General features: G+C 50.6%; 2 protein-coding genes and 2 pseudogenes across 5 annotated transcripts; 1 reads left to right on the top strand and 3 right to left on the bottom strand.

Annotated features, from left to right (window-relative positions):
- Positions 1–11426: 11426 nt before the first annotated feature.
- Positions 11427–17949, bottom strand: LOC311530999 (zinc finger protein RFP-like; annotated as a pseudogene). The gene is made up of 6 exons (XR_014714579.1): positions 17464–17949; positions 15348–15443; positions 15112–15146; positions 14475–14590; positions 13088–13146; positions 11427–11940 (listed from the first exon to the last, which is right to left on the bottom strand). The product of XR_014714579.1 is annotated as a zinc finger protein RFP-like (transcript).
- Positions 17950–38146: 20197 nt separating this feature from the next.
- On the top strand, positions 38147–56857 carry LOC311530872 (butyrophilin subfamily 1 member A1-like). 2 transcript variants are annotated; one of them, XM_084647856.1, is made up of 9 exons: positions 38147–38287; positions 39656–39765; positions 45119–45466; positions 50468–50752; positions 52423–52527; positions 53158–53178; positions 53376–53396; positions 53524–53550; positions 54823–56857. In XM_084647856.1, the coding sequence occupies exons 2-9, from the start codon at positions 39666–39668 to the stop codon at positions 55341–55343; spliced, it is 1428 nt and encodes a 475-aa protein (XP_084503982.1). In that variant the 5' UTR covers positions 38147–38287; positions 39656–39665; the 3' UTR covers positions 55344–56857. The 2 variants fall into 2 exon arrangements, with proteins under 2 accessions (XP_084503982.1, XP_084503983.1); XM_084647857.1 differs by having other exon boundaries at positions 38164–38287; positions 39662–39765.
- A 52220-nt stretch (positions 56858–109077) lies between these two features.
- On the bottom strand, positions 109078–246511 carry LOC311530849 (butyrophilin subfamily 1 member A1-like). The gene is made up of 16 exons (XM_084647800.1): positions 246302–246511; positions 242452–242568; positions 240532–240879; positions 230049–230330; positions 226482–226589; positions 220438–220470; positions 220312–220344; positions 220186–220218; positions 219286–219306; positions 215509–215541; positions 214616–214636; positions 210839–210871; positions 205019–205039; positions 201234–201254; positions 201103–201129; positions 109078–110043 (listed from the first exon to the last, which is right to left on the bottom strand). Exons 2-16 carry the CDS (start codon positions 242555–242557, stop codon positions 109484–109486), a joined length of 1680 nt encoding a protein of 559 aa, XP_084503926.1. The 5' UTR covers positions 242558–242568; positions 246302–246511; the 3' UTR covers positions 109078–109483.
- On the bottom strand, positions 192666–200319 carry LOC311530222 (E3 ubiquitin-protein ligase TRIM39 pseudogene; annotated as a pseudogene). Its single transcript has 2 exons — positions 200259–200319; positions 192666–193671 (listed from the first exon to the last, which is right to left on the bottom strand). The product of its transcript is annotated as an E3 ubiquitin-protein ligase TRIM39 pseudogene (transcript).
- Positions 246512–273561: the final 27050 nt, after the last annotated feature.

The following is a 273561-nucleotide window of genomic DNA, read 5'->3' as shown; positions in this document are numbered from 1 at the left end:
TGAGGCAGAGTCTTTGTAAACCTGACAAGGCTGGGCCCAGGATTCCTGTGGGACTCAACCCCCAACCTTGTCATGATCACTCAGGACAGGGGCAAGGGTGTTCCCACTGTGGGGTGCTCTCTTCATTCTGGAAACTTCCCTGCCCTCTTCTCTGACCATCGCATAGAGTTCAGAACGAATACAATTTATTAAACAGCAAGTAATAAAAAAAAAATTAAGGAAAAAATGGGAAAGGTGCAAGGTAAACGCAACATCCTGCTCTGTGGGCACAGGGAGAACCACAAACAGGTGTCTCTGGGATGCCAGGGCAGTTCACAGTCTGTTCCTCACATGTGCCAGGCCTCCTGCCCAGCCCCTGGCAGTGCTGCAAGGATGCTGCCTGTTGGACACGTGCTCTGGTGGTGGCCATGTGCCTTCAGGTTCTAGGCGGCAGGACCCTTCTTCCCAGTGTCAGTCTCCGGCTGTCCGGGTTATGCTCCCCCTCCAAGTCTGGCCTGCAAGGCCCCTTGGCTGGGGGCATCTCCCTGCACTGGGCCCTCAGCCCAGGGTCCCCCTCACTCTCTCCAGCTGCTCACCGCCCCCGGCTCCGGACTGCTCCAGCCCCAGCTTCCCTCTGCCCCCAGCTCAGCTCCCTGGGCTGCCCCTCCCTGCTTCTGGCTGGTGCTGCTCTGCTCCCAGCCCAGCTCTGCTCTCTCCTTAGCGCCTCCGGCCCTGCTCTGGTCCCAGTAGCTCCAGCTGACACAGAGGATGATACCTGGGCTGCTGACTCCCTCATTGGCTTGCCTGCCCTGTCAATCAGGCAGACCTAGAGCATTGGCCCCTCCCCATTGTCAGGTTCAGGATCTTGATTCCTCATTGGCCATTCCCCTTGCTTTTGGTACTAGGAGAGGGCCAACCGACCCCCCCCCCCCCATTAAGTTTCAGTAAGATGCCAACAATCCCCTTACACATATACACATGAAAATCATAATTTATTTATTGCTAGCTAGTAAGTCTGCTGCTGTGAAAAGTGATATTTGTAGGTTTGCTAATATTTTTCACAGCCTCTCAGCTAGTTACTTTGGTTGCCACCTTGGTAATATTTAAAAACCGGACAGTCCAGCAGGAGTGCCGGAATCTCCCCTGCCCCGCCTCTTCCCCCCGAAGTTGCACTCCTGCCCCTCCTCTTCCCTCCGAGGCTCTGCCCCGACCCCTCCTCTTCCTGCAAGGCTCTGCCCCCCATCCACTCCTCTCCCCACCCTCCCTGCCCAGGTCAGGAGGGACTTGTCTGTAGAGCCGGGGCAGGGAGTTGCAGTGGCCCAGTGCAGGTAGGAAGCAGCCCCGGCTGAGTAGGGGCTGGTGCGAGTGATGACCCAGTGCCTCCCCACCCGCAGTAACTAGACTTTGGGTGTCCAGTCAGTAGATGTGACCGGACACTGTCAGGTCCCCCTTTTGACTGGACTTTACAGTCGAAAACCGGGAACCTGGCCACCCTAGCAGCACCCAATGTGCAATATGTTCTGGGAACACGTCAGGGACAACATCTACTTTTCGATGGTGGGGGAAATAACTAGGGGGCAGCTGGGTTACACTTGGTTCTGACCAGCAGAGAGGAATTCATTGGTCGAGATGAAATTACTATAAGGTGGGTGCACAACTGGCTGAAAGACTGTACTCAGAGTGTAGTTATCTCAGAGTTAACTCAGAGTAGTTACCAATGGTCTGGTGTCAAACTGGGAGGGGAACGGTGGGGGAGTGGGGCAGAAGCCCCAGGTGGCTTCCCTCACTCTTTACAGGAAACAGGAATGGGGGGGGCAGCCCACCGGGGAATGGGGAGTAGAGCAGGGGGCAGCCCACCCAGAGCTTTTGGGGAAGCCACGTTCCTGGGAGGGAGCTGTGGCTGGAGTTGAGAGACCGGGCTCTCAGCTCCCCACACTGCTCCTCCATCAGTGGAAGCGCTCCCGGTGAGGATGCGCCCCGCCAACCCAAGGAGAATAGTGTGGATATTGGCTACCACAGTAATTACTCTAGTGGCTGTAAGTCAACCATAATATAGGTCAACTTAGGTTTGGCATGTAGATGTCCCCTTACAAGCAAAAGGATTTCTCTCACCCCAAAGCTTTCAGCAGTCCATACTCACTGGAAAGCCTTCCAGCTAGGACTACTCCCCCCAGTTCAGTGATTGTCTTTCCAGGGATCTTGCTGCTGTGAGTAGAGATGGGGGGAGATGGCCAGAGGTTCCCCCCCCCTCATACTCCCACCCTTTATACTGGAAAAGTCTTTGCTGGGTCATGAGGTCAGGCAACTCCGTGGCATATGTTAGCTCCAAACCGCCTTCAGATGAATTGTAAATTTCTTTGTTTACCCCTTTCTTCCTATTGGTAGATGCCAGATAATAGTTTTCTAACACCAATGGTCGGTCCTCTCTGAGGAGTTTGTCTATGAGTGTTCCCCAGAATTACGACATATTTGAGTAACAAATAGGGTTACAATACGTCTGAGTTTTCCCAGACAGAGCCTCTTTTTTGAGCCTGCTGAGTGGGGTTTTCCCATAACAGCAAATGCCCAGGGGTTTTGCAGAGCAGATGCACTGCAGCTGAGAAACAGCCCTGATTGGTCTGCTTCCGATCGGTCCATTCCCTTAGATCCACAGCTGATTGGTTCAGTCCCTTGCCTCTGCAGCTGATTGATTGCTGCCAGATCCCTCCCACCCAGGCCCCAGATCCCAGCCCTGGGGAGGGGGTCCCACAGGTAGGCGCTGACTGACAGCTGTCTCTGTGTATTGGGCTTGTGCCAGAGCCCTGACACTGACAGCGACTGACACTGCCCTCACCTTGTGAGTACCCCCTCCAGCACCCAAAACGTCACCCTCCCCCAGCTACCCTCCTCATCAGTGTTCTTTTTGAGAACCTGGAATATGGTCACCCTCGTAACAAACACAGAGTAAAATCTCACCATTCTACATGCACTGGTGTTACACGCATTTCAACAGCGTGATATTCAGCAGATCATGAGTTTTCCAATGATCCCCCACCAGGCATACTTTGTACACTATATATCATAACCATAAGCAAGTGGTGAACATGGGGTACAGAGGTTTAGTCACAAGAGGGATGCAGTGCGGGGTGAGTGGGGCAGAAACTGTCTCTCTTACCCCCACACAGGACACTGCAGTAGATGGGGTGGGGGTTGTGATGGTTTCCCCCCGGGCTGCCACCTGGACCTGGGGTACCACTGAGCACCCACATCCAACCAGCCTCTGCTCCCTATACACTGTACTGCTGTGACCAGCCTGCCAAGCCCTCTCCCAGGCTTCAGTGTGCACTTTACCAGCACACATATAGTAGGGACACATCCATCTGGAGTTCATACAGACTCTGTGATCAGCTCTGCATGGGAAGGGACAGCTAAGGCTCCTCCCACTTCTTAAGGCACCCCCTCCCCCGGAGTTTAAATCCAAAATTATACCATCTTGTGCTGCACAGGGAACTGCACAGCATAAGCTCCTGAAATTCTCCCCCTCCCTCAATGTGGAGAGGAATATACACAGCTTTGTGCTCCAAGTTATGACTCCCACACACACTGGTTTTAGATAAAGCAAAAACAAGCTTCTTGACTACAAAAGATAGATTTTAAGTAATTATAAGGGATAGCAAGCATATCAAAGCGGATTACCTAGCAAATAAACAAAATACAATCTGAGCTTTATATACTAAAGAGATTGGATATGAGTAGAAACTTCTCACTCTAAATGATTATTTAAGCCAGTTGCAGAGATTCTTAAGGAGCCAGCTGCCCTTGCTTGCTTCCGGGAGGCTGGGGCCGGCCTATTGGCATTTCAGTAACAGCCTGCTGGAGGATGTGGGCTTTGTGACGTCCTTCCAGGAGTTCTGGCTGGCCTGGCAGGACCAGAGGTGGGCCTTTCCCTCAGTGCAGTGGTGGTGGGATGTGGAGAAGGTGCATGCCCGGCTCTTCTGCCATAGCCACACCCGGGGAGCCAGCCAATGGAGGGATGTGGTGATAGAGCAGTTGGAGCGGGAGGTTTTTAGAGCTGGAGAGGTGTCTGGCTGCCAGCCCCGGGAATCCACCCCTCTGTGGAGTGTACTGGGAGGAGCTCCAGGCCCTTGACGATCTTCAGGCCTGGGGTGCCTTTGTTCTATCCAGCATCCATTTCCTGCGGGAGATGAATTGTGGCTCCCGCTTCTTCTATGCCCTGGAGAAGAAGAGGGGGGGGTTAAAAAGCACATCATCTGTCTTTTGGTGGCTGACAGTACCCCCCCTCATGGAGTCGGTGGAGATGTGTGAGAGGGCCTGGGCCGTCTACGCCAGCCTTTTCTGCCTGGATCCAACCAACGCTGATACCTGCGGAGTGCTTTGGGACGAACTCCCGATGGTCAGCATGGGCAACCAGGACCGGCTGGAGCTGCCTCTTGCTCTGGCTGAGTTCTCAGAAGCCCTCCACTGCATGCCCACCAATAAACCTCCGGGCATGAATGGGCTGACCGTGGAGTTCTACCACGTGTTCTGGGATGTCCTTGGCCCAGACCTTCCCACCCTCTGGGCCGAGTCCTTGGAGAGTGGGGTCCTCCACCTGTCATGCAGGCAAGTGGTGCTCACCTTGCTGCCAAAGAAGGGGGACCTCCGCGATCTTGGCGTCCCGTCTCGCTCCTCAGCACGGACTATAAGGTTGTGGCAAAGGCCATCTCGCTGTGGCTGCGGTCTGTGTTGGTGGACGTGGTCCATCCTGACCAGACCTACACTGTCCCAGGCCGTACCATCTTCGATAATCTTTATCTGGTCCAGGATCTCTTGGAGCTTGGGTGTAGGGATGGTCTGTCGTTCGCCCTCCTGTCATTGGATCAGGAGAAGGCGTTCAACCGGATGGACCATGGGTATCTCCTGGGCACTCTGCAGGTATTCGGCTTCGGGCCACAGTTTGCGGGGTTTCTCCAGGCGCTGTATGCTGACGCGGAGTGTCTGGTCAGGCTCAACTGGACCCTGACCGAGCCGGTCAGCTTCGGGCAAGGGGTGTGTCAAGGGTGTCTACTGTCGGGTCAGCTGTACACTCTGGCCATTGAGCCCTTCCTCCATCTCCTTCGTAAGCGGTTGATGGGGTTGGTGCTATGTGAGCTGGAGGTGCGGCTGGTCCTGGCAGTGTACGCTGACGACATGCTCCTCATGGTCCAGGACCCGGATGACCTGGTGTGGGTGGAGGCCTGCCAAGCTGTTTATTCAGCAGCCTCCTCTGCCCGGGTCAACTGGGTCAAGAACTCTGGCCTGGTGGTTGGGGGAGGAGGGTGGGCGAGCTCCCTCCCACCCATGCTTCAGGCCATCCGGTGGAGCGCGGGTTCGCTGCTCTATCTTGGCGTTTATCTTTCTGCCCCACATCCGTCTCCGCCGGAGAACTGGCCTGGTTCACAGGGCAGGGTGACGGGGAGGTTGCGGGGCTGGACAGGACTGCTTCAGTGCCTCTCCCTCCAGGGGAGAGCGCTGGTGCTTAACCGACTGGTCCTGTCCATGCTCTGGCACCGGCTCAACACCCTGGTCCCTCCCCCAGCATTCCTGACCAATCTCCAGAGGTTGGTTCTGGAGGTTATTTTGGCCAGGAGTGCACTGGGTCTCTGCAGGGGTTCTCCATCTGAAGTGCAGGGGGGATGGGGAGGTGAAATCCATCCCCATGCTGGGGCCAGGACATAGGGTTCCAGCACAATCTGTCCAACCTAAAGGCAGCCCCTCCACCAGCCTGTGCCCTGGAGCGCTGGCTGCAGCCCCCCTGCACCACTGGGACTCCCCTTCCATGGGGCACTGGGGCTTCTTCCCCTCCAGCGGCTAGTCCAATCCGTCCTCTTGCTGCCATAGCCTCACTGCTATTGGCAGTGTGCTCGCTCCCGCAGTGTCAGCATGTTTACCTGTACCCGAGCTGGGAATCACACCTCCCAGGTGCTGTGTAGACGTGCCCTCAATCAAACTAGGACATTCGGAATGTAAGCAGGGTCTGAATGAGCTCTCCCCTGACGCCTACTGGTGAGCTGGGGAACAGGACTTCAGGAGCTGACCTTGTTTGCATGGACACATCCATCCTGACTAGGTGTTCAGCATGATGGGAGTGCTTTGCCAAAATGGTCACTTTTGGCTGGTGTTGGATCACAAGTCAGGCCTTGGCTACACTTGCACATTATACTGCAATAAAGCTGCCCAGAGCGCTCTCCCTTACTCCCCGTCCACACCGGCAAGGCACTTAGAGCGCTCTGACTCCCTGGCTAGAGCGCTCCTGGTATTCCACCTCCCTGAGAGGGATAACGTCTGATGTGTATTGGGTGAGACAAGTCAGTGTGAATGAGGAGTTGCGTTACTGCGCTCTGATTGACCTCTGGAAACGTCCCATAATCCCCTTAAGTCAAGTGGCCTCTCTTCTCATTGTTGTGAAATCAGCTACAGGAATGCAGAAGTGCCCTTTCAAAGCTCTGTTTCAGAGAGCAAGCTGCTTATCTGCACCGAGAAAAAGCAAACATTTACTGGTTTCAGAGTAGCAGCCGGGTTAGTCTGTATTCGCAAAAAGAAAAGGAGGACTTGTGGCACCTTAGAGACTAACCAATTTATTAGAGCATAAGCTTTCGTGAGCTACAGCTCACTTCCTCAGATGCATATCGTGGAAACTGCAGCAGGCTTTATATATACACAGAGAATATGAAACAATACCTACTCCCACCCCACTGTCCTGCATCTGAGGAAGTGAGCTGTAGCTCACGAAAGCTTATGCTCTAATAAATTGGTTAGTCTCTAAGGTGCCACAAGTCCTCCTTTTCTTTTTTCTTTAAATTCTGGGTCTTCACTGTGAGTGCGGCAGAGGGAGAAGGGATGGGTACATTAAAGGAACTTTTGGTTGCTTGAATTAAGAACCTGAGACAAAAGGTCACTGCCCAATGTACTCCAGTGTGGTTCTTTTGCTCATGGTTTTATGTTTATTAATTCAGCTTGCAGCGTTTTCCCAAATGAATGCTGTGTGATTTTCCTCCTTTCATTAAAAGTTTCTTTTCTACACTCGGACTCTGTGCTTGTGAGAGGGGAAGTATTGCCTCCCAGAGGTGCCCAGGGGTGGTGTGTAATTTCCCCAGGTTGCTGGGTGGGGGCTTGAGCCAGTTCTGTGTTGTATTGTTGAAGAGGAATCCCTAGATATTGAACCCAGCCCTGGTTGCTGCCAGCTTCCCCTGGCAGAAGGCTTATATTAACACACAATGAGGGCATCCACAGCCACACACAGACTTGCACTGAAACAACTATAGGTGGGAACTAAACCCCCTTGAGTTATTTCAGTGACAATGTGTGTGCAGAGGAGCCTTGGCTTGGTTGTGTGTTGCTGAACATCTAATCACCCGCCTGGGACCAGCCAGGCTACAGGGGCTCCCTGGGTTAAGGTCAGAGGCAGCTGGTGTGTGGTTCTGACAAGGCATGAAAATGGCAACAACTCATTAATCTGGAGCAAAACTTGAGCCGAAGGGTGTGTGACGGGTTGGATCAGAGAAACCCCCTTGGGAACTGCCAACTGATGTGCCAAGACTATTTCTGCCCCTGCTTTCCTGCCTTGGCAGCTTAGGACTTCAGTACTCTGCCTGGTTTGAGCTAGACCCGCTAGCCTGCTGCAAACCCAGACCCAGGTCTGAACCACATCCCCTAAGAGCTCAAGGCTTACCTGGAAGCAGTTTAGGAAATGTTCCTGTCTTTAATACTCAGATGCTCAACTGCCAATGGGGCCAAACCCTAAATAAATCCATTTCACCTTGTATAAAGCTTATACAGGGTAAACTCATAGATTGTTCGCTCTCTTTAACACTGATAGAGAGATATGCACAGCTGTTTGCACCCCCCACCCCCGGTACTAATACATACTCTGGATTAATTAATAAGTAAAAAGTGATTTTATTAAGTACAGAAAGTAGGATTTAAGTGGTTCCAAGTAGTAACAGACAGAACAAAGTGAATCACCAAGTAAAATAAAATAAAACACGCAAATCTATCTCTAATACAGTAATAAAACTGAATACAGATAAAACCTCACCCTCAGAGATGTTTCAATAAGCTTCCTTTTACAGACTAGTCTCCCTCTAGTCTGGGTCCAGCAATCACTCACACCCCCTGTAGTTACTGTCTTTTCTTCCAGTTTCTTTCCAGGTATCCTTGGGGGTGGAGAGGCTATCTCTTGAGCCAGCTGAAGACAAAACGGAGGGGTCTCCCAGGGATTTGTATAGACTTTCTCCTCTGGGTGGACACCCCTCCCTCTCCCTGTGTAGAATCCAGTTACAAAATGGAGTTTTGGAGTCACATGGGCAAGTCACATGTCCCTGCATGATTGAGTTCCTTACCAGCCAAGCCACATTCCTGGGGAAGCTCAGACGTGGATTGGCATCTCTCAAAGTTCATTGTTAGCTTAAGTGATTCTTGATTGGGCACTTAACTTGCACATTCCTTTTTCAAGAAGCTGGCCAAATGCTTTTACTAAGGCTACTTAGAAATCAGGCAAGTACACAGCCAATATTCATAACTTCAGCTACAAAAATGATACATGTATACAAAGAGGAGGAATAGATTCAGTAGAACATAACCTTTACAGAGATATGTTACATGGCATATGTAGCATAAAACATATTCCAGCTATGTCATATATACATTCATAAGCATAATTCCATAAAGCCTTATGGGGTGTACCATCACAGGGTGATATGGTAAATCTTCTAAGATTTATGTCATTGCAGTCTAAAGGTTACAGCCCAGCCCATTCAAGACAAGAGGTAAGAGCTAGAAAGAAGATTTTAGGTTTTAACTTTGTAAAACTCCAAACACAAAAAGGAAAGTAACAATCCAACCCATTCCCCACCCCAATTCTCCACCCCGTTCGAGCTGCCCCAGTCTCTTCCTGTCATTTTTTCTCCTTGGGCCAATACTGAGTTCATTATCACTGTGGGGACTGGGTCTGGTGGGGGAAAATACAAGCCAGGGATCCTAGTTTGGGTTTTGTCTGACTCTGGGCAGAGGAGTGTGAGGCTGGAGAGATGGGACAATGGGGCCTGCTCATCACACAAAGCTGGACATGCTCAAGTCCACAATGAGCAGCAATTTGCCCCCTCTGCACAGGCTCTTTGCTGCTGGAGCTCCCCGAAAATGTTTCCCACCAACGCATTTGCTGCCATAGGTCTAGATTCTGACTCGGGTTGCACCTTTGCTCCTTTGACATGAGCAGTCAGCCAGTGTTTGGGGCGTTGCTAGATTCTTCCATTGGGAGTAGAAATGGATTATAGGAGTCAGCTATTTCTTTGGTGCAATCTTTATTATTTACAAACAATGTCCACACATTCCTGTGTCCTGAACAAACAACTGCAGACCGTTTCTTTACTGAGAACTCCACGTCTCCCCTTCCAGGTGTTGCTGGCACCCAGTGCCGAGAGGCTGAACAACAGCTGGGTTGGTTTGCTACCCGCTGTGCTACACCCAATAATCACAATGGTGTGGAGAAGCAGAATAGTTTATTTGCAGCTGCAAAAAGGTACAGGGAGAATAAAATCTCAAATCCTGCACAACAGAGCAGGAAGTTACACAGGCTTTTATACATCCTTTTTCCCAGCATACTTATCCAATAGCAAGCTGCCCTAAGTATCCATATAGCCAGCCAATCCAGTTCCCAGCTAGTGCCCTTGTGCTCTGTATCATTTCTTAAACCATACATAAAGCTGCTTTATTCAACATTGTTCTTCCATATCTGCCCTGTTTGGCCTTGTTTAGTTTCAGGCAGTCTGACTCTGCAACATATTGTTGCAGATCCTCAGCATAACTGCTGCGAGTGCCTCCAGGCGGGGGGGGAGAGGGGGAGGAGGGGGCAAGGACACCTGGGCCTAGTACGCAGAGCTGCTGCGAGTGCCTCCAGGCGGGAGGGGGGGCCAAGGACACTTGGGCCTAGTGCGAGGGGGCTTCATCGACACTCGTGGTCTTCCATCCCCTCGAGTTACCTATTGGCCGTGCCCCAGTGTCCCCAACACAGGGAACCCTGTGCCTGAAGCAAGCTCTGTCACTCAGTTTCCTGCCGGGATCACACTCACGATAGGTTCTCTTGGCTTTCTCTCTCTCACACACCAAGCTGCCAGCCCATCCCTCAGCCCCTGTGTTTTCAGCCAGCTCCAGGGAAACCGCTCTTAGGCCTGCGCCACACTTAACGCTTCGGTCAACCTGGTGACGTTATTCAGGGCTGGGAAACATTGTGTGCTCTGAGTGCCATAGCTAGATCAACCTAACCCCTGGTGCAGACAATGGAATTCCTCTGGTGACCTGACTGCGGCCTCTCAGAAAAGGGGATTAACTAGAGCAATGGAAAAAACACTTCCGTCAATGCAGGATGCATCTACACTATGGCACTTTAGTGACCCAGCTGTAGCTCTGCTGTAGTAGCGACTGTAGACATACCCTTATTCTTCCTGAGACCTGGTCTACACCTAAAACTTAGGTCAGCCTAGCTACATTGCTTAGAGCTGTGAAAACTTTCACACCCTGTGTGATGTAGTTAGGCCAATCTAACCCCTGAGGTAGATGCAGATAGGTCAAGGGAATTCTTTGTTGCCCTAGCTACTGCCTCGCCTAGGGGTGGATTTACTGCACTGATTGCAAAACCCTTCTACCGATGTAGGAAGAGTCTACGCTAGCCACTCATTTCTACTGGATATTGGGATGAATGCGCACTCCCCAGTCCCTTGGTCTCCCTCTCCCAGGCTCCTGGCTGGTGCAGAGCTCCCAGCTTCTTCCCAAAATGCCAAATCCCAATTAACTAATTCGGTGTCCCTGCCACCCCACATCTGCCTGTCCCCAGCCCAACATTAATTCTGCCCCCCAACCCCACATCACTTCTGCCCCCAACCCCTCCACTAGTTGTGACCCCACAGCCCCCACCTCTGCTCCTCAGGGCCCCTTTCCCCCTCCTGCACCCCTAGGAGTTCTCCCCCCTCCCATTCCTGGTGGTGCGAGGAGGGAGGAGCTTCCAGGGGCCATAGAGCTAAGAGGCCAGAGGGTTGGGTAGACAGGAGTCCTCCAGGGCATAGGGGCTAGGATGACTGTGGCTAGAGAGACCCATTTTTCCATGCCCAGTGGGCTGTTCCCCGCCATGTCTCAGTGGCACTGTCAGACCCAGGATCCCCAGAGTCCTCCTGGCTCATAGAGGACAGTGACAAACAGGCCGCACAATCCCTGGGCAGAGATGAGATCGGCTTCTCTACCTCGCTCCCTCCATGCTCTCTATGGTTTGACAGTCCAGGCGGTGCAGAGTTGAGAGGGAAGCAACCTCCATGGTCATAGAGGCGGCATGATAGAAAGTCCACAGGCAGAGGTCATAGAGACAAGGGTGTGTGAGGCTAGAGAGGCTGATCTCAGGGTCCCCCCTGGAATATTTCCCCCCGCCCCCTCCCCATGTCTCAGAGACGCAGGCGGAGCCGGGATCCCCCCCCACCCGGAGGCAGGGGCGGATTCTCCCCCCAGGGACGGAGCCCGGCGGGAAAGTGAAGATCGGGGCCTCGTCACCAGCATCGATAAATGTCACCTGCCCCCGGCCACAGTCCAGACAAACCCGGATCCTGCTGGGGGCCCGGCTCAGGGGCAGGGGGGTCGCAGGGGAGGTGAGAGCCTGGAACTGACCCTCCCACCGCTCCAGGGCCCAGATCCCCCGCGCAGGGCTACAGCTGATCCCTCCCTTCCTCCCCACAGACGCTCTGGCCACCCCCACGGCCCAGCATCCTTCACCCCCCACCGCCACCTCCCAGCAATGTCTCCCCGAGGTGAATCCCTCACAGCCCAGCACACAGAGCGCAGAGTCAAATCTCTCAGGGTTGTCGGGCAGTCGCTGCCGCGTGTCTCCCCGTCTCACACTTTTCCCATCCTCAGACAGGACGAGTTGGGGAAAAACCGTGTCTGGATCCAGAGTCACATTCGCTGGGGAGAGAGAATCAGAGCGTTAGGGGCAGAGCTCAGCCCTGGGGGAGGCTGGGACCATTTCTTACACTCTCCAGCAGCCCTGTTCTGGCTAGGACAGTCCTGGATCCCAGGGAGCTGCCTCTGTCCTGGGCACCTGGGACTGAGCAGAGATGTCACTGCACTTCCTCACTCTGTTTCTCATTTGCTTCCAGAAGCTTCAGCTCCCTGCTCCCCCTGCTGGGGCTGCTCCATTCCCAGTGGCAGAGACACAGCCAGGAAGGTGTCAGAAGCTTTTATTGAAGGAGCAGAGAAGGCAGGTACCAGCTTTATATCCCAGAGGAAAGATCTGTCCCCTAAAGTCAGCCTCCACTCCCACACTGGGGAACAGAGAGGAAGATGCAGCATTGGGGAAGAGCTGCTTAAAACCAGAGAGTAGCAGGTGGCATTGGGTGGGGTAGCCCCATCCCCAGCCTAGAGAGAAAGGAGGAGCTGGCAGTGTCAGAGAGAGAGCGTCTCCCAAGTCTATGAAGCAGTGAGCAGCTCTCATGGGAGAGCCCAGCCCTGCCCAAAGGAAAGGCAGGATGTTGGAGAAGAGTGATGGGGAGACCCCCTGCACTGGGGTGAAGCAGAGGGATGTGTCAGCCCGCAGGGCAGAGAGCTCTGTTTGGGTGCTGCTCAGGGAGTGTTTCTGTTCATCAGCATGGGCATGAACTCAGCACTAAGGTCAGTGTCAAGATTGTTTGTGCGATGTCAGCTTTGGATTTCCCCAGGCGTTCCGGACCCTTCGTAGAAGTTGGGGTGGGACACGAGGGCCCACCACCAGTGGCCCCGCCCACTCTGTGGCCCTGCCCCATTACTCCTCTTCCCGCCAAGCCTGGGACCCCTGGCCAGGCTGGGAGCCTTGGCTGCTTGGGAGAGCCCTTGACCCTCCACCTGCCCTGGGTGGGTATCTGGGGGGCCTAAGAGCAGTCCCCGCCCCATGTCCCCGCTCCCCAGAGTGTGCCACACCAGGGCAGGTGGAGGGTGCACCCAGTGCTGCTCAGGCTCCCTGGGTGGGAGCCCAGCTCTGGCTTCTGGCCTGGCCATGGGGCAGGGCCTCGGGGGAAGGGGAGCAGGGCTGGGGCCACAGAGAGGGGCCAGCACTGGGAAGAGGCTGCAATCTCACCTTGTCTGTGAGTTCCTATGGTTGCCTTCTTTTTCTCTCCAGTGCAGACAGCAGAGTGTCTGGAGGGGGAAAGGATAAGAGAGGTGAGATTTCAGGCTTTTATATTTATAACAACATCACCACTCTGAACTCCTAGAAATGTGTTTTCATCATGACACAGAAACAGAGACACGCTCGGGTGTTTAATATAAAAAGGTCTGAAACCTCTTTCCTCTCTCATTTAGGCATTTCCCAGCAATGGAACCAACATCCTTTTGAACTCCCAACTTGTCAAAAGACCTTGTATAAAAGATCCTTGGGTCCTGATTCTGTCATCTCAGATCTGCTTAGGCTTCATCAGGGGAAGTTTGAGTCGCAAGACTGAGGTCTCAGTTATGCTGGTACGCCCTGAAGGTGATATTGGACATTGGACTATGAACTATTTCTGAAAGAACTCTTTACAGCTAGAAAGCTTGCCATCTCTGCTATGGATCTGAACCTCGATAAATCAAACTCACGTCTGTATGTGTATTCATCTTTTAACCATACTCTCTCTCTCTTTTGTTTTTAATAAAGTTTCGTTTAGTTAATAAAAAATGGCTGTAGCATGTATTTGGGTAAGATCTGAAACATTCATTAACCTGGGAGATGATGTGTCTGATTCTTTGGGATTGGTAGAACCTTTTCTTTTATAGGATTAAATAAGATTTTCAGAAATCATTGTGTTTGATATAAGGGAAATGTTGCCTTAAGTGACCTTGTTATTAAGTGATGTGTTCATAAATTGCTATGTAGGACAAGGAGATGTTTTCACCACACAATGTGCTTAAAGACAGCAGACACCCAAAATGTACTGCCAAGAAGCAGTGAGCAAAGTCCAAAAAATCCCATGTGGAGAAAAGGGTCAAAGTGACCCGTGCACATCAGTGTGTAATGACTGATAATGAACGAATCAGAAACGAGAATAACTTGAAAATAGCTCGGACAGCAAAAGTCCTGCCAGTTAGATGATACAATGCATAACACACAAAGGTTATTGGAAAAGAACTAATAAATATATAATCTGGATGCGTATAATACGTTAGACATTGTGAGGGGTAGTTGGAGCATCATAGGAGAAATGCATCATGACCTGCCTATGCCCCTGGAGAAAGTAGCTGGGCAGCATTTCTTTCATTATGTCTGTCATTTTTACTTCGGTAGTAGTTGTAATAGCAAGACATGCTTTTGGAACAAATAAGGGGTTGAATTATTCAATCTGAGTGTCTTGGACCCTAAGTGTGTGGCATTCTCATCCAACAATTAAATAGAAGCATCATCTAATTATGAACCAATAGACCAGCGCCATTCTCTTCCCGCAGTCTCAGACACTGATCCCAGTTCCCCCTCCTAGATCCCTTCTAGGTACCTTCGAACTTCCTCAGAGCCTCCAATAGCGCAAGAGTTTTCTGGGAGAAATCGCTGACTTGCTCTTCCAGTTCAGGAGAAATCTCCTCTGGCTGCTGGAACTTCCCCTTCTCCCACCTGGAGAGACACAATTTCACGTGATTATATTTCATTGTGTGACTCATGATAAGTGCTTACTAGTGAGTCTCTGCTCTAATGGGCCTGGAGTTAGAATTTCTTGACTTCTCCCAGCTGTAGAAATCTGTCCCCTAGGAACTAGACTGAGACACCAACTCCCCCCTCCCCAGCTCATTCCACACAGGTCTCCAAACAGTCCTCAGGTGGGAAAGACTCTTGACCACGGCTGTCCTGGGCTGAATGATAACCAGGGCCCCAGCAGTGAAAGGCCCATATTTCATCCTCACTATCCTGAGGCAGCCAGTCCCGCAGGGAGGTGACACAGCTTCCCCTTCAACCCCTATATCTCTGAAAGGGAGATTTCCATGCCTGCCATGTTAGCATATTATGTTATTCATGATGTCTGGGAATTCAGACCCAGAGCAGCAGGAGGCAGGAGCCAGCCTCTGACAGAGGCACCAGGGGTCAAAAAAGAAACAAACATGTTAATGCACGAAATGACCAGACACAGTGGACAGCACCTCACAGGGACATTCAGTTCACCTGGAGAGGATTTCTGGGAAAGCCACAAGGGCTAGACATTAACTCATCAACTGAAATGGAAGCTAAGGACTTGTCTACACATGAATCTAACCCAGCAATCCATGATCAGGGAGAAACACACACAAGTCCACATTCACCAAGGCCACACAGGAGTCTGCCTCCAAACAGACCTCCCACGGCCAGTCCCTGCTGGTTAATATCAACAGGAACCTACCAGATACTCCAGGCTTTTCCCCTCTCCAATCACTTTAAATCCCAGGAGCTTTTCTCTCTCTTCCCTCAGAGCCTTCAAATGGGCCTGGATTCTTTCCTGAAGAAACAGAAATGATTTGGGAGCTTTTATTTGAATGGTTGAGAGGGGTGTGGAGCTGTTTGTTTTTCCATCCAAAACCCAAGATGATTGTTGGTCCTAATCATTTTGTGTCATCAGGACCACCAAGGAGATGAAACCTTCTCAATGCAGACTAGGAACATGTCATATTCAGACTTGTTACCAATTCAGGTTCAGTCTTTTCAGTAATTAGAGAGAGACTCAATTATAACCAAGCTTTACTGGTATTTGTGAATTGATTAGTGGTACAGCACATAACAGGACACTAAAGTCACATGGGGGTGAATCAATATATCTGTTTTGTAGAAGGTTTAACGAACCAAGTGATACAAATCCCAGAAGCCACCAGGGTTTCAATATGGGCTGGGATTTCAGCCCTGAAGCTGTAGGGATGGCACTGGTTGGGCAGAGCTGGTCCAAGCGCCAGGGCAAACCCCATGAGACGTCGGGAGGCCACTCGTCTGGTTTGAAGTTGCAGAGTCCCAGTTTGGTGGAGCCCTATCGCTGTCCGGCAGGGACCCAGCACTGGACGTGGCTTTGGCCAATGAAAAAGAGAGAAGAGGAGATTGAGGACGCAGGAGAACACTAGTGGGGGCGGGGGCAGGGGTGGGAGTAGCACTTCCATGCAGAATGATGCCAGTGGAGGTGCGCTGACAAAGGTGGTGGTGGGCCCACTCAGGCTGACCGATTCAGGCGTGGGAGGGCCCATGCAGGCAGGCGTGGGCATGTCCTATGTTCTGGGGATGCCCCAGTGGCCGCCCTAATTAGACAGGCAGATTTGTATAAAGAACGGTTGGGGTTTGCCCCAGTGCTGCCCTAAACCCTTTCAGTGGCAATGCCCCCTGGGCAGGTCCCCACTTTTCCATTCCCTAGTAAAAATCCCGGAAGCAGTGGATTCTGGGAGATTTCAAAAGGCTGCCTGGTGGGACTCATGGAACCACTCTGGCTGGGCCTTGCCCACGTACACCACAGAACAGGTCAGACTGGCACCTGTCAGCTCCAGCCTGGGGTTAGTTTGGCTACAACCCAGTCTAATCCCAGTGGTACTTGGCATGGACCTGCACTGTCTGGAGCCCTTTTGTGTGTGGCCTGAAGGTGCTTGGAGTCCACACAGTGTTTAGCCCAGTGATCTCCTCTAGTACAGGCCGGCAGCATCTGAGTTTAACGCTTCCTGGAGCAACACGGGAGTTCAGAATCGCAGTGGGAAACCTCCTCTCCCTGCTGGGCCTTGGGCTTTTATCAAGGAGTCTTTTCCTCCTACTGTCTGCACTTCATCACTGCTCAGTGCTGCTGGGGGGGGGTGAGGGGGGCAACATAGCCTAGTGGTTAGGGCACCGGGCTTGGGCTTGTAAAAATGGGGGTTTATACCCAGCTCTGACATTGACCTACTGAGTGACCTTGGACAAGTCACTTCTCCTTTTTGTGCCTCAGTTTTCCCTCCCACCTTTTGACTCTCTTATCCAGTTAGACAGTAAATGGCTCAGGGCAGGGATTGTCCCTCGCTGGGTTTTGTGCGGGACCCCCTACAATCGAGGTCAGATCTCATCTGGGGTCTGTAGGGGCTGATGGGATGCAAATAACCATAATAAACACTGTGATACAATCAGTAATAACAGCCACAGCTTGTAGCTCCCCCTTCTCCAGCCTGAAGGCAGTACTCTCACATAGACTGGCCGGCCGCTCCTGTGAGTCAAACCTCATTTGTCATTTAATAGCTTCCAGTCTGCAGAGAGTTCCTTTATTTCATGGTGGGAGCTGGGTTTGAAAAGGATTCAGCTGCTCAGAGAAAACTTTCCCACATCAGACAATTTTAAAATCTTCATCTCTTGCCTTTTTTGCCAGGCTGGAGTCTCATTAATTTGTACAGCATCTTTCATGCAATGAAGGCTACACACAGCTGAATGACACAGTTACACCTGTCTCGGGCAACTTGTGATGCCATTTCCCTGTAATTCAAATCCAAAGTTATTACTCATTAGACCGGACAGCAACTTGGTACCTTGTACTCCTGGGCAGCTTCCTGTATGGGAACCACTCTGTGAGTGCAGTGAGCCCGGGACTCTCTGCAGATCACACAGATGGGGGTTTGATCCTCTTCACAGAACATTTTCAGAGTCTCCTGGTGCTCCCCACACACCCCGTCCCCTCCTGCTCCCTTCGCTGCCTGGAAACTCAGCCATCTGGCAATTTCTACAACATTTGCCAGCTGCCTGTTGGGCCTGAGGTTTCCCTGTTGCACAGTTTCTCTGCACTGAGGGCAGGAGGCGGCTGTGTTGGGTCCCTCCCAGCACTGGGCAATGCAGGCTTGGCAGAAATTGTGCCCACACTCCAGAGTGACAGGTTCTGTGAAATACTCCAGACAGACGGGACATGTCGCTTCCTCCTGGAGACTTTCCAAGGGGCTCTCTGCAGCCATGGCTCCCTCCGGGCAGTGGGACAGGCTTTGTTTCCATTTCCTGAGTTCACACTATGCCCCGCTTGCAGCAGCAATGGGGTGTTTCCCTTCCTGGAATTGGCTCATGCTGTTTGTTCAGTTGGAAGGGGCCCACCTGTAAGATTACCGCCCTGGAGGTTGTGGTGAAAAATATTCCCCCCAGTGTTTACCCCAGGAATTGAAATTGGGGGGGGTGTTGGAATATTTGGGGGTGGTGGTGGTGAGGGCCGATGAGGGCTGACACCGTGAGGGCAAAGGTGGGCTGTATGGCACCATAGTAAAAGCTGGAAAATGTTTCACAACCATTTTATTAGATTTATCTCATGTTTTAAAATAGTCACAAAAATGAAAGTTGGCTACTCAAGCCTACTATGAAGCATTACGTCCACATCGGTCTTGGTTTCTTGTTGTAATTTTGCACTCTTTGGTGTCTTCTTGTGTGTCTGTTACTTCCAGTCCTTCATGATATGCTCATGATCAGGCAGAAGGCGACTTCTTTCAGAACACAAAATTCTATTCAATGAGGAAAAAATATGCTCAACTGTAGCTGTTGTGACTGGGATTAGCAAGAGATGAATTCCTACTTCTTTCATCCCAGGAAACACAGCACAAAGATTGGGTCCAACCACTAGTAATGATAAAGAAGTTGAAGTTAAATCTTCATTCGTTCGTCATATGATATTCCACTCTGTGTTCAAAATTCTCTATTCTGTCCTGATCACATAGCAGCCTCATTGCTGGGAGTGCCTCACTCCACTCAACTGCGAGTGTTTTATAAGACAGGCATCTGTAAAAGCTACGTGGAGGTTGAATAGAATCCAGAAATCTCTATTGTAGAGTTGTAAGAATCAAGTCTGTGTACTTTTTCATCTGGCTTAACAAACATTTATTGTCCTCTTCACTTATGGAGTCAATATAAGTACCTTCATTAGTCAACTTCTGGACTGAAGTCTTTGCTTCTTCCAGTACGTTTTCAATGGATATCTCTGATTGATCCAAGGATAGCTTCTATTTCTGGACAAAGATCTACTACTGTTGTAGCAGATGCCTGGATGACATTGTTTAATGACCCAGGTGGATTCAACAATAGACTTACAAGAGAGAGAATGGCGAGAGTCTTCTCTGAACTTCGTAACAAAAGTAGTCCACCAGCCTCACGACTTAGATCTGTCCTATCTTAGTGGATACTTTTCAAAGCCAGTAATAACAGTTGCAGTAATTTTAAGACAACTGCCAAGAATCAGTCATGAGAAAGCCAGCAGGTTTTCCCAGGTTGGACTCATTTGAACTTCAGTCCCAGTGTATCTTCTATTTATTTCCAAAATATTCAGTCCTTTTGGACTCTCGCTGAAAAAAAGAGTATAAAAAAGCCATTAAATTTGTGGCTTTTTAATGTCTTTTGACAATTCTGCCTCTTGTACTAATGCTAGCTGGAGTAGATGGCTTCTACAATGTGTATAGGAAAGGTTAGGGTTACACTTTTCTCTGAGCAAAGCTTGTACTCCACTATGTCTTCCAGAGAAGTTTGTAGCTCCATCAAATGCACAAGCAGCCATCTGTTTGGGGTTCAATTTACAAGCATTTAACTCTTCTAAGATGTCACAGATGCAGCTGATGTGTCTTCTATAACCTGAACATCTAGAATGCATCTACTGGCCTACCACAGACATCAAGATAACATACGTAATGACTTAATACTTGATTCCTATTTGCATTGGTGCATTTGTCAGCCATGTATGGACATATTTTGAATATAGTGAGAGAATTCTTCACTTTTTCAACTCCTGAGTCTTTCACTGTTGCACCGCATGTTTCAAGAGAGTCAGCTGGGTTTTTCCAGAAAGAGAGTGAGCATTTGCCAGTCTTGTTCTTAACCAGCATCCAACTTCAGGATTAACAAGTGACAATGCACTTAACATAGGCCTCTAGTTTGTAGTGTGTGGTATCTCTTGCTTAAATAGAAAGTATGATGCCACAGCCATGTTGGTTCACATAAACTGAGTTCGCAAAAAGAAAAGGAGGACTTGTGGCACCTTAGAGACTAACCAATTTATTAGAGCATAAGCTTTCGTGAGCTACAGCTCACTTCCTCAGATGCATCTGAGGAAGTGAGCTGTAGCTCACGAAAGCTTATGCTCTAATAAATTGGTTAGTCTCTAAGGTGCCACAAGTCCTCCTTTTCTTTTTGCGAATACAGACTAACACGGCTGTTACTCTGAAACCTGTCATAAACTGAGTTGTGTCTCCAGCATTCTTAACAGCCTCATTAAGTTCTTCTAAAATTGGCTTTGACAGTGACTGGCTTAGCAGGCTTTCTGCATGTTGGTGCAGTCCAGAGGCATGGTGTTTTGCAACCTTTTCATGTCGGTTGTCAGTATTGGCTTTGCTGATCAGTCTGGCAAACCAAGCTCCTCCACTTTTACTATATAAATCCATGACATGCCCACATCTTAAATACTGCATGTAGTTCTGGTCATCCCATCTCAAAAAAGATATATTGGAATTGGAAAAGGTACAGAGAAGGGCAACAAAAATGATTAGGGGTGTGGAACAGATTCCATATGAGGAGAGAAGACTGGGCCTTTTCCGCTTGGAAAAGGGACGACTAAGAGTGGATATGATAGAGTCTTATACAATCTTGATTGGTGAGGAGAAAATGAATAAGGAAGTGTTATTTATCCCTTCACTTAACACAAGAACCAGGGGTCGCTCAATGAAATTAATAGGCAGTAAGTTTATACCAAACAAAAGGAAGTATTTCTTCACACAACGCAGTCACCTGTGGAACTTTTTGCCAGGGATGTTGTGAAGGCCAAAATTGTAACAGGGTTAAAAAAAGAACTAGATAAATTCATGGAGGTTAGCTCCATCAATGGCTATTAGCCAGGAAGGGCAGGGATGCAACATCATGATCTGAAAGTCCCTAGCCTCTGTTCGCCAGAAGCTGGGAGTGGACGACAGGGGATGGATCAATCGATGATTCCCTGTTCTGTTCATTCCCTCTGAAGCACCCGGAACAGTCACTGCTGGAAGACAGGATACTGGGATAGATGGACCATTAATCTGACCCAATATAGCCGTTTTTACATAAAAAATAATTATAATAATAAAAAAAAGTTTAGTACAGAAACTCCCCAAGATAATGACTTCTTGAGATAGCGATGATGTGAGATAATGACCTTGGCAAATAATGCATTTTAAAAATCTTGGTGTACTAGGAAACATATATTTATATAAGTTTCCCAGTCACAAATCTAGCTTCTGGAGAAAAGTCACTAAAACATAGTCCAATGCTCTGGCCGCTGTTTGTCATGCCAGCGTTCGCTCTGTTGCTCTGCCCCAAAGGCCCTGTGCTGTCACCTTCCGCTGCCACCTGCCACTGTGACCTCTGAGAGTCGATCTCTCACGGTTCCACCCAACTCTCAGTGATTTCAGCTCTCGGTGGGGGGAACCTGGGCCGTCTCTTCCACAGAAACACTGTCCCACAGCGGGTCTAAGCACTTAGACCAGACTATCAGAGATTTCCGCTCTAGTGGTCCCTTAACAAACCAAAAGACTCTCTATGAAGCCTAATCAGCTCCGTCTTTAAACAGGGGAGAGGGGCAGGTCAAATAGTACTGGTGACTCAGGCAGACCATCAGGCAAAACACCTGTCCCCACCCTCTCCCTTGCCCTCAATCAGCACAGGCTAAGGGCAGTTCTACTGCCCTGTACTCATACAATAAGAATAGCAAGATTTCATTACCCCACACAGTCAAGTGGTTTGTAACCCAACCCCAGCCAAAATCTGTCACTTGGGCAACACAGCTCTGTTTGCTGGATACCTAGGTAGATTAGGTGTGACTGTAAATACAATCTAGTCCTGAAGCCTTTTCCCCCAGCCCCCAGCTCATCACTAGCTGTCAGAGAGAGCTCATTTAGACTTTGCTTACAGATCATAATTTGAAATTATTAGGTTGGCCAACATCACCTAAACGAATGCACTGACATTGTCACAAAAAAACCAAAAGCTGTATAAGGAAGCTAGTCTGTGTTCATACTTTTCAAATCTAGTATACTTTTTCAGATACAGGTATTTTATCATATACTTTATATGCTTTTAAAGTGTGTATTAATGTTTCAATTTCAATTCAAATTTCCAAACAATCACTAAAGTGGCAACATTGCATGTAATTAGTTCACAAAACTGAGTGGGGGTGTTGGGAAAATTCAGGGGGTGGGTGGGGAAATCCCTGAAACTGAATGAGAGTAAAAGAGGGGGAAGGACAGGGAGAGGGAAGGAGAGAAGGAATGGATGGAGGTGGGGAAAAGGGATGGGAGAACAGGGGGCAATGGAGAGAGGAGGAAGAATATGAACCAATCTGATGTGTATTGCTGTAAGGGTAGAGGGAGAGCATATCCCCTGCCCCACAGGCAGGAACTGTCTAACCCACCCCAACACTCACTGAGGATTGAAGTGGGGACCTACAGCGCTTCGCACAAGTCCCTTCAGCTGGAGCTAAAGAGTCAGTCTGTGAAGTTCAGAGCTGTAAAAACCCACAAATCCTGTGGGTCAGCCATCAAGGGGGGTGTGAGTGACACACACTCACCAGAGGGCTACAAGTGCCCTGAGGGGATCTTTCAGGAGAAGAGGGGATGTCACAAAACCCAGGTAGAAAGTCAGGGTTACTGATGCTTTGGAAATTTATAGATTCATAGATATTTAGGTCAGAAGGGACCATTATGATCATCTAGTCTGACCTCCTGCACAGCGCAGGCCACAGAATTTCACCCACCACTCCTACAAAAAAACTTCACACCTATATCTGTGCTATTGAAGTCCTTAAATCGAAGTTTAAAGACTTCAAGGAGCAGAGAATCCTCCAGCAAGTGACCTGTGCCCCATGCTACAGAGAAAGGCGAAAAACCTCCAGGGCCTCTTCCAATCTGCCCTGGAGGAAAATTCCTTCCCGACCCCAAATATGGCGATCAGCTAAACCCTGAGCATATGGGCAAGATTCGTCAGCCAGATACTACAGAAAATTCTTTCCTGGGTAACTCGGATCTTACTCAATCTAATAGCTCATCACAGGCCATTGGGCCTATTTACCATGAATATTTAATTACCAAAACCATGTTATCCCATCATACCATCTCCTCCATAAACTTATCGAGTTTAATCTTAAAGCCAGATAGATCTTTTGCCCCCACTGTTTCCCTTGGAAGGCTATTCCAAAACTTCACTCCTCTGATGGTTAAAAACCTTTGTTTAATTTCTAGTCTAAATTTCCTAGTGGCCAGTTTATATCCATTTGTTCTTGTGTCCACATTGGTACTGAGCTTAAATAATTCCTCTCCCTCTCTGGCATTTATCTGTAAATATATCTGTAAATTTCTGTAAATATAAATTTATCTGTAAATTTCTGTAAATATAAATGCTAGAGAACGCTAAGGATTCAAAGCCCCTCCCATTTTAAACCTCTCTTTGCTTTGTGTGGCAAGCTTTGGCCAAATTCTCCTGTCCTTTAGACAGTGTAAACCGGAGACCATTTAGGCTACATCTACAGTATGCAGCTGTTAGCGACAAGGCTGTGTCGACAAAGCGCCGTTTACACGTGCACTTGCCACAGCAAAACTTTTATCGTTGGCGGGGAGGGGGGCAGGTTAAGTACCTGTGAATGACAAAAGTTTTGTTGTTCAATTGCAAGTGTAGACTAAGCTATTGTCCCTGAACTCTGCCTTGCCCGCAGTGAGGGCACTCTGCAGGCAGGCCGTACAGCGCAGGCTGGCACTGCATGATGGCACAGCTGAGATTCAATTCCATGCAGAGAACGACATTAAAAAAAACTTCCGGTGGTGAAGTCAAGGGTGCAAACACTGTGAAGTGCCAGAATTAAGGTGCCTGAACAGCCAGATCACCAGCCTCAAGAGGCGACAGCTCAGGTTGGAGCATCAGAGGCAGGATTTTTAGTGCAGTCACAGTAGCTTTATTGCTCTGTGGGCTCCGTGGGAGTGTTGACATTGACTTCAATAGAAGCAGGATCAAGCCCTATATAGGCAATAAGGTCTTGGGGCCAACTGCTAGAAAGGTCCAGGTGCTGCACCTTGGTTTCTGCTGCATTGTTTTCCCAGAAGCCGTTGGTGTCCAGACTTTTCAACTTACCCTGACAAGCTAGAGTCGATCTCATTTTGAAGGTACAGCCCGAGTGTCTCTGTTTTGATGGCACAGTCTGGGGACACACGTTGTCAGGCTGTAGGTAGAGTCGGGTTTTATCTCTGACCCCTGCCCCTTCTGGTTTGTGCAGCTGTAGCCATATATCTCAGCATGCTCGGAGCTGCACACCTTCGCGGGGCAATGTCTAGGGCACATTCCCCTCTGGGAGCCCCATGACCCACTCCTGGGGGCATGCAGATCCCAGAGCTCTTCGGGTTGGTTGGAGGAATTTACAGTGTCTGCCCTGACTCGGAAAGCTGCACATCTTTTCAGATACCTGCTAAGAGCATGCCGACTGCAAACAGCAAACGTTGCTGATGTCTCATAGGCCAGAGAGCCCATCTAGTGGGTTATAAAGAATGAGACATGGGATTCTCACAGAGATGAGGAAAAGTTCACAGCAGGGCGGTTTTATCAGGGGTTCATGGGCGTACTGACACCCCCAAAACCCTGCAGTGGTGTTTTCTGTCCCACAGGGCAAGGCCTGGCTCCCTGCTGTGGGTGTTGTGACCTGGGGGCTCTGACCACTTGCAGCGACATCTTCCACCTCTGCACTGTGACCCTAAACCCAGCCTGGTGCAAACAGGGGAGGGGCTGTAGAGTGAGCCTGCCCCTCACTCAGCCCGCAATGGGGAGCCAGGCACAGCCCCATGGGACATGACAAACTACTGCAGGATGAGTATGAGCTGGGCTCACTCTCCAGGCCCCTACCCTCTGGCCTGCCCTCGGCACTTGGCTGGGATTAAGGCTGCGGTGCTGAGGCAGAAGGTGCTGTTGTGGCCGGTCTGTGCCCCCTCAGTGGTCTGAGGAGGAGGAGGAGGAAGAATTAGTGGCAGAGTGAAGTGGCAGTTAGGGAAGCCCATTTGTGCAAAGCCTACCACGATGTCACGCATGTTGCTGAGTCCAACGGTCGACTTTCCCACTCCAAACCGGTTAGCGACCAATCGGTAGCAGTCTGGAGTAGCCAGCTTCCACAGTGCGATCGCCACGTGCTTCTCCACCGGCAGGGTAGCTCTCATTCTCACATGAACCAGGGACCCACGGGGGGATTAAGCCCACAACCAGCCAGTGCAGTGAGGCCCTTCACAGGCACATTCTGCAGTCTCCAGAACGGAGGTACAGACCTGAGCTCCCATTTTCAGCGCAGGAAGCTCCATCCTTCAGTTCTAAAACTTTGAGCCCATACGTTTATTCTATATGCAAAGAGACTCTGCCAGTCCTAGCTCTTGCTGTGCTTTCTCTGCTGCTGGGGCACTTCCCCTCTTCTCACAAACACCCTCCCTGCGGAAGTGCCGGGGCTGCAGCTCCCCACACATGAGAGATGGTTCCTTTAACCCTTCAGCTGCTGCAGATACTAGCTCACTCACCGCCCACTCTGGAGCACAAAGGGCCAGAGTCTTGGGCCAGGCTGAGCTGCTATTTCAGCAGGAGCTGAAGGGCCCAGGGCAGAGTCCAGGGGAGACATTTTAAGCCCCATCTGGGCCTGATCTGGCGATTAAAACCCTGCAAAAATTCCTGCTACAGAACAAACCGTGAAAAGTCCCTGCCCCGCAGCACCATTCTCAAAGACCTGAGGTAACTTCTAGACTGGGGGGAGGGGAGCGCTTTTGTTAAACTGGAGCTAAAGGCGGCAGGGGAGAGAAGTCTCACGGAAGGGGAAAACTCCCCGTACTAAGGGAATTCTGTAGTTTTCTCAAAAACCGCTAAGGTTCAAAAGCCTGGAGATTCTAAGTTAAGGCGACACTTTAAAAACACACCCCAATATTGGACAGTCTGCCAATGCACAGTTAGGTCACCAAACAACCCAGGTTCTGTCCTGTGCCAGGACCAGCCTCTCACCCCCATGCCCCACCCCAGTGGACCATCTGTATGTCCTGGGCAAGGAGCGATCTTCTATAGGGGAGGACTCTTTCTAAATGAGTGTTTGCTCACGGAGTTTCCATGTTGGCAGGAGCTGTCACAGGCCCACAGCCACAGGCCAGGTCTGCACTTGAAAATTAGGTCGACCCAGCTACGTTGCTGAGGGGTGTGAAAAATCCACACCCCTGAGAGATGCCGCTAAGCCAGTGGTTCCCAAACTTGTTTTGCCCCTTGTTCAGGGAAAGCCCCTGGCGGGCCGAGCCGGGTTCTTTACCTGCCACGTCCGCAGGTTCGGCCGATTGCGGCTCCCACTGGCCGTGGTTCGCTGCTCCAGGCCAGTGGGAGCTGCTGGAAGTGGCACGGGCCAAGGGACAAGCTGACCACCCTTCCAGCAGCTCTCATTGGCCTGGAGCCATGAACTGCGGCCAGTGGGAGCCACGATCGGCCGAACCTCTGGACACGGCAGGTAAACAAACCGGCCCAGCCCGCCAGGGGCTTTCCCTGAACAAGGGGTGGAACAAGTTTGGGAACCACTGCGCTAAGCCGACCTAACCCCTGGCGAAGACAGTACTAGGTCCATGGTACACTGCTTCTGTCGACCTTGGGAGGTGGATTTCCTCCTATGCTGCCACAGTGTTTCTAGTGCAGACATTGTGTCTGGCTGCAGAAACCCTAAAGTCTGACACTTCCCTGTATTTGTATAGTTAATCTACCTGTGCCACGGTGCCGTCCAGCCATTGCCATCTGGCAATGGTTAGGCAAGGGGAGAGTTCAGACTTCTATTTTTCTGCTGAACTCTGTCAATTGTATTGGAAAGGCCAGATTGGAAAGGCCAGATCTTGAAGACATTTTTTAAAGGAAGAAGTGGTAAATTTGGGGCTACAGAGAGGGCTGAATCGAAGATAAAGCCCAGTTCATGGCCTGAGTGACCACCCCTGTGGGGCTGCCCTTGGTGACTGAGAAAGGAGGGTGAGTGGGAGGGTGGATGTGAGGAGATTAGGAGCTTTGTTTTAACCAGTTGCATTTAAGCTGATGGTGGGATACCAGTGAGGACAGAGACAGGGAGACAGACTGGAGGTTTTAGTTTGGACTGACAGAAACAGGCCCAGAGTGGATAGGCTGATCTAGGAGTTGTCAGCATAAAGATGATAATGAAAGCCATGGTTTCTAATGAGATTGCCCAGAGGTAAGGTGCAGAGGCAGAAGGGAGGAGGGGAAGTGTGGTGTGAAGCTGAGGTTCATAGACTGTGAGGAGGGGAAGAGGAGGAGTAATAGTTTTATAGTAGTGCCTAGGGACCCCACTCATAGACCAGGGCCTCATTGCGCTAGGTGCTGTACAAAACCAGAACAAACAGAGCATGGAATGCTTGTGGCTAGGTCCTTCCAGAGATGCATTGGGGACACCACTGGGATGAGCCAATGCCTCTCCTCCAGCCGCCTATCGCAGCACAGTACTGAGGGCAAAGGGGAATTCTGCTGCTGACTTAAATGGGGCCTGGGTTCTCCCTGAGAGTATCAAGGCTGAAGGTCTCATTGTACTCAGCTGCAGTGACTGTCTGTGTCACTGATCTCCAGCTCTTCCGGATCACTCTCAGCCAGTTAAAGTGACTTTGCACCATAAGTGCAGTTTCAAGGGAATTTTGGAAGGTGGCTGTTTTTAACTGTAGAATTGTTTCATTTGTTTCCGAAGCCCTTGCACAGGATGTGACAAGGCTGAAAGAGAATTTATAGCTGTGCGGCTCACGCTCTGACTACAGCCGGCCTTTGCTTCCTCTGCAGCTTCCGCTTGTAAGACACCAAGGCTGGGAATTGGTCTGAGTTCAATGAAATGAAATTCAATTAAGACAAGTGCAAAGTATTTCATTTAGGAAGGACAAATCAAATGCATAACTACAGAATGGGGAATAGCTGGCTAGGAGGTAGTATGGCTGCAAAGGATCTGGGGGTCATAGTAGATCACAAATAATAATAGGAGTCAACAATGTAACAGAACTGTGAAGAAGGCCAATAGTCTGGGAAGTATTAACAGGAGTGTTCTGTGTAAGACAGGGGATGTAATTGTCCCGCACTGAAGCCTCAGCTGGAGTAGTGAGTACAATTCTGGGTGCCCCTCTTTAGGAAAGATGAGTCCACAGGTGAGCAACAAAAAATGATCAAAGGTTGAGAAAACCTGACCTCTGAGGAAAGGTTGAAAAAACAGCTAGGCATGTTTAGTCCTGAGAAAAGAAAGCTGAGAGGGGATCTGAGAACAGCCTTCCAATCTGCTAAGGGCTGCTCCAAAGAGGACTGTAAATAGGCTTCCAAGAGAGGCTGTGGAATCCCCATCACCGGGGGGGGGGGGGGGTTTAAGAACAGGTTGGACAAACACCTGGCAGGGATGGTCTAGGGTTTACTTGGTCCTGCCACAGCTCAGGGCCTAGATTGATGAGGTCTTGTGGCCCCTTCCAACCCTGTATTTCAATAATTCTGTGATCCCAGACTGATGACAATAGCCCACAAGGTGTCCTGCAGAGAGCAGAAACCATGAGGAAAGACAGAAATTAAGTGGCCAAAACATTAGTGACCTAGAACAAAGTGGAGCTAAGGGCAGCAGTCCCTGGCAGTGGTTGAAAGCTGGGGCAGGAGGAAGGGGTGGCAGCCCTTTTAGTGCCCCTGGCCACCACCCTGTTCCCTCTAGTGCACATCAGGTCTGATTCCCCCCTGCCTGTCCCCTTGCGTCGGCGTTCACACCTGTGCAAAGTGAGGGCTAACTTGGTTTTAATGCCACTGTTGGTGTGAGAGGAGAACTCTGGCTGGCAGGGTTTACCCCCCACCCTGCCCAGGCGTAAATGGCAGCAGGAGGGGCAGGGCAGGGGAGAATCCTGCCACTGTTGCTTAAGGCCCCGGCTGACAGTCGGCATCTCCTTCCTCCTGATCACTCGCATGCCGTGGAGCTTTCCGGAGGAAGCCCGGTGACCATGTGAGTTTCCTTCACTACCGGCTGTCTCTCTCTCCTGCTACTGCCCTGCCCGCTGCCCTGCTCAGCGGCTCTGCTCAGCGGCTCTGCTTCTGCCCTCACACTGAATCCCACACACACACCCCAGCTCTCTCCCTCCCTGGGGACGTCTACGTTGCAGCTGAAGGTGGAATTTCCAGCTGGGGTGGACGTACCCCGTAAGCTTTGACTGAGCTTGTGAGCTAAAAAGGCCAGTGTCGCTGTGGCAGCGGGGGCAGCTGGAGAGGCTGGATGCTCAAGTATCTACCTAGAGTCTGGGGCGGGATCGTACTTGGGTGTCTGGCCTATCCCACCACCCGCACCTTCACGGCTACTCTGCTATTTTAGGTGCTGTACCTTGACCAAAGCCAGCACGTGTACGTCTCCCCTGATCCCTTTAGGATCCCTTGATGAGGGGGCAGGTCTAATTCAGGGAGATCAGGGGGTTAAAAAGCCAGCTCATAAACAACCAGAGCAGCTAGTGAAGAGAAGCAGCAAACAAGGGAGTTCTGAGAGGGAATTTAGAAAGGGAGCGTGATAGCCAGATAGACCTAATAAACAGTCTCTAAACTCCCTCCAGCCCTCAAGAAAGAAAAACAGATACAAGGAGCAAACATACAACCCCCCTTACGAGAATCAAAGTAATGCAGGCAGAAATCCAGCAGCAGGATGGGGGCTCTCCAGTTCATTACACTGAATGCAGTGTGTGTTATTACCTCCCCTGTGGGCAGGTGGCGTATGTGGGCATTAGGTGCAAGCAACCCCTGGCCCCCAGCGACCGAGTACAGGCTCTGGAGACCGGAGTGGCGGAAGGTTAATGGGGAGACATACATACACTGGAAGGAGAGATACCAGGATTTCTAAGACCATAGATAAGCCCCACGCAGTGAAACCCCACACCGTCAGACGCTCCCAGGGTGTGAACTATGGATGGAGGCTCCGGGTGTAAAAGCCTTCCTGCTGCCTGTGTCACAGATTTCTACCCAGCCCCCGGAAGGGTCGGGGGTGCGGGCTGTAGCTGTGCTGTCCGGTTTGCCACGTTCTTTGCTTGTGGGGAATGATGTTCTGGCTGTGAACACAGAAGGGCTGGATCAGCCCCCTCAGGTAGCTCCAACAGGCAAAAGGATGTGAGCAAAACCGCAGACAGAACAGCTGATGGGGAACGGGGGGGGGGGGGTCACATTCCCTGGTTAGACTCCCAGAGCATGGGCGGCGCGTTCAATAGGCAGGGGAAGGCTGAGCCTGCCCAACCAGCCCCGCGTGGCCCCACCCATGCTCCGCCCAGAGGCCCCCTCCCTCCGCTGCTACTTGGCCCCAGCCCAGGCAGGCTGCTCCTCTCCCAGGAAGGGAAGCCGGCTGGGGCTGGGGGTAGGGTGGCTGGGACTTGGCATAGCTGGGGCTGCCCAGTGCCGGGGGGGCCCTGGCACTGGGGCCATGCCACCCAGCGCTCCAGAGCTGGGGGCAAAGGGGGGCTGCCTGCCACCTGCCACTCCAGACCTGGGTGGGGTGTCTGCGCCTTCCCCGTGCTCTGGGGGGCTGCTGCTCTGAGGCTGGGTACCGCTTTGTGCTCTGGGGGGCTGCATGCCATCTGCCAGCCCAGTGCTTCGGGGTTGGGGGGGGCCAATCAGCGCTCTGGGTGGTGCTCACGGCTGCAGGGGGATCTGGCCTTGGGGGGAAGTGGAAGTGGGGACCATGGCCTCAGGTGGAAGTGGTGGCCAGGGGCCTAGCCTCCCTGAGCCGGTCACTCACCCACCGCCCATGTCCCAGAGCAATTAGGTGACACCCCCAGGTTTGCAGGCAAGTGGGTGAGATCCCTGCTGCTCCAGAGAAGGGACAGAACCTACTGACTGAAAGGGAAATCCGCTGGGCCCTACAGCTCAGCTCTGGGAATTAAGCTCTCTGCTAACCCATCGGAGGGACCCAGGAGCTGTACAGACCATGAGGTTGGCAGTGTCTCAGGCCACAAGGAGGGACACAGAGGCAGCTGCAGAGCACTGCCAATCTATGGCACCCAGCCAGGGGGGAAATGCCCAAGCGGTGGATCAGAAGCTGCTTGGGAGATGGTGAAAGATCCTGAGCCAGAGGGGAGAGGGAATTCAGCTCACCTTGACTCAGGGGGCAGGGAACCTCCATCCAGCATTGGGGCAGCCTAGGCACTGCATGGGAGGAGAGAGGGGGAGAACCAGGTCAAGTTTATATGCAAAGGTTTGGGGATCTAGCAGGGGTAAGAATTGGCATGAGAAAGTTCAACCCCATGGCATCTGAACTGAGAACTTATTCAAGATGGTTGACAAGCGACTCTATGGATTTTGGAAGGATGTCTGCCGGCTTACTAGCAGAATATTTGTTATCTAAACACACCTTATGGAATTAGAATAAACTTTCTTGAATTAAGTTAGACCTCATTGAATGAGGGTTAATACTTTTGGGGTCCATTGTCTTAAAATTGCAGTTGCGTGAGTGTTGTTGTTGCATTGTATGTAGGGAGGAGGGATGCTAATGAACTTCCCCCATTATCAACCCTTGAAGTCGCTCTTTCCCCCACCCCCCAAGTCTGCATATGCTAGTTGGAACTGGATTCTGTAGAGACCCAGAGACAAAGCAAAGCTTTTTGTATAAAAGCCTGAGTTTAAAATGACACAGGGCCTTCTTCCTGGTCCAGCAAATGGACAGAAACCTGGTCCCCCGAGGGCCTCAATCCTTAGGGGAGGATTGGAAGGACTTGGCCTGCTGAGGCCTCATAACACTGGGTGCTTGTTCTGAGCTGAAGCTCTGATGAGCTTGAACCACAAGGAAACCCCTAGGGTGGGGGGATGCCCGATAAGCTTATTAGCATGTGCGTAGGTCCTTCTATTATTTTTAATGTCATCTTTTTACCTTAAGAATAAAGCTAAGCTTGCTTAGAAAGAGCTGGGTGGTTGTTTATTCCTGTAGCAATTACACTGTATCCATCTCTGAAGGGAAAGCAAGCAGGTGTCCGAGGGCAACCTGTCTGGGCTGGGAATTACACAGTGAAGGCAGGGCACTGCGCAGCCTGGACTTACCCTGGTCAGAAGGGAGAATGACTTGGGTCTCCACCCAACAGAAGCAATGGCTGGGGAGCTGGGAGCCTGAGAGTGGGTGCCCTTGCTGAATCACTGAGGGGAGATACAGGTGCAGTTGCTCTGAACTGTGACACCTATTTCTGTGAGAGGGGCAAGGCTTAGGACACATCCTGCTCATCAGCATCACCCGTTGGCTACCTTAGGAGGTGTCACAGATCCACAGGATCCGTGCTATGCCCCCAGCTTTGAAATAATCTCTAAGAGGAATCAGTTCAGTGTGCCAGACCCCCTTGGGGGTCTCACCGCCTCCTTACACTGAGCCTCTGAGCTCCAGCACTCCTGCTTCACACGAGGAGCTCTGTTCAGCAAGTCCAGCTGAGATAGACTCCTGCGGGAGACTCGTCCACTCTTCAAAGACTAATGCACCTCATCTGGCATTTGCAGTGACACTCAAACAGCATTGTCCAAAGAGTAGGATTTATTAATCATCTAGAAACAGCATAGGAAGTCCTTAGGTTAGCACAGAGAACTGAGGGTTAAAGCATAGACCTTTCTATGCGGGTGCAATTCATCCCGTCATCCAGATCATTCATAAAGATGCTGAACACAACCGGCCCCAGGACCAACCCCTGGGGCACTCCCCTTGATACCAGCTGCCAACTAGACATGGAGCCATTGATCACTACCCGCTGAGCCTGACGATCTAGCCAGCTTTCTATCCACCTGATAGTCCATTCATCCAATCCATACTTTTTTAACTTGCTCGCAGGAAAACTGTTGGAGGCTGTATCAAAAGCTTTGCTAAAGTCAAGATATATCACATCCACCGCTTTCCCCATATCCACAGAGCCAGTTATCTCATCATAGAAGGCAATCAGGTTGGTCAGGCATGACTTGCCCTTGGTGAATCCATGTTGACTGTTCCTGATCACCTTCCTCTCCTCCAAGTGCTTCAAAATGGATTCTCTGAGGACCTGCTCCATGATTTTGCTGGGGACTGAAGTGAGGCTGGATGGTGTGTAGTTCCCCGGGTTCTCTTTTTTCCCTTTTTTAAAGATAGGCACTCCAATAGTCCAGGACCTCCCCCGATCACCACGAATTTTCAAAAATAATGGCCAATGGCTCTGCAATCACATTAGCCAACTTCCTCAGCACCCTTGGATGCATTAGATCTGGACCCATGCACTTGTGCATGTCCAACTTTTCTAAATAGTCCTTAACCTGTTCTTTCACCACTGAGGGCTGCTCACCTACTCCCCATGCTGTGTTGCCTAGTGCAGCAGTCTGGGACTGCCCTTCTCTGTGAAGACCGAGGCAAAAAAAGCATTGAGTACTTCAGCTTCTTCCACATCATCTATCACTATGTTGCCTCCCCCTTTCATTAAGGGTCCCACACTTTTACTGACCTTCTTCTTGTTGCTAACATACCTGTAGAAACCCTTCTTGTTACCCTTCACATCCCTTGATAGCTGCAACTCCAATTGTGCCTTGGCCTTCCTGATTACACCCCTGCATGCTCTAGCCATACTTTTATACTCCTCCCTAGTCATCGGTCCAAATTTCCACTTCTTGTCAGCTTCCTTTTTGAATTTAAGATCACTGAAGATTTCACTGTTAAGTCAAGCTAGTCGCCTGCCATATTTGCTATTCTTTCTGTACTTTGGGATGGTTTGTTCCTGGGCACTTAATAAGACATCTTTAAAATACAGCCAGCTCTCCTAGACTCCTTGCCCCCTCATATTAGCCTCCCAGGGAATCCTGCCCATCAGTTCCCGAAGGGAGTGTAAGTCTGCTTTTCTGAAGGTTAGGGTCCGTATTTTGCTACTCTCCTTTCTTCCTTTTTTCAGGATCCTGAACTCAACCATCTCATGGTCACTGCTGCCCAGGTTGCCACCCACTTCTACTTCCTCTACCAATTCTTCCCGGTTTGTAAGCTGTAGAGGAGAATGGCCCCTAGTCGGTTCCTCCAGCACTTGTACCAGGAGGTTGTCCCCAACACTCTCCAAAAACTTCCTGGATTGTCTATGCACTGCTGTATTCCTCTCCCAGTAGATGTCAGGGTGATTGAAGTCCCCCATTAGAACCAGGGCCTGTGATTTGGAGATTTCAGCTAGTTGTCCGAAGAAAGCCTTGTTTATCTCATTCTTCTGATCTGGAGGTCTATAGCACATACCCACCACGACATCATCCTTGTTGTGCTTGCCTCTAAACTTAACCCAAAGACTCTCAACAGGCTTTTCTCCAGTTTCATACTGGAGCTGAGGAATCATACTGCTCTCTTACATTCAGTGAAACTCCTCCACCTTTCCTCCCATACCTGTCCTTCCTGAACAGTTTATACCTCAGACTATGGGACTTCTGCATAGCCCATGACATCTCCCAGAGGGCCTTCCACCTGCCGGGTGTCCGCAACACGCGAGCTGATCATTTGAGCAGGGACTTCTCCTCCCAACATGAGTGGTCTCTCCACCCAGAAGTGGCTCACCAGCTCTTCCAAGCGTGGGGAACACCCCAGGTGGACCTGTTCGTGACGACGCAGAACAGGCATTGCCCCCGGTTCTGTTCTGGGGCGGGTCTGGGACGGGGTGCTATCTCAGATGCCCTCCTCCTGTCCTGGTCAGATCAGCTTCTCTATGCCTTCCTCACATTCCCTCTCATCAGCAGGGTCCTGGAGAAAGTAAAAATGGACAAGGCACGGGTCCTCTAATTGCCCCAGCATGGCCCCAGCAGCATTGGTACGGGACCCTCATGGGCCTGACACTGGCCATGCTGAGGCCACTGCTGCTCCGCCCGGACCTGATCTCCCAGGACCGGGGCCATCTCCTCCATCCCAACCTAGCGGCTCTCCACCTCACGGTGTGTCTGCTCAGTGGCTAGGCGGGAAGGAGCGGACATGTTCGGAGCGGGTCCAGTGCATCCTCCTGGAAAGCAGACAGCCCTCCACACGCCGCACCTACTTGGTGAAGTGGTCCAGGTTCTCTAGATGGGCTGGTGAGCAGGGTGTTTCCCCAGTGGCCGCCCCAATCCAGCTTATCCTAGACAACCTAGGGCCTGGCACCCTCATCAGTCAAGGTGCACCTGGCGGCCATATCGGCCTTCCATCCTCCAGTGCAGGGACACATGGTGTTCTCCCATGCTACGACTGGGACGTTTCCTTAAGGGATTGGACCATCTTTTTCCATATGCTAGGCCCCCTGTCCCACAGTGGGACCCGAACTTGGTGTTATCCCATCTCACGGGGCCCCCGTTTGAACCTCTGGCCACGTGCTCTTGGTCTCACCTCTCATGGAAGGTGGCCTTCCTGGTTGCTATCACGTCAGCCAGGCGGGTCTCAGAGCTCAGGGCTCTGACCTCCGAACCCCTGTACATAGTTTTCCATAAGGATAAGGTTCTGCTTCACCCACACCCCCTAAGGTGGTCTCCGCCTATCACATGGGCCAGGACATTTTCCTGCCTGTCCTCTGCCCTCACTCATCCAATGAGGAACACTGCTCCACATGCTTGACGTGCTTAGGGCACTGGACTTCTACCTGGAACAGACTAAGCCGTTCAGAAAGTCATCTCAACTGTTTGTTGCCTCGGCTGAGTGCATAAGGGGTCGGTCAATTTCCACCCAGCGCCTCTCCCATTGGATCACCTCGTGCATTCACACCTGTTTTGATCTGGCCAGTGTTCCTCCACCACCGATTGTGAAGGCATACTCGACTTGGGCCCAGGCCTCATCGGCTGCCTTCCTGGCTCACGTCCCTATCCAGGACATTTGTAGGGCCACTACTTGGTCTTTAGTTCACATGTTTACCTCGCCCTATGCAATTGTCTCCCAAACCAGGGATGACGCCGGGTTCGGCAGGGCCGTATTCCATCCCGGGAATCTATGAACTCCTACCCACCTCCAACAGATATAGCTTGGAATCACCTATTGTGGAATACACAGAAGCAATCACTTGAAGAAGAAAAGACAGTTACCTTTTCCGTAACTGGTGTTCTTCGAGATGTGTTGCTCATGTCTATTCCACATCCTGCCCTCCTTCCCCTCTGTCGGAGATGTCTGGCAAGAAGGAACTGAGGGTGGGGGGAGCACGCAGCTCCCCCTATACCGCGCCATGGAAGCAGCACTCCAGGGGTCGCAGGGGTGCTCCCCTTATGGGTACTGCTAGGGGAAACACTTCCAGCACCAGTGCACGTGGCAAGCACACACACCTATTGTGGAATAGACATGAAGAACACATCTCGAAGAGCACCAGTTACGGAAAATGTAGCTGTCTTTTCTTATCGGCCCCAGGTGCCTTCAACACCTGTAGCTTCACCACACCACCCAGCCTTGCAAACTACAACCCTTACCCACTGCACTCAACCCACATCACCATGCATTTTAGCCAGCCAGAAGTGCAACACTCATTGCACAGCACTCCAGACAGGAAGACTGAGTATGAGAACAGGACATACGCAATCTGTGATTGAACCATTCCCCACCCCACTCCCTTGTCCTTTCTGTTTCCCAAGCAATTGTGTTCCTTTTCAATAACTGAATTTTATTTTCAATAAATGGCTTTTTTTGGCTTTGAAAACATTCTTTATTATTGCATTAAGTAAAAGATACCTTAGCCCATGAAAGCAACAGGCACTGCAAGTCAGTGTCGCAAGCACAGATTCCTACTAACATTGGAACCACTGCACTTCACTCTTGTACAGGGCACCAAACATTACTGGTGGCTTTCAGCCTCAAATTGCTTCCTCAAGGCATCCCTAATCCTTGCAGCCCTGCGCTGGGCCCCTCTAATAGCCCTGCTCTCTGGCTGTTGAAATTCAGCCTCCAGGTGTTGAACCTCCGAGTTCCATGCCTGAGTGAATCTTTCACCCTTCCCTTCACAAATATTATGGAGGCTACAGCACGCGGACATAACCGCGGGGATGCTGTCATCGACCAGGTCCAGCTTCCCATACAGGCAGCACCAGCGGCCCTTTACACTGCCAAAAGCACACTCCAGAGTCATTCTGCACCAACTCAGCCTGTTGTTGAACCGCTCCTTGCTGCTTTCAAGGCTCCCTGTGTAGGGTTTCATGAGCCACGGCATTAAAGGAAAAGCGGGGTCTCCAAGGATCACAATGGGCATTTCGACTTCCCCCCAGTGTTGGGGCCAGCTCGTTGTAGAAACAGCAGGTCGCAGAGGCAGCATTCAAATTGGCATTCCTCAGCAGTTCAGGCTCCATTCCCGTTGACTGAAAGGGTAGACAGAGCGTGCAGTACAAGAAATGTTGAAAGATGGCACGAAATGTGGACAGAAGCACAGGGATTGCTGGGATGTGAACTGATGCATCATGGAGCGTTGGGACAGGACCCAGAATGCCCCACACCGCATGCCCCCTTCCCACAAGCCCCAGAATGGGAAGAGGTGCTCTGTGGGATAGCTGCCCATAATGCACCGCTCCCAATGCCACTGCAAGTGCCGCAAATGTGGCTACACCCAGTGCGCTTGGAGCTGACCGTGTGAACACACTGCAGCGCTTTCCCTGCCGCGCTCTCCGAAGGCTGGTTTAACTCCCAGCGCTCTACATCTGCCAGTGTAGCCGTGTCCTTCGAGTCTTCTCGGAAGGAAACAGCTCCAGTCCTGCTGAGGTGGAAGGGTCTGTCCCAGCAGACTCAAGCAATCTGGTGTCCCAAGTGATCTGAATCCGGGAATGACACTGAAAAGAGTGTTCTTCCTGCTTTTCTGTGAACTAGAGTAAATGGAATGGCCAAAACAAACTAACAAACAAAGGCAGAGACAGCTGCTTCCGGCACCCGGAACCCGCCCGGCTCTGGACGCGGCTGGCTTGTGCACTGCAAGGGGGCTGCTGAACTTAGTTACCCTGAGGGGTGCGGGAAAGAGTCCTGCCAGGGTGGAAGAAATAAAGCAGCCCTCCCTAGAAACCTTCGTCAGAGGATTGCAGGGAACTGCCATGGCTCTGGGTATCTTGGCCCCCCTGAATGCTGGAGGCTGCTGGCTTGGCAGGGCCCTTCCAGCTCAGCTGGGCGGTGGCTGTTTCTTTAAGAGAAAATTTAATCTCGTCACCTGACCGCCTGGGTGACTTGACTTTCGCTTTCAATTTCGGGCAGCGCTGCCAGAGGGAAGCCCCGGGCTCTGCTCGGAGCCCAGCGATTTCTTCCCCGAAGGGCGAGGAAAAGCTGGGGAAACTGCAGCGATTTGGTAGCCAGGGAATCAGCCCTGCAATGGGATCGACTGAAAGAGTCACCGACAGTGGAAATCATCGCAACAAACCCCACGGAGTCTGATCCCACCCTGGAGATTGTACAATTTCTCCAGAAGGACCAATCAGGTAGGTTAATTTTGCTTCAAAATGATTGCTTGTATCCCCTCATGTGGACTGCTCATTGCCTGGCCAGATTGTTACTAACACAACGATTAAATAACCCTGTGTAATTTGATTTACACGTTGTGGAAACACTACAGTACAAGTAGGTTCACAACGATTGACACTCCGATGCCTTTCAGACTCTTGTCCTAGCGGCGTAACTCGGGATTTGCGCGGCAGGTTGGGTTCGAAATTTGTTTCTTTTGCGGGTACGTTTCATTCAAGAACCCTGGGCCCGACCTTGTTCTCAGTGACGTCCCAGGGAGATTTGTAACAAGTAACTTCCTGTACTGAGAATACCGGACGAGCTTCACTGTGCCACACTCCCGGCTGTTCTGTCCTTCTGCCTCTTAACGTGCCAGTTTCTACCTCTGTCTGTGGCGCTGAATCCTGTTGTTTCTGATCATTTTCCTTTTTTCCCTTGAAAGTATTTCCACAATCAATCAAGACAGAAACTTGCATCCTGTTCTCCTTCTGAAGTGAGGGGGATTAAGCATGTGCCTAAAGCAGACCATGAGCTCAAGTGTGCTGCTGAATAAGGGCTTCATGACATAATTTAGAAAGAGGCATATTTACACAGCGGTTGACAGATCATCTCCTACTGTGTGAAGGGTGTGGAGGGGAGATTTCCTGAGGAAATCTATAGGACTAAAGGTAGTAAAAAAATAATTTTAAAACACATTTACAACAATAATTCACTTTTGTTTTGTTTAATATTTTATAGACTTTTTCATTTTTAATCAAATATTATTGAAACAAATTTTTTTTTCAATCATTGTTACTCTTCTTTTAGCAAGAATAGGGGAGGGGTCAATAAATTGTTTTGATCAATTTGATTAGAATTTCTTTTTGGAATCAATTTGAACTATATATTCTCATTTAGCATCATTTCATTGAAAAATTAGAAACATTCCAATCACAGGAAAATTCATTTTTAATGTTTTTTTAAAATTCATTTTCTAATGAAAACATCATTTTGTTTAAACATTTTTTAACTGCGGCCACTGGGAGGTGCAGGCGGCCGTGCAAATGTAAACAAACTGGCAGCCCACTAGTGGATTAGCCTGACAGGCCACGTGTGGCCCGCAGGTTGCCCACCACTGGTCTAATCTGTTGTGACGTTATTGACGTGAACTGGGACCGTATAGATCATTGTTACAACCAAGGTCCTGTAGTGGCACCAAATCTTGTATAAAGGGGTCAAATAAAGTGTTTAAAACAAGGTTATGGTTTGCTGGTTAGGATTATGCTATCATTTTTGTCTTAAATCATTGCAACTATGTTACATTCAATACACTGTTTTCTCTCTTTTCTCTTGTCATCTGGATCAAGTAACAGTGAGATGAAAGTTCTCTCAATCTGCCACAGCTCCAGAGCCAGAACCCTTCTACCCCATTTTATCATTTTCTTCATTACGTTTTATGTTCACAAGCTGGAATCAGGTAGGAATGTCCATGGCTTCTGCTGCTTCTTAGAGTTTTGATTTATTTGTTTTGATTGATAAAATTTCTCTGTTTCACTAGTTTATTCCAAAGTGAACAAAAATTAGCACAAATCCCCAAGTGTATCAACACCAAGAAAATATAAATAACAATTGTTATGAGCTGGGTGAAACTTTGTTATGGGTTGAGTTAAAATCTTATTCAAACTGACGTGTGAATGCACCCTTTCACTTAAGACAGTTGTAAGAGGCAATAAAAGGGGCCACACCTAAAACAAGGCTTAATAGAGTCTGCCCAGAGACTAGCACCAATGATGTGAAGGGTGAAAGGACATGGGCAGGGAGGAATCCTCTGGGTATTTTGACCAAATGTGGGTGTGAGAGCACGAACACACAGAACTGAGAACAGACAAGGAGGAGAGGTGGAGACAAGCAAGCAAGGAAGCCAAGCAGGAGCCTGTGAGCACAGTGCGACCCTGGGAAAAGCTTGAGAGAGAGAACTTCTGGGTCTGTTGGTTAGGGAAGGTTGGGAGTGTAAGCTACGAAACTGTTCCATGTATTCTTGGTTCCTCCTGCACTTGGAAAAGCAGGACTTGGTACATTCCCTTTCAATAAACGAGATTGCATCAAAAAGAATACCAGGCTATGCCAATTTGTTGAGGCATGTCTACACTACGAAATGACATCGACCTAACGTACATCGGCATACTTGTGCGTGTCTACGCTTTGCTCCTTGTATCGGCGGTGAGCATCCTCACCAGGAGTGCTTGTATCGACTGGACTGTCAGTGTAGGGCATTGTAAGAAGGCTCCTGAGAGCTGGAAACAGTCAATGTAGGCAATGCAGTGTCCACACTGACACCGCGTTGACCCAACTACGTCAACCTTGACTCTATGCCGCTTGGGGAGGTGGAGTTATTAAGTCAGTCTAGCGGGGTAGTTGTGTCAGAAGGCGCAAAATGTAAGTGTAGCACTTCCATAGTTAAGTTAGTCTAAGCTGCCCTGAATCGGCCTAACTCTGTAGTGTAAATCTGGTGTACATCCCACAGGAACATCCCTGAGGCTCCAAAATTTGACTAGCTGATGAGGTTGAAATGAGGTAACATTAAAATGTCTCCCCCTGACTTCAGGATTAATAACTCTTCAGCCACTGTCATGCTTCTGGAGTGACTCACGGCCATGAGTGCCTTCCTCAGGGCAGACTGTCAAACAAGGCAGACGCCCCAAGCTGGCGGTGTGGTCTGTAATTAGATTTCACCAAGCCAGTAACAAATGTAAACTCCTGGGTCACTATACCAGTCTTACCATGGAGTCACAGACAGTCCCCTCAGACTCTCCAGCCTATCTTGTCATCCAGACAAACTGGACTTAGTGATAAAAGGTCACTTACACCATAAATCATGCACTGTTTGCTTCCAGTCCCAAGAGACCAGTCACTTACCCCAGATGAATTGGTACCCTAGATCTTACGCCAAAGACAATGCCTGAAGCCAATCCTGTAATAAGCTATCAAAAGGCTTATTAGCTAAGAAAAAGAAATGATATACAGGTTAAAAGAAGTGAACATATACACAAATGAGTTACCCTCTTAATCCTAAGAGTGACAGCGTTATAAAGATCTGCCCATTCAAAGTGTCTGTCAGGGTGGACCCAGGAGATAACCCCTGGGGATCTTCATGTCAGCTACATTGTTTCCCTCTTCCAGCTTTCCAAGCGATGGGACAAGGCCTCCTGCACATACTTCTCCTTGGGTGGATGAAGAAAGAACAGGAGTACTTGTGCCACCTTAGAGACTAACAAATTTATTAGACCATAAATAATTTGTGGGCTACAGCTCACTTCATCGGATGCATAGAATGGAACATACTGTAAGAAGATTTTTATATATATATACACACACACACACACGTGCATATAGACACACACACACACAGAGAAGGTGGAAGTTGCCATACAAACTGTAAGAGGCTAATTAATTAAGAGGGCCTATTATCAGCAGGAGAAAAAACAACTTTTGTCATGATAATCAAGGTGGCCCATTTAGACCGTTGACAAGACGGTGTGAGGATACTTAAAATGAAAAACAGAGAGAGGAGGGAAAGTATTAGCTCAAACACCCCAGCTGAGTTCACAGAGCTCAAGTGCAAAGTACGCCCTGTGAGCAGCAAGTCAAGCAAGTGGTTGGCTGTAGGAAACCTTCTCCTCTTCCTCTCCATGGATGCCAGTTGAACAGGCTCTGAATGAAGCGGGGGTTCTGGGGCAAGGCTAGTAAGCTCACGTAACTGAAGACTGCATCGTACACACAAGTGGAGAGAAATAAAGCAGCAACATTAAATCTGTCGGTTCCTAACATATTCAGTGCTTTATTTGGCAACCTAAGGCTTTAGCTCAGTAAAGCATTTAAGCATCTCCTTAAAATTAAACATGTGTTTTTGCTCCCTTCCTGAAGAAAAATTATTTCCTGAATGGTACCCTAATAATGTTCTTTAAATTAGTTTAAATATTTTTAGAACAGTCAAAAAACTTTAAAACAATCTCCAACAGAAAGCAGTGATTTGAAATGTTTGCTAATGCTATGCAAGTTAAATCTGTCAGGAGCTGCTTGTAAGGGTAATGGCAAAACGTATTTCAGCTTCCATTTAAACCAGTGGTTCTTAACTTTTACTGCAGCCTGCACCCCTTTGGTTCTCAAAATATGTTCTCGCACCCCTTATCAAAAATCGTTGAAGTAGGTCAGTTCTTTAAATCTAGATATGTCATAACTATAGAATGAAAGAGAGATAATTATATTTATTTTAATTTCGCAGTAAACTTAAGAATACATGAAAAATTACACACTTTTTATTTTAAAGTTTACCGGCTCAGTGACTCTTCTGCTGTTGCTTTTGTTCAATGATGTTCAAGAAACGAGGAACGTTTTTTGAAGTAGCCACACGCATGTCATCACTCACATTTAGGTGGTTTCTGGCCTTTGTTTTGATGTGTAAGAGTGATGAAAATCCTCTCTCTCTCTCACACACACACACACACACACACACACGCGTATGTAGTCACAAATGGCACAAGGATCTCCAGCGCTGTCTTTGCCAGTTGTGGAAATGGTGCTAGTTTAGCACATCAGAAATTCTCAAGCTTCATTGTCTCAAACTCTATTCGGATTCGACCATTGGCTCGTAATTCAATGAGATCATCTTTCATGAAATCACTAGCGTTGATGGAATCCAGGTTAAAGAGAAATGGATCCAGTATCCATTTCTTTGCCACATCAAGATCTCCCGTGGAAAAATATCCTTAGAAAGAGTCACTCAGCTTTGTCACTTCAGTTGCGATGGTCATTCCTTCATTTTCCAAAACAACTGTTTCTTCAAGAAAAGGAAAGTTAGTGAAATTTCTTCTCAACAGGCTTTATCCAAACTGGAAGTTTCTGAATAAAAGCAGATGACTTCTCTCTGGTCATTACCGTGTTCATCCCAGTTCCTTGCATAGATGTGTTGAGTTCATTTAGGTGTGTGAATACATCTGCCATGTACACTAGGCAAAGGATAAACTCTCTATTTTCAAAGTCATCAACTAAATTTCTGCTTTGATTAAAAGAGACTTATTTCTTCGCACATTTCAAAAATATGAGTAAGCATTCTGCCACGGGAAAGCCACCTCACTTCTGTATGGAAAAGGACAGTGTGCTCGGCCCCAATTTCTTCGCAAAAAGCATGGAAGAGGCGATGATTTAGAGCACGTCCTCTGATGAAGTTTACTGCGCTCACCGCAGTAGACAAAGTATCCTTCAATTCTGTAGGCAAAGTCTTTGCGGCAAGGGCACGACGGTGCAACATACAATGTGTGATCATGATACGAGGTACTTCTTTCTTTACGTAGGCAACAAATCCTGAATTTTTTCCTAGCATGGCAGAGGCACCATCGGTGCAAATTGATGCACACACTTCAAACATTATCTTATGCTTCAAAAAGAAGTCTTTGATGAGACTGAACACATCGATTCCTTTCGTAGTTAATTGCAATGGTTCACAGTACAAGAATTCGTCTAAGATCTTTCTCCTTCACGTACTGCTCAAACACCAACAGCTGACTGCAGCCATCAACGTCAGTTGACTCATCAAGCTGAATACTCACTTTAAGAGGACTGGCTTTGATATCTTCTAGAACTTGCTGCAAGATATCCTGGCTCATCACATGAATTCTAGAACGGATCACGTCATTTGACAAGGGCACCTGCTGAAGCTTCTTTCGTGCATCTCGTCCCAATACTATTTTTGTCATTCCCGACGCACAACGTTTCACTAATTCCTCAGCTACTGTAGGGTGCTTCTTTTCCTTGGCACGCAAATATGCAACTTGATAGGATGCTTGCAACAAGGGCTTCTCAAGTGACACAAACCCAAACGTCCTCAAGGTTCCGCTATGATCAGATCGTGCCCTTGTAGACTTCGGGGTGTCAATGTCATGTCCAGCAGCTTCACCACCATGCTGTTTGTTGAAATGTTCAGACAGCTTCGATGGTTTGAGATTGGCATTTGAAAATAACGAGCCGCACAGTACACATTGCGGTCGTTGATTTCCATCCTTCTCTGTTGTACAAATGAACCCGTAACGAACATAGTCGTCATTCCGTTTGCGTTTCTTCAACATGGCAAGGGTTACTGAAATGAAAAAATATATCAATGGAGATGGGGGGCCTATACACTTTTAAATGCATATTAAATATATGTAAAGTAGTTTTATGTTATTACTCACCACAAATAGTACAGTGGGCACACACAAATCCACAAGTACGACCCAGAGATGTTGGAGTTTTGCTGTGGAAGTAAACTGTAACCGGTGCGCTAACAGCGGCTAACTGAATTCAAACAAAGCTGCCACATCATCATCTGTGCATGCGTCAAGAAACACCCCCCAACGTGGCGGTACACTGTATTTTGTAGCGAGATAATTTCACTACCATTAGCTTAAAAACTTGAAAATAGATTTTCTGTTTGTATATTACAGTGATCGTTAATAAATACATAGGTGATGAAACAAAGTAGTTGTACTTACGTGCCTGTGCCTAATTTGTGTTTTCGATGATTTACCTTCTAAAACAATCTGGCATGTCTTGCACCCCCAGAAAGGGCATCTCACACCCCCAGGGGGTGTGTGCACCCCAGGTTAAGAACCACTGATTTAAACTCATATAAATTATGGATATACAAATTATGGTTATCCAAATGCATTGTTTGTTGTAAAATTCATATATATAAATTCAGGACACATCCTATTCAATGACAGAGCACTGCAATAGATGCACAGAATATTTAATATATTTATTTTATCTTTTCTGTGCCCTGGTGCGTTTTACAGCCCGGTTCACAGTGATTGGACCTGATCACCCTGTCACAGCCATCATGGGTGAGGACATTATTTTACCCTGTCACTTGTCCCCCAAGATGAGCGCTGAGAACATGGAAGTGAGATGGTTCCGATCTGAGTTCACTTCGTTTGTGCACCTGTATCAGCATGGGAAGGATGAGTATGGGCAGCAGATGCCAGAATATCATGGAAGGACAGAGCTTTTGAAAGCTGGCATTGTGGATGGGAACGTTGCCTTGGGAATTGTCAATATCAGACTTTCTGATGAAGGACAGTACCGCTGTTTTGTTCAAGATGGTGTCTTTCATGAAGAAGCTGTATTGGAATTGAAGGTAGCAGGTTAGTAACATGTGTCTGTCTCTTTTTAGATGGCTCTTAGACCCAGACCCAAAAAAAAAGCACTTGGGCACCTAACTCCCCACTTCAGTCCAAAATTTAGGTGCCCCTGAGATCCTCAAAGTAATCATTAAATTAAATAGTCATTAGGCGCGCGAGAGAGACTCTCTGTAGTCCAGTGGTTAGGGTACCCACCTGGTAGGTGGGAGACCCAAGGGCTAGTCCTCCTGCTCTAATTAATCTTTGATTATTTATCCAATCTGGACAAACCATTGGAAGAGGGGGTCTGGACTGGGGTTTTCCCACCTCCCATGGCTGTACCCCAACCACTGGACTACAGTCTCTTTTTCTCTCTCTGGCCCAATGACTATTTAAATATTTATAAATAGTAGAAAAGTCATTGGGCCAGAGAGAGAGGCAAGATTTTTCTATGTCATTATCCTTAAATTTATCTGTTCATACTAAAACATTTTCAGTTAAACAGTTCATGTTGTTGGATTGAGATTCACTTACTCAGCAGGTGGGTCTAACAAATCTTTAAGGCAAAACACTCAGCAAGTAGCAATCAATTATTCACAGGCTGGAAGCTAATTGGGATGATCCCGTCAGTCACCTCCAACAATGGACAATACAGCTTCAACCTCCCTTTATTAACCAAGCTTATTTATAACTTGGTTATATTATATGTATGTATCAGTGTGATAAATAGGGTGTGGGGGGGCGGTAGCTCCCTTTTATGGACACCCAGCCAGCCAATCGCTATAAAATCCCTTTTAGTAGCTGTTCTCTAATTGCTCTACCTGTAAAGGGTTAAAGAGTCTCACTGCTATGCGTAGGTAAAAGGAAGTGAATGGGCAGCTGGACAAAAGAGCCAATGGGAAGGCTAGAACTTTTTAATATGGAGAAGAGACTCCCCTTTTGTCTGTCTGTCGTTGCTCTCCCAGGGAGAGGCGGACAGGGCAGCAGCTATGCTGTAAGAAGCTTGGGCCAGGCATGAAAATCAGTATCATACCTAGAAACTACTCATTTGAAACCCCAGATACGTAAGTAGAGCAGGAAATGTCTAGGAAGACGTGATTAGGTTTATCCCTTTTATTTCTTTATGGCTTGTGGATTCCCCTGTGCCAACCCCAGGTGCTTTTGTTTTGCTTGTAACCTTTAAGCTGGACCTCAAGAAAGCTATTCTTGGTGCTTAATCCTTGTAGTTGCTCTTTTAAAATCTAGCAATAGCCTGAGTTCCCAGATGTGTTTTCGCTTTTTTTAAAATAAAATTTACCTTTTTTAAGAACAGGATTGGATTTTTGTGTCTTAAGAGGTTTGTGCACTTTTTTTAATTAGCTGATGGCAACAGCTGATTTTTTATTTTTTTCTTTCTCAGCTGTTCCCGGGGGCAGGTGTGTGTGTGTGAGAAAGGGCTTAAGGGTACCCTACAGGAAGGAATTCCCAAGTGCGCCTTCCTGGGCTCTCAAAGGGGTTCTGCACTTGGTGGTGGCAGCATCTACCAATCCAAGGTCAGAGAAATGTTGTAATCTTTGAAATAGTACAAGCCTGGAGTGGCAAGTATTAATTTTTAGAGTCATTGCGGGCCCCCACCCTCTGCACTCGAAGTGCCAGAGTGGGAATTAGCCTTGACAATTAGTCTCCCATTTCCATGTTCTCTCCTCCTCTGTCAGTACAGGTTTAGGGTTACTTCAAACCACTCTTTTTTTGCTTTGTTACTTTTATCTTTTTTTCTCCTCACAAACATGATTACTACACATATGCAGTTCTGCTTATGCTGTTAAACGTTATCAGAACAAACTCTGAAAATCCACAACAGGCTTCTGGCAGGCCTAAAGATGAGTTTGCTCCCAAAATATGCCACTCTTTGCTGCAGGTATCAGCTGATCTGCAATTGGTCTCGGCTGGGACAGTAGTGAAGAGAGCACATTTCCTCACCTCAATTGCATTAAAATAATTAAAAAAAAATCTTTGTTTAGTGACGGTTCCATTGGCATCAAGACACACTGCCCCCGCTCCAGTACCTGTGGTTATCAAATGTGCTCTAGCTGAATCCCAGCGTATGGACTTAAACACACAAGAATTGCCCTACTGGGTCAGACCAAAGGTCCATCTAGCCCAGTGTCCTGTCTTCTGACAGTGGCCAGTGCCAGGGGCCCCCAGAGAGAATGAACAGAACAGGCAATTATCAAGTGATCCATCCCCTGTCGCCCATTCCCAGCTTCTGGCAAACAGAATGAATTAATGGAAGCCCTATGGCCTGTGTTAGGTAGAACGTCAGACCAGATGATCACAGTGGTCCTGTCTGGCATTACAATCTATGACTCTCTGAAAGCAAAACTTTTAAAGTTCTCTGATTGGCCTTCTCTGATTGGCCGCCCACCTGCGCAGCCTCTCTGGCCTGCTGAAGCCCCATCTAGCATAGGAGTGGGGCAGCCACCCCACTACAGTCCCTCTCTGTCTTTCTTATCTGCGCTGCATCAATTACAGAAGTGAACAGCAGTGCAATAAGCAGGAGGGTTTCTGTAGGCTGAGGTACTTTGGCCAGGCTATTCAGTATCTACTCAGAACATCCACATTAGTGAATGCTTTCCCAGGTTTATACTCAAACTCATAGTCATAAGCTGATAAGCGAGTCCATCTCTGGATTCTGGCAGATGCCATTGGGGTACAGGTTTGCTCTCACCATACAGACCTTTCAGAGGTTAATGGTCTGAGTGTATAAAAAATTGCCTGGCATATAGGTAAGAGTGGAACTTCTTTACCCCACAAACCACAGCTAGCCCTTCTCATTTTAGTTGGGAATAGTATTTTTTTTCTGCTGAAGCTGGTGACCTTGGTACATAACTGATGGGACGCTCAGATTCAGCTGGCATTTGGTGGGCTAGTACCGCACCCACCTCATATGGTGACGTGTCACCAGACAATACTAGTCCTTTCTGACTATCATAATGAACTAAATCCTAACTATACATATAAAATGATGGGGTCTAAATTACCTGTTACCACTCAAGAAAGAGAGCTTGGAGTCATGGCGGATAGTTCTCTGAAAATATCCACTCGATGTGCAGCAGCAGTCAAAAAACCTAACAGAATGTTGGGAATCATTAGGAAAGGGAAAGATAATAAGGCAGAAAATATCATATTGCCTGTATATAAATCCCTGGTACGCCCACATCTTGAATACTGCATGCAGATGTGGTTGCCCCATCTCAAAAAAGATACATTGGACTTGGAAAAGATTCAGAAAAGGGCAACCAAAATGATTAGGGGTACGGAACGGCTTCTGTATGAGGAGAGATTAATAAGACTGGGACTTTTCAGCTTGGAAAAGAGACGACTAAGGGGAGATATGATAGAGGTCTATATAATCATGACAGGTGTGGAGAAAGTAAATAAGGGAGAGTTATTTACTCCTTCTCATAACACAAGAACTAGGGGTCACCAAATGAAATTAATAGGCAGCAGTTTAAAACAAACAAAAGGAAATATTTCTTCACACAACACACAGTCAACCCGTGGAACTCTTTGCCAGAGGATGTTGTAAAGGCCAAGACTATAACAGGGTTCAGAAAAGAAGTAGATGAGTTCATGGAGGATCGGTCCATCAATGGCTATTAGCCTGGATGGGCAGGGATGTAAAACCATGCTCTGAAGTGTTCCTAGCCTCTGTTTGCCAGAATCTGGGAATGGGTGACAGGGGATTTATCACTTGATGATCACCTATTCTGTGCATTCTCTCTGAAGCACCTGGCACTGGCCACTGTTGGAAGACAGCTTACTGAGCTAAATGGACTATTGGTCTGATCCAGTGTGGCCAGTCTTATGACTTTAGTAATTTCCTTGCTTTGCAAAAGCTATTTTTTGACCCCACTGGAATTTCTTCCATTCTATAACAGTTTGTGTAATGGAGCCAATATAGATGTCAAGTTGGGAAAAAAATTACCATAATAATTTAAAAGGCCTCGAAAGGATTTGTTTATAGGTTTTTGCTCCACAAACGCTCAATAAAATGGCGTGTTTCTTGTTATCATCATCTGTATCATTTGTGATGAAATACTGAGAGAGTCTGTCTCTGAGTACTGAATCCAGTCCTCCTGGAATACATTATGCTCTTTCATTTTTTCCACATGCAGCCATTTTTTCTTTACAATTAAAAAAAAGAGGTTTTCACTTACTCACACAATGTGTAGAACTTGGTGCCTGTTGTTTTCATTTTATCTTCATCGCCTTTGTAGGGCTGGAAGGGGTCTTGAGAAGTCCTCAAGTCCAGCCCCCTTATGCTGATACAGGACCAAGTAACTCTAGACCGTCCCTGACAGGGGTTTGTCCAGCCTGGTCTAAAAAACCCCTCCAATGACGGAGATTCAACAGTCGACCTTGGAAGTCTGTTCTGGAGTTTAACTATCCTTCCAGTTAGAAAGCTTTTCCTAATATCGAACCTCAATCTCCCTTGCTGCAGATTAAGCCCATTCCTTCTCCTGCCTTCAGTGGACATGGAGACCCAAAAGAGATAAGAACTAAAAAAGGGGATCTTTTATTCTGGTACATGTTCACAGTGACAACTAACCGAGCTGCCATCTTGAGAAACTCCTTCACGTACGCCACAACTCCCCGGAGCACCATTAAGGCGTCTCAGAGCAAATAGCTACCTCACATTGGCCACCCAGAGGTCATAAGCATAACAAATATGCCTCCAACATTATAAAATCAGAACTCAAGGGGAAAATCTCTTGAATTCCTTGCTCCCTTCACATCACCGACAACTGCTGATAACACTGCTGATAACACGCTCCAACATTCTGTAAGGCTTTCGCTTCCACCTCGGAGACCCCAGGACTGCAGCACAGTTAAGCAAAGGTTTAACAAGTGCTCAAGTCCCATTGAAGACATGTTTCCATGAATATCAGCCATAAAGAAAGTGTATTCAATCCTTTTGTTGAAAATGTAAACTTTTATATGCTGGGCTGTATATTTATCTGATTTAACATGGATTCATTTTAGCTTCAGGCTCTGCACCTCGCATCTCTGTTGAGGGTCACCAGGATGGAGGGATCCAAGTGGTGTGTCAGTCGGCCGGATGGTACCCAGAGCCCGAGGCGCTGTGGAGAAATCTCAAAGGGCAGCCTTTATCTTCATCAACTGAAACCAAATCTGAAGAGCAACATGGTCTCTTTGAAATAAAAAATTCTATCGTTATAACAGAAAATTCAAACAAGAATTTGTCCTGTGCCATAAGGAACACCCACCTGAACCGAGAAAAAGAATCAATAACATTTTATATATCAGGTCAGTGACCACCAAAACCCCACGCTGTAATATCCAACAGGAAGAAATCAGATGGTTAAATAATACACAAGTTAAAATACTCCCTCACAAAAAGCTACGTTAAGATAAAGTTTAGGTGGAGAGCACACTTTAGGGTAAAATGCATTCCAGGGATATTGTAGTTCTCCCCAAAACAAGCATTTTAAACCCAGTAGATTCAGGGTTAAGGTTAAATGTAAAAGAAATCCAAACATGTTAATGAATGGAAGTGCCCTGCAGTAACACTATATATGTATGTTATTGTGATTCGAACAGGATGATTAGTGTTTGTAGTCCCATATTACATGAAATGGATATTTAAAGTCACATTAGATTTTCATTCTCATCCAGTCACCACAGGGCAGTGGTAAGATATATTGGGGGCCCTACTGATTGGTTGGACTTTCTGCTTCCTAGTGGATTGATGGATCAAGGACTAGGCTTCTTGCCCCAGTGAATATGCAGAGGGAGAAGTGATATGCTGTGATCTCTTCAACACAGAGGAGATTTGTTGAGTCTCTGCTCATGGCAGGTCAGAAGCAAGGCAGGGCCATGAAAGTCTGGAGCCCCGGGAACAATCATTTGAGTGTGTCACTCACTAAAAGGTCCACGTTTTAATATGAAGTTTGATTTCTCACCCTTTAGCAAACTTCACAGGGAAAGGGGTTGCCATAACAACAAAACCCTGTGGGCGTGATCCAAAGCCCGTTAAAGACATCAATAAGATTTGGATCAGTTCCTATGCCCCCATTTAGTGGATCAGTTCCTATGCCAGGAATTCCTGTGCTGAAGTGAAGAGTATTTGGATATTTATCTGCTCTCCCTTAATTATTGATTTCCACTCGTAAAGCCTCAGATTTTCTTTTACTCTGAAATTCCCCGGTGTTACAAAAGTTTAAATTTTACTTACGTGTAAGTTTTCTGTTGGGAAATTTGATGAGTAATTATGATTTCTCTTCCTACATGTTTTAACTGTAGTAGTAATTTCATAAAAAGAAGGAATCACTTTTCCCTGAATTGGCTCCTGGGTTGGGTGATGGGGTCAGAAGCCCCGGTTAGTCAACAAAATTAAGAACATGTGTAAGGGAAGCAGAATTAAAATATAAACAAGCCCACTACTAATTATATAGATAATTATTCACACACATACCCATGTGTGCACACACACTGATTTTTCTTTTTTTAAGGATCAGAACAATGTGTTGTTCCCTAACCCCATTCTCAGAAATAGTGGAACCATTTTGGCTGAAACTTTTCAAAAAGAAAAGTTCAGCCTGAGGCAGACACCCAGCATGGAAATTTTCTCCCCAAATGGTAAAGTTTGGCAAAGTAATGAGCAAAGGAAAAGAAGACCCTATAATGGGAAATGTGTTTAACAACAAGTGATGTGACTAGCTCCACCTAGAGAGAGAGAGAGAGAGGAGGGGATGAGGTGTAGGGTGGTATTTAGTATTTAATACATCATTCAGTACTACCAAAAGAGTGTGACCAGAACCTCTTTTTAAAATTGGTTTCTGCCAGTTTTTATATTGCAGGGAGCAAATTTTTCCACACATATTTGACGCAAATCCTGATGTGACGCATTTTCCTACAATAAAAGTGTACTTTTGGTTATTACTGTTTTCAAACTAATGGTGGGCTTTGTGTTTCAGATTCTTTTTTCCCAAGAGCATCTCCCTGGATGGTGGGTTGGAGTGTGACTTTGGTGATTTTGTTGGTGTTCGTCGGCCTTACTCTTTTTCTGTTCAAATTAAAAGGTAAAGCTCCAAAGGGGAAAATGCTGTGTAATCAGAATGAGATTTCTCCTTAGAACAGACAGTTTAGACTTTTCTACATGAGAAAGTTACACCAGCTTAAGATGTGAATTTAAATGGATTTTTTTTAAGCCAGAGCAAGCTCCTATGTGGACACATATGAATTTAAGAAGACCTTACTTCAGTTTAGTTTAAAACTGTTCCTATTCATCTTAAGATAAGCCTAAAACTAGGTTTGCACTAGTTTAACTAGATTTTCCGTGGGGCCTGAGGTAGTTAGGTTCCCAACTCCCATTGGAATTCAATATGCTTTGGCTCTTTACTCCTCTCGGCTCCTATGAAAATCCCTGCCTTATGGGGTTTTTGATTGCCTGTGTGCTGTTTGTGACCATCTGTGTTCTAGGTCAGGTCTATGTATGTAAATAATCAAATTACACTAAGAAGGTACCCAGACCCTGTGTCACTGATTTCTCTTCCACTGGGAACCCAACATGCAAGTCCCTGGAGAGCTGCAACAGCTTGGTGGAGGGGCAACATTATTATTACTTGAGGACTCATAATGAAAAGATCCTTTGAAATCTGGAGTCACTGAAAATGTCTCTTAATAATTGTACTTATGTTTTCTTTTTTTAGGGAAACATCTCAACACTATCAGTAAGTTCAGTTTTTCTCCTGGCAGAACCAATGTTACGTTATGAAAGATTTTTCAATGACTGTGACAATGTCAACTTGAAAATCATAAGCGACACAACCAATACTAATTGCATAACTTGTTACGTCGGTAACGGGTAGGAAGCCAGTACTGTACATGTGTCTTGAGTGTGGCATTTTTTTTTTTGTTTCTTATTTAGGTAAACTTCGAACAGAGCTAGGTAAGGGTGGTTTTTTTTATTATTATTCGTGTCTGTCACTGATAGAGCCTTTTCTATGATAATGAATCCTATTGATACTGCATTTGTCTGGCTTAATTCTCATCCCTATCTATGTGTTTGCTTCCAGAGTGGAGGAGATCCCTGGGTGATGCAGGTAATTAAAAATCATATTTAGTCAATGAGGGATCCTGCTCCCTTTCGCTGTGCAAATAAACAAGGAGAAAACTATAATATTTCCCAGGTGGAAGAAGGGAGGGTGCTGAGGTTCAAAGGAGGGAGAGGAATGGACCATCCTCACATGTCCTGCTTACACATTGCTCCCATAACTCTGGAAACGTCCCTGCTCCAAGTGACTGAGCACTTACTAAAAAGAAAAGGAGTACTTGTGGCACCTTAGAGATGAACAAATTTATTAGAGCATAAGCTTTTGTGAGCTACAGCTCACTTCATCGGATGCATCGGAGCTCTAGCTCACAAAAGCTTATGCTCTAATAAATTTGTTAGTCTCTAAGGTGCCACAAGTCCTCCTTTTCTTTTTACGGATACAGACTAACACGGCTGCTACTCTGAAACCTGAGCACTTACTGTTTCTTAGGATCCCCGCCCTAGTGTCAGGTAGAGGAACAAGAGCCCTGACCAGACACACGAGTTCAAACCAAGGAGTCCCTGTGATCAGTGTTCAGCTTGTGCTTCTTTTCTCCATTCATAGTGATCTCCCCTTTCTGTTCTCTCCATCAGATCCCAACTTTCTGCTGTTTTTAACCATCTCATCCACGTTCTCCATTCATTCATTTATATCAGCCCCTCCACCCCAACTCTCTTCTCTTGTAGAAGCTCCTTGCTCATAAATAAAAATCTCTCTGTTAGAAATAAAATCTAGAATGATAATTCTCTTTGTCTGGCCCTGATGACTGGTTACAGAGTTTTAATTAGGGAATCTATGGAATCATGTCACTATCGACAGATCTCCGACCTGTGGCAGGATGGAGCAGGCGTCAGGCTGGTGTCAACAAGAGACGTCCAAGCTCCAGGACTTTACATACAAGGGAGGGAGGGTACATCAGAGAAAAGATAGTTGTGACCATGTGAATGATGTGAGGGGAAATCTCCTAGGGCTTCCCTGTGATTCCAGGGTCTCTAATCCCCACTCTGGGGATAGATGGGTGCACGAGGGGAAAGATTCTGTCTCAGGACTGGGTCAGTAAATCTTTATGCTCTGTCACTGACCTGTCTCTGACTGGGGAGTGAAACTCAGGAGTGAATGCTGAGATCTCAGAGCTGCTCCCCATTCAGAACTGGGTAAATCCTGGAGGAAGGAGATTTCCTGGTTCACACTCCAGCAGGGACAGATTCTGTCACTGATATGATGAGACACTCCCGCAGGGCGGAGCTGTGCCCCTAACGCTCTGATTCTCTCTCCCCCTAGCAAATGTGACGCTGGATCCAGACACGGCTCATCCACAACTTGTCCTGTCTAAGGATCGGAAAAGTGTGAGATGGGCAGACACATGGCAGGATCTGCCCCACCACAAGAATCCTGAGAGATTTGACATTGAGCGCTGTGTGCTGGGCTGTGAGGGGTTCACCTCAGGGAGACATTACTGGGAGGTAGAGGTGGGGGTGGGGCTACTCTGGGCCGTGGGGGTGGCCAGAGAGTCTGTGAGGAGGAAGGGAGGGATCAGCCTTAGCCCTGAGGAGGGGATCTGGGCTGTGGATCAGAGGCAGGGCCAGTACCAGGCTCTCACCTCCCCTATGACCCCCCTAGACCTGAGCCGGGCCCCCAGCAGGATCCGGGTTTGTCTGGACTGTGAACAGGGGCAGGTGACATTTATCAATGCTGGAGATGAGGCCCCGATCTTCACTTTCCCGCCGGGCTCCGTCCCTGGGGAGAGAATGCGCCCTTGGCTCTGGCTGGGGATGGAAAGCCAGCTCAAACTGTGTCCCTGAGAGACGGGGGGTATATCCCAGTGGGGACCCTGAAATCAGCCTGTCTAGCCTCACACACCCAAGCATCTATGATCTTGGCATCATCCTGTCCACCCAGTCCGATGGCCTCTTAATTCTGTGTCCCCTGGAAACAGCTCCCACCTCCTTCCCCGCAGCACAAAGATGGGATCTAAAGGGAGACACCCCACTCTCGGCCAGGGTTGTGACTTTGTTTTCTGTGAGCTTCTAATTTCAATGACTAGGGGTGGCATCCATGAAGGGACTTAGATGTTGCAACTCTGGGCGTCACTGCACGTCATCTTTAGGTGCCTAGAACATCACAAGAACAACACTATGACCCACAAAGCCTGACTTAGGCACCTAGTCTCCCTATACAATGAACGGAGACAGACAGATACCTTACAATGCCATCCACAAGAGCCGGCATGGTAGGTGGGGAGCCATCTAAACTAGCCAATGGGAGATGCGAACAACAGGGTTGTGTCCTAAGCCCCGCCCCTCTCACAAAGATAAGTGCCTAAGTCTGCATTGCTGGGGGGCCCCCATCTCTGCTTAGCAATCCACGAATGGGAACCCACCGCCTGAGGCATTTCTTCTGGGAACGAGTTAGGCCCCTGCTGCGCTGCACACAACCTGTGGGTGGAGGGCGGGAGGCGGGGTGTTTTGGTGCTGCTGGCCACCTCATAACTTTAAGCCAGTGACAGCACACTTGCCTGGGACGTGGGAGACCCAGGTTCAATGCCCCCATCTTTGCTACAGGAGGAGAAAGGATTTAAACTGGGGTTACTCAGTTTCTAGGTGGGTGCTGTAACCACTGAGCTATGGTACAGACTGAAGGTGGGATTCTTCAGTCTCCCCTATGGCAGCTGGCTCATGGTGGGTAAATAATGAAGGAGCGACTGGAGCTGGGGGACTGGCCCCAGGAGCTCCCGCCCCTCAGATGGGCTCCCTGACCACAGGACCCCAGAGTCATTCTCACTTTCTGGCCAGTATCCATTTAAGTGTTTATCTACCATGGAACAGTCCCTGGGACAGAGAGAGAAAGAGAATGTCTCTGTAGTCCAATGGTTGGGGCACCGAACTGAGCAGGGGGAGACCCCGGATCCAACCCCTCTGTTTCCATCACTCTCATTATTTATCCCAAGTGGAACACCTATAACAGGAGAGGCTGAAGGATCCTAATACTTGGCTTTTCTTCCTTCCCCCCCACCCCCACATCCCCCAAACAACTTGACACCTGGAGGAACATTTGAAGAGCAAAGACTTTGAATGGGGGAAGAGGGTCCCGGGCTGGACAGCAATTCCAGCCTGTGTAGTGAGGATCGGTAGCCTGCTTGTACCATCTGTCAGGGTGAGACACTGCTTGACTGAAATCCTATTTAGTTTGTAGAACTCAGACTGCAAATTTATTCTTATTTCTTGAGAAACCAACTTTGATCTCTACACTTGCTACTTATAATCCCTTAAAATAATCTTTCTGTAGCTAATAAATCTCTTTTATATTTTACCTAAAACAGTGTGTTTTGGTTGAAGTGCTTGGGAAATCTCAGGTCAGTTTACAAAGGCTAGTGTATGTCCTCTCCACATCAAGGGGGGACGGACTGGGTGAAATGAACTGACACTGGCCAGGCTTCTGTGCAAGATGGTAAAGTTCTGCGGTGCAAGGCTGAGGAACTGGAGGAATCAGCTGGAGCCTCTCTATTGTTGGTTCATGAGTTGCTCGCAAAAGCATTCATGTAACTCGGTTGGGTGAGTCCCTGCCGGTGGATGGCAGAGTAAGGGCAGCACCTGCTAGAGGTTTGTAGCTTCTCATCAGCATCACGGTGTGAGGGGAAGCTCAGGTTGGTGGGACAGAGGGCTCAGCAGTCCCATAGTCTGGGGACCCCGTCACAGTGATTAACATGCCCATCTGAGTGGTGGGAGACACACAGTTCAAATACTTCCTGGTAGGGAGGTGGGACTGAACTTGGGTTCCCCATATTCCAGCTCAGGGCTTTAACCACTGGGCTTGAAGTTATAAGGTGGGCACCACCACCTCTTTCATTGGACAGCTGTTTGAATGGGACCCAATCTGGTAGCCATGCTGGGAGGATCAGGCCTCACATGCAAGATCGGCAGCTGAATGCCAATCTTCCCCGGTCCATGGCTCACTTGGGGGCTTAGGTGGGAGATGGGCACCTCACACTCCCAGAATGGGGCAGCGGCATCTGGCCACATTGTTTTTTTCCAAGAAAATAGGCTCAGTCCAGTGAGAACAAAGGAGAAAAGTTGCATTTCAAAATTAAGGGAAAAAGTTATCAAGACACCCTAGTTAATGTCTAGCTCTACCCACCATTCCCAGGGAATTCTTACCACACACTAACCCATAGAAAGCTTCCTACCAACACTACAAAAAGAAGGATTCTGTGTGGACTCCTCCTGCAGGTCGAAACAACAGACTGGACTTCTACATAGAGTGCTTCCGCTGACGCGCATGGGCTGAAATTGTGGAAAAGCAGCATCACTTGCTCCACAACCTCAGCTGTACCGAACACAACGCCATCCGCAGCCTCAGGAACAACTCTGACATAATCAAAAAGGCTGACAAAGGAGGTGCTGTCGTCATCATGAATAGGTCAGAATATGAACGAGAGGCTGCTAGACAACTCTCTGACATCACATTCTACAGGCCATTACCCTCTGACCCCACTGAGGGTTACCAAAAGAAACTACACCATCTGCTCAAGAAACTCCCTAAAGAAGCACAGGAACAAATCTACACTGACACACCCCTAGAGCCCCGACCAGGGGTATTCTATCTGCTACCGAAAATCCATAATCCTGGGAATCCTGGACGCCATCACCTTCAGCCCCCAACTAAAACCTCTCCAACGCATCATCAAGGATCTACAACCTATCCTGAAGGATGACCCATCGTTTTCACAGATCTTGGGAGACAGGCCAGTCCTTGCGTACAGACAGCCCCCCAACCTGAAGCAAATACTCACCAGCAACCACACACCACACAACAGAACCACTAACCCAGGATCCTATCCTTGCAACAAAGCCCGTTGCCAACTGTGTCCACATATCTATTCAGGGGACACCATCATAGGGCCTAATCACATCAGCCACACTATCAGAGGCTCATTCACCTGCACATCTACCAATGTGATATATGCCATCATGTGCAAGCAATGCCCCTCTGCCATGTACATTGGCCAAACTGGACAGTCTCTACGTAAAAGAATAAATGGACACAAATCAGACGTCAAGAATTATAACATTCAAAAAGCAGTCGGAGAACACTTCAATCTCTCTGGTCACTCGAACTCAGACCTAAAAGTGGCAATTCTTCAGCAACAATAAACTTCAGAAACAGACTCCAAGGAGAGACTGCTGAATTGGAATTAATTTGCAAACTGGATACAATTAATTTAGGCTTGAATAAAGACTGGGCGTGGGTGTGCCATTACACAAAGTGAAACTATTTCCCCATGTTTATTCTCCCCCCCCCCACTGTTCCTCAGATGTTCTTGTTAACTTCTGAAAATGGCTCACTTTGATTATCACTACAAAAGGTTTTCTCCCCCCCCCCCCTGCTTTTTTTTCTGGTAATAGCTCATCTTAAGTGATCACTTTCCTTACAGTGTGTATGGGAACACCCATTGTTTCATGTTCTGTGTGTATATAAATCTCCCCACTGTATTTGCAACTGAATGCATCCGATGAAGTGAGCTGTAGCTCACGAAATCTTATGCTCAGATAAATTGGTTAGTCTCTAAGGTGCCACAAGCCCTCCTTTTCTTTTGACAGCACTCTGTGTAGTCAGTTTCACTGCTTCCCCCAGAGAAGCATTCATCAAATCTTTGGAAGCTGTGCACTGCTTCAGGACAATACAATCAGTCATATCTCTCTCCCCCCACACCCTCCACATGTGTATTCATCAAGACCTAATCATCTTTATTTATACCTCCTCTGTACCCCTCTAACGAGTGCTTCATACACATCCCCAGGGGAAGGGGGGGGCAAATGAGTGCACCCCACGCTCAGAGAGACACTGACCTGGGAGTGATTTCTCGACATGGTTGAAAATCTTTTCCAAAGGAAGGATTGTCTGTAGAAAAGTGACTATTTTTGGAATGCAAGGGTTTTTCAGGAAAGATTGTCAAGACTGTAGGAATTTCCTGGTTTCACAATATTGTTCTGACACTTTTAAAATCACGCTCTTCCATGCCTCCACCCCCTTTGACCCAAAACCTGAGTTTGTTCTAAGTGAAAAAATGCAATTAAATTTTTTTGCAAAAACGTTGTTATACATTTAAACATTTGATGAGTCCCACCCCAGAGATGGCTGCGTTTCGGCACTGGACGAGCGATTGCTGCGCATTGTTACTATATGGCTGTCAACCAGCTGCTGCACCCAACCCCAGAGGCAGTTATATTTCAGTACTTGGCAAGCAATCCCTGGGCAACCTTGCTGCATGACTATTACCAGCTGCCCCAACCCAGAGGTGGCTGCATTTCATGCACTGGGGCTGTGATATACCATAGGGATTAGGCAAGCTGAGGACTCAGAAGTAGACCTAAAAAACCTGGATCTATGGAAACTGAGGCAGTAACACACCTATCCTCCTTTCAGGTATTTTGTTCATCCCTTTCCTGGTGCCACATGTGAACCCCGCCCCCTGCCCTTCGGCCCGTGGTCCGCCCCCCGAATCGCCCCCCTTTGGCCCAGAATCCCCGCCCTTTGGCGAAGAACCGGCCCCCACCACCGCGCTGCCTTCCCCATGCGGTCCCCAGCCCCCGCCCGAGCCCCGGCTCCCATTCGGGCCCGCGGTGCCCCCTTGCCCCAGCCCACCTGCGGCTGTAACCAGCCCGCAAAACCCGCCGCGCAGCGAGCGATCACCGCGGAGCAGCGAGCAGCACCCCCACCCACCTACCCACGCCCTGGGTGGCCCGGGCAGGGACCCCTGGGACCGGGAGCGTCTCACCCTGCGGGAAGAGCGCCCGGCGCCGCAGCCGGGGGGAAGGAGCTGAGGTCCCGCGCACCAGCCAGGCCGGCTCACAGCCGGATCCCGCCGGGTGAGTTCACAGCCACAGCGCGACCTAAGAGAACAGCTGAGACGCCAGTGCCCGATGTCATCACAACAGCGGCCGATCCACGTGCGCCCCGCCCTCAGCCCCGCCTCCATTTAACCCGGCTCCCCCTTCTCTATTGCATCAAACAGAAGTTGCTTGTCTTCGCTTTCAAGGCCCTTCACGTACTGTCCTCTCCCAACCGGACATCTCTCATTCACCGTACCAAGGTGTTGACTCCCACCTCCAATCAGTCCATGCTGCCAGCAACACCTACTTGTTAAATTTTCAGACAACCACCTTCATGCTTTCTGCTACATGCCCTACATGCTTGGGAGGAGAGCCCCTTAAACATTCGCAAACCTACCTCATTATCCACCTGCAATTCCCAAATCAAAGCTCTTCTTTGCCCTGGTGTCTACCAAAAATTCAACAGCCTGTCTCCTGGGGTGCTGAGATCACTGCCTATCATACCGACCAATACAGTCTCATTATTTTCTTGCACTCCCCTGTCTGTCTGTCTCCATCTGTCTCTTGTCTTATACTTAGATTGTCAACTCTTTGGGGCAGGGACTGTCTTTTGTACTGTTTTGTACAGCACCTAGCACAATCGGGTCCTGATCCATGACTGGGGCTCCTATGTGCTACAGTAATACAAATAACACAGGCTAGAGAATGTCACTATTATGGCTTCAGTGCCCTCCCCCCGCACCACCAAAAAGCAGCAAAACAAACAAAAAAAATCAGCCTCCCAGCTCAAAAAGTATGTGTTTACACTCAGCTGGCGAACTCAATGTAAAGTACTAGTAGAGGTGAGGGAGAGGTGTCTTTTACCTTGGTGTAGCTAGTCCAGGAATGCTATTCACTCAGCCTGGAATTTACCTGGACAAGTGACACAGAGGTTAAAGCCACCTGTGCCTTGTCTCCACTCGGATTTTACATCAAGATAGCTATTTCCATGTAAACACACTTTTGCAGTGAAGACAATGCCTGGGAGACTCCTACCTCAAGACCCGAACTTCTGGTTGAGCTAGAAATTATTTGCAACATTTAAGAGCCCACTGATTGAAAGAGGTTAAACACACACAACATTTCTCCATTTTATCGTTGTGCAACTGACAGCACTCTGTGTAGTCAGGTTTCAGAGTAGCAGCCGTGTTCGTCCGTATTCGCAAAAAGAAAAGGAGGACTTGTGGCACCTTAGAGACTAACCAATTTATTTGAGCATAAGCTTTCGTGAGCTACAGCTCACTTCATCGGATGCATAAAGTGGAAAATACAGTGAGGATGTTTTTATACACACAGATCATGAAAAAATGGGTGTTTATCACTTCAAAAGGTTTTCTCTCCCCCCACCCCACTCTCCTGCTGGTAATAGCTTATCTAAAGTGATCACTCTCCTTACACTGTGTATGATAATCAAGGTGGGCCATTTCCAGCACGAATCCAGGGTTTAACAAGAATGTCTGAGGAACCGGGGGGGGGGGGGGAGGTTTAGAGGAATAAACAAGGGGAAATAGGTTACCTTGTATAATGACTCAACCACTTCCAGTCTCTATTCAAGCCTAAGTTAATTGTATCCAATTTGCAAATGAATTCCAATTCAGCAGTCTCTCGTTGGAGTCTGTTTCTGAAGTTTTTCTGTTGTAATATTGCAACTTTGGTCACGCAGGTACAGACATGAGAGAGTGAAGAAGAGTGAAGCCTGTTGATTGTTCTTTAGCCACTTGGATGTGCTGCAGTGCAGCTGCTCACAATGCACATAGAGGCAGGGGTAGGAAAATGGCAGTCCAGCCTTAGAGTTGCTCATGCCAAGCCACTGGCCAGGTGGCCTGGACATGAGGAGGGAGCAGGGCCTTGTCAGATGCACATCTGATGCTCCTGGAAGTTGGTTTGCAGAATCAGACCCCCAGAGAAGCATTCACCAAATCTTTGGAAGCTGTGCACTGCTTCAGGGCAATACAATCAGTCATGTCTCTCTCCCCACACACAGTCCACATGTGTATTCGTCAAGACCTAATCATCTTTATTTATACCTCTTCTGTACCCCTCCAACTAGTGCTTCATACACATCCCCAGGGGAAGGGGAGGGCAAACGAGTGCACCCCACACTCAGAGAGACACTGACCTGGGAGCGATTTCTAGACACGGTTGAAAATCTTTTCCAAAGGAAGGATTGTCTGTAGAAAAGTGACTATTTTTGGAATGCAAGGGTTTTTCGTGAAAGATTGTCAAGACTATAGGAATTTCCTGGTTTCACAATATTGTTCTGACACTTTTAAAATCAATTTTTTAGTCACTATATACTCTCTTCCATGCCTCTACCCCCTTTGACCCAAAACCTGAGTTTGTTTTGGGTTAAAGTGGGTGGAGGCATGGAAGAGTAGCAGCCGTGTTAGTCTGTATCTTCAAAAAGAAAAGGAGGACTTGTGGCACCTTAGAGACTAACAAATTTATTTGAGCGTAAGCTTTCATGAGCTACAGCTCACTTCATCGGATGCCTGCAGTGGAAAATACAGTGTGGAGATTTTATATACATAGAGAACATGAAAAAATGGGTGTTACCATACAGACTGTAACAAGAGTGATCAGGAAAGGTGAGCTATTACCAGCAGGAGAGCGGGGGCTGTGGGGGGGAGGGGGCGAGGGGTGAAGAAAACCTTTTGTAGTGATAATCAAGGTGGGCCATTTCCAGCAGTTGACAAGAACAGTAGGGGGGGAAATAAGGGGAAATAGATTTACTTTGTGCAATGACACATCCACTCCCAGTCTTTATTCAAGCCTAAATTAATTGTCTCCAGTTTGCAAATTAATTCCAATTCAGCAGTCTCTCCTTGGAGTCTGTTTCTGAAGTTTATTGTTGTTGAAGAATTGCCACTTTTAGGTCTGAGTTCGAGTGACCAGAGAGATTGAAGTGTTCTCCGACTGCTTTTTGATGTTATAATACTTGACGTCTGATTTGTGTCCATTTATTCTTTTACGTAGAGACTGTCCAGTTTGACCAATGTACATGGCAGAGGGGCATTGCTGGCACATGATGGCATATATCACATTGGTAGATGTGCAGGTGAACGAGCCTCTGATAGTGTGGCTGATGTGATTAGACCCTGTGATAGTGTCCCCTGAATAGATATGTGGACACAGTTGGCAACGGGCTTTGTTGCAAGGATAGGATCCTGGGTTAGTGGTTCTGTTGTGTGGTGTGTGGTTGCTGGTGAGTATTTGCTTCAGGTTGGGGGGCTGTCTGTACGCAAGGACTGGCCTGTCTCCCAAGATCTGTGAGAGTGATGGGGCGTCCTTCAGGATAGGTTGTATATCCTTGATGATGCGTTGGAGAGGTTTTAGTTGGGGGCTGAAGGTGATGGCTAGTGGTGTTTTGTTATTTTCTTTGTTGGGCCTGTCCTGTAGTAGGTAACTTCTGGGTACTCTTTTGGCTCTGTCAGTCTGTTTCTTCACTTCAGCAGGTGTGTATTGTGGTTGTAAGAATGCTTGGTAGAGATCTTGTAGATATTTGTCTCTGCCTGAGGGGTTGGAGCAAATGCGGTTGTATCGTAGAGTTTGGCTGTAGACAATGGATCGTGTGGTGTGTCCTGGATGGAAGCTGGAGGCATGTAGGTAAGTACAGCGGTCAATAGGTTTCCAGTATAGGGTGGTGTTTATGTGACCATTCCTTATTAGCACCGTAGTGTCCAGGAAGTGGATCTCTTGTGTGGACTGGTCCAGGCTAAGGATGATGGTGGGATGGAAATTGTTGAAATTATGGTGGAATTCCTCAAGGGCTTCTTTTCCATGGGTCCAGATGATGAAAGTGTCATCAATGTAGCACAAGCAGAGTAGGGGCATTAGGGGACGAGAGCTGAGGTAGCGTTATTCTAAGTCAGCCATAAAAATATGGGCATACTGTGAGGCCATGCGGGTACCCAAAGCAGTGCCGCTGGTTTGAAGGTATACATTGTCCCCAAATGTGAAACAGTTATGGGTGACACACCATGAGGAAGACTGATCATGGAATCCTGCATCCAGTTTTGGTGTCCACCTTTGAAAAAAGATTTGGAAATATTGGAGATGGGGCAGCAAAAAGCAATGAAACGTTTTGAGGGCTGGAGAAAAATGCCTGCAAGTGAGCTATTGAAAGAGCTCAGCCTGTTTAGATGATAAAAAAGATCGGGAGGTGAGGTCATTGAAGTGTTGAAGTGACTTCATGGAGAGAAAAGATCGGGTATGAAAGGGCTCATTAATCTAGCAGAGAAAAGAATAACAAGACCCAGTGGCTGGAAACTCAAAAGAGACCAATTCATATTAGAAAGAGGGCACACATATTCAACCGTGAGGATGAATCACCAAAGGAAGAAACTAGAAAGGGAAGTGGTGGGAATTCCCCACCTCTTGATGTCTTCTAATGAAGACTAGATGCCTTTCTGGAACATGTGTAGTCAAAAACTAGCTCCTATGCTCTCCAGAAAGCATGTGATAGGCAGGGGGTCAGATGACATGCTCTAATTGTCTCTTCTGTCCATAAAGTCTGCTAATTTATGAAAAACTGAGCATAGCACGGGGAGAAGCCTCTGATGTTTTACTTTGTTCGACTTGAGCCCACAATGAACGCTCATTGTGTGGGGTGATCCAGGGGAAGCGGCTGAAACATCCAGTGTGGCTGGACAAGGGCAGGACATCAGCACTGCAGGGGAGGGGTGGGTGTGGCAGTTACATCACAAGGGCCTTTGGCAGGACCTCAGCTTATTGGACAAAGGTGGTGGGGAGGCGATGACCTCATAGAGAGTTCTTGACATCAGCCAGGCAGGACAGGGGTGCAGGACAGGGGCCACCTCGGAGATCCCTGTGGCTTTGCTTCAGCACGTCTCCTTCTCGAGGTCTCTCCTGGAGGACTGAGAGAGCATTCCCTTTCACATTCGTGAGCGCAAGGAGGACCCTCTTCGGAGTTTTCTCCTTTTCTTGTAGCGGTTTTGCTCAAAAACAGACGTCCCTGTATAGAAGGTAAGAGCCTCAGAGAGGTTTGGAACCTGACCAGTCTGATCCATCAGGTGCCAGGTGATTTTTAGGAAAGGAAAACACTAGATTGTGGGGGCAGCATTTTATTTCTGACCAAGGACTTTGTCCCTTAGAATCACTGGGGACACTGGGGTTTCTCCTTTTTGTTTTCCCTTTTCCTGTCTCTCCCTCCTTTCTCGTCTTCTCTTGCATCTTTGTCCTTTTCCCCTGCTTTCCTTTCACCACCAGGACCTGTCTGTGCGTGTGGAGTTGGGGATGGGGGGTTGCACTCCAAATCTCATTGCGGGAGGCCCTCCCAAAGACATGTGGCTGGAATGGTGCTCTAAGAGTGACTCTCTCCGGCGGTGGCCTGGGACATCTGGTGAGGACTCTCAGTTTTCTGCTTCTCAGAGTCTCAGTGCTGATTGGGGGAGCTTGGGGCTATTGTGAGGGAGGAGACTCAGGTCCTCGTTACTCTCTTTTAAGACCAAGGAAATAAGCCATAACCAAACATGTATTTGATTGCTCTTGCCGCTTTTCTCCATTCATTGTCTTGGAGTAATTCATGATTCTCTCTCTAATCGGCTAGTTCTTCTAAAATACTTACTAAATAATTAGGTTTTAATAAACCCAAATGCAACCGTATAGCTTCAGTAACAAAGGAGTCAGGCGGCACCCTACAGAATGGGGGACAATCCGCTGGAAAGCAACGACCCTGAAAAGGATTTCGGGGCCATAGTGGACGAGCTGCTCAGCATGGTCTGTCAATATGAAACTGTGGTAAAAAAGGTTAAAGCCATTCTTGGCTGGATAGAGTAGTGAGGATGGAAAGGGAAGTGAAAGAGCATTGGTGAGACTGATGCTGGAATGTTGAATCCAGTTCTTGTGTCCACATTTTGAATATTATGTTAAAACAATTGGAGAGGGTACAGAAAAGATTCGTAATTGAGTGATGGGGATGGTGCCTTCTAATGAGACATTGAAAAAGCTCAATCTGTTTAGTATACACAAAAGACAAATGAGAGGTGAATTGCTTGACTTCATGGAGAGAAAATGTTGAGTATAAAAGGGCTCTTTTATGTAGCAGAGAAAGGCATGACAAGACCCCATGGATGGAAGCAGAAATCAGAAAAAGTATAATGACAATAAGACCCGGATTTGTAAGAGGGTGATTCGTCATTGGCACAAACTATCAAGAGAAATGATGAATTCTCCATCTCTTGATCTGTTTGAATAAAGACTAGATGCCTTTCTGGAAAACATTTGAGTAAAAGAAAAGCCCAGCTCTTCTGATATACAGGAGGCCTTAGGATACGCAGGGGATGAGATTAAATGCTCTAACGGTTGCTTCTGGCCATAAAGTCGACTAACTTGTGAAAACCTAATTGCGGCCTGGGGAAGAACCTCTGTGTTCTACTGTGTAGTCAGTGTCATCCCCACAAGGAAGAGTCATTGAGAGGGGTGATCCCGGGGAAGCGGCTGAAACATCCAGTGTGGCTGGACAGGGGCAGGACATCAGCACTGCAGGGGAGGGGTGGGTGTGGCAGTGACATCACAAGGGCCTTTGGCAGGACCTCAGCCTATTTGGACAAAGGTGGTGGGGAGGCGATGACCTCACAGAGAGATCTTGACATCAGCCAGGCAGGACAGGGGTGCAGGACAGGGGCAAGCTCGGAGATCCCTGTGGCTTTGCTTCAGCACGTCTCCTTCTCGAGGTCTCTCCTGGAGGACTGAGAGAGCATTCACTTTCACGTTCGTGAGCGCAAGGAGGACCCTCTTTGGAGTTTTCTCCTTTTCTTGTAGTGGTTTTGCTCAAAAACAGACGTCCCTGTATAGAAGGTAAGAGCCTCGGAGAGGTTTGGAACCTGTTCAGTCTGATCCATCAGGTGCCGGCTGATTTTTAGGAAACGAAAAGACTCGATTGTGGGGGCAGCATTTTATTTCCGACCTAGGACTTTGTCCCTTAGAATCACTGGGGACATTGGGGTTTCTCCTTTTTGTTTTCCCTTTTCCTCTGTCCCTCCTACCTTTCTCTTCTTGCTTTCGTTGTCCTTTTCCTCTGCTCTCCTCCCACCACCAGGAGCTCTGTGTGTGGAGCGGGGGCCGGGGGGGTTGTGGGAGGCCCTCACAGAGAGGAGACTGGAATAGGGCTCCGAGAGTGATTGCCTCGGTGGTGACCAGGGCCATTCTTTGGGCTATTTGATGAGAACCCTTAGCCTCCCACCCTTCAAAGTCTCAACCCTGATTGGCTGAGGAGGGGGCTATTGACAGGGAGGAAACTCTGGTCTTTGTTGTTCTCTTTTATGACCAAGCAAATAAGTCACAACCAGTTATATGTCTGACCAATGTGGATGCTGCTCTCCATTCATTGTCTCGGAGCAGTTCATGATCCTCTCGAACATTCCAATTCTTCTCAAATACTTGCTGCAGAATTACTATGAACAATTGCTGGTCTGTAGCTCATTTGAGAGCAACTCTGCTACTGACTGGCTGCATCAGCTAAGACAAGTCCCTGCCCCTTTCTCAGCCTTCGTTTCTCCTTCTGTCAAGTACAAAGAACAATCCTCTCCCACCTACCTCGCCATGGGTGGATGCTAGGGATCCACTAAAGAGTGTCACTCGGAGCAGTGCAGACTAGGAGGTGTCCGATCACACTGAGCCATATCCGATTATGACCTAATTTTCTCTTTTCTTTGTATTTTATTCTTTTGAAATTGTGAAGAGCAGCAACTACTTAGCTCAGACTGAAGCATCTCATCTAATTTTCTAGATCATAGTTGGTTTCAGAGTAGCAGCCGTGTTAGTCTGTATTTGCAAAAAGAACAGGAGGACTTGTGGCCCCTTAGAGACTAACCAATTTATCTGAGCAGAAGCTTTCGTGAGCTACAGCTGTCGTGAGCTACAGATGCATCCGATGAAGTGAGCTGGAGCTCACAAAAGCTTCTGCTCAAATAAATTCGTTAGTCTCTAAGGTGCCACAAGTTCTCCTTTTCTTTTTGCTAGATCATAGTGTCTCCCCTTTGTGTACGATGAGACAGTTTAATGCACTGTGACGGACAGGAGATGCTCTTGTTTTGCAAACAAATATTTTTGCAAAGAATTTTCATCCTACTTGTTATGATTTCAAGAAACAAAGTGGTTTTGTCTGAATGGATTTTCTGACAGAAAACGGTTTCCATGCAAATGTTCACACCTTATTTCCTGGGCTTTATCCCTGCCTCTGGGGGGTTGTTGTCTGTTAGTCAGAACAGGAGTCAGGACTGTTGTCTTCTCTTTCTGGCTCCGTCACCGCTTTGCTGTGTGACACCTTGGGTAGGTCCAATGGGAACAGGGTCAATTCTCTAAGTCCAGGCAGCAGGGAGCCTGGGTGAGATAACGGATGTTAAGGCCGTTTGCGAAGGAGAAAGGGATGTTTCCAGGTGCTGAATGTCAAGAATTCTAAACTTTGCTAAAATGGCTAGTCTCGAGAAACAAGAACTAGTTGGGGCCAAACTTGAACCATTGTTTTTTTTAAAGCCCATTCAGGGATGTGAGTCCCAGAGAGCCATAGAGAGTGGGAGCAACTTGCCCAAAGTCCCACAGATCAAGAGGCAGCAATGGAAGCAGGAGTGACCCTCTCTCTCAAAGGCAGGGGGACCAGACATTAGGGCCTGGTTGCAATTGCCAGCTGTGGGAGGGAGTGTGCGGCCGTGGTTAGTGAAGGGGTCCATCCATGGCTCTGACACTCAATGTGACCCTGAGCCGGTAGCTGAGGCCCGTTTGCCGTCAGTAGGGTTGGGGTCCCGTCGCTACAGCCCAGTGGGCTTGGGAGGCTCCAGGAAGGTGAGTAAAGTGCTGGGATGTCAGGATCCCGGAGGCGCTGTCACCTCCGCCCTAGGGCCGTGTTCTGCACCGCCCTGCTGCTGGCTGAGTTTCTCCGTCCCTTGGCAATCAGACAGACTCTTGTTTTCACAGCCAGTCGATCGCCCTCGTGTCATCACCCTGCCTGCTGGCTGGGCAGGGTAACTCCTGAGGTCACCACCCTCTCCAGCCTGCCTTGGGCTTGGAGAGTGAGGAGGAGGGCGTGGGACGTCTGCTGACCCTGAACATCCGCCATCCATCGTACCATCACTGAGAGCAAGTGAGTGGCATTCGGGTTCCTCGGTGGCTTCCCCTGTCTGTCTGGGGGAGAGACTATCTCCAAAGGGGGATTTCCTTTGCAAACAGCCCCCAAGAGCCCCTCCCTCTTAGGCCAGGCAGGGGCTTCTCCAGAGCCGTCTCCAGTGTGTTTGGAAAGGTTCCAGCAATGGGGCTCCCAGCCCTTCCCTTGTGGGACACTGTTCCCCAGGCTGAGAGTCTCGGAGCTGGGCCAGACCCTGTGAGCTGCTGAGCCTGGAAATCAATGGGGAACGAGGAGGGCCCTGGTCTTCCTGTGCCTAGGGTCTTTGTGTCTTTGACGTGGGGAATGATTTCCCAGGAGAAGTCCGGACTCCTGCGTTCTGTTCCTTCTCTAGCCTGGGTGGGAGAGTGGCCTGGGACGACAGGAGGGGGCTGCTTGTGCAAAGGAACCGATGGTCTTTGGGACTGACCCCATTGCTGGAAAAGGATGAGACTTCCTGGATATTGCAGCAGAAGGGATTACGAGGGGGAACGTTGGGAGCAGATCATGCAATGAACTCCTGCCCGTGTGTGTAGATGGCACTCCCTGAACTCCTGTGGGGGCAGAAGGGGCTGCTGTGGTTGGAGCAGGGAGGAGGAGGGACGGAAAAGGCCCATGAGTGAAAGGCTGCCTTGAGCCCAGACTCACACCTGCTCCCCGCTCGGTTCCAGGATGGCCAGGCTCCTGCGGATGTTGCGGAGGAAGGCTCTGCAGGTGGCCCCAGAGCTTGAGGGAAGCAGCTGCCACCTTCCCAAGGGGCAGAGCAAGCCCTGCGTCCCCGCTGGCGGGGAAGCAGGTCCCGTCCAGGCCAGATGGCGGAAGTGCCCGGCCTTCTGGAAAAGGAACCCAGCTCCCGGCGCAGGCGCCGAGCTGGGAGCGGCCCCGACCAGGCCCCAGTGGAGCTGGCCCAGGCTGCGGTTTTGCAGACAGGACCCAGCCCAGGAGGGGCGCCGGGCAGGGTGGCTCTGGGGCTTGTTGTGTGGGCAGCAGCGGCCCCAGGAGCCCAGCCCTCATTCCCATCAGGAGGCATCGCCCTGCCTGGTCTCTGAGGACCTTCCAGCCCCCACAGGCCAGGAGGGGGAAGGTCCCTGTCCCAGCACCGGCAGCTCAGCCTGGGACAGCAGCAGCACCTGGGCCTCTGGCAGCAGCCAGGCCGATGGAGGCCACTGCTTTGTTCCAGGTGAGGAGCCAGGCTGGGCTCCGGGAGGGGTGAGGACGGGATGTGAACACCCTGGGCCCAGACGCTCTCCCAGTGATATGGGGGAGGGTCCCCAGCCCAGGTGTTTGGCCTGAGCCCCGCGAACCCCACGGACAGCAGCAGCCGTCACACAGCTGCCCCTTCTGCACGGGGACCTGGGGGTGGGGGTGTGAAGAGCTGCTGCCACTTTGGTCTTTGCTGCTCCGGGGCCGGGGGAATCGGCACCTCCCCTGGAGTCCTGGCCAGTGGAGGGAGGGCTCTGCTCTGGGCTTCTGCAGCTGTTGGGGGCTGAAGGCATCCCTGAGAGGGAGGTTTGGGGCCCCATCTGCCCTGGGTGCCTGAGGTGGGAAGGGGGGTCTTGAATCCTGCTCTGCCCACCACGCCCCTGTCCTTCCCTCCCTGGTGCAGGGACCCCCCTGGATTCGGAGCAGGAGGAAGGGGTGGACATGGCCAAAGATGAAGCTGCTCTCAAGGTCATCCGAGAGCAGCTCCAGTGCAGAGATAAGGTACAAATGTTCCCCACCTGGGCTGGAACCAAGATTGCCCTGTCCCTTCCCAGCATCCCCACCCCCTGCCGAGGGGCTTGTCCCTCCTGATCCACCACCCCTAATGGGGCCCTTTTACATCCATGATGTGGGACCCCCAAGATGGGGGTGTTTGTCCCACAACAGCCCAGGTCGTCTCCCCCCACAGGCACTGTCCCAGTTCCTGATCCTGCTTGTGTAGGAGTGGGGGGGGGATTTGGACAATAGGCGGGTCCCCACAATCCCCCATTGAGGCCTGAGCCCTGGAGCTGGTGTGGGTGGGGTAGGAAGGTCCCTCGCTAACAGGTTCTCTCTCGCTATACCCCACTCCTGGTGGGTCCAGGATGAGGGGCAGCAGCTCCTGTTCCTTCAGGCCGTCTACCCCGCATGTCTGGCTGCACAGGAGAGAGGGGAGGACACGCTGGAGCCGCGCTGCTGCAAGGCGGCTGTGGTGAAGAGGATCGTGGTGAGTGAGACACGCCATACGGCAGCTGGAGGGAGGAGGGAGACATGGGATTGGCAGGGGTATGGCCGGGCTCATGGGTGGGGGCTGGGTGGTGTTGGAGGGGGCAGCAGAGGACAAGGATTGCTGGGGCTGAAGACTTGGGAGAAGAGAAGGGAGAAATTGTGAGATTGGTCAGTAGTGGGCAGGGGGGGAATTGTGTGGCTGGAGGGCAGCTGAGAGTGGGGGCCAAGGAATCACATGGTCCCAGCTCGGTCATTGGGATGGGGCTGAATGGGGGCATTTTTGACAGGGAGGAGGAGAGAAGGGGATTGGGAGTGAGCTGGGCAGGAATCCGGTAAGGGGGACAAGTCTGATGGGCAGGAAGGAATTGGGGGAGCGGGAGGTGGTGGGGGATCCTGCTGGCCATGTGGGGCACTGGCTGTGTCATCTCCTCACTGGGAGGTGTCAGTCGGGCCTGAATCTTACACGCTCCTTTGTCTCTTTCGCGTCTCACAGGAGCTCATCGAGGAGCTTCCCGATGACTCGTCACCCAGCGCCGTCCTCGCCCACTCCCTGGCTGCAGTGGGCTACCTCTGGTACCAAGACAGCCCCACCCCCTCACCCCGCCGACTCCCCTAACCCCACTGCTGATCAGGCCCAAGGCTGGGAGTCACCGTCACTGCCCCTCCCAAGTCACCTCCCAAGAGTGGCGCCTCTGGCAGAGATGGTGGGGTGGGAAGATTCACTTTCTCCTGGCGGGGCTCTTCTTTTCACTCCCATCACATGACAGGGGCCTTGGGGAGGGGCTCACTCCCGGGCTCAGATACAGGAGGGGCAGCAGGCTCCAGTGAACAGGAGCTATTCCTGTCCTGCCACTGTCTGTCTGGGACGCCTTGGCCTTGTCATTCCCTAGCTAAGTGCCTCAGTTTCCATTCTCGCCAGCCTGTGCCTCTATCCCTGTGGCTTGGTGTCCATGTTGGCGACAGTCCCACCCCCGTACTGCACAGTCTAATACCAGCTCCTCTCTCTTGCCAGCACCATGAAACCTGCCCTGGAGCCAGCCCTAGAGACCCACCTCTTGCGAGCTGCCCTTCACTCCGTCTTCACCCTGGGCACGGAGAAGGACACCACCGGCATCCAGGTACCTCCTCCTCCTCCATCCTCTTCCTCTTCCAGAGTAGTCCTTGGTCCCTGCTCCCTTGATTCGCTGGAGCTCCAGCTTTAGGGGTGGGGTAGCGGAGATGGAACAAGCTGCAGGGTTGGATCCTTCCCTCCAGCAGGGAAGAGATTACCCCTCTCTGGGGGATTTCTTTCTTTCTTTCTTTCTTTCTTTCTTTCTTTCTTTCTTTCTTTCTTTCTTTCTTTCTTTCTTTCTTTCTTTCTTTCATAAGCTGTGTTTTGCCCAGAAGCCCAGGTTCCATCCATAGCAACTTGGCTGTTTCATACTCTTCTGCCTACAAGGCCCTCTGCAGAGACCTGCTAAGCTCATGGATTAAAGGTCCAGGGGTCATCAATTCTTGCGAATTGCCTGCAGTGGGATGTGAAGGAGAGAGGCCGGGAGATGTGTTTGGGAGTCTCCCCAGTGCTTCCCAGAGACCCCTCTTCCCATCCTGTGGCAGGTGTAGGCCCAGGTTCCCTAACTCTGACCCATGCTTTGCAGGCTCTGCACAAAGTCATCCCAGAGGTCCTGGATGCCATGCTGGGGAACCTGCTGGCAGAGTCCCCAGACACAGACAGGCTCCACTTCATCTTGGAGGTGAGCCCCATTTCACCTGAACTCTTTGGGAGACTGGTAAGGAGAGACTGGAAGATGCATTTTCTACTCTGTCCTCCTAGCTGGGTCCCCAGTGGGCCGTCCTTGGTTGGGGAGGTCAGTGCAATGTAGTGTCAGGTCCTTCCTTCTTGAGGGACAGAGGAAGGAGCTGGGGCTCCAAGCCAGAGCTCTGCCTGGTTCTACTGAGCACTAAGCACAGGGCTCCTGGCTGTCTTGGGGAGTGAGAGTCTGAAATCCCACCCTTCCCCCACCCCTTCAACACACAGAGCCCATCAGATTCGGGAGATGGTTCTCAGAGAAGAGGCACATGCTCCTTCCTAGAGAAAGAGGAGGAGCCCAGGGAATCAGCCCTTCCCTCTGATGTGCTTTGAAATTCCTGGGGGGATTGTGCTCTCAGTCACTCCCTACATCCCCCCAAGGATTTGCGTAGCAGGGAAGGGCCGAGGGTTCAGTCTTCTTTCTGGTGAACTGTTCAGGAATCAGGAGTTCTGGGAGGATGGGACCAGCCCCGACCCCGAACATTGTCCCAATCTAGAGAGACGCTGACAAGTTGTGACCTGAAGGGTACAAGCTGCGTCCTGGGGGAAAGAATCCCCTTCTAAAGCTCTGCCATCAAGGACTCAGCTATTCCCCCCTGCGCAGAATGTCTCAGGCCCCTGGGGCTGGGGGCATGGGGCTCATTTGCAAAGCAGGAGCAGCTGGCCACTGAGTCTGACCTGCCTCCTTTCCCCACAGCATGTCAACCTCTGGGTCGTGTCCAGGGTGGTCGCAGGAGCGAGCCAGGGCTATCAGGAGCAGCACAGCCCTGCTGAGATACACAGTCACCCTCCCTGAGTTTGACGTAAGTGAGCTCCGAGCCCAGCTTGCTGGCTCCAGGCGGAGGCGGGCTGGCTCCAGCGGGCTGCAGGATCTGCTGCTGCTGCCGGGGCTGTGGGTTAGGAGGGTTCTTCATGGGGAGGCAGAGTCAGAGCAGGACTGAGCTAGGCTTATGTCAAGTTCTTCTTGTCCTGGTTCAGTGTTGTCCCTGGGCCTTTAAGGGGCCCATGCTCCAGCCCCTGCTTGGCATCCCAAAGCAGCTCCAGGCTCCCTTGGCAGCAGAGCAAATGAAGGGTCGATCTCAAGCTCCTCTCCCCCAGCATCTCCTGCAGAGGGGCTAAGAGGAAGGAGCCCTCTGGCCCAGGGGGGACAAGGAGATGACAGAAAAATGCTGATGGAGTCCCCTCTGCTCTCCCTTCCATTAGATCTCAGCCGAGTTCCCTCAGATGGGTCGCCATGTGGCCCAGCTGGCTCTATTGGTCAGCGATCCAGACAAGGACATCAGCCGGCAGGCCAGGGAGGGGACTTACCGGCTCTACCAGCTGCTGCTCCAACAGAGGGGTAAGGAACCCAGCTGGGACACGGAACCCAATAGGGGACTGAGAGTGACCACAGGTGGATAATGGGACCCCAGACCATTTCTCTCAGACTGACCCCAGCCGGAGGACAAGTCTCTCTCTGCCTCTGTTCTTCTCCACTCCACTGTGCAGCCACCAATGGGATTGGAAGGACACAGAAACTGCAACCAGAATGAGGAGAAAAGTCTCTCTCTCTCTCTCTCTCTCTCTCTCTCTCTTCCAGGCCTGACCATACATGAGGCGGAAGATCTCTGGTGCTATGACTGGCACCAGGACAGCAGGCTCTTGGGCTACAAGAACACAGCCAGAGTGGGGGAGGTAAGGGCACTGTGCCAGGGCATGACACAGCTCAGGGAGTGGGGCTGGTTGGGCTCCCTGCAGTGGATGCCTCCTGGAGACAGGAAAAGAGCCCGCTCCTTATTTCCAGCTCAGAGTTCCTCATCCAGCAACCAGTGGGACACGCTGGTGCTAAAGGTCCCACACTGGGACTGGGCCAGGAGTCTCCTTGTCCTTGTCAGGCTGCAGGTTGGATTCCCCTTGAAGAAACCAAGGAGCTGCAGAGGCCATTCCCAGCGAGGAGAGAAATCACTAAGCTGCGGGGAAGAGACCTTTGGTCTGTCAGCTCCAACCCCCTCCCCCCGTAACAACACACGCACACTCCTCTAGCCGCTGAGGTGCAGGAGATCTCTCTGCTGGAAGCAAGACAGGGTCCCCTGTCGTCTCTGTGCCCTGCACAGCAGAGTAGGCCTGCTCACACACATTAGAGATCCATTTCCAGCCCATCCTGGCCCCTGCCATAAATTGCCTTCCCGAAAGAGCCACTGGAGACTTTGGTCCCTCAGCATCTGCCACCTTTTAATAAAGGGGCTTCCCTGAGCCCTGGGACCCTGAAAGCCTCCTGGGGAATGAAGTGCCTTGGCCACAGCAGCTCTCTTCCCCGCCCTTTGGGGCACTAGACGCCATTGTACCGCCAGGACTTGGAGGCTGGCTCTGGGCAATCTACTTGAGCCTCATGTCCTCTTGGTTTTAGGTCTTTGAAAAATTCTTCTCCGTCGGGCAGAGAAGATCCTTCGTACAGACAGCATTGCTGGCCATCCACGACCCCCTGCTGCGTGTCAGCAAGGCTGGGCTGGTGCTGGTCTACTCCCTCCTGGGGGAAGCCCAGCAACTGATGGGGGACACAGTAAGCAGCTGCAATCGACTCAGAAGCTTGGGGTGGGGCCCAGGGCCTTCTTCCCATCCTCTCGCCATTCGCTGGCCTGGTAGCAAGGAGCCTAGTAAGGACTTCTGGCCTTCATGGACTTCTGTTCTTTGGATGTGTTGCTCTGCTATCACTCCTGGGAAGGACAGGAGAGTCCCCTAAGTGCAGGACCTTTCCTGCCCCACGGAGCTGCACCCATTTCCCCATGGCCTAGTGTCCATGTCACCCGAGCCACCATCGAGAGTTGCTCCCGTCCCTGGCAGCCTGGGAGGCCAAGGACTGACTGGTGATGGTGACTGACTGAGGCACATGGGTGTGGGAAGCTGGTTTTGCTGCTGGTAGGGCTGGACCCACTCTCAAGATATTGGGAGGATTCAGTCGTCAGGGGCTGCTGACCTGTCCCGTTCCCCAGGGCTGCCATCCTGTGGTTTCAGGTTTTGGCACTGGGGTGTCTTGGGGAAAGGTCTCAAGCTCTCCCCATCCCACTTCACTGCTGCCAGAATCCCTCCCTCCCCCTGCCACCCTTCTAGAGCCCCCTCCCTGCCCTACCTGGGTGAGGATGGAGGTATGGGGGAAGAGAGGGTTCTCCGAACTTGAGCGGTGTCCCCAGGTGGGTTGGAGGTGGAACAGCTGTCAGGGGCACTGATGGGAAAGTGGCAGGAGCTCACCCTACAAGGAGGGGGGTTGGCACTGGAGATCACTAGAGAGGACAGCAAGCCTCCATCCTGGGGGTCAGGAGGGTGAATCTACCACTCAGACATGAGCAGCTGCTGGGTGGAAATGATGGTGCTGATTCCAGGTGCCCTTCATCCTCCCTGATTCCTGGGGAGTGTCTCAGTCTCTGACATGTTCTCGTTCCCCTGCAGCATGAGGATGTCACAGCCAAGGTCATGGGCCAGCTTCACATGATTCGGCACTTGCGCCAGATGCCCGAGGCGCTGCGAGGGCTGTGGCTCATCTGATGCTCTTCAAGGTTCCCCTCCCTGTTCAGCAAGTCCTGCTCCCTGCTGCAGGTACTGCTCTGTCTCACTATAAATGGGGGGCGAGTGGAAGCGGAAATGGAGGCCCCTGGCACTCACAGGAACTCTCTCCCCTCTCTGTGGAGCTGTGTCCTTTCCGCGGCCCCCCGAATTCCTTCATCTGGGGTAGGAGCTCTTTCCCTCACACCCATATCCCTCCCCTCTTTCCTTGATCTCACCCCCATCCCATTTCCCGTGCTCCCAGGCAGAGATCTGCCTTCCCCATATGGCGCAGAAGGACCTTTGTGTCAGGGCTACAGACTGTCTGCCCAACTGAAGCTCAGGAAGCTCCACCTTTGAGGAGGTGAGGATGGGACAGAGGCTCCGGGCTAGCTTCATCTCCTGCCCTTTATTCTTCCTTTGGCCCTTCTCTGGGCTCTCAGAGTCTGACATGAAGAGGAGCCTCCTCCCCGCATGTCTTCTAGGCCCTGGCATGTGTGATAGCCTCCCAGATGGGTGCAGTCAGAAGCTGAACCAGCTCAGAGAGCAGTGGGGACAGGTCCCTTGTCCTAGGAAGCCAAGCAGTGGTAGTTCTCAAAGAGGCTGAGAGGGAAGAGCCCGATCCCTCTTGGAGGTAAGAGCCATTGACTTCTTTGGGCAAAATGGGTTTCTTGGGGGAGAAATGGGATCCCTGCTGCATAGCCTGGGTGGGAGCTTCCCCCATCCCTGGGACAGAGACATCTTCATCAATGTGCCACCCTTGTTTTTTTCCAAGCAAGAGGCTCTCCAGAGAACTCCTCCTCAAACCTGTTCTCCTGGGAGGGTTTCTGGGAGGAGGCTCCCGTCCCTCAGTCTCCAACTCCATCATGCAGTCTCTTTCACCTAACATCTCCGCTCTCCAGCTCCACTTGCCGCAGCAGGACAAACGGACCTTCAGCTCCTAGAGAACAGACTCTGACCTCCTTCTGATCAGCAATGGGGTTTCACCATCCCCTCAGCAAACCTGTCAGCCGGGCTGGACCGGATTTGAAGGAGGAGGGTATCTAACAGGGTGGCTTGGCCTATGGCTGCCTAGCCTGGGGTAGGCCAAATTGATGACCAAGTGAGCCCCACCTGAGAGGAAACAAGGGAAAACAGCAGCAAAACTCCAGAAGCAGAGCGAGCTGTTCAGTCGACGGCCTTGGGCCAAACCCTGGAGTCCAGGGTAGGACTGGCTTCTCTCACCATCCCTAAGGAAGGGGACATAGAAGACCATAGAAACCCAAGAAGGGCAGGCCGAACCGAAATCAGGCTGAGGAAGAACTCCCCACGAGGGTGGAAGGCCTTGTTTCTGTTCAAGACATTTTGGGACTTTGTTTGCAAGGAGCACGACCCAGGAAGGAGTGGAGTAAAGGACAGTCACCTGGTTGGAGGGCTGAGTTCCCAGCCAACAAACTGCAAGAGTGAGTATGAGCAGGGTTGCTAGCCCAGCGAGAAAGCAATGACACGAGGCCTGGCCAGCATCTAGCGGTGAGTGAACTCTGGTACACACCCAAAGTGGTTGTGTCTAGAGCCCTGTGTAGGCTCTTCTGTGGGAAGTTCCCATGGGTCAGTGGGGCCTGAATCTCTCCTGCTCCTTTGGTCTCTTTGGGCTTCCCACGAGATGTCTGGTGAACTGCCCTTGGACTCTGAGCCCAGCACCGCTCAGAAATTATTCGCTACCTTCAGAGAGACAGGGCACAGCTCAGCCTGTTGGGTAGGCTGGAGACCCACACTTCACTCGAACACACAACACTGAGGTGGTTTGGGAAGCATAGTAACAAAGAAGAGATTTAAGTGATACTAAGCAAGAGAAAGAGAGACATTTCAAAGAGAGAAACAAAGCACAACACACTTTGTAGTGACTAAAACTTAATCTTAACAAGTCATAATCTTTGCCTTAGCAGTTTCCAGACTAACATCTCAGCTTTCCTAACAGACCTTCTTCGATGTCCCTGTAGGGTAGAAAACTTCTCTGTCGAATCTGCTGATTTGATTGCTTTGTCTTCTGGTTTCAGACCCTCTGTTCTCCTTCTGGGGACCCTGATTGTAACATCTCTCTGGCCCAGCCTCTTACACAGATGTGTGCTGCAGCCAGCCCAGCGCAGGGAGCAGTGGGGACAGATGATCTCCTCCTGTCAGACCAAGCAACAGGGGTCCCCTTGAGGCTTAGATGGAAGATCCCAGGCATCTCCTGGAGGTAAGAACCGTCCACTCTTCTGGGCACTTGGGGCTGTTGCAAGAAAGAGGGGGCTCCTGTTCCATAGCCTATTTGTCCTCATGACTGTGTTTTTTTCTTCTCAGAGGATGCCCCTGGAGACTGTTTCGTGCAGGAGGTTTGATCGGGGAGAGATCACTCACTGTCCTGACCCATGGGTCATTAACCCGGGTCTGCAGAGTTCCTGGGAGCAGCCACCCTCCAGCACGCCACCTGGAAGCCTACGAAAAACTGCTTACCTAGGACTGACGAAGTCCAGACCCAGTTTGAGGCTCCTATTGGCAGAGTCCCAGAGCAGCTAATCGGCCCCCGGGACCTCCTTAAACCAGCAGCAGGAACAAGAAGCTGTCTGAACAGCCGAGCTCCTCCCCGGCTCTGGACCGTGTGTTGGCTGTTCCTGCTCCCACTCCCCAGGCTTGATTTCCTGGCATCCGGACTCAGGGTGACTCACCTGACTTGAGGTTCTGAACACAATCTGGTCTTTTGCTTCTGCTCTTCCAGTGTCCTGACCCAGCTGACTCTCGACTCCTGTCTTGTGAGTGTGGACTCTGCCTCTGACCACGAGGTCTGGCTGCCCATGACCCGGCCATGACAATGACTTTTCTACAATTCCTCCAATGCCCTTTTCTGCTCTCCAGCTCTGCTCTCCTAGCAAGACACACCGATGCCTTGGCTCCCAGAGTCCTGCTTGCCTGCTAGTCAAGGGCTCAGGGGGAGTGCTTGTCTTGCCCCCTCCCCCACCACAGCTGCTTGTCCTCGGGGACTCTCCCTAGCACAGAGGAGAATCCGTCCTGGCAGCAATTCAGGAAGTCACAGAAGGGACGGTCTGCTCAGCTCCCTCTGCAATGCCACTGCCCGAGACCATTACGAGTGGATGCCCAGTGACTGCGCCGGCAGCTGCTTGAGAGACTCCTGGGGGCAGCGTAGTCGTGTTTCCCGGTGACCACGGGAAGCCATGCGAAGAGTGCGGTATTGAGGAGACTCTCCTGCTGTCCCAAAGGGTTTCTGTTCTCCTGCACGGTCAGACCGTGGGGCCAGGTTGGAGAATGGGGAAGAGCTGGTTGGTGATGAGTCGGAGGATTCACCATACAGGTGGCAGCAGCTGCAGATCCTGGAGTCCCTGTGGTCGGGTCACCATGCGTCCGGAGTTTCCCGGACATGTCTGGCTTTTTGGGTTTTAAATCGCCCTCCGGATGGAATTTGTAAAATTCTGAAAAGGTCCAGGATTTCCCTCCCAATGCAGCACTCTGGGGGCTGGGGAGGGAGCTGCGCGCTCTGCGGGGGGGCACGGCACTGTGTCTGGCTCCGCACCCCAGACACACTGCTCTGGGCCGGGGGGGCTGGAGAAGGGGCATGGGGTCCCAAGGGACAGTCAGGAGACAGGGAGTAGGAGGGGTTGGATGGGTAAGGGGTTCTGGGGGGAGCCTGTCAGGGGGTGGGCATATGAAGAGGGGTCGGGGGAGTCAAGGAACAGAGAGCGGGGGGGGTTGGATGGGGCGGAGGTTCGGGGGGGGGGGAATCAGGGGCAGGGAACAGGGGGGATTAGATGGGTTGGGGGTTCTGCGGGGGCAGTCAGGGGACAGGGAGTGGTTGGATGGGTGTGGGAGAGCCGGGGTCTGTCAGGGGGCGGGGGTGCGGATAGGGGGCAGGGCAATCAGGGCACAGGTAGGGGGTGGAGTTCTAGGGGGGCAGTTAGGTTGGGGGGGTCTAAGGAGGGGGCAGTTGGAGACAGGGAGAAGGAAGGCTTAGATAGAGGGCAGGGTCCTGGGAGGGGGCGATCAGGGGAAAAGGAGCAGGGAGGGTTGGATGGGTTGGCGGTTCTGTGGGGGGCAGTCAGGGGGCAGGAAGTGGGAGGGAGTAGATAGGTGGCAGGGCTACCACTCCCCCCCCACCCTCAGAGTGTCCTCTTTTTTGAAAAGTTCTTTTTTGAAAGTTCAAATACGGTAACCCTACCCTATTGGCCCAGCCTCCACTCCTGAGAGTTCAGGCGAACCTCCCCCTGTTCTCAGGGAGTCTTTGGCTTTGGCGGCTGGGCCTGCCTGCCGAGACAGAGGACTCAGTGTTTCCATCAGGCTGCTCAGCTGCCAATGCAGCCACCCAAAGACGTGAAGAATGGAAACGAAAGAGCAAAGCTGGACCCTCCGCTGAGCTCCTGTGATCAAGTGAGCCCAGCCTGGGAGAGAGGAGGGAAAGCTCCAGGGTGGTTGGTGGCTGCAGGGAGCCAGGGGAGGAGAAATAAATAGTTCACGATGAATCCTACGGGCTTTGTCTTGTGTGGTGAAGGGTTTAAAATGGGTCTACTTACGATCACATTCAACTTTACAATTGCTGTGTGTGATTGAAGGGCAGGTCTAGAAAGGGCAGAGGTCACTCGAGGAGCTTCAAGTCTCCAATTCTGTCCCTATTGCCTGCTTTGACCAGCTAATCTCAACCCAACACCTCCCTCAGGTGGTCGCAGTCGTGAGCTCTTTCCCTCTTTTTCTGGATTAGCCGCCAGCATGGGGACAGGATACATGTGGCCAAGGAAATGGAGAGGCATGGGGGTCACGTGCAGAGGCATGCAGATAACTTGCAGAGTTGCCGGTTAATGCAGCTCCTATGGGGGAACTACGGTAGGGTACCGTGCACTCAGGGGCACCATTTCAAATTTTGGTGGTGGCGGGGAGGATAATTTCACCCTGATTCCAGGAGATACTTAGGCACCTGAAAACTCTAGTGTTTTGACAGATAACTTAGCAATGAGCTGACAGGAACACTTGCCAGACTGCTTTCCGGGAAGACAGCTATAAGAATGGATCCAGGGAATGGTTCTGTAGCTCTGAGCTGTTTGGACACTTTCAGGGAACATTCCCGATGAGAGACAGAGATCCCCAAAGTTATCCTGGGTAACCCTGAGAGACTTATGGAAAATTAGCAGATCCCACATCTCTGCTGTCACTTTGCACGGACAAACTCGGACTGTCCGAACCTGTTCATGTATTTTACCTGCTTTAACCTCTCAAGAACTTTCACATATAAAAGAAAGAAAATTAAAGAAATGACATAGTTACACCGATATAGGGCCGTAGCATAAACCCGACCTCAGAGTTGTCCCATTGAAATGGAATTATTCACAGCAGTAATTAAAGTGAAACATGCACGTAAGTGTTTCCAGGGCCAAGATTAAGGCCACAGCTTATGAGAGGTGCAGACGCAAGAAGAGAAGGGCTGTGCAAAAACTGAAATGCCACTTGGAATCTGGCCCAAACAATGCATCACGAAAAATAAACTCATCTTGTTATACAGTAACAGAGCTGGTTCAAAAGTGTTTTACACTGACAATGCAACCTTTTAACTAAAAATGCCACTTTGGATTACATTGATCATTTGAAAAAAGTTACCTCTTTAAAAAAAACATTTTGGATTTCTCTGCCCATTTCAGAGAGAATGTGCAGTTTTTCCCACCAAAACGAAACAAAAATTTGATAATTAAAAACATTTCCAAATAAGTTTGAAGAATATGGGGGGGGGGGGGGAGTGGTTTCTTCTTCAATTTTCATGAACTTCTCCACCCTCGCTATTTTTGACCAGTTCTAATTGTGAATAAATGTCTGTCTGTACATGAATGATAAATATGTCTGCTACTGAATCATTTACAAACAACGGCTCTCATGAGGAGCACTGAGGTCACATTACGCAGAGAAACACCCAGGCCTGCAGGGTTCATATTCTCAAAGACATAAATTGCCCCAGGACGGGAATGTAACACACAACACAGCGTGACTGGCCCGGGTTGGTTAGGTGCATGTTTTGCTGTTGCTGGCAAATTGTGCTGTTTTGAGGTGGGGGGGAGTTATATTTGAAAGGAGTTCTTCATCCTCTCCCACTCTCACCCAGGGGTGCCGGAACAGGGGAGACCAGGGCCCACCACTTTTTACTGGCCATAAGTGTGAGCGACTGGATGATGGGGGAGAGAAGGGAGTGGGGGGGCACTTTTTTGGGGGCAAGGGGTGGCGTGAAGTGGGAGCTCAAGGAGAAAGGCGGTGTGAGGGGGGGCCTCAGGGAAAGGGGCGGTTTGAGGGGGCAAGTCCTCGAGGAGAAGGGGTGGCACAGGGGCTGGGCCACAGTTTGGGTGCCAGCAGCCCCCCCCCACTTTTAGGAAGCTTTTGCCCATCCTGCTCTCATCCCAAATTAATTTGTTGCAGTAAGAAAACTTTGAGCAACAAGGAGACTTAGAGACCCACAATATAACCGCCAAAATCCTCACCTGCCCCTCGAGCTGGGCAAACAGAATTTTTTGGTTCCTGGCAATTCCAAAAAAGAGATGGAAAAGAACGGTTTCAGGTTAAATAAAACTAACATTTTTCCAAATTTTTGATGAACCAAAAAGCTTTAAAAAAAAAAAAAAAAAAAGACCCAGGAACATTTCAAGGGTTGTAACTTTTTGAATTTTTAAAATAAAATTGAAGGACATTTTTAAACAAAAAATTATTTCAAACTGAAAAATCAAAATGGTTTGTTTGGAAAGCGTCTAAACGAAATGCTTTGACTTTTTAAGAACTGTGGGGAGGGTCTGGACGTGAAGAATTCAGCAGACCGGATACGAATTCGCAAACAGGTCTCCTTCCCCATTCTCCAGGGCTGGGTTTCGATTCCTGTTTCTGGTTCCCTGGGCCTGGTCCCCGTCCCTGTCACACACTGCGGGGAGCTCAGATTCCTGGGAATCCTGCCGACTTCCAGGCTGCGGGGAGGGATGAGTCAGCAGCTTCCTGAAGACGAGTTGCGAGTAGGCAAACACTTTTCCTCTACCTTTCCAAAACCCACATCGGTACAGTAAGACTAGCACCCCCACCACTGCCACCACTCCACGCACCAGGAGACGATTCCAGGATGCTGGCTCTGAAACAAAAGTGAGAGAAAGGCCCCATGGCTAAGGGGCTCCATTAAATCATCCCACTGCTGCCATGAGGATCCCAGAAGATGAAGACGTTCCTGGGATACAGGAAGAGCTGAGCTGGGTCGTGCGCACATGGGCACCACTCAGAGCAGCGGGAATGAGATAATGAGATCCTTATAACCAAAACCATGAAGAGCCTGGCAATACATTGAGATCAACAGTCCACAGTGGAGAGTCCCAGCAGCCCTGACCCACAGGGCGCAGCTGGGACTCACCATGTTAGGGCATGGGCAGGGTAGTGGGGGGATGGCAGTTGAGGGGTGCTGGAGGGATTAGGGGCCATTGCTAATGAGGCTGGGGCAGTGAGGAGGGGAGGGGGCATTTCTCCACTTGCTGCCCACTCCATCTGGGAGAAGCTGCGCCAGGGGCCAGTCCCAGTTCACACCCGTGCACTGCGTCTGCACTTGGGGTTTGCAGTGGGGCACCAACATGGCTGAGACACTGGTGTGCCAGGGGCCGTAACCCTTCCCGTCACTGGGGTTATGGATCAATAATTACAGGGTCACTGGAGCAGGGGAGCTGGACTCTGGGCTCCCAGCAGGGGCCCAAGCCACTGGTCTGCAGAGTCAGTCTCACTCCCACGCTCTGGCCCATGCCCATGGCAGTGTTTAGACATACAGGGTGTCTTCAGCAAGAGAGATTGAGGGATCCCCACACCAGACACCTGGAGCCCAGTGGTTCCAGCCCTAACCTCGGGGGGCACCCATATTCCAGTTCCTGCCCCACATCCCACAGGGGGATGGAACCAGGGGCTCCCCACTGAGGGCCCAGCCACAGGGCTAAAGGCTGGAAGGGAAGCGGCGGCACCTTTCTGTTCATTGAAACTTGTCAGCAAACTCAACATGGATTCGCAAATCGTTTCTGTCGACCCGAAATATAATTTTGCAGCAAATAAACTATTTACCCCCAAATTACATGCAGCTTGACTTCAACTTAAGAGACGAAATCCCAGTGACTTGCCGTGAGTTACTGTCAACACCTCCAGAAATGCAGTTACGGGCAGGGCAGGCTCAGGACATCAGCTATGAAACGCTCCAGAGCTGCTGTTAAATTTGCCTTGGGTAGAAAAATTTCCCCACGGGCTCCATAGCTCTTTTACTGAAGGCTGAGAGGAAAAAGATACGGCCAGTTGTAATTAGTGACACTAACAAGGAACTAGTCTGAATGAAAGAGACCTTGGAAGAGACTAGCTGCAGAGTTATGTGAATTCAGGGGACATCTTTACCTGGTAGTCGTGGAGTATTTTTTCCAGGTAGGTAGAAAGAGTGTACTTGAAAGACATAACAGACCAAAGTGTTACAGAGCAAGTGAAGTGCACTTTTGGGCATTTCGGGGTTCCAGAAGACCTTGTGACAGAGCATGGAACATAATTCATAGAAGTAGAATTTTATTTATCTCAACAAAATATGATTTTCCTCATATTACTAGAAGCCCATATTACTCACAAGCAAATGGAGATGCTGAGAGCTGTACAGACAGCCAAGAATATCCTTCAACAGGAAGATCCATTCTTTGCTCTGCTGAGTTATAGATCAACCCCAACAGCAGCTACCGGATATAGTGCAGCACAACTCCTGATGGGAAGACGACTCAGAACTACCCTCCCAACTTTGGAAAAGAATCTATCTCCAAAATTGTCAGACACGTAGAGAATAGCCAAATCGAATAAAAAGGGAAAAAAAGTTTACGAACACTTTTACAACAGACATCACTTAGAAAACTACCAGGCCTAGAACCTGGTGACCATGTTTGTGTCAAACTGGATGGAGAAAAAGAATGGAATACTCCAGCTGTTGTAAAGAAAAAGAATTCAACACACTGATTGTATGTGATCAAGACCGAGAGAGGAGAGTTCAACAGAAACTGTCAACATCTACAGTTTGTTCCTCAGAAAGAACAATCAACTGAGCAAACTCTGCAGATGGTGGATGCAGAACAAGAAGATGACTCAAGGATTCCAGACTGACCACAGTCAGTCAGTGGAACTAATGGACAGCCAGATGACCAAGCTGTTACCTGTTCGGGTCATGTAATTAGAAGACCAGTACCATTCAGAGACACCTAACAGACTGATCCACACTGAACTTCAAAGACAGTGCGATAATGTAAACATTATAAATGGTAGAAATGTAGAACTTAAAGGGGGAGATGTAATGGAACGCTAAACTGTATTCTGCTGTTCAACCACTAGGTAGCGCTGGGTAAAAATACGATATTTAAGCTGACCTTAGCCATAGTTGGTAGAAAATTAAAGGATTTTGTGATGAACACTTCTGGTGTGTATCTGGCTGAGAGGGAAGCTCTGTAGCCAGCCCATATCTGCTACAGGACCACCACACCAATGATGAAAGTCCAGTGCTATCGACTACCTCTGCTGTGGCCAACGAGTTCTTCTGAACTATGACATGCTGAAGACTATGGGGGATTTTACCCATGACATGTGTTACATAGAGACTTGGGGAATCAAACTCCTGGTTTCTTCATACTTCAGTGACGAGAATAAAATTATTGCCAAGGGCCTTGCAGATTTCCTTGTGGCAGCAGGGCAGGAAGTACCCCCCACCTCACCCCAGCTGCAGAACATAACCAAGTGTCAGCCATGGTCAAGCCGACCTTTGAATACAGGTTGGCTCTCGGGGGGAAGAGTGGGAATGTGTCAAGAGGGCTGGCCCTTTTACAGGAGTTAGAGAGAGGCTACCTGTGACAGGCTCCTGTAAGGGAGAACCAGCCAACCCAGACCAACCTGGAAGTAATTAAATCCCTAGGTGGCTAGTTGGCAGCTAAATAGCTAATGAGCCTGATAAAGGGTTACCAGGGCTCAGCTGAAGGGATCCGAGGGATAGGAAGCTGCCGAGGAGAGGAGCTCCCAGGAGAGTTCACCAGAGCAAGGAGCCTGGAAGGGGTGCTCCTAGAGCAGTGGTCCCCAAACTGTGGGTTGTGCCCCCCAGAGGGTGTGGAGGAACATTTGGGGGGCATGGCAGGGCCTGGACCAGCCCCCATGGGTGGTGGGAAGGGAACGCCACCCAGCCCTGCTCTGCCCCCACCTCCACTCTGGCCCCATCCTAAACCCCAGCTGCAGCTCCAGCCCCAACCGTGCTTCCACTCCCAGCTGAAGCCCGCGGCTCCTGGCCCCAAATGCCGTTCCGCTCCCAGCCATGGCCCGCGGCTCCTGGCCCCAGTTGCAGCCCCGTTCCTGGCCCAACTCCTGACCGCAGCTCCCGACCACAGCTCCTGGGGTGGGGGCACAAACCAGGTAAGGGAGGGCATGAGCAAAAAAGTCTGGGGACCACTGTCCTAGACAGAGGAGCTCCCCTAAGGGGGAGGAGCTGCCAGAGATGACAATGACAGCAGCAGCTGTAGCAGGACAGAGCCCTGGAGAGCTGCCCCCGGCTGGAGAAAGTGGACGCAGAGAATAAAGGCACAGTCTGAAATCACCCCAGCTCCGGGAAGGAGGGCTGAGGACTCCTGTCTTGAGGACAGTGAGGAGCTTGAGTGAGAGCTGGAGGCTGGAGCAGAGTGAAGGAAAAGATTTTATTTTGGGGTTTACTTGGACTCAGAGCAGGCCCCAGGAGGGGATATTTCTCTCAGATCTTTTTGACTGTAAGACTTAATTTAAGGAGTGCTGAAGATGGTAAACTGAGGCAAGATGCTTGCCAAGACACCCTGAAACAGCTGAGGGTGATACCTGAGGGCGTGTCCCCATGATGAGTCTACAAAACTGGAAGCCATTTAACAGAACTGCTGCCCCTTCCCCATGCAGACAGAGCCTCGCTATCTTCAGTCTGTCTGGGTGGGCCCCTCACCCCAGGGTCTGACCCCAACAGATCCTGCATCACAGAGTGGGAACCTGGAGAGAACACAGCACAGGGTTTTGGGCCATCCCCCTGGCTTCCACACTGAACTTCCACACCTGTCCCAGCTCCCAGGCTGCTCCCGCTTCCCCACAACTTCCAGCTCCCCCCGTCCTCAGGCTGCCTCTGCCCTGTCCTGTTCCCTGGGGGGGTGACCCAGAGCCCAGTATGGAGCCATCAGGGTCACTACAATACTGTCTACCACACCCAGAAGACAGGCACAGGGTGGGCTCAGGGAGTGGCTGGCCCCACAATGGGACCCCCGTGTCCCCACCCCCAATGTTTGTTGCTGCCCTTGCTGGGCCTTGTCTCCACTCAGACCAGGAGCCCTGTGGGGCTGGCAGCCCCGTGTTCTGTCTCTGCAGTGCCTGGCTCACTCGGGAGCACTATACGAATGAAAACACTCACTGCCCAGCCCCGAAGGGCTGCATGACAGCGCGGGGCCTTCCCCATTGCACACGGGGACCCTGGGGCGCAGGGAGCCCTGGTTACTCTGCCCCACACATTCACCCAGCGACTCCCCCGAGCTGCCAGACCCAGGTCCCTGGGGTCAGAGCGCGGGCAGTCGAGTGGCACTGACCGGCCGGGGCTGCTGGGGGGGGTGGCAGGAAAGAGTTGCCCCAGACCCAGAGAACCCAGGGGCCGGAGGAGGAGCAGCCCCAGCAGCGCCACATTGGCCCTGGCACGGGCTGAGCCTGCGAGCGCAGCACCAGAGGCCGCGGGGGGGGGGGGGGGGCTCAGCCATTGAGAGCAGCAGGGTCCCCCCCCACCCGCAGGGGAGGGGTCGGTGCTGGGACAACAGGCTGGGCTGGGCCAGGGGCTGGGAGCTCTGGCAGCCAGCGCGGGGCCGGCACCAAGGGCCCTGCTGGAGACCCTGGGCCTGGCCAGCCGGGAGCAGCCAGCGAGTGACTCAGGGCCTGGGGCCCTGCCCAGGACGGGGTTTCCGGGGGGTGACAGGAGGCTCCCCAGGGGCTGCTGATCCCCTAGAAGGAGGCACGGAGGTGACTGGCTCAGGATCCCGACAGGCTCAGGGGCCAGGGCTGTGGAATGGCCCAGAGCCCAGCCGTGTTCAGGGTCCGGTGGGCACAGACTGGGCTGGGCTGGGGGCAGCGAAGGGGGAGGGGAGCAGGGACGTGCTGGCTCCAGCCAGCCACAGAGAGGAAGCTGCTTCCCCCACAGCCTGGGGTTCCTGCTCCCCGGAGCCCTGAGATTCTGGCCCTGCAGCCGGCACCCACTGCGCAGCCTCCATCGGCCGGGACAGACACACCCAGCTTGGCCCCTTCGACTGCCCCCTGCTGGGGGTGGGGGGTGGGAAGAGAGGAGGGCGGGGGTAGGATGAAAGGGCCAGTTCAGCAATCACAGACCGAGCTCACTGAACCTTCCCACTCCCCCTCTCCTCGGCCTTAGTTTCTTCTCTGTCCCTCCTCGCTGTCAGGTTTCTGCCTTTGCCCCAGTCTCTGTGCTGGGATTGTGGGGAGGGTGTCAAGGTTCCTTCCCCACTCTGAACTCTAGGGCACAGATGTGGGGACCTGCATGAAAACCTCCTAAGCTTACTTTTACCAGCTTCGGTTAAAACTTCCCCAAGGTACAAATTATTTTACCTTTGGATTTCCACTGCCACCACCAAACTTTATCTGGGTTCCTGAGAAAAACGTAGTTTGGACATGTCTTTCCCCCCAAAATCCCCCCAACCCTTGCACCCCACTTCCTGGAGAAGGTTTGGTAAAAATCCTCACCAATTTGCATAGGTGACCACAGACCCAAACTTTGGATCTTAGAGCAGTGAAAAAGCATTCAGTTTCCTTCCAAGAAGACTTTTAATAGAAGTTAAAAAAAGAATCATCTCTGTAAAATCAGGATGGTAAATACCTTATAGGGTAATTAGATTCAAAACATAGAGAATCCCTCTAGGCAAAACCTTAAGTTACAAAAAAGACACACAGACAGGAATATTCATTCTATTCAGCACAGCTATTTTCTCAGCCATTTAAAGAAATCATAATCTAACGCATCTCTAGGTAGATTACTTACTAAGTTCTAAGACTCCATTCCTGTTCTGTCCCCAGCAACAGCATCACCCAGACAGACACAGACCCTTTGTTTTTTCTCCCTCCTCTCAGCTTTAGAAAGTATCTTGTCTCCTCATTGCTCATTTTGGTCAGGTGCCAGCGAGGTTACCTTTAGCTTCTTAACCCTTTACAGGTAAGAGGATTTTTCTTCTGGCCAGGAGGGATTTTAAAGGGGTTTACCCTTCCCTTTATATTTATGATGGAGGGGTTTGGATGGGGGCAGCCCACGCTCAGACACTGTGACAGGATCACACTCTTGCGTGTGAGTCTTACTCACTGAGCAGCAAACCACTGACCCAACCTCACACTGGGCTGTGCTCAGAGCAGTCGAGGGGCCCGTAGGATTCAGCTTGTTACCCAGTAACATGCAGCCCAGGTCAGACCGCAGCAGCCAGACCGGCCTCTCCTCCAGCTCAGAAAGCTCAGCCAAGCCTTGGCTAATGGAGGATGGGGCAGTGCTGAGTGGTGGCCACATAACGCAGCCCTCACATGTCCCAGGACAGAGGCACAGACACATCATCAGTTACCAGTCTGTGCAGCTCCCAGCACGAACAGACCAGTCCAGGCCCACAGCACCTGGCTCAGGGACACCCATAAACGCAGCCATGGAGGGGTCAGGATGTCACAGTGATGGGGCCTGGTCAGACACCTGGGCAAGTACCAGCAGGTGGCTCTAAGTAGCAGGGAAACTGCCCAGCACTCAGCGCATCAGCCTCCAGCTATCACACAGCTCCAAGCCTGTCAACTGGGTGCAAGAGTGTCCTGGGGTCCCAGGCTCTGTCCAGATCCCCAGCACAGTACAGTTGAATGTCCCAGTAGATGCCACTCACCTCCAAATTTTTTCGGCGCTTCCCTCATATCAGGGGAAATTTTATACACATTCTTCAGGTCAGTAGAAATGGCTTCTGGTTCCTGGAGTTTCACATTCTCAGTCCTACAAAGAAAACATCCCATCATCACTCAGCTGCTGTGTACTCATCCCAGAACCACCACCAAGAATATCAGACCAATGAACATAGGAAACACACTTGCTCAATGTGCTTTTCACATCCTGAAAGGAAAAAGAGAATCAATGTCTTGTATTAACACAATGTGCATAAAACTGAGTGAGTCTCACTCTGGGCATCAAAGTTTCATCCAGAAAAGAGATCAACCCTCTCAGGCTTCACTGTTTTGTGGTAAAATCTCACACTCTATGTTGCATTAACACTTGTTTCATTTGTGGAGGCAAGACAGGAATTTAGCTAAAGGGTTCTCCCTTCTCCGGACCCAACCCATCAGAGTCTGTGTTTATCGACTGGGTTAGGTCCAGTTTTCTGGAGTCAGAGCAGGGATGGGTTTTGCTCAGGATCATTTTTGTATCATGCCAACATCTGGGTTCTTTTCGCCACCAGCTGCCTCCAACACCTGTAGCTTCACCACCCAGCCCTGTGACCCTTATCCACTGCACTCAACCCCCATCACCATGCATTTTAGCCAGCCTGAAGGGCAGCACTCATTGCACAGCACTCCAGACATGAAGGCCGAGTATGAGAATAAGACATGCCCAAATCTGTGATTGTACCATTCCCCACCCCAACCCTTGCCCTTTCTGTTTCCCAAGCAGTTGTGTTTCTTTTCAATAAATGGCTTTTTTGCCTTTGAAACCATTCTTTATTATTGTATTAAGGAAAAGATACCTTAGCCCGGAAAAGCAAACACAGATTCCTACTAACATTGGAAACACTGCACTTCACTCCCATGCAGGGCACCAGACATTACTGGTGGCTTTCAGCCTCAAATTGCTCCCTCAAGGCATCCCTAATCCTTGCAGCCCCACACTGGGCCCCTCTAATAGCCCTGCTCTTTGGCTGTTCAGATTCAGCCTCCAGGTGTTGTACCTCCGAGGTCCATGCCTGAATAAATCTTTTAGCCTTCCCTTCACAAATGTTCTGGAGGGTACAGCATGCTGATATAACCGCAGGGATGTTGTCATCAGCCAGGTCCAGTTTCCCATACAGAGAGCACCAGCGGCCCTTTAAACGGTCAAAAGAACACTCCACAGTCATTCTGCACCGACTCAGCCTGTTGTTGAACCGCTCCCTGCTTCTGTCAAGGTTCCCTGTGTAGGGTTTCATGAGACACAGCATTAAAGGGTAAGCGGGGTCTCCAAGGGTCACAGTGGGCATTTTGACTTCCCCTACGGTGATCTTCTGGTCTGGGAAGGAAGTCCCGGCTTGCAGTTTCCTGAACAGGCCACTGTTCCAAAAGATGTGTGTGTCATGCACCCTTCCGGGCCAGCCTGTGTTAATGTCAATGAAAGCCCCACGGTCATTCAAAAGCGCCTGGAGAACCACAGAGAAATAACCCTTCCGATTAACGTACTCGGTGGCTTGGTGGTCTGGTGCCAGAATTGGTAGATGCATCCCATCGATCGCCCCTCTGCAGTTAGGGAAATCCATTTCTTCAAAGCCAGCCACAATGTCATGCACGTTACCCAGAGTCATGGTTCTTCTGAGCAGGATGCAATTAATGGCCCCGCAAACTTGCATCAACACGATTTCAACGGTCGACTTTCCCACTCCAAACTGGTTAGCGACCGATCGGTAGCTGTCTGGAGTTGCCAGCTTCCAGACTGCAATAGCCACTCACTTCTCCACTGTCAGGGCAGCTCTCAATCTCATGTCCTTGCGCCACAGAGTGGGGACAAGCTCATCACACAGTCCCATGAAAGTGGCTTTTCTCATCTGAAAGTTCTGTAGTCACTGCTCGTCATCCCAGACTTGCATGACAATGTGATCCCGCCACTCAGTGCTTGTTTCCCAAACCCAAAAGCTGTTTACCACTGCGGTGAGCATGTCCGTGAATGCCACAAGCCATCTCATGTCGTATGCGTTCTGCGAGTCAACATCATCGTCAGAATCCTCACTGTCAGTTTATAGCTTAAGGAGTAACTCGAATGCCAAATGTAAAGTGCTGGTGAGACTCGTCAGCATGTTCCTCAGCACTTCGGGATCCATTCCCGCAGACGGAAAGGGAAGACAGAGCGCACAATACAAAAAACATTGAAAGATGGCACCAAATGTGGATGGAAGCACAGGGATTGCTGGGATGCAAAGTGATGCATCACAGGGCATTGGGACAGGACTCGGAATGCCCCGCACCCTGCAAAGGGCCGTGGGCCTGCAGCCTCCTTCCCCACCTCCTGCTGGGAGGTGTTGAGTTACAGCTAATTCGAGTGGTGCAGCGTTATTGTATCTCCTAACATCTCCCCTCACCAGACATGGACAGTGCATCCTTCATGGGGGCCTGTCTCCTCCCTGGCCCTGCTCCCACCCGTGGGGATACTCCCCACCTGGCTCAGGCCCATGACAGCCCCTCTCAGTGGGTGACTGGCCGCCCCTGCTGGGGCTTGTCTCTCAGTTGCTGGGGCTGCAGTTACTCTGCACCAAATGACACTGATCATTGGGCCGTGACCTCTGGTGCTCTAGGGTGTAACTCGCTCTCACTGGGCGATAATCAAGGGTTTCAGAACCACCCAGTGACTGTCCCAAGGTGCAGCTGTCTCCATAGCGCTGGCTGGGCACTTTCTCCAACATATTCAAACCTGGCTGTTAATTGTTATGAACCTAAGTCCCTAAGGTCTGAGGAACTGAGCACCAACTGCTTTCGGTGCGGGCCATGGGAGCTGCTGCGGTTCTGTCCTCTGGAAACCAGCCCACTTCCTCCGGGCTCTAAATACAGCATCAGATGCAGAACCAGGGGCACCCAGCTCTGAGCATTTCCGACAATTATAATACCCTGGCGTGTACATCCTGGTGCACAATACCAGGCGTATGTCAGCTATAAGGCCACCCCACATCCTCCTAATATTATCTGGGCTAATGGCCGCGGGAGTTAATGTGGGTGGAGCAGGGCTGCTGGACGGGGAAGAGCTGAAGGAGGAGAGAAGAACAGATTATGGGGAGAGAAAGAAAAGCAGGACACAGGTATGAGCAGTGGCTTTCGGTGCCAGTGATGTACTGGGATGCGTCAGGGTCCAGATTGTTTTGGGTGCAAGCAGGGTCTGAATGAGCTCTCCCCCCGGCAGCTGGCTGGGGAGGAAAAGCCTTCAGGTGCAGACTGTATTTACATGAACACACCGACTCTGCCTAGGTAGCCAGCAGACAGGGCCGTGTTGCCAAAGTGATCAACTGTGGTTGGTGCTGGATTACAAATCACTTCAGTATTGAATGTGGGGGTAATGAAATTGTGTTATCTTTCTTGTATGAGTAAAGGGCAGCAGAGTAGCACTTAGCCTGTCCTGATTGAGGGGGTCACCCTCCCCTGAACTGAACTTGCTAAGCAGGGGGCTTCAATGCCAGACCCCAGTGAAGGTGAAGAGGGGGTGGGCACAGGTGTGCTTGCTGGGCAGTGTGGACTTTACCCAAGAGTCTTAGGGCTTGGCTACACTTGTACGTTATACCGCAATAAAGCCGCCCAGTGCGCTCTACCTCACTCCCCGTCCACACTGACAAGGCAGGTCGAGTGCTCTGAGCCCTGGCTAGAGCGCTCCTGGTACTCCACCTTGGCAAGAGGGATAACGTCTGATGCGCCTTGGGTGAGAAGCCCCAGTGTCAGTGTGAATGAGGAGTTGCGTTACTGCGCTCTGATTGACCTCCGGGAACGTCCCATAATCCCCTTAAGGCAAGTGGCCAATCTTGTCATTGTTGTGCAATCAGCTGTAGGAATGCGGATGTGCCCTTTCAAAGCTCCGTTTCTGACAACCAGCTGCTTCTCTGCCCCGAGACAAAGCGAACATTTACTATTTGCTGTGAGAGAGAGGCAGAGAGGGGAGGGGGGTCTGAACTGACCAGACAGCATGTTGACGCACTCTCAGCACCCAAAACCCATTCTCTCTCCCCAACGTACACACAACACACTCCCTGTCACACGCCACCCCACCCCCGCATTTGAAAAGCACGTTGCAGCCACTTGAATGCTGGGAAAGCTGCCCATAATGCACCGCTCCCAATGCAGCTGCGAGTGCCGCAAATGCGGCCACGCCAGTGCGCTGTCAGCTGTCAGTGTGGACAGACTGCGGCGCGTTCCCTCGTGCACTCTCCGAAGGCTGGTTTAACCCAAAGCGCTCTACAGCTGCAAGTGTAGCCAAGCTCCTAGGCACGGTTTAACTTGCTCCTCTCCACTGTTCAAAGACAGAACTAACTAAGGCTCCAACTGGAGTCTTTTGTTTTGTTAAGTGATCAGTAGAGCTGAAATCACTTGTTGTGGGTCAGTGTTTCGGCCCAGCCTGCTTCAGCAAGGAAGTTCCCCCACGACGGGCTTGGCTACACTGGCAGATGTAGAGCGCTGGGAGTGAAACCAGCCTTCGGAGAGCGCAGCAGGGAAACGCTGCCGAGTGTTCACACTGTCGGCTGCAAGCGCACTGGCCTGGCCACATTAGCAGCTCGTGCAACACCACAGAGAGCAGTGCATTGTGGGAGCTATCGCAGTGTGCAAGTGGCTGCAGCCTGCTTTTCAAATGGGGAGGGGTGGAGTGTGACAGGGAGTGTGTTGTGTGTATGTGGGGGGAGAGACAGTGTGTTTTGGGGGGCTGAGAGCTTGTCAGCAGGCTGTCTTCTCAGTTCAGACAGCAGCAGACCCCCGCCCCCTGCCTCTCTCTCTCACACCCTCACAGCAGCAGCATTCCACACTCATGGTTTGCTTTGCCCCAGAGCAGAGAGGCAGCCGGCTGTCAGAAACGGAGCTTTGAAAGGAGATATCCACTTGCCTGCAGCCGATTTCAAAACAGTGACAAGAGTGGCCATTTGATTTCAGGGGATTATGGGATATTTCCGGAGGCCAATCACAGCGCAGTAGTGCAACACCTAGTTCACACTGACACCCGGGCGTTTCAGCCGGGGCGCAGCGAGCGTTATGCTTCTCGTGGAGTTGGATTACCAGGGGTGCTCCAGCTGCAGAGTCCAGGCGCTCTACGTGCCTTGCCAGTGTGGACACCTCAGGAGTTAGGGCGCCCGGGGCTGCTTTAATGCTCTCTAACTTGCAAGTGTAGCCAAGCCCTAGGAGTTGAAAATCACTAAGAGCAGCGTAGAACCTCAGGAGACTGATCTGCACAGGTTATAGCAGAGAAGCAGGTGATGGCTGGCAGGGCGGCCGGTGGAGTGGGCCAGTGGGGTGTGCGGCAGGGTGGTGACACCAGAGCAAGTACTTGGACAGCGGAGCAACCAAGGTGCCTTCTTCCTCCCCCTGCACCCCCCCAGGGTGGGAGCTGAGCTCACACAGATGCATCCCTGAACCCTGAGTCTTCACTGACCAAGGACAGCCACTGTGAGTGGGGTGGGGTGAGGGAGCAGAGAGGGGCAGAGCAAAGGAACTTTTGGTTATTGAACTCCAGAACATGAGGCAGAAGACACTGACCAACGTACACTGGAGAGGGTGTTTTGCTCACGGTTTTATGTTTATGAATCCTGCGTGTGGCATTTTCCTTAGTCAATGCCGGCGACTTCCCTCCTCTCATTTAGATTTTCTTTTCTACCGTCGGCACCAACTCTGTGGGTGCTCCAGGGCTGGAGCAACCATGGAATAAAAATAGTGGGTGCTCAGCACCTACTGGCAGCCCCACCGATCAGCTCTTCCCCTGCCCCCTAATGTCTCCTGCCCACTGGTGGCCCGGAGACCAGCTCCGCCCCCATCCTCCCAGTGCCTCCCACCTGCCACAGATCAGCTGTTCAGAAGCTGTTCCCAGAAGCTGGGAATGCGTGACAGGGGATGGATCACTTGATGTTTACCTCTTCTGTTCATTCCCTCTGGGGCACCTGGCATTGGCCACTGTCGGAAGACAGGATACTGGGCTAGACGGACCTTTGCTTCCACAGGGGATGGATGTTCTTACGGTCTTATGTTCTTGCTGCCCACTCCACCTGGCAGATGGGTTGTAGGTGCACAAAGAGCCGTCAGCCCTGTTCTCTCTATTACATGTTGGAACTTGCAGTTTTGGAGCAAAAAAAGTTTGGATATTTTCCCATTATCCACAACCCCCAGTGCTCATCCCCTCTGAAAACCAGGCCCTTTTCGTTTAGGTGCCTAACTTTAGGCAGCCAGGTGTGAATGTTTGTCCTTGTATTGATGGGGGATAAACCTGGTGTCCTTAAGGGGTTTAATTAATCAAAGTCAACAGCATTTCTTACCTTGCATCCCTGGGCAGCCTCCTCAATGGGAACCACAGTGTGAGACTTGTGGTCCCGGGATTTCTCACGCACCCAGCAAATAGTTTCTCCATCATCCTCACAGAAGCGTTTGAGATGTTCCTCGTGTCTCTCACACAGATCCTCCTTTTGCCCTTTTCCTGGTTTTAACCCCAGTTGTTTGATCTTTTGTATGATGTTGTTCAACTGTGTGTTGATTTGGAACTCCCTTTTCTAGAACCGGGCTCTGCACTGGGGACAGGTCAGGGGTGTCCCCGTTCCCTTCTCCTCACTGTATTGGGTGAGGCAGGCTCGGCAGAAGTTGTGCCCACACGCGATAGTCACCGGCTCCGTCAGATATTCCAGGCAGACGGAGCAAATAGCTTCATCTTGTATTTCCCCTGCTGTAGCTGCAGTGGCCATGGCAGCTGGGTGAGCATCTGTTCTCTCTGCCCTTGGCTGTGCAGTGTGGGCTTGTGCTGACACTGGGAGGGGCCGCCTGCAAGTATCTGCTAGTCCCAGCCACAGAAGGAGAAGAAGAAAAAGGAGGAGCCAGGAGGGGGAGAAAACAGGAAAGTGAAACTGAAGGAGAGTAAAAGAGGGAGAGGGCAGGAGAGAAGGAATGGATGGAGGTGAGGAGAAGGGATGGGAGAACAGGGGCAATGGAGAGAGGGAGAAGAATATGAACCAATCTGATGTGTATTGCTGTAAGGCTGGAAGGGAGCGCATATCCCCTGCCCCACAGGCAGGAACTGTCTAACCCACCCCAACACTCACTGGGGATTGAAGTGGGGACCTACAGCGCTTCGCACAAGTCTCTATAGCTGGAGCTAAAGAGTCAGTCTGTGAAGTTCAGAGCTGTAAAAACCCACAAAATAGGGTCTGGATGAAGCATGGTCTGAGGATGCTTCCCCCCCACCCGAGAATCCCTAGCAGTCCGGTTTACTGGGCCCTGCCTCAGCTGGATGTGGTGATTTCTCCGGAGTCCTTCCAGCCCCACATTTCTATCCGTGAGCTCAGGCCTGTCTGAGACTCTCCGGGCCTTGGAGCCTGACCTGGCGCCCCTTGCAGTCAATGGTCAGATTCCCATTGGCCGTTGGATCTGGCCCTCGCGCACATCCCATCACCTGTGTATTGCACTCAGGGCCGGCGCAAGGATATTTTGCGCCCTAGGAAACTTCCACCTTGTGCCCCCCCTTCCCCTCCTTTCCCCTCCCCGCGTACTGCTTCACTGCGGTATGAAGTGGCAAGGACAATATCAATATGACAAATTTCAACAACACACGCATATCGGCACGTAAACAGACACACTCAAATACTGAGCATACCCACACAATGGACACAACGTATTTGTGAAATGATGCAGCAGTACTTGCCAGAGTCTGAGATCTGAAACATCTCCACAGACATCGTGAGCCTCAGTGGACAACCTCCGAAAACGAGCACGATAACCAGCCAGTCAGAACGGGTGACGACCGTGCGGAATGAGGAAAACGACGTCACACACACACACACGCACACACATGAACACACACACACAAAGCGGGAGGTTTCCATGTTTGGTAACTATAATGCCTCATGGTGCCCGCTTGTCTCTGCATTGACCAGCTGTGGCTCCAGGTGAGCACTTCCCATAGAAATCCTGAGACGGGTAAACTGTCCCAAGAAATTTAAAAATGTCCTGGGCCAAATGTAGAATGAGGGGGGCAGGTAGGGGTCTCCGAGGCTGCTCGCTATGGGGAGCTGGGGCACCAGCGGGAAGGCTGTGGGGGGCACACGGGGAGGCAGTGGCAGGTATCCAGGTACCCTCAGGCTTTGGGCCAGGAGTCCTGCTCCATCCTCCTAGCACCTGCCTTCAGCTCCCATCTGGTCTCACCACAGCCCTGCTCCATGAACAGTGCCACCATAGGGGGATGAGCCTGTCCCACCTCATGGGCCCATGGGGGCTGTGCTCTGCCCCAGAGCAGACTGGGCCCCGTGCTCTCTGCCCTGGAGTGGGATGGCCTGGCTCCTCCCAGGGCCAAATTAACTTTTTGTGGGCCCGGCGCCAAACATATTTGTGGGCCCCCCTGGGGAATGAAGAGGCCGGGGCAAGAGCACAGCGGGCAGGGTAGATTTGATTTAAATCATGACTTAAATCACTAGTTAGGAAGACTTGATTTAATCATGGGTTTCTACATAAAAGTGCATTCTTGTTGGTTGTTATAACCTTAATACATATTCTTCACAAATCAGAGACAGATGTAGGTTTCATTTCTAGAAGGCACTCACTATACATTTGTAAACCGTGATTTATTTTGAAAACTTTTCAGATGTGTTTTACAGCTATATCAGAAAATGAATGATTGTTTGGTTATTTCATTTGTCAAAGATAATTGAAGCAGATATTTATGAAGTCATTGGAAGGTGAACTATCTCCAATTCAAGAGGTTAATCTTGAATATTTGGAGGATTTTCTTGCCAGGCTGTATTAAGAGGAGAACACTACCAGACAGACATTTAAATTGTTTTATTTAACTAAAACAACAACGTTAAGTATTTTTTTCTTTAACAGCAAACATAATATTTTAATAAAAAAGCATATGTCCATCACTTCTCACATTTACCTCCAGACTTCTTCCCCTTTTCCAGATCTATTCTGCCCCCAACAACCTTCTGTTCATTGAACTTTTTGAAACTTTTCACTTTTAAAGAGAGGTAAAGGGTTGACCCTGTGTACACAAATTTGCAGAGGGACAATAGAGTTGAGGTCTGTTATTTCTCACCGCTATACATTATTTATTTATTTTAAAACATTTTTGCTCTTAACAAGCATGTTAATTCTGGAGACACAAATCCACAGTTTGAGAACTGCAAAACTAAGCATCTCTGATGGTGTCTTCCAGACTGAGCACTGAGTCCCATTGGGTAGATAGAAAAATTAACTTCAATAATCTATACAGAAGCCCCTGGAACCCCATAAGATTGGGTCCCTAATCCAAGAACTATTAGAACTTATTTACAAAACTTTTCTTAAAGATTACAATTATATATTGTCTCATACTATAGAATTAGAATTTATTATCCCTATTCCATGATATAATGTATCTTAATTAAAACTATCTTTAGATATTTTTTTCCCTCAAAAATCAAAGTTAAATTAAAATCTAATTTTTTTATTTTTTTCTTAAAGTCATTGAATTTTATCCACCCTGACAGCTGGGCATGGTGGGGGGAAGGATTGGTCCCCAGCTGGAGCGAGGCAGGGGCCAGGGGCAAGATGAGCACAGTGGGTCATGGTGGGAGAATTAGTCCCTGCTGACTGGAGCAAGGCATGGGCCGGAGGCAAAAGCACAGCGGGGTGGGAGCTAGGGTTGGTCCTTGGAGAAAGGGAGGGGCAGGGAGTAAACTGCAAGTGCAGCAGGCCTGGGGAGGGGGTAAACAGGATCCCTCCCTCACCCCTGCCCACACAGAGCTGGTACCTACCTTCTCCCTGGTTCTAGCCCATTCTCTTCATCTCTCTCTGCACCGAGCTGACGGTGGGGGTGCAGGGTCTGGGAGGGAGTTAGGGTGCAGGAGCAGGCTGGGGGTTGGGGTTCAGGGTCTGGCCAGCAGCTAGAATGAGGGAGGGGGCTCAGGGCTGGGGCTGGAGGTTGGTGTGTGGAGTGCTTACCTGGGGCAGCTCCCGTTCGGTGCGAGGGGTGCAGGTGGGTATGTGGGGGGCCGGGTTCAGGAGCTCCCATTTGGTGCTTAGGGTGGTGGCGGGGATGTGCAGGAGTCAGGGCATGAGGTGGAGAGCTGGGTACATGTGGGGGTGCAGGAGTCAGGACTGGGGGCTGTGTGTGTGTGAGGGGGGTTCAGGAGTCAGGGCATGGGGTGTGGGGGGTGCAGGAGTCAGGGCAGAGGGCTGGGTGTGTGTGAGGAGGTGCATGAGTCAGGGATGGGGTCATGGGGGTGTGTGGGGGGTGCAGGGGTTGGGGCTTGGAGGTGTGGAGGGTGCAGGGGTCAGGGATGGGAGGTGTGGGGGGTGCAGGAGTCAGGACAGAGGACTCGGGGGTAGAGGAGTCAGGGCAGAGGGCTGGGGGTGTGGGCTTGGGTCTTGGGGATGCTCCCAGCCCCCTGCCCTGAGAGGCTCATGGCAGGGGCCTGGAGGGGATATGTCCTAATTCCACCCCTTTCCCCAAGGCCCCGCTCCTGCCTCTTCTCCGCTTCCTCTCTCTCCCTCTCGAGGGCAACAGCTGATGGGTGGCAGGGAGGGAGAGGGAGTGAGGGGGGAGGCGGGAACCCAGCACGCTGGGGGAAGAGGCGGAGGATGGGGGAGCTTGGTGGCTGGCACAGCCTGCCCTGTTGAAGTAGGACAGAGCCCCGGGAGCCGCAGCACCAAGCTTCTGCCCCAGCAGGGGAGAGCAGGGGACGGAGAAGAGTGGCCGCTGGGGCCCCTTCGGAGTGTGGGCCTGGCGCATTAGCTGGCACCATGGTAAATCTGCTACTGCCCGCGGTGCTGCCCCGCCCGCCGCAGTGAAAGCTGGACCCGCCCCGCCCCTCCCCGCCGGTCCGTCCCCCGGCTCCGTGCGCTGCACAGCGGCCAGGCAGCACCCCCGCTCCTTGGAGAGAAGACAAGTTAAAATGTAAAAAAAAATTGGGGGGGGCACCGCTTTTTGGTACCCCCAAATCTTGGCGCCCTGGGCGATCGCCTAGTTCGCCTAAGGGTTGCACCGGCCCTGAGTGCACTGTGCGTTGTTAGGGGCCTAGCGACCCCCTGGGTTATTGTTACAGGGAGACACTGAGCTGAGCTCACAGAGTTCTGTCTTGGCTGTTAAATCTCCTCCGGGCTTCCGCCATCCTGCCCTGAAAATGAAAATGTCAGAAAGTAACAACAGCCCTGGGGCTGCTCCGAGTGACTCTGCAGAGGCCCTGCGAGTTCTCCTGCTCCCGAGGCTGAAGTGCAAACCCCAGCCCAAGCCAGGTGCCAGATAAGCCTCAGGCTGCAGCTTTCAGGTGAACGTGGCACACCCCAGGTAACTGAAGAGGAAGGAGCAGAGGGAAACTAACAATGTGATTTTATCGGCTATTCTTTCATCTGGCCACATTATTTTTTTTCCAAGAAAATAGGCTCAGTCCAGTGAGAACAAGGGAGAAAAATTGCATGTCCAAATTAGGGGGAAAAGTTATCAAGACACCCTAGTTAATGTCTAGCTCTACCCACCATTCCCAGAGTATTCTAACCACACACTAACCCACAGAAAGCTTCCTACCAACACTACGAAAAGAAGGATTCTGCGTGGACTCCTCCTGAAGGTCGAAACAGCAGACTGGACTTCTACATAGAGTGCTTCTGCCGATGTGACACACCCCTAGAGCCCTGACCAGGGGTATGCTATCTGCTACCCAAAATCCATAATCCTGGGAATCCTGGACGCCCCATCATCTCAGGCACTGGCACCCTGACCGCAGGATTTCTCTGGCTATGTAGACTCCCTCCTCAGGCCCTACGCTACCAACACTCCCAGCTATCTTCGAGACATCACTGACTTCCTGAGGAAACTACAATCCTTTGGTGATCTTCCTGATAACACCATCCTGGCCACGATGGATGTAGAAGCCCTCTACACCAACATTCCACACATAGATGGACTATAAGCCGTCAGGAATAGCATCCCTGATACTATCACGGCAAACCTGGTGGCTGAACTTCATGACTTTGTCCTCACCCACAACTATTTCAGATTTGGGGATAATTTATACCTTCAAGTCAGCAGGATTGCTATGGGTACCCGCATGGCCCCACAATATGCCCACATTTTTATGGCTGACTTAGAACAACGCTTCCTCAGCTTTCGTCCCCTAACGCCCCTACTCCACTTGTGCTACATTGATGACACCTTCATCATCTGGACCCATAGGAAGGAGGCCCTTGAGGAATTCGAACAGGATTTCAACAATTTCCACCCCACCATCAACCTCAGCCTGGACCAGTCCACACAAGAGGTCCACTTCCTGGACACTACAGTGCTAATAAGTGATGGTCACATAAACACCACCCTACTGACTACTATACTTACCTACATGCCTCCAGCTTTCATCCAGACCAAATCACACGATCCATTTTCTACAGCCAAGTTCTAAGATACAACTGCATTTTCTCCAATCCCTCAGACAGAGACAAACGTCTGCAGGATCTCTATCCAGCATTCTTAAAACTACAATATTCACCTTTTGAAATGAAGAAACAGATTGACAGAGCCAGAAGGGTACCCAGAAGTCACCTACTACAAGACAGGCCCAACAAAGAAAGGAACAGAATGCCACTAGCCGTCACCTACAGCCCCCAACTAAAAGCTCTCCAGGACATCATCAATGATCTGCAACCTATCCTGAAGGACAATCCCTCACTCTCACAGACTTTGGGAGACAGGCCAGTCCTCACTTACAGACAGCCCCCCCAGCCTAAAGCAAATACTCACCAGCAGCTACACACCGCACAACAAAAACACTAACCCAGCAACCAAACCCTGCAACAAACCCCGGTGCCAATTCTGTCCACATACATATTCAAGGGACACCACTATAGGACCTAACCACAGCAGCCACACCATCAAGGGCTCTGTCATAAATATAAAGGGAAGGGTAACCACCTTTCTGTATAAAGTGCTATAAAATCCCTCCTGGCTTGAGGCAACATCCTGTTACCTGTAAAGGGTTAAGAAGCTCGGCTAACCTGGCTGGCACCTGACCCAAAGGACCAATAAGGGGACAATATACTTTCAAATCTTGGGGGGCAGGGGGGGCAGGGGAAGGCTTTTGTTTTGTGCTCTTTGTTTACATGTTTGTTCTCTTTTGGGACTGAGAGAGGCCAGACAGAAATCCATCTTCTCCAACCCATCCTAATCCAAGTCTCCAATATTGCAACCAGTATAGGTAAGCCAGGCGAGGCGGATTCATTTATCTTTTGTTTTATGTGAATTTTCCCTGTGTTAAGAGGGAGGTTTATTCGTTTTCTGTAACTTTAAGGTTTTGCCCAGAGGGGGATCCTCTGTGTTTTGAATTTGAATGCCCTGTAAAGTATTTTCCATCCTGATTTTATAGAGATGATTTTTACCTTTCTTTTTTTTTAATAAAATCCTTCTTTTAAGAACCTGACTGATTTTTTTCATTGTTCCAAGATCCAGGGGTTCGGGTCTTTGATGATTTTGTAACCAATTGGTTAGGATATTATTCTCAAGCCTCCCCAGGAAAGGGGTGTGTAGGGCTTGGGAGGATATTTTGGGGGAAGACGTCTCCAAGTGGTCTCTTTCCCTGTTCTTTGTTTAAAACGCTCGGTGGTGGCAGTATACTGTTCAAGGACAAGGCAAAGTTTGTACCTTGGGGAAGTTTTTAACCTAAGCTGGTAAGAATAAGCTTAGGGGGTCTTTCACGCGGGTTCCCACATCTGTACCTGAGAGTTCAGAGTGGGGAAGGAACCCTGACAGGCTCATTCACCTGCACATCTACCAATGTGATCTATGCCATCATGTGCCAGCAATGCCCCTCGGCCATGTACATTGGCCAAACTGGACAGTCTCTATGCAAAAGAATAAATGGACACAAATCTGACATCCGGAATTATAACATTCAAAAACCAGTAGGAGAATACTTCAATCTCCCTGGTCACTCAATAACAGACCTAAAAGTGGCAATTCGTCAACAAAAAAACTTCCAAAACAGACTCCAACGTGAAACTGCAGAACTGGAATTAATTTGCAAACTGGACACCATCACATTAGGCCTGAATAAAGACTGAATTAGGGCTGGTTAAGTCATTAAAAAACCTAAACCTAATTTCCCCCATCCTAATTTCCCCCTACTGTTACTCACACTTTCTTGTTAACTGTTTGAAATAGGCCACTCTCATTAACACTACAAAAGTTATTTTTCCTCCCTTTGTATCCTACTGTTAGTTGAATTGTCTCATTAGACTGACCTCACACTTGGCAGGCAAGTCCCATCTTTTCATGTATTTATACCTGCTCCTGTATTTTCCACTCCGTGCATCTGATGAAGTGGGTTCTAGCCCACGAAAGCTTATGCTCAAATAAATGTGTTAGTCTCTAAGGTGCCACAAGGACTCCTCATTGTTTTTGCTGATACAGACTAACACGGCTACCACTCTGAAACCTCCCCTCCCTCATCGTTCATGATCCTGCTGAGATGACGACCTTTGGTAACAGCAGCAGAAAGGTGCAGGTGGCGAGCAGGGGGTACAAAGGGTAACAGTTTATTGAGCTGCAGAGGGGAGCCTCTGAGGTGAGAGTCTCCTTTTTTATTGCACATCATTGAACTATTATCTGACAGACGGGCCCTGAGTCAGGGCACCAGCGACGCGGAGCCTGTGTGCCCCAGAACACACTGACTGGGAATAGTCATTAAACACCCCGCTGCCTGTGCTGACCGAGCTCAGGGGATCTGAGACGCTTCAGGTGCGGCTCTGAAGGGAGTTCCAGGGTAAGGTGCATAATTCCCTGCTCCGCTACAGACTCCCTGTGTGGCCTTAGGCAAGTCACCTAGGCCCAGAGTTTCCAAGGTGTTTTAGTGTCTCAAGATGCAGATAGGCGCCTAGTGGAATTTTCAAAGATGCCTGGGCACTTAGCTTCCAATGGGAGTTAGGCACCTAGGTGCTTTTGAAAATCCCACTAGATGCCTAACTACATCTTTAGGTGACTACAGACCTTCTAAAATCTGCCCCTTAGTCTCTGTGCCAGATTTGGAAAGTTATTTAGGCTCCTAAAGATGCAGACAGGAGCCTTGTGGGACATTCACACCTGCCTTGTAAGCCGATTTATATTTTTTAAAATAATGTAAAAGTGGACTGGAAACAGGAAGCGTTTAACAGTTTCCCTCTGTTCCACAATATCACCATCATAAAAAAAATGTATTTAACTAAGAATATCAACTTTATTAATACGCTTTTGAATACAGAAACAACCCAGCACTCTTGGATCAATAGCCCTCAAAAGCAAATACTTTCTAAAATTAAAACAAAATGTCGCCCCTTCTTTTGCGATGTTCTTCAGGAGGCAGCAAACACTTTTCGTCGTTGTCCAGTGGGGAATGGGGCTGCCCCTTGCCCAGCCTGGGGCAGGAGTGGTAACTGCGGAGGCGAGGGGGGAGGGCAGGGTGTCACGACACTCACCCAAGCCCCAGGTGCTCAGGTCCAGGAAGCCCCCTCGCCTCCCTTTTGGTGGGTGACAGAAGGTGGTGGGGGGCTGCGGCCACGTGTGCACCTCTTCCCCGCTGCTGCCCCTCACCATAGCATCACTGGGGGTGGGGGATGGGGCATCTCCTTGCCAAGCGTTGGGCAGGAGAGGTGACTGCGGGCGGGGGCACGAGTCCAACACAGACCCATGCCCCAGCTGCTCAGGTCCAGACTCCAGGAAGCCTCCTTGGAGTTGGAGTCGTCTCCCAGTAGGTGCCAGGGGGGCTGCCATCACATGTGCACCTCCTCCTCTCCCCCCTCCGCAGGTGCAGCAGCCACCTCAGCTTGCCGCCCGCGCCGGTCCCTGTGTTGTAGCCAGCAGCGGCCGGTGAGGGAGCACTGCGCGGAGCAGCTGGCGGGGCCGGGGGCGCTCCAGGGGAGGCCCATGGGGGCAGCAGGTGGGGCTGGGGCAGAGACCTGGCCCCAAACATTGGTGGACCCAGGCTCCCAGGCCCTGAATATTGCTGGAGCACGAGCACCAAGGGCCCATGTAACTCGCCGACCCTGCAAGGTGTATTTATGCAAGTTCTCAGTTGCAGAAATTTGTCCTGTATTTATTTACTTCTGAAAAACACCAAAAGTTAGATTCTGACTGTGTGGAGACATTAACTGTTACAGAAACCACATTATAATGTTTACTTTGCTTACTATAGTTGGGATTATAATAAAAATGTCATAGGAAAGATCCAAATGAGAACTCTAGCCTGTGTTCTTGCACATAGGTTGTTAAAACCTGGGAATTGCTGAGAGCAGATTTAATCGGGCTCTATCCAGTGTCCCAGAAGCTATACCAGTATGTACTGACAGCTACAGATGATTTTTCAAAATAGGTAGAAGAATTTTACACTTAGAACTATGACCGCACATGATGTGGAGAAGAAGACATGTGAAATTATATATTAACATGGCTGTCCAGAGCAGATACTGGCAGATCTAGGTTCTGAACTGAATAACGAGGTAACAGTTTACATTTGATGTTATTTTCACTATATGGTCAATTGCACAATCACGGCCGTGTGACACAGAGCTTCAGCAGACCATGCCACCTAAAAAGCAGCAGACTGGATAAAAACACAAATGAATCCATCACAAGATAACGTTAGGGTATTTATTTTCAAATAATCAAGGTAAGTTTCGGGCACTCTGCCATGGATGGCGTATTGTGAATAAATCTTCAAAACTGAATGATGACACTGAAAATGTTCATAACACGTCACGTTTAAAACAAAAAGTAGTCCTAGCAATGCCATGTGATGTGCCTCCCCTCACACTCTGCTCAGCCAGCTCTTCAAGAAATTAGGTTCAATCGCTAACATCAAGGAATTGGACCAATCGGTCACTATTTGTACAGAGCATTCCAGAAGGTGGTGGACAGAACCCATTGGAATTGTGATGAATTTCCTGGAGCAACTTTCTTTTCTTTGTACTCTAAACCTCACATGACAACAAAAATAGCACCCTTTTGACTGATTTATGGCCGAGAAGAAAGGTCTCCCAATAAAACGTCACCAAATTTCATGTTGTGTGTCATTAAGTGCCAGCATCTTTACTACAATTAAGTTAATTTGTGATGATTGAGTAAAGGAATACAACCCCTTCTCTATTTCTTTATCAAACTGTATTTGTTGTGTCCTTAGAACCAAGAACATGGAAAGCCTGGCAGTACTCTGAAATCAACAGTGGACACTGACAGGACATTCCCTGCAAATAATATTTCTAAAGAAAAATAAACCACAAAAATGAGATTGTAGAAGACATTTTTGTATTTCGCAGGGGTAGGCAACCTATGGCACGTGTGCCAAAGGCGGCATGCAAGCTGATTTTCAGTGGCACTGACACTTCCCGGGTCCTGGCCAAGGGCCGGGGGAGGCTCTGTATTTTAATTTAATTTTAAATGAAGCTTCTTAAACATTTTAAAAACCTTATTTACTTTACATACAACAATAGTTTAGTTATATATTATTGACTTATAGAAAGAGACCTCCTAAAAACGTTAAAATGTATGACTGGCACACAAAACCTTACATTAGAGTGACTAAATGAAGACTCGGCACACCACTTCTGAACGGTTGCCGACCCCTGGTATCTAAGAATACAGCACTTGAGGTTGGGGACCATGTTTTGTGAGAAAAAGCAAGGAAGGGTCATATCTTGATTACCGATTATATTCAGCTAGAAAGTGAATTAATGCTGACAGAACTCCAAAGAATATTATATAATCTTGTATGAGTGAATTTAAATATATTGCTTCATTAATTCTATCATTTTTAAGCTATTAATTTTCAAAGGTGCAGTGCAGGAGGTGGGTGTATGTGCCCTGCCTCCCAGAGAGAACCAGTCAAGACAATAAAGGGGGGGTTGGAGGGAGAGAGAGCGAGAGGAGGAGAGGGAGAGAGCAGCTGCACATGTGTGTAGTTGTGATGTTTATGACACACGTACATTGTAATTGAACAACCCCGTCTGACAGTTTAATCGTTTATTTTGTGAAGATAAATATTTTGGATTTTCTGAAATTCCACAGTTGAAATACAAATGATGTTATTGAGAAAAGTTAAACTTCAATACAGATTTGAGGGAAGAATAAAAAAAAAAATGTAAATAATTCCATTTCTAAAAATATGTTTAGATGCCTTTTTTTGAAATACTGTGAAATTTAAATTAAAGTATTCTTGTATTTACCCCTTGTTACAATAATATTTTCTAAATTAGAATAATCTTTTTTATTTCCTATTTTACATTGAGAGTTCACAAGGGTAGAAAATTCTGGCAGGAGTGAACGACGCCATCCCCCACCATCTGCTACCCCCGGGGCAGGGGACGGGGCAAGGTGAGGGCTGGGGGTTGCCGGGTGTCCGGTTTTCGACTGGACCCTCCAGTGGAAAAGGGAAACTGGCAGCGTCCGGTCAGCAGAAAAACTCCAGTAGCTGCAGTAACCGGCCCCCCCACAGAGGAGCAGCAGCGCTGGGGGGGCCGGTCTGTGCCGCGGGGTCAGTGTCAGGGACCGAGATTCCCCCCGGCCGGAGCCGGGACCGGGCAGAGGATCAGGGGAGCCGCGTTTGTACCCCCAGCGTTGAGACCGGGACTGAAATAAGGGCGGAGCGTCCCGGAGAAGGTGTCAGTGAACGTGAAGAGATGGGACCCGTCAGTGACATTGTAAAACGAGACCTCGCCCGCCTCATAGTCCAGGAAAATCCCCACCCGGCCGGGCCGGACGCTCACGGGGAGGGGGGTCGAGGGGGAGGTGAGGGCCTCGTATCCCCCGTCCCTCAGCCACACGGCCCAGTATCCATCCTCAGGGGAGAGTGTGACCCTCCCCTTCCTGCTCACAGATTCCCGACAAACCCCCAGGTTCCAGCTTGTCTTGTCTCCCACCCCCACCTCCCAGTAACGCCTCCCGCCCGCGAACCCCTCAGCGCCCAGGACAGAGACACAATAATCAAATCTCTCAGGGTTGTCGGGCAGATCCTGGCGTGTGTCTCCATCGCTCACACGTTTCCGATCCCCAGACAGGACGAGGTAGGGATTTGCCGTGTCTGGATCCAGAGTCACGTCCACTGGGGAGAGAGTCACAGAGTCAGGGCCGGGGGCAGGGGCTGGTCACTGGGATCGAAGGGAAATTAACCTGCGTCCCGTTAATCGCTGGTGGGGGGTTGTTGCCTGAGGGGAGTCAGGGCCCCTCTGCCTGTGAGGAGACAATGGGGGGAAGGGGCAGGAGGAGCGGGGGAGGGGTGCGAAGGTGTCAGTGGGGGAGGGGGGAGGCTGATGCCAAGAGAGGAAAGGGGAGGGGCAGGTGACAGGAGCAGAGGGGGGAGGGGTAGAGGGGAGGGGCAGGTGACAGGAGCAGAGGGGGGAGGGGCAGGTGACAGGAGCAGAGGGGGGAGGGGTAGGGGGGAGGGGCAGGTGACAGGAGCAGAGGGGGGAGGGGTAGAGGGGAGGGGCAGCACAAGGGCAATGTGGGGACAAGGGGAGAGGCAGGCACCATAAGAACAGAGGGGGGGCGAAGGGCAGGATCCCAGGTGCTGCAGAGGGTGGGGGGAGGGGTGGGCTCCATGGGAAAAGAAGGGGACGGACCCCAGGGGGCTGCGGGGGGAAGGGAAGGGGCGGGCACCAGGGGGCAGAGGGGTGTGAGGGAATGGGGGAGCTCCAATGGGGAAGGGGAAGTCAAGGGGAGGGTGAGCTGCCAGGGGGTGAGATGATGAGGAGTGGGGAGGTGGAACCATGGGGGGGAGCGAATGGGCAGGCACTGGTGCCGGGGGGCAGAATGGGGGGTGAGGGAGCAGGTGAGCCAAAGGGGGCAGAGAGAGGGGTGTGGAGAAGGGCAGGACCTAGGGGGGCAGAGGAGTGTGAAGGGAGATGTGGGCACCAGGGGGACAGAGGGAGGATGAAGGGAGGGGTGGGACCCAGAGATTAGGAGAGGGGGAGGGGAGGGGTGGGGCAGTGCTGAGGTGAGGGGAAGGGCAGAGACCAGGGGTCCAAAGGGGGGCGAGGGGAGGGACTTGCACCAGGCGGGCAGAGGGGGCAAAGGAAATGGCAGGCACCAGGCGGGCAGAGGGGGCAAGGGTAGAGCTGGGACTTGGGGCAGAGGAGGAGCTGGCATCAGGGGACTAGAGGGGTGCTGAGGGGTGCAGGTGTCATGGAGCCAGAGGGCGAGGGGAGGGGCAGAGTGAGAAATAAAGAGAAGGTGGCATGGATGATGGTGGCAGAGGGGCGAGAGGAGAGTGGGGTCAGTGGGGCAGAGGGTGGTGAGGGGGGGGCACCAGGGAGGAAGGGGACAAGGGGAGGGTCAGGTTTTGGGGGGGACAGGGGGAAGGAGGGAAGGGGTCGGCGGGGGGTAAGGGAAAGGGTAGGTACCAGGGGGATTGAGGGGGTTGAGCAGAAGGGCAGACACAGGGAGGGCAGAGGAGGGGAGGGACAAGCACCAGGGGGCAGAGAGGGGCAAGGAGACAGGCAGGGGCAGGTGGGTAGAGGGAGGTGTTAGGAGACGGCATTGGGGAGAGGCAGGTGCCGGGGGGTCAGAGTGGGGCTAGAGGAGGGGTGGGCACAGGAGGATGAGGGAAGGGTGCGTGCCAGGGGTCAGAGAGGGTGGGGAGAGAGGCAGGTGCCAGGAGGGCTGAGGGGAGTAAGAAGGGCAGAAGCCAGGACAGCAGAAGAGGGTGAGGGGTGGGACGGCCATCAGGGGGCAGAGGGGAAGAGAGAAGTGGCAGGCACCAGGGAAGCAGATGGGAGAGAGGGAAGGGGCGGGAGACATGGCAGCAGAGGAGGGAAAAGAGAGAGGTGGATGCCAGGACATAGAGGGGGTGTGAAGTGATGGGTGGGCTCCAGGGTGCAGAGGATGTTTGAGGGAGAGGGGAAGGTGCCAGGAGGAGGGGAGGGGAGGGGGTTTCCAGTGGGGCAGACGTGGGTGGAAGGCAGGGGCACGTGCCAGGGAGGCAAAGTGGGGGACAGAGCGGCCTGGGGAAGCAGAAAGTGGGTGGGAAGAAGGGGAGGGGCGAGGAGGAGGGGTCAGAATAGACGCAGGGTCCAGGTGGGCACAGGGGTGAGAAAAGGGTAAGGGAGGGGCAGGAGCCAGAGGGGTGAGGGAGAGGCAGGCCCCAGGGAATCTCTCTTGCTTTGGGGTCATGTGTGGTTGGTTTCTCGCTAAGAGCAGGTTGGTGCAGGCCCCACACACACTGGGGGTGCAGCCCTGCCCCAGGGGACGCAGCTGGGACTCTCCATGCTGGCGGGCCCCACGGGCCCCACCTTCCAGCCAGTCTGCCCCTCCCGCCCCTTCCCTCTCTCCCATCTGCCCCACAGTCTGCCCCTCCCCTCTCCTGGCCCAGCCCGTCCGCCATGGGGCAGTGGTCTGGGTTGGGCTCACTGGGGCGACCGTGCAGTGGAGGATTCTGGGGTGGGGGATAAATGCGTACTAATAGGCCGTTGCTAATGAGGCCAGGGCAGTGGGGGGGACGGGGGCATTTCCCCGCTTACTGCCCCCTCCATCTGGGAGAAGCTGCACCAGGCACCAGTCCCAGTTCACATCCGCACAGCCAGTCTGCCCTGGGGGTTTGCACCGGTGCAAGGAAACCCCGGCAGACATGGCCAGAGACACTGGTGTGCCAGGGGCCGTAACCCTTCCCGTCACTGGGGTTATGGATCAATAATTACAGGGTGACTGGAGCAGGGGGGCTGGACTCTGGGTCTCGCAGGTCGGGGCCCGACACACTGGGCTGCAGAGTCAGTCTCACTACCACGCTATGGCCCAGTGCCCAGGGCAGTGTTTAGACACAGGGGGACGACATCAGACCCCCAGAGCCCGGCAGTTCAAGCCCTCATGGCGTCCCACGGGGGGATTGAACCGGAGGCTCCCCACTGGGGGCCCAGCCACGGGGCTAAAGGCTGGAAGGGAAGCGGCAGCACCTTTCTGTTGATTGAAACTCGTCAGCAAACTCAACATGGATTCGCGAATAGTTTCTGTCGACCCGAAATATAATTTTGCAGCAAATAAACTATTTGTCCAAAACATTTCACCCAGCTCCATTTCAAATGTGTCCCAGCAACTGAGGAGCCCAAATCCCAGTGACTTGCAGTGAGTGACTCTCAACATCCCCAGAAACGCAAAGTTACGGGCAGGTCAGACTCAGGACATCAGCTATGAAACACTCCAGAGCTGCTATTTAATTTGCCCTGGGTAAAAAAATTCCCCCATAGCCCCTGATCTCGCCCATAAATCAGGCTGAAAATGGAGACCCCCACAAATCAGCCTGAACTCTGCCCAGAGCGATTGTCCCATGGATGATGCTGGCGGCACAGACCCTCTGCAGCTGTACCTGGGCGTCTCCCAGAGCAGACAATGGTCACAGAGACCGTCCCAGAGGCCCCGGTGTCTCCATCTAACGACTGCGCCAGCCACCCCCCTCGCTCTCATTAACCAGCCCTGCATCAGACGCGCTGGGAACTTTCAGACCCAGACTCTGGACACACTCTGGGTTCATGTACACAGCCCGCGGCAGCGAGTCTCCGAACGGGGTGGACAGATTCAGGCTTGTGGGGCTCCCTCTTTGGCACTAAAAATAGCCACATAGACGTTCACGCTCAGGCTGGAGCTCAGGCTTTGAAGCCCAGCGTGGAGCCAGGTCTGCCCCTCACAGCGCAAGTGGGGAGATTGTCTGTGTCCACGTTCCCTTCACCCCATTCCTGGGACAGGGAACAGCAGCCCCAAGGCCCCTCCCTTCACCCCCAGGGCAGGGGAGCGAGAGCCCTTGGCCTTCTGGGCAGTGGGGCCTCCCAGCACCGATTCCTGGGTCAGTGAGAAAGTGTCTCCACCCGGAGAGCTCTGTGCATCCGGCAAATACACAGATGTGCATAGGTGCCGAATCTGTGGGTGCTCCGGGGCTGGAGCACCCACGAGAAAAAAAATGGTGGGTGCTGAGCGCTCACCAGCAGCCCCGCCAATCAGCTCCTCCCCGCCCCAGCACCTCCACCTGCCAGCGGTCCCGACGATCAGCGCCTGCCCCTCCCTCCAAGCACCTCCTGCCTGCCGTGATCAGCTGTTCAGTGACCTGCAGGAGGGCTGAGGGGGAGGAGGCGGAACAGGGCGGGAAGTGGTGGGGTGGGGGTGGAGTGGGGCGGGAAGAGGAAGGGTGGGGGTGGGGCCTTGGAGGAGGGGTGTAGTGGGGGTGGGGCCTGGGGCAGTGTGGGGGTCGACCGTCCCCTGGTACATTAGAAAGTTGGTACCTGTGGCCCCTGGGATCAGGATCCGGGATGGTGCTCTCCCCAGGAGTGACGCAAGCTCTCTAAAAGTAGAGGGGCTACTGGTGCCCGAACCGTGGCCCTGCCCACCCGTGCCACCCCTTCCTCCCAAGGCCACACCCCTACTCCACCCTTTGCCCCAAGCTCCTGCCCCCGCACCGCCCCTTCTCCCTGCACCGCCTCTTCCCCCCACGACCCTGTCCCCCCAGTCGCTTCTCTCTAACCCTAACCCTTGTGGCCAGTAAAAAATGGGAGGCCACTTTTAAAAGTGATGGGGCCATGGCTCCCTGCCACCCGCTCTCCTGGTGCCCCTTACTCACCCCCCCACCCTCAGGAGGAGAGGGGGCCTTGGGGCAGTGCCAGTGAGTTCAGTGCTGGGGGTAAGAGTGGGGTTTTACACCCCAGCTGCTGGAGCTCTGGGTATCGAGGGTTTGAAGATGTCACGGTGGCCGTGTGAGCCCCCAACTGTCCTGCCAACATGGCTCAGCCCTGACACCTGCTGGAGCCTCTCCCTGGGGAGGAACCGTGCCTGTGGCCTGTTCAGGGCTTGGCCTCCTGCGGAGGTGGCCGGTGAGGCTGCCATTAACATGAGTTACTATGTGAGCTCCTGTCTGCTGGGAGCCGGACTCTGAGCCTGGGCTGGGATCGGTGACTGAGGAGTGAAAGGCCCCAGCTGCCCTCACTGACCCCGGAGCCAGCCCTGCGCCCCCAGCCATTCAGTACGATAACAGCGATGCTCACACTTGGTGACACCCCCAGTGCCCGTAGCGGGCAGGGCAAGGGCCTGTCCAAGGAGCAATGGGCGCAAACTGCAGCAAGGGAGACTGAGGCTGGAGATGAGGAAACACTTCCTAACTCTCAGGGCAGTGAAGCTCTGGACCTGGTCCAAGGGAGGCTGCGGGATCCCCGCCACTGGAGGTTTGTAAGAACAGGACAAACCCGTCAGGGATGGTCTAGGCCCTACCCCAATGTGGGGGGCTGGAGTAGGCAACCTCTCAAGGTCCCTTCCAGCCCTACATTACCATGAGTCTAGGTTACAGCTGTTCTGGGGCTGGGCCCAGGGCCCTGGGGGATCTAAGCATGGCGTGTGGCACATGGCAGAGTTAGCACTGTTAGTGACCCTGGCAGCTGGCAGCTCAGTGTCCCTGCCAGGGGCCTGGGCTGGCACGGGGATGGCTGCCTGTACCCGGCTCAGCTGAGTGTTTCTGTGCTGTGTGGACAGAACCTAGGACTGGCACCTGTACAGCTTTTCCTAGGATCGTCCCTTTGTTCAGGTCACTGTCCTGGGAAATCTGTGAGTCTCTCCAGGATATTACAAGTCCCGGGTGTGTTCGTGGTTGTAGCAGGGGACCTGTGGGGTGGTGGTACCTGCACAGAGGGACCCCTGGGTCCAGAGTGTCTGGGAGCCCTGGGGACGGGACAGCTTGGGAGCAGTGAGTGAAATGGGGAGCTCAGGGCCAGCAGGGACCATTCACCATCACACAGGTATCGGCTGTGGGGGGCTCACTGCTGGGGGCAGCGGGGTAGATTTAGTGCCATGTCCTACTTGGTGAGGTTGGTGCTTGGGGCTGCCAAACGAACAGGAGTCTGCAGGGGCTGGTGCCCTCTCCTGGGGGTGGGGACACAGTGCCCTGGGTGGGGGGACAGGTGGTGTACGTGAAGCAGAGGTGGCGACCCTAACAGGACCCCTAAAAATGTTTGTGTAACTCTCCAGGGTGCCCCCCTCCCTCCCAGCTCTGTGAGGAAGGACACTCCGGAGTGCATGGACCCCTGGGCCAGTGGTGCTGTGACGTGTGCACACAGCCCCTGGAGCTGGAGCTGCCGGGGAGCGGCCCCGACTCCCCCAGCAGGCACCAGGGCGCACACACAGTCAGGCAGCAGGCTGGGAGCAAACGCACACGCAGCTGAGTTGCGGCTGTGAGGCAGGAAAGCTGCCATGTCAGCACAATTGGTTGTAACTGGGTCAGGGGAGTGTCACAAGCTGGATATAAAAACCTGTCTGCCCTGGCAGTGGGGACAGGGCCTTCCTCCCCCAAGATCCAGGGGGCCACTGAACAGCTCCTGTCTGGGCACGTTACGTGAGAAGGAAATTGTGGGCTAAAGCCTGGTCTGATCCTGCTGCTGGGAAGAGAGAGGTTGGCAGTTCAGATCAATTATGGGCAGATAAGAATGTCCCTCCTGCAGACCCCAGCTACCCCCTGGAAAGGTGACACCAGGGGGCAGCATTTCCTCACTAATCAGCCCTTTCCCAAAGGGGGCATGTCCCTGCTCTGCAATAAACCTGGGTTTTGTTTGCCCCTTTCCATCCACCTCAGTCATATTGCTGTTTCTAGCCTATTGAATGTCACAGAAAAATGCTTCGTGCAGGGAAAGGAGCAGACAGATCCCAGGGGAAGGTGGGGCCTCACCATGGATAAAACATCAGCCGTATGTACAGTACCTGAGTAGATCTGTGCGCTTCTCCACCCTGCAACCAAACACAGAGAGAGGGGTGAGAACGCCCCTGAACACTGACACGCTGAGCAGGAGACAATGTCAGACAAGGGTGATACTTGGGGGAATGGAACTTACTGAGCTCAGCCTGGAGTTTGCCTAAAAATAAAACAAGGAGAAATGAGTCAATATCACATTATCTTGCAGAAGAGAAGCGAGTCAAAAAGACCTGAAAGCAGGGAAGTTACAATCCTTAGACTCAGTCTGGAGGCTATATCAGCAGCCAGACACCTGCACCCCCTGAGCAACAAAGGAATCAGCAAGGGGAGAAATACAGTAACCCCACCCGGCCACCTGGCCAGGTGCAGGAGGCTGTTAGAGCCAAACTGGGATCCCTCAGCAAATGGAAATATTAACCCTGTGAAGCCAGTAGAAAGGAGCATACAGTGCATCGGGTGAAGTGCATGATGGGCATTAGGAGGCTAAAATGGAATTAGCAGAGTGAACAGCCAGAGATATAAAACAAATACCAGGGAATTATTTCAGTCCAGCAGAATCAGGAAGCCTGTGAGAGAATCGATGGGTCCCCTGGATCAGTAGCAGGGAAAGGGAGCAATTGGGGAGGGTAGGGACAATGCTGAGAGACTGACTGGTTTCTTTGCATCAGTTTCCACCACAGAGGTTGCTGGGGAGAGACCTGCCCTGGAGCTGCTCTGTTCAGGAAATAAAGATCAGGGATCGCGGAGCGAAGAGGAGATATTGGAACAAACTGACAAACTAAAGAGCCAGCAGCCACCAAGAGCAATGTAGATCCCTGCCAGATGGCAAATCCCAGGAGCTCTCAAATGACATCAGACGATATGGCTGAGCTGCTAACAATAATATACATCTCATTAACATCAGCTACACTTCTGGAGAATTGGAGGGTTGGGGATGTTGTAGCCAACTTTAAAATTTTGGTAGGAGTAATCTTGAGAACTACAGACAAGTGAGCCTTACGTCATTACCTGCTACATGGGTTGAAACAAGAATGAAAACAGACTTCTAAGACAGCCATATGAGAATGATAGTATAAGGTCTGACTAGCAGAGCTGGAAAGGAAACCTGTCCCGCACTAATCTATTAAATTGCTTTAAGTATGTCAGTAAAATAGTGCACAAAGGAGAACCCACTGTCATCATTGATATAGACTTTCAAAAAGCCTTTAACAAAGTTCCTCACAAAAGGTTATTAAGGACACTTAGGGTACGTCTTCACTACCCGCCTGATCGGTGGGTAGTGATCGATCTATCGGGGATCAATTTCTTGTCTCGTCTCGTCTAAACGCGATAAGTCGATCCCCGAATCGACGCCACCTCGACAGGAGGAGTAAGTGGAGTCGATGGGGGAGCCGCCACAGTCGACTCGCCGCCGTGAGGACGGCCAGGTAAGTCGAACTAAGATACTTCGACTTCACCTATGTGAATAGCGTAGCTGAAGTTGTGTATCTTAGTTCGAACCCCACCCCTAGTGTAGCCCAGGCCTAAGTCATCATGGGGTGAGGGGTAAAGTATTGTCCTGGATCAGAAACCAGCTCAAAGACAGAAAACAAAGAGCAGCAATACATGGTGAAAATTTACCATGGAAACAGAGTTCGCAGTGGGGTGCCTCAAAGCTGGGTCTTCGGTTAGGACTGGTGTTCAGTATAGTTATCAGTGACTTGGAAAAAGGGATAAGCCGAGAGGTGGTGAAATTTGCAGATGTCACAGAACTATTTAGGTTAGACGAGGCCAGAGAAATCTTGAGTTATTTCAGAGGGATCAAGCCTGGGCCACATGAGGGCGGATGAAATTCAGTATTGATCAAAGTAAGGTCAGACACATGGCAAGGAATAAGTACAGCTATTCAGAAAGGTTACAGGGTGCTAAATTAACTGTAACTACTCAGGAAAGAGACCCAGGCTTCACTGTACACAGCTCCATGAAGATCTCTGCTCAGTGTCAGCAATGGTGTAAAGAATGAAGAGTTAGGATGCAGAAAGAACAAGATAGAAAAATATACTTAACTAGTCCCTCACCTGGGCACTGTGCGCAGCACTGGTCACCCCATCTCAGAAAGGACATTACAGAGATGGGCAACAATAATGATTAGAGCCCTGAAGGCACATCTGTATAAGAAGTGATTTTAAAAGGTGGCACATTTTAGTTTGGATAGGAGACATGACAGAGAAATGCAAAGCACTGAGTGAGAGAGAGAAATTGGGTGCTCAGACCTACCTTCTCTACTAATACAAGAGCAAGAGGATACTCAAATAAAATGAAAAGCAGCAAATTTCAAACTGTAAGAGGAAATGGCCTCTCAAGGTCCCTTCCAGTCCTATGATTGTATGATTTTACGAAATACTGTTTTATAGGGTGCATACTTAGCCCGTGGAACAACTTGCCACAAGATAGCATTGAGGCCAGGAGTTTAGCAGGAGTAAAACAAAAGGACATTTAGACTGATAATGAGAACATACAGATTTATACTGGGTAGAATTAAAACAAAACAGACAAACAAAGGAAAAAAAACAAATGGACAAAGGATTCAAAAAAGCCCAGGCATTGATATGGAAATGGGAATCTCCAGACTTATCACAGTTCTCAAAAAACGCAAGCATTCTGGAAGGTAGAGAAACGCTCTCCTGCTTCAGGGCACAAGCCAATTGCTAACTGACTGGGGTCAGGAGGGAACTTTCCCTGGGGGCAGGTTAATCCATCATCAGCCACTAGGGGGGTTTTCGCACCTTCTCCTGAAGCAGCTAGTGCTTCTGTTTTAGAGCCTGATTCAGTGAAACACTTAAGCACACGCTGAACCGGGATGGATTGACTCTTGGGCTTAAAGTGCGGCATGTGCTTAACTACCCTGCTGAATTGTGGTCCTAGTGAACACACACTAAAGGTCTGCTCAGATAATTATCCCCAAATAAAACAACTACTTTGAGGTTAAAGCTTTTATGAAAATCAACTTCTTATTATTGGCTGAGGGAAGTGAGGCCCCACACTCAACTTGATGGTGTTTCTTTCTGTCTGTCTGTCCGCAATGTGATAACTTTTGAAAACCACGTCCCATCAGCTCCGTTTCAGGGCATGTTTTAGGCATCAATGGGCAGAACCTTCCGGATTTTGGTGAAAAATGGAAATCTGTAAAAGCCTGATTTGCACTAAAATCTCAGGATACAGGGTGAAGCAGTGACCTCAGGGTTAGGATTAGGGTTTAGTGTGAGTGTCAGGGTGCCTCTCATTCCCCTCCAGCCACTGCCCTAGCCAGGTAACTTGTCCCCAGTCCAGCAAGACCCCTCCCCAACTCCAGCCCTGTGCAGAACCCTATGGATTTTGGTGGAAATCAGAAACATGGAAAAGCCACATTTAATGGAATTTGGTTTTCCAATTTTCATCCAGATCAATAGGGATCTGCCCAGAATGGGGTGTGGGTTTGAAGGACGTGTCCGTAGTGGGCTGTGGGCCCACCTGGGTGTACAATTCAGCCTACATGAGTAACAAAGTGTGTTCCCCTCTCTGTGTTATGGCAGCGCCTAGTGGCCAGCCCAGCCCAGTGCTGGGCACTGCACAGACACGGAGTAGCCGCCAGTCCCTGCCCCGAAGAGCTCACAGTCTAACCAGACAAGACAGGCACAGGGCGGGGGAAGGGGCAGAACGCACAAGCAGAGTGAGCAGAGTGATGGTGCAAATGGCACGTCAGTGCCACGATTTAACAGTCACACTGCGCTGTGCAGGGGGGAGGGATGAGCTACATGGAAAGGGAGGGGGAGTGGAGCAGGACGGGGGATGGAGTGAAGTTGGGGTGATGGGCAGTTTCAGTAAAGTTTCAAAGCTGTAGTAAGTGATTGTTCAGTTGTAAACTTTTGAAAGAACCATAACGTTTTGTGCAGTTATGAACATTTCAGAGATACAAACAACCTCCATTCCCAAGGTGTTCATAACTCTGACATTCTACTGTAATGGAAGGGAGGGGAGCAGGATGGGGGTGCGGGTGAGTTTGGGGTGACGGGACTGGGTGGGAGGGGGTTGGAACTGGCAGGCAATCAGCACAGAAGAGAAAACGGGCAGAGGGACACTGTCGCAAGAAGCATAATGACATCATCAGCCACCGTGTCCCTGACAGGGTTACAATGGGGGTCTGAACTACTGCAGCCAGGTCACAGCATGGGCACAGTGCTCTGAACCCCATGGAAGAAGCATTTAGGCCTGTTGCTGGCACACGCATGCCAACAATGAGATCAGCCTGGGATAACCCTAGCCCAAGAAGACGTTCCCCTCGCCCCTGCCGTACCCACTCTCAATAGGTGCGACAGGGTTATGAGGCCAGTAAACAGGATAACTTATGATGCACCTGGGGTGATTAGTGAAGAAGCAATACACTTAGCTCACAGGCTTGTGGCAGCCATATAGGTTTCCTCAGATCTTTTGGGGCAAACTCATGCTATTGGTGTAATCGGGAGCGTGACTGGCTGGGACAACACATTCTGAGCTGGGGGGAGGATGTAAGCAGGGTCTGAATGAGCTCTCCCCTGACAGCTAGTTGGGGAGGGGAAAAGGTTTCAGGACCAGATTGTATTTACATGAACACACCGACTCTGCCTAGGTAGCCAGCAGACAAAGCTGTTTTGCCCAAAGTGATCAACTTTGGCTGGTGCTGGGTTACAAATCACTTTAGTACTGAGTGCAGTGGTAATGAAATGTTGTTATTCTTATTGTATGAGTAAAGGGCAGCAGAACTGTGCTTAGCCTGTCCTGATTGAAGGGCTCACCCTTAATTGAAATGAGCTCGCTAAGCAGGGGGCTGGGATGCCAGAACCCTGTGAAAGGGAAGAGGGGGTGAAGACCGGTGTCCCTGCTGAGAGGCAGGGCTCTGCCCGAGAGTCTCTAGGCTATGTCTACACTGGCAATTAAAAAACAAAACATTTGTCTTTCAGAAATGTTAACCCCCCCCCCCCCGCCGCCGCCCCCCAAAAGACAAAAGTTTTGCCGTGACAAGTGCTAGCGTGAACAGTGCGTTGTGGGCTGGAGCGCTCTCCTGTCGACAGTGCAAATGCCGCTCATGGGGGGTGGAAATTTTTTGTGAGTAGGAGAGCCGACAAACAGCGGCTACACTGCACAAGTTTTAGCGGCACGGCTGTAGCGACACAGCCATGTAGCTAAAAGCTGTGTAGTGTAGACATAGCCCTAGGCACGGCTAACCAGCTCCTCCCCACTGTTCAAAGATAAGCTGGTTAAGGCTCCATTAGGAGTCTTTTGTTTTGTTAAGTGATGGCTAGAGCCGAAATCACTCGTTGTGGGATAGCGTTTCTGCCCAGCCTGCTTCAGCAGCAGTTCTCAAACTGTGGGTCGGGATCCCAAAGGGGGTCGCGACTCCATTTTAATGGGGTTGCCAGGGATGGCATTAGACTTGTTGGGGCTGCTGGGGCCAAAGGCTGAGCCCGAGCGCCGCCACCAAACATTCTATACAGATGATAAAGATAAGAAACATATTTATACAATAAATAAGAAATATGTCCAAAATGAGTCATCTTTACAATGACTGTAATAATGGCACTATTTAACCATACGTTTTGGTCATTTTAAGGACCATTAAAATAACTAATAAAGAAAAAAATATTATAACACAATTAGTGTAAGCCAATAGTTATTAAAATTGAAAGTAAATATTAACACCAATACATTAGGATGTATTCTGGTCGGAGCGAAGAGTGGTGTTTCATTTTCTAAAGATATCATATATGCTTTTTGTTATTTTATTAGAGATTGTACTTGACTTTTAATCATTTACATTGTATTTCCTCATTTTTTATGGTTCGGTTTATTGATGAGAGCAACTGTAACTCACATTAAATGAAGCTTTTTTGTTTCTGAATAATAATTAATTCAACCCCTCCTTCTCCCACAGCCTCTGTCCATCTTCCATTGTTCCAAACTCTCTTTAGAACACTGAATTAATTACCTGAATCAATTCAGTCCCATGGTTTGTTTTTAATGACATTGTTCCTCTGGTCACACTGAATTCTCCCTTCTTGTCACTTTACCTTTCGCTCTGTGTTGCCTCCAGATGCAGTAACTGGACAGGGGAATGACAACAGCCAGGAGAGCCAGGATCACCCCCAGAGCCACCATCCAGGGATTGACCCTTGGGAAAAACAGCTCTGCAAAGGAAAGTACCATTAGTTTGGAAACACTGAGGCCCAGATCCACAATGGCGCTTAGACACCTAAACCCCAGTTTTAAGCACCATTGCAACCTGGAAAACCTCTGCTTGACTTCCACCTGTCCCTTGAGGCACCTTGACTCACTCAGCGCCTAACCTTTCAAGGTAAAAGTTCCCCACATGCCTCTGGGCCTGCTCACTGCTGCCTCGCTCTAGGAACCCAGATACCTCTCTCCATCAGCCTCCATTCAAAATCCAGCCAGAGGAGGTAGAGTCACCCATCTTATACCTTCCAACCTAGTGGTTGGAGCACTCATCCAGGATGTTGGGGCCCGGTTCAGTTCTCTCCCTGCACTGCATGGGGAGACAGGATTTGAACAGGGAACTTTCATAGCTGAGGGGCATGTGCTAACCACTGAGCTAGGCACATTCTGGTGTCTGGAGTACCCTCAATCTCTCCGGTTAAAACTGTTCCAGCTGGTACTATCTACTTCTGAGTCCTTGGGACAGAGACCGAGGCAGTACTAGTCACTCCATAGCCGGGTGATTAAGGCACCCATGTGGGAGACGAGTGTCCTGCTCCCGTGTCTCTATAATTATTTATCCAAAGTGTATCAGCTTTAACAGGAGAGACCGAGAGACCCACCTCAGAGTATCCCCATAGCTCAGTGCTTACAGCACTCCCCTGCAAGGGGGAAACCCCTCTTCAAATCCCTTCTTTCTCTAACCACTGGGTGAAAAGACAAAAGGAGAGTTCTTCCTCCTCTGGCCATTTTGTGCAGGGTGAAGCAGGCACCTAGCTCATTCTCACAAGAAACAACTTCGCTGCCTAAGCTGCCTGACCCCAGGTGAGGGGTGTGGCACTATGCCCCATATTCTTCATAGAGATATGGTTAGAATATGAATAGTGCATAACTAAGATATGTTTCATGCAAAATGGATCATGTGAGATATCACTGGAAAGGTTATGACTTATTAAATATGCAAAAAGAAAAGGAGGACTTGTGGCACCTTAGAGACTAACCAATTTATTTGAGCATAAGCTTTCGTGAGCTACAGCTCACTTCATCGGATGCAGGAACAGGCAGGCCCAGTGGAACCCCAGTACATCAGGTGACACCGCAAAAGGGTGGGGCAACCCATCTCAAGTAGCTCCAGTTCTTGGATCACAAGCCGAGATAGGTGCCTCCCTGCATCTGACACTGAACTCTGGGACAGGGCTTAGGAAACACCCTTCTCATCAGAATCTCCCAATGGCTAGCTAAGGCAGCTCCCCGCCTTGTGTACTTGCTTTTGTGGATCCCGTTCTTAGGTCCCTCCTCATCCATTGTACAGGGAGCCTGGGTGCCTAACTCAGGCTTTGTGGATCCCAGTGTTGCTCCAGTGATTTCTAGGTCCCTAAAAGCTAAGCACTGCAATGCTCAGTCTCACAATGTCTCTGTCTCTTTGTGAATCTGGGCCACTGAGGGGAAATGCTGGATTTTGGTGATCAGTGACAACACGGCATGACTGGCTGAAGGAATCCTATGGGAGCTCCCGATGGATGTCCTGGTGAGATACGGCTCCTCCATGCAGGGGCGCAGGAACAGGAGAGGCCTGGGGGGCATGGCCCCATCACTTTTAAAAGCATAGCCCTCCCACGTTTTACCGGCCGTAAGGGCGAGCAATGGGGGGAGGACCAGAGAGGAGCGGGGGTGGGGTCATGGGGGGGAAGAGGCGGCATGGGAGTGGGGCTTTGGGGGGAAGAGGTGGTGTGGGGGCGGGGCCTCGGAAGGAATAGGCGGCATGAGAGCAGGGTCTCAGGGAGAAGGAGCAGGGCCTTGGTGGAAGGGGTGGGGTGCGGGCAGGGCCACGGTTCAGGCATTGGTGGCCCCCCACTTTTAGGGATTTTCTGTTGCCCCTGCCTCCATGCTTTATTACAAAGCCAGTGGGAGTCCAAGTCTTATCTTAGCTCTGGAATACGGCTAACATCCCAACTACACTGCAGATTGGAGCTGGGTCTGGGTGACACCCTGCCATGGCTGTAATTGTAGTGTAGATGGGCCCAGAAGGAGCAGAGACCATGGGGATGAGAGTTTCAAGTCACTTCACTTAGGTGCTTGTGAAAATGTCACTCTTAATGTCAGAATTTTTAGAAAACAACATGCAGGAAACAGAAAAACTAGTGAAACCAGAGTTACCTCTGAACCCACGACCCTATGCCAGGGCTGGATGGAGAGGTGTGGATCCCCTTTCCCACAACACATCAGTGTGACCCACACACACAGAGGACACAAGGGAAGGGGGAGACTCGCTGGTTACAAACTCATCATCCAATCCATCACCACATGCAGAAGTATGTTCACTCACGTAGAGATTCCCAGACTGAAAACTATAAACTCTAAGCTGAGGTGGCATCAGAACAGCTGAGTGAAAATGCCCTTTCACCAAGGGTGTGTCCTTGAAACCCGCGCCAAAAGGAGCTTAGACATTCAACCGCCCCCCACAGATGTTTTTCCCTGGAAAATACCATAGGTACAAAACTAGAGCCCTAGTCATGGTTGGGCTGAGCACTGGCCCTTGACGTTCCTGGTGGCCTGTGGCCAGCGCTCTGCAGACTGGGTTAGGAAGGAGGGAGACCTCATGCTGATTCCTGCTTCTGTTATCTCGCTCCCTGAGGTCTTAAAAGCCACACTGCCCAGGGCTTTGACTCTCTTAAATCTCTCAGGTGCAGCCAAACTGGACCCGGTCATTCCTTGCCACTGTGTAGAACAGTGGCACCTCCCCTCCTCTCCTGCACTCTTTCACATTCCTCTGTCTCGGTATTTATTCTTTTTATTAAAATATAAGGTCATCGATTCACAGATGTTAAGGCCAGAGGGGACCACTGTGATCACCTAGTCCAGTGGTTCTCAAACTGTGGGTCACGGCCTCGTTTTAATGGGGTTGCCAGGGCCAGCGTTAGACTCAGTGTGGCTTCAGCCCAGGGCTGCAGGGCTTGGGCTACTGCCCTGCCACCCACGGCTTAAGCCCTTGGGCTTCAGATTCAGGGGGGATCGTGTGGTAAATTTTGTTTTCAGAAGGGGGTCACAGTGCAATGAAGTTTGAGAACCCGTGATCTAGTCTGTCCTCCTGCACAACACAGGCCAAAGAAATGCCCTGAATTAATTCCTGCTTCAAATCCAGTTGCTGCGGTTGAATGACAGCACCTCTTTTAGATACAGTAGAACCTCAGAGTTACAAACACCATAGTTACGAACTGACAAGTCAACCACACACCTCACGTGTGTGTTCCAGAGGGACTTTACAAGCCAGAAAAATCACTAATGCTGCTAAGAACCTGTTATATGGACTCCGAAGTCATATGTATGCATCTGATTGCTTTGACCATTTAATAACTCTCTTCTTGTTTTTTTCCTTTTTTTCTTTTATGACAAACCTTAGTTTTAGTTACTGAAGGATTGGCTGGCAGCGTGGTATTTTGGGTAAAATCCAAACTTGTATTGATCTGGTAATGTGGCTGGCTCTTTGGGAGAATCTGCTCTCCTTTTTACAGCCTACCCTGACCTTAGCATTTTCAGTGTGGGCTACCCTAGGCACCTCGGGTCACAAATATAATAGTGACAGTCTGGTCCCTCGGTCTTTACTCAGACAGAGCTCTCAGCTAAGCCAGTGGGAGAGTTGCCTGGATCTGGACTGCAGGCCTGGGTCCCTGGTGGTTCTATTACACTGATTTAGTTTTTTGGCATGTGCTACATGAAGCCTTCCTAGGAGAATAGCTAGAAAAAATATATAAACACACAATCATACAACACCCCACTGACATCTGCCACATCCATTCTATCCCCGGCGCAGTGTGGGCGGGCACTGACCTGCTATGGAAACTGTTGATATTTTCTCTTGATTGAGGAGCGGGCTCCTGACAGAACAGGACAAGTCCTGGTTGGAATGTTCTGTTATAACAATAGAAATCTGGCTTTGAAACAGGTCATTGGCCTCCTTAGATATTTTTTCAGAGGCAGATGGTAGCAACTGCCCACGGTGATCTCTCCATTGAGCCTCAGGTTCTGGGTGCCAGCCTGCCGATCGACACACAACCCGGATCCCTCCGTCCTGGTGACCAGCAACAGAAATGTGGGGGTCAGAGCCTGAAACTAGAGACGAATGGAATAAACCTGTGTTAATTCTATGCATTTAGCAAAGAGAACAGAGGAGGAAGAATGAATTAATTCTCCCTCTGCATGCACAGAGCCCAGGGTCGCTGGAAACTATGTAACCATACATGGCAAGTGTTTATCTGAGGGTTGGGAGATCTTTTCCCTCCTCTATAATTTCCTGATACTGATTTCTATCTAAAAAAGAAGATGAGTACTTGTGGCACCTTAGAGACTAACCAATTTATTTGAGCATAAGCTTTCGTGAGCTACAGCTCACTTCATCGGATGCATTCAGTGGAAAATACAGTGATGCATCCGATGAAGTGAGCTGTAGCTCACGAAAGCTTATGCTCAAATAAATTGGTTAGTCTCTAAGGTGCCACAAGTACTCCTCTTCTTTTTGCGAATACAGACTAACATGGCTGCTACTCTGAAACCTGATTTCTATCTGTGGAAATTAGATCCTGAGCTTATCATCGATGGAAAATAATAAGGCAATTCCAATAGAAAGCGAACAGAGAAAACTGCAAGTTAATAAATAAATACGTGGCCAGCTCCTGAGAAATGCTGAACAGCTCAGGCACTTCACGGGGAATCACCAGCACTCGGCACCAACCCGACTCTGGTTCATAAAATGGAAACATCTTGGGAATGCTGTACAGAACACACGGTGTATTTAAATAAGCAAAATTGGGAAAGTCACCTGATAGAAATAGAGCCTGGGACATGGGAATGGTGGGGCTGTTTTAATGGCTGAGGAATGTTTGAACTCTATTCCATTCTAGTTAAAACAAAGCCAAGATTAGAAAAATATACAGAGTGCAGAGCACAGATGTGAAATTCCTCCAGTTCATTCTCAGAGAGCAGCTGCTGCTCAGTAACTAGAGTCTGAAAGGGGATTCTGGGTATCAATGTGTGAATGAGAAGCATCCAGAGTCCTCCCACAATGAGCTCTCCTGCCCCGTTTATTACACTGCTAGTGAGGTAAAACAAGCTACAGACCTGCCACCTGCAGTTCCAGTGAGGCTTCTTCATATGAGACACTGGACTGAAAGAAACACGTGTACTGTCCATGGTCAGAAACCTGGACATTGCGTATTCTCAGGGAAACAATCCCACTGGTGATATTGTCTTTCAGCAGCTCTGTCCTTCCCTGATATCCTGGCATCTGCTCTCCATACTGATCCCGTCCATCCTTATACCGGTGCACAATTGCAGAGAACTGGGATCGGAACCACCTCAGCTCCATGTCCTCAGCGCTCATCCTGGGGGAGAGGTGGCAGGGCAGGACAGCCTCCCCGCCTAGGGAGGTAGTGATCGGATGGTCAGGTCCAGTCACTGTGAACCGTGCTGTGAAATGTATTGGGGGAAAAAAAAAATTAAATTGGAGAGGAACAAAGACAGGCAGAAATGTAAGTGCAGCTCGGGGCTTATTCCCTTCTTTGAAATGTTCAAAATCCAGGAGTAAACCTCCTGAAAAATCATGGGATTGGCTTAAAAATAGAGATTTTTTAAAAATCATAAAATTGGGCTTGTTCTTTGCCTTCTGATCTCTGAACCTTTAAAGTTGACTTGGGTCACATTTCCAAGCATTCTTCTGCAACCACAAGGGACAGACACTCACTTTAAAGCAAAATGAAAGCTGAGATTCTCACCTAATCACAGGCCTGCAGGACTTGTGGCTTAAAGAAACACATCAAATATCATGAAACTTGTGATAAAATTCTGTGAGCTGGTAACACTGAGGGGACGTCTACACCTTGAGCTGGAGGTATAATTTCCAGTGTGGGCAGACATGCACCCACTAGTTCTGATTGAGCTAGTGTGAGAAAGCGTAGCCGTGGTGGTGTGAGCGGGCGGATGGGTTAGCTCTCCAGGTATGATCCTGCCCAGGACCCTAGGTACATATTCAGGGAGGCTGCTCATGCCACTGTGTCTACTCTGCCATTTATAGCACGATAGCTTGATCAGAACTAGCGCAGGTATGTCTATCCCATCTGGAGACAGCAAGGAGCAACATCTTACACATTTAAAGGCTTCGACAGTGCTAACTAATGGCTTAACGGCGTGGGAAGGGGAGGGAGAGCTGGTATGTTGGAGGGGAAAGGGGGGGGGCTACATGTGTGAGGGATGGTGCAGCAGGGGGTGGAGAAGGAGACAGACTCGGCAGTTTTATCTCACACTTACAATCACTGTAAGCACCAGGGAACTGTCACGATGCTGGGATACAGACTGTGCCTCAGATTTCTCTCACCAGCCCTGTTAGCAACTACACACTGTAAACCCTTCAAAACACAACCCCATTATCCCCTTTGCACTGTAACAAAAAGTGTCGACGGGGCAAGGAGTGCTGAGGAACAGCATAGCAACCATGTGGCCTAGTGGAGAGACCACTGAACTCGGACTTTTCCTGGCTCTGCCACTGGCCTGCTGGGTGACCTTGAGCAAGTCTTTTCACTGCTCTGTGCCTCAGTTTCCCCATCTGTAAAATGGGAATAATGAATAAAGTTCCTTGAGCTCTATTGATGAAAAACATTATATAAAAGCTAGGGCTTTTTGTTATTATCGAGCCACAGTCGTGTATCAGCTGCAAACCTAAGTGAGAACTACAACCTCCTAAATGGCCACTACTGTCTACTACAAAGAGTCCTCTTTCTGTTCAAGAAACTAGGAAGGAAAGTCACTGACAAAATCTTTGCTAATGCAGAGTTAAAGTTCCCAGCGGTATCTCACGTCCTTCCAGAAAATTGAGTTCAGCAAAACTCAGGCCTCTGAAAACCAGCAAATGCAGAATTAAGGTACATGCCGAAGCGACCTTAACTCTGCCCTGTTTGAGCAATGACCTAACAAACCCATGGCGCACAGACCCACACCCTGCCTGTGCAGATAGAGCACGTCCCTCAGGGATCAGGGTACATGACAACTGCAGCACAAACACCTTCTCCTTGCTAAGGGAACATTTGTTTTAGGTGAGCTGCGCTGTACAGGAGCAACCCACCCCGTTCTGCCCTCAGCATTGAGCGACTGCCCAGAAACAGCCCCACATTTCTTACATTTTACAAACCTTCACCCCCTTTAACAGCCCCTCCACCCACACTCCCAGGATTCTATCTAGCACTATATGTCCCCTTCCCCATTGTCAAACACACAGACAATCCCCGTGGCAAGCAGGCCCCTGAGCCCTGCTACTGACAACTACACAGCTCAGGGCTGAACTAAGGGCTGCAGGATCCCTCAAGGTACACCTGCACCTCTCTCCTTTCATCACATGCCTGGGCAGGGGGACGGGACTCAGATCTGGATCTCCTCAGATCACAAGCACAGCTCTACCAAGCTGCTCCAGCCAATGTCTCCACCAGTCAACCCAGCTGCACCTAACACAGTGACTGCAGCTGGGGCATGCAGAGATGTGTATAATTATAATTTTCAGACTGGAGCACCCACGGAAAAAAATAGTGGGTGCTCAGCACCCACCAGCCACCCGCCGATCAGGTGTTCAGAGGGCCCTGCAGATCAGCTCCTCCCCCACAGCGCCTCCTACCTGCAGCTGATCAGCGGCAGGCAAGGGGTTCTGGGGTGGAGGGGAGGAGCAGGGGCGGGAAGAGGCAGAGGAAGGGCAGGGCGTGCTTGGGGGAGGGGGCTGAACTGGGGTGGGAGAGGCAGGGTGGGGGTGTAGCTTTGGGGATGGGGGCAGAGCAGGGGCTGGAAGAGGTGGAGCAAGGGTGGGGCCTTGGGGAAAGGGGCAGAGCCACAGTGGAACACCCCACCAGGGAAAGCTGAAAGTTGGCACCTGTGAAATTCAAGAATTTAGAGATGTGCCCTGGAAGCTGTGGTTGAGAACACAGTGTAGCCGTGTTCAGCAATTCACTACAGAAACTTTCTGCTTTGTTTTATTAAAAGTTTTATTCCTAACAAACTGGTTTGTTGTTTAATGAACCCCAAGATCATTACATGGTGTCAGAAGTGCTGAACGAGAAGGAGACTGCAGTCATTTTGAAGTTAACTCCTGTGTTTGCAACTGAAAGCGGAGGCAAGGGGAGTACATGCAGCAGCAAACAGAGAAGAACAAAGGCTTTTGTATGTATTTTGTGAGCAAAATAGTAGCTCAAATAGCTTAAAATGGGGAAAAAAGCCAAAAATGGATGTGTCACAACTTCCATTCAGTCTGCAATTGTCAGGCAATGTTGCAGAGAACTGGAAAAAATTCAGAAAGAGATTTGACTTGTATTTAGTAGCCAGAGGGGCAGAAGAGAAAAATGATCAAGTAAAATGATCAATCTTTTTGCCTGTTGTTGAGGCGGAAGCATTGGATATTTAGAACAGCTTTACGTTTGAAGAAGGTGAAAGCATGAAGTTAAGTAAAATACTGACTAAATTGGAGGAACATTACATGCCAAAAAGGAATTGAGAAGTGCAAACAACGAGCATGAGAGGTGCTGTATTGGCCACAGATCAATCACATCATCACTAAAGTGGTAGGAAACTGCTTTTCATGCTTGAAATACAAGCCAACAAGGGAACAAGCAGAGCCACTGAGACCTCATCCAGTTCCACAAAGGCCTTCTGAGAAGGCAGGCACTGATGTATTTACCTGGCAATCAAAGGATTATTTCATAGTCACAGAGGATTATTCTCTGTATCCAGAAATTTGCACACTGCACAGTACTAGTGGTAAGTCAGTCAGTGATAGATGACACGAAGGGAATCCTCTCCAGACATGGAATTCCAAATGAAGTCTTTAGCGATAATGGGCTGCAATTTTCGATTGCAGATTTTAGGCAATTTGCCATCGATTGTAGTCCAGACAAATCAAGGGGACACATTTTGACGCAATCAAAGGGATCTATGTATAATCCCAGAAAGTTCCAACACATTGATAGTCAATGTGGACTCTGGCATTTCCCAACTGACTGATCCTTTATCATCAACAGGCAAAAGAGAACAACTCAGACTCCAATGAGAAGATGAGAGAGGGAGATTAAACGTCCTGAAAGACTCATAGAGACTTGCTAACCTGCCTGGAGAAGGGGAATTTGAGGAAAATGAGTGGTAAAGACTCACTCCAGAGAGATGTGCTGGTAACCTCACCTCTCTAGGTAATTTATGAGGTGATTTATGGAAATGGACTAGATGGGTTGAGAATTTAATGCATGTGCTATTGGGTAGTTGTTAACTCTTATATACATATATAGAAACAGCTAATTGTTTTTTTTAAGAGGGAAGATATAGAGATACGTTTGTGGAAGATTATAACTAAGGGCTTGGCTACACTTGCGAGTTAGAGCACATTAAAGCAGCCCCGGGCGCCCGAGCTCACTCCCCGTCCACGCTGGCAAGGCATGTAAAGCGCTCTGACTCCGCAGCTAGAGCGCTCCTGGTACTCCACCCCGGCGAGTGGAATAACGTTTGCTGCGCCTTGGCTACAACGCCCAGGCGTCAGTGTGGACGAGGGGTTGCGTTACTGCGCTCTGATCGGCCTCCGGAAACGTTCCATAATCCCCTTAAGTCACGTGGCCACTCTTCTCATTGTTTTGAATCGCTGCAGGAATGCGGATGTGCCCTTTCAAAGCTCTGTTTCTGACAGCCGGCTGCTTCGCTGCTCCGAGACAAAGCAGCCACTACTGTGGAGTGCTGTGTGAGAGAGAGAGAGAGAGGCGGGGGGGAAGGGGGGTCTGCTGCTGTCTGAACTTACAAGACAGCCTGCTGACATACTCTCAGCCCCCCCAAAAACCACTCTCTCTCTCTCCCCACGTACACACAACACACTCCCGGTCACACTCCCCCCCCCCCCCGGCATTTGAAAAGCACCTTGCAGTCACTTGCATGCTGGGAGAGCTGCCCATAAGGCACCGCTCCCAATGCCGCTGCAAGTGCCACAAATGTGGCCACGCCCAGTGCGCTTGGAGCTGTCAGTGTGGACAGACTGCGGCGTATTCCCTCCTGCACTCTCCAAAGGCTGGTTTAACTCAAAGCGCTCTTCATCTGCAAGTGTAGCCACGCCCTTCGAGATGCTCCCTCATGAGGGACAGTATTATGAGCATCAGAATTTAGAGATGTGCCCTGGAATCTGAGGTTGAGAACACAGTGTAGCTGTGTTCAGCTCTTCACCACAAAAGCTGTCGAGTTTGTTTTATTGAAAGGTTTATTCCTTTCCCATTCACTGAGTTGTTGTTTAATGAGCCCCAAGATCATTACAGAAACCCCAGCAGGAGGGAACCAAAATGCCCAAGAAGCTGTGCAGGCAGCCCCAGGGGTGGAGTGGGTCACTAGGGGTATGTCTTCCCCGGATCGGCGGGGATCAATTTATCACGTCGAGTCCAGACGGGATAAATCCGTCCCCGAGAGCTCTTCCGCCGACTCCCGTACTCCTGCGCCGTGAGAGGCGCAGGCAGAGTCGACGGGGGAGCGGCAGCAGTCGACTCACCGCAGTGAAGACGCCGCGGTAAGTCGATCTAAGTACGTCGACTTCAGCTACGTTATTCACTGAGCTGAAGTTGCGTAACTTAGATCGATCCCCCCCAGTGTAGACCAGGCCTATAAGGCCTTCACCAAGGGTACAGAATGAAGAAGCCAGCAAATATCCTCCCATCCTCATTGTAAGAGGAGGTCTCCCTCTCAGCCTGAGTCAGATGTGCCTAGTGCAGTGTGAATGACTTGTGGGTTTTCATTTCATAACCAGAGAGAGTCAGGGATTCATGATCTGTTTGTGCCTGAAGAGTCTGATCTGCGACTTACAGTCAGTCTGGCAGTGCGGTAGATAGGAATTTGGTAGCGTCCCTTTAAAGAGTTTGTGAGCCCTGTAATGGCGCTCGCCGTGTTCTTTGTCTTAGAAGCCTCCAGTCACAGCAGCAGCGTGTGTGTAGCTAGGCCTGACAAGATTGTGTCTAGGTAGCAAACATGGCTACTGGGGACCCAGACGTCCCCTGTGGTTTCTCCATGTGGCTGGTTGTGGGCAGGTTGAGCAGACGTGGCTTATAAGACAAGGCCGGGATGTGAGATGGACGATGACCAGCAATAGCAACAGTTGCAAACCCAACGAGGAGGCCGGAGCTCCTACCTGATGCCAGCCGGTGAACCTGTAGAGCGAGGCAGAGAGCGACGTAGCCCGGCAGAGCAGAGCTCACTGTGGAGCCGGGGGAGAACGAGGGAACCTTCCCCGTCATCGTAGCTTGGTCTGGGGAACAGCAAAAATAACAAACCAGATGGTGAGTGAGTGTGATACAGTGACAGGACAGTGCCACGGGGCAGTGGGGAGGAGGTAACAAGCCTCACAGCTGCCTACAATGCACCCGAAGAGAAGGGATTTCCCCCACAGTCCTTGTCTGCCCTGGCTCCGAGCAGGGTTAGATGTCAGCAACCGGTCCATACCACGCTCACACCATGGCTGCACCTCATATTTAGATTGTAATACACTCTCGAGAGCAGGGACGGTCCCTCACTATTGGTGTATCCAGCACCCAGCACAACGGGATCCCCATCTCAGTTGGGGCATTCAGACACCGCTGTGGAATGGGACATATTAAGGAAAACAAGCCAGCGTGGCATGAATGGCCACTGACTGCTGTGGTAAAGGGGCTCCATCGCCTGACCACACCTGTCCCAGGTCAGGGCTCTCTGGGGATCTCCCAGATCAGTCCCCGGCCCTGGTGATTTTACATGTCAGTGACCCACCCTCATTGCCTCCGGCCTGGGTGCAAATGTCAGGGATGAATTCTGAACAGGGTCACCCCACCTCTGTGCCCCCTGGGATCTGTAACATTGAAACCTCTCTCAGGGGACATTTACACTGCAGCTGGGAGCGAGCTTCCCCCGGGGGGGGGGATAGACAGACATGTGATAGCTCTCCTGGTGCTAACACACCTAAACTAGCACGTAGCACTAGCTGGGGTAGCGGAGCCAGCAGCTCGGGTGACGTGCCTGAAAACAAACCCGCCTGGACCCCCCCCCCCCAGGTACGTACTTGGGTGGCTAGCTCAAGCCCCCGCCCATGCTACCCTCAGCTACACCACTACTTTCATTGCACTAGCTTGAGCAGAGGGAGCACGTGTCTGTCTGCCCGTCTATGGTGGGAATCGCACCTCCCAGCCGCAGTGTGGACGTACCCTCAGAGAATCCTAGAATCTCAGGGTTGGAAGGGACCTCAGGAGGTCATCGAGTCCAACCCCCCGCTCAAAGCAGGACCCATCCCCAATTCAATCATCCCAGCCAGGGCTTTGTCAAGCCTGACTCAGAGACAAAGAGCTTTAGGCTCACGCCGCACCCAGCCGTGCGGCCCCGGCCAGGCTGGGCGGTGGTGTAAAACCCTCCCAGGGAACCAGGCTGTGCCTGTAACTTCCCCTACGCTGGGACAGCCGCCGGGGCCAGTGTTGCCCACAGAGCGGCCAGCACTGGCCAGGAAGGGGCCTGACCAGGGCTCCAGGGCTCAGACTCGAGGCCTCCCCCCCAGTGACGCCCACTGACAGAGCTCTGGGGGGAGGTGAAGCACCCCCTGCCCTGGCAGACACTTGTCATATGGGCAGCGGCGGTAACAGCATCTGCCCTCCCCCGGGGCAATGGCCCTGCAAGCTGGGGTGGGGCTGGGAGGGATTCACCGAGTCTGGAAATAACAAAGCGGGGGGAGGGGGGGGGGAAACCCGGCCATTCCCTGCGGGGAGCTTGCACCATAAGGCCCCAGGTCACTCACCGAGGCTGCAGCCCCGGATCCGCACACGGGGTCACGGAGCCGGAGGGTTGGAGACCGGACCCGCCATCCTTATTTGTGTGAATTTGTAGCTGAATTGACGGGGCCGAGCCCCCCCGGCCTCCCCGCGCTTCAAAACTGAAAGTACCAAAGTTGCGGAAACTTAAAGTCCCGGTCCGTGGCCCGGGCTGGGTGGGGCGGAGCAAATTGCTCTGAAAGTCCCAGCCCCCCCCGGGCTCGGAGCTGGCGGGGTTGGGCCTGGCGGGGGCAGTTCGGAGGGGGAGCCAGTGTCGGGGTGTCAATGCCCCCCCCCGCTGTTCCTGCCCGCCAGGGATCGCTGGGCTCTCAGTAATTCCCTCGCCCAGCCCCGTCCCCACAGCCCTGTCCGGAGGGGGGGGGGGAACGAAGCAGCAGCAGCAAAAAGCACCAGCCAGGCCACCCCGCCGCCCTGGGTGGAGGCATAATGAGGGGGGGGGGATACTGCGGGGGGGGGGAGGGGGGGGAGCTGAAATCCGGAGTGACTGAGTGGGACCGGGGTGGGAAGCAGGAGCGGATCAATTGGGGGGGGGCGCGGGGGGGTCAGATCGGACTGAAGGGGACTCGGGACCTGCCCGGCTGCAGCTGGTCCCTCCCTGGAGGGAGTTTTAATGGCCAGTCTGAGTTCCAGTGAAATCTCGGGGGCGGGGCTGGTGCAGAAGGAGGAGGCTGGGAGGAGGCAGCGGGGGGGGGGAGGTCCCGTCGCTGTTCCGCGGTCACCAGCAGCCCGGAGAGGCGGAGTCCCGGGGGCTTCCTGGGCTCTGAGCCACCAGCTGGATTCTCATAAATCACCGGAGTGCCCCTCCCCCCAGCCCCGCCCCTTCCCAAACAGGAGCGGGAGGGGGAGCAGAGCCCAGATCCGGGGCCGTGTCCTTGCTGCTCAGCACAGATGCCTCCAGCCACTGACACCCCCTGCAGCCCCTCATCTCCCCAGCAGCCCTGAGTCACAGCAGCACCCCGTGACTCCAACCTGATGGGTCAAAGGGGAGGGTTTGCAGGATCGGGCCCTTGTTGGCTTACTCCTATATTATTGCTCCCTGTTCCATACAGCAGGAGGAGGGATCCAGGAAGGGGGCCTGGGGGAGGGGGAGACTCCAGCCCTGAAGCCCAGGTGGGGAAGGGGCTGAGATCCAGGCAGCTGAAGCTGGTCAGCATGTCAGGAACTGCTTCACATCGGAATTTGCTACTAGTAGCAAAAACCTAAACTCACTTGGTTTGCAGTAGCAGTCCTCTAACTGCCTATAGACACCTGCCCTGTTGCCTCCCACAAGGCACCCGCGCAGCTGTGTCCTGCCCACTCCCTAACACTCATGAACCTGGGGCAATTAGGTGCTCCTCTGCTTTGATCTTCCCTTCAGGGCCCAATTCAGCCCATCTGCTCAGAGACAGACCAGCAGATCTCAGTTAGTCTCAAAGGTGCCACAAGTACTCCTCCTTCTTTTTATTAATAGTTCTGAGATTGCTTCAGCCAGTTCCTTAAGTGCCCACAGGTGACTTTCATCAGGGACCACCAACTTGAATACACCTAGCTTATCTAAATATTCTTTAACCAGTTCTTTCCCTAGTTTGGCTGGCATTCCTCCCCCCTTGCTGTTAATATTAATTATGCTGAGTATCTGGTCACAGTTAACCTTTTTCTGTGAAGAATGAAGCAAAATAGGCATGATCCACCTCAATGTCAGTGACTAGGACATGGGCAATTACACCTAGTGGTCAGAGCAGGAGTCAGTAGCCAGGAGTCAGAGCCCAGGGTCAAAACATGAGTCAGGGGCTTGATGCCAGAGCTAGGCATTAGAGCTGAGGTCAGATGTCAGGAATCTGAGTCAAGGGGTCAGACTTGGGTTAGCTAGAACAAAGCAAAACAGGGACAGGGCAGAAGCTATCACAATCATGGGCTATACTTTGAGCAGCCTCTGAACTGCAGCTGGGCTTAAGAGCCGGTCTGCTGAATTTTGCAACCAATCAGGTGCTGTAGCCAATCAAGCAGCCTAGTCCAGACCAGCTGCACTTATTAGGTTGCCCAGAGACTGGTTCTGCTGCAGGCTCTGATTCCTGATACTCAGCTGTCTTGAGGTTGTCAGTTATTAGCTCTCCTTTTTTGCTAAGTAGGGGGGCCTACACTTTCCTTCATCTTTCTCTTGCTCCTAACATATTTAGAGAACCTCTTCTTACTGCCTTTTTTGTCCCTAGCTAGCTAGGTGGGACTTGGCTTCTGACTTGGCCTTTCTCACTTTGTCCCTAGATGCCTGTGCTAGTCTCCTGTACTCATTCTTAGCAACTTGTCCATGTTTCCACTTTTTCCTGGATTCTCTTTTGATTTTCAGGTCATTAAAAAGCTCCTGATGGAGCCATATTGGCCTCTTACTGTTCTTCCAATCTTTCCTTTGCATCAGGATAGCTTGCTGTTGCGCCTTTAGTAGATTCTCTTTGACAAACTGCCAGCTCTCCTGAGCTCCTCTTTCCTCTAGATTTTCTTCCCATGGGACCAGGGTGAAAGTAACATTAAGCACTTAGCGGTACAGGGCCCTGGTTCTGGGCCCCTGGAAGGGGCGGGGCCTCAGGCAGAAGGGGAAGGACTCGGGGGTCATCCTGGCCTGGCCCGTGCTGCCCAGGGTTCTGGCAGCAATTTAAAGGGCCCAGAGCTCCGGTCACTGACACTGCAGTGGTGGCTGGGAGCTCCGGGCCCTTTTAAATCGCTGGCCCTGGAGCAGCTGCCCCTTCCTCCCCACACACAATGGTGGCTGGGGGCGGCGGCAAAAGGGGCAACAACGTTAAAGCGCTTTAAGCAGGTTCCTTAAAGCGCTGCAGCAGCTGTGCTTTAATGTCAGCTGCATATGGGCCGGTACCGACGGCCACTTTTTATCGGTATGCCGTACCGGCCTATACCGGCCTACTTTCACCCCTGCATGGGACCTTAGCTGCTAGTTATCTGCGTTTGTTAAAGTCTGCTTTCAGAGTCCATTTTCCTTATTCTGCTACTGTCATAAATAGAAAGGGAAGGCGAACCACCTTTAAATCCCTCCTGGCCAGAGGAAAAAACCCTTTCACCTGTAAAGGATGAAGAAGCTAGGATAACCTCGCTGGCACCTGACCAAAATGACCAATGAGGAGACAAGATACTTTCAAAGCTGGGGGGTGGGGGGTGAAAACAAAGGGTCTCTGTCTGTGTGTTGCTTTTGCCGGGACCAGAGCAGGAATGCAGGTCAGAACTCCTGTAAAGGGCTAATAAGCAATCTACTTAGTTAGATATGCGTTAGATTCTGTTTTGTTTAAATGGCTGAGAAAAGAAGCTGTGCTGAATGGAATGGAGATTCCTGTTTTTGTGTCTTCTTGTAACTTAAGGTTTTGCCTAGAGGGATTCTCTATGTTTTGAATCTAATTACCCTGTAAGGTATTTACCATCCTGATTTTACAGAGGTGATTCTTTTTACTTTTTCTTCTATTAAAATTCTTCGTTTAAGAATCTGAATGCTTTTTAAATTGTTCTTAAGATCCTAGGGTTTGGGTCTGTGTTCATCTATGCAAATTGGTGAGGATTTTTATCAACCCTTCCCCAGGAAAGGGGGTGTAATGTTTGGGAGGATTTTGGGGGGAAAGACGTTTCCAAACGGACTCTTTCCCAATTATATCCCTGTTAGACGTTTGGTGGTGGCAGTGATAAAGTCCAAGGGCAAAAGGTAAAATAGTTTGTACCTTGGGGAAGTTTTAACCTAAGCTGGCAAAAGTAAGCTTAGGAGGTCCCCACATCTGTACCCTAGAGTTCAGAGTGGGGAAGAAATCTTGACAGCAAGTTAGACAAACACCTGTCAGGAATGGTCTAGATAATACTTAGTTCTGCCATAAGTGTAGGGGACTGGACTAGATGACCTCTTGAGGTCCCTTCCAGTCCTATGATTCGAATGGAAGCATTCTAACCAAAGGACTGAGGACCTTCCCATGATTTAGAAGCAACCAGAGACTTAACAAGCCAGCAGTTTATTCCATCACTGCTACAAGCCTGAACCAAGAACTTTGCAATTATTGTGTGTATTTTATTCCTTTAATCAATTTTAACTGACACCTTTCTTTCTTTTTATAAATAAACCTTTAGATTTTAGTTACTAAAGAATTGGCAACAGTGTGATTATTGGGTAAGATATGTGTTGTATATTAACCTGTGTGTGTGGCTGGCTCTTTGGGACCAGAAGAAACTTTTATTTGATTAAATTGGTTTTAAAGACCCACTTATCTTTAAATCTATTTTTTTTTTTTTTTGGGTGGTGACACAAGGACTAGAATACCTAAGGAAACTGCTTTTCTGAATTGTTAGCCAGTGTGGTGAAACAGAAGTTTGCTATTGTCGCTGGTTTGGTATATCTTATGGGAGAATAACCACCAGTTTTTGGGTGTATCTGCCCTATTTTTCAGTAGTTTGTCCTGAATTTGGTATCCTCAATTGTGACCCATGGAGGCACGGTGACACCCCCTCAAAGAATTCTGGTAAATTGGTGAGACATGATTTCCATTTACAAAATCCATGTTGATTCTTCCCCAACAAATGATGTTTATCTATGTGTCTGATAATTCTGTTTTTTAATATGGTTTGCCTGGTACTGAAATCAGGCTTACTGGCCTGTAATTGCTGGGATCACCTCTGGAGCCCTATTTAAAAATTGGCATCACGTTAGGTATGCTCCAGTCATTTGGTACAGAAGCTGATTTAAATAATAGGTTATAAACCACAGTTAGTAGTTCTGCAGTAATAAAGACCCTTGGTGCAAGTAGCTTGGTGGTGGTCTGTGCAGGCTGCTTAATTCCCAAAGAGGCCTGCCAGCCAGGGGCTCCACGAGCTGAAGCCCATTCACAGTCAGATATTTACAAATGAACATGACCACCGTTGTCGTCAGGATAGTTTGTGCTGTAAATTGTTAGTGACAACACATTATTATGGCTCCTCAGATACTAACAATTGTTTTGTACATTAACCTGCTTACAGACATATTTTCCCATGTAATAACACAATATGATTGGATCAAAAACCCCAGTAATTACCCATAATTTCAGTGGGAAATAGGGAAAAGAACACAGGTATTTCTGGAGGAATTTTTATGGAAAAATCGTGTATTTTCATTTTAACCTTTCCCTGTGTGAAAAGCTGGGGATAATATGTAGCTTTCTAGGCCACCTAGAAACCAGCAGACTGGATGAAAAGCCAAATGACTCCATCACAAGATAATTTAAGGGTGTTTATTTTCAAATAATCAAAGTAAGGAGAGGGCGCTCTGCCATAAATTGCATATAACGAATAATCTTCAAAATTAAATTATTACTTTGAAAATGTTCATACGACATCACATTTAAAACAAACAGTAGTCCTGGCAATGCCATGTGATGTGCCTCCTCTCATACTTTGCTCAACTCTCTCTTCAAGAAGTTAGGCGAAATCACTAATTTCAAGGAATTAGACCAATCAATCACTATTCTTACAGAGCATTCCAGAAGGTGGTGGACAGAACCCAGAGGAATTGTGATGAATTTCCTGGAACAATTTTGGTTTTTTTGTACTCTAAAACTCACATGACAACAGAAATAACACCCTTTGGACTGATGTATGGCTGAGAAGAAAGGTTTCCCAATGAACTTTCACGGAATTGCATGGTAAGTGTCTTTAAGTACCAGAGTCTTTAATACAATTAAGTTAATTTGTAATTATTCAGTTAAGGAACACAATCCCTTCTCTATTTCTTTACCAGACTAAATTTGTTGTGTCTTTATAACGAAGAACACAAAGAGCCCTGCAGTACATTGAAATCAACAGTGGACATTGACAGCATGTTCGTTGCAAATAATATTTCTAAAAAAAATCAAACAAAAAACAATATGGTAGAAGAGATTTCTCTATATAGGAAAATAGCATTTGGGGTTGGGGACCTTGTTTTGTTAATTGATGTGAGAAGAAGAAAGGGAGGGTCATAACTTGATTACCGACTGTATGTAGCCAGAATGTTAAAAATCACGTCAATGAACAGGAACGTTGTTGTAGAACCTGGTGAGCGTTAACTGAAATATTTTGCTTAATTCTGTGGCACCATTTGTTTTTTCACCTGTTACTTTTCAAATGTGCAGTGCCAGTCCTGTGGGAGGTGGGTGCATGTGCCCTGCCTTCCAGAGGGAACCAGCCCAGACAATGAGGAGAGAGAGCAGCTGCACATGTGTGTTGTGTAGTTGTGATGTTTATGACACATGTTGTACATTGTAACTGAGCAAACCAGTCTGACAGTTTAATAATTATTTTGTTAGCATAACTATTTTGAATTTCTTGAAATGACGCAGTTGAAATATAAAGGGTGCTAGTTACAGAAGTTCAACTTGAATGGAGGTTTCAGGGAAGAATCACAAAATAAATGTAAATAATTCTACTTCTTAAAGTATGTCTAGATGCTTTCTTTGAAATACTGTTAAAATGTAAATTAAAATATTCTGATATTTACACCTTAGATCATCACATTTTCTAAATTGGAACAAGATCTCTTTTTATTTTGTCCTCGCCATAGTTTACATTGAGATTTCACAGGGGTCGAAATTTTGACAGGAGTGAATGACCCCCATCCCCCACCATCTGCTACCCCTGGGCAAGTGTCGTACCAATAACATAAAAACCAGCAGGATCTTATTAAAGGGACAAGGCAAAATGCCCCATTTATTGTAAATATAATAAAAAGAAATTCACACTGTCGTATTGTTACTTATTCCTTACTTAACTATATATATATATAGTTATAATCATTCATTCATTCATTCATACCTGTTCTGCATAGGGGTTCTAGTTACCGGCCTAGAAGTTGCTGGTGACAGAGTACTGGCCAGGTGACCTTTACACGGGAGTGGAGCCGAGTCCGTGTCGGAGGCGCATCCGATGCTCCTGAAGGGTAGTGGCAGAACTGGAGACTCAAAGTTCTCTGTCCTTAGTGTCCATTTTTATAGGAATTTCTTCCTGTGCCAGTCCGTGGAATTTGCTTTGTCATATTGTTAGTCATGAGGGCTCCAGGACGGCTGTCAGGTGCTCATCAGCTTTCTTCATCCTTTGAATTGGTCCGGTGGATCCCAGTTTGCCCTCCGGTGGGGTTCTCTGGTTGTCTCCACCTGGCGTCTTCTTCGGCCAATTGATGTTAAATTCCTAGGCTGGCACTTCCCTGATTATTCAAAACCCACCATTCATTCACATACATTCCTTACTTTAATAAAAACACATTTCTCATTTCACCGAGTATTGTTATTTTATTTGAGATTCCCTGTCTCTTAACATTCCTTCGGTATTGACTTTCTTTTATCATACAAAGGTGTTATTTATTTGAGACTCCCCGTTTTTTAACATTCCTGATCCAAACTATAGAGGGTGGGAGTCTCTATCTGACATTTCTATGAGCGCCGCTCCAATTTTCGGCTCTTCGCAGGTGTTACAAAAAAGCATGCTAATCTCCATCACAAAGTATCCATTTTCAAAGTAGAGCCAATTGAACATAACCATTTAAGAAAGTCACGTTAATTGATTGGTTTACAATTATAAGCGTCAATCTCAATTACAATCAAGGGAAAGGGTCAATACAGAGAAAGAAAAGGAGTACTTATGGCACCTTAGAGACTAACCAATTTATTTGAGCATAAGCTTTCGTGAGCTACAGCTCACTTCATCGGATGCATACTGTGGAAACATGTCTTCTGCAGTTTCCACAGTATGCATCCGATGAAGTGAGCTGTAGCTCACGAAAGCTTATGCTCAAATAAATTGGTTAGTCTCTAAGGTGCCACAAGTACTCCTTGTCTTTTTGCGAATACAGACTAACATGGCTGTTACTCTGAAACCTGTCACAATACATAGAAAGCAGAATCAATTGAGCAGTTTAGTTTTACAAGCGTCAATCTTAATAACCAGTGAGAGAAAGTATCACTTCAGAGAAAGCAGAGCCAATTGAGCGGTTTGCAAGGTACGGTTTGCAAGCTTTAATACAGAATTGTAAATCAATATTGCAGATTTACAATTATGTCAAATGGAAGAATTATAAATGTTATAAATGCAGATTTACAAATACTATACATCAATATTGCAGGCTTACAATTTATTATGAACAGAATCACAAATATTAAGAATATGCCTACACAATCCCTGGGCAACCTTGCTGCATGGCTATTGCCAGCTGCCCCAACCCAGAGGTGGCTGCATTTCATGCACTGGGGCTGTGATATACCATAGGGATTAGGCAAGCTGAAGACTCAGAAGTAGACCTAAAAAACCTGTATCTATGGAAACTGAGGCAGTAACACACCTATCCTCCTTTCAGGTATTTTGTTCATCCCTTTCCTGGTGACTCGTGAAACTGGATCATACCAACTTCAGGATGGAGACCATGCAGTTCTAACTAAGTGTCTCTACAGCACCTAGCACAGCTCTTCAGGGCAGAGACAGTCTCTTACTACATACAGATACAGCACCGAGCACAATGGGATTCTGTTCTGCTGGGAGCCATACATCACTGAACATTAAATCCCACCAAATGAGGGTAAATCCGTCCTCATCATCGTATCCACTCATTATACTCCACACCTGAACATAGCCATTATATGAACAACATGACCCCATATCTCAATGTCTGTACTTTGACCCGTTAAACTTTTACCCCAATCGGGGAGATTGCAGATTATGTATTCCTTACGCCATCTGTTCCTAAACCGAATTTCGCACCCCTTGAGAATCTGTACCTTATTCCCTGATAACCAGAAACTTCTATGCTTAAATTCTGTACCGTTTTCTTTTTACTTCAACATCATCTTAATAAAATTATTAAATCTGCAAATAATAGTACATCATTCATGTGTCCTGGGAGGCACGTTAGCCCACCTTTGGGGGCTGTAAAAGCAACAATAGGGCTGCTGCAATATCAGGGTCTCCCAAATAACCTCTGATCTCCACCCAAGCCCGTGTCCCCCTTTGCAGAGCAGGGGGTTGGGAGTCAGTTTCACAAGCCGCTGCTACGTAGGAAGATCACAGCTTACCTCGTCCAGGGACTTCATGGCTGCAGCACTCCTTGCGGGTCAGGTCCCTGCTCCATCTCCCCCTCTCTGTGCATTAGCTGAGGGGGGAGCCCAAACTCCCCTCTTCACACACATCATGTCTTCCCCCATTGCTAGGGCAAGGAAAAACCCAGGAAAAAAGCCCGCTGCAAGGGGACTGCAATACACACAGGGGCGTGACCATATACTCTATTAGCATCCTGATCCTGGATTGGACAAGGCACCAAGAGCCTTAACTACATCCGCTGTTGAAATGAATAAACACACTTCTGCAGTGAAGACAATGCCTGGGAGACTCCTACCTCAAGCCCCTAACTTCTGGTTGAGCTAGAAATTATTTGCAACATTTAAGAGCCCACTGATTGAAAGAGGTTAAACACACACAACATTTCTCCATTTTATCTTTGTGCAATTGCCAGCACTCTGTGTAGTCAGGTTTCAGAGTAGCAGCCGTGTTCGTCTGTATTCGCAAAAAGAAAAGGAGGACTTGTGGCACCTTAGAGACTAACCAATTTATTTGAGCATGAGCTTTCGTGAGCTACAGCTCACTTCATCGGATGCATAAAGTGGAAAATACAGTGAGGCTGTTTTTATACACACAGACCATGAAAAAATGGGTGTTTTATCACTTCAAAAGGTTTTCTCTCCCCCTACCCCACTCTCCTGCTGGTAATAGCTTATCTAAAGTGATCACTCTCCTTACAATGTGTATGAAAATCAAGGTGGGACATTTCCAGCACAAATCCAGGGTTAACAAGAATGTCTGAGGAACAGTGTGGGGGAGGGGGTAGGAATAAACAAGGGGAAATAGGTTACCTTGTACAATGACTCAACCACTCCCAGTCTCTATTCAAGCCTAAGTTAATTGTATCCAATTTGCAAATGAATTCCAATTCAGCAGTCTCTCGTTGGAGTCTGTTTCTGAAGTTTTTCTGTTGTAATATTGCAACTTTCATGTCCGTAATCGCGTGACCAGAGAGTGAAGAAGAGTGAAGCCTGTTGATTGTTCTTTAGCCACTTGGATGTGCTGCAGTGCAGCTGCTCACAATGCACATAGAGGCAGGGGTAGGAAAATGGCAGTCCAGCCTTAGAGTTGCTCATGCCAAGCCACTGGCCAGGAGGCCTGGACATGAGGAGGGAGCAGGGCCTTGTCAGATGCACATCTGATGCTCCTGGAAGTTGGTTTGCAGAATCAGACCTCCACAGAAGCATTCACCAAACCTTCGGAAGCTGTGCACTGCTTCAGGGCAATACAATCAGTCATGTCTCTCTCCCCCCACACCCTCCACATGTGTATTCGTCAAGACCTAATCATCTTTATTTATACCTCTTCTGTACCCCTCTAACTAGTGCTTCATACACATCCCCAGGGAAAGGGGAGGGCAAATGAGTGCACCCCACGCTCAGAGAGACACTGACCTGGGAGCGATTTCCAGACACGGTTGAAAATCTTTTCCAAAGGAAGGATTGTCTGTAGAAAAGTGAATATTTTTGGAATGCAAGGGTTTTTCGTGAAAGATTGTCAAGACTATAGGAATTTCCTGGTTTCACAATATTGTTCCGACACTTTTAAAATCAGTCTTTTGTTCACTATATACTCTCTTCCATGCCTCTACCCCCTTTGACCCAAAACCTGAGTTTGTTTTGGGTTAAAGTGGGTGGAGGCATGGAAGAGTAGCAGCCGTGTTAGTCTGTATCTGCAAAAAGAAAAGGAGGACTTGTGGCACCTTAGAGACTAACACATTTATTTGAGCGTAAGCTTTCATGAGCTACAGCTCACTTCATCGGATGCCTGCAGTGGAAAATACAGTGTGGAGATTTTATATACATAGAGAACATGAAAAAATGGGTGTTACCATACAGACTGTAACAAGAGTGATCAGGAAAGGTGAGCTATTACCAGCAGGAGAGCGGGGGCTGGGGGGGGGGAAGGGGTCAGGGGTGAAGAAAACCTTTTGTAGTGATAATCAAGGTGGGCCATTTCCAGCAGTTGACAAGAACAGTAGGGGGGGAAATAAGGGGAAATAGATTTACTTTGTGCAATGACACATCCACTCCCAGTCTTTATTCAAGTCTAAATTAATTGTATCCAGTTTGCAAATTAATTCCAATTCAGCAGTCTCTCCTTGGAGTCTGTTTTTGAAGTTTATTGTTGTTGAAGAATTGCCACTTTTAGGTCTGAGTTCGAGTGACCAGAGAGATTGAAGTGTTCTCCGACGGCTTTTTGAATGTTATAATACTTGACGTCTGATTTGTGTCCATTTATTCTTTTACGTAGAGACTGTCCAGTTTGGCCAATGTACATGGCAGAGGGGCATTGCTGGCACATGATGGCATATATCACATTGGTAGATGTGCAGGTGAACGAGCCTCTGATAGTGTGGCTGATGTGATTAGGCCCTATGATGGTGTCCCCTGAATAGATATGTGGACACAGTCGGCAACGGGCTTTGTTGCAAGGATAGGATCCTGGGTTAGTGGTTCTGTTGTGTGGTGTGTGGTTGCTGGTGAGTATTTGCTTCAGGTTGGGGGGCTGTCTGTACGCAAGGACTGGCCTGTCTCCCAAGATCTGTGAGAGTGATGGGGCGTCCTTCAAGATAGGTTGTAGATCCTTGATGATGTGTTGGAGAGGTTTTAGTTGGGGGCTGAAGGTGATGGCTAGTGGCGTTTTGTTATTTTCTTTGTTGGACCTGTCCTGTAGTAGGTAACTTCTGGGTACTCTTCTGGCTCTGTCACTCTGTTTCTTCACTTCAGCAGGTGTGTATTGTGGTTGTAAGAATGCTTGGTAGAGATCTTGTAGATATTTGTCTCTGCCTGAGGGGTTGGAGCAAATGCGGTTGTATCGTAGAGTTTGGCTGTAGACAATGGATCGTGTGGTGTGTCCTGGATGGAAGCTGGAGGCATGTAGGTAAGTATAGCGGTCAATAGGTTTCCGGTATAGGGTGGTGTTTATGTGACCATTGCTTATTAGCACCGTAGTGTCCAGGAAGTGGATCTCTTGTGTGGACTGGTCCAGGCTAAGGATGATGGTGGGATGGAAATTGTTGAAATCATGGTGGAATTCCTCAAGGGCTTCTTTTCCATGGGTCCAGATGATGAAGGTGTCATCAATGTAGCACAAGCAGAGTAGGGGCATTAGGGGACAAGAGCTGAGGTAGCGTTATTCTAAGTCAGCCATAAAAATATGGGCATACTGTGAGGCCATGCGGGTACCCAAAGCAGTGCCGCTGGTTTGAAGGTATACATTGTCCCCAAATGTGAAATAGTTATGGGTGACACACCATGAGGAAGACTGATCATGGAATCCTGCATCCAGTTTTGGCGTCCACCTTTGAAAAAAGATTTGGAAATATTGGAGATGGGGCAGCAAAAAGCAATGAAACGTTTTGAGGGCTGGAGAAAAATGCCTGCAAGTGAGCTATTGAAAGAGCTCAGCCTGTTTAGATGATAAAAAAGATCGGGAGGTGAGGTCATTGAAGTGTTGAAGTGACTTCATGGAGAGAAAATATCGGGTATGAAAGGGCTCATTAATCTAGCAGAGAAAAGAATAACAAGACCCAGTGGCTGGAAACTCAAAAGAGACCAATTCATATTAGAAAGGGGGCACACATATTCAACCGTGAGGATGAATCACCAAAGGAAGAAACTAGAAAGGGAAGTGGTGGGAATTCCCCACCTCTTGATGTCTTCTAATGAAGACTAGATGCCTTTCTGGAACGTGTGTAGTCAAAAACTAGCTACTATGCTCTCCAGAAAGCATGTGATAGGCAGGGGGTCAGATGACATGCTCTAATTGTCCCTTCTGTCCATAAAGTCTGCTAATTTATGAAAAACTGAGCATAGCACAGGGAGAAGCCTCTGATGTTTTACTTTGTTCGACTTGAGCCCACAATGAACGCTCATTGCGTGGGGTGATCCAGGGGAAGAGGCTGAAATATCCAGTGTGGCTGGACAGGGGCAGGGCATCAGCACTGCAAGGGAGGGGTGGGTGTGGCAGTGACATCACAAGCGCCTTTGGCAGGACCTCAGCCTATTGGACAAAGATGGTAGGGAGGCGATGACCTCACAGAGAGATCTTGACATCAGCCAGGCAGGACAGGGGTGCAGGACAGGGGCCACCTCGGAGATCCCTGTGGCTTTGCTTCAGCACGTCTCCTTCTCGAGGTCTCTCCTGGAGGACTGAGAGAGCATTCACTTTCACATTCGTGAGCGCAAGGAGGACCCTCTTTGGAGTTTTCTCCTTTTCTTGTAGTGGTTTTGCTCAAAAACAGACGTCCCTGTATAGAAGGTAAGAGCCTCAGAGAGGTTTGGAACCTGACCAGTCTGATCCATCAGGTGCCAGGTGATTTTTAGGAAAGGAAAACACTAGATTGTGGGGGCAGCATTTTATTTCTGACCAAGGACTTTGTCCCTTAGAATCACTGGGGACATTGGGGTTTCTCCTATTTGTTTTCCCTTTTCCTGTCTCTCCCTCCTTTCTCGTCTTCTCTTGCATCTTTGTCCTTTTCCCCTCCTTTCCTTTCACCACCAGGACCTGTCTGTGCGTGTGGAGTTGGGGATGGGGGGTTGCACTCCACATCTCATTGCGGGAGACCCTCCCAAAGACATGTGGCTGGAATGGTGCTCTAAGAGTGACTCTCTCCGGCGGTGGCCTGGGGCATCTGGTGAGGACTCTCAGCTTTCTGCTTCTCAGCGTCTCAGTGCTGATTGGGGGAGCTTGGGGCTATTGTGAGGGAGGAGACTCAGGTCCTCGTTACTCTCTTTTAAGACCAAGGAAATAAGCCATAACCAAACATGAATTTGATTGCTCTTGCCGCTTTTCTCCATTCATTGTCTTGGAGTAATTCATGATTCTCTCTCTAATCGGTTAGTTCTTTTAAAATACTTACTAAATAATTAGGTTTTAATAAAGCCAAATGCAACCGCATAGCTTCAGTAACAAAGGAGTCAGGCGGCACCCTACAGAATGGGGGACAATCCGCTGGAAAGCAACGACCCTGAAAAGGATTTCAGGGCCCTAGTGGACGAGCTGCTCAGCATGGTCTGTCAAAGTGAAACTGTGGTAAAAAAGGTTAAAGCCATTCTTGGCTGGATAGAGTAATGAGAATGGAAAGGGAAGTGAAAGAGCATTGGTGAGACTGATGCTGGAATGTTGAATCCAGTTCTTGTGTCCACATTTTGAATATTATGTTAAAACAATTGGAGAGGGTACAGAAAAGATTCGTAATTGAGTGATGGGGATGGTGCCTTCTAATGAGACATTGAAAAAGCTCAATCTGTTTAGTATACACAAAAGACAAATGAGAGGTGAATTGCTTGACTTCATGGAGAGAAAATGTTGAGTATAAAAGGGCTCTTTTATGTAGCAGAGAAAGGCATGACAAGACCCCATGGATGGAAGCAGAAATCAGAAAAAGTATAATGACAATAAGACCCGGATTTGTAAGAGGGTGATTCGTCATTGGCACAAACTACCAAGAGAAATGATGAATTCTCCATCTCTTGATCTCTTCGAATAAAGACTAGATGCCTTTCTGGAAAACATTTGAGTAAAAGAAAAGCCCAGCTCTTCTGATATACAGGAGGCCTTAGGATACGCAGGGGATGAGATTAAATGCTCTAACGGTTGCTTCTGGCCATAAAGTCGACTAACTTGTGAAAACCTAATTGCGGCCTGGGGAAGAACCTCTGTGTTCTACTGTGTAGTCGGTGTCACCCCACAAGGAAGAGTCATTGCGTGGGGTGATCCAGGGGAAGCAGCTGAAACATCCAATGTGGCTGGACAGGGGCAGGACATCAGCACTGCAGGGGAGATCTGGGTGTGGCAGTGACATCACAAGGGCCTTTGGCAGGACCTCAGCCTATTGGACAAAGGTGGTGGGGAGGCGATGACCTCACAGAGAGATCTTGACATCAGCCAGGCAGGACAGGGGTGCAGGACAGGGGCCACCTCGGAGATCCCTGTGGCTTTGCTTCAGCACGTCTCCTTCTCGAGGTCTCTCCTGGAGGACTGAGAGAGCATTCACTTTCACATTCGTGAGCGCAAGGAGGACCCTCTTTGGAGTTTTCTCCTTTTCTTGTAGTGGTTTTGCTCAAAAACAGACGTCCCTGTATAGAAGGTAAGAGCCTCGGAGAGGTTTGGAACCTGACCAGTCTGATCCATCAGGTGCCGGCTGATTTTTAGGAAACGAAAAGACTCGATTGTGGGGGCAGCATTTTATTTCCGACCTAGGACTTTGTCCCTTAGAATCACTGGGGACATTGGGGTTTCTCCTTTTTGTTTTCCCTTTTCCTCTGTCCCTCCTACCTTTTTCTTCTTGCTTCCTTTGTCCTTTTCCTCTGCTCTCCTCCCACCACCAGGAGCTCTGTGTGTGGAGCGGGGGCCGGGGGGGTTGTGGGAGGCCCTCACAGAGAGGAGACTGGAATAGGGCTCCGAGAGTGATTGCCTCGGTGGTGACCAGGGCCATTCTTTGGGCTATTTGATGAGAACCCTTAGCCTCCCACCCCTCAAAGTCTCAACCCTGATTGGCTGAGGAGGGGGCTATTGACAGGGAGGAAACACTGGTCTTTGTTGTTCTCTTTTATGACCAAGCAAATAAATCACAACCAGTTATATGTCTAACCAATGTGGATGCTGCTCTCCATTCATTGTCTCGGAGCAGTTCATGATCCTCTCGAACATTCCAATTCTTCTCAAATACTTGCTGCAGAATTACTATGAACAATTGCTGGTCTGTAGCTCATTTGAGAGCAACTCTGCTACTGACTGGCTGCATCAGCTAAGACAAGTCCCTGCCCCTTTCTCAGCCTTCGTTTCTCCTTCTGTCAAGTACAAAGAACAATCCTCTCCCACCTACCTCGCCATGGGTGGATGCTAGGGATCCACTAAAGAGTGTCACTCGGAGCAGTGCAGACTAGGAGGTGTCCGATCACACTGAGCCATATCCGATTATGACCTAATATTCTCTTTTCTTTGTATTTTATTCTTTTGAAATTGTGAAGAGCAGCAACTACTTAGCTCAGACTGAAGCATCTCATCCAATTTTCTAGATCATAGTTGGTTTCAGAGTAGCAGCCGTGTTAGTCTGTATTTGCAAAAAGAACAGGAGGACTTGTGGCACCTTAGAGACTAACCAATTTATCTGAGCAGAAGCTTTCGTGAGCTACAGCTGTCGAGAGCTACAGATGCATCCGATGAAGTGAGCTGGAGCTCACGAAAGCTTATGCTCAAATAAATTCGTTAGTCTCTAAGGTGCCACAAGTCCTCCTTTTACTTTTTGCTAGATCATAGTGTCTCCCCTTTGTGTACGACGAGACAGTTGACTGCACTGTGACAAACAGGAGATGCTCTTGTTTTGCAAACAAATATTTTTGCAAAGAATTTTCATCCTACTTGTTATGATTTCAAGAAACAAAGTGGTTTTGTCTGAATGGATTTTCTGACAGAAAACGGTTTCCATGCAAATGTTCACACCTTATTTCCTGGGCTTTATCCCTGCCTCTGGGGGGTTGTTGTCTGTTAGTCAGAACAGGAGTCAGGACTGTTGTCTTCTCTTTCTGGCTCCGTCACCGCTTTGCTGTGTGACACCTTGGATAGGTCCAATGGGAACAGGGTCAATTCTCTAACTCCAGGCAGCAGGGAGCCTGGGTGAGATAACGGATGTTAAGGCCGTTTGCGAAGGAGAAAGGGATGTTTCCAGGTGCTGAATGTCAAGAATTCTAAACTTTGCTGAAATGGCTAGTCTCGAGAAACAAGAACTAGTTGGGGCCAAACTTGAACCATTGTTTTTTTTAAAGCCCATTCAGGGATGTGAGTCCCAGAGAGCCATAGAGAGTGGGAGCAACTTGCCCAAAGTCCCACAGATCAATAGGCAGCAATGGAAGCAGGAGTGACCCTCTCTCTCAAAGGCAGGGGGACCAGACATTAGGGCCTGGTTGCAATTGCCAGCTGTGGGAGGGAGTGTGTGGCCGTGGTTAGTGAAGGGGTCCATCCATGGCTCTGACACTCGATGTGACCCTGAGCCGGTAGCTGAGGCCCGTTTCCCGTCAGTAGGGTTGGGGTCCCGTCGCTACAGCCCAGTGGGCTTGGGAGGCTCCAGGAAGGTGAGTAAAGTGCTGGGATGTCAGGATCCCGGAGGCGCTGTCACCTCCGCCCTAGGGCCGTGTTCTGCACCCCCTGCTGCTGGCTGAGTTTCTCCGTCCCTTGGCAATCAGACAGACTCTTGTTTTCACAGCCAGTCGATCGCCCTCGTGTCATCACCCTGCCTGCTGGCTGGGCAGGGTAACTCCTGAGGTCACCACCCTCTCCAGCCTGCCTTGGGCTTGGAGAGTGAGGAGGAGGGCGTGGGACGTCTGCTGACCCTGAACATCCGCCATCCATCGTACCATCACTGAGAGCAAGTGAGTGGCATTCGGGTTCCTCGGTGGCTTCCCCTGTCTGTCTGGGGGAGAGACTATCTCCAAAGGGGGATTTCCTTTGCAAACAGCCCCCAAGAGCCCCTCCCTCTTAGGCCAGGCAGGGGCTTCTCCAGAGCCGTCTCCAGTGTGTTTGGAAAGGTTCCAGCAATGGGGCTCCCAGCCCTTCCCTTGTGGGACACTGTTCCCCAGGCTGAGAGTCTCGGAGCTGGGCCAGACCCTGTGAGCTGCTGAGCCTGGAAATCAATGGGGAACGAGGAGGGCCCTGGTCTTCCTGTGCCTAGGGTCTTTGTGTCTTTGACGTGGGGAATGATTTCCCAGGAGAAGTCCGGACTCCTGCGTTCTGTTCCTTCTCTAGCCTGGGTGGGAGAGTGGCCTGGGACGACAGGAGGGGGCTGCTTGTGCAGAGGAACCGATGGTCTTTGGGACTGACCCCATTGCTGGAAAAGGATGAGACTTCCTGGATATTGCAGCAGAAGGGATTACGAGGGGGAACGTTGGGAGCAGATCATGCAATGAACTCCTGCCCGTGTGTGTAGATGGCACTCCCTGAACTCCTGTGGGGGCAGAAGGGGCTGCTGTGGTTGGAGCAGGGAGGAGGAGGGACGGAAAAGGCCCATGAGTGAAAGGCTGCCTTGAGCCCAGACTCACACCTGCTCCCCGCTCGGTTCCAGGATGGCCAGGCTCCTGCGGATGTTGCGGAGGAAGGCTCTGCAGGTGGCCCCAGAGCCTGAGGGAAGCAGCTGCCACCTTCCCAAGGGGCAGAGCAAGCCCTGCGTCCCCGCTGGCGGGGAAGCAGGTCCCGTCCAGGCCAGACGGCGGAAGTGCCCGGCCTTCTGGAAAAGGAACCCAGCTCCCGGCGCAGGCGCCGAGCTGGGAGCGGCCCCGACCAGGCCCCAGTGGAGCTGGCCCAGGCTGCGGTTTTGCAGACAGGACCCAGCCCAGGAGGGGCGCCGGGCAGGGTGGCTCTGGGGCTTGTTGTGTGGGCAGCAGCGGCCCCAGGACCCCAGCCCTCATTCCCATCAGGAGGCATCGCCCTGCCCGGTCTCTGAGGACCTTCCAGCCCCCGCCGGCCAGGAGGGGGAAGGTCCCTGTCCCAGCACCGGCAGCTCAGCCTGGGACAGCGGCAGCACCTGGGCCTCTGGCAGCAGCCAGGCAGATGGAGGCCACTGCTTTGTTCCAGGTGAGGAGCCAGGCTGGGCTCCGGGAGGGGTGAGGACGGGATGTGAACACCCTGGGCCCAGACGCTCTCCCAGTGATATGGGGGAGGGTCCCCAGCCCAGGTGTCTGGCCTGAGCCCCGCGAACCCCACGGACAGCAGCAGCCGTCACACAGCTGCCCCTTCTGCACGGGGACCTGGGGGTGGGGGTGTGAAGAGCTGCTGCCACTTTGGTCTTTGCTGCTCCGGGGCCGGGGGAATCGGCACCTCCCCTGGAGTCCTGGCCAGTGGAGGGAGGGCTCTGCTCTGGGCTTCTGCAGCTGTTGGGGGCTGAAGGCATCCCTGAGAGGGAGGTTTGGGGCCCCATCTGCCCTGGGTGCCTGAGGTGGGAAGGGGGGTCTTGAATCCTGCTCTGCCCACCACGCCCCTGTCCTTCCCTCCCTGGTGCAGGGACCCCCCTGGATTCGGAGCAGGAGGAAGGGGTGGACATGGCCAAAGATGAAGCTGCTCTCAAGGTCATCCGAGAGCAGCTCCAGTGCAGAGATAAGGTACAAATGTTCCCCACCTGGGCTGGAACCAAGATTGCCCTGTCCCTTCCCAGCATCCCCACCCCCTGCCGAGGGGCTTGTCCCTCCTGATCCACCATCCCTAATGGGGCCCTTTTACACCCATGATGTGGGACCCCCAAGATGGGGGTGTTTGTCCCACAACAGCCCAGGTCCTCTCCCCCCACAGGCACTGTCCCAGTTCCTGATCCTGCTTGTGTAGGAGTGGGGGGGGATTTGGACAATAGGCGGGTCCCCACAATCCCCCATTGAAGCCAGAGCCCAGGAGCTGGTTTGGGTGGGGCAGGAAGGTCCCGAGCTAACAGGTTCTCTCTCGCTATACCCCACTCCCGGTGGGTCCAGGATGAGGGGCAGCAGCTCCTGTTCCTTCAGGCCATCTACCCCGCATGTCTGGCTGCACAGGAGAGAGGGGAGGACACGCTGGAGCCGCGCTGCTGCAAGGCGGCTGTGGTGAAGAGGATCGTGGTGAGTGAGACACACAATACGGCAGCTGGAGGGAGGAGGGAGACATGGGATTGGCAGGGGTAGGGCCGGGCTAATGGGTGGGGGCTGGGTGGTGTTGGAGGGGGTAGCAGAGGACAAGGATTGCTGGGGCTGAAGACTTGGGAGAAGAGAAGGGAGAAATTGTGAGATTGGTCAGTAGTGGGCGGGGGGGAATTGTGGGGCTGGAGGGCAGCTGACAGTGGGGGCCAAGGAATCACATGGTCCCAGCTCGGTCGTCGGGATGGGGCTGAATGGGGGCATTTTTGACAGGGAGGAGGAGAGAAGGGGATTGGGAGCGAGCTGGGTAGGAATCCGGGAAGGGGGACAAGTCGGATGGGCAGGAAGGGAGTGGGAGGCGGTGGGGGATCCTGCTGGCCATGTGGGGCACTGGCTGTGTCATCTCCTCACTGGGAGGTGTCAGTTGGGCCTGAATCTCACACGCTCCTTTGTCTCCTTTGCGTCTCACAGGAGCTCATCGAGGAGCTTCCCGATGACTCGTCACCCAGCGCCGTCCTCGCCCACTCCCTGGCTGCCGTGGGCTACCTCTGGTACCGAGACAGCCCCACCCCCTCACCCCGCCGGCTCCCCTCACCCCAGTGCTGCTCAGGCCCAAGGCTGGGAGTCGCCGTCACTGTCCCTCCCAGGTCACCTCCCAAGAGTGGCGCCTCTGGCAGAGATGGTGGGGTGGGAAGATTCACTTTCTCCTGGCGGGGCTCTTCTTTTCACTCCCATCACATGACAGGGGCCTTGGGGAGGGGCTCACTCCCGGGCTCAGATACAGGAGGGGCAGCAGGCTCCAGTGAACAGGAGCTATTCCTGTCCTGCCACTGTCTGTCTGGGACGCCTTGGCCTTGTCATTCCCTAGCTAAGTGCCTCAGTTTCCATTCTCGCCAGCCTGTGCCTCTATCCCTGTGGCTTGGTGTCTGTGTTGGCGACAGTCCCACCCCCGTACTACACAGTCTAATACCAGCTCCTCTCTCTTGCCAGCACCATGAAACCTGCCCTGGAGCCAGCCCTAGAGACCCACCTCTTGCGAGCTGCCCTTCACTCCGTCTTCACCCTGGGCACGGAGAAGGACACCACCGGCATCCAGGTACCTCCTCCTCCTCCATCCTCTTCCTCTTCCAGAGTAGTCCTTGGTCCCTGCTCCCTTGATTCGCTGGAGCTCCAGCTTTAGGGGTGGGGTAGCGGAGACGGAACAAGCTGCAGGGTTGGATCCTTCCCTCCAGCAGGGAAGAGATTACCCCTCCCTGGGGGATTGCTTTCTTTCTTTCTTTCTTTCTTTCTTTCTTTCTTTCTTTCTTTCTTTCTTTCTTTCTTTCTTTCTTTCTTTCTTTCTTTCTTTCTTTCTTTCATAAGCTGTGTTTTGCCCAGAAGCCCAGGTTCCATCCATAGCAACTTGGCTGTTTCATACTCTTCTGCCTACAAGGCCCTCTGCAGAGACCTGCTAAGCTCATGGATTAAAGGTCCAGGGGTCATCAATTCTTGCGAATTGCCTGCAGTGGGATGTGAAGGAGAGAGGCCGGGAGATGTGTTTGGGAGTCTCCCCAGTGCTTCCCAGAGACCCCTCTTCCCATCCTGTGGCAGGTGTAGGCCCAGGTTCCCTAACTCTGACCCATGCTTTGCAGGCTCTGCACAAAGTCATCCCAGAGGTCCTGGATGCCATGCTGGGGAACCTGCTGGCAGAGTCCCCAGACACAGACAGGCTCCACTTCATCTTGGAGGTGAGCCCCATTTGACCGTAACTCTTTGGGAGACTGGTAAGGAGAGACTGGAAGATGCATTTTCTACTCTGTCCTCCTAGCTGGGTCCCCAGTGGGCCGTCCTTGGTTGGGGAGGTCAGTGCAATGTAGTGTCAGGTCCTTCCTTCTTGAGGGACAGAGGAAGGAGCTGGGGCTCCAAGCCAGAGCTCTGCCTGGTTCTGCTGAGCACTAAGCACAGGGCTCCTGGCTGTCTTGGGGAGTGAGAGTCTGAAAACCCACCCTTCCCCCACCCCTTCAACACACAGAGCCCATCAGATTCGGGAGATGGTTCTCAGAGAAGAGGCACATGCTCCTTCCTAGAGAAAGAGGAGGAGCCCAGGGAATCAGCCCTTCCCTCTGATGTGCTCTGAAATTCCTGGGGGGATTGTGCTCTCAGTCACTCCCTACATCCCCCCAAGGATTTGCGTAGCAGGGAAGGGCCGAGGGTTCAGTCTTCTTTCTGGTGAACTGTTCAGGAATCAGGAGTTCTGGGAGGATGGGACCAGCCCCGACCCCGAACATTGTCCCAATCTAGAGAGACGCTGACAAGTTGTGACCTGAAGGGTACAAGCTGCGTCCTGGGGGAAAGAATCCCCTTCTAAAGCTCTGCCATCAAGGACTCAGCTATTCCCCCCTGCGCAGAATGTCTCAGGCCCCTGGGGCTGGGGGCATGGGGCTCATTTGCAAAGCAGGAGCAGCTGGCCACTGAGTCTGACCTGCCTCCTTTCCCCACAGCATGTCAACCTCTGGGTCGTGTCCAGGGTGTCGCAGGAGCGAGCCAGGGCTATCAGGAGCAGCACAGCCCTGCTGAGATACACAGTCACCCTCCCTGAGTTTGACGTAAGTGAGCTCCGAGCCCAGCTTGCTGGCTCCAGGCGGAGGCGGGCTGGCTCCAGCGGGCTGCAGGATCTGCTGCTGCTGCCGGGGCTGTGGGTTAGGAGGGTTCTTCATGGGGAGGCAGAGTCAGAGCAGGACTGAGCTAGGCTTATGTCAAGTTCTTCTTGTCCTGGTTCAGTGTTGTCCCTGGGCCTTTAAGGGGCCCATGCTCCAGCCCCTGCTTGGCATCCCAAAGCAGCTCCAGGCTCCCTTGGCAGCAGAGCAAATGAAAGGTCGATCTCAAGCTCCTGTCCCCCAGCATCTCCTGCAGAGGGGCTAAGAGGAAGGAGCCCTCTGGCCCAGAGGGGACAGGGAGCTGAGAGGAAAATGCTGATGGAGTCCCCTCTGCTCTCCCTTCCATTAGATCTCAGCCGAGTTCCCTCAGATGGGTCACCATGTGGCCCAGCTGGCTCTATTGGTCAGCGATCCAGACAAGGACATCAGCCGGCAGGCCAGGGAGGGGACTTACCGGCTCTACCAGCTGCTGCTCCAACAGAGGGGTAAGGAACCCAGCTGGGACACGGAACCCAATAGGGGACTAAGAGTGACCACAGGTGGATAATGGGACCCCAGACCATTTCTCTCAGACTGACCCCAGCCGGAGGACAAGTCTCTCTCTGCCTCTGTTCTTCTCCACTCCACTGTGCAGCCACCAATGGGATTGGAAGGACACAGAAACTGCAACCAGAATGAGGAGAAAAGTCTCTCTCTCTCTCTCTCTCTCTCTCTTCCAGGCCTGACCATACATGACGTGGAAGATCTCTGGTGCTATGACTGGCACCAGGACAGCCGGCTCTTGGGCTACAAGAACACAGCCAGAGTGGGGGAGGTAAGGGCACTGTGCCAGGGCATGACACAGCTCAGGGAGTGGGGCTGGCTGGGCTCCCTGCAGTGGATGCCTCCTGGAGACAGGAAAAGAGCCCGCTCCTTATTTCCAGCTCAGAGTTCCTCATCCAGCAACCAGTGGGACACGCTGGTGCTAAAGGTCCCACACTGGGACTGGGCCAGGAGTCTCCTTGAAGAAACCAAGGAGCTGCAGAGGCCATTCCCAGCGAGGAGAGAAATCACTAAGCTGCGGGGAAGAGACCTTTGGTCTGTCAGCTCCAACCCCCTCCCCCCGTAACAACACACGCACACTCCTCTAGCCGCTGAGGTGCAGGAGATCTCTCTGCTGGAAGCAAGACAGGGTCCCCTGTCGTCTCTGTGCCCTGCACAGCAGAGTGGGCCTGCTCACACACATTAGAGATCCATTTCCAGCCCATCCTGGCCCCTGCCATAAATTGCCCTCCCGAAAGAGCCACTGGAGACTTTGGTCCCTCAGCATCTGCCACCTTTTAATAAAGGGGCTTCCCTGAGCCCTGGGACCCTGAAAGCCTCCTGGGGAATGAAGTGCCTTGGCCACAGCAGCTCTCTTCCCCGCCCTTTGGGGCACTAGACGCCATTGTACCGCCAGGACTTGGAGGCTGGCTCTGGGCAATCTACTTGAGCCTCATGTCCTCTTGGTTTTAGGTCTTTGAAAAATTCTTCTCCGTCGGGCAGAGAAGATCCTTCGTACAGACAGCATTGCTGGCCATCCACGACCCCCTGCTGCGTGTCAGCCAGGCTGGGCTGGTGCTGGTCTACTCCCTCCTGGGGGAAGCCCAGCAACTGATGGGGGACACAGTAAGCAGCTGCAATCGACTCAGAAGCTTGGGGTGGGGCCCAGGGCCTTCTTCCCATCCTCTCGCCATTCGCTGCCTGGTAGCAAGGAGCCTAGTAAGGACTTCTGGCCTTCATGGACTTCTGTTCTTAGGATGTGTTGCTCTGCTATCACTCCTGGGAAGGACAGGAGAGTCCCCTAAGTGCCCTCTGGGAACCTTTCCTGCCCCACGGAGCTGCACCCATTTCCCCATGGCCTAGTGTCCATGTCACCCGAGCCACCATCGAGAGTTGCTCCCATCCCTGGCAGCCTGGGAGGCCAAGGACTGACTGGTGATGGTGACTGACTGAGGCACATGGGTGTGGGAAGCTGGTTTTGCTGCTGGTAGGGTTGGACCCACTCTCGAGATATTGGGAGGATTCAGTCGTCAGGGGCTGCTGACCTGTCCCGTTCCCCAGGGCTGCCATCCTGTGGTTTCAGGGTTTGGCACTGGGGTGTCTTGGGGAAAGGTCTCAAGCTCTCCCCATCCCACTTCACTGCTGCCAGAATCCCTCCCTCCCCCCGCCACCCTTCTAGAGCCCCCTCCCTGCCCTACCTGGGTGAGGATGGAGGTATGGGGGAAGAGAGGGTTCTCCGAACTTGAGCGGTGTCCCCAGGTGGGTTGGAGGTGGAAAAGCTGTCAGGGGCACTGATGGGGAGGTGGCAGGAGCTCACCCTACAAGGAGGGGGGTTGGCACTGGAGGTCACTAGAGAGGACAGCAAGCCTCCATCCTGGGGGTCAGGAGGGTGAATCTACCACTCAGACATGAGCAGCTGCTGGGTGGAAATGATGGTGCTGGTTCCAGGTGCCCTTCATCCTCCCTGATTCCTGGGGAGTGTCTCAGTCTCTGACATGTTTTCGTTCCCCTGCAGCATGAGGATGTCACAGCCAAGGTCATGGGCCAGCTTCACATGATTTGGCACTTGCGCCAGATGCCCGAGGCGCTGCAAGGGCTGTGGCTCATCTGATGCTCTTCAAGGTTCCCCTCCCTGTTCAGCAAGTCCCGCTCCCTGCTGCAGGTACTGCTGTGTCTCACTATAAATGGGGGGCGAGTGGAAGCGGAAATGGAGGCCCCTGGCACTCACAGGAACTCTCTCCCCTCTATGTGGAGCTGTGTCCTTCCCGCGGCCCCCCAGATACCTTCATCTGGGATAGGAGCTCTTTCCCTCACACCCATATCCCTCCCCTCTTTCCTTGATCTCACCCCCATCCCATTTCCCGTGTTCCCAGGCAGAGATCTTCCTGCCCCATATGGCGCAGAAGGACCTTTGTGTCAGGGCTACAGACTGTGTGCCCAACTGAAGCCCAGGAAGCTCCACCTTTGAGGAGGTGAGGATGGGACAGAGGCTCCGGGCTAGCTTCATCTCCTGCCCTTTATTCTTCGTTTGGCCCTTCTCTGGGCTCTCAGAGTCTGACATGAAGAGGAGCCTCCTCCCCACATGTCTTCTAGGCCCTGGCATGTGTGATAGCCTCCCAGATGGGTGCAGTCAGAAGCTGAACCAGCTCAGGGAGCAGTGGGGACAGGTCTCTTGTCCTAGGAAGCCAAGCAGCGGTAGTTCTCAAAGAGGCTGAGAGGGAAGAGCCCGCTCCCTCTTGGAGGTAAGAGCCATTGACTTCTTTGGGCAAAATGGGTTTCTTGGGGGAGAAATGGGATCCCTGCTGCATAGCCTGGCTGGGAGCTTCCCCCATCCCTGGGACAGAGACATCTTCATCAATGTGCCACCCTTGTTTTTTTCCAAGCAAGAGGCTCCCCAGAGAACTCCTCCTCAAAGCTGTTCTCCTGGGAGCGTTTCTGGGAGGAGGCTCCCGTCCCTCAGTCTCCAACTCCATCATGCAGTCTCTTTCACCTAACATCTCCGCTCTCCAGCTCCACTTGCCGCAGCAGGACAAACGGACCTTCAGCTCCTAGAGAACAGACTCTGACCTCCTTCTGATCAGCAATGGGGTTTCACCATCCCCTCAGCAAACCTGTCAGCCGGGCTGGACCGGATTGGAAGGAGGAGGGTATCTAACAGGGTGGCTTGGCCTATGGCTGCCTAGCCTGGGGCTAGGCCAAATTGATGACCAAGTGAGCCCCACCTGAGAGGAAACAAGGGAAAACAGCAGCAAAAGTCCAGAAGCAGAGCGAGCTGTTCAGTCGACGGCCTTGGGCCAAACCCTGGAGTCCAGGGTAGGACTGGCTTCTCTCACCATCCCTAAGGAAGGGGACATAGAAGACCCTAGAAACCCAAGAAGGGCAGGCCGAACCGAAATCAGGCTGAGGAAGAACTCCCCACGAGGGTGGAAGGCCTTGTTTCTGTTCAAGACATTTTGGGACTTTGTTTGCAAGGAGCACGACCCAGGAAGGAGTGGAGTAAAGGACAGTCACCTGGTTGGAGGGCTGAGTTCCCAGCCAACAAACTGCAAGAGTGAGTATGAGCGGGGTTGCTAGCCCAGCAAGAAAGCAATGACACGAGGCCTGGCCAGCATCTAGCGGTGAGTGAACTCTGGTACACACCCAAAGTGGCTGTGTCTAGAGCCCTGTGTAGGCTCTTCTGTGGGAAGTTCCCATGGGTCAGTGGGGCCTGAATCTCTCCTGCTCCTTTGGTCTCTTTGGGCTTCCCACGAGATGTCTGGTGAACTGCCCTTGGACTCTGGGCCCAGCACCGCTCAGAAATTATTCGCTACCTTCAGAGAGACAGGGCACAGCTCAGCCTGTTGGGTAGGCTGGAGACCCACACTTCACTCGAACACACAACACTGAGGTGGTTTGGGAAGCATAGTAACAAAGAAGAGATTTAAGTGATACTAAGCAAGAGAAAGAGAGACATTTCAAAGAGAGAAACAAAGCACAACACACTTTGTAGTGACTAAAACTGAATCTTAACAAGTCACAATCTTTGCCTTAGCAGTTTCCAGACTAACATCTCAGCTTTCCTAACAGACCTTCTTTGATGTCCCTGTAGGGTAGAAAACTTCTCTGTCGAATCTGCTGATTTGATTGCTTCGTCTTCTGGTTTCAGACCCTCTGTTCTCCTTCTGGGCTGCCTGGACCCTGATTGTAACATCTCTCTGGCCCAGCCTCTTACACAGATGTGTGCTGCAGCCAGCCCAGTGCAGGGAGCAGTGGGGACAGATGATCTCCTCCTGTCAGACCAAGCAACATGGGTCCCCTTGAGGCTTAGATGGAATATCCCAGGCATCTCCTGGAGGTAAGAACCGTCCACTCTTCTGGACACTTGGGGCTGTTGCAAGAAAGAGGGGGCTCCTGTTCCATAGCCTATTTGTCCTCATGACTGTGTTTTTTTCTTCTCAGAGGATGCCCCTGGAGACTGTTTCGTGCAGGAGGTTTGAGCGGGGAGAGATCACTCACTGTCCTGACCCATGGGTCATTAACCCGGGTCTGCAGGGTTCCTGGGAGCAGCCACCCTCCAGCATGCCACCTGGAAGCCTACGAAAAACTGCTTACCTAGGACTGACGAAGTCCAGACCCAGTTTGAGGCTCCTATTGGCAGAGTCCCAGAGCAGCTCATCGGCCCCCGGGACCTCCTTAAACCAGCAGCAGGAAGAAGAAGCTGTCTGAACAGCCGAGCTCCTCCCCGGCTCTGGACCGTGTGTTGGCTGTTCCTGCTCCCACTCCCCAGGCTTGATTTCCTGGCATCCGGACTCAGGGTGACTCACCTGACTTGAGGTTCTGAACACAATTTGGTCTTTTGCTTCTGCTCTTCCAGTGTCCTCACCCAGCTGACTCTCAACTCCTGTCTTGTGAGTGTGGACTCTGCCTCTGACCACTAGGTCTGGCTGCCCATGACCCGGCCATGACAATGACTTTTCTACAATTCCTCCAATGCCCTTTTCTGCTCTCCAGCTCTGCTCTCCCAGCAAGACACACCTATGCCTTGGCTCCCAGAGTCCTGCTTGTCTGCTAGTCAAGGGCTCAGGGGAGTGCTTGTCTTGCCCCCTCCCCCACCACAGCTGCTTGTCCTCGGGGACTCTCCCTAGCACAGAGGAGAATCCGTCCTGGTAGCAATTCAGGAAGTCACAGAAGGGACGGTCTGCTCAGCTCCCTCTGCAATGCCACTGCCCGAGACCATTACGAGTCAGTGCCCAGTGACTGCGCCGGCAGCTCCTTGAGAGACTCCTGGGGGCAGGGCAGTCGTGTTTCACTGTGACCGCGGGAAGCCATGCGAAGAGTGCGGCATTGAGGAGACTCTCCTGCTGTCCCAAAGGGTTTCTGTTCTCCTGCACGGTCAGACCGTGGGGCCAGGTTGCAGAATGGGGAAGAGCTGGTTGGTGATGAGTCGGAGGATTCACCGTACAGGTGGCAGCAGCTGCAGATCCTGGAGTCCCTGTGGTCGGGTTACCATGTGTCCGGAGTTTCCCGGACATGTCCGGCTTTTTGGGTTTTAAATCGCCCTCCGGATGGAATTTGTAAAATTCTGAAAAGGTCCAGGATTTCCCTCCCAATGCAGCACTCTGGGGGCTGGGGAGGGAGCTGCGCCCTCTGCGGGGGGGGCACGGCACTGTGTCTGGCTCCGCACCCCAGACACACTGCTCTGGGCCAGGGGGGCTGGAGAAGGGGCATGGGGTCCCAAGGGACAGTCAGGAGACAGGGAGCAGGAGGGGTTGGATGGGTGAGGGGTTCTGGGGGGAGCCTGTCAGGGGGTGGGCATATGAAGAGGGGTCGGGGGAGTCAAGGAACAGAGAGTGGGGGGGGGTTGGATGGGGCGGAGGTTCGGGGGGGGAATCAGGGGCAGGGAACAGGGGGGATTAGATGGGTTGGGGGTTCTGCGGGGGCAGTCAGGGGACAGGGAGTGGTTGGATGGGTGTGGGAGAGCCGGGGTCTGTCAGGGGGCGGGGGTGCGGATAGGGGGCAGGGCAATCAGGGCACAGGTAGGGGGTGGAGTTCTAGGGGGGCAGTTAGGTTGGGGGGGTCTAAGGAGGGGGCAGTTGGAGACAGGGAGAAGGAAGGCTTAGATAGAGGGCAGGGTCCTGGGAGGGGGCGATCAGGGGAAAAGGAGCAGGGGGCGTTGGATGGGTTGGCGGTTCTGTGGGGGGCAGTCAGGGGGCAGAAAGTGGGAGGGAGTAGATAGGTGGCAGGGCTACCACTCCCCCCCCACCCTCGGAGTGTCCTCTTTTTTGAAAGTTCAAATATGGTAACCCTACCCTATTGGCCCAGCCTCCACTCCTGAGAGTTCAGGCGAACCTCCCCCTGTTCTCAGGGAGTCTTTGGCTTTGGCGGCTGGGCCTGCCTGCCGAGACAGAGGACTCAGTGTTTCCATCAGGCTGCTCAGCTGCCAATGCAGCCACCCAAAGACGTGAAGAATGGAAGCGAAAGAGCAAAGCTGGACCCTCCGCTGAGCTCCTGCGATCAAGTGAGCCCAGCCTGGGAGAGAGGAGGGAAAGCTCCAGGGTGGCTGGTGGCTGCAGGGAGCCAGGGGAGGAGAAATAAATAGTTCACGATGAATCCTACAGGCTTTGTCTTGTGTGGTGAAGGGTTTAAAATGGGTCTTGTTACGATCACATTCAACTTTACAATCGCTGTGTGTGATTGAAGGGCAGGTCTAGAAAGGGCAGAGGTCACTCGAGGAGCTTCAAGTCTCCGATTCTGTCCCTATTGCCTGCTTTGACCAGCTGATCTCAACCCAACACCTCCCTCAGGTGGTCGCAGTCCTGAGCTCTTTCCCTCTTTTTCTGGATTAGCCGCCAGCATGGGGACAGGATACATGTGGCCAAGGAAATGGAGAGGCATGGGGGTCACGTGCAGAGGCATGCAGATAACTTGCAGAGTTGCCTGTTCATGCAGTTCCTATGGGGGAAGCACGGTAGGGTACCGTGCACTCAGGGGCACCATTTCAAATTTTGGTGGTGGCGGGGAGGATAATTTCACCCTGATTCCAGGAGCTACTTAGGCACCTGAAAACTCTAGTGTTTTGACAGATAACTTAGCAATGAGCTGACAGGAACACTTGCCAGACTGCTTTCCGGGGAAGACAGCTATAAGAATGGATCCAGGGAATGGTTCTGTAGCTCTGAGCTGTTTGGACACTTTCAGGGAACATTCCCGATGCGAGACAGAGGTTCCCAAAGTTATCCTGGGTAACCCTGAGAGACTTACGGAAAATTAGCAGATCCCAAATCTCTGCTGTCACTTTGCACGGACAAACTCGGACTGTCCGAACCTGTTCATGTATTTTACCTGCTTTAACCTCTCAAGAACTTTCACATATAAAAGAAAGAAAATTAAAGAAATGACATCGTTACACCGATATAGGGCCGTAGCATAAACCCGACCTCAGAGTTGTCCCATTGAAATGGAATTATTCACAGCAGTAATTAAAGTTAAACATGCACGTAAGTGTTTCCAGGGCCAAGATTAAGGCCACAGCTTAGGAGAGGTGCAGATGCAAGAAGAGAAGAGCTGTGCAAAAACTGAAATGACACTTGGAACCTGGCCCAAACAATGCATCACGAAAAATAAACTCATCTTGTTATACAATAATAGAGCTGGTTCAAAAGGGTTTTACACTGACAATGCAACCTTTTAACTAAAAATGCCACTTTGGATTACATTGATCATTTGAAATAAGTTCCCTCTTTAAAAAAAACATTTTGGATTTCTCTGCCCACTTGAGAGAGAACATGGAGTTTTTCCCACCAAAATGAAACAAAAATTTGATAATTAAAAACATTTCCAAATAAGTTTGAAGAATATGGGGGGAAGGGGGGAGGAAGTGGTTTCTTCTTCAATTTTCATGACCCTCCCCACCCCCGCCATTTTTCACCAGTTCTAATTATGAATAAATATCTGTCTGTCCATGAATGATAAATATGTCTGCTCCTGAAACATTTACAAACAATGGCTCTCATCAGGAGCAGTGAGGTCACATTACGTAGAGAAACACCCAGGCCTGCAGGGTTCACATTCTCAAAGACATAAACCGCCCCAGGACGGGAATGTCACACACAACACAGCGTGACTGGCCCGGGTTGGTTCGGTGCGTGTTTTGCTGTTGCTGGCAAATTGTGCTGTTTTGAGGTGGGGGGGAGTTACATTTGAAAGGAGTTCTTCATCCTCTCCCACTCTCATCCAGGGGTGCCGGAACAGGGGAGACCAGGGCCCACCACTTTTTACTGGCCATAAGTGTGAGCGACTGGATGATGGGGGAGAGAAGGGAGTGGGGGGGCACTGTTTTGGGGGCAAGGGGTGGCGTGAAGTGGAGCTCAGGGAGAAAGGCTGTGTGAGGGGGGGCCTCAGGGAAAGGGGCGGTTTGAGGGGGCAAGTCCTCGAGGAGAAGGGGTGGCACAGGGGCTGGGCCACAGTTTGGGTGCCAGCAGCCCCCCCACACTTTTAGGAAGCTTTTGCCCATCCTGCCCCCATCCCAAATTAATTTGTTGCAGTAAGAAAACTTTGAGCAACAAGGAGACTTAGAGACCCACAATATAACTGCCAAAATCCTCACCTGCCCCTCGAGCTGGGCAAACAGAATTTTTTGGTTCCTGGCAATTCCAAAAAAGAGATGGAAAAAAACGGTTTCAGGTTGAATAAAACTAACATTTTTCCAAATTTTTGATGAACCAAAAAGCTTTAAAAAAAAAAAACCAAAAAGACCCAGGAACATTTCAAGGGTTGTAACTTTTTGAATTTTTAAAATAAAACTGAAGGACATTTTTAAACAAAAAATTATTTCAAACTGAAAAATCAAAATGGTTTGTTTGGAAAGCGTCTAAACGAAATGCTTTGACTTTTTAAGAACTGTGGGGAGGGTCTGGACGTGAACAATTCATCAGACCGGATACAAATTCGCAAACAGGTCTCCTTCCCCATTCTCCAGGGCTGGGTTTCGATTCCTGTTTCTGGTTCCCTGGGCCTGGTCCCCGTCCCTGTCACACACTGCGGGGAGCTCCGATTCCTGGGAATCCTGCCGACTTCCAGGCTGCGGGGAGGGATGAGTCAGCAGCTTCCTGAAGACGAGTTGCGAGTAGGCAAACACTTTCCCTCTACCTTTCCAAAACCCACATCGGTACAGTAAGACTAGCACCCCCACCACTGCCACCACTCCACGCACTAGGAGACGATTCCAGGACGCTGGCTCTGAAACAAAAGCGAGAGAAAGGCCCCATGAATAAGGGGCTCCGTTAAATCATCCCACTGCTGCTATGAGGATCCCAGAAGATGAAGACGTTCCTGGGATACAGGAAGAGCTGAGCTGGGTCGTGCGCACATGGGCACCACTCAGAGCAGCGGGAATGAGATAATGAGATCCTTATAACCAAAACCATGAAGAGCCTGGCAATACATTGAGATCAACAGTCCACAGTGGAGAGTCCCAGCAGCCCTGACCCACGGGGCACAGCTGGGACTCTCCATGTTAGGGCATGGGCAGGGTAGTGGGGGGATGGCAGTTGAGAGGTACTGAGGGGATTAGGGGCCATTGCTAATGAGGCTGGGGCAGTGGGGAGGGGAGGGGACATTTCCCCACTTGCTGCCCACTCCATCTGGGAGAAGCTGCGCTAGGGGCCAGTCCCAGTTCATACCTGTGCAGTGCCTCTGCACTCGGGGTTTGCAGTGGGGCACCGACATGGCTGAGACACTGCTGTGCCAGGGACCAGAGCCCCTCCCCTCACTGGGGTTATGGATCAATAATTACAGGGTCACTGGAGCAGGGGAGCTGGACTCTGGGATCCCAGCAGGGGCCCAAGCCACTGGGCTGCAGAGTCAGTCTCACTCCCACGCTCTGGCCCATGCCCATGGCAGTGTTTAGACATACAGGGTGTCTTCAGCAAGAGAGATTGAGGGATCCCCACACCAGACACGTGGAGCCCAGTGGTTCCAGCCCTAACCTCGGGGGGCACCCATATTCCAGTTCCTGCCCCACATCCCACGGGGGGATGGAACCAGGGGCTCCCCACTGAGGGCCCAGCCACAGGGCTAAAGGCTGGAAGGGAAGCGGCGGCACCTTTCTGTTCATTGAAACTTGTCAGCAAACTCAACATGGATTCGCAAATCGTTTCTGTCGACCCGAAATATAATTTTGCAGCAAATAAACTATTTACCCCCCAAATTACATGCAGCTTGACTTCAACTTAAGAGCCGAAATCCCAGTGACTTGCAGTGAGTTACTGTCAACACCTCCAGAAATGCACAGTTACTGGCAGGGCAGGCTTAGGAGATCAGCTATGAAACACTCCAGAGCTGCTGTTAAATTTGCCTTGGGTAGAAAAATTTCCCAACGGGCTCCCATAGCTCTTTTACTGAAGGCTGCGAGGAAAAAGATACGGCCAGTCGTAATTAGTGACACTAACAAGGAACTAGTCTGAATGAAAGAGACCTTGGAAGAGACTAGCTGCAGAGTTATGTGAATTCAGGGGACATCTTTACCTGGTAGTTGTGGAGTATTTTTCCATGTAGGTAGAAAGAGTGTACTTTGAAAGACATAACAGACCAGAGTGTTACAGAGCAAGTGAAGTGCACTTTTGGGCATTTCGGGGTTCCAGAAGACCTTGTGACAGAGCATGGACCACAATTCATAGAAGTAGAATTTTATTTATCTCAACAAAATATGATTTTCCTCATATTACTAGAAGCCCATATTACTCACAAGCGAATGGAGATGCTGAGAGCTGTATAGACAGCCAAGAATATCCTTCAACAGGAAGATCCATTCTTTGCTCTACTGAGTTATAGATCAACCCCAACAGCAGCTACTGGATATAGTGCAGCACAACTCCCGATGGGAAGATGACTCAGAACTACCCTCCCAACTTCTCCAAAGTTGTCAGACACGTAGAGAATAGCCAAATCGAATAAAAAGGGGAAAAAAAGTTTACAAACACTTTTACAACAGATATCACTTCGAAAACTACCAGGCCTAGAACCTGGTGACCATGTTTGTGTCAAACTGGATGGAGAAAAAGAATGGAATACTCCAGCTGTTGTAAAGAAAAAGAATTCAACACACTGATTGTATGTGATCAAGACCGAGAGAGGAGAGTTCAACAGAAACTGTCAACATCTACAGTTTGTTCCTCAGAAAGAACAATCAACTGAGCAAACTCTGCAGATGGTGGATGCAGAACAAGAAGATGACTCAAGGATTCCAGACTGACCACAGTCAGTCAGTGGAACTAATGGACAGTCAGATGACCAAGCTGTTACCTGTTCGGGTCATGTAAATAGAAGACCAGTACCATTCAGAGACACCTAACAGACTGATCCACACTGAACTTCAAAGACAGTGCGATAATGTAAACATTATAAATGGTAGAAATGTAGAACTTAAAGGGGGAGATGTAATGGAACGCTAAACTGTATTCTGCTGTTCAACCACTAGGTAGCGCTGGGTAAAAATACGATATTTAAGCTGACCTTAGCCATGGTTGGTAGAAAATTAAAGGATTTTGTGATGAACACTTCTGGTGTGTATCTGGCTGAGAGGGAAGCACTGTAGCCAGCCCATATCTGCTACAGGACCACCACACCAATGATGAAAGTCCAGTGCTATCGACTACCTCTGCTATGGCCAACGAGTTCTTCTGAACTATGACATGCTGAAGACTATGGGGGATTTTACCCATGACATGTGCTACATAGAGACTTGGGGAATGAAACTCCTGGTTTCTTCATACTTCAGTGACTAGAATAAAATTATTGCCAAGGGCCTTGCAGATTTCCTTGTGGCAGCAGGGCAGGAAGTACCCCCCACCTCACCCCAGCTGCAGAACATAACCAAGTGTCAGCCATGGTCAAGCCGACCTTTGAATACAGGTTGGCTCTCGGGGGGAAGAGTGGGAATGTGTCAAGAGGGCTGGCCCTTTTACAGGAGTTAGGGAGAGGCTACCTGTGACAGGCTCCTGTAAGGGAGAACCAGCCAACCCAGACCAACCTGGAAGTAATTAAATCCCTAGGTGGCTAGTTGGCAGCTAAATAGCTAATGAGCCTGATAAAGGGTTACCAGGGCTCAGCTGAAGGGATCCGAGGGATAGGAAGCTGCCGAGGAGAGGAGCTCCCAGGAGAGTTCACCAGAGCAAGGAGCCTGGAAGGGGTGCTCCTAGAGCAGTGGTCCCCAAACTGTGGGTTGTGCCCCCCAGAGGGTGTGGAGGAACATTTGGGGGGCATGGCAGGGCCTGGACCAGCCCCCATGGGTGGTGGGAAGGGAACGCCACCCAGCCCGGCTCTGCCCCCACCTCCACTCTGGCCCCATCCTAAACCCCAGCTGCAGCTCCAGCCCCAACCGTGCTTCCACTCCCAGCTGAAGCCCGCGGCTCCTGGACCCAAATGCCGTTCCGCTCCCAGCCATGGCCCGCGGCTCCTGGCCCCAGTTGCAGCCCCGTTCCTGGCCCAACTCCTGACCGCAGCTCCCGACCGCAGCTCCTGGGGTGGGGGCACAAACCAGGTAAGGGAGGGCATGAGCAAAAAAGTCTGGGGACCACTGTCCTAGACAGAGGAGCTCCCCTAAGGGGGAGGAGCTGCCAGAGATGACAATGACAGCAGCAGCTGTAGCAGGACAGAGCCCTGGAGAGCTGCCCCCGGCTGGAGAAAGTGGACGCAGAGAATAAAGGCACAGTCTGAAATGACCCCAGCTCCGGGAAGGAGGGCTGAGGACTCCTGTCTTGAGGACAGTGAGGAGCTTGAGTGAGAGCTGGAGGCTGGAGCAGAGTGAAGGAAAAGATTTTATTTTGGGGTTTACTTGGACTCAGAGCAGGCCCCAGGAGGGGATATTTCTCTCAGAGCTTTTTGACTGTAAGACTTAATTTAAGGAGTGCTGAAGATGGTAAACTGAGGCAAGATGCTTGCCAAGACACCCTGAAACAGCTGAGGGTGATACCTGAGGGCGCGTCCCCATGATGAGTCTACAAAACTGGAAGCCATTTAACAGAACTGCTGCCCCTTCCCCATGCAGACAGAGCCTCGCTATCTTCAGTCTGTCTGGGTGGGCCCCTCACCCCAGGGTCTGACCCCAACAGATCCTGCATCACAGAGTGGGAACCTGGAGAGAACACAGCACAGGGTTTTGGGCCATCCCCCTGGCTTCCACACTGAACTTCCACACCTGTCCCAGCTCCCAGGCTGCTCCCGCTTCCCCACAACTTCCAGCTCCCCCCGTCCTCAGGCTGCCTCTGCCCTGTCCTGTTCCCTGGGGGGGTGACCCAGAGCCCAGTATGGAGCCATCAGGGTCACTACAATACTGTCTACCACACCCAGAAGACAGGCACAGGGTGGGCTCAGGGAGTGGCTGGCCCCACAATGGGACCCCCGTGTCCCCACCCCCAATGTTTGTTGCTGCCCTTGCTGGGCCTTGTCTCCACTCAGACCAGGAGCCCTGTGGGGCTGGCAGCCCCGTGTTCTGTCTCTGCAGTGCCTGGCTCACTCGGGAGCACTATACGAATGAAAACACTCACTGCCCAGCCCCGAAGGGCTGCATGACAGCGCGGGGCCTTCCCCATTGCACACGGGGACCCTGGGGCGCAGGGAGCCCTGGTTACTCTGCCCCACACATTCACCCAGCGACTCCCCCGAGCTGCCGGACCCAGGTCCCTGGGGTCAGAGCGCGGGCAGTCGAGTGGCACTGACCGGCCGGGGCTGCTGGGGGGGGTGGCAGGAAAGAGTTGCCCCAGACCCAGAGAACCCAGGGGCCGGAGGAGGAGCAGCCCCAGCAGCGCCACATTGGCCCTGGCACGGGCTGAGCCTGCGAGCGCAGCACCAGAGGCCGCGGGGGGGGGGGGGGCTCAGCCATTGAGAGCAGCAGGGTCCCCCCCCACCCGCAGGGGAGGGGTCGGTGCTGGGACAACAGGCTGGGCTGGGCCAGGGGCTGGGAGCTCTGGCAGCCAGCGCGGGGCCGGCACCAAGGGCCCTGCTGGAGACCCTGGGCCTGGCCAGCCGGGAGCAGCCAGCGAGTGACTCAGGGCCTGGGGCCCTGCCCAGGACGGGGTTTCCGGGGGGTGACAGGAGGCTCCCCAGGGGCTGCTGATCCCCTAGAAGGAGGCACGGAGGTGACTGGCTCAGGATCCCGACAGGCTCAGGGGCCAGGGCTGTGGAATGGCCCAGAGCCCAGCCGTGTTCAGGGTCCGGTGGGCACAGACTGGGCTGGGCTGGGGGCAGCGAAGGGGGAGGGGAGCAGGGACGTGCTGGCTCCAGCCAGCCACAGAGAGGAAGCTGCTTCCCCCACAGCCTGGGGTTCCTGCTCCCCGGAGCCCTGAGATTCTGGCCCTGCAGCCGGCACCCACTGCGCAGCCTCCATCGGCCGGGACAGACACACCCAGCTTGGCCCCTTCGACTGCCCCCTGCTGGGGGTGGGGGGTGGGAAGAGAGGAGGGCGGGGGTAGGATGAAAGGGCCAGTTCAGCAATCACAGACCGAGCTCACTGAACCTTCCCACTCCCCCTCTCCTCGGCCTTAGTTTCTTCTCTGTCCCTCCTCGCTGTCAGGTTTCTGCCTTTGCCCCAGTCTCTGTGCTGGGATTGTGGGGAGGGTGTCAAGGTTCCTTCCCCACTCTGAACTCTAGGGCACAGATGTGGGGACCTGCATGAAAACCTCCTAAGCTTACTTTTACCAGCTTCGGTTAAAACTTCCCCAAGGTACAAATTATTTTACCTTTGGATTTCCACTGCCACCACCAAACTTTATCTGGGTTCCTGAGAAAAACGTAGTTTGGACATGTCTTTCCCCCCAAAATCCCCCCAACCCTTGCACCCCACTTCCTGGAGAAGGTTTGGTAAAAATCCTCACCAATTTGCATAGGTGACCACAGACCCAAACTTTGGATCTTAGAGCAGTGAAAAAGCATTCAGTTTCCTTCCAAGAAGACTTTTAATAGAAGTTAAAAAAAGAATCATCTCTGTAAAATCAGGATGGTAAATACCTTATAGGGTAATTAGATTCAAAACATAGAGAATCCCTCTAGGCAAAACCTTAAGTTACAAAAAAGACACACAGACAGGAATATTCATTCTATTCAGCACAGCTATTTTCTCAGCCATTTAAAGAAATCATAATCTAACGCATCTCTAGGTAGATTACTTACTAAGTTCTAAGACTCCATTCCTGTTCTGTCCCCAGCAAAAGCATCACCCAGACAGACACAGACCCTTTGTTTTTTCTCCCTCCTCTCAGCTTTAGAAAGTATCTTGTCTCCTCATTGCTCATTTTGGTCAGGTGCCAGCGAGGTTACCTTTAGCTTCTTAACCCTTTACAGGTAAGAGGATTTTTCTTCTGGCCAGGAGGGATTTTAAAGGGGTTTACCCTTCCCTTTATATTTATGATGGAGGGGTTTGGATGGGGGCAGCCCACGCTCAGACACTGTGACAGGATCACACTCTTGCGTGTGAGTCTTACTCACTGAGCAGCAAACCACTGACCCAACCTCACACTGGGCTGTGCTCAGAGCAGTCGAGGGGCCCGTAGGATTCAGCTTGTTACCCAGTAACATGCAGCCCAGGTCAGACCGCAGCAGCCAGACCGGCCTCTCCTCCAGCTCAGAAAGCTCAGCCAAGCCTTGGCTAATGGAGGATGGGGCAGTGCTGAGTGGTGGCCACATAACGCAGCCCTCACATGTCCCAGGACAGAGGCACAGACACATCATCAGTTACCAGTCTGTGCAGCTCCCAGCACGAACAGACCAGTCCAGGCCCACAGCACCTGGCTCAGGGACACCCATAAACGCAGCCATGGAGGGGTCAGGATGTCACAGTGATGGGGCCTGGTCAGACACCTGGGCAAGTACCAGCAGGTGGCTCTAAGTAGCAGGGAAACTGCCCAGCACTCAGCGCATCAGCCTCCAGCTATCACACAGCTCCAAGCCTGTCAACTGGGTGCAAGAGTGTCCTGGGGTCCCAGGCTCTGTCCAGATCCCCAGCACAGTACAGTTGAATGTCCCAGTAGATGCCACTCACCTCCAAATTTTTTCGGCGCTTCCCTCATATCAGGGGAAATTTTATACACATTCTTCAGGTCAGTAGAAATGGCTTCTGGTTCCTGGAGTTTCACATTCTCAGTCCTACAAAGAAAACATCCCATCATCACTCAGCTGCTGTGTACTCATCCCAGAACCACCACCAAGAATATCAGACCAATGAACATAGGAAACACACTTGCTCAATGTGCTTTTCACATCCTGAAAGGAAAAAGAGAATCAATGTCTTGTATTAACACAATGTGCATAAAACTGAGTGAGTCTCACTCTGGGCATCAAAGTTTCATCCAGAAAAGAGATCAACCCTCTCAGGCTTCACTGTTTTGTGGTAAAATCTCACACTCTATGTTGCATTAACACTTGTTTCATTTGTGGAGGCGAGACAGGAATTTAGCTAAAGGGTTCTCCCTTCTCCGGACCCAACCCATCAGAGTCTGTGTTTATCGACTGGGTTAGGTCCAGTTTTCTGGAGTCAGAGCAGGGATGGGTTTTGCTCAGGATCATTTTTGTATCATGCCAACATCTGGGTTCTTTTCGCCACCAGCTGCCTCCAACACCTGTAGCTTCACCACCCAGCCCTGTGACCCTTATCCACTGCACTCAACCCCCATCACCATGCATTTTAGCCAGCCTGAAGGGCAGCACTCATTGCACAGCACTCCAGACATGAAGGCCGAGTATGAGAATAAGACATGCCCAAATCTGTGATTGTACCATTCCCCACCCCAACCCTTGCCCTTTCTGTTTCCCAAGCAGTTGTGTTTCTTTTCAATAAATGGCTTTTTTGCCTTTGAAACCATTCTTTATTATTGTATTAAGGAAAAGATACCTTAGCCCGGAAAAGCAAACACAGATTCCTACTAACATTGGAAACACTGCACTTCACTCCCATGCAGGGCACCAGACATTACTGGTGGCTTTCAGCCTCAAATTGCTCCCTCAAGGCATCCCTAATCCTTGCAGCCCCACACTGGGCCCCTCTAATAGCCCTGCTCTTTGGCTGTTCAGATTCAGCCTCCAGGTGTTGTACCTCCGAGGTCCATGCCTGAATAAATCTTTTAGCCTTCCCTTCACAAATGTTCTGGAGGGTACAGCATGCTGATATAACCGCAGGGATGTTGTCATCAGCCAGGTCCAGTTTCCCATACAGAGAGCACCAGCGGCCCTTTAAACGGCCAAAAGAACACTCCACAGTCATTCTGCACCGACTCAGCCTGTTGTTGAACCGCTCCCTGCTTCTGTCAAGGTTCCCTGTGTAGGGTTTCATGAGACACAGCATTAAAGGGTAAGCGGGGTCTCCAAGGGTCACAGTGGGCATTTTGACTTCCCCTACGGTGATCTTCTGGTCTGGGAAGGAAGTCCCGGCTTGCAGTTTCCTGAACAGGCCACTGTTCCAAAAGATGTGTGTGTCATGCACCCTTCCGGGCCAGCCTGTGTTAATGTCAATGAAAGCCCCACGGTCATTCAAAAGCGCCTGGAGAACCACAGAGAAATAACCCTTCCGATTAACGTACTCGGTGGCTTGGTGGTCTGGTGCCAGAATTGGTAGATGCATCCCATCGATCGCCCCTCTGCAGTTAGGGAAATCCATTTCTTCAAAGCCAGCCACAATGTCATGCACGTTACCCAGAGTCATGGTTCTTCTGAGCAGGATGCAATTAATGGCCCCGCAAACTTGCATCAACACGATTTCAACGGTCGACTTTCCCACTCCAAACTGGTTAGCGACCGATCGGTAGCTGTCTGGAGTTGCCAGCTTCCAGACTGCAATAGCCACTCACTTCTCCACTGTCAGGGCAGCTCTCAATCTCATGTCCTTGCGCCACAGAGTGGGGACAAGCTCATCACACAGTCCCATGAAAGTGGCTTTTCTCATCTGAAAGTTCTGTAGTCACTGCTCGTCATCCCAGACTTGCATGACAATGTGATCCCGCCACTCAGTGCTTGTTTCCCAAACCCAAAAGCTGTTTACCACTGCGGTGAGCATGTCCGTGAATGCCACAAGCCATCTCATGTCGTATGCGTTCTGCGAGTCAACATCATCGTCAGAATCCTCACTGTCAGTTTATAGCTTAAGGAGTAACTCGAATGCCAAATGTAAAGTGCTGGTGAGACTCGTCAGCATGTTCCTCAGCACTTCGGGATCCATTCCCGCAGACGGAAAGGGAAGACAGAGCGCACAATACAAAAAACATTGAAAGATGGCACCAAATGTGGATGGAAGCACAGGGATTGCTGGGATGCAAAGTGATGCATCACAGGGCATTGGGACAGGACTCGGAATGCCCCGCACCCTGCAAAGGGCCGTGGGCCTGCAGCCTCCTTCCCCACCTCCTGCTGGGAGGTGTTGAGTTACAGCTAATTCGAGTGGTGCAGCGTTATTGTATCTCCTAACATCTCCCCTCACCAGACATGGACAGTGCATCCTTCATGGGGGCCTGTCTCCTCCCTGGCCCTGCTCCCACCCGTGGGGATACTCCCCACCTGGCTCAGGCCCATGACAGCCCCTCTCAGTGGGTGACTGGCCGCCCCTGCTGGGGCTTGTCTCTCAGTTGCTGGGGCTGCAGTTACTCTGCACCAAATGACACTGATCATTGGGCCGTGACCTCTGGTGCTCTAGGGTGTAACTCGCTCTCACTGGGCGATAATCAAGGGTTTCAGAACCACCCAGTGACTGTCCCAAGGTGCAGCTGTCTCCATAGCGCTGGCTGGGCACTTTCTCCAACATATTCAAACCTGGCTGTTAATTGTTATGAACCTAAGTCCCTAAGGTCTGAGGAACTGAGCACCAACTGCTTTCGGTGCGGGCCATGGGAGCTGCTGCGGTTCTGTCCTCTGGAAACCAGCCCACTTCCTCCGGGCTCTAAATACAGCATCAGATGCAGAACCAGGGGCACCCAGCTCTGAGCATTTCCGACAATTATAATACCCTGGCGTGTACATCCTGGTGCACAATACCAGGCGTATGTCAGCTATAAGGCCACCCCACATCCTCCTAATATTATCTGGGCTAATGGCCGCGGGAGTTAATGTGGGTGGAGCAGGGCTGCTGGACGGGGAAGAGCTGAAGGAGGAGAGAAGAACAGATTATGGGGAGAGAAAGAAAAGCAGGACACAGGTATGAGCAGTGGCTTTCGGTGCCAGTGATGTACTGGGATGCGTCAGGGTCCAGATTGTTTTGGGTGCAAGCAGGGTCTGAATGAGCTCTCCCCCCGGCAGCTGGCTGGGGAGGAAAAGCCTTCAGGTGCAGACTGTATTTACATGAACACACCGACTCTGCCTAGGTAGCCAGCAGACAGGGCCGTGTTGCCAAAGTGATCAACTGTGGTTGGTGCTGGATTACAAATCACTTCAGTATTGAATGTGGGGGTAATGAAATTGTGTTATCTTTCTTGTATGAGTAAAGGGCAGCAGAGTAGCACTTAGCCTGTCCTGATTGAGGGGGTCACCCTCCCCTGAACTGAACTTGCTAAGCAGGGGGCTTCAATGCCAGACCCCAGTGAAGGTGAAGAGGGGGTGGGCACAGGTGTGCTTGCTGGGCAGTGTGGACTTTACCCAAGAGTCTTAGGGCTTGGCTACACTTGTACGTTATACCGCAATAAAGCCGCCCAGTGCGCTCTACCTCACTCCCCGTCCACACTGACAAGGCAGGTCGAGTGCTCTGAGCCCTGGCTAGAGCGCTCCTGGTACTCCACCTTGGCAAGAGGGATAACGTCTGATGCGTCTTGGGTGAGAAGCCCCAGTGTCAGTGTGAACGAGGTGTTGCGTTACTGCGCTCTGATTGACCTCCGGGAACGTCCCATAATCCCCTTAAGGCAAGTGGCCAATCTTGTCATTGTTGTGCAATCAGCTGTAGGAATGCGGATGTGCCCTTTCAAAGCTCCGTTTCTGACAACCAGCTGCTTCTCTGCCCCGAGACAAAGCGAACATTTACTATTTGCTGTGAGAGAGAGGCAGAGAGGGGAGGGGGGTCTGAACTGACCAGACAGCATGTTGACGCACTCTCAGCACCCAAAACCCATTCTCTCTCCCCAACGTACACACAACACACTCCCTGTCACACGCCACCCCACCCCCGCATTTGAAAAGCACGTTGCAGCCACTTGAATGCTGGGAAAGCTGCCCATAATGCACCGCTCCCAATGCAGCTGCGAGTGCCGCAAATGCGGCCACGCCAGTGCGCTGTCAGCTGTCAGTGTGGACAGACTGTGGCGCGTTCCCTCGTGCACTCTCCGAAGGCTGGTTTAACCCAAAGCGCTCTACAGCTGCAAGTGTAGCCAAGCTCCTAGGCACGGTTTAACTTGCTCCTCTCCACTGTTCAAAGACAGAACTAACTAAGGCTCCAACTGGAGTCTTTTGTTTTGTTAAGTGATCAGTAGAGCTGAAATCACTTGTTGTGGGTCAGTGTTTCGGCCCAGCCTGCTTTAGCAAGGAAGTTCCCCCACTACGGGCTTGGCTACACTGGCAGATGTAGAGCGCTGGGAGTGAAACCAGCCTTCGGAGAGCGCAGCAGGGAAACGCTGCCGAGTGTTCACACTGTCGGCTGCAAGCGCACTGGCCTGGCCACATTAGCAGCTCGTGCAACACCACAGAGAGCAGTGCATTGTGGGAGCTATCGCAGTGTGCAAGTGGCTGCAGCCTGCTTTTCAAATGGGGAGGGGTGGAGTGTGACAGGGAGTGTGTTGTGTGTATGTGGGGGGAGAGACAGTGTGTTTTGGGGGGCTGAGAGCTTGTCAGCAGGCTGTCTTCTCAGTTCAGACAGCAGCAGACCCCCGCCCCCCGCCTCTCTCTCTCTCACACACTCACAGCAGCAGCATTCCACACTCATGGTTTGCTTTGGCCCAGAGCAGAGAGGCAGCCGGCTGTCAGAAATGGAGCTTTGAAAGGAGATATCCACTTGCCTGCAGCCGATTTCAAAACAGTGACAAGAGTGGCCATTTGATTTCAGGGGATTATGGGATATTTCTGGAGGCCAATCACAGCGCAGTAATGCAACACCTAGTTCACACTGACACCCGGGCGTTTCAGCCGGGGCGCAGCGAGCGTTATGCTTCTCGTGGAGTTGGATTACCAGGGGTGCTCCAGCTGCAGAGTCCAGGCGCTCTACGTGCCTTGCCAGTGTGGACACCTCAGGAGTTAGGGCGCCCGGGGCTGCTTTAATGCTCTCTAACTTGCAAGTGTAGCCAAGCCCTAGGAGTTGAAAATCACTAAGAGCAGCGTAGAACCTCAGGAGACTGATCTGCACAGGTTATAGCAGAGAAGCAGGTGATGGCTGGCAGGGCGGCCGGTGGAGTGGGCCAGTGGGGTGTGCGGCAGGGTGGTGACACCAGAGCAAGTACTTGGACAGCGGAGCAACCAAGGTGCCTTATTCTTCCCCCTGAACCCCCCCAGGGTGGGAGCTGAGCTCACACAGATGCATCCCTGAACCCTGAGTCTTCACTGACCAAGGACAGCCACTGTGAGTGGGGTGGGGTCAGGGAGCAGAGAGGGGCACAACAAAGGAACTTTTGGTTATGGAACTCCAGAACATGAGGCAGAAGACACTGACCAACGTACACTGGAGAGGGTGTTTTGCTCACGGTTTTATGTTTATGAATCCTGCGTGTGGCATTTTCCTTAGTCAATGCCGGTGACTTCCCTCCTCTCATTTAAAGTTTCTTTTCTACCGTCGGCACCAACTCTGTGGGTGCTCCAGGGCTGGAGCAACCATGGAATAAAAATAGTGGGTGCTCAGCACCTACTGGCAGCCCCACCGATCAGCTCTTCCCCTGCTCCGCAATGCTTCCTGCCCTCTGGCGACCCGGAGACCAGCTCCTCCCCCATCCTCCCAGTGCCTCCCACCTGCCACAGATCAGCTGTTCAGAAGCTGTTCCCAGAAGCTGGGAATGGGTGACAGGGGATGGATCACTTGATGTTTACCTCTTCTGTTCATTCCCTCTGGGGCACCTGGCATTGGCCACTGTCAGAAGACAGGATACTGGGCTAGACGGACCTTTGCTTCCACAGGGGATGGCTGTTCTTACGGTCTTAAGGTCTTGCTGCCCACTCCACCTGGCAGACGGGTTGCAGGTGCACAAACAGCCGTCAGCCCTGTTCTCTCTATTACATGTTGGAACTTGCAGTTTTGGAGAAAAAAATGTTCAGATCTTTTCCCATTATCCACAACCCCCAGTGCTCATCCCCTCTGAAAACCAGGCCCTTTTCATTTAGGTGCCTAACTTTAGGCAGCCAGGTGTGAATGTTTGTCCTTGTATTGATGGGGGATAAACCTGGTGTCCTTAAAGGGTTTAATTAAGCAAAGTCAATAGCATTTCTTACCTTGCATCCCTGGGCAGCCTCCTCAATGGGAACCACAGTGTGAGACTTGTGGTCCCGGGATTTCTCACGCACCCAGCAAATAGTTTCTCCATCATCCTCACAGAAGCGTTTGAGATGTTCCTCGTGTCTCTCACACAGATCCTCCTTTTGCTCTTTTCCTGGTTTTAACCCCAGTTGTTTGATCTTTTGTATGATGTTGTTCAACTGTGTGTTGATTTGCAACTCCCTTTTCTAGAACTGGGCTCTCGCACTGGGGACAGGTCAGGGGTGTCCCCGTTCCCTTCTCCTCACTGTACCGGGTGACGCAGGCTCGGCAGAAGTTGTGCCCATACACGATAGTCACCGGCTCCGTCAGATACCCCAGGCAGACGGAGCAAGTAGCTTCATCTTGTATTTCCCCTGCTGTAGCTGCAGCGGCCATGGCAGCTGGGTGAGCATCTGTTCTCTCTGTCCTTGGCTGTGCAGTGTGGGCTTGTGCTGACACTGGGAGGGGCCGCCTGCAAGTATCTGCTAGTCCCAGCCACAGAAGGAGAAGAAGAAAAAGGAGGAGCCAGGAGGGGGAGAAAACAGGAAAGTGAAACTGAAGGAGAGTAAAAGAGGGAGAGGGCAGGAGAGAAGGAATGGATGGAGGTGAGGAGAAGGGATGGGAGAACAGGGGCAATGGAGAGAGGGAGAAGAATATGAACCAATCTGATGTGTATTGCTGTAAGGCTGGAAGGGAGCGCATATCCCCTGCCCCACAGGCAGGAACTGTCTAACCCACCCCAACACTCCCTGGGGATTGAAGTGGGGACCTACAGCGCTTAGCACAAGTCTCTATAGCTGGAGCTAAAGAGTCAGTCTGTGAAGTTCAGAGCTGTAAAAACCCACAAAATAGGGTCTGGATGAAGCATGGTCTGAGGATGCTTCCCCCGCCCCCGACCAGGGTGAAGCCCTAGCAGTCCGGTTTACTGGGCCCTGCCTCAGCTGGATGTGGTGATTTCTCCGGAGTCCTTCCAGCCCCACATTTCTATCCGTGAGCTCAGGCCTGTCTGAGACTCTCCGGGCCTTGGAGCCTGATCCGGTGCCCCTTGCAGTCAATGGTCAGATTCCCATTGGCCGTTGGATCTGGCCCTCGCGCACATCCCATCACCTGTGTATTGCACTCAGGGCCGGCGCAAGGATATTTTGCGCCCTAGGAAACTTCCACCTTGTGCCCACCCTCCCCCTCCTTTCCCCTCCCCGTGTACTGCTTCACTGCGGTACGAAGTGGCAAGGACAATATCAATATGACAAATTTCAACAACACACGCATATCGGCACGTAAACAGACACACTCAAATACTGAACATACCCACACAATGGACACAACGTATTTGTGAAATGATGCAGCAGTACTTGCCAGAGTCTGAGATCTGAAACAACTCCACAGACATCGTGAGCCTCAGTGGACAACCTCCGAAAATGAGTCAACGTAGCACGATAACCAGCCAGTCAGAACGGGTGACGGCCGTGCGGAATGAGGAAAACGACGTCACACACACACACGCACACACATGAACACACACACACAAAGCGGGAGGTTTCCATGTTTGGTAACTATAATGCCTCATGGTGCCCGCTTGTCTCTGCATTGACCAGCTGTGGCTCCAGGTGAGCACTTCCCATAGAAATCCTGAGATGGGTAAACTGTCCCAAGAAATTTAAAAATGTCCTGGGCCAAATGTAGAATGAGGGGGGCAGGTAGGGGTCTCCGAGGCTGCTCGCTATGGGGAGCTGGGGCACCAGCGGGAAGGCTGTGGGGGGCAAACGGGGAGGCAGTGGCAGGTACCCAGGTACCCTCAGGCTTTGGGCCAGGAGTCCTGCTCCATCCCCCTAGCGCCTGCCTTCAGCTCCCATCTGGTCTCACCACAGCCCTGCTCCATGAACAGTCCCACCATAGGGGGATGAGCCTGTCCCACCTCATGGGCCCATGGGGGCTGTGCTCTGCCCCAGAGCAGACTGGGCCCCGTGCTCTCTGCCCTGGAGTGGGATGGCCTGGCTCCTCCCAGGGCCAAATTAACTTTTTGTGGGCCCGGCGCCAAACATATTTGTGGGCCCCCCTGGGGAATGAAGAGGCCGGGGCAAGGGCACAGCGGGCAGGGTAGATTTGATTTAAATCATGACTTAAATCACTAGTTAGGAAGACTTGATTTAATCATGGGTTTCTACATAAAAGTGCATTCTTGTTGGTTGTTATAACCTTAATACATATTCTTCACAACTCAGAGACAGATGTAGGTTTCATTTTTAGAAGGCACGCACTGTACATTTGTAAACCGTGATTTATTTTGAAAACTTTTCAGATGTGTTTTACAGCTATATCAGAAAATGAATGATTGTTTGGTTATTTCATTTGTCAAAGATAATTGAAGCAGATATTTATGAAGTCATTGGAAGGTGAACTATCTCCAATTCAAGAGGTTAATCTTGAATATTTGGAGGATTTTCTTGCCAGGCTGTATTAAGCGGAGAACACTACCAGACAGACATTTAAATTGTTTTATTTAACTAAAACAACAACGTTAAGTATTTTTTTCTTCAACAGCAAACCTAATATTTTAATAAAAAAGCATATGTCCATCACTTCTCACATTTATCTCCAGACTTCTTCTCCTTTTCCAGATCTATTCTGCCCTCAACAATCTTCTGTTCATTGAACTTTTTGAAACTTTTCGCTTTTAAAGAGAGGTAAGGGGTTGACCCTGTGTACACAAATTTGCAGAGGGACAATAGAGTTGAGGTCTGTTATTTCTCACCGCTATACATTATTTATTTATTTAAAAACATTTTTGCTGTTAACAAGCATGTTACCTCTGGAGACACAAATCCACAGTTTGAGAACTGCAAAACTAAGCATCTCTGATGGTGTCTTCCAGACTGAGCACTGAATCCCATTGGGTAGATAGAAAAATTAACTTCAATAATCTATACAGAAGCCCCTGGAACCCCATAAGATTGGGTCCCTAATCCAAGAACTATTAGAACTTATTTACAAAACTTTTCTTAAAGATTACAATTATATATTGTCTCATACTATAGAATTAGAATTTATTATCCCTATTCCATGATATAATGTATCTTAATTAAAACTATCTTTAGATCGTTTTTTCCCTCAAAAATCCAAGTTAAATTAAAATCTAATTTTTTTATTTTTTTCTTAAAGTCATTGAATTTTATCCACCCTGACAGCTGGGCATGGTGGGGGGAAGGATTGGTCCCCAGCTGGAGCGAGGCAGGGGCCAGGGGCAAGATGAGCACAGTGGGTCATGGTGGGAGAATTAGTCCCTGCTGACTGGAGCAAGGCAGGGGCCGGAGGCAAAAGCACAGCGGGGTGGGAGCTAGGGTTGGTCCTTGGAGCAAGGGAGGGGCTGGGAGTAAACTGCAAGTGCAGCAGGGCTGGGGGGGGGTAATCAGGATCCCTCCCTCACCCCTGCCCACATAGAGCTGGAACCTACCTTCTCCCTGGTTCTAGCCCATTCTCTTCATCTCTCTCTGCACCGAGCTGACGGTGGGGGTGCAGGGTCTGGGAGGGAGTTAGGGTGCAGGAGCAGGCTGGGGGTTGGGGTTCAGGGTCTGGCCAGCAGCTAGAATGAGGGAGGGGGTTCAGGGCTGGGGCTGGAGGTTGGGGTGTGGAGTGCTTACCTGGGGCAGCTCCCGTTCGGTGCGAGGGGTTCAGGTGGGTATGTGGGGGGCCGGGTTCAGGAGCTCCCATTTGGTGCTCAGGGTGGTGGCGGGGATGTGCAGGAGTCAGGGCATGAGGTGGAGAGCTGGGTACATGTGGGGGTGCAGGAGTCAGGACTGGGGGCTGTGTGTGTGTGAGGGGGGTTCAGGAGTCAGGGCATGGGGTGTGGGGGGTGCAGGAGTCAGGGCAGAGGGCTGGGTGTGTGTGAGGAGGTGCATGAGTGAGGGATGGGGTCATGGGGGTGTGTGGGGGGTGCAGGGGTTGGGGCTTGGAGGTGTGGAGGGTGCAGGGGTCAGGGATGGGAGGTGTGGGGGGTGCAGGAGTCAGGACAGAGGACTCGGGGGTAGAGGAGTCAGGGCAGGGGCTGGGGGTGTGGGCTTGGGTCTTGGGGATGCTCCCAGCCCCCTGCCCTGAGAGGCTCATGGCAGGGGCCTGGAGGAGATATGTCCTAATTCCACCCCTTTCCCCAAGGCCCCGCTCCTGCCTCTTCTCCGCTTCCTCCCTCTCCCTCTCGCGGGCAACAGCTGATGGGTGGCAGGGAGGGAGAGGGAGTGAGGGGGGAGGCGGGAACCCAGCACGCTGGGGGAAGAGGCGGAGGACGGGGGAGCTTGGCGGCCGGCACAGCCTGCCCTGTTGAAGCAGGACAGAGCCCCGGGAGCCGCAGCACCAAGCTTCTGCCCCAGCAGGGGAGAGCAGGGCACGGAGAAGAGTGGCCGCTGGGGCCCCTTCGGAGTGTGGGCCTGGCGCATTAGCTGGCGCCATGGTAAATCTGCTACTGCCCGCGGTGCTGCCCCGCCCACCGCAGTGAAAGCTGGACCCGCCCCGCCCCTCCCCGCCGGTCCGTCCCCCGGCTCCGTGCGCTGCACAGCGGCCAGGCAGCACCCCCACTCCTCGGAGAGAAGACAAGTTAAAATGTAAAAAAAAATTGGGGGGGCACCGCTTTTTGGTGCCCCCAAATCTTGGCGCTCTGGGCGATCGCCTCGTTCGCCTAAGGGTTGCACCGGCCCTGAGTGCACTGTGCGTTGTTAGGGGCCTAGCGACCCCCTGGGTTATTGTTACAGGGAGACACTGAGCTGAGCTCACAGACTTCTGTCTTGGCTGTTAAATCTCCTCCGGGCTTCCGCCATCCTGCCCTGAAAATGAAAATGTCAGAAAGTAACAACAGCCCTGGGGCTGCTCCGAGTGACTCTGCAGAGGCCCTGCGAGTTCTCCTGCTCCCGAGGCTGAAGTGCAAACCCCAGCCCAAGCCAGGTGCCAGATAAGCCTCAGGCTGCAGCTTTCAGGTGAACGTGGCACACCCCAGGTAACTGAAGAGGAAGGAGCAGAGGGAAACTAACAATGTGATTTTATCGGCTATTCTTTCATCTGGCCACATTATTTTTTTTCCAAGAAAATAGGCTCAGTCCAGTGAGAACAAGGGAGAAAAATTGCATTTCAAAATTAAGGGGAAAAGTTATCAAGACACCCTAGTTAATGTCTAGCTCTACCCACCATTCCCAGAGTATTCTAACCACACACTAACCCACAGAAAGCTTCCTACCAACACTACAAAAAGAAGGATTCTGAGTGGACTCCTCCTGAAGGTCGAAACAGCAGACTGGACTTCTACATAGTGTGCTTCTGCCGATGTGACACACCCCTAGAGCCCTGACCAGGGGTATTCTATCTGCTACCCAAAATCCATAATCCTGGGAATCCTGGACGCCCCATCATCTCAGGCACTGGCACCCTGACCGCAGGATTTCTCTGGCTATGTAGACACCCTCCTCAGGCCCTACGCTACCAACACTCCCAGCTATCTTCGAGACATCACTGACTTCCTGAGGAAACTACAATCCTTTGGTGATCTTCCTGATAACACCATCCTGGCCACGATGGATGTAGAAGCCCTCTACACCAACATTCCACACATAGATGGACTATAAGCCGTCAGGAATAGCATCCCTGATACTATCACGGCAAACCTGGTGGCTGAACTTCATGACTTTGTCCTCACCCACAACTATTTCAGATTTGGGGATAATTTATACCTTCAAGTCAGCAGGATTGCTATGGGTACCCGCATGGCCCCACAATATGCCCACATTTTTATGGCTGACTTAGAACAACGCTTCCTCAGCTTTCGTCCCCTAACGCCCCTACTCCACTTGTGCTACATTGATGACACCTTCATCATCTGGACCCATAGGAAGGAGGCCCTTGAGGAATTCGAACAGGATTTCAACAATTTCCACCCCACCATCAACCTCAGCCTGGACCAGTCCACACAAGAGGTCCACTTCCTGGACACTACAGTGCTAATAAGTGATGGTCACATAAACACCACCCTACTGACTACTATACTTACCTACATGCCTCCAGCTTTCATCCAGACCAAATCACACGATCCATTTTCTACAGCCAAGTTCTAAGATACAACTGCATTTTCTCCAATCCCTCAGACAGAGACAAACGTCTGCAGGATCTCTATCCAGCATTCTTCAAACTACAATACTCACCTTTTGAAATGAAGAAACAGATTGACAGAGCCAGAAGGGTACCCAGAAGTCACCTACTACAAGACAGGCCCAACAAAGAAAGTAACAGAATGCCACTAGCCGTCACCTACAGCCCCCAACTAAAACCTCTCCAGGACATCATCAATGATCTGCAACCTATCCTGAAGGACAATCCCTCACTCTCACAGACTTTGGGAGACAGGCCAGTCCTCACTTACAGACAGCCCCCCCAGCCTAAAGCAAATACTCACCAGCAACTACACACCGCACAACAAAAACACTAACCCAGCAACCAAACCCTGCAACAAACCCCGGTGCCAATTCTGTCCACATACATATTCAAGGGACACCACTATAGGACCTAACCACAGCAGCCACACCATCAAGGGCTCTGTCATAAATATAAAGGGAAGGGTAACCACCTTTCTGTATAAAGTGCTATAAAATCCCTCCTGGCTTGAGGCAACATCCTGTTACCTGTAAAGGGTTAAGAAGCTCAGCTAACCTGGCTGGCACCTGACCCAAAGGACCAATAAGGGGACAAGATACTTTCAAATCTTGGGGGGCAGGGGGGGCAGGGGAAGGCTTTTGTTTTGTGCTCTTTGTTTACGTGTTTGTTCTCTTTTGGGACTGAGAGAGGCCAGACAGAAATCCATCTTCTCCAACCCATCCTAATCCAAGTCTCCAATATTGCAACCAGTATAGGTAAGCCAGGCGAGGCGGATTCATTTATCTTTTGTTTTATGTGAATTTTCCCTGTGTTAAGAGGGAGGTTTATTCGTTTTCTGTAACTTTAAGGTTTTGCCCAGAGGGGGATCCTCTGTGTTTTGAATTTGAATGCCCTGTAAAGTATTTTCCATCCTGATTTTATAGAGATGATTTTTACCTTTCTTTTTTTTTAATAAAATCCTTCTTTTAAGAACCTGACTGATTTTTTCCATTGTTCCAAGATCCAGGGGTTCGGGTCTTTGATGATTTTGTAACCAATTGGTTAGGATATTATTCTCAAGCCTCCCCAGGAAAGGGGTATGTAGGGCTTGGGAGGATATTTTGGGGGAAGACGTCTCCAAGTGGTCTCTTTCCCTGTTCTTTGTTTAAAACGCTCGGTGGTGGCAGTATACTGTTCAAGGACAAGGCAAAGTTTGTACCTTGGGGAAGTTTTTAACCTAAGCTGGTAAGAATAAGCTTAGGGGGTCTTTCACGCGGGTTCCCACATCTGTACCTGAGAGTTCAGAGTGGGGAAGGAACTCTGACAGGCTCATTCACCTGCACATCTACCAATGTGATCTATGCCATCATGTGCCAGCAATGCCCCTCGGCCATGTACATTGGCCAAACTGGACAGTCTCTATGCAAAAGAATAAATGGACACAAATCTGACATCCGGAATTATAACATTCAAAAACCAGTAGGAGAATACTTCAATCTCCCTGGTCACTCAATAACAGACCTAAAAGTGGCAATTCTTCAACAAAAAAACTTCCAAAACAGACTCCAACGTGAAACTGCAGAACTGGAATTAATTTGCAAACTGGACATCATCACATTAGGCCTGAATAAAGACTGAATTAGGGCTGGTTAAGTCATTAAAAAACCTAAACCTAATTTCCCCCATCCTAATTTCCCCCTACTGTTACTCACACTTTCTTGTTAACTGTTTGAAATAGGCCACTCTCATTAACACTGCAAAAGTTATTTTTCCTCCCTTTGTATCCTACTGTTAGTTGAATTGTCTCGTTAGACTGACCTCACACTTGGCAGGCAAGTCCCATCTTTTCATGTATTTATACCTGCTCCTGTATTTTCCACTCCGTGCATCTGATGAAGTGGGTTCTAGCCCACGAAAGCTTATGCTCAAATAAATGTGTTAGTCTCTAAGGTGCCACAAGGACTCCTCATTGTTTTTGCTGATACACACTAACACGGCTACCACTCTGAAACCTCCCCTCCCTCATCGTTCATGATCCTGCTGAGATGACGACCTTTGGTAACAGCAGCAGAAAGGTGCAGGTGGCGAGCAGGGGGTACAAACGGTAACAGTTTATTGAGCTGCAGAGGGGAGCCTCTGAGGTGAGAGTCTCCTTTTTTATTGCACATCATTGAACTATTATCTGACAGACGGGCCGTGAACCAGGGCACCAGTGACGCGGAGCCTGTGTGCCCCAGAACACACTGACAGGGAAAAGTCATTAAACACCCCGCTGCCTGTGCTGACCGAGCTCAGGGGATCTGAGACGCTTCAGGTGTGGCTCTGAAGGGAGTTCCAGGGTAAGGTGCATAATTCCCTGCTCCGCTACAGACTCCCTGTGTGGCCTTAGGCAAGTCACCTAGGCCCAGAGTTTCCAAGGTGTTTTAGTGTCTCAAGATGGAGATAGGCGCCTAGTGGAATTTTCAAAGATGCCTGGGCACTTAGCTTCCAATGGGAGTTAGGCACCTAGGTGCTTTTGAAAATCCCACTAGATGCCTAACTACATCTTTAGGTGACTACAGACCTTCTAAAATCTGCCCCTTAGTCTCTGTGCCAGATTTGGAAAGTTATTTAGGCTCCTAAAGATGCAGACAGGAGCCTTGTGGGACATTCACACCTGCCTTGTAAGCCGATTTATATTTTTTAAAATAATGTAAAAGTGGACTGGAAACAGGAAGCGTTTAACAGTTTCCCTCTGTTCCACAATATCACCATCATAAGAAAAATGTATTTAACTAAGAATATCAACTTTATTAATACACTTTTGAATACAGAAACAACCCAGCACTCTTGGATCAATAGCCCTCAAAAGCAAATACTTTCTAAAATTAAAACAAAATGTCGCCCCTTCTTTTGCGATGTTCTTCAGGAGGCAGCAAACACTTTTCGTCGTTGTCCAGTGGGGAATGGGGCTGCCCCTTGCCCAGCCTGGGGCAGGAGTGGTAACTGCGGAGGCGACGGGGGAGGGCAGGGTGTCACGACACTCACCCAAGCCCCAGGTGCTCAGGTCCAGGAAGCCCCCTCGCCTCCCTTTTGGTGGGTGACAGAAGGCGCGGGGGGGGGGCTGCGGTCACGTGTGCACCTCCTCCCCTGCTGCTGCCCCTCACCATAGCATCACTGGGGGTGGGGGATGGGGCATCTCCTTGCCAAGCATGGGGCAGGAGAGGTGACTGTGGGCGGGGGCACGAGTCCAACACAGACCCATGCCCCAGCTGCTCAGGTCCAGACTCCAGGAAGCCTCCTCGGAGTTGGAGTCGTCTCCCAGTAGGTGCCAGGGGGGGTGCTGCCATCACATGTGCACCTCCTCCTCTCCCCCCTCCGTAGGCACAGCGGCCACCTCAGCCTGCCGCCCGCGCTGGTCCCTGTGTTGTAGCCAGCAGCGGCCGGTGAGGGAGCACTGCGCGGAGCAGCTGGCGGGGCCGGGGGCGCTCCAGGGGAGGCCCATGGGGGCAGCAGGTGGGGCTGGGGCAGAGACCTGGCCCCAAACATTGGTGGACCCAGGCTCCCAGGCCCTGAATATTGCTGGAGCACGAGCACCATGGGCCCATATAACTCGCCGACCCTGCAAGGTGTAGTTATGCACGTTCTCAGTTGCAGAAATTTGTCGTGTATTTATTTACTTCTGAAAAACACCAAAAGTTAGATTCTGACTGTGTGGAGACATCAACTATTACAGAAACCACATTATAATGTTTACTTTGCTTACTATAGTTGGGATTATAATAAAAATGTCATAGGAAAGATCCAAATGAGAACTCTAGCCTGTGTTCTTGCACATAGGTTGTTAAAACCTGGGAATTGCTGAGAGCAGATTTAATCGGGCTCTATCCAGTGTCCCAGAAGCTATACCAGTATGTACTGACAGCTACAGATGATTTTTCAAAATAGGTAGAAGAATTTTACACTTAGAACTATGACCGCACATGATGTGGAGAAGAAGACATGTGAAATTATATATTAACATGGCTGTCCAGAGCAGATACTGGCAGATCTAGGTTCTGAACTGAATAACGAGGTAACAGTTTACATTTGGTGTTATTTTCACTATATGGTCAATTGCACAATCATGGCCGTGTGACACAGAGCTTCAGCAGACCATGCCACCTAAAAAGCAGCAGACTGGATAAAAATACAAATGAATCCATCACAAGATAACGTTAGGGTATTTATTTTCAAATAATCAAGGTAAGTTTCGGGCACTCTGCCATGGATGGCGTATTGTGAATAAATCTTCAAAACTGAATGATGACACTGAAAATGTTCATAACGCGTCACGTTTAAAACAAAAAGTAGTCCTAGCAATGCCATGTGATGTGCCTCCCCTCACACTCTGCTCAGCCAGCTCTTCAAGAAATTAGGTTCAATCGCTAACATCAAGGAATTGGACCAATCGGTCACTATTTGTACAGAGCATTCCAGAAGGTGGTGGACAGAACCCAGAGGAATTGTGATGAATTTCCTGGAGCAACTTTCTTTTCTTTGTACTCTAAACCTCACATGACAACAAAAATAGCACCCTTTTGACTGATTTATGGCCGAGAAGAAAGGTCTCCCAATAAAACGTCACCAAATTTCATGTTATGTGTCATTAAGTGCCAGCATCTTTACTACAATTAAGTTAATTTGTGATGATTCAGTAAAGGAATACAACCCCTTCTCTATTTCTTTATCAAACTGCATTTGTTGTGTCCTTAGAACCAAGAACATGGAAAGCCTGGCAGTACTCTGAAATCAACAGTGGACACTGACAGGACATTCCCTGCAAATAATATTTCTAAAGAAAAATAAACCACAAAAATGAGATTGTAGAAGACATTTTTGTATTTCGCAGGGGTAGGCAACCTATGGCACGTGTGCCAAAGGCGGCATGCAAGCTGATTTTCAGTGGCACTCACACTGCCCAGGTCCTGGCCAAGGGCCGGGGGGGCTCTGTATTTTAATTTAATTTTAAATGAAGCTTCTTAAACATTTTAAAAACCTTATTTACTTTACATACAACAATAGTTTAGTTATATATTATTGACTTATAGAAAGAGACCTCCTAAAAACGTTAAAATGTATGACTGGCACACAAAACCTTACATTAGAGTGACTAAATGAAGACTCGGCACAGCACTTCTGAACGGTTGCCGACCCCTGGTATCTAAGAATACAGCACTTGAGGTTGGGGACCATGTTTTGTGAGAAAAAGCAAGGAAGGGTCATATCTTGATTACCGATTATATTCAGCTAGAAAGTGAATTAATGCTGACAGAACTCCAAAGAATATTATATAATCTTGTATGAGTGAATTTAAATATATTGCTTCATTAATTCTATCATTTTTAAGCTATTAATTTTCAAAGGGGTAGTGCAGGAGGTGGGTGTATGTGCCCTGCCTCCCAGAGAGAACCAGTCAAGACAATAAAGGAGGGGTTGGGGGGAGAGAGAGAGAGAGGAGGAGAGGGAGAGAGCAGCTGCACATGTGTGTAGTTGTGATGTTTATGACACACGTACATTGTAATTGAACAACCCCGTCTGACAGTTTAATCGTTTATTTTGTGAAGATAAATATTTTGGATTTTCTGAAATTCCACAGTTGAAATACAAATGATGTTATTGAGAAAAGTTAAACTTCAATACAGATTTGAGGGAAGAATAAAAAAATAAATGTAAATAATTCCATTTCTAAAAAGATGTTTAGATGCCTTTTTTTGAAATACTGTGAAATTTAAAGTATTCTTGTATTTACACCTTGTTACAATAATATTTTCTAAATTAGATTAATCTTTTTTATTTCCTATTTTACATTGAGAGTTCACAAGGGTAGAAAATTCTGGCAGGAGTGAATGACCCCATCCCCCACCATCTGCTACCCCGGGGCAGGGGACGGGGCAAGGTGAGGGCTGGGGGTTGCCAGGTGTCCGGTTTTCGACTGGACCCTCCAGTGGAAAAGGGAAACTGGCAGCGTCCGGTCAGCACAAAAACTCCAGTAGCTGCAGTAACCGGCCCCCCCACAGAGGAGCAGCAGCGCTGGGGGGGCCGGTCTGTGCCGCGGGGTCAGTGTCAGGGACCGAGATTCCCCCCAGCCGGAGCCGGGACCGGGCAGAGGATCAGGGGAGCCGCGTTTTCACCCCCAGCACTGTAACCAGGACAGAAATAAGGGCGGAGCGTCCCGGAGAAGGTGCCAGTGAACGTGAAGAGATGGGACCCGTCAGTCACATTGTAAAACGAGACCTCGCCCGCCTCATAGTCCAGGAAAATCCCCACCCGGCTGGGCCGGACGCTCACGGGGAGGGGGGTTAGGGGGTCGGTGAGGGCCTCGTATCCCCCATACCACAGCCGCACGGCCCAGTATCCATCCTCAGGTGTGAGTGTGACCCACCCCTTCCTGCTCACAGATTCCCGACAAACCCCCAGGTTCCAGCTTGTCTTGTCTCCCACCCCCACCTCCCAGTAACGCCTCCCGCCCGCGAACCCCTCAGCGCCCAGGACAGAGACACAAGGATCAAATCTCTCAGGGTTGTCGGGCAGATCCTGGAGTGTGTCTCCGCGTCTCACACGTTTCCAATCCTCAGACAGGACGAGCCAGGGATTTGCCGTGTCTGGATCCAGAGTCACGTCCACTGGGGAGAGAGTCACAGAGTCAGGGCCGGGGGCAGGGGCTGGTCACTGGGATCGAAGGGAAATTAACCTGCGTCCCGTTAATCGCTGGGGGGGGGGGTTGTTGCCTGAGGGGAGTCAGGGCCCCTCTGCCTGTGAGGAGACAATGGGGGGAAGGGGCAGGAGGAGCGGGGGAGGGGTGCGAAGGTGTCAGTGGGGGAGGGGGGAGGGGAGAGGCTGATGCCAGGAGAGGAAAGGGGAGGGGCAGGTGACAGGAGCAGAGGGGGGAGGGGTAGAGGGGAGGGGCAGGCGACAGGAGCAGAGGGGGGAGGGGTAGAGGGGTGGGGCAGGTGACAGGAGCAGAGGGGGGAGGGGTAGAGCGTGGGGCAGGCACAAGGGCAATGTGGGGACAAGGGAAGGGGCAGGCACCATAAGAACAGAGGGGGGGCGAAGGGCAGGATCCCGGGTGCTGCAGAGGGTGGGGGGAGGGGTGGGCTCCATGGGAGAAGAAGGGGACGGACCCCAGGGGGCTGCGGGGGGCAAGGGAAGGGGCGGGCACCAGGGGGGGCAGAGGGGTGTGAGGGAATGGGGGAGCTCCAATGGGGCAGGGGAAGTCAAGGGGAGGGTGAGCTGCCAGGGGGTGAGATGATGAGGAGTGGGGAGGTGGAACCATGGGGGGAGCGAATGGGCAGGCACTGGTGCTGGGGGGCAGAATGGGGGGTGAGGGAACAGGTGAGCAGAAGGGGGGCAGAGAGAGGGGTGTGGAGAAGGGCAGGATCTAGGGGGGCAGAGGAGTGTGAGGGGAGATGTGGGCACCAGGGGGGCAGAGGGAGGATGAAGGGAGGGGTGGGACCCAGAGATTAGGAGAGGGTGAGGGGAGGGGCGGGCCAGTGCTGAGGTGAGGGGAAGGGCAGAGACCAGGGGTCCAAAGGGGGGCGAGGGGAGGGACTTGCACCAGGCGGGCAGAGGGGGCAAAGGAAATGGCAGGCACCAGGCGGGCAGAGGGGGCAAGGGTAGAGCTGGGACTTGGGGCAGAGGAGGAGCTGGCATCAAGGGACTAGAGGGGTGCTGAGGGGTGCAGGTGTCATGGAGCCAGAGGGCGAGGGGAGGGGCAGAGTGAGAAATAAAGAGAAGGTGGCATGGATGATGGTGGCAGAGGGGCGAGAGGAGAGTGAGGTCAGTGGGGCAGAGGGTGGTGAGGGGGTAGGCACCAGGGAGGAAGGGGACAAGGGGAGGGTCAGGTTTTTGGGGGGGCAGGGGGAAGGAGGGAAGGGTGCAGGGGGTAAGGGAAAGGGTAGGTGCCAGGGGGATTGAGGGGGTTGAGCAGAAGGGCAGACACAGGGAGGGCAGAGGAGGGGAGGGACAAGCACCAGGGGGCAGAGAGGGGCGAGGAGAGAGGCAGGGGCAGGTGGGTAGAGGGAGGTGTTAGGAGACGACATTGGGGAGAGGCAGGTGCCGGGGGGTCAGAGTGGGGCTAGAGGAGGGGTGGGCACAGGGGGGTGAGGGAAGGGGTGCGTGCCAGAGGTCAGAGAGGGTGGGGAGAGAGGCAGGTGCCAGGAGGGCTGAGGGGAGTAAGAAGGGCAGAAGCCAGGACAGCAGAAGAGGGTGAGGGGTGGGACGGCCACCAGGGGACAGAGGGGGTGAGGGCAGTGGCAGGCACCAGGGAAGCAGATGTGAATGAGGGAAGGGGTGGGAGACCTGGCAGCAGAGGAGGGAAAGGGGAGAGGTGGATGCCAGGACATAGCGGGGGTGTGAAGTGATGGGTAGGCTCCAGGGTGTAGAGGATGTTTGGGGGAGAGGGAAAGGTGCCAGGAGGGCAGGGGGGAAGAAAGGGGGGTTTCCGGTGGGGCAGAGGTGGGTGGAAGGCAGGGGCACATGCCAGGGAGGCCAAGTAGGGGACAGAGCGGCCTGGGGAAGCAGAAAGTGGGTGGGAAGAAGGGGAGGGGCGAGGAGGAGGGGTCAGAATAGACACAGGGTCCAGGTGGGCACAGGCGTGAGAAAAGGGTAAGGGAGGGGCAGGAGCCAGAGGGGTGAGGGAGAGGCAGGTCCCAGGGAATCTCTCTTGCTTTGGGTTCATGTGTGGTTGGTTTCTCGCTAAGAGCAGGTTGGTGTTGGCCCCACACACACTGGGGATGCAGCCCTGCCCTAGGGGGCGCAGCTGGGACTCTCCATGCTGGCGGGCCCCATGGGCATCACCTTCCAGCCAGGCAAACCCCACAGCCAGCCCCGCCCCTTTCCTGGCCCAGCCCGTCTGCCATGGGGCAGTGCTCTGGGTTGGGCTCACTGGGGCGGCCATGCAGTGGAGGATTCTGGGGGAGGGGGGGCAAATGCGTACTAATAGGCTGTTGCTAATGAGGCCAGGACAGTGGGGAGGGGAGGGGGCATTTCCCCACTTACTGCCCCCTCCATCTGGGAGAAGCTGCACCAAGCGCCAGTCCCAGTTCACATCCGCACAGCCAGTCTACCCTGGGGGTTTGCACCGATGCAAGGAAACCCCGGCAGACATGGCCTGAGACACTGGTGTGCCAGGGGCCGTAACCCCTCCCGTCACTGGGGTTATGGATCAATGATTACAGGGTGACTGGAGTAGGGGGGCTGGACTCTGCGTCTCCCAGGTCGGGGCCTGACACCCTGGGCTGCAGAGTCAGCCTAGCTCCCACGCTCTGGCCAGTGCCCAGGGCAATATTTAGACACAGGGGGACGTCATCAGACCCCCAGAGCCCAGCAGCTCAAGCCCTCATGGCGTCCCACGGGGGGATTGAACCGGGGACTCCCCGCTGGGGGCCCAGCCACGGGGCTAAAGGCTGGAAGGGAAGCGGCGGCACATTTCTGTTCATTGAAACTCGTCAGCAAACTCGACAGGGGTTCGTGAATCGTTTCTGTCGACCCAAAATATAATTTTGCAGCAAATAAAGTATTTGTCCAAAACATTTCACCCAGCTTCACTGTAAACCTGTCTGAGCAACTGAGGAGCCCAAATCCCAGTGACTTGCAGTGAGTGACTCTCAACATCCCCAGAAACGCAAAGTTACGGGCAGGTCAGACTCAGGACATCAGCTATGAAACACTCCAGAGCTGCTATTTAATTTGACCTGGTTAAAAAAATTCCCCGAGCCCCTGATCTCGCCCCCAAAATCAGGCTGAAAATGGAGACCCCACAAATCAGCCTGAACTCTGCCCAGAGCGATTGTCCCATGGATGATGTTGGCGGCACAAACCCTCTGCAGCTGCACCTGGGCGTCTCCCAGAGCAGACAATGGTCACAGAGACGGTCCCAGAGCCCCAGGGGCCCCGGTGTCTCCATCTAACCACTGCGCCAGCCACCCCCCTCGCTCTCATTAACCAGCCCTGGATCAGACGCGCTGGGAACTTTCAGACCCAGACTCTGGACACACTCTGGGTTCATGTACACAGCCCGCGGCAGCGAGTCTCCGAACGGGGTGGACAGATTCAGGCTTGTGGGGCTCCCTCCTTGGCACTAAAAATAGCCACATAGACGTTCACGCTCAGGCTGGAGCTCAGGCTCTGAAGCCCAGCATGGAGCCAGGTCTGCCCCTCACAGCGCAAGCAACGAGATTGTCTGTGTCCACGTCCCCTTCACCCCATTCCTGGGACAGGGAACAGCAGCCCCTGGGCCCCTCCCTTCACCCCCAGGGCAGGGGAGCGAGAGCCCTTGGTCTTCTGGGCAGTGGGGCCTCCCAGCACCAACTCCTGGGTCAGTGAGAAAGTGTCTCCACCTGGAGAGCTCTGTGCACCCGGCAAATACACAGATGTGCCCGTGGATCAGGATCCGGGATGGTCCTCTCCCCAGGAGTGATGGAAGCTCCCTAAAAGTAGAGGGGCCTCCGGTGCCTGAACCATGGCCCCGCCCTCCCATGTGGGTCCTTCTCCTGGAGCTCCTGCCCCCGCACCACCCCTTCTCTCCGAACCCCTGCCCTCACACTGCCTCTTCTCAAGACCCCGCCCCCACACAGCCCCTTCTCCCCAAGACTCCACCCCCTCACCAACTCTTCCCCCCCAACACCCGGCCCCAGTGGTAGCTCCTCTCTGCCCCCTCCCGCCCCCCATTGCTCAACCTTACAGCCGGTAAAAAGTGGGAGACCTAGCCCTCCTATCAGTAAAAGTGATGGGGCCATGGTCTCCTGGCCCCTCTCTTCCAGTGCCATTTATTCTCCAGCACCCCCAACCCCGGGAGGAGAGGGGGCCTCGGGGCAGTGTCAGTGAGTTCAGTGCTGGGGGTACGAGTGAGGTTTACACCCCACTTGCTGGAGCTCTGGATATCAAGGGTACGAGGACGTCACAGTGGCCGTGTGAGCCCCGCACTGTCCTGCCAACATGGCTCAGCCCTGACACCTGCTAGGGTCTCTTCCTGGGGAGGAACCGTCCCTGTGGCCCCTTCAGGCCTTGGCCTCCCTGCGGACATGGCCGGTCAGGCTGCCGTCAACGAGAATTAAGACATGAGCTCCTGTTCACTGGGAGCCGGACTCTGAGCCTGGGCTGAGATCGGTGACTGGGGAGTGAAAGGCCCCAGCTCCCTCACTGCCCCCCTGAGCCAGCCCAGCGCCCCCAGCCATTCAGTGCGATAACAGCGATGCTCACACCTGGTGACACCCCCAGTGCCCGCAGCGGCCAGGGCGAGGGCCTGTCCAAGGAACAATGGGTGCAAGCTGCAGCAAGGGAGACTGAGGCTGGAGATGAGGAAACACTTTCTAAGTCTCAGGGCAGCGAAGCTCTGGACCTGGTCCAAGGGAGGCTGCGGGATCCCCGTCACTGGAGGTTTGTAAGAACAGATTGGACAAATCCCTGCCAGAGATGGTCTAGGCCCTGCCCCAGCACCAGGGGCTGGGCTAGGTGACCTCTCCAGGTCCCTTCCAGCCCTGCAGTGCCACGAGTCTAGGTTACAGCTGTTCCTGGGGTGTGGTGTGGGGCACGTGGCAGAGTTAACACTGTTAGTGACCATAGCAGCTCAGCGTCCCTGCCAGGGGCCTGAGCTGGCACGTGGCTGCCTGTACCCAGCTCAGCAGGGTGTTACTGGGCCGTGTGGACAGGACCTAGGGTTGGCACCTGTCCATAGGGTTGTCAGGCCTCCGTCCTTCACCACAAACCCCTCATCCCCAGCCCCACCCCAGAGCCCGCACCCCTCCCTCACTCTGAACCCCTCGGCCCCAGCCCGGAGCCCCTTTCTGCAACCCAAACCCCTCATCCCCGGCCCCACCCCAGAGTCCGCACCCCCAGCTGGAGTCCTCACCACCCCTGCACCCAACCCCCTGCCCCAGCCCGGAGCCCTCTCCCACACCCTGAACCCCTCATTTCTGGCCCCACCTGGAGCCCACACCCCCAGCCCAGAGCCCATCCCCCCCCGCACCCCAATCCCCTGTCCCATCCTGGAGCCCTCTCCTCTATCCCAAACCCCTCATCCCTGGCTCCACCCCAGAGTCCGCACCACCAGCCGGAGCCCTCATCCCCCTCCCACACCCCAAACCCCTGCCCCAGCCCGGTGAAAGTGAGTGAGGGTGGGGGGAGAGTGAGCGAGGGAGGGAGGGGGGATGGAGGGAGCAAGGGCAGGGCCCCGGAGAGGGGGAAGGGCAGAGCCTCAGGGCAGGGGCGGGACAGGGGTGTTCGGTTTTGTGAGATTAGAAAGTTGGCACCCGACCTGTCCAGGTTTTCCCAGGATTGTCCCTTTGTCCACGTCACTCTCCTGGGAAATCTGTGAGTCTGCCCAGGACGTGACAAGTCCCAGGTGTGTCAATGGCTGTAATGGGGGAGCTGCGGGGTGACCGTGCCTACGCAAAGGGAGCTCTGGGTCCAGAGTGCCTGGGAGCTGCAGAGACGGGGCAGCTCGGAGCAGTGAGTGAGATCAGGAGCTCAGGGCCAGCAGGGCCCAGTCACCCCTGTGCAGGTACCAGCTGCGGGGGTCACTGCCGGGGGCAGCGGGGTAGATCTGGCGCCATGTCCTGCTCGGTGAGGTTGGTACTTGGGGCAGTCCAGGAGCAGGAGCCTGTGGTGGCTGGTGCCCTCTCCTGGGATTCAGATGGGGAGACGGTGCCCGGGTGAGGGGACAGGTGATGTCCATGAAGCAGGCAGATTTCCTGTTTTGTTGGACCTCAGAGGTGGCAACCTGAACAGGACCCCCAGCGGTGTTTGTGTAACTGCCCTGGATGCCCCCCTCCCTCCCAGCTCTGTGTGGTAGGAGACCCTGGAGTGTATGGACCCTGGGCCAGTGGCTCTGCAATGTGTGTGCATGGCCCCTGGGCTCTCTGATCCCTGCTGGAGCGGCCCCGACTCCCCCAGCAGGCTCCAGGGCACACACACGGTCAGGCAGGAGGCTGGGAGCAAACACACACACAGCTCAGCCCCGGCTGTGAGGCAGAAAAGCTGCCACGGGGGCACAATTAGTTGTAACTGGGTCAGGGGAGTGTCACGGGCTGGTTATAAAAACCTGTCTGCCCTGGCAATGGGGACAGGGCCTTCCTCCCCCCAAATCCAGGGAGACAGTGAACAGCTCCTGTATGGTTCTATTACGCGAGAAGGAAATTGTGGGCTGAAGCCTGGTCTGAGCATAGAATCCCTGCTGCTGGGAAGAGAGAGCTGAGCAGTTCAATGCAAATGATGGACAGATAAGAAAGTCCATTCTGCAGATCCCAGGTACCACCCTGGAAAGGTGACACCAGGCAGAGGTGACAGTAAGCCGGTACGCCCTGGTACGGCATATCGGCAAGAGCCGGTGCGCCGTACTGGGGTGGATCGGCTTCCCCAGGCGCAATTTAAAGGGCCTGCGGCTCCCCACAGCGGCTGGAGCCCCCTGCCCTTTAAATTGCTGCCAGAGCCCTGGAGAAGCGGCGGCGGGGCTGGGGCAGCAATTTAAAGAGCCCAGGGCGGTCGCGGCGGCTGATCAATGGGTCCTTTAAATTGTCCCCGGAGCCCCACAACTGCTTCCCCAAGGCTCCGGCTGGCTCCGGGGACAATTTAAAGGGCCTGGGGTGGTACCGGCAGCCAGGGCTCCGGGGACGATTTAAAGGGCCCAGAGCTCCGGCCGCCGCTACCGCCCAGGGCCCTTTAAACCACTGCCAAAGCCCCCGGCTGCTGCTGTTACCCCAGCGGAGGGGAGGGGGAAGAAGGCACTTGCCAGTATAGGGTGGGCTGTGGCTGGCTCTGACCCCCAGCCCCACCCCTTCCGCTTGAGGTCCCGCCCCTTCCAGGGGCCAGAGCTGGCCCTAGCCCAGCCCCGTGCCGGTAAATCCCTCAACTTACTTTCACCCCTGACACCAGGGGCAGTATTCCCTCACCAATCAGCCCTTTCCCAAAGGGAGCATGTCCCTGCTATGCAATAAACCTGGGATGTCACCTGCCCCTTTCCATCTGCCCCCAGTGACATTGCTTTCTCGAGCCTATTGAATGTCATAGGAAAATGCTCAGTGCAGGGAAAGGAGCAGAGAACTCCCAGGGGGAGGTGGGTCTCACCATGGATAAAATATCAGCGTTATGTACTGTACCTGCGTAGAGCTGGGCGAGTCTCCACCCTGCAACCAAACACAGAGAGAGGGGTGAGAACGCCCCTGATCACCAACACGCTGAGCAGGAGACAATGTGAGACAAGGGTGATACTGGGGGGAATGGAACTTACTGAGCTCAGCCTGGAGTTTGTCTAAAAATAAAACAAAGAGAAATGAGTCAATAGCACATAGAGTCAAGTATCAGGGGGTAGCCGTGTTAGTCTGTATCCACAAAAACAACAAGGAGTCTGCTCCTTGTTGTTTTTGTGAATACCACATAGAGTGACCAGATATCCCGATTTTATAGTACCGATAGTTGGGGCTTTGACTTATATAGGCGCCTATTACCCCCCATCCCCTATCCCGATTTTTCACACTTGCTGTCTAGTCACCCTCATATCACATTATCTTGCAGAAGAGAAGTGAGTCAAAAAGGCTCTAAAGCAGGGAAGTTAAAATCCTTAGACTCAGCCTGGAGGCTACGTCAACAACCGGAGCCTGGCACCTCCTGAGCAGCAAAGGAATTAGCAAGGGGAGAAATATAGTAACCCCACCCGGCCAGGCGCAAGAGGTTGTTAGAGCTAAACAGGGACCCCTCAGCAAGTGGAAATATTAACCCTGTGAAACCAGTAGAAAGGAGCATAAAGTACATCGGGTGAAGTGCATGATGGGAATTAGGAGGCTAAAATGGAATTAGGAGAGTGAACGTCCAGTGACATAAAATAAAGACCAGGGAATTATTTCAGTCCATCAGAATCAGGAAGCCTGTGAGAGAATCGATGGGTTCCCTGGATCCACAGGGGCGAAAGGGAGCAATTGGGAAGGGTACGGACAATGCTGAGAGACTGACTGGTTTCTTTGCCTCAGTTTTTGCCACAGAGAATGTTGGGGAGAGACCTGCCCTGGAGCTGTTCTGTTCATGAAATGAATATCAGGGATTGAGGTGTGAAGACGAGATATTGGAACAACTGGTAAGTTAAAGAGCCAGCAGCCACCAAGAGCAGCGTGGATCCCTGCCAGGGGACAAACGTTCAAGAGTTCTGAAATGTCAGAGCGATATGGCTGAGCTGCAAGCAATAATACGCATCTCTCATTAAAATCAGCGACTATTCTGGAGATTCAGAGGGTTGGGAATGTTGTACCCAGCTTTAAAAATTTGGCAGGAGTAATTCTGAGAATTACAGCCCAGTGAGCTTTACATCAGTAACTGGTAAACTGGTTGAAACAAGAATTAAAACAGAATTCTAAATCAGCTACATGAGAATGATGGGGAAAAGTCCAACTAGCACAGCTGGAAAAGAAAACTGTGGGTTTGTCTACACTTAAACCCCTACAGCAGTGCAGCTGCACCACAGCTGCTGGGGGGCTTCAGCATAGACACGACCTACCCTGAGAGGAGGGATTATCCCATCGTCATAGGTCACCCACCTCCCCCAAAGTCAGTAGCTAGGTTGAGTCTTCTGTTGACCTAGCACTGTCTATACCAGGGGTTAGCTTGGTGGGTTCACTCTCTATTCACACTCCTGAAAAACGTAGCTATACCAAGATAAATTCCTAGAACAGACTAGGCTTGTGTCTCACTAATCTATTAAATGTCATTGAGTATGTCAGTACAGTGTGGCACAAAGGAGAACCCCTGGCATAATTGATGTGGACTTTCAAAAAGTCTTTGAAAAAGTTCCTCACAAAAGGTTATGAAGGAAACGAAGGCTGTCTACGCCACCACTTATGTCTGCAAAACTTATGTCACTCAGGGAAGTGAATATTCCACCCCCTGAGCAACATAAGTTACACTGACATAAGTGTTAGTGTGCACAGCACTATGTTGGTGGGAGAAACTCCTCCTCACATAGCTACCACCACCCGCAGGAGGGGAATCATTATACTGATGGGAGAACTCTCTCCCATTGGCATCGAATGGCTCCACTAGAGATCTTACAGTGGCACGGCTGCATCGGTTCAACTCTGGCATTATAAGCTCTGTAGTGCAGACATTAGTCTTCATGGAGTGAGAGGTAAAGTATTGTCCTGGATCAGAAACCAGCTAAACAACAGAAAACAGGGTAGGAATAAATGGTCAATTTTCATATCTAAAAAGGTTAGTAGTGGGGTGCCTCAAAGTTGGGTGTTAGGACTGGTGTTTAGTCTATTTCAGTGGTTCTCAAACTGTGGGTCAAGACCCCAAAGTGGGTTGTGACCCTGTTTTAATGGGGTTGCCAGGGCTGGCTTAGACTTGCTGGGGCCAAAGCCCGAGACCCACCGCCCAGGGCTGAAGCTGAAGCCTGAGGGCTTCAGCCCTGGGTATTGGGGCTCTGAGTACAGGCCCCCTGTCTGGGATGGAAGCCCCTGGGCTTCGGCTTTGGCCCTGGCCCCCGCACCCAGGGGGCAGAGCTCGGGCAGGCTCTGTCTTCGATCCCCCCTCCTGAGGTCGTGTAGTAATTTTTGTTGTCAGAAGGGAGTTATAGTGCAATGAAGTTTGAGAACCCCTGGTCTATTTATCAGTGACTTGGAACAAAGGATAAGCCCTAAAGAGGCAAAATTTGCAGATGACACACAATTATTTAGGTTACCAAAGAAGTCTGAGTTATTTCAGAGAGACCAAGCTTGGATAACATGATGGCTGATGAAATTCAGTGTTGATCAATGGAAGGTTACGCACATTGCAAGTATAATTAGACCTATGCATGCAGGTTATTGGCTTTAAAATACTCAGGAAAAAGACCTGGGCAGCACTGTGGACCCCTCTTTGAAGAACTCCACTCAGTGTGCAGTGGTATTTAAAGAATGAAGTGTCAGGATGCACAAAGAACAGGACAGAAAATCACACTTATATACATCCTCACCGGTACTGGTCGCCCTATCTCAGGAAGGATATTACAGAGACGGGCAATAATTATGATTTGAGCCCTGAAGGCAAAGCCATATAAAAAGTGATTGAAAAAGATGGGACATTTTAGTTTAGATAGGAGACATGACAGAGATATAGAAAACAGTGAGTGAGAGAGAGATCAATTGGGTTCTCAGACCTACCTTCCCTCCTAGTGCAAGAACAAGAGGATACTCAGCTAAATTGAAAGGTAGCAAATTTCAAACTATAAGAAGAAATACTCTTGTTTACATGATGCATAATTAGCCTGTGGACCTCCTTGCCACAAGATAGCATTGAAGAAAAGAGTTTAACAGAAATAACAGGAAAGGACATTTATATGGCTAATGAGAACATGCTGTTTTACATTGAGTATGGTTATAACAAAACAGACAAGCAAAGAAAAACCCCAAATGGACGAAGGATTCAGAAAGGCCCAGATACTGATATGGAAATGTAAATATCCAGAGTTGTGATAATTCTCAAAAACACAAGCATTCTGCTTCACGGCACAAGCCAAACACTGACAGGGGTCTGGAGGGATTTGAGGGAACTCTCCCTGGGGGCAGATTAGTCGATCATTGGGGTGATCGGACCGGGTGGGACGGGGGTGGAGCCCGCAGCCAATAGCACAGGAGAGCAAATGTGCAGAGTGACACTGTAGCGAGCAGCACAACGACATCATCAGCCACCATGTCCCTGGCCACCTTCTGCCTGGCAGGTCACACCGGGGGTGTTAAGGACTACAGCCAGCTCACAGCATGGGCACAGTGCTGGCTACACAGAGGGCAGAGTGAGCCAAACCCACTCTCTCCCCTGGCTGTGTGGGAGCAGTAAACCCCTGGGAGCTCAGGGAGTGGGGTTTGGGTCTGTTCATTCTGTGTCCTGAGAGTGAGGGACGAGGGGCGGAGCTTCTCTGTGCACCGCACAAACCAAACGGACTTAGTTCATAGTGAGAGCTCTCAAGACCTGCCTCGGGGGTCTATGAAACTTCTTGCAAAGTTTGAGATTCCCCCTCCTCTCCCATTGCAATGAATAAAGGGACCTCACCTTTCTCTGCACGATGCGCCGCTGGAAGTGAACAACAGGAGAGGTGGGTTACAAGGTAGAAGATTTATCTGTACGTATTGCAAACTCATAGTGGACATTTTTCTACTGGTAGAAAGTAGAACACACACTGGGGTGCTCTGCCTCCAGCTACTCCCACTGCCAGCGTTATACTGGGGACACAAGGCTCGTGCAGGTAAAACGCTGAGTACATGGCTCTCCCCTTTCCCTTTTGGCTGAGGCCCCCCACTGAACTCGACGGTCTGTCTGTCTGTCTGGAATGGGATAACTCTTGAGAACCATGTCCCATCGATTGCAGCGTTTCAGGGGATTTTCTAAGTATCAATGAGCTGAACCCTCCTGATTTTGGTGAAAACTGGAGAACTGGAGAAGCCTGATTTCCACTAAACTCACTGTTTGTTCCCTCAGGATACAGGAGAAGCCAGTGACCTTGGGGTTAGGGTTTAAGGTGAGGGTGAGGTTAGGGTTAGCAGTGGGCCCCTCCCCCACTCCAGTCAGCTCCCACAGCTGCACTTCTTGCCTCCTCTTCTCCTCCCCCCCCCCCCCCCCCGTATTCCAGCCAGGTCCTTCGCCTCCCCACTCTGGTCAGAACTCTATTGATGTGGGTGAAAATCAGAAAAGCCTGATTTTATTGGAAATCAGTTTTTCCAGTTTTCTGCTTTTCACAGCAATCAGTAGGGTTATGGGCAGGGTTGAGGGAGAATGGTGGTGCAGACCCCTTTGGAAATGTTAGGCATAGTCTGCAGACCTGCCGTGGTCTGTGGTCCACAGGTTGAAAACCACTGCTCTAGGGGGAGAAAATGGGGAGAGGTGAAATTCCCCTGTCGTATTTCTAGGAATAATCCTGACATCAGTTCATGTAACGAGCCCAGACACTGACCTTTCTCGCTCTCCAGTTCAGATCGCAGAGTCTCTAGAGGGAGAAAAGGGGGAGAGAGGAGATTTCATTCCATCATGTTTATGGTGAAGTTCCTATAATTGTTTAACGCAGCTCTGCTGTAATTATGCAATAGAGAAACAAATGGAGAGACACAGATGGGTCCATCTATTGAGGTCCCCGCACCCCCGTCCTAGGCCAGCTCCTGAGCTTGTGGGTGATGCCTGTCCCCTGATCCTAGTGACTAATGGGAACAGCTCCCTCTAAGGCCAGGTTAGTTGGGTGGTGCCCTAGCTAAGAACAGGGTGGAGGTGTCTTTCTTTAGCTGGGTGCTCAGGTCAGCATGAGCCTCGGAGGGAGGAGTGGATGGACCCCTACAGGCATCGCCTCTAAGATCAGCTCTTTCCACTTAGAGCTTGTCCATTTGGTGTCAGCCCTGGGGTACCAACACTGCTAGAAATGGAGGTAGTGGCATGTCTGCCAGTCACTGCTGAGCACAGCCTGAGCGAGAGCATCTTGTGCCCAGTGTGATCGGCGTCTCAGATCAGCTGTGCAAATCCTGAGTGTGTTTGTTTTATTACAGCAATCCTAGCCACAGCACACCAGTATGGCTGATGTGGAGAATTCTCTAAAAGGCCCAGGGGACAAGACAGTGACAGCTGATTGTTTCGTGTTTGGAAATGAGCCCAACAAAGCTGTCTCTAGGCACATAGACAAACTTTACATACAACTCAAAATGAGTGAATCCCTGTGTCAGGGTTCCCTCCCCACTCTGAACTCTAGGGTATAGATGTGGGGACCCACATGAAAGACCCCCTAAGCTTATTTCTACCAGCTTAGGTTAAAACGTCCCCAAGGCACAAATTCTTTGCCGTTGCAGGGTACGCTGCCACCACCAAGTGATTTAACAAAGAATCAGGGAAAGGACCACTTGGAGTTCCTATTCCCCCAAAATATCCCCCCAAGCCCTTATACCCCCTTTCCCGGGGAGCCTTGAGAATAATATCCTAACCAATTGGCTACAAAGTGATCACAGACCCAAACCCCTGGGTCTTAGGACAATAGAGAAATCAGTCAGGTTCTTTAAAAGAAGGATTTTATTTAAAAAAAAGGTAAAAATCACCTCTGTAAAATCAGGATGGAAAATAACTTTACAGGGTAACAAAAGATTCAAAAACACAACAGAACTTCCTCTAGGCTTAGTTTCAAAGTTACAAAAAACAGGAATAAACCTCTCTCCAGCAAAGGAAAAATTCACAAGCAAAACAAAAGATAATCTAACACGCCTTGCCTGGCTTTTACTTACAACTTTTGTAATATGAGAGACTTTTAGGATGGTTTATAGGAGCAGGAGTTTTCTGACCTGATGCTTCTCTGCTTCCCAAGAGAACACACACAAACAAAGCCCCCCACCCCCCAAGATTTGAAAGTATCTTCTTCTTCTTTCCCCATTGGTCCTTTTGGTCAGGTGCCAACCAGGTTATTTGAGCTTCTTAACCCCTTACAGGTAAGGAGGAATTCTAGGCTACCCTTAGCCATATGGTTATGACACCCTGTCACCTAAATGTGGACTCAACCCACGTAATGGATCTGTTAAAGCCAGGAACGTTAAGAAAGTTCCTACAACTAATCAGGAAAAAGATCTTGGAGTCATCGTCGAGAGTTCTCTGAAGACATCCATGCAGTGTGCAGTGGTAGTCAAAAAAGCAAACAGGATGTTAGGAATCATTAAAAAAGGGATAGAGAATAAGACGGAGAATATCTTATTGCCCTTCTATAAATCCATGGTACGCCCACACCTTGAATACTGAGTATAGACGTGGTCTCCTCATCTCAAAAAAGATATATTGGCATTAGAAAAGGTTCAGAGAAGGGCAACTAAAATGATAGGGGTTTGGAATGGGTCCCATATGAGGAGAGATTAAAGAGGCTAGGACTTTTTAGCTTGGAAAAGAGGAGACTAAGGGGGGATATGATAGAGGTATATAAAATCATGAGTGGTGTGGAGAAAGTTATTTACTTGTTCCCATAATATAAGAACTAGGGGCCACCAAATGAAATTAATGGGCCACAGGTTTAAAACAAATAAAAGGAAGTTCTTCTTCACACAGCACACAGTCAACCTGTGGAACTCCTTGCCTCAGGAGGTTGTGAAGGCTAGGACTACAACAGGGTTTAAAAGAGAACTGGATAATTTCATGGAGGTTAAGTCCATTAATGGCTATTAGCCAGGATGGGTAAGGAATGGTTTCCCTAGCCTCTGTTTGTCAGAGGGTGGAGATGGATGGCAGGAGAGAGATCACTTGATCATTACCTGTTAGGTTATGGTGCAATGAAGTTTGAGAACCCCTGGTCTATTTATCAGTGACTTGGAACAAAGGATAAGCCCTAAAGAGGCAAAATTTGCAGATGACACACAATTATTTAGGTTACCAAAGAAGTCTGAGTTATTTCAGAGAGACCAAGCTTGGATAACATGATGGCTGATGAAATTCAGTGTTGATCAATGGAAGGTTACGCACATTGCAAGTATAATTAGACCTATGCATGCAGGTTATTGGCTTTAAAATACTCAGGAAAAAGACCTGGGCAGCACTGTGGACCCCTCTTTGAAGAACTCCACTCAGTGTGCAGTGGTATTTAAAGAATGAAGTGTCAGGATGCACAAAGAACAGGACAGAAAATCACACTTATATACATCCTCACCGGTACTGGTCGCTCTATCTCAGGAAGGATATTACAGAGACGGGCAATAATTATGATTTGAGCCCTGAAGGCAAAGCCATATAAAAAGTGATTGAAAAAGATGGGACATTTTAGTTTAGATAGGAGACATGACAGAGATATAGAAAACAGTGAGTGAGAGAGAGATCAATTGGGTTCTCAGACCTACCTTCCCTCCTAGTGCAAGAACAAGAGGATACTCAGCTAAATTGAAAGGTAGCAAATTTCAAACTATAAGAAGAAATACTCTTGTTTACATGATGCATAATTAGCCTGTGGACCTCCTTGCCACAAGATAGCATTGAAGAAAAGAGTTTAACAGAAATAACAGGAAAGGACATTTATATGGCTAATGAGAACATGCTGTTTTACATTGAGTATGGTTATAACAAAACAGACAAGCAAAGAAAAACCCCAAATGGACGAAGGATTCAGAAAGGCCCAGATACTGATATGGAAATGTAAATATCCAGAGTTGTGATAATTCTCAAAAACACAAGCATTCTGCTTCACGGCACAAGCCAAACACTGACAGGGGTCTGGAGGGATTCGAGGGAACTCTCCCTGGGGGCAGATTAGTCGATCATTGGGGTGACGGGACTGGGTGGGACGGGGGTGGAGCCCGCAGCCAATAGCACAGGAGAGCAAATGGGCAGAGTGACACTGTAGCGAGCAGCACAACGACATCATCAGCCACCATGTCCCTGGCCACCTTCTGCCTGGCAGGTCACACCGGGGGTGTTAAGGACTACAGCCAGCTCACAGCATGGGCACCGTGCTGGCTACACAGAGGGCAGAGTGAGCCAAACCCGCTCTCTCCCCTGGCTGTGTGGGAGCAGTAAACCCCTGGGAGTTCAGGGAGTGGGGTTTGGGTCTGTTCATTCTGTGTCCTGAGTGTGAGGGACGAGGGGCAGAGCTTCTCTGTGCACCGCACAAACCAAACGGACTTAGTTCATAGTGAGAGCTCTCAAGACCTGCCTCGGGGGTCTATGAAACTTCTTGCAAAGTTTGAGATTCCCCCTCCTCTCCCATTGCAATGAATAAAGGGACCTCACCTTTCTCTGCACGATGCGCCGCTGGAAGTGAACAACAGGAGAGGTGGGTTACAAGGTAGAAGATTTATCTGTACGTATTGCAAACTCATAGTGGACATTTTTCTACTGGTAGAAAGTAGAACACACACTGGGGTGCTCTGCCTCCAGCTACTCCCACTGCCAGCGTTATACTGGGGACACAAGGCTCGTGCAGGTAAAACGCTGAGTACATGGCTCTCCCCTTTCCCTTTTGGCTGAGGCCCCCCACTGAACTCGACGGTCTGTCTGTCTGTCTGGAATGGGATAACTCTTGAGAACCATGTCCCATCGATTGCAGCGTTTCAGGGGATTTTCTAAGTATCAATGAGCTGAACCCTCCTGATTTTGGTGAAAACTGGAGAACTGGAGAAGCCTGATTTCCACTAAACTCACTGTTTGTTCCCTCAGGATACAGGAGAAGCCAGTGACCTTGGGGTTAGGGTTTAAGGTGAGGGTGAGGTTAGGGTTAGCAGTGGGCCCCTCCCCCACTCCAGTCAGCTCCCACAGCTGCACTTCTTGCCTCCTCTTCTCCTCCCCCCCCCCCCCGTATTCCAGCCAGGTCCTTCGCCTCCCCACTCTGGTCAGAACTCTATTGATGTGGGTGAAAATCAGAAAAGCCTGATTTTATTGGAAATCAGTTTTTCCAGTTTTCTGCTTTTCACAGCAATCAGTAGGGTTATGGGCAGGGTTGAGGGAGAATGGTGGTGCAGACCCCTTTGGAAATGTTAGGCATAGTCTGCAGACCTGCCGTGGTCTGTGGTCCACAGGTTGAAAACCACTGCTCTAGGGGGAGAAAATGGGGAGAGGTGAAATTCCCCTGTCGTATTTCTAGGAATAATCCTGACATCAGTTCATGTAACGAGCCCAGACACTGACCTTTCTCGCTCTCCAGTTCAGATCGCAGAGTCTCTAGGGGGAGAAAAGTGGGAGAGGTGAGATTCCCCTGTCGTATTTCTAGGAATAATCCTGACATCAGTTCATGTAACGAGCCCAGACACTGACCTTTCTTGCTCTCCAGTTCAGATCGCAGAGTCTCTAGGGGGAGAAAAGTGGGAGAGGTGAGATTCCCCTGTCGTATTTCTAGGAATAATCCTGACATCAGTTCATGTAACGAGCCCAGACACTGACCTTTCTCGCTCTCCAGTTCAGATTGCAGAGTCTCTAGAGGGAGAAAAGGGGGAGAGAGGAGATTTCATTCCATCGTGTTTATGGTGAAGTTCCTATAATTGTTTAACGCAGCTCTGCTGTAATTATGCAATAGAGAAACAAATGGAGAGACACAGATGGGTCCATCTATTGAGGTCCCCGCACCCCCATCCTAGGCCAGCTCCTGAGCTTGTGGGTGGTGCCTGTCCCCTGATCCTAGTGACACATGGGAACAGCTCCCTCTAAGGCCAGGTTAGTTGGGTGGTGCCCTAGCTAAGAACAGGGTGGAGGTGTCTTTCTTTAGCTGGGTGCTCAGGTCAGCATGAGCCTCGGAGGGAGGAGTGGATGGACCCCTACAGGCATCGCCTCTAAGATCAGCTCTTTCCACTTAGAGCTTGTCCATTTGGTGTCAGCCCTGGGGTACCAACACTGCTAGAAATGGAGGTAGTGGCATGTCTGCCAGTCACTGCTGAGCACAGCCTGAGCGAGAGCATCTTGTGCCCAGTGTGATCGGCGTCTCAGATCAGCTGTGCAAATCCTGAGTGTGTTTGTTTTATTACAGCAATCCTAGCCACAGCACACCAGTATGGCTGATGTGGAGAATTCTCTAAAAGGCCCAGGGGACAGGACAGTGACAGCTGATTGTTTCGTGTTTGGAAATGAGCCCAACAAAGCTGTCTCTAGGCACATAGACAAACTTTACATACAACTCAAAATGAGTGAATCCCTGTGTCAGGGTTCCCTCCCCACTCTGAACTCTAGGGTATAGATGTGGGGACCCACATGAAAGACCCCCTAAGCTTATTTCTACCAGCTTAGGTTAAAACGTCCCCAAGGCACAAATTCTTTGCCGTTGCAGGGTACGCTGCCACCACCAAGTGATTTAACAAAGAATCAGGGAAAGGACCACTTGGAGTTCCTATTCCCCCAAAATATCCCCCCAAGCCCTTATACCCCCTTTCCCGGGGAGCCTTGAGAATAATATCCTAACCAATTGGCTACAAAGTGATCACAGACCCAAACCCCTGGGTCTTAGGACAATAGAGAAATCAGTCAGGTTCTTTAAAAGAAGGATTTTATTTAAAAAAAAAGGTAAAAATCACCTCTGTAAAATCAGGATGGAAAATAACTTTACAGGGTAACAAAAGATTCAAAAACACAACAGAACTTCCTCTAGGCTTAGTTTCAAAGTTACAAAAAACAGGAATAAACCTCTCTCCAGCAAAGGAAAAATTCACAAGCAAAACAAAAGATAATCTAACACGCCTTGCCTGGCTTTTACTTACAACTTTTGTAATATGAGAGACTTTTAGGATGGTTTATAGGAGCAGGAGTTTTCTGACCTGATGCTTCTCTGCTTCCCAAGAGAACACACACAAACAAAGCCCCCCACCCCCCAAGATTTGAAAGTATCTTCTTCTTCTTTCCCCATTGGTCCTTTTGGTCAGGTGCCAACCAGGTTATTTGAGCTTCTTAACCCCTTACAGGTAAGGAGGAATTCTAGGCTACCCTTAGCCATATGGTTATGACACCCTGTCACCTAAATGTGGACTCAACCCACGTAATGGATCTGTTAAAGCCAGGAACGTTAAGAAAGTTCCTACAACTAATCAGGAAAAAGATCTTGGAGTCATCGTCGAGAGTTCTCTGAAGACATCCATGCAGTGTGCAGTGGTAGTCAAAAAAGCAAACAGGATGTTAGGAATCATTAAAAAAGGGATAGAGAATAAGACGGAGAATATCTTATTGCCCTTCTATAAATCCATGGTACGCCCACACCTTGAATACTGAGTATAGACGTGGTCTCCTCATCTCAAAAAAGATATATTGGCATTAGAAAAGGTTCAGAGAAGGGCAACTAAAATGATAGGGGTTTGGAATGGGTCCCATATGAGGAGAGATTAAAGAGGCTAGGACTTTTTAGCTTGGAAAAGAGGAGACTAAGGGGGGATATGATAGAGGTATATAAAATCATGAGTGGTGTGGAGAAAGTTATTTACTTGTTCCCATAATATAAGAACTAGGGGCCACCAAATGAAATTAATGGGCCACAGGTTTAAAACAAATAAAAGGAAGTTCTTCTTCACACAGCACACAGTCAACCTGTGGAACTCCTTGCCTCAGGAGGTTGTGAAGGCTAGGACTACAACAGGGTTTAAAAGAGAACTGGATAATTTCATGGAGGTTAAGTCCATTAATGGCTATTAGCCAGGATGGGTAAGGAATGGTTTCCCTAGCCTCTGTTTGTCAGAGGGTGGAGATGGATGGCAGGAGAGAGATCACTTGATCATTACCTGTTAGGTTATGGTGCAATGAAGTTTGAGAACCCCTGGTCTATTTATCAGTGACTTGGAACAAAGGATAAGCCCTAAAGAGGCAAAATTTGCAGATGACACACAATTATTTAGGTTACCAAAGAAGTCTGAGTTATTTCAGAGAGACCAAGCTTGGATAACATGATGGCTGATGAAATTCAGTGTTGATCAATGGAAGGTTACGCACATTGCAAGTATAATTAGACCTATGCATGCAGGTTATTGGCTTTAAAATACTCAGGAAAAAGACCTGGGCAGCACTGTGGACCCCTCTTTGAAGAACTCCACTCAGTGTGCAGTGGTATTTAAAGAATGAAGTGTCAGGATGCACAAAGAACAGGACAGAAAATCACACTTATATACATCCTCACCGGTACTGGTCGCTCTATCTCAGGAAGGATATTACAGAGACGGGCAATAATTATGATTTGAGCCCTGAAGGCAAAGCCATATAAAAAGTGATTGAAAAAGATGGGACATTTTAGTTTAGATAGGAGACATGACAGAGATATAGAAAACAGTGAGTGAGAGAGAGATCAATTGGGTTCTCAGACCTACCTTCCCTCCTAGTGCAAGAACAAGAGGATACTCAGCTAAATTGAAAGGTAGCAAATTTCAAACTATAAGAAGAAATACTCTTGTTTACATGATGCATAATTAGCCTGTGGACCTCCTTGCCACAAGATAGCATTGAAGAAAAGAGTTTAACAGAAATAACAGGAAAGGACATTTATATGGCTAATGAGAACATGCTGTTTTACATTGAGTATGGTTATAACAAAACAGACAAGCAAAGAAAAACCCCAAATGGACGAAGGATTCAGAAAGGCCCAGATACTGATATGGAAATGTAAATATCCAGAGTTGTGATAATTCTCAAAAACACAAGCATTCTGCTTCACGGCACAAGCCAAACACTGACAGGGGTCTGGAGGGATTCGAGGGAACTCTCCCTGGGGGCAGATTAGTCGATCATTGGGGTGACGGGACTGGGTGGGACGGGGGTGGAGCCCGCAGCCAATAGCACAGGAGAGCAAATGGGCAGAGTGACACTGTAGCGAGCAGCACAACGACATCATCAGCCACCATGTCCCTGGCCACCTTCTGCCTGGCAGGTCACACCGGGGGTGTTAAGGACTACAGCCAGCTCACAGCATGGGCACCGTGCTGGCTACACAGAGGGCAGAGTGAGCCAAACCCGCTCTCTCCCCTGGCTGTGTGGGAGCAGTAAACCCCTGGGAGTTCAGGGAGTGGGGTTTGGGTCTGTTCATTCTGTGTCCTGAGTGTGAGGGACGAGGGGCAGAGCTTCTCTGTGCACCGCACAAACCAAACGGACTTAGTTCATAGTGAGAGCTCTCAAGACCTGCCTCGGGGGTCTATGAAACTTCTTGCAAAGTTTGAGATTCCCCCTCCTCTCCCATTGCAATGAATAAAGGGACCTCACCTTTCTCTGCACGATGCGCCGCTGGAAGTGAACAACAGGAGAGGTGGGTTACAAGGTAGAAGATTTATCTGTACGTATTGCAAACTCATAGTGGACATTTTTCTACTGGTAGAAAGTAGAACACACACTGGGGTGCTCTGCCTCCAGCTACTCCCACTGCCAGCGTTATACTGGGGACACAAGGCTCGTGCAGGTAAAACGCTGAGTACATGGCTCTCCCCTTTCCCTTTTGGCTGAGGCCCCCCACTGAACTCGACGGTCTGTCTGTCTGTCTGGAATGGGATAACTCTTGAGAACCATGTCCCATCGATTGCAGCGTTTCAGGGGATTTTCTAAGTATCAATGAGCTGAACCCTCCTGATTTTGGTGAAAACTGGAGAACTGGAGAAGCCTGATTTCCACTAAACTCACTGTTTGTTCCCTCAGGATACAGGAGAAGCCAGTGACCTTGGGGTTAGGGTTTAAGGTGAGGGTGAGGTTAGGGTTAGCAGTGGGCCCCTCCCCCACTCCAGTCAGCTCCCACAGCTGCACTTCTTGCCTCCTCTTCTCCTCCCCCCCCCCCCGTATTCCAGCCAGGTCCTTCGCCTCCCCACTCTGGTCAGAACTCTATTGATGTGGGTGAAAATCAGAAAAGCCTGATTTTATTGGAAATCAGTTTTTCCAGTTTTCTGCTTTTCACAGCAATCAGTAGGGTTATGGGCAGGGTTGAGGGAGAATGGTGGTGCAGACCCCTTTGGAAATGTTAGGCATAGTCTGCAGACCTGCCGTGGTCTGTGGTCCACAGGTTGAAAACCACTGCTCTAGGGGGAGAAAATGGGGAGAGGTGAAATTCCCCTGTCGTATTTCTAGGAATAATCCTGACATCAGTTCATGTAACGAGCCCAGACACTGACCTTTCTCGCTCTCCAGTTCAGATCGCAGAGTCTCTAGAGGGAGAAAAGGGGGAGAGAGGAGATTTCATTCCATCATGTTTATGGTGAAGTTCCTATAATTGTTTAACGCAGCTCTGCTGTAATTATGCAATAGAGAAACAAATGGAGAGACACAGATGGGTCCATCTATTGAGGTCCCCGCACCCCCGTCCTAGGCCAGCTCCTGAGCTTGTGGGTGATGCCTGTCCCCTGATCCTAGTGACACATGGGAACAGCTCCCTCTAAGGCCAGGTTAGTTGGGTGGTGCCCTAGCTAAGAACAGGGTGGAGGTGTCTTTCTTTAGCTGGGTGCTCAGGTCAGCATGAGCCTCGGAGGGAGGAGTGGATGGACCCCTACAGGCATCGCCTCTAAGATCAGCTCTTTCCACTTAGAGCTTGTCCATTTGGTGTCAGCCCTGGGGTACCAACACTGCTAGAAATGGAGGTAGTGGCATGTCTGCCAGTCACTGCTGAGCACAGCCTGAGCGAGAGCATCTTGTGCCCAGTGTGATCGGCGTCTCAGATCAGCTGTGCAAATCCTGAGTGTGTTTGTTTTATTACAGCAATCCTAGCCACAGCACACCAGTATGGCTGATGTGGAGAATTCTCTAAAAGGCCCAGGGGACAGGACAGTGACAGCTGATTGTTTCGTGTTTGGAAATGAGCCCAACAAAGCTGTCTCTAGGCACATAGACAAACTTTACATACAACTCAAAATGAGTGAATCCCTGTGTCAGGGTTCCCTCCCCACTCTGAACTCTAGGGTATAGATGTGGGGACCCACATGAAAGACCCCCTAAGCTTATTTCTACCAGCTTAGGTTAAAACGTCCCCAAGGCACAAATTCTTTGCCGTTGCAGGGTACGCTGCCACCACCAAGTGATTTAACAAAGAATCAGGGAAAGGACCACTTGGAGTTCCTATTCCCCCAAAATATCCCCCCAAGCCCTTATACCCCCTTTCCCGGGGAGCCTTGAGAATAATATCCTAACCAATTGGCTACAAAGTGATCACAGACCCAAACCCCTGGGTCTTAGGACAATAGAGAAATCAGTCAGGTTCTTTAAAAGAAGGATTTTATTTAAAAAAAAAGGTAAAAATCACCTCTGTAAAATCAGGATGGAAAATAACTTTACAGGGTAACAAAAGATTCAAAAACACAACAGAACTTCCTCTAGGCTTAGTTTCAAAGTTACAAAAAACAGGAATAAACCTCTCTCCAGCAAAGGAAAAATTCACAAGCAAAACAAAAGATAATCTAACACGCCTTGCCTGGCTTTTACTTACAACTTTTGTAATATGAGAGACTTTTAGGATGGTTTATAGGAGCAGGAGTTTTCTGACCTGATGCTTCTCTGCTTCCCAAGAGAACACACACAAACAAAGCCCCCCACCCCCCAAGATTTGAAAGTATCTTCTTCTTCTTTCCCCATTGGTCCTTTTGGTCAGGTGCCAACCAGGTTATTTGAGCTTCTTAACCCCTTACAGGTAAGGAGGAATTCTAGGCTACCCTTAGCCATATGGTTATGACACCCTGTCACCTAAATGTGGACTCAACCCACGTAATGGATCTGTTAAAGCCAGGAACGTTAAGAAAGTTCCTACAACTAATCAGGAAAAAGATCTTGGAGTCATCGTCGAGAGTTCTCTGAAGACATCCATGCAGTGTGCAGTGGTAGTCAAAAAAGCAAACAGGATGTTAGGAATCATTAAAAAAGGGATAGAGAATAAGACGGAGAATATCTTATTGCCCTTCTATAAATCCATGGTACGCCCACACCTTGAATACTGAGTATAGACGTGGTCTCCTCATCTCAAAAAAGATATATTGGCATTAGAAAAGGTTCAGAGAAGGGCAACTAAAATGATAGGGGTTTGGAATGGGTCCCATATGAGGAGAGATTAAAGAGGCTAGGACTTTTTAGCTTGGAAAAGAGGAGACTAAGGGGGGATATGATAGAGGTATATAAAATCATGAGTGGTGTGGAGAAAGTTATTTACTTGTTCCCATAATATAAGAACTAGGGGCCACCAAATGAAATTAATGGGCCACAGGTTTAAAACAAATAAAAGGAAGTTCTTCTTCACACAGCACACAGTCAACCTGTGGAACTCCTTGCCTCAGGAGGTTGTGAAGGCTAGGACTACAACAGGGTTTAAAAGAGAACTGGATAATTTCATGGAGGTTAAGTCCATTAATGGCTATTAGCCAGGATGGGTAAGGAATGGTTTCCCTAGCCTCTGTTTGTCAGAGGGTGGAGATGGATGGCAGGAGAGAGATCACTTGATCATTACCTGTTAGGTTATGGTGCAATGAAGTTTGAGAACCCCTGGTCTATTTATCAGTGACTTGGAACAAAGGATAAGCCCTAAAGAGGCAAAATTTGCAGATGACACACAATTATTTAGGTTACCAAAGAAGTCTGAGTTATTTCAGAGAGACCAAGCTTGGATAACATGATGGCTGATGAAATTCAGTGTTGATCAATGGAAGGTTACGCACATTGCAAGTATAATTAGACCTATGCATGCAGGTTATTGGCTTTAAAATACTCAGGAAAAAGACCTGGGCAGCACTGTGGACCCCTCTTTGAAGAACTCCACTCAGTGTGCAGTGGTATTTAAAGAATGAAGTGTCAGGATGCACAAAGAACAGGACAGAAAATCACACTTATATACATCCTCACCGGTACTGGTCGCTCTATCTCAGGAAGGATATTACAGAGACGGGCAATAATTATGATTTGAGCCCTGAAGGCAAAGCCATATAAAAAGTGATTGAAAAAGATGGGACATTTTAGTTTAGATAGGAGACATGACAGAGATATAGAAAACAGTGAGTGAGAGAGAGATCAATTGGGTTCTCAGACCTACCTTCCCTCCTAGTGCAAGAACAAGAGGATACTCAGCTAAATTGAAAGGTAGCAAATTTCAAACTATAAGAAGAAATACTCTTGTTTACATGATGCATAATTAGCCTGTGGACCTCCTTGCCACAAGATAGCATTGAAGAAAAGAGTTTAACAGAAATAACAGGAAAGGACATTTATATGGCTAATGAGAACATGCTGTTTTACATTGAGTATGGTTATAACAAAACAGACAAGCAAAGAAAAACCCCAAATGGACGAAGGATTCAGAAAGGCCCAGATACTGATATGGAAATGTAAATATCCAGAGTTGTGATAATTCTCAAAAACACAAGCATTCTGCTTCACGGCACAAGCCAAACACTGACAGGGGTCTGGAGGGATTCGAGGGAACTCTCCCTGGGGGCAGATTAGTCGATCATTGGGGTGACGGGACTGGGTGGGACGGGGGTGGAGCCCGCAGCCAATAGCACAGGAGAGCAAATGGGCAGAGTGACACTGTAGCGAGCAGCACAACGACATCATCAGCCACCATGTCCCTGGCCACCTTCTGCCTGGCAGGTCACACCGGGGGTGTTAAGGACTACAGCCAGCTCACAGCATGGGCACCGTGCTGGCTACACAGAGGGCAGAGTGAGCCAAACCCGCTCTCTCCCCTGGCTGTGTGGGAGCAGTAAACCCCTGGGAGTTCAGGGAGTGGGGTTTGGGTCTGTTCATTCTGTGTCCTGAGTGTGAGGGACGAGGGGCAGAGCTTCTCTGTGCACCGCACAAACCAAACGGACTTAGTTCATAGTGAGAGCTCTCAAGACCTGCCTCGGGGGTCTATGAAACTTCTTGCAAAGTTTGAGATTCCCCCTCCTCTCCCATTGCAATGAATAAAGGGACCTCACCTTTCTCTGCACGATGCGCCGCTGGAAGTGAACAACAGGAGAGGTGGGTTACAAGGTAGAAGATTTATCTGTACGTATTGCAAACTCATAGTGGACATTTTTCTACTGGTAGAAAGTAGAACACACACTGGGGTGCTCTGCCTCCAGCTACTCCCACTGCCAGCGTTATACTGGGGACACAAGGCTCGTGCAGGTAAAACGCTGAGTACATGGCTCTCCCCTTTCCCTTTTGGCTGAGGCCCCCCACTGAACTCGACGGTCTGTCTGTCTGTCTGGAATGGGATAACTCTTGAGAACCATGTCCCATCGATTGCAGCGTTTCAGGGGATTTTCTAAGTATCAATGAGCTGAACCCTCCTGATTTTGGTGAAAACTGGAGAACTGGAGAAGCCTGATTTCCACTAAACTCACTGTTTGTTCCCTCAGGATACAGGAGAAGCCAGTGACCTTGGGGTTAGGGTTTAAGGTGAGGGTGAGGTTAGGGTTAGCAGTGGGCCCCTCCCCCACTCCAGTCAGCTCCCACAGCTGCACTTCTTGCCTCCTCTTCTCCTCCCCCCCCCCCCCCCCCCCGTATTCCAGCCAGGTCCTTCGCCTCCCCACTCTGGTCAGAACTCTATTGATGTGGGTGAAAATCAGAAAAGCCTGATTTTATTGGAAATCAGTTTTTCCAGTTTTCTGCTTTTCACAGCAATCAGTAGGGTTATGGGCAGGGTTGAGGGAGAATGGTGGTGCAGACCCCTTTGGAAATGTTAGGCATAGTCTGCAGACCTGCCGTGGTCTGTGGTCCACAGGTTGAAAACCACTGCTCTAGGGGGAGAAAATGGGGAGAGGTGAAATTCCCCTGTCGTATTTCTAGGAATAATCCTGACATCAGTTCATGTAACGAGCCCAGACACTGACCTTTCTCGCTCTCCAGTTCAGATCGCAGAGTCTCTAGGGGGAGAAAAGTGGGAGAGGTGAGATTCCCCTGTCGTATTTCTAGGAATAATCCTGACATCAGTTCATGTAACGAGCCCAGACACTGACCTTTCTTGCTCTCCAGTTCAGATCGCAGAGTCTCTAGGGGGAGAAAAGTGGGAGAGGTGAGATTCCCCTGTCGTATTTCTAGGAATAATCCTGACATCAGTTCATGTAACGAGCCCAGACACTGACCTTTCTCGCTCTCCAGTTCAGATTGCAGAGTCTCTAGAGGGAGAAAAGGGGGAGAGAGGAGATTTCATTCCATCGTGTTTATGGTGAAGTTCCTATAATTGTTTAACGCAGCTCTGCTGTAATTATGCAATAGAGAAACAAATGGAGAGACACAGATGGGTCCATCTATTGAGGTCCCCGCACCCCCATCCTAGGCCAGCTCCTGAGCTTGTGGGTGGTGCCTGTCCCCTGATCCTAGTGACACATGGGAACAGCTCCCTCTAAGGCCAGGTTAGTTGGGTGGTGCCCTAGCTAAGAACAGGGTGGAGGTGTCTTTCTTTAGCTGGGTGCTCAGGTCAGCATGAGCCTCGGAGGGAGGAGTGGATGGACCCCTACAGGCATCGCCTCTAAGATCAGCTCTTTCCACTTAGAGCTTGTCCATTTGGTGTCAGCCCTGGGGTACCAACACTGCTAGAAATGGAGGTAGTGGCATGTCTGCCAGTCACTGCTGAGCACAGCCTGAGCGAGAGCATCTTGTGCCCAGTGTGATCGGCGTCTCAGATCAGCTGTGCAAATCCTGAGTGTGTTTGTTTTATTACAGCAATCCTAGCCACAGCACACCAGTATGGCTGATGTGGAGAATTCTCTAAAAGGCCCAGGGGACAGGACAGTGACAGCTGATTGTTTCGTGTTTGGAAATGAGCCCAACAAAGCTGTCTCTAGGCACATAGACAAACTTTACATACAACTCAAAATGAGTGAATCCCTGTGTCAGGGTTCCCTCCCCACTCTGAACTCTAGGGTATAGATGTGGGGACCCACATGAAAGACCCCCTAAGCTTATTTCTACCAGCTTAGGTTAAAACGTCCCCAAGGCACAAATTCTTTGCCGTTGCAGGGTACGCTGCCACCACCAAGTGATTTAACAAAGAATCAGGGAAAGGACCACTTGGAGTTCCTATTCCCCCAAAATATCCCCCCAAGCCCTTATACCCCCTTTCCCGGGGAGCCTTGAGAATAATATCCTAACCAATTGGCTACAAAGTGATCACAGACCCAAACCCCTGGGTCTTAGGACAATAGAGAAATCAGTCAGGTTCTTTAAAAGAAGGATTTTATTTAAAAAAAAGGTAAAAACCACCTCTGTAAAATCAGGATGGAAAATAACTTTACAGGGTAACAAAAGATTCAAAAACACAACAGAACTTCCTCTAGGCTTAGTTTCAAAGTTACAAAAAACAGGAATAAACCTCTCTCCAGCAAAGGAAAAATTCACAAGCAAAACAAAAGATAATCTAACACGCCTTGCCTGGCTTTTACTTACAACTTTTGTAATATGAGAGACTTTTAGGATGGTTTATAGGAGCAGGAGTTTTCTGACCTGATGCTTCTCTGCTTCCCAAGAGAACACACACAAACAAAGCCCCCCTCCCCCACAAGATTTGAAAGTATCTTCTTCTTCTTTCCCCATTGGTCCTTTTGGTCAGGTGCCAACCAGGTTATTTGAGCTTCTTAACCCCTTACAGGTAAGGAGGAATTCTAGGCTACCCTTAGCCATATGGTTATGACACCCTGTCACCTAAATGTGGACTCAACCCACGTAATGGATCTGTTAAAGCCAGGAACGAAACCAGTTCACACCTAGTGGTGACAGTTCTAAAGGTACAATACGCACTTCCAGCGCTGGCCTTACCATGAGGCGAACTGAGGCGGCCGCCTCAGGGGCCAGACTGTGGGGAGGCGCCACTAGGACCCAGAGTGTAGAAAATTGTGTCTGCTGCTGGGGCATCTGTATTCTCTGCTCGAGATGCCCAGAGATGGGGGAGTGCTGTGCTGGAGGAAGGAGGGCACAAGAGACCTAACAGGCAGGCAGGAGAAAAGGGGAGAGGGAATAGCAGAAAGCAGCAGGAGCTGCAGGGAGAGAGAGGAGAAGGAGCCTCTCATGTACCTCTCTAGCACCCCCAGGAGCCTGGACTGATTAACCCCAGCTTCTCAGGCAGCTTCCTGTTTCCTGCTGCTTCCCTGAACCCACCTGGGGAGAACAGGCAGTCAACTGAAACAGTAGAAGCCAGTTAGGCCCTTAAGACACTGATATCTTCCCTCACTCAGGCCCTGCTACCAGCCTGCTTATTTGTCCCCTTCCACTGAGTGTTGAGAGCCACTATAGCTGGCACAGAACAGCAGTCATGAGTGAAAGAAGAAAACGCCCCTCTGGGGCAGCACTCAGAAAAAGAAAGAAAGTGAAGGAAGCTTTTCTATCTAAGCAGAAGGAGCTCTCCTGAGATACAGAGACACAAATGTTCACGGTGAGCCTTCCGGCCCCAGTGAGGATGTGAGTGGTGAGGAGATGCCTGATCTTCCAGTTCGTCAGAGAGCAGGTGGCCTGGCAGCTACTGCAGCATCCCTATCTCCATCTCAAATGGACGTAACCATGCACATTCCTGAAGAAAAGTGTAGATCAGAAAAGAGTGTGGTAGAGGTGCAAGAAACAGCTGCTGCTAAGTTTAGTTCCTGAAGTCTAGATGATCCAGGACTGTGGACCCACTTGAGCAGTAGCCTGAGGGACTTCCATGTACTGCATGGGCCACAGTAAGTGAAAAACTTCGTGTTCCCCAAAGACAATGAAAATAGAAGTTTCCATCCAACACATTACTGGCGTGAAATCCCCAATGGTGACAAAGTGGAGAGACCATGGCTTATGTACTCAAAAACCCAGAATGCTGCATGCTGTTTTTGTTGCAAACTCTTCCAGTCTAATGTTCCAGCCACATTGGGTTCTACAGGAACAAAGGACTGGAAAAATCTGGCTAGAAATCTGGCATGCCATGAGAAGGCAGGAAATCACCAGAGAGCATTCCATAGGTGGAAAGATCTTGAGATAAGACTAAGGTTAAAGGCCACCATAGATGATCAGCATCAAGAGAAGATTTCATCAGAGTCTCTTTACTGGCAAAATGTTCTGAAAAGGCTCATTGCCATTTTGAGAATGATTTCTACCCAAAACCTAGCACTGTGTGGCACTTCAGATCAGCTGTATGTGCCAAACAATGGAAACTTCCTTGAAATTGTGGAGCTGATGGCTGAGTTTGATGCTGTACTGCAGGAGCATCTAAGAAGAGTCACCACCCAAGAAATGTACAAACACCACTACCTTGGAAAAACGATTCAAAATGAGATCATACAGTTACTGGCAATAAAAGTCAAACAGAAGATTGTGGCAGATCTGAAGTCAGCAAGATATTACTCTGTTATTCTGGACTGCACACCTGACATCAGCCATACAGAACAAATGACTTTAATGGTGCGTTTTGTAACAACAACAGAACCTAGTGAAAATGTCCCTGCAATGGTGACTGTCAGAGAGCATTTTCTAGAATTTATTGACATTGATGATACTTCAGGAGCTGGTATGACAAATGTACCTCTTAAAAAGCTGGAAGATACGGGAAATGCGATAGCTGACATGAAAGGTCAGGGCTACGATCATGGTGCCAACATGAGAGGAAAGAACAGAGGAGTGCAGATACGGATCCGAGAGTTAAACCCTCGAGCTTTTTTTGTCCCGTGCAGTTCTCATTCATTGAACTTGGTGGTCAGTGATGCAGCATCAGCTTCTCGTGAGGCTGCAGAATTGTTTAATGTAATTCAAAGCATCTGTGTATTTTTCTCGGCATCAGCTCATCCATGGCAAATTTTGAAGCAACATCTGGGAACATCCTCTCTGACACTGAAACCACTGAGTGCCACATGATGGGAAAGTCAAGGGTAGGCGATAAAGCCTATCAAACACCAAATTGGGAAGGTAGATGATGCCATAGTTACCATTATGGAGGATAATGCTGTGACATGAACTGTTCGTGGGAGAACAGTGGCAGAGGGAAATGGAATCACCAGAAACATACATCACTTCAAATGTCCGTGTGGCTTAGTGTTGTGGCATGACATACTGTTTGAAATAAATGTTGTAAGCAAGAGACTCCAAGGTGTTGACCTTGATATATCTGGAGCAATGGAACAACTGGACAAAGCAAAGTCATACCTACAGTCTTACCGGTCAGATAAGGGACTTCAACACATTCTGAAGAGTGCACAGAAGTTGGCAGAGGAACTTCACACTGAAGCTATTTTCCCACCCATTCAAGAATACAAGAGTCACCGAAAAAGACGACATTTTGATGACGAGGCACGGGATAATCCCATAAGAGACCCCAAACAACAATTCAAAGCTGAATTCTTTAACCAGGTGCTAGATTGTGCAATACAGTCAGTTGAAGAACGTTTCATGCAGCTCAAGGAACACAGCAGTATATTTGGTATGTTGTATGATATTCCAAAACTCCTCACTGTACCTGAAGAAGACCTACACCAGCAATGCAGGGCACTAGAGACAGTGTTGACACATGATGACATGCGCGATACTGACGCGAGTGATTTAGGTGATGAACTGAAAGCCCTTTCAAGATACATTTCAGCAGGATCAATTCCAAAGGCTGTTCTGGAATATATATGCACAAATAAGATGACCACCCTCTTTCCAAATGCTTTTGTTGCTCTGCGCATACTTCTAACACTTCCTGTAACAGTTGCCAGTGGAGAACGCAGCTTCTCCAAGCTGAAGTTAATAAAAACACATCTACGCTCCACAATGACACAGGAGAGGCTGGTCGGCCTTGCAACCATCTCAGTAGAGCATGAGCTGGCCCAGACTGTGGACCTTCAGGAAGCAGTTCAAATCTTTGCAACCAAGAAGGCACAGAAAGCACCACTTTGATTATTGAAACAGATAAAAATGTCAGTGTTTACTATGCAGACAAGAAAAGTTACATTTGCTGTTCAGGTGTTTGAAAGTTAAGTGTTACTTAAAATTTGTGAACAAGGCATTTTAAGTTGTTAGTTCTCCTTTATAAGGGTAGGTAGAAGAGCAGTACCATGAGAGGAATAGAACAGGAAGAAGGCAGAATTGAGACCTTTCAAAGTTTTGGCCCAAGCGAGGGGGCATGGGGGCATCATTTGAGCTCCCTGCCTCTGGTGCCAAAATGTTGTGGGCCGGCCCTGCGCAGTTCCAACTTTCACAAGTAAACAGCACAGCTCCTCTCTGCTCTCTGAATTACCTGCTTCCGTCCCCACTGGGAAATCACCTTAACAGACATTTCCCCTTCCCAATTGACACTTGCAAATTTCTACATAAAGTTCACAGCTCTTCAGGTGAGAAAACCCTCTGGGTGGGACTTTCACAGCAGCCTTGCAGGTTTGCACACTCAGTGCCCATTAATTTAAACAAAAATTGAGTATTCAGACCCCTTAGGTGGCTTTGAAAACCCCAGCTCCCTATAAACTCACAGATCACTGAAGGCCAATTTCTGCCCTTTGTGACCAGAGAAAAAACTACAGTTGAGCAGGTTTCAGAGTAACAGCCGTGTTAGTCTGTATTCACAAAAAGAAAAGGAGTACTTGTGGCACCTTAGAGACTAACCAATTTATTTGAGCATGAGCTTTCGTGAGCTACAGCACTTACACTACAACAGAGAGTTCATTGCCCTATTCCTGTAGCAGGATCTCAGGCTGAGCATATCTTAGTGTAGCTAAGGTAATTGCTAACCTTTCCATTTGCACAGCCACTGCTTCGCCCATCCACAGCTGCTACTTGCAAGCACAGACTAGGGGGCAGAATTGGCCCCCTCTCTTCTCCTACTTTGCTTTCTGTTTTTCCTGCAAGCAGCCAAGTTCCATATGTCGGAACTCCAAGCCCAGCTCACTGAGCCCCGCATGAGTGTTTCAAACTGAGCCATGCTGGTCCCTATGGAATAGTTCAGAATCACATTCGACTGGGATCCCTGAGTGAGATCTGACGGGGTGAAACCACTTGACACTTCTCGGTTCACATGTGAAGTCATAATTTATCCAGCTCCCCCTCCACCCTCAGCCTGGCTCCCACTGCCTGAAACTCCTCCAAACATTGAATCATAGCCTCTTAATCCCTGTATCTCTACTTTTCGTTTTGTTATTAAACCTCTCTCTCTCTCTCACACACACACACATCAAGTTCCCCCCTCTCATTACTTCACCTTTCGCTCTGTGTTGCCTCCAGAAGCAGTAACTGGCCAAGCCAATGAGAACAGCCAGGATCACACCCAGAGCCACCATCCAGGGATTTACCCTTGGGAAAAACAGCTCTGCAAGAGAAAGTGCCATTGACTTGGGAGCAAACACACACAGAATGAAGGCAGGACACTGTGACAGTGGTGACTCTGTGACTAGTTAAAAGAGTCTCACAGGGAAATACACAGTGAGATGTGGCTCTTTTGTGCTTTATTATTAAACCAATGAAAGTCCCAGCCTGGTTACTGAACATGGTTAATTAAAGGGGGGGTGGGGGGGTTGGGTGGACTCTGCTATGCAACACCTACCTACCACTGGCATAAGTTCAAGCATTCCCTAGGCCGGGGTAGTCAGTAGGTGGACTGCAGGCCAAATATAGACGACCAGATGTTTTGAATGGACCCTGGAATCTTTTAATTTACTTATTATTATCATTGTTTTTTTCATCATTATTATTATTATTTTCTCTGGTGTCTGACCTTGACTATACCTTGACCAAGAAATTTGGACCTTGACAAAAAATAATGGACGACCCCTGCCCTAGGCTGTTCTAAGTGATCCCAAAGCTGCATTCAGTGCAGACTGGCCCTCAGAATCAGAGGGTTGTGACCAGCTGCCTGACACCCCTGACTCCCCTACGCTCACTGGGGCTCAGTTACACGAGAGAGTCTAGCCCAACATATGTTAATACAGAATTTTAATAAAAACAAAACTTGAGCCTGGAAATTCAGAGTCAAAATTCCTCCAAAGTCCTCTTCCCTGGGCCTTGGAGCAATGGCTGACTAGAGGATCCTTGTTAAGGGACTGGTGTATTGAAAACTGTGTAAAAATTATGAGCTGACACTTTAAATACAGAAGAGTTTCTTAGTGCTGCTTGCAGGCTAGGGGACTGTGTAGGGAGCGGGCGTCTGGGTCCTCTGAAGTCATTCTGCAAAGAGCCAGCCTAGAGCAAGGCAGGCTGAGTTCTGGTTCTCTGCTTTAGGGAGCAGCCTGCTTTTTCTCTCTCTGTATTTGGCTGTGGCATGTTAGAGCTCTGGATTCTTAGAAATAAAGCAGTTACATTGCAGCCTTACAGGAAGAGTATTTATGTTTTGTTTTCAACTCTCAGTGTGTATGCCGTGAACATAACAGTCAGGTAATACTGGGCATATCATAGACTAACCAGCACTTTGAGACCTCAGATTAACAGTGCTTTACAAATGCAACATTTTTATTATTATGGAGATGAAATTTTCATTCGGTATTAACCAAGTTATTTGGCAGATAATAACACATAAAATCAGGACCTTTTTTCCCTAAAAGTTAAGATACTCTTAGGTAAGATTAGGTAAGATTTTGTTTCTGCATATTTTGGGCCTGAACTTTTACTGCTGGTATTTTCAGATGTAATCTAAATAGCAATGCTCAGACCATACCCAGGGCTCTCTTCTGTTGTTTGGGGAAAATGACTTTTTTAGCCAGATTTTCATAAACACTCAGCACCCAGCAGTCACACTGAGAAGAGAGGAGAATTCCCTCCCCCACCCCTACTGACTGTGACGTTCAAGCACACACAGAGACGTCAGATACAAACATAAATACCCCTGCTGGGAGGTTGCAGCGTAACACGACTTTATTTCTTAGAGTCCGGAATCTTAACACACAAGAACCCCCGTAACAGAAAGAGGGGTGGCTCCCTAAGGTAGCAGGCACAACTCACCTCACCCTGCTTTAACTTGGCTCGTCTATAGGAACAGTGAGTGCGCGGCAGGCTGGGGTGTAAATCTCCCTTGCACTCGCTTGCTGTGCACTAACAGGCTGTGTGGACCCTGCTGCACCGCACTAAAAGTTCCCTGGTGCACTTTAAACTGTTCCCATTTCAAAGCAGCGTAGATCAAAGCGCACTACGGAATTGTTAGTGCACGTAGCAGGGTCCACACAAACAGTGCGCGCCAGGCTAGCGTGAGGGAGATTTACACCCCAGATTGCCACAAACTAACTGTTCCTGGAGACAAACCCTGATTCTGCTCACTTTGCTGCAGAGCCCTCTAGCCTGCAAACAGGACCTGGAAAACCTGCACTCCAACCCCTGCTCTTAAATTGATAGTGATAGCTCTCACTACAGCAAAAGAACAAAGGAGAATTCCCTCCTCCCCCGCCCCCACCCCCAATTGAGAAGAACGATGTTTGCTGGGTGCTGAGCTCTTATGAAAATCTGGCCAATGGCATCCCAGCTTGTAAGGCGCTAAACACCTTCAGCTCCTACTGGAGTCAAAGAGACTTGAGAGGTTGCTCAGGACTTTCCAAGTTGTGCTCAGCACGTTGAAGATCCAGGACAATAAATAAGAGACACAATGATAAATACTCTCTGCCCATGTCTGCAGTGTCTCAGTCTATCTATGGAGAGGGGTAACTAGTGGATGGAGAGGGGTAACTAATGGTGTTCCCCAAGGGTCAGTCCTAGGGCCAATCCTATTCAATTTATCCATAAATGATCTGGAGAAAGGAGTAAACAGTGAGGTGGCAAAGTTTGCAGAGGATACTAAACTGCTCTAGATCGTTAAGACCAAAGCAGACTGTGAAGAACTTCAAAAAGATCTCACAAAACTAAGTGATTGGGCAACAAAATGGCAAATGAAAGTTAATGTGGATAAATGTAAAGTAATGCACGTTGGAAAAAATAATCCCAACTATACACACAATATGATGGGGGCTAATTTAGCTACAACTAATCAGGAAAAAGATCTTGGAGTCATCGTCGAGAGTTCTCTGAAGACATCCATGCAGTGTGCACTGGTAGTCAAAAAAGCAAACAGGATGTTAGGAATCATTGAAAAAGGGATAGAGAATAAGACGGAGAATATCTTATTGCCCTTCTATAAATCCATGGTATGCCCACACCTTGAATACTGAGTATAGATGTGGTCTCCTCATCTCAAAAAAGATATATTGGCATTAGAAAAGGTTCAGAGAAGGGCAACTAAAATGATAGGGGTTTGGAATGGGTCCCATATGAGGAGAGATTAAAGAGGCTAGGACTTTTTAGCTTGGAAAAGAGGAGACTAAGGGGGGATATGATAGAGGTATATAAAATCATGAGTGGTGTGGAGAAAGTTATTTACTTGTTCCCATAATATAAGAACTAGGGGCCACCAAATGAAATTAATGGGCCACAGGTTTAAAACAAATAAAAGGAAGTTCTTCTTCACACAGCACACAGTCAACCTGTGGAACTCCTTGCCTCAGGAGGTTGTGAAGGCTAGGACTATAACAGGGTTTAAAAGAGAACTGGATAATTTCATGGAGGTTAAGTCCATTAATGCTATTAGCCAGGATGGGTAAGGAATGGTGTCCCTAGCCTCTGTTTGTCAGAGGGTGGAGATGGATGGCAGGAGAGAGATCACTTGATCATTACCTGTTAGGTTCACTCCCTCTGGGGCACCTGGCATTGGCCACTGTTGGTAGACAGGATACTGGGCTGGGTGGACCTTTGATCTGACTCAGTATGGCCGTTCTTATGTTCTTATCCATGCACAGCACGGACAGGCACTGACCTGCTATGGAAATCGCTGACTCTCTCTCCTGGTTGAGTCGGGTGTTCCTGACATGGCAGGACACTTTCTGGTTGGACTCTTCTGTTATAACAATGGCAATCTCTGTTTGAAACAAGTCATCGGCCTCTTGGGATATTTTTTCAGAAGCCGATGGTAAGAGCTGTCCCTGGAGATCTCTCCACTGAGCCTCGGGCTGTGGGTACCATCCAGCTGATTGACACACCACCCGGATCCCTCCATCCTGATGTCCCTCCACTGAGATGGCAGGAACAGAGCCCAAACCTACAGAAGAAATAAATAAACTTGTGATAATCCTGCAGTGCCCAGTAATGAGCGAAAAGCTTCATTACACTGTTATCAAAAGCCATTTCCTATTAAACTAATAATCAAATGTCAGTCCATGAGTGTGGCTGGTCAGTTAATGTGGTCAGATTCCTATTTGATATACATCATGTAAAGTTAATGTTAATAAACATGTTAATGTTAATAAAGTTAATGTTAATGTCAGGGCTGTTCTATGCACAAACTTGCTCCAGTTTAGTTAAAGTGGTTTGGTTAAACCAGTGAACATCCCTGTGTGGACATTCTTAAATCAAGATGGAATCGACTCAAGCTTAATTAATATAAGCCATTTCCAAACCATTTAAAAGTGTCCATATAGGTTTTTGCACTACTTCATTGTAACCAGTGCATGTGTATGTACAGGCAAACCTTCAATTAATTCACTACCAACAAACTTTGTTACTGGGGAGTTCAGGTTGTCTTGGCTGTGCCTTGTACCCTTCAGAGCACAGAAGTTGGCAGCAGAAAACTGGACTCCTCTGAGAGACAGGAAACACACCCACACGCGCACCCACATTATACAGACATTAGATAACAAAGAAATACAGGGTGAAGGTAATGCCTTCTGCACCAGACCACACTTTTACTGATGAGCTAAACTGAAATAAAATGATCTTAATCTGAAATAAGAGGCTTCAATTTATCCAAAGGTGTGAATTCAAACTGATTTAGTTATTTCGATTGCAGCGGGTGTGCAGAGAAGCCTTACACTGTTTGGAAGTTTCACACAGAAGATCCTCCATGGAGAGGTGGAGAAGGGATGTATGTCTGGAGCCCTCCCCGCTTAGGAGTCTTTTTCTTTTAAACTTTATTTTTATTGTTTTTATATAAAATGTAAACACACAATGAACAAAACTTATACCCACAAATAATGCAAAAACCATGCACGAGATCAGTGGTTCTCAAACTACTGTACTTGTGACCCCTTTCACATAGCAAGCCTCTGAGTGCGACCCCCTTATAAATTAAAAACATTTGTTTATATATTTAACACCATTATAAATGCTGGAGGCAAAGTGGGGTTTGGGATGGAGGCTGTCAGCTCGTGACCACCCCATGCAATAACCTCGCAACCCCCTGAGGGGTCCCAACCCCCAGTTTAAGAACCCCTGCACTAGATGGAAATAGCATATAAATAACAAAATACTACATTCATTATTTGCAAAACCTGGGGAAAAGCAAAGCAAAAACAAACAAAAAACTTGAACCCATAGAGGTCGTGCAGCCATCAATTATGAAAGTGACTTGTAGCGAGGGGGCGTGGCCTCCCTCCAGGCCTCACAGGGAGGAACCACCACCCATGCCCTGGTGGGCGGAGCCTGGCAAGACACGCCCACCGTGCCGGAATCAGAGGGGCTGGACAGGAAGTTTAAAAGGTGGGCACAGCAGCTCAGTTGGGCTGGAGATGGTGAACGAGACAGACGCCTCCCACCCACTGCTGGGTCTTGCACCCAAGAGGGACCTCTGCAGCACTGAGGACTTGAAGGAACTGCCAGAGATATCAACAAGGACACGGAAGAGCTGCTGGGACTGCACTAGCTGCATACCCCGGGGAGAGGGAGGACACCCCACAAGATAAAGGTGCATGACAAGGGGGTCATAGGAAGTAGCCCAAGGACACCAGACAACAGTGTGGTGGTGGTACGAGAGGGCTGATCAGCGTGTTGTGGTGGGATCCTCACTGATCCAGTGGTGGAGCCCTCTGCCACTGCTAGGGCCTGGGCTGGGACGCAGTGGAGTACGGTCCCAGGTCCCTCTACCCCCTGCGGCTGCCCCACCCCTGGGGTGGCCACCTACCCACCTTAGGCCAAGAGGACTGCGTTTGTCTGCCATCTGCCTGAGCCATGTTGCCAGGTGATAGACTGTTTTGTGCTCCTCCCTGCCTGAGTGCCTGAGCTCCCTAGACTGTCTGGTGCTCTGCCCTGCCCAGAGACCCTGAGCCCCAAAACTGTATATTGCTCTGTCCTGCCCAGAAGGCCTGAGCTCCAGCAATGGCTAATTCCCCACTAAGGATTGCCTTTACAGAAATGTGGTAGCAAGGGGGTGTGGCCTCACTCCAAGGCGGATAGGGAGGACGGCCACAGGTGCTTACATGACTAAACAGATAAATAAGTGAGAATATAAGAGTATCGGGCACTAATATATACTAAACTGCATCTTCAGGAACACTGGCCTGTACGGAAAGCTGAAAACAGGGACTTTCTTTCCAGACCAGGTGATTCCAGTGAGGGATGCTGAAATGTCCCTACTGTTCCTGGGAGACCCAGCCTACCCCTTACTGCCATGACTCATGAAATCTTACATGGGAAACCTGGACAGCAGCAAGCAGTGCTTCAACAGTAGGGTTAGCTGGGGAGGTGAGCATGCATCTGCTCTGACTGAAGCATGATTAGGGACTTCATCATCTCTGTTTGCTCCTCCATCACTTTAATCATTTGCTTCTGTCCCTTTAGAATGTGCTCCTCACTCTTTCTGTCCTTCCTTTCCTTTCTCTCCACTTCCTGCATTCCATCACCTGCATTGTGCAGGAGGTCAGACTAGATGATCATAATGGTCCCTTCTGACCTTAAAGTCTATGATTCTTTTCTCTCTGAGGATTGGAGAACCTCTTGGTACATGTCCTCTATGCTATGCCTTGGTCGCTTCCTTAGCTGGCAAAGGTGCTCGGCCAGTGTGTAGGGAGTTCCCCTGAAGACAACATTTGCATTAGCACAAGAAACAATACACAGAAGCATCATTGTTAGTTCACACACAGCATACAATCCTTAGGAAAAAATTCACCTCTTATAACATACCAATCACTTTCTCTATGAACCCTGGCAAGCACACATCTCCACAAACACCCTAAGCATGATAAGTGAGGCCTGGACGGGTGGTGGGCATTCAAGATGAGGCAAGGGGTAGGTTATGTTTTCAGGGGATCCCTGAGGGTGACCATGGACAATAATGAAAAGTCTGCCCCCGTTTTCCACAGGCGGGGGTCACTGAAGTTGATATCTCACTCCTGAGGGTAAGCAAGGGTGCATCTATTGCACCCATGCGGGTTCAGACCCGGTCCCTATGCTACTCGCCTGTGTGCTGCTTTGGTCCCAGCACAAGTGATGCCGAGTTGCACGGGAAAGCGTTCTACAATGGCAGAAGGAACAAAGCAGCTCTTTCAGGTAGAGATGGCGGATGCACAGTAAACAGGGGCAGTTAAAAATGCAGCGAAATGCAGTCCGAAGCTCATGGAATGCTGGGATGGAAAAATGCATCATGGGATGCTGAACCCACACCCATGATGCATTGCGATCCGCTCCACCGTCCCACAACACCGAGCTGCAGACCGTGGCGAATAGCACAGTGGGAGAGCTATCCACAATGACAGGTTTCAGAGTGGCAGCCATGTTAGTCTGTGTCAGCAAAAACAATGAGGAGTCCTTGTGGCACCTTAGCCTTGGTCTACACTACGAGTTTAGGTCGAATTTAGCAGCGTTAGATCGATTTAACCCTGCACCCATCCACACGACGAAGTCATTTTTATCAACTTAATGGGCTCTTAAAATCAATTTCTGTACTCCTCCCCGATGAGAGGATTAGCGCTGAAAGCGACATCGCCGAGTCAAATTTGGGGTAGTGTGGACGCAATTCGACGGTATTGGCCTCCGGGAGCTATCCCACAGTGCTCCATTGTGACCACTCTGGACAGCGCTCTCAACTCGCATGCACTGGCCAGATAGGCAGGAAAAGCCCCGCAAACTTTTGAATTTCGTTTCCTCTTTGGCCAGCGTGGCAAGCTGATCAGAACAGGTGACCGTGCAGATCTCATCAGCAGAGGTGACCATGGAGTCGCAGAATCGCAAAAGAGCTCCAGCATGGACCGAACAAGAGGTACTGGATCTGATCGCTGTACAGGGAGACGAATCCGTGCAGGCAGAACTCCGTTCCAAAAGATGAAATGCCAAAATATTTGAAAAAATCTCCAAAGGCATGATGGACAGAGGCTATAACAGGGACCCGCAGCAGTGCCGGGTGAAACTTAAGGAGCTCAGGCAAGCCTACCAAAAAGGCAAATGGCCACTCCGTGTCAGACCCCCAGAAATGCCGGTTCTATGATGAGCTCCATGCAATTCTAGGGGGTGCCTCTACAACTACCCAACACCATACATGGACTCCTGCAAGGGAGTCTCACACAACAGGGATGAGGATTTTGGGGACGAGGAAGATGAGGAGGAGGGGGGAGGTTGAAGACAGCGCACACCAGGCAAGTGGAGAAACCGTTCTCCCCGACAGCCAGGAACCGTTTATCACCCTGGAGCCAATACCCTCCCCGTGATGAGAGGAGACAAGATGAAATGCTGAGGCTACTGGAGGATCAAACTGATATGCTCCAGCGTATGGTTGAGGTGCAGGAAAGGTATAGATCACCACTGCAGCCCCTGTGTAACCAACCACCTGCCTCCACAAGTTCCATAGCCTCCTCACCCAGGCGCCCAAGAACGCGCAGGGTGGGGGAGGGGCTCCGTGCACCCAACCACTTCACCCCAGAGGACTGCCCAAGCAACAGAAGGCTGGCATTCAATAAGTTTTCAAGTGTAGTGTGGCCTTGTCCTCCCCTCCTCCCCCGCCCCTCCAGGACTACCTTGCCAGTTATCCCCCTATTTGTGTGATGAATTAATAAAGAATGCATGAATTTGAAACAACGACTTTATTGCCTCTGCAAGCGGTGATTGAACAGAACTGTCACACCATAGCCCGGCCAGCCATGAAACTGGTTTTCAAAGCTTCTCTGGTGTGCAGCATGCCCTACTGTGCTCTTCTAACCGCCCTGGTGTCTGGCTGCACGTAATCAGCGGCCAGGCGGTTTGCCTCAACCTCCCACCCCGCCATAAACATCTCCCCCTTACTCTCACAGATATTGTGGAGCACACACCAAGCAGCAATAACAATGGGAATATTGGTTTCACTGAGGTCTGAGCGAGTCAGTAAACTGCGCCAGCAACCCTTTAAACATCCAAATGCACATTCTACCACCATTCTGCACTTGCTCAGCATATAGTTGAACAGCTCCTGACTACTGTCCAGGCTGCCTGTGTATGGCTTCATGAGCCATGGCATTAAGGGTCCCCAAGGATAACTGTAGGCATTTCAACATCCCCATTGGCTATTTTCTGGTCTGGAAATTAAGTCCCTTGCTGCAGCTGTTCAGATAGACCTGACTTCCTGAAGATGGGAGTGTCATGTACCTTTCCTGGCCATCCCACGTTGATGTTGGTGAAACGTCCCTTGTGATCCACCAGTGCTTGCAGCACCATTGAAAAGTACCCCTTTCGGTTTATGTACTGACTGTCCTGATGGTCTGGTCCCAAGATAGGGATATGCGTTCTGTCTATTGCCCCTCCACAGTTAGGGAATCCCATTGCAGCAAAGCCATCCACTATGACCTGCACGTTTCCCAGAGTCTCAACCCTTGATAGCAGCAGCTCAGTGATTGCATTGGCTACTTGGATCACAGCAGCCCCCACAGAAGATTTGCCCACTCCAAATTGATTCCCGACTGACTGGTAGCTGTCTGGCGTTGCAAGCTTCCCGAGGGCTATCACCACTCGTTTGTGAACTGTGAGGGCTGCTCTCATCTTGGTATTCTTGCGCTTCAGGGCAGGAGAAAGCAAGTCACAAAGTTCCATGAAAGTGCCCTTACGCATGCGAAAGTTTCACAGCCACTGGGAATCATCCCAGACCTGCAACACTATGCAGTCCCACCAGTCTGTGCTTGTTTCCCGGGCCCAGATTCGGCATTCCATGGCATGAGCCTACCCCATTGCCACCAGGATGGCCAAATCGCCAGGGCCCATGCTTTGAGAGAAGTCTGTGTCCCTGTCCTCATCACTCTCGTCACTGCGCTTCCGTCACCTCCTCGCCTGCTTTTGCAGGTTCTTGTTCTGCACGTACTACAGGATAATGCGCGAGGTGTTTACAATGCTCATAACTGCCACAGTGATCTGAGTGGGCTCCATGCTTGCCGTGGTATGGCGTCTGCAGGAGAAGAGGAGAGCAGAGTTGCAGGGGAAGCGGAGGTTGGATGACCAGTTTTGCAGACCTACTGCACCGTCTGCTGCCAGGACACAACAGCTGAGCAGGCTGCACGCTTGCACGCTTGCCATGGTATGGCGAGACAAGAAGAGCCGAGCAGAGTTGCAGCGGAAGCGGCCGACGATGACGGTCATCAGGGTTGGACTAGATGACCTTCAGGGGTCCCTTCCAACCCTGATATTCTATGATTCTATTGAGTGTCCAGGGAGACTGAAGTGCTCTCCTACTGGTTTTTGAATGTTACAATTCTTGATGTCAGATTTGTGTCCATTTATTCTTTTGCATAAAGACTGTCCGGTTTGGCCAAAGTACATGGCCGAGGGGAATTGCTGGCACATGATGGCATATATCACATTGGTAGATGTGCAGGTGAACGAGCCCCTGATGGTGTGGCTGATGTGGTTAGGTCCTATGATGGTGTCCCTTGAATAGATATGTGGACAGATTTGGCACTGGGGTTTGTTGCACGGTTTGGTTCCTGGGTTAGTGTTTTTGTTGTGTGGTGTGTAGTTGCTGGTGAGTATTTGCTTCAGGTTGGGGGGCTGTCTATAAGTGAGGACTGGCCTGTCTCCCAAGCTCTGTGAGAGTGAGGGATCGTCTTTCAGGATAGTTTGTAGACCGCTGATGATGCGCTGGAGAGGTTTTAGTTGGGGGCTGTAGTTGACGGCTAGTGGCATTCTGTTACTTTCTTTGTTGGGCCTGTCCTGTAGTAGGTGACTTCTGGGTACCTTTCTGGCTTACCTACATGCCTCCAGCTTTCATCCAGACCACATCACATGATTCATTGTCTATAGCCAAACTCTAAGATACAATCGCATTTGCTCCAATCCAATCCAATCCCTTAGACAGAGACAAACACCTACAGGATCTCTATCAAGCATTCTTAAAACTACAATACCCACCTGGTGAAGTGAAGAAACAGATTGACAGAGCCAGAAGGGTACCCAGAAGTCACCTGCTACAGGACAGGCCTGCCTGTAGTAGGGAGGGAAAGAAGGGTTGAGGCCTCCTCAGGTAAGGGGAAGGAGTGGGATGGGAGGGATTTGATATGGTGAGGGGTGGTGTAAAAGTTGTGAGTTTCGGAGCAGGGAGTCCTGTCAGCCCCAAATTCTCCCCCTCCCCATGCTGGGATCTGGGGGAGCCCTACCCCTCTGCAGGGCTCTGAACTCCTTTTTTTGCCCCCCTATGGCCTGGGATCTAGGAGACCCTGTCACTCTTGGGCTGTCTAAGCCCCTCATGTAATCTGTGATCAAGGGGAAGTGGGGTGGGGGGTTGAATGTGATGAAAATGTAAACACCTGAAATGCAGGAAATCAATAGTTAAAATACACATCGCCCCTGGGTTGGGTTTGCCACAGTGTGTGGGGGAGGGGGAGTTGTATTGGGTGGGCCTGCAACATGGCTGGGTAAGTCCGGCTGGACCAGGGCCGGGGGGCTCAGCTCGGCATGGTAGTTGGGGTGAGGAGCCCAGCTCAGTGTGCTGCTCATGTAACCGAGGTAGTGTGTGGCCCACCAGTGAGCTGCTACCTGTGATATGTGCTCCCAGAAATGTAGGGCAGAGGGGAACTAAATGTTGTGGGGGATGGTGGAGAAGGAAACAGACACACCAGTTTCCTCTCACACGCTTAAATTAGCCGCTGTATAATAAAACTGTCAAGGTGTTGGGGCAGGGACCTGGGATGAGATTTCTCTCACCAGCCCTGTTACAAGCTACACACTGAAAACATTGCACAGCATGACCATTATCCCCACTGCACTATCAGAGTGCACAGCGGGAGGGGCACTGAACAACCACGGGGCAACCCGCCCCAGCGCCGGGCTGAGCAGCCGGCCTCCCCGCCCCTGAAGCCTCCCCTCCCTCCCCGGCGAAGCCGGGATGGCTCCAACACTAGGCCAAGCCACCGACCCCTGACCCCAGTGCTGGGCTGAGGCGCTGGACCCCCGAGCAGTAGGCCAGCCCCAGCGCTGGGCCGAGCCCCCAGCCACCCGAGCGCCAGGCCAAAGCACTGCCCCCCACCCCAAGCCCCCCCAGCACCAGGCAGCGCATGACCAAGCTGCCCCACTCCCCCGCCAGACACCCCCAGCCGGCCGCCCACTGGCTTGCCGCGTCCCTCCTCACTCCCCCTCCCAAGAGGAGGAGGGATGCAGTGAGCAGCGGGGACTTCTGGAGGGGTGGGGGTGGTGTTGTGGCAGGACCACCGCGGTGCAAGCGTCCAGCAGCGGATTGGCGGCAGGGAAGGCTCAGCCTTCCCACGCCTCTTCTACCCACCGCCCATGACTACAACCACCTAAATGGCCACTAACTCCTGCAACAAACGTTTCCCTTTCTGTTTAAAAAAAACTAGGAAATTCAGTGACAAAACCTTCGTTAGCACAGAGTTCAGGCTGCCTGGTGATATTATCTCCTGCCCTTCCAGAGCACAGTGACAGCTCTGCCCCCCTGCTCCCACTGCTCTCTCCACTGGTCAGGACAGCTACACTGAACACCGGGAATGCAGCTGCAGTGCAGGCAGACACATGCTGCAATTCAAATCTGAGGAACACAACACAAACAATGGCACCTCCCTGTAACCCTTCCTCATGTCTATTCACTGACAGAAAACTTAGGGTAGGTCTACACTACTGCAGTAAGTCGACCTAAGGTACACAACTCCAGCTACATGAATAATGTAGCTGGAGTCGATGTACTTTAGGTCGAGTTACAGCGGTGTCTACACCATGCAGGGTTGATGGGAAACAGTCTCCCGTTGACCTACCTTACTCTTCTCGTTGGGGGTAGAGTACATGGGTTGACTGGAGAGCAATCCACGGTCGATTTGGCGCGTCTTCACTAGACCCGCTAAATCAACTGCCGGTGTATCGATCAACACTCCGTCGATCCTGGCTGTCGTGTAGATGTAGCTTTAGTTACCTCCAGGCAACCTTAACTCTGTATTATCTCATGCACTTCCAGAACGCTGAGTTCAGCAATACTCAGGCCTCTAAAACTAGGAAATCCATCAGGAAGGTAAATACCCAAACAACCTTAACTCTGCCCCTTTGGAGCTGTCAATAACCACTGGGAATTGGTTGCATGCACTAAAGTTGCATCCACTGTGCTTGGTGTAGCTGTAATGGCTAGAGAAGGGATTATTTGGAGCATATTGGCAGAGCTGTCACAGTGACATCAGGAGAGTGCAGGTGTACCTTGAGGGATCAATCATGCCTCATTTCAGCGCGGAGTGGTGCAGATTGTGTCAGTAGCAGGGCACAGGCTCCTTGCCATGGGGATTGTCAGCAGCCTGGTGTCAGATATGCCAGTGATCTCCAGGGCTTGGTGAGGGGTAAGTGAAGGCAACGTCCCAGAAGAAATCCACACCCACAGGGCAAGGGTGACGAGGCGATAACATTTTGCAAGTTGGGGGTGGTTTGTGTGGAGTAGGCTCAGTGTTTGAGTGTAGACCCAGATGTTCGCTGCACCTGGCCTAAACCTCATGTCCTCGTTACAGAACTAGCTGCATCTCTGTCCCCTGGCTGGTCTTTCTGACAGCACCTTCAGGAGTCAGGCCTCCTGCCTCTGCCTGTCCTGGGAGTGGGAATTCCTCAATTCTCCCACTCTTAGACCAGGCTCTGGGCTACAGGGCCCTGTGTATCAACCACTGTTACCCTGAAGGGGTCAGACACGAGCCGAGATCAATTCCAGCTGGTGGCATCAGTTTGGGGAGGATCAGAATCATTGTTTCCCCATGTGCACAAAATAGTTGTAATAACCACAACACGTTAATGTCACCTGACTGTTCCGGGGTGTCAGTGCGTCTCGTTAACCCCTCGCTCTAATGACTCAAATTTGGGCCACTAACCCCACCCTAGACTCCAATGAGTCACAGCAATTTTCAAGACAATCTGAGAATGTGTCCGGGTTTTAGAGACCTTAGAAAAATGGATATTAAACAGCAAACTAGAATCGACCTTATCCAGAGCAGAGTTGCTGACCCACTATAATAAGAAAAATTGTGTCATCTCACAATTAACCCTCTGACTCCACTTATTACCGCGCTGAAGACATTAAATCATCATCAGAAGTCACTGACCTGCCACCTGCAGTTCCAATATAGCATCTTCATAAAAGACACTGGACTTAAAAAAACACGTGTAATGCCCATTGTCGGAGGGTCGGATATTGCGTATTCTCAAGGAAACTCTCCCATTGGTGATGTCATCTTTCAAGAGCTCAGTTCTTCCTCGATATTCCTGCATTTGCTCACCGTACTGATCCTGCCCATCACGGTACAAGTGCACAGCTGGAGAGAACTGGGATCGGAACCATCTCAGCTCCATATTCTCAGCGCTTATCCTGGGGAAGAGGTGGCAGGGCAGGACGGCCTCCCCACCTAGGGAGGCAGTGATTGGGTGGTCAGGTCCAGTCACTGTGAACTGTGCTGTGAAATGTACAATGAAAAATGGAAATTAAATCAGAGAGGGGCTGGAAGTGGCATTAATTCAGCAGTAAGACACACAGTAAGAGAGCACCCTGTGTTAAAAGTGAGAGACCATTTAAAGACAAAAGCCTGATAGAGCAAATTTATCATAAACCAAACAAAGGACTGAACACATTACACTTATACCAAAGGATTCACATCTGGCACATGGGACTCTCTGGTAGGTTCCAAATTCTTTCAAACCTTTGTCTAAGGGTTTGTCCTCTTGGTTAACAGGTCCTGTCACTTTGCAGCCCAAGATCTTGGGCCTCTGGTCAGTTCAAATCCAGCTTTTATACCAAAAATCTTTCTTCTCTTGGGCTTCTGGGACATGGTCTAACCCAGTTTATGCAATTCTCCCTAGGGGTGGTACATCTCTGGAGCTGTTACCTGTCCCACGTAGATTACAATCCCAGACCCACCAAGACACATATATCAGGTATAGATACCATTGATAAAGGGGGTACAAAAATAAACAGAACATGCATACAGTGAATTTGATAGTTCCCAAAATGCCACAAGTGGCTGCAATATCCACCACACAGAGTTCACATGTGAGTGTTATACATTGTCCCTATTATCTCTGAATAGGGCTCTAACTTCTCATGGGCACCCTGGGGATAATGGTACTGGGGGCCTGGTTCTCTGATACACCAAGGCCTTTTTGTGCTGCTCCAACACAGGGACCTCCTCAACTGCAGGGGTGTGTGTGTGTGTGTGTGTGTGTGTGTGTGTAAAGTTTTACAAGGTGTAAAGATATGAAAACAGATCATCACTCTGCCGACACTGGCTTTAAAGGTAAAGTCAGAGGGCGGATAATGGAGAGGGGGGAGGAGGCAGATAGAAAAGTGCAAGAAACAGAAAACCGGTCACCGTGGAACTGCACAGGATGTGGGGGTCTCAGTGCAGAGACTCAGCATCAGGAGAGACAGAGAGAGCTGGTTAAATTAACAGGATGGAAACCACTGCAGGAGTAGCTATGGAGCCATCCCGGGGGTGGAGTGGGTCACTATCAGGGCTTCACTGAGGACACAGAGTGAAGAAGCCGGCAAATAACCTCACATCCTCACTGTGAGATGAGGTCTGGCTCTGAGCTCTAGTCAGATGCGTCTGGTGCAGCATGAATGACTTGTGGGTTGTTACGTCTAAACTGGAGTCTAGGATTCAGGACTCCTTCATGGCTGAAGAGTCTGATTTGTGACGTATACGGTCTGTCAGTGCAGCGTATAGGAATTGGATAGTGCCCTTTTAAATAGTTTGTGAACCCTGTAGTGGTGCTCACTGTGCTCTGTGTTTTAGAAGCTGCCAGAAATCAGCCATAGCAGTAGGATGAACGCAGTGTACAGGCCTGACAAGATGCTGTATAGATAGTAACCATGGTTACTGGGGACCCAGCTGTGCCCTGTGGTTTCTCCACGTTGCTGGTTGTGGGGAGGTTGAGCAGACGTGGTTTATAAGATAAGGCAGTGATGTGAGATGTACGGTGATGACCAGCAACAGTTGCAAACCCAGCGAGGAGGCCGGAGCTCCTACCTGACGCCAGCCTGTGGACCTGTAGAGCGAGGCAGAGAGTGACGTAGCCAGGCAGAGCGGAGCTCACTGTGGAGCCGGGGGAGAACGAGGGAACCTTCCCCGTCATCGTAGCTTGGTCTGGGGAACAGGAGAAATAACAAACCAGACGGTGAGTGTGATGCATTGACAGTGCCATGGTTGTCTGACTTTCACAGCCCTGGTCCACTGGTCAGTTATGTTTACATGAGCACAATTCCGAATATTCGAACACTAAGGTCAGAGGGGACCATTCGATCATCTAGTCTGATCTGTGACACAGGCCAAAGACTCTCACCCGTTTACCCCTGTACTGAGCCCAAACTTGTGTTTGACTGAAGCATCTTCCAGAAAGTCACCAAGTCTTTATCTGAAGACAGCAAGAGATGGACAATTCATCCCTTCCCTTGGTAGTTTATTCCAGTGATTAATAACCCTCACTGTTACAATACTGTGCCTTAATTCTAATTTGAATTTGTTCATTTTTAAATTCCAGCCACTGGTTCTTGTTATGCCTTTCTCCACTGTATTAAAGAGAGCTTTAGTACCATGTGGCAGATGGGGAACTTTACTGAAATATTTTTGTGAACTATCGGTAGGACTCAGCAGCGATGCCAAGGGGATCGGTACAGTTTTGGGGGAAAGAATTGCTTCTCTCGCTGGGACATGGCCGAACAGGCTAGGTATCTGAGATGTAGAGCCACTCAGACTGTCTGCGCTGGGATCAACACAGATCAATGGAGGATCTTGAAAAGACAATGGGAAGCCTCAACAACTGAGCATCAACTTCTAGAGCAAGTTTCTTCCCCCACCTCTCTGCAGGGAAGAGGAGCAATAGCCCAGACCTGGAGCACAAAGGGAGAAGGTGTCAGGTGTCTGTGTTAAAGAACTGGACTGACAGAGACACAGGAACTCACTTGGGATTTAGACACAAAAAAAGGGACAGGGAGCGAGTGAGCCAAGCTGGACCCTGCGGCAACACGGCTCGGTGGAGCCCCAGCTCTGGACCCCTCTCTTAAAGTTTGCTTCTCTGGGCTGACCTAAGGACTTTCGGATTCCATAGGCCAGGTGACTAACACATTGTTACAGATATTCACTGAGAACATTGAGCCCTGAAAGGGTAGAAAAAGTCTCCTGCAGGAGTCTGGGTTGGTTGGACTTGCTGCAAGGAGCCACGGAGAAAGCCAGGGATCGCTGGTGCTCAAAGGCCCAGTTTGTGAGTCACTGAAGCCATGGACCTGTCTCTGTGGAATTGTGTGGATCGTGGGGTTCAGAACAATAAAGGCGTCACTCCCAAGGGCCTGGCTGAAGGCCAGGGCACAGACCAGACCTTGTGAATCCATGACACAAAGTCACCTCTCACTCTACTCTTTGCTAAACTGAACAGATTGATCTCCTTCCGTCTCCTTCTGTGAGGTGTTTGCTCCAGCCCCCAAATCATGTTTGTGACCCTTTTCTGCAGTGTCTGGGATATTTTGGGGTGCAGTCATGTAAGGGGTTGCGTCACTGCCTGCCCTGCCCTCCCGAGTGCAGCTGCTCAGAGCCCCTGGGGAACCTGCCCACGTCACACAGGCACCTGCCTGGGAGCAGTTCAGAGTTGAGCTCTCTTGGAAACGTGGCCCTCACCCTCTAGAGGCTGCATTGCTGTGAAGGGCAGTGGGGGGCTTCCAACAAGGGCTCACACCACATAGCGCCGATGGAAGCTCTGGCTGGGTCTGGACTGTGACAGGATGAAGTGGCTGTTACCTGCCTTAGGCCAGGACAGCAGCAGGGGCCGGCATGGCCCAAAGAGCAGCCACACTGGGGAGGAAGTAGGTGAGAGCAGGGCTGGCAGGTGAGTCACTCACTGAGCACCTGCATTCGGCGGCGGCTGCTGATAGCAAGCCAGTAAGAGGTAAAGCTCCCCCCTTCCTGCCAGGAACCCCCCTAAGGGAAGCAGCAGCCTCACCTGCCCACCTTTGGGGTGAGCCTCCCCCGGAATGCAAAGGGCCTCGAGGGCACAGATAGGTGCAATTTACACTCAGAGGGGGAGATTTTCACAAACACAGGGGAGTTAGGATCAATGGGGCTTGTGCTCCTGAATTCCTTAGGAGCTTTAGAAAATCTCCCCCTCCCTGGCTGAAAATATTCATCAATGCAAAATTAGCCAGTGACTATTGGGGGGATAGGGTTTGTTGCTATGCTCTCCAGGTAGCCCAGCCCCACCCTTTGGGCCTCAGTTCCTGCAATGTTGTTCAGACAGCCTGGCTCAGATACTCCTCTCCTGGGCCCCAGCTGCTCTGCTCTTCTCCAAGAAACAGGTGCCAGCAAGCCAGGGAAACAAAAAAGCAAGATGGTGCCTGGCTGCATGCAACAAACCTGCTGAATTCTCTGGGATCTTGGAAAAATGCTAAATTCCATTACCAGGGAATGTTGTGATAATCGGGGTAAAAATGTCCCTGAATTGTGAGTGGAGCTATGAGAAGTGAGCAACATTAATACTCCCTGCCTTAAGCAGGAATAGTGGGGGGTGGCCCTGACCCACCCCTGAGAAGTCTAACTGCATTATTTCCACAAATCATGGACCCTGAGCTGCTCTGGGCCCTAAGCTACTGTTTAGTCTGATTATGCCTAGCATCGTGGATGGGCAGCTTCTCAACTCAGGGGAAGGGAAGGGACCTAGGGGGAGGGGCAGAGTGGGGGTGGGAAGAGTTGGAGTAGGGAGGCGGAGTTGGGGCAGGATCTCAGGGGAGGGGGCGGGGCCGGGGCCGGGATAGGGCACTTGCTGGCAAAACCAAAAGTTAGCACCTATGGCCTCTCCCCATCCCCCACCCAGGCAGGGACTTATCCCGTGTCCTGGCAGGTGGCTGGGGTGGGGTTGAAAGGCACTGCCAGGGGACCTTGTGCATGTCTCTTCCTCGCTGGTGTCTCTATCCCTGGCTGGTCACTTTGCCCATGTGCTGGGAGCTTTGAGCTGCTCCCCATGGAGGGAGAGCAGGAGAAACCAGCCTCTGGTGACTGGGGGTCTGGGCACAGCCGGGCCCTTGTGGGAGAGGCTCAGGGGTCTATGCGCTGGGCTGGAGCCTGTCCGGTGTCACTCTGTGTGTCCGGTCCCTACCCCTGCCCCTCCCCGCAGCTCCTGCTCCCCCGGCCATCCCCTGGGCGGGCTCCAACTGTGGGCTGGGACTCTTGCCAACTTTCGGACAGAACGAAACCGAACACCCTTGCCCCACCCCTTCTCCGAGGTCCCCCCCACTCACTCCATCCTCCCCACATCGCTCGCTTTCCCCCACCCTCACTCACACGCTAATTTTAACCGGGCTAGGGAGGGTCCCTTTTCGACTGGGTGTTTGGTTGAAAACTGGACACGTGGCAACCGTAAGTGCCAAGGTGCTGCACTCCCCCGACCCCGCCCCAGCTGTGTCTGGCTGCAGCCCCCCAGGGGTGGGTGCAGGGTTGGTGTGATCCCTGCCCCGCTGGGAGGGGCTGTGTCTGGGACCCCGGGGCTTTGGTGGGGTGTTGCAGGACAGGGCAGAGCAGAGCAGAGCAGAGAAGGTGCCTCGGGTCACAGGGCTCCCTGGACGGGGGAGCACCCGGCCTCCCCCCACCTGGCCCCCTGGCCCAGCCCGGCTGTCGGAAGACGCCTGCCCCGTTCATCTCCATAGGCGCGCTGCCTGGGGTGACCATATTTCCTCAAAGGGCAAACGGGACACGCCCTGGGGCTAGCCCAAGGCCCCCCCCCCCCCTATCGCTCAGAGCTGGCCTGAGCCCTGCACTCCCCCAACCCAGGACTGGCGTCAGCCCCTCCCCCATGCCTCCCATGCGGGCTGGCCCGACCCGCACCCGGGTCACTCACCGAGGCTGCAGCCCCGGATCCGCACACGGGGTCACGGAGCCGGAGCCGGAGGGTTGGAGACCGGACCCGCCCTCATCATTTGTGTGAATTTGTAGCTGAATTGACGGGGCCGAGCCTCCCCCCGGGCCTCCCCGCGCTTCAAAACTGAAAGTACCAAAGTAGCTGAAAGTGAAAGTCCCGGTCCGTGGCCCGGGCTGGGTGGGGCGGAGCAAATTGCTCTGAAAGTCCCAGCCCCCCCCAGGGCTCGGAGCTGGCGGGGTTGGGCCTGGCGGGGGCAGTTCGGTGGGGGAGCCAGTGTCGGGGTGTCAATGCCCCCCCCCGCTGTTCCTGCCCCCCCCCGCTGTTCCTGCCCCCCAGGGATCGCTGGGCTCTCAGTAATTCCCCCGCCCAGCCCCGTCCCCACAGCCCTGTCCGGCGGGGGAAACGAAGCAGCAGCAGCGAAAAGCACCAGCCAGGTTACCCCCCCGCCCCGCCCCGGGGGGAGGCGGAATGAGGAAGGACAATGAGGCGTCTTTGTGGCACCTCAGAGACTAACAGATTGCGAGGTGAGGTGGGTTTTAGCTTCTGCTCAAATAAATGTGTTAGTCTCTAAGGTGCCACCAGGGTTGTTTCTGCTGATACAGACTAACCCGGCTGCCCCTCTGAAACCTGTCAGAATGCGGAAGGGGGCCGATGCTGCGGGGGGAGGGGAGCTGAAATCCGGAGTGACTAAGTGGGACCGGGGTGGGAAGCAGGAGCGGATCAAGGGGGAGGGGCAGGGGGGGAGTGACTCAGGAACTGCCGGGCTGTAGCTGGCTCGGCTCCTGCAGGCGCTCAGGGGGGCAGAGCCGGGGCGGGGGGGTCAGGGAGGGCAGCAGCAGCTCTGGGACTCGCAGCGCCCCCCCCCCCCCCCCGGGAGCAGAGCTGGGGCGAGGAGGGGCCCTTGGTGCAAAGTCACTTTCCTGCCCGGCCCCGGCCCTTTCCCCGGGTCTCTCCCCTCCGCTGCAGGCTCCGGCTCAGGGGCTGGTGTCGGCAGAGCCCGGGGCTGCCCCAGGGGCTGGTTCCAGCCCCCGGCGTGTGTCCCCCCCGCGGGAGCGCCATGGCCAAGTCTGAGGGTCGGTGAAAGCTGCGGGGGGCTCAGGGCTGGAGGCGGAGGCTGCGGGAAGCGGCGGGTCCGTCCCTGTTACGCTGTCACCAGCAGCCCTGGGCCCTGACCCAAGGGGCTGGATTTTTATAAATCACATGAGTTCCCCTCCCGCCAGCCCTGCTCCTTCCGGAACAGGGAGCAGGCGGGGGAGCAGAGCCCAGATCTGGGGCCGTGTCCTTGTTGCTCAGCACAGATGCTCCCAGCCACCAACACCCTCTGCAACGCCCCCCCCTCCCATCTCCCCAGCAGCCCTTAGTCACAGCAGCACCCCCTGATGTGTGAAATGGGAGGGTTTGCAGGGTCAGGCCCTCGTTGGCTCTCATATATTATTGCTCCATATTTCATACAGGGGAAGGCGGGATCCAGGAAGGGGGTCTGATCGGAGGGGGTGGGGGAGGGGGCGAGACTTCAGCACTGAAGCCCAGGTGGGGAAAGGGCTGAGATCCAGGCAGCTGAAGCTGGCCAGTGTGTCAGGAACTGCTTCACATCGGAATTTGCTACCAGGAGCCAAAACCGAAACTCACATGAAGACTGGAGCCTAAGCCCTGGTCTACACTACGAGTTTTGGTAGAATTTAGCAGTGTTACATTGATTAACCCTGCACCCATCCACACAATGAAGCCATTTTTGTCGACTTAATGGGCTCTTAAAATCGATTTCTGTACTCCTCCCCGATGAGGAGATTAGCGCTGAAATCGACATCGCCGGGTCGAATTTGGGTTAGTGGATGCAATTCGATGGTATTGGCCTCCGGGAGCTATCCCACAGTGCTCCATTGTGACCGCTCTGGAGAGCACTCTGAACTCGGATGCACTGGCTAGGTAGACAGGAAAAGCTCCACGAACTTTTGAATTTCATTTCCTGTTTGGCCAGTGTGCGGAGCTCATCAGCAGAGGTGACGATGGAGTCCCAGAATCGCAAAAGAGCTCCAGCATGGACCGAACGGGAGGTACTGGATCTGATCGCTGTATGGGGAGAAGAATCCATGCAGGCAGAACTCCATTCCAAAAGACGAAATGCCAATATATTTGAAAAAAATCTCCTAGGGCATGAAAGACAGAGGCTATCACAGGGACTTGCAGCAGTGCTGCGTGAAACTTAAGGAGCTTAGGCAAGCCGACCAAAAAACCCAAGAGGCAAACACCCACTCGGGGTCAGAGCCCCAGACATGCCGCTTCTATGATGAGCGGCATGCCATTCTAGGGGGTGCCCTTACCACTGCCCCACCCCTGTACATGGACTCCTGCAAGGAGGGAGTCTCACGCAACAGGGATGAGCATTTTGGGGACGAGGAAGATGAGGAGGAGGGAGAGGCTGAAGATACCGCACACCAGGCAAGCAGAGAAACTTCTCCCCGACAGTCAGGAACTGTTTATCACCCTGGATCCAATACCCTCCCAACCGTTCCAACCCGGGCTCCCAGATCTTGAAGGCGGAGAAGGCAGCTCTGGTGAGTGTACCTTTGTAAATATAATTCACGGTTTAAAAGCAAGCGTTTTTAATGATTAATTTTCCCTTAAGACTTGGGATGCATTCGCGGCCAGTACAGCTACTGGAAAAGTCTGTTAACGTGTCTGGGGATGGAGCGGAAATCCTCCAGGGACATCTCAATGAAGCTGTCCTGGAGGTACTCCCAAAGCCTTTGCAAAAGGTTTCTGGGGAGGGCAGCCTTGTTGCATCCTGTATAGTAGGACACTTTACCATGGCAGGCCAGTAGCAAGTAGTCTGGAATCATTGCATAAGAAAGCATGGCAGCGTGTGGTCCCGGTGTTTGCTGGCATTCAAGCAACATCCGTTCTTTATCTCTCTGTGTTATCCTCAGGAGAGTGATATCATTCATGGTCACCTGGTTGAAATAGGGGAATTTTATTCAGGGGATATTCAGAGGTGGCCATTCCTGTTGGGCCATTTGGCTGTGGCTGAAAAGAAATCATTCCCGCTGTTAGCCACGCGGTGAGGGGAGGGGTGAAGCCATCATCCCAGAGAATTGGGTGTAGGGGGGGTTTAGTTGGGCTTGTGCTGCACGTTAACCCGAAAACATCAGCCCCTCCTTTTAAATGGCCAATGTGTCTTTTTCAATTTTAATCTCCCTTTTTTTCCTCTGGCAGCTGCAAATGTTTCAACGCTGCCACTATCATCTCCGTCCCAGAGGCTAGCGCAGATAAGCGATAAGGCGAAAAAAACGCACTCACAATGAAATGTTCTCTGAGCTTATGCTGTCCTCCCAAACTGAAAGAGGCCAGCAGAATGCGTGGAGGCAGACAGAGGAATCCTATTGCAGCAAAGCCATCCACTATGACCTGCACATTTCCCAGGGTCACTACCCTTGATAGCAGCAGCTCAGTGATTGCATTGACTACTTGGATCACGGCAGCCCCCACAGTAGTTTTACCCACACCAAATTGATTCCCGACTCACCGATAGCTATCTGGCGTTGCAAGCTTCCAGAGGGCTATCGCCACTTGCTTCTCAACTGTGAGGGTTGCTTTCATCTTGGTATTCTTGCACATCAGGGCAGGGGAAAGCAAGTCACAAAGTTCCATGAAAGTGCCCTTATGCATGCGAAAGTTTCGCAGCCACTGGGAATCATCCCAGACCTGCAACACTATGTGGTCTCACCAGTCTGTGTTTGTTTCACGGGCCCAGAATCGGCGTTCCATGGCATGAGGCTGCCCCATTGCCACCAGGATGTCCAAATTGCCGGGGCCCGTGCTTTGAGAGAAGTCTGTGTCCATGTCCTCATCACTCTCATCACCGCGCTGCCGTCGCCTCCTCGCCTGCTTTTGCAGGTTCTGGTTTTTCATATACTGCAGGATAATGCGCAAGGTGTTTACAATGCTCATAATTGCCACGGTGATCTGAGCAGGATCCATGCCTGCCGTGGTATGGCGTCTGCAGGAGAGCAGAGTGGCAGCGGAAGTGGTCGTTCAGTGACAATGGTTTGCAGACCTACTGCACCGTCTGCTGCCAGGACACAACAGCTGAGCAGGCTGCACGCTAGCCGTGTTATGGTGAGACAAGAGCAGCCGAGCAGAGTTGCAGCGGAAGTGGCCCTGTGGGACCACCAGGAGAGCAGAGTGGCAGCGGAAGCGGTGGCTGACAACCTGCGAGGTGGATTCATGAGAGCAGGAGAGCAGAGCTGCAGCGGAAGCGGGAGCCCATGAGAGACAACAGGGAGAAATTTGCTATCAAGACAAGAGCTGGAGAGCAGAGTGGCAGCGGAAGCGGTGGTTCGATGACGACAGTTAGCAGTGCAACTGCACCGTCTGCTGAAAGCAGTATGGCGCCCGCACAGAAAAAAGGGGTGAAACGATTGTCTGCCGTTGCTTTCACGGAGGGAGGGGCGACTGACGACATGTACCCAAAACCACCCGCCAGAATGTTTTTGCCCCATCAGGCATTGGGAGCTTAACTCAGAATTCCAATGGGCGGCGGAGACTGCGGGAACTGTGGGATAGCTACCCACAGTGCAACGCTCCGGAAGTCGACTCTAGCCTCGGTACTGTGGACGCACTCTGCGCACTTAATGCGCTTAGTGGGGACACACACAATCGACTGTATACAATCGCTTTCTAAAAATCGACTTCTATAAATTCGACCTAATTTCATAGTGTGGACATACCCTCACTTTAAAGCAAAGTGAAAGCTGAGATCCCGGAGAACACGGCAGGTGCTTCGCAGGAGAAGTGCCAGCACTTTCCGGCTGTCCCTGAGCCCTGTCAGTGAGCACAGAGGCTTGGGCCTGATCTTAACGTGACACTTCGGTCTCCCTGGCTTCTGTGCTGCCGTGCTGTAGCTGCGCTGCTGAAGCCCCTGTAGTGTAGACACGGCCTGCGAGTTCCTGGGGCAGAGAAGCAGCTCAATGAACAAGGGACTTGAAGCAGAAATTTGGGACAGTTCAGGCCAAACTGAGGGTGTCAGTGAGTCTGGCCCCTGTGGGGAGGGAATTCAGGCCATTTCCCTCCCTTCCTTCTGCAACCCTGGGCAGGGCCCTAACATCAGCCCATGTCCTCCCCTCTCTCCTGGGGTGACTTTTGTCGTTCAGTTGCAAGTGTAGCCTAAGCTACAGCCCCTGAACTCTGCCTTGCCCGCAGTGAGGGCACTCTGCAGGCAGGCCGTACAGCGCAGGCTGGCACTGCGTGATGGCACAGCTGAGATTCAACTCCATGCAGAGAACGACATTAAAAAAAAGTTCCGGTGGCGAAGTCAAGCATGTAAACACTGTGAAATGCCAGAATTAAGGTGCCTGAACAGCCAGATCACCAGTATCAAGAGTCGACAGCTCAGGTTAGAGCATCATAGGCAGGATTTTTAGTGCAGTCACAGTAGCTTTATTTCTCTGTGGGCTCCATGGGAGTGTTGACATTGACTTAGACAGAAGCAAGATCAAGCCCTATATAGGCAACCTGGGGGCTTGGGGCCAACTGCTAGAAAGGTCCAGGTGCTGCACCTTGGTTTCTGCTGCATTGTTTTCCCAGAAGCCACTGGTGTCCAGACTTTTTGGCTTACTCTGACAAGCTACAGTTGATCTCATTTTGAAGGTACAGCCTGAGTGTCTCCGTTTTGATGGCACAGTCTGGGGACACACATTGTCAGGCTGTAGGAGGATTCGGGTTTTATCTTTGACCCCTGCCCCTCGTAGTTTATGCAGCTGTAGCCATGGATCTCAGCATGCTCAGAGCTGCACACCTCAGGGGGGCATGGGAAGGAAATGGCTTGGGGACGTTCCCCTCTGGGAGCCCCATGACCCGCTCCTGGGGGCACGCAGATCCCAGAGCTCTTCGGCTTGGTTGGAGGAATTTATGGTGTCTGCCATGACTCGGAAAGCTGCACATCTCTTCAGATACCCACTAAGAGCATCCCGACTGCAAACAGCAAGCGTTGCTGATGTCTGGCTCACAGGCCAGAGAGCCCATCTAGTGGGTTGTAAAGAATGAGACATGGGAGGAGCACAGAGATGAGGAGAAGTTCATACCAGGGTGGTTTGAGCAGGGGTTCACGGGCGCACTGACACCCACAAAAACCCTGCAGTGGTCTCTTCTGTCCCACAGGGCTGGGCCTGGCTCCCTGCTGTGGGTGTTGTGACCTGGGGGTTCTGACCACTTGCAGCAACACCTTCCACCTCTGCACTGTGACCCTAAACCCAGCCTGATGGAAAGGGGCAATGGGGGGAGCGGCTGTAGAGTGAGCCTGTCCCACACTCAGCCTGCAATGGGGAGTCAGGCACAGCCCCATGGGACAGGACACAGCACTGCAGGATGAGTGTGGGCTGGGCTCACTCTCCAGCCCCCTGCCCTCTGGCCTCCCCTCGGCATTTGGCGGGGATTGGGGCTGCGGTGCTGAGGCAGCAGGTGCTGCTGTGGCTGGTCTATGCCCCCTCAGTGGGCTGAGGAGGAGGAGGAAGGGGCAGTGGCAGGGAAGAGCAACCCATTGAATCGGGAGGCTCCCTCCACCACTGGCTCACACAGACAAATGTTTCCCTGGGACTCCACAGCTCCAAACTGGTGGGGGTCCTTTAACTTCCTCGATACACGCTGTGCAAGCAGAAGGGGGGGGGTGTGACTCCACGTTCTCCAACCTACTTCAAGCCGCTGCTTGATACGGGATCCTCGCAGGGAGCAGGGCCGGCACTCCCCAGTGGGGCTGGCCAGAGTCTGACTCCGAGCTCTTCAGCTGTAAGACTCAGAACTGACCCATGCAGAATTTGCACTTTCAGAAGTGGGACAAAGAGCTAAAGTGAGGTACCCACATTACAAACAAAGGAGGCTTCAAATTGCAAGTGAGATGGAATCTGCCCCTTGGTGAATCCGAGGTGCTCTCGACCTTCAGCTCCTTAGTGCCAGATGGTGACCAGCCACTGCAAAGGGGTGAAGAGTGGAGGGAAGGTTTCAGAGCCTTTCCCACCACGTGACACCTTCTGTGCAGGGGCCAGTCACATGAGCGTTCCTGGTGCTCAGGCAAGCACACAAGCTGAAACCCCATGGCAGTGGGGAGGACTTGGGGCCACAGCAATTGTTGCACTGCAGAGCTGGCCGGCCATGATGGCGGTGGGTGGGAGGGGGGGCACACTGCAGCATCTCAGACACTTCTGTGACTGGGGGAGATCCAGGAGGCAATATCTCCTGCAGCCCCTTGGGCTGGTGCGGCTGTGCACCACCCCCAGGACAGCCATTGATTCACTGCTACTGTTGTCTCTTAGTGCGCCCAAGAGGACTCCAGCCTTAGGAAGAGGGCACCAGGGAATCCAGGGTTATTTCAGATCATTCAAGAGAGCTGGAGCTGAATGAAAGAAGTCTCTGTCATATCCCTGCTTAAAGATTTTATTATTTCCCTTTCATTTTCTCTTATTACAGAGCTAATTTTTCTTGGAAACTAGCTGTGATCACATGAAAGACCTGACAGAAACCATTTCTGGTTCTGTGAGTTGAGTTTGCCACAATTAAAACTGAAATCACCACCTGCCAACCGGGAATGGGATAGGCCGTGAACATTTGACTCTCAAGTAATAAAGCAGGGAAGTTTTACCATAAAGTCACTCTTATCAGTTCCAGTTGCATTGCTCACTATTTACTTGCTGACATTTTCATTTCTACGGTGAAACAGGTGAATTTACTTAGCTGGTCCTTTTCCCAGAAATACCAATGCAAACTAGACAGAACTGGTCTCTAAGATTGCAGGCAATAGGATACCCTAAAGGCTACATGGCATTGTGGTTGTTACAGGCCAGCCCACTGAGCCGTTGTACAGTCACTCATCTGTTGTGAGTGAACTGAATTACTGGGTCTCCTATACTTCTGAGCCAATTGGCTCTGGGCAGAGTCTAGTCACTATATCCAGCCCTGGGACTCTAGGGCTCACTCCTGGGCTCAGACCATTTATCTACTGTCCTCCCTTAGGATGTGGGGGATCTGTCAGCAGCTTCCTAAGACTCTGAAACCAGCGTTTGAGCCCCTCTAGCCTCCACGTCACTTACACACACACCCTCAGAACTCCCCCTAGGCTGTGGGCACCCCGGACTTACACGTTAACCATTTCAGAAACAATGTGGAGGGGAAGCAAGGCACACAGGCTTAGCCAAGGAATTTCTTAACCACGGAGTCTTTATTCATAAAGCACAGTTGAGTAATATAACCAGTCCAGAGATGCGCCCTCCTGTAGTCTGAGTTCACCCCTTCTTGTACGTCTGTGGTTTGTCAGTGTTTCAGGCTGGCCAATGTTGCCCCTGCCCTCCTTCTCCTTCTTTCATGTGGCAATGGTCAGCCCCCTTGCAGAGAAGACCCCCCACCCCTGAATAGGGCCATTGTGTCTGTGCAATGTGCTTGATCTGCCCACCAGGGCCATCCTTAGGATTTATGGGCCCTATGCAATATTATTAAACTGGTGCCCCTAAACCGGCACATTCGGCTCTGTGAATACGGCCCCGGCCTTCTGCCTTGGAAGGAGACTGCCGCGTGCACTGGGTGTGCAGGACCAGACCCGCTCTTGCCTGCTGTCCCGGTCATAGGCGCGGACTCCTGGGCTGGAGCATTCACAGGGAATTTTAGTGGGTGTGGAGCACCCACCAGCGCAAAGCTCCCCTCTTCTGCCTCCCTTCCCCAACACCTCTTGCGTGCTGGCAGCCCCACACTTACCAACTCCTCCCCCCCCCCAATGTTTCCAGAGCACCGTGAACAGCTGATTCACATGTTCAAGCTCTGTGAGGGAGGGGGGAGGAGGCGGGGCGGGGGTGGAGCAGGGGCAGGGGTTTGGGGGAAGGAGTGGAGGGGGGCGGGGCCTGGAGTGGAGTGGGGGGGTCAAGCATCCCCTGGCAAGATGAGAAGTCAGCCCCTATGGTCCTAGTGGTGCCCCAAATTTTCAGGTGCCCTACACAGCCGCGTATGCTGCATATGCCTAAGGATGGCCCTGCTCCCCACTGGTCAATCTGTGTACTTCCTAACAGCCACTCATGCTTGTCCCCCAGCTTCTGTATAGAAATTCTTCTACTCCATAGAGATGGGTCAGTAGCTTTGAGTCATTCAAAGTTGATGGCCCCAGACTGCAGCCTTGATTGATCTCAGCGATGGTCCTTCAATGCAGTATCAAATGCCTTTCCCAGGCAGGGTAGCCTTCAGGAAGGCAGCACTATAAACTGCCCCAGGAAAGTCCAAACTAGTAGAGTTTGAAAGTTAACCCTTCAGCACACAGTGATCTTTCTGTAGTTAATAAATCAGTTTTATATTTTATCTAAAACAGTGTGTTTTGGTTGAAGTGCTTGGGAAATCTCAGGTCAGTTTACAAAGGCTAGTTAGTGTGTGTCCTGTCCACATCGAGGGAGGGGCGGACTGGGTGAAATGAACTGACACTGGCCAGGCTTCTGTGCAAGATGGTAAAGTTCTGGGGTGCAAGGCTGAGGAGCTGCGTCAATCAGCTGGAGCCTCTCTATTGTTGGTTCATGAGTTGCTCGCAAAAGCATTCGTGTAAGTCGGTTGGGTGAGTCCCTGCCGGTGGATGGCAGAGTAAGGGCAGCACCTGCCAGAGCTTTGTAGCTTCTCATCGGCATCACGGTGTGAGGGGAAGCTCAGGTTGGTGGGACAGAGGGCTCAGCAGTCCCACAGTCTGGGGACCCTGTCACAGTGATTAACACGCCCATCTGAGTGGTGGGAGACACAGGGTTCAAATACTTCCTGGTAGGGAGGTGGGACTGAATTTGGTTCCCCATATTCCAGCGCAGTGCTTTAACCACTGGGATAGACGTGATAAGGTGGGCACCACTATCTCTTCCATTGGACAACTGCTTGAACGGGACCCAATCTGGTAGGCATGCTGGGAGGATCAGGCCCCATATGTGAAATTGGCAGCTGAATGCCAATCTTCCCTGGTCCATGACTCACTTGGGGGCTTAGGTGGGAGATAGGCATCTCACGCTCCTAGAATGGGGCAGCAGTGTACACGGCCAGAGGCAGAAACACAGGTGCCAAGGGAACTTGTACCCTGAAAACAGGACATGCATCTTCCCCTTTCTGAACCCCAGCGCCTGCACCCTGTCCCTGATTTCGCCCATCTGCCCCTCTCCTTCCCTCCCTCGTGCTCCCTGTTTCACTCTCCTCTGGACTCCTTTTGGCTCCTACACAAATTCTGCCCATCCCACCCCTCTCATTTTCCTGTGTTAGCCCCCTTTTATTGCAGGAAGCAGATTTTTGTCTCAAATGAGGGCAGAGTGAGGGCAGTGGCTTCAGGGGATGATTTATTATTATTATTCAAAGACTTTTATTCAATTAATCTTGAAAAGACTTTGGATTCTTAAAGGTTCAATCGTGATCATAGGTGCTTCTCAGCTTCTAGGACAGTGATGGAGTCATAACAGAGGATTCCTCTTAGGGTGTGCATGGGAGGGTTGCTCCCTGGACAATGACAGACCACATATAGCAAGGGAGGGAGATAGAGCCTGCATCTGCACTGCCAGATTCTGTTTCCTACTGGTCCCTTGATGTTCAAGCCCCCACCCCCCACTATCCCGGGGTCCCACATTCTTACAAGGAACCCCTTGGGTTAGATGTTAACAGATGTTTTGCTGTGTGTGTGTTCCCTTCGTATGCTGCCCCAGCCTTGTGCAGACAGCTAGCATGGCAGACGTTGAGCGAACCACCCAATGACCACAAATTCCGTTAAGGGACGAAGGAACCAGGCTAGGTTTATTGTTGACAAAGCACGGTAATAGCACCTGGCAGCCTCTATGAGGATACTATGACTTGTATGCCCACCACTATGGATGCAGCTCAGTAAGTGGCGGGACTTTCCACTGCCACCTAGGCCGGCCAAAGATACTCCCTCTGAGACACAGCTTTATACAGTACTGGATTTACCATAGCGCCGGGCCCAAGCTCAGAAGGGGCCCCATGACATTTACTTCCTCCCCTCTCACAGCGCTGCAGAAGCCGAACCTCAGAGCAGCAGGTATCTAGCATGGGAGCTGAGAACCCACGGGGCCCTGGGAACTGTAGTTGCTTGGCCAGCTCCCTGCAAATAGAGCCGGCCCTGGAGCAGGGAAGGAACTACATTTCCCAGCTATCCCTTGGCAGCTATCAACAGGTACGGGAGGGCGGAAGCTGAGACCCCATGCACTGCAGCTGATTGTGAATGGAGAGCTGGCTGCTAGAAGGGGGTGGCACTTTGAATGGGGTACAAGTATGCCCAAGGAGTCAAAGGCTTTTGGCCCAGATATCACTTCCCCAGACTGGATTAGCGATGCTTGTGTGACCTCGCCTGGCAGCCCCCAAAGAAGGAACTGGGTGGACTAAATGGACAGTGCACCTCTCCATCAGAAGCCTAGCAGGGGAGGTATGTGGATCCCACCAGGAGAAGTTAAAATGAAAAGGAAGGGAGGGGAGGCTCTACTAGAAGACCTGGGCAGCTTTAGATACAGCAAAGGAGGATTTCTACGTCTGAGCCATGAAAGCAGAAATTGACTTTTCCTTTCCAGATTCATCTAATAGTGAGAAAAGTAATCTTGCACATGCTTTCCAGATTTGAACACCCTCAAAATTCAGGACTGCTCAAGCTCAATTTTGGCCGCTGTTACTTCATTTCTCCCAAATCAAACATGCTGATCCACTGTAATTTGCTGTAGGAAAAGTAGGATAAAATTGAGCAACAAATGCTGGGGTCTTCCCAGTGCTAACTAGGACTGGAGTTGCTATTTTCGACAGCCATTGCCATTTTTCTTAGTTTTATTTGTTTAAAAAGAAGACCGTGATATTGCATTGGCAAATTCCGCACAGAAATGAAGAGTGGAAGAAAAGAATAACAAAGGCACCTCAACTTTTCCTCATTTATGTAGGACAGTATATGGATCGGCTATCCTCCAGTCACACAAGCTGAAAATTGTTCCACTTGACTGCAGTTCTGCAACCATGCGGGAACCCGTCCTTTCTGTGTTCTGGACATATCCAGAATTCCTGCTGAATTCAGAAGTCCTTGCTTTTGTGACCACATGGGCTGATATTTTCAGCCCTGGTAAGCGAAGTAGGTTTACACTTAGTAATTGGGCGGGAGGCCTCTCAGAAAAAGTTAAGTGGTGTTAGGAGGTGTTGCTTATTCACTAGGTCACGTGAGACCTTCCTGTTACAATAGTAAACCAGTGCAGCACAGAATGCACCTTGCTCCTGGAGTCTAGAACGGGGTCCTTTGCTTCTATACACAGCCCATTAAAGACAATGAAAAGACTCCCACTCACTTCAACAGGCTTTGGACAGAACTGGTTATACACAGGGTCACTCCACTGTCTTCACAGGGTCCTGGTCCCACAGTGGAGGGGGGCCCTGTGAGTTTGTTGCAGAGCTGCTGCTCAGGGATGGGAACCTCCTGGCACCCCAGTCTCCAAAATCATTCAGGCTGCACTTTCTACATGACTATGTGCTAGCTGAGGGGTGCGTGGGAATTGGTGGCCTCTGCTGCAGGTGATGGGCATCTCAGTTCCTTAAAGCCATGGCCCAGAGGAGGGAAGCGCCTAACTCCAGAGTCTGCAGCTGCCTAGGGCCAGCGCTGAGGATTTAGAGTCCATAGTGCAGCCGTTGCAAGGTTCAAGCATGCTCAGCCTTGGAATTGCCACCCCTCCCTTGCTAGCAGCTGCAGCTATCTAAGGCTGACCTCTGGCGATTGGCCCCATAGCTGTAGCCAGAGAAGCTGCAGGTGGCTCTGTGACTACTGGGGGCCATTAAGCTAGGAGCGGATAAAGAAACTGAAGTTAACCTCAAGGAGCAGAGGTCACCTGTAGGAAAGGAATGTCCAGGGGAGCAGGGAAAGAGGAAGCAGATCAGGCTTGCAGGGGAGAATAGCTCCAGCCCAGCTGGCTAGGGAGCATGTCCAAGGTAGAAGGGAAACAAGCATGGGGCGAAGTGGTGGTGGCCAGGCAGTAGACTAGCATGTAGATGGGAGCAGAGGGAGAAAGGCTGGTGACTTGAGGTTCCCAGGGGCTAAGTCCTCACTTTGGGGAAATGATGTTTGCAAGTGGCTTCCTCAAAAGGCAGGATGGGAGCTGAGGGAGGGATTTGTCAGAATTGATCAGGTATCTGCTGGCTGTGAAACTTTATTGAGTTGAGCCCAGAACCACACACAGTGACTGGTGACATGGGGTGGTCCTGCAGACATGGCGATAGAAGGTCTGAATGAGGAAGGAGTCAAGGAGCTACATCTGTGGGGAGTTTCCCCTGATCACTATGAAAGTTCTGCTCACTGTGGACACCGGTAAACCCACCTGGGGACAGCTCAGTGAGAAGAACTGGGGGCTGAGGGAGCTGTGTATGGCAATGCAGATAGCCAGGTAGAGGTGTGTGATCAAAATGGAAAACGTCTCTGAGATTCAGCGCCGGCTGCCTGTCACAGGGCGTACTAGGGCAGCAAGGGCACTGCAGAGCAGGCCCACACTGGGAGCCCACGACGACGACATGGGGGCCCACAAATATGTTTGGCGCCAGGGCCCACAAGAGGTTAATCCAGCCCTGTCTTTATACCCCAACACAAACACGTTAGTGCGGCCCCCTGACATTGCCTTGTACATGTTGGTTCAATTAAAATATTGATTGTATATTGTGATCCTGACCTTAGCTTTTAGGAGAGCTCAGGGTGTTCCTGTTGTCCTTGGGGAATGTTTTTGTACCATTCTTGATGTCCGAATGTTTTGGCACTACTTGACATCGGGATGTGTTTGCGTGAGTGCTCTGTGACTAGCACTTCTTAGTCGGATTCTGTGAACAGCTTCTGCCTCCTCTCAGGCCTCGAATACAAGGGCTTATGTCTCGGGATCTCTTCTTACTGCAGGGTGTAAGCGAGCAGTGCGTGGGCAGGAACCCCTCAAATGACCAGAGTCATCACAAAGGAGATATTTCCTATTTTCAGAGGTAGAAACAGTGTATAATCCAGAGGCGCCAACTTTTGGTTTTCCCAGGAGGTGCTCCATCCCTGCTCCGCCCCGAGGCCCCGTTCCCGCCACATCCCCTCCCCCAAGGCCGCACCCTTTCTCCCCATCTTCCCACCCCCACTCTGCCCCTCCCCCAAGGCCTTGCCCTCACTCTGCCTCTTCCCATCCATGCTCTGCCCCCTCCCCGAGGCCGCTCCCACCCGCCGCTTGCTGATCTCTGCCCTCCCCCAAGCCCCTACCAGAGCCCCCCAAACTGGTAAGCAGCATTTTTTCCCCATGACAACTGAGACAGAGCTATCCTAAAACCTGCTGGCCAGCCTGAAGTAGCCTTGAGAAAATGCCTGAGGGGACATTGTAGCTGAACGTAAGGTCTAAGGCAGGAGCATTCGTCACTGGGAGGTGTTGTAGGCTAAGGGTTAGAAAATTACTCTGTGCAACATGTGCCTTAACAAGAGCTGTGAAATATCAGTTACAGAAGAAAAAGTTGAAAAATGAGCCAGCACGACATTAGTTGCTGGGTTTTCTTCAGCTTGACCCTGCTCTGATTGAAAAGTTAACACAATCACAAGATAATTTTTTCTCGATAGTATAAGGTTGTTCCCAATTAAATGCTGACCTGTAAAAGTGGCCTGACTTAAGGGAAAAATCCCCTCCCACGGCGCTGGGACGATTATACCTGTTGAATTCCTTGAGCTCTGTAGAACACAATCATCCGACAGAGAGGAGAAGTTTTCCTTACAGATGTAGATTTTAGACGTCTCCTTTGGATTGTTTATAACGTGATGGGTCTCAGCCTTGGACGTTTGGTCCTTTCAAGAAATGCTGGTCCACATTCAGCACACTGGACTATGTTGAATAACAGCAAAGTAGCAAATTCTGATGGGAAGCAGATTCTGATCCAGAGGAATTGCCTGTGAGCAGCAGCCCAGCGCCTCTGTTCTGCCCCCTGCCTGCAACACCCAGCCTGGGAGGGGGGAGAGGGGACCACACTGCAACCCTCCAGGGTCTAGGCTGGGGAATGGGGGTGAAGGACAAATACACACTGGGGGTGGCAGGGGGAGTTCAGACATCAAACGACTGAAGAACACAATATAAATCTTAAAAGAGAACAAACCATGATGTTGGGGCTAATTTCCATGATTTTTTGGGGGGCAGGGCAGAAGCTGACTCATGAAAAGCCCCACAGGGGCCACTGAAACAGGGAGCAACTTTGGCTCAATCTCAGGACTTCAACAGCCTGTGCCGAGGTCTGCACCAGCCCCTGCAGCCACTGAACAGGGGAGTCCCAAACTGCCTCTCCTCTCTCCCTTTGCCAGCACAAGAGTGAATCTGGCCCATTGAGCCAACCAGCTCCTGCCTCAGTTTCCACATCTCTAAAATAATGTTATTTGTATTCCTATTACCATCTATGGAGGACGGGGGCTCCATTGTGCTGAGCTCTGCACAAACACTGAGTAAATAGCCTCAAAGAGCTCACGGTATAGAGCCCTGATCCTGCCAGGAGTCAAAGTTTCAATCACGTCAAAGGATCCAATGTGTGTAAAGCTACTTTGCACTGGAGTCTTGGCAGGTTCTGGATCTAGGTTAGGAGAAGCTACAATGGGAGGATGAGAGAAACAAACTGGGGGTGGAGGGGCAGGGGAGGATGAGGTAACAGGAAATCTCTCCTACAGAGGGTCTTTCTTAAGATGGCTGTGAGGTTTAGTAGCTGAATGAAAAAGGATATAGAAGTGCAAAGGGCTCAGATTAATTTGCATCTGGCTTCATGTGGATGGACTACAAACTACACCAATATTCAACAATACACCAATATTCCACACGAGGATGGGCTACAAGCTGTCAGGAACAGTATCCCTGATGAGGCCACAGCACACCTGGTGGCTGAGCTTTGTGACTTTGTCCTCACTCACAACCATTTCAGATTTGGGGACAACTTATACCTTCAAGTCAGTGGCACTGCTATGGGTACCCGCATGGCCCCACAGCATGCCAACATTTTAATGGCTGACTTAGAACAACGCTTCCTCAGCTCTCATCCCCTAGTCCCCCTCCTCTGCTTGGTTACATTGATGATATCTTCATCATATGGAACCACAGGAAGGAGGCCCTTGCAGAATTCCACCTGGATTTCAACAATTTCCACCCCACCAACAACCTCAGCCTGGACCAGTCCACACAAGAGATCCACTTTCTGGACACTACAGTGCAAATAAGTGATGGTCTCATAAACACGACCCTATACCAGAAACCTTTTGACTGCTATACTTACCTATATGCCTCCAGCTTCCATCCAGGACACATCACACAATCCATTTGTGACGTGTTGGATCACAGAAACACTCTTGGGAGCTGCCACCTGATGTGCCAAGACTACTTCTGCCCCTGCTTTCCTGCCCTAGGAACATAGGACTTCAGTGCCCTGCCTGGTTTGAGCCAGACCCGCTAGCCTGCTGCAAACCCAGACCCAGGTCTGAACCATGTCTCCTAACAGCTGTAGGCTTAACTGAAAGCATCTTACAGAAGTGTTCCTGTCTTTGACACCCAGATACCCAACTCCCAATGGGGTCCAAACCATAAATAAATCTGTATTACCCTGTATAAAGCTTATACAGGGTAAACTCATAAATTCTTAGCCCTCTATAACACTGATAGAGAGATATGCACAGCTGTTTGCCCCCCCGCCCCAGCCTGCTCGTCCCAGGTAGTAATACATACTCTAGGTTAATTACTAAGTAAAAAGTGATTTTATTAAATCAGAATGTAGGATTTAAGTGGTTCCAAGTAGTAACAGACAGAACAAAGTGAACTAAACTAGCTGACTCTATAAATAGAGACAAACCATGATCTGAGCAGAGTCAAACCAGCTGAGCAGCGAACAGCACAGCAGCAAACAGAAGGAGTTTGCCTTGGAGTTCGCCTGGGGAGAGCCCACTGAGGCTTACATCTTGCCGGATTCTCTGAGTAATTACTACAACTCCTGAGGAAGCTCGTAGAAGGAAGGTAATATGGATGGGGAGTGTTCAGCTGTTGTGACCTGCACTGGATGTGCTATGTTTGTCTTTCTTCCACAGGACAGAAGCGACTTTGTCTGTACAAAGTGCAAGCTGGTCTCCATACTGGAAGAGCAGGTTCAAGGTCTGGAGCAACAGGTATCGACCCTGAGGAGCATAAGAGAAACTGAAGATTTCCTGGACAGACGTCAGGATATGCTTCTACAGACACAACGTTCTGAAGATTCAGAGCAGGCTGCTCATCGGGGACAGGAGGACGGTGAAGAAATTTGGCAGCATGTGACCTCCAGAAGGAAAAAGGGGAACATCCATGTACCAGCAACGCAGATACAGGTAAGCAACCGTTTTCATGTTCTCTCCACAGGTACTAATGCAGAGAGTGGACCAGATGATACGTCTGAGGGAAGGGAGCAGAAGGAGACTCCACCGATTGGAAGGCATGAGATGCACTTTCCTAGGGTTGGGGGTTCCACGACCACTGCTCCCAAGAGAAGGAGGTGGGTGGTGGTGGTCGGGGACTCTCTCCTCAGGGGGACTGAGTCATCTATCTGCCGCCCCGACCGGGAAAACCGAGAAGTCTGCTGCTTGCCAGGAGCTAAGATTTGCGATGTGACGGAGAGACTGCCGAGACTCATCAAGCCCTCGGATCGCTACCCCTTCCTGCTTCTCCATGTGGGCACCAATGATACTGCCAAGAATGACCTTGAGTGGATCACTGCACACTATGTGGCTCTGGGAAGAAGGATAAAGGAGTTTGAGGCACAAGTGGTCTTCTCGTCCATCCTCCCCGTGGAAGGAAAAGGCCTGGGTAGAGACCGTCGAATCGTGAAAGTCAGAGAATGGCTACACAGGTGGTGTCGGAGAGAAGGCTTTGGATTCTTTGACCATGGGACGGTGTTCCAAGAAGGAGGAGTGCTAGGCAGAGACGGGCTCCACCTAACGAAGAGAGGGAAGAGCATCTTCGCAAGCAGGCTGGCTAACCTAGTGAGGAGGGCTTTAAACTAGGTTCACCGGGGGAAGGAGACCAAAGCCCTGAGGTAAGTGGGGAAGTGGGATACCAGGAGGAAGCACGAGCAGGAGCGCGTGAGAGTGGAGGGTTCCTGCCTCAGACCGAGAAAGAGGGGCGATCAGCGGGTTATCTCAAGTGCCTATACACAAATGCACGAAGCCTGGGAAACAAGCAGGGAGAACTGGAAGTCCTGGCAAAGTCAAGGAATTATGATGTGATTGGAATAACAGAGACTTGGTGGGATAACTCACATGACTGGAGTACTGTCATGGATGGATATAAGCTGTTCAGGAAGGACAGACAGGGTAGAAAAGGTGGGGGAGTTGCACTGTATGAAAGAGAGCAGTATGACTGCTCAGAGCTCAAGTATGAAACTGCAGAAAAACCTGAGAGTCTCTGGATTAAGTTTAGAAGTGTGAGCAACAAGGGTGATGTCGTGGTGGGAGTCTACTATAGACCACCGGACCAGGGGGATGAGGTGGACGAGGCTTTCTTCCGGCAACTCGCAGAAGGTACTAGATCGCAAGCCCTGGTTCTCATGGGAGACTTCAATCACCCTGATATCTGCTGGGAGAGCAATACAGCGGTGTACAGACAATCCAGGAAGTTTTTGGAAAATGTAGGGGACAATTTCCTGGTGCAAGTGCTGGAGGAACCAACTAGGGGCAGAGCTCTTCTTGACCTGCTGCTCACAAACCGGGAAGAATTAGTAGGGGAAGCAAAAGTGGATGGGAACCTGGGAGGCAGTGACCATGAGATGGTCGAGTTCAGGATCCTGACACAGGGAAGAAAGGAGAGCAGCAGAAAGCGGACCCTGGACTTCAGAAAAGCAGACTTTGACTCCCTCAGGGAACTGATGGGCAAGATCCCCTGGGAGAATAACATGAGGGGGAAAGGAGTCCAGGAGAGCTGGCTGTATTTTAAAGAATCCTTATTGAGGTTACAGGGACAAACCATCCTGATGTGTAGAAAGAATAGTAAATATGGCTTGGCTTCCCAGTGAAATCCTTGCTGATCTTAAATACTAAAAAGAAGCTTACAAGAAGTGGAAGATTGGACAAATGACCAGGGATGAGTATAAAAATATTGCTCGGGCATGCAGGAGTGAAATCAGGAAGGCCAAATCACACCTGGAGTTGCAGCTAGCAAGAGATGTTAAAAGTAACCAGAAGGGTTTCTTCAGGTATGTTAGCAACAAGAAGAAAGTCAAGGAAAGTGTGGGCCCCTTACTGAATGAGGGAGGCAACCTAGTGACAAAGGATGTGGAAAAAGCTAATGTACTCAATGCTTTTTTTGCCTCTGTCTTCACGAACAAGGTCAGCTCCCAGACTGTGGCACTGGGCAGCACAACATGGGGAAGAGGTGACCAGCCCTCTGTGGAGAAAGAAGTGGTTCAGGACTATTTAGAAAAGCTGGACGTGCACAAGTCCATGGGGCCAGATGCGTTGCATCCGAGAGTGCTAAAGGAGTTGGCGGATGTGATTGCAGAGCCATTGGCCGTTATCTTTGAAAACTCATGGCGATCGGGGGAAGTCCCGGACGACTGGAAAAAGGCTTTTGTAGTGCCCATCTTTAGAAAAGGGAAGAAGGAGGATCCTGGGAACTACAGGCCAGTCAGCCTCACATCAGTCCCTGGAAAAATCATGGAGCAGGTCCTCAAGGAATCGATTCTGAAGCACTTAGAGGAGAGGAAAGTGATCAGGAACAGTCAGCATGGATTCACCAAGGGCAAGTCATGCCTGACTAATCTAATTGCCTTGTATGACGAGATAACTGGTTCTGTGGATGAAGGGAAAGCAGTGGACGTATTGTTCCTTGACTTTAGCAAAGCTTTTGACACTGTCTCCCACAGTATTCATGCCAGCAAATTAAAGAAGTATGGGCTGGATGAATGGACTGCAAGGTGGAGAGAAAGCTGGCTATATTGTCAGGCTCAACTGGTAGTGATCAATGGCTCCATGTCTAGTTGGCAGCCAGTATCAAGTGGAGTGCCCCAAGGGTCGGTCCTGGGACCGGTTTTGTTCAGTATCTTCATAAATGATCTGGAGGATGGTGTGGATTGCACCCTCAGCAAGTTTTCAGATGACACTAAACTGGGAGGAGAGGCAGATACGCTGGAGGGTAGGGATAGGATACAGAGGGACCTAGACAAATTGGAGTATTAGGCCAAAAGAAATCTGGTGAGGTTCAACAAGGACAAGTGCAGAGTCCTGCACTTAGGACGGAAGAATGCAAAGCACCGCTACAGAATAGGGACCGAAAGGCTTGGCAGCAGTTCTGCAGAAAAGGACCTAGGGGTGACAGTGGATGAGAAGCTGGATATGAGTCACCAGTGTGCCCTTGTTGCCAAGAAGGCCAATGGCATTTTGGGCTGTATAAGTAGGGGCATTGCCAGCAGATCGAGGGACGTGATCGTTCCCCTCTATTCAACACTGGTGAGGCCTCATCTGGAGTATTGTGTCCAGTTTTGGGCCCCACACTACAAGAAGGATGTGGAAAAATTGGAAAGAGTCCAGCGGAGGGCAACAAAAATGATTAGGGGACTGGAACACATGACTTATGAGGAGAGGCTGAGGGAACTGGGGATGTTTAGTCTGCAGAAGATAAGAATGAGGGGGGATTTGATAGCTGCTTTCAAGTACCTGAAAGGGGGTTCCAAAGAGGATGGATCTAGACTGTTCTCAGTGGTAGCTGATGACCGAACAAGGAGGAATGGTCTCAAGTTGCAGTGGGGGAGGTTTAGGTTGGATATTAGGAAAAACTTTTTCACTTGGAGGGTGGTGAAACACTGGAATGTTTTACCTAGGGAGGTGGTGGAATCTCCTTCCTCAGAAGTTTTTAAGGTCAGGCTTGATAAAGCCCTGGCTGGAATGCTTTAGTTGGGGATTGGTCCTGCTTTGAGCAGGGTGTTGGACTAGATGACCTCCTGAGGTCCCTTCGAACCCTGATATTCTATGATTCTATGATTCTATGCTTAGTTTAGCAGTTCTCAAACTGTGGATTTGTGTCTCCAGAGGTAACATGCTTGTTAACAGCAAAAATGTTTTCAAATAAATAAATATATAGAGGTGAGAAATAACAGACTTCAACTCTATTGTCCCTCTGCAAATTTGTGTACACAGAGTCAATCCCTTACCTCTCTCTAAAAGTGCAAAGTTTCAAAAAGTTCAATGAATAGAAGATTGTTGGGGGTGGAATCGATCTGGACAAGGAGAAGTCTGGAGATAAATGTGAGAAGGGAGGGACATATGCTTGTTTTGTTGAAATATTATATGTTTGCTGTTGAAGAAAAATAGCCAGAATACTTAACGTTGTTGTTTTAGTTAAATAAAACAATTTAAATGTCTGTCTGGTGATGTTCTCCTCCTGTTACAGCCTGGCAAGAAAATCCTCCAAATATTAACGATTAACCTGTTGAATTGGAGATATTTATCAAGTCGTTGGGAGGTGAACTATCTGCTTCAATTACCTTTGCTAAATGAAATAACCAAACAATCATTCATTTTCTCATATAGCTGTAAAACTACTCTGAAAAGTTTTCAGCATAAATCACTGTTTAAAAATGTATAGTGTGTACCTTCTAAAAATGAAACCTACATCTATCTCTGAGTTGTGAAGAATATGTATTAAGGTTATAACAACCAACAAGAATACACTTTTATGTAGAAATCCATGATTAAATCGAGTCTTCCTGACTAGCGATTTAAATCAATTTGATTTAAATCAAATCCACCCTGTTTTTGCTGACCAACAGGCAGTTCTGCTCCCCAGGCCCTTCTGGGATGTCAATGCCCCAAACTTAGCTGTTAGAGAACAAGGAAATGCTCAGCTAAGATCTTCCCCATGTAACAATAGGAAAGAATCTTAGAACTACAGGGGAAAACAAACCACAGAGCTCTGCTAACCAGGAGGAGCTCAGTTATAGTTGCCAGTTCCCCCATATAACCTTAACTCTGTCCTCTTGGAATGCCACTGTATTGTATCTTGCAGAAATTTGCCAACCCACAGCCTTCAAATATCAGCAGGTTGCCTTAAAAATCATGAAATATTTAAAAATAATAAATTTGTGGTGGGGTCTGCTTTTCATCTTTTGAGTTTTGAGCCTCGGGGGGGTCAGGGAGAGAAGGGAGTAGGGGAAGTCACTTTTTTCAAGTCTTCCTACATAAACCCCATATTTTGGTTTAAACAAATGGATGTGCTTATCACAGGACTCCAGGCTCTGGGGCTTTTAGAAAAATTGAAGTTAAATCTTCGTTCGTTCATGGTATGATATTCCACTTTGCTCAAAATTCTCTCTTCTGTCCTGAGCACATGGCAGCCCCATTGCTGGGAGTGCCTCACTCCACTCAACTGTCGGTGTTTTATAAGACAGGCATCTGTAAAAGCTACGTGGAGGTTGAGTAGAATCCAGAAATCGCTATTGTAGATTTGTAAGAATCAAGTCTGTGTACTTTTTCACCTGGCTTAACAAACACTTCTTGTCCTCTTCACTTATGGAGTCAATATAAGTACCTTCATTAGTTAACTTCTGAACTGAAGTCTTTGTTTCCAGATTTTCAATGGATATCTCTGATTGATTGATCCAAGGATAGCTTCTATTGCTGGACAGAGATCTACTACTGTTGTAGCAGATGCCTGGATGACATTGTTTAATGATCCAAGTGGTTTCAACAGGAGACTTACAAGAGAGGGAATGGCGATAGTCTTCTCTGAACTTAGGCCTGGTCTACCGTACACGATTAGGTCAAATTTAGCCACGTTAGGTCGCATTAAAACTCAATCAGTCCACACAACCAACCCCGTTTTGTTGACTTAAAGGGCTCTTAAAATCGATTTCTGCACAAGGGGAGTAGCGGTAAAATTGACTTCACTGGTTCGAATTTTGGGTAGTGTAGATGCAATTTGACAGTATTGGCCTCCGGGAGCTATCCCAGAATGCTCCACTGTGACCCCTCTGGACAGCACTTTCAACTCAGATGCACTAGCCAGGTAGACAGGAAAAGGCCTGGGAACTTTTGAATTTCATTTCCTGTTTGGCCAGCATGCTGAGCTCATCAGCACAGGTGACCATGCAGTCCCAGAATTGCAAAAGAGCTCCAGCGTGGACCAAACGGGAGGTACTGGATCTGGTCACAGTATGGGGAGAAGACTCTGTGCAGGCAGAACTCCATTCAAAAAAACAGATCACCAACGTACATGCGAAAATCTCCCAGGGCATGATGGACAGAGGCTACTCCAGGGACGCTCAGCAGTGCCATGTGAAAATTAAGGCGCTCAGGCAAGCCTGCCAAAAAACAAAGGAGGCAAACGGATGCTCCTGACATGCCGCTACTATGATGAGCTACATGGAATTCTACGGGGGGACCCTACCACTACCCCACCTCTGTCTGTGGACACCTGCAAGGGGGCAGTCTCACACAACAGGGAGGAGGATTTTGTGGAGGAGGAGGAGGAGGAGAGTGCACAGCAAGCAAGTGGTGAATCCGTTCTCCCCGGCTGCCAGGAACTGTTCATCACTGTGGAGCCAACACCCTCCACAACCTCCCAAGGCGGGCTCCTGACCCATGAAGCCGGAGAAGGCACTTCTGGTGAGCGAACCTTTGTAAATACAGTAAGGGTTTAAAAGCAAGTGTGTTTAGCGATTCATTTGCCCTGAAGACTTGGGATGGATTCACGGGTACTGGAAAAGTCTGTTCATGTGTCTGGGGATGGAGCGGGAATCCTCCAGGCACATCTCAATGAAATTCTGCTGGAGCTACTCTGAAAGCCTTTGCAGAAGGTTTCTGGGTGGGGCAGTCTTATTCCATCCTCCATGGTAGGACACTTTACCACGCCAAGCCAGTAGCAAGTAGTCTGGAATCATTGCAGCACAGAGCATGGCAGCGAATGCTCCTGGGTTTTGGGCGCATTCAAGCAACATTCGTTGTTTATCTCTCTGTGTTAGCCTCAGAAGAGCGATATCATTCATGGTCACCTGGTTGAAATAGGGGAATTTGTTCAAGGGAACATTCAGAGGTGCCCGTTCTTGCTGAGCTGTTTGGGTGTGGCTGATGATAGCCACGCGGTGGGGCGAGGGGTGAAGCGATCATCCCAGAGAATTGGGTTGGGGGTGTGTGTGTTGTGTTGCACATCCACCTGAAAACTGCAGCCTCTCCTTTTCAATGGCCAACCCACCAGGCATTGCTTGATGTGGGACAGGAGGGCACCGCAGTTCGAAAGCATTCCCACATGTTATGAAGGCGGAAGAAGCCGAACTCCGCGTGCCCCTTGGGATTACCAGGGCTACCTGCAAGCCAAATTCTGGTGCCCAGCCGCATGTGATGTCTCACACCAAACCAGCAGGCACTCAATATAACAGGCAAAACGCGACCTCATATCGAAAGAACATGTGCTGTGTGGTTTGAATCGCTTGATTCACTCTGAAAGAGTCTCCCCTTTGTTCTCTAAAATGTATCTTTTTAAATTCTGCTCTCCCTTTTTTTCCTCCCACAGGTGCAACTGTTTCTACGCTCCCCCTATCATCTCCATCCCAGAGGCTATCCCAGATTAGAAGGCAAAAAATCCGCACTCGTGATGACATGTTTTCCAAGCTCATGCAGTCCTCCCGCCCCACCACAGTTGGGGAACCCCACTGCAGCAAAGCCATCCACTATGACCTGCACATTTCCCAAAGTCACTACCCTTGATAGCAGCAGCTCAGTGATTGTGTTGGCTACTTGGATCCAGCAGCCCCCAAAGCTGATTTGCCCACTCCAAATTAATTCCCAACTGACCGGTAGCAGTCAGGCGTTGCAAGCTTCCAGAGGGCTATCGCCTCTCGTTTCTCAACTGTGAGGGCTGCTCCCATCTTGGTATTCTTGTGCTTCAGGGCAGGGGAAAGCAAGTCACAAAGTTCCATGAAAGTGCCCTTACGCATGAGAAAGTTTTGCAGCCACTGGGAATCATCCCAGACCTGCAACACTATGCGGTCCCACCAGTCTGTGCTTGTTTCCCAGGCCCAGAATCGGCGTTCCACAGCATGAACCTGCCCCATTGCCACCATGGTGTCCAAATTGCCAGGGTTTGTGCTTTGAGAGAAGTGCATGTCCATGTCCTCATCACTTTCGTCACCACGCTGCCGTCGCCTCCTCGCCTGTTTTTGCAGGTTCTGCACATACTGGAGGATAACGCGTGAGGTGTGGAGAAAGTAAATACGAAAGTGTTATTTATTCCATCTCATAACACAAGAACTAATGGTCACCAAATGAAATTAATTACAGGTTTCAGAGTAGCAGCCGTGTTAGTCTGTATCTGCAAAAAGAAAAGGAGGGCTTGTGGCACCTTAGAGACTAACAAATTTGGTGTTTAAGTGTTTAAGTGACCGTCACTTATTAGCAGCGTAGTGTCCAGGAAGTGGATCTCTTGTGTGGACTGGTGCAGGCTGAGGTTGATGGTGGGATGGAAATTTTCTATTCCTGGCTTTTTGACCATGAGCGAATCTCTTTGCTTCTCTGTGCCTCAGTTTCCATCACTATAAAATAAAGCTAATCAAGGTTCTGTTTTTTTCTCTCCTGTTTCTCAAGGCGGGACACTTAGATACATTTGGGGCCTGTCTACACTACCGGTCTAGAGTGTCTTTGTAAGCTGATGACCCCCACATGTTGTTCAGAAGCTATGGATGACACAAGCTCCTAAGGTTGTTCTGTGCTTAGCCCCTAGGGCACAGCTGGGCTGGGCGGTCTTTTCTCGCTGTGCTGTGTGGAGCAGGTTCTGGGCACTAGGGATATGAAGAGGCTCTCAAGGACTAATTCTTGAAAATAAATATCAATGAACTGCAACGCAAATAAAAAATCACTGCTGCTAATGTTGGTGGGTGATAAAATAGTAGCAGCATGGTAATTAATGATGAGGAGAGGGCAGTGACAGAGAGCAATCGGATCCCTTGAGAAGCTGGACCCATTCAAAGAAAACAAGTTTGAAAATAACCAAATGAAGGATCCTATAGCTAGCAACAAAGCATGCAGGCCACACCTCCAGAATGGGACAGTGTATCCAGGAAAGCACTGACTGTGAAGAGGATTTAGGGGCCGTGCTGGGCAAGCCATTCAACATGAGCACCCAGGGTGATGCTGTGGTGAACAGGGCTAAAGCCATCATTAGATGTATGAAAAGAGCAGTGAGGCGTATAAGGAGGTGACACACCATGAGGAAGACTGATCATGGAATACTGCATCCAGTTTTGGTGTCCACCTTTGAAAAAAGATTTTGAAATATTGGAGATGGGGCAGCAAAAAGCAATGAAACGTTTTGAGGGCTGGAGAAAAATGCCTGCGAGTGAGCTATTGAAAGAGCTCAGCCTGTTTAGATTATAAAAAAGATCGGGAGGTGACGTCATTGAAGTGACTTCATGGAGAGAAAATATCGGGTATTAAAGGGCTCATTAATCTAGCAGAGAAAAGCATAACAAGACCCAGTGGCTGGAGACTCAAAAGAGACCAATTCATATGAGAAAGAGGGCACACATATTCAACCGTGAGGATGAATCACCAAAGGAACAAACTAGAAAGGGAAGTGGTGGGAATTCCCCACCTCTTGATGTCTTCTAATGAAGACTAGATGCCTTTCTGGAATGTTTGTAGTCAAAAACTAGCTCCTATGCTCTCCAGAAAGCATGTGATATGCAGGGGGTCAGATGACACGCTCTAATTGTCTCTTCTGTCCATAAAGTCTGCTAATTTATGAAAAACTGAGCATAGCATGGGGAGAAGCCTCTGATGTTTTACTGTGTTCGGCTTGAGCCCACAATGAACGCTCATTGAGAGGGGTGATCCAGGGGAAGCAGCTCAAACATCCAATGTAGCTGGACAGGGGCAGGACATAAGCACTGCAAGGGAGGGGTGGGTGTGGCAGTGACATCACAAGGGCCTTTGGCAGGACTTCAGCCAATTGGACAAAGGTGGTGGGGAGGCGATGATCTCACAGAGAGATCTTGACATCAGCCAGGCAGGACAGGGGTGCAGGACAGGGGCCACCTCGGAGATCCCTGTGGCTTTGCTTCAGCACGTCTCCTTCTCGAGGTCTCTCCTGGAGGACTGAGAGAGCATTCACTTGCACGTACGTGAGCACAAGGAGGACCCTCTTCGGAGTTTTTTCCTATTCTTTTAGTGGTTTCGCTCGAAAACAGACGTCCCTGTATAGAAGGTAAGAGCCTCGGAGAAGTTTGGAACCTGCTCAGTCTGA

The sequence above is a fragment of the Lepidochelys olivacea genome, assembly GCF_965140295.1.
Source record: "Lepidochelys olivacea isolate rLepOli2 genome assembly, chromosome: 14".
Classification (NCBI taxonomy): domain Eukaryota; kingdom Metazoa; phylum Chordata; order Testudines; family Cheloniidae; genus Lepidochelys; species Lepidochelys olivacea.
This window is presented reverse-complemented; position numbering and strand designations above follow the sequence as displayed.

Excerpts from the sequence above, each read along its gene's own strand:
- LOC311530872 (XM_084647856.1), top strand. The coding sequence starts at position 39,666 with ATGAAAGTTCTCTCAATCTGCCACAGCTCCAGAGCCAGAACCCTTCTA. Across the intron at positions 45,467-50,467 it reads ATTGGAATTGAAGGTAGCAG|CTTCAGGCTCTGCACCTCGC; the intron begins GTTAGTAACATG and ends GATTCATTTTAG. Across the intron at positions 50,753-52,422 it reads AATAACATTTTATATATCAG|ATTCTTTTTTCCCAAGAGCA; the intron begins GTCAGTGACCAC and ends TTTGTGTTTCAG.
- LOC311530849 (XM_084647800.1), bottom strand. The coding sequence starts at position 242,557 with ATGACGGGGAAGGTTCCCTCGTTCTCCCCCGGCTCCACAGTGAGCTCC. Across the intron at positions 226,590-230,048 it reads GTCAGCGATTTCCATAGCAG|AGCTGTTTTTCCCAAGGGTA; the intron begins GTCAGTGCCTGT and ends TTTCTCTTGCAG. Across the intron at positions 215,542-219,285 it reads GGCGCATCGTGCAGAGAAAG|AGACTCTGCGATCTGAACTG; the intron begins GTGAGGTCCCTT and ends TTCTCCCTCTAG.